At 41.1% G+C, this 271,357-nt stretch overlaps 3 protein-coding genes across 5 annotated transcripts; 1 reads left to right on the top strand and 2 right to left on the bottom strand.

Moving 5' to 3' along the window:
• Positions 1 to 5,665: 5,665 nt before the first annotated feature.
• On the bottom strand, positions 5,666 to 7,721 carry tmem42b (transmembrane protein 42b). Its single transcript, XM_079571080.1, has 4 exons — positions 7,405 to 7,721; positions 6,341 to 6,426; positions 6,144 to 6,204; positions 5,666 to 5,936 (listed from the first exon to the last, which is right to left on the bottom strand). The coding sequence occupies exons 1-4, from the start codon at positions 7,579 to 7,581 to the stop codon at positions 5,790 to 5,792; spliced, it is 471 nt and encodes a 156-aa protein (XP_079427206.1). The 5' UTR covers positions 7,582 to 7,721; the 3' UTR covers positions 5,666 to 5,789.
• A 7,397-nt stretch (positions 7,722 to 15,118) lies between these two features.
• On the top strand, positions 15,119 to 99,606 carry osbpl10a (oxysterol binding protein-like 10a). Of its 3 annotated transcripts, none has more exons than XM_079570915.1 (13): positions 15,119 to 15,662; positions 33,412 to 33,587; positions 45,987 to 46,066; positions 51,154 to 51,222; positions 58,491 to 58,679; positions 70,081 to 70,312; positions 77,777 to 77,904; positions 87,733 to 87,882; positions 89,126 to 89,615; positions 94,700 to 94,886; positions 94,969 to 95,151; positions 96,617 to 96,770; positions 98,184 to 99,606. In XM_079570915.1, exons 1-13 carry the CDS (start codon positions 15,349 to 15,351, stop codon positions 98,226 to 98,228), a joined length of 2,397 nt encoding a protein of 798 aa, XP_079427041.1. In that variant the 5' UTR covers positions 15,119 to 15,348; the 3' UTR covers positions 98,229 to 99,606. The 3 variants fall into 3 exon arrangements, with proteins under 3 accessions (XP_079427041.1, XP_079427040.1, XP_079427042.1); XM_079570914.1 differs by having other exon boundaries at positions 58,491 to 58,688; XM_079570916.1 differs by lacking the exon at positions 58,491 to 58,679.
• Positions 99,607 to 108,139: 8,533 nt separating this feature from the next.
• LOC306973855 (dolichyl-diphosphooligosaccharide--protein glycosyltransferase subunit STT3B) lies at positions 108,140 to 271,126 on the bottom strand. The gene is made up of 16 exons (XM_079570917.1): positions 270,782 to 271,126; positions 209,123 to 209,231; positions 194,198 to 194,485; positions 184,464 to 184,529; positions 175,562 to 175,661; positions 165,847 to 165,945; positions 152,638 to 152,784; positions 142,069 to 142,117; positions 140,351 to 140,505; positions 130,143 to 130,354; positions 123,661 to 123,848; positions 118,579 to 118,750; positions 114,900 to 115,073; positions 114,039 to 114,152; positions 110,899 to 111,105; positions 108,140 to 108,887 (listed from the first exon to the last, which is right to left on the bottom strand). The coding sequence occupies exons 1-16, from the start codon at positions 271,027 to 271,029 to the stop codon at positions 108,813 to 108,815; spliced, it is 2,403 nt and encodes an 800-aa protein (XP_079427043.1). The 5' UTR covers positions 271,030 to 271,126; the 3' UTR covers positions 108,140 to 108,812.
• Between the last annotated feature and the right edge of the window lie 231 nt (positions 271,127 to 271,357).

Raw genomic sequence — 271,357 nt, 5'->3', positions numbered from 1 at the left:
CATTTCCACAATCCGAGACAAGTGATGTGAACTGAATGTTGTTGACCAAATGCACCAAGTCAAAGGCCTGGCTTTTTGTCTTCCGTTAGCATTGTAATGATGACCTGTCACTCGCTGAATAGTTACTTTTGCCGAATGCTGGAGAAAAATTGCCTTAGAATTTAGAGGTTTTCTGTCATTGTGGCCTTAATGTGACAGTCAGGGTGAGACTTGACAATGCTGGGTAAAAGATAATTGGATATTTGGTCTTTCAAATCAATAGTTTTATAAAGTTCACTTTAACCTGGCATTGATTTAAACAGGTATTGTCGATGTAATGTAAAAGAAAGAGTTGGAAGAGTTTAAAGTACCTGGAAAACAGATTCTGAAATCTCAAATGGTCCTGGTTAAATAAAGATGAAAAAGATTGTCATTTTTATTTGACCAGAAAAATCTCTGAGATTCAGTGTCTATTTTTAGGGGAGTCCTGTTGTTAGTGGTGAGGAAAACTGTAGCACCTGTAATAAACCTACACAGACGGGGAGAACATGCAAAGCCACTCACAAGTAGGGCCCGACCATTATATCGGCGGATATTTCCAAAATTAGCCGATTTAAAAAGCCCCCCCCCCCCCCCACACACACTTCCCAGGCCTCAGGGGAGCGGAGAAACATCGCAGTGAAAATTGTTTGTACACCTACTTTACATATTTTACTTTATATACTTTTGCGTATAATTTAAATTTTTTGTTTTTGGAATCTACTGATTTTTGTCTTTCAAACAAGCTCCCTCTGAAGTAACTACTAAACATAATTATACAGCGCCCCCTGCTGTTCAACACTGACACATTTAGAAGCATCATACACAGGATTATAGACAGTTCTAAAAAATATCAGTGGAGCATACCGGCATCGGCCAATCAAAAAATACCCGAATTGTTTAGTAGTTTAGTTTAGTTTAGTCTATTGAAAGGACAGTGTGCAGTTACATTAAAAAGATGCTGCACCAGATTTAACACTGTGCTAATTTCCATCTGTAATCCCCACATCGGACGATATTTCTATATATTTTTATGATAGAAACCTTTACTATTATAATAAATGCTTAACTTTGTGCTATTTGAAAGATTTTTGAAAAGAAAAAACAACAACTTCAAATGAAATGACTTCAAATATCGGCCTTTATATCAGCTATCGGCCATGGTAACCCCCTTCATATCAGTATCGATATCGGACCCCGCAAATCCATATCGGTCGGGCCCTACTCACAAGGACATCACGAGGTGTGGCGGGCGAGCGCTAACCTCATAAAATGCCAGATTCAAAGCGGCTTCTTCCTTTATTTGCCTGATACCAACATTACGCTCAGACTTCACTGCATGACAAAAATAAACCCCTATTTTGCTAAGTCATCGCTGTGGAGGCCATATCAAAGAAACATCATGAACTGACTATGATGTAATTTTTTTTTTTTCTTCTTCATTTTGCATCACCAGCTCAAATCAAGCATCAGGAGAAAGAAGCAATATGTTCTGTAGCCGTGAGCGTGCAGCAAGCTCAGTGTCATTTACAAATGTACAAACTGAACAAGAAAATCTGACAATGTACCTAACACATGGTTAAAGGTTGATGATACTGACTAGTAGTGAATTACTTAAATCCTCTTCATCTTGGCACCGGTTAGTGGTTAGTGGGATATCGATCAGCAAATTAACCTTTTGTCCTCTTGAAAGCATAAGAACTTTCAAGGAAGGGGATTAGATGAGGATTGTGATGGGGAGACGAGGGGTTAGTGCAGCTCCAAAACTGCACTGAAGTTAACGGGCATACGTTTGTACTGCGTTGGTTGATAACGTGGTTGCACAAAAAAAGCTACAATGATTATGAGAATGCCTTTCCTAGAGTCTTGACAAGAATAGTTACGAAAGACGTGTTTAATTTGTTGACATCAGTTGCCAAATTAGCTTAAAGAACGGTATCAACAAATAGGACAGAGGTGTAGGCTTTTAAATAAGTGAGTTTTAAATGCTGGAATACAGTTTACACATAAGAAACACCAGCTTTGTTCTCTTAAAATATTCATGTATGTGTGAAAGTGGCCGATATGGACAATGTTTATATGGATTGGCCACAAATGTTGCTTTTGTCATTTATGTTTGAACGGGGAATAAAATATATATGTGACTAAGACTTTTTTACTGAATGATTATACATTATTGCAGCTTCGGATGCCTCTCCGTTAGAACTGCACAACATATCGCCAAATTATTATCGGTTAAGGGACTATACGAGTTTAAAAATGTTAAAATTATGTATTTTCCAGCCATGTCCTAAGGTGTAGAATGAGCCCAGACCTATTCACCACAACTGCCTCTAAAATCCTGAACTGTCAACTGTGAAGTTGTTGCTTCGGGTCCGAATTGCCATCATGCATGAGCTTATTATAGAAGCTGCAGTTACACGTATGACCTGAAGTGGCAGTAGTGAGTATGAAATGGCTAGCTTGCATCCAGCCCCTTTAATATGGGAGCTGCAGTTACACATAAGACCTGAGGTGGCAGTAGTGAGTATAAAATGGCTAACTTGAATCTAGCCCCTTTTATATGGGATCTGTAGTTACACAGAAGACCTGAGGTGGCAGTAGTGAGTATAAAATGGCTAGCTTGCATCTAGCCCCTTTAATATGGGAGCTGCAGTTACACATAAGACCTGAGGTGGCAGTAGTGAGTATAAAATGGCTAGCTTGCATCTAGCCCCTTTAATATGGGAGCTGCAGTTACGCAGAAGCCCTGAGGTGGCAGTAGTGAGTATAAAATGGCTAACTTGCATCTAGCCCCTTTAATATGGGAGCTGTAGTTACACAGAAGACCTGAGGTGGCAGTCGTGAGTATAAAATGGCTAGCTTGCATCTAGCCCCTTTAATATGGGAGCTGCAGTTACACAGAAGACCTGAGGTGGCAGTAGTGAGTATAAAATGGCTAGCTTGCATCTAGCCCCTTTAATATGGGAGCTGTAGTTACACAGAAGACCTGAGGTGGCCGTAGTGAGTATAAAATGGCTAACTTGAATCTAGCCCCTTTTATATGGGAGCTGCATTTACACAGAAGACCTGAGGTTGCAGTGGTGTGCATAAAATGACCAACTTGCATCTAGCCCCTTTAAATATTTGCAAACAAATTTAAGAGACACATGCCTTTGGTTTGAAAATGTTTATTACATTACACTTCAGTGATTCGTGTCTCATCAAATGAGACCCACTCACAGCCAGTTTCCTCTTAACGCCGTTTATTTACACTTCACACCTTTTCATTAAGACTTTTGTCATTTTGAAGAGCAATATTCTGCAGATGAAGTACCAAATCAGTATTTTTATTGTTATAGAAATCATTGTACTCAGATTCTCATGTATTTACAATGTGATAAAGCGTTTGTCTGAACTGACCACTGGTTTTCAACTGATGTCGAGGTTGTGGGACCAAATTTTGTCTTCACACCAAATAATAACTGATCTTTGCATCCTGAAGAGCGTGACAAGGACATTAAACGGACATTTTTACATGATTTAATGGCATTTCTAGCAATAATTTGTTACGAGGTCCCTCAAGGCGACTCCAGATGAGAATCACTGGTCTAGAAGTTACTTCCGTATAAAGCAGTGCGTTCTTACTTGTAAATTAGACATGCTTTTGTGATTTTCAGCTTGCTCTTTTATAGGTTTTACAGCTTCCAAGTGTATTTATTGAAGTAAGTCGTGCTCAAAGCCATGCCCCTGTTCCGAGCGGTGCGTTACAGTGAGTGGGTTTACACTTCTTGACCAGGCACCGAAAACATACATAAGAAATGAAGGAACATCTGATACAAACAAATGGGAGCAATACTGTGTTCATCACGTACAAGTTAAGTGTTTATCACACAGTTTTAGGGTGATGGGAGAAGAACCCCTCGGAGGACATTCAAGCCCACAAATCTTTAGTAGTGGCATAATCCAACAAACTGAAAAAATATTATCGAACTTCCCAACAACACGTGCATGAACACAGCATCATTTCTCCTACTCACTACTGTCTTTCTAAAACAAATCTGAAAACACAATTGTGCAGATTAAAGTATAGAAATCACATTGACAGGGATGTACAGTGGTTCACAGAAAAAACAAGCAGCTGGAAGCACGTCTGATTGTTTTGTGCATCGCTGCTGTGGCGTCAAACACCAAAGAGCTACCGTTATGCGCCTGTGTTGTAATGCCTGATATGTCTCTGAAGAAAGCAACCTTTGAAGTCAAGCAAATCCCTGTCTAATGCATGTACTGTATACCCACGCCTATAGGTCCCTCATAGCCTATAGTTCTTACTGGGAGGACCACATCACAGTGAGATGAGGTTTCCATGTAGTGTAGCTGCGGTCATGTGGTGTCTCTGGGGGCGTGAGGAAAGCTTTTAATGGAGCGGGATGTCAGTGCGACCCCAGGGCTGATGCAAAATGAATTCACAATTAGACACATGTTATGAGTGGGATGAGATGTAAAGCGATGTAAAGCTTGGCAGGACAAGACACAGTGTGATCAATGGCCTTGTAAAAAACTGCCCGATGGGTTCATGACATCATACAACTATTGAGAGATGCTTTGCTGTAAATTTTACATCAATATAGCATATCTTTCAGCATTGTTACAAACCCAATATCATGTTTAGTTGTGAGTTGAATCAGGAGGGGGAGTAACCCCAGTCCTCACTAACTCCAGTTCATACTGAAGTAGAGTTATTAGGAAAGACGCTTCACCTATTTCTCCAGATTCCTGCATTATGCATTACAAATGTGATAGGAAGTGGCACGAACAGCGGCTGCAGCGAGGTAGCTCCAGTTCAAGAGCTACCACAAAAACCAGAGAAAGATTGATCTAATCTAAAGCACTTTGACGGGATTCACTTAATGGATTTGGCTAAACATAAGTGAGTTTGTGTTGGACACAGAAAAACATTTATTATGATGAAATGTAAAATTTCCTTTCCTTTAATAAAGAGGTCCTCCTCATCTCAAAAGGCTCAGATTCAGAGAAGGCAAAAAGAAAGGAAAAAGCCCTGGTCTCGGTGCTACATCAGTGTTATTACTCACATAAACATGCTGTTAGTTAAGTGCTTTGAGGCTTCACCTTGAACCACAGTTGCGCAGGCAGCTGCCAGTCTGTGATGTTTACAGCACATGGTAAGAGTCAGAGCAACTTAACCTCAGTATTTTAAAAGCTTTGGTGATCGGACGTCCTCGTGATTGACCACATACGCACAACTCAATCATAGACCGACCTAAAAGTGTCTCTGTTTCCAACAATATGTCTGTTGTGGAGTTCATGGTTCTTCAGTGTTATGTAAAGCTAATAGGGATTTTTGCCTCAGTGCAAATCTTCAGACATGTTTTGTCTCCACTGGCCCGACTGTTATTGGATATTTTAGATGTTTTAACAGTTACTTTTTTATTTTGTATCATTTATACATAACATAAAATTACAAAATAGTTAATCAGCCCCAATATTTTAAGCATTGTTTACTCGGACAATCAAATTGGATCATATTCAATGTTTTTAATGCAAAAAGATTGGTTTCAAGTATTGATGATTTCATCTGGAAGGCTCAACATGCGAGCGACAGCCCATGATGCCAACCAGTTGCAGTAAGTTTTTGCTTTCTATGATACTTGAAAGTATCTTAGCAAGCAAAAAGAAAAAAGAAAAACAACTTAAATTCAAACCATTTTGTTAAGACTTTTCCAATGCCAATGTTATTTCATAAACAGCCGAGCCAGTGGAGACAAACGTTACTATTCGTCTTTCTTGTCTTCTGTGTTTGGTTGTCGCTCCTGTGGTGAGACCCTGTGTAAAACCAGCAGCCCAGTGAAGGTGAGGGAGATGCCCACCCACCACAGCGTGATCTGGGCCTCACCGAAGATCAGCTGACCCAGGAACGCCTAGAGGAAGGAAAATCCCAAAGACTGAGTCAAAACAAAATGGACTGAGGCAGACTTTAGAACTTAGATTAAGGAATTTTAAAAAAGGAAACAAAATAGATCAAAGACTGTAGTGGCAGCTTCACTAGTGTCTTTGTTGTGAGTTTTTGTAACATTGCCACAACTTGTAAACAAAGAATGAGCAAATATAAAATAGGTGTTTCTTACGGAGGATACGAAGTTGGAGGCGGTGGTGGTCACAGTGGTTTGGGTGGAGGAAGAGGAGTACCTGACATTAAAGATTAGGGATTAGTTGAGGATAAAGCAAAAATGTGAGTAGCTTGGTTTGAGGTTGTCAGTAAACATGATCTAAACTGACAACCACACGGTCAGCGGTTAAAATCTACATTTACAACAGTCTCTACCTGAGAGCTTTGGCTAGAAAGGTCCACATCACAGCGTTACAGGTGAAGAGCAGCCCTCCGCACAGCAGCCGCAGGGGGATGTGCAGCTGAGGGACACAAACATGCATTTTTATTAGTACACAGAGGAATCGCTGGTCCATATGTACAAAAATCCAAAAGGCTAGATGGTTTAGATCAGCTCGAGGTCCGCAAACTTTTCTTTCGTAACTTCGACGTAAGTCCAGGGTCCGGAAATATGCAGTCATTGCCCTTGAAAATGTTAAAACATGAGCACAGGTTGTCTTTACACATGAATCAATAATTGTGCCATTTTATTTCAATGTTATTCAAATTGTTGAAATTATTTTAATTCAGCCATAGAAATGAAGTATATTGAGAGGATGAAAAGGCGTTGAGGTCCCGACTAAAGCCCCTTGAGGTCCAGATTTGGACCCAGGTCCGTCACTTGGGGACCCCTGGTTTAGATCCTAAAGGCTCCTCTGCCTGTTAAGGGGGATACATTGACCAAAATTCACCTTCTCAGGATGCATTGGGAATTTGTGTTAGTCTATTTGCTTTGGGCTATAACTGACTAAATAGTTCAATATGGAGCAGTATCTCTAATTCTGGCATAGTGACAGAAGTTAAAGCTTTAACTGCATTTATAGAGCTACTTCGGATTCTGCTATTCTCTCCTTTTATTCTGCAGACCACCTTTGTAATTGATGCTGATGAGGGTCACCCCGTCTCCTATGACGTATGTGACGGACAGCTGCGTCTTGACATCACCATGTGACGTGAGCGGAGAAATCAAGGTCATTTCTTTACAAGCAGACCATTATAAACGTCCATTCTCACTGAAATCACAATATAGGTCAAACTGCATTAGGCTGTCAAGTGGCGTGCTGCGCCAATGTCACAGCGCACGCGGCCACAGCACGAGCGCGAGGATGCTGCAAGGGCTCCCCGCGTGATGCAGAGGCTGAGTCAGTGATGATGGAGAGGAGGGGGTCCCGGAGAAGCCCGGCCATAGAGCCCCCTTTGTGTCACTCAAACCACTGCGCCCCGGGGCAGCACGCACTCACCCGGTCACACGCCGTGGTCTCGTCCGCGTGTCTGAAGCGCCGCTGCTCGCCCCACGTCCGCAGCCCGGTCTCACACACTCCCTTCAGGTAGTCCGCTCCCAGAGACAGCTTGGCCGAGGACGACGCCACAGCCCCGAGGAAACCCGCCAGCAGCGCGTACACGACTCCCGGGACCATGGTGAACACCGGGGAGCATTCTCTTCCTCTGCGGCGCTAGTGTAGGCACATCCCGGCCGCGGCTTGTCCACACCAGCCCCCTGTGCCTCCTGCTCCGGTCTGCGCTCAGCTGCACTATCTGCTTTGGGCCGACCGGGGGCAGTCTCTGCATTGGTCAAACTGGAGCAGTCACGTTGGACGGACCTGCTCCTGTGGCTTTCTGGGAAATGTAGTTTAACCATTTGTTTCAAGCTGCTGCACAATCATAGATGTAGAACTAGGCCTGTTTGTTCATATATGCTGTAAAATCTGTAACCAATAACCATCGTTGAAAATTCCAACATTATAAACAACAATTTGACAGACCCTATAATAAAAAACAATTTGGAAATGGACAGGAATAGACTCCACAAGCCCAGTAGACCTACCTGTCCTTTTTATGTTCTAATTAGTGGTGCAGCCCCAGGAGATAAAGCAGTACTAAGTAACTTGTTTACCTTAATATATCCTTTTCCTAAGTGTTAATGGGACGATTGGGGGGGGGGGGGGTCTTTCATCTCCCTTGGATGTCTCTGGCCAGAAAACAAACAATTGCAACTTCTCTGCCACCGGGTAGGTGTCACCAATACACACTAATGGAATCACAAAGAAGAAGCTAACAGGCTAAAGGGCAAAGCTAACTGCAGGCTAGCACCACACAGTATTTTTACAATTTTATCCCTGACCTCTCTGGTGCTCCCTGGCCTTCATGATGTTGTTTAGTGACCAGTACACTCCGACCATAGCTCTGAGGCCCTCACAAAACAGCTGTAATTATACTAAGAGTAGATTATACATAGGTGGCCTCTATTCAAGGTGTGAACATTCTGCATTCTTCCTTCCTCTGCTTCCATCCCTGCATCCTTTTCTCTGAAACAAACTCACTTCATGTTCTCGTTCACAGAAAAAGATCCCCTTAGTTTTTCCTTTTGGCCTCATGTTTTCATATTGCATCCTTCATTCTCCTTCTGTATATTCATCAATGCCCCTTCCCTGTATATGTAAAAAAAGCTAACTGCAGGCTAGCACCACACAGTATTTTTACAGCCAAGTTTGAGATGGATGTACAATATCCCTCTCTCCCTTTGTCTTTTCTGTCAGCGTAGTATTTACTCTCACGGACAATTAATAAGTGAAAAAACGCAACATGCTACGACACCTGCAGTGGCGCTTAAGGCCTCTAGGGGCATGAGTTACTTAGTACTGCTTTAAAGCTCAAGACAGAACTCTGGAGGTTCTTGGCTTTCAAATAAAAAAATGCATGTTGACAGATATGCATACACACTTGTTGTGTCCTGTATCTGCAGCTAAAGACTACCCAAGTCAAAACTCAACCTTCTGCATCTTTCCCTATGTTACGGAGTGCCAAAGCCGCATGATTGGCCTGATTTAATGTTGGAAAAAACAGCTCTAAATTTTCAAATAAATAAGAGGCCTATGCTGTAACTATTTCCACCCAAATAACACACTGATCTGAACATTTACGGCGAAGGATGCTTCACTTTTCGCCCTCCACCACTCACCTTCCTGCCGACTATGTTATGGTAATTAAGCATGCTTTATTTATTCTAATAACCGCGTCCATCTCATTGGTCTGGCTCATACTGGCCGGACTGGAGGACAATCGATGCAAATGCAATGCCCTTGAGTGTGAGTGGAGAGGCAGAGCCCGGTTTCCTGTGGGGCATACTGATGAGCCACCAACTTATTACTGTATATACTGCAATTCTTATACCGCAGATAGAAGAAGAGCATTTGGACCAACACACACAGTGTGTGGCTGGTGCAGCTAAAGCCTGAAGTCATTTGATTATCTATGTATTACATGTGGTAGACTTATAAATGAAGCCAACAGAACTGATTTATGAGCACTATTTGGTACAGGCGCTGCTTTGGAATATCAGAAATCAAAAGCTGCATTTGAAGTGATAGCAACACAGACAATAATGAGGTGTGTGGAGTGACATTTCATGCAGCCCCAGTGATCAGTTCATTAAACAGAGATTAGTTTCGCGTGTTCCAGCTCTGGCCTCTGATCCGGTCATCATCATTTCTCTACTGTGTGCTCTTTAACGCTGATCATCTCAATTCAAGTGACTCATTATCCTCTGGGTCTGAAGCCGCAGAGACAACACTGATGTCAGGTTAGTCTCTGAATGAGGCTCCTTTAGCTCCTGTTCGTATGACCCGTAATTGGACATGGACTTTTTCCCTCTGCGATGCTGTCACCTCCTGGACGTGTTCAGTCCAGAGGAAAAGGGGAGTTTTAATGCTCCCTGTCAGACTGAGGGAACTCTGTGACCTTTATAATTGCTTTTCAAAGATAGTTTTCAAACTTCACAAAACTTGGGGAGCTAGAATTTGGTTTTGTATAATATAGATGATCTTAATTTATATTGTGCTTGACCACATACATCTGGGCATAACGCTTACATAAAAAAAACAAAAAAAAACCCCACATACATTTAGGGTCGGCAAATAGTAAAGGAAAAGCGTCTAGGCGAGTTAAGTGTCTTGGGAACAGGAATAAGCTGCTATAATAACATGCACATACACTGAGTAATGCAGTACAAAGTGTATTGAATAAATAAACATAATAAACCCATTATATTGCGCAGTTTATTGAAGTGAATGAATTTTACCCCCCTCTCTCTGCTCTCATCTGTTTTCCCTGTTGCTGCCACTTGCTCACAGTTCTGACCTTGCAGTTCAGGGTCAACAGTCCTCTTCCAGTCCATTACAGAGTTATTGCTGAGGCTGCTGGTCCTTCTGAATAATGCATTTTGTTGTGAAAACATGTACGGGCTTTTGAAATTTTGAGACCCTCCACATGCTCTTTATATAACATCGCAAGAAAATAAATATAAAATACAGTCCTTTATTAGCAGCATCGCTCTTTCTAAATTGCATTACGTTCAAAGCTAAGTAAGAGAGAGGAGAGGCTTAAGCCTATTTTACAATGTGAAAAATCAGTAAGAAGGCAGTGGAGCCATGTCGGCGGGAGATAAACTGTTCCCAAAGCAAACAGACTGGGCTTAATCTCAGTCTCTGCAGTGGCCAGAGACTTTAGGGCAGGTAACAGGTATAATCTGATGGCGTGGGCCTCTAAATGCAGTATCAGTAAAAAAAACTTTTACAGAAATGACAGCCGTATACAAGTCCACACGTATCAACAAGTATACAGGGTTGCCAAATTGTTATTGCAATGTTATGTGATATTGCAAAATCACTGTGTGACTGGGAACCATTTTTTGCTAATAGGGCCTAAAACAAAAATACTTAAAAATGTGCAAACATTTTTTCCACATTTAGCTAAATCTTAGCCTTGTTTGGTTCACTTTGAGTCCTTTTTAAAAAGACTTAATGCAAGTTGGTCATTTTATACTCACTACTGCCACCTCAGGTCATACGTGTAACTGCACCTTCTATATTTAACTCGTGCATGACGGCAATTCAGACCCGAATTAACACAATTTAGAGGCAGTTGTGGTCTGGGCTCATTCTACACATTAGGACATGGCTGGAACATGTAGGGGGAGGAAAATACATAATTTTGTTTTGGCACAACTGTCAATATGCTTGATCCCACAGTAAAGCCGGGAAAAGGGAGGTGAAGAGCAGGGAGGGATGTTCAGCAAATTGTCAAAGCAACAAGAAATGATCTCCTATCTGTAAAAAAAAGTTACATTTTAGCCAAGTCTGCACAGCACCTGAGCCAGAGTTGAAAGAGCCAACGATAAGAGTGTTATTCTCAAAGTAATGGACAGAGTGCCGTATCTACAGTGACAAGGACAGACTCTCTGCCGCTTTCCCAGTGCGATAAGATTGTTGATGAAAAACACAGAGCTATATTCAAATCCAGACAGAAAATTGTCTCTGCAGCTCACAGGACATTTCACCAATAACCTTTCAATGAGCCGCAAGAAGGTCGTCACCATTTCACAACCATCAGGTACAAAGCAGCCCATCCAGGATGCTTGAGAAGCTTAAGTGTTGGAAGATGGAGCCAGCGACAAGAAAGCAGTTTGTCAAGTCTCCCGCGCTTTGTGATCACACTTCAATAGTTTAGGAAAATCTGTCTGTCAGGCGTTTAAATGTCAGGAAATGTTTGCACACCGTGAGATTTACGAATCCCTGTACCTGACACTGCACAAGTTATGCATGCATGCACTCTCTCCCTTTACGAATGATGGATTGAACAGTGCTCTGTGAGATGTTCAAATCTTGGAAAATCTTTGTATGACTTAACGCTGCTTTAAACTTCTCCACAATTTTATCCCTGACCTCTCTGGTGCCCCCTGGCCTTCATGATGTTGTTTAGTGACCAGTACACTCCGACCATAGCTCTGAGGCCCTCACAAAACAGCTGTAATTATACTAAGAGTAGATTATACATAGGTGGCCTCTATTCAAGGTGTGAGCATTCCGCGTTCTTCCTTCCTCTGCTTCCATCCCTGCATCCTTTTCTCTGAAACAATCTCACTTCATGTTCTCTTTCACAGAAAAAGATCCCGTAGTTTTTCCTTTTGGCCTCATGTTTTCATATTGCATCCTTCATCCTCCTTCTGTATATTCATCAATGCCCCTTCCCTGTATATGTAAAAAAAAAAAAGTGTGAAATGGATGATGAAATTGGTCCAGTGGACTTTTTATTCTACTCTAAATAAAAAACACAAAAAACAACACAGACATCCTCTCAAAATGAAATGCAGCTGACCCAGGCTTGACTCTGGGCGTGAGCTTTTAACAAACCGCTCTTTCTCCACTGACCAGATATTTTCTCCCCCCCTCGTGTCCGCTTTATTGATCGGTGCCTCTGCGGCCGCCTCGGTGAAGCAGCAGCAGCAGCAGGAATCTATTCCAGTTCGGTTAAGTGTCCTGCACAAATTTATCGAGGCATGTCTTCAATTGTTGCATCTAATCGCTGCCTTTTCTCACACTCCGCAATGCTCGTTAATGGAAACCTTTCATCTGCTTGCCAAAGTGCTGTGAGGGTGTATCAATGCGTGAGGGAAAAATAACATTGAGGAATATTATGAGCGTCTTATTAAAAGCTGGTTTAAGTGTCTGGCTTTGAGCTGCCTCCTATTGATTACGCGGGATTTGACGAAGATCTTCTAATGATTCAGAGAGGAGCATAAAATATCTGTCTCAATATTGTCTGAGGTTAGAATATGGAGCCCAATCAATGCAAGACCTATTCAGAGGACGCTCAAGTGCTATGAGGTTTTTGTCCTCGTGCTGTTTAAGTTTTCTGAAGCTGTAGTGGCTCACATCACGACTTTTATTGACTGCAATGTAGAACGATGAAAAACAACTAAAAGCACAGTATAAAAAATAAGAATTATGAGATAAAACCCTGCAAAACTACAGTGCGCTCAGCCAATATCCTTGAATGGTATAATGCACATCAGTGTACATACATTACTGTAATATAATAAAAAAAGGTAGCGCAGAAGTTACTGTTTCACAGCTAGAAGGTCCCGGATAGATAGATAGATAGATAGATAGATAGATAGATAGATAGATAGATAGATAGATAGATAGATAGATAGATAGATAGATAGATAGATAGACGGGGTCTGAGGTGGTGTTCTTAGCCAGCCGCAATGTGTGGTTATGGTCGGCGTCCTCGTACAGTCCAGTATGTCTTAGTCCAGAATCCCTGACACTAAAGTGCTTTGGGAGACTCGTGTCATGTGAAAAGCCTATACAAATAAACTTCCATGTTCAGGCTTTTGCATGCATCTGAAACAATAACAAATGATTAATATCTATTAGGAAATGTAATCTCTTTTAACTGGATTTTCTGATATGAAAACCAGGACAAAATTAGAGTATGCATTCCACATTCTTCTATTCCAAACGTGTATGTGTTTTAATATGTCATTTAACATTGGTTTGCAAATGTTGTTTATACACGCCTGCAAATGGATTCTGTTCTCTATTTCTCACTGGAGAAACGTGTTCCACATATTTGAATATCAAGTCGGTACATACTCATTCTAGGTTAATGACCCAATAAAAGTCAGGTGAAAAGAGATAGCCTATAATTAAAAGCCTATGACAATATTTCAAAAGAAAAAGTAAGCCATAATTCCTGAAGAGAATAGAACCTGAAAGATTGATGAATAGGAATGGGATGTGTGTCTATGTTCTAACACGTTTGATCGATAAGGTGAACGATTGGACCCGTAGCCCAATAAATCAGTGCTACACTTACTGTTTTGTATTTTGTAAAATTGCATGTATTAAAAGAACACACAATTGTTTGAAAGGGAGGGGTGAGATTGGAGATTTTTACAACAATTATTTCTTAAATATGGGTTAGCTCTCAGTGTTATAAGATAAGATGATACTTTATTGATCTCACAGATGGAGAAATTGCATTCGATGAGAGAGCATCCGGCAGCAGCACCCATTCAGTGCGCACCACTCTTTTTCCACTCTTTTTTTTCTTTGGTGAAAGATCGTTGTGTCGCGGCCGCCATCTTCACTGTTTTGGTCACAGGAGGAGCACTGGTTGATGGGAAATCCGTAGACGATGACCCCGGCGGTGGAGCTCTTGCGTTTGGCCACGATGTTCTTGGCCACACAGGTGTAGTTGGCCGTGTCGGACAGACGCGCCTGCTTGATGATCAGGTTGTGTCCACGGTGATGTAGAAGTTCCTGTCCTCGGCCGGGTTGATGATCTCGCTCCTTCAGCCACTCCACCCGCATGACCTTGGAGGATGGAGAAACTGTAGCTGCCCTCTGTCTCCTCTGATCATCTGAAACGGTGCACCGCCTCCTGGGCTTGTCCCCGTCTCAGAGCGTGGTGTCCTGCACTGGTCAGCTCCACCTCGTCCTTCCTCTTCCTCCTGCACAGCTCCCTCCACAGTCTATCACCATCTCCTCGTTGGTCCATTTTGTTGTTTCCTGTAGCTCCTCTTGTGACGCCTCCTCCACATAGAGAATATGCGTTTGCACATGCACTTAAAGGCACTAAACTTGTAAACTTGTATGAAAGATAACTATCAGAACATAATGCTAGCCCCTCATTAGCCTGCTTGTCAAAATGAAGCAATTGTCAAATGAGTGTATAAAGCAGAGGTGGCCAAGTTTACAATATCACAGGCCCCAAATTGACCCAAACTCATTTTGTGCAAACGTTGGTTGACATACAATATAGCCTACGAAACTAAGGCATGGGAGTCCTTCCCAAGGCTCATTTTGAAAGAATTGATCATATCTTTTTGGATATTGTTTTCCTATATAGTTTCATAGAGTATATATTTCCCAACACCAATTGAGAGGCCAGAGGATACACACTGGCGGGCCTGTTTTGGCCCCCGAGCCAGTCGTTGCCTATCCCTGGTATAAAGGGTATTTGGGAATGCAATACACATAATAAGGAATGTTTTTACTTTTCCAAAGTAGCCTCGTGACATATCCGGGGGCTGGACTACGGCACAGGGGGGGCGTGTTTTCTCCCTGCTCTCTTCCCTCGCTGTGGTCCTACCAGGAAAAGGCAGGAGAAGACACACAGGGCGAGCAGCACTGCAGAGAGGGGAGAGAGTGCGACGGGACAGCGGCACAAACCAATGCGCACGGATATGACAGCTCGATCACGCTCTCCATCCAGACCCACCCCGGCTGACTTCAACTCCACGGACACTTACCGTATCTTTTTACCTACACTTATGCTTTTGTAGGAGAAAAAGAAAACAAATCTTCTTCGATCCCACTCCTTGCTGTCCCATCGCCAGTATGGATAAGACGCTGTGTAGTAGTAGTTGTAGCCCGCATCACGCCAAACCAGCCGTCGCCTCTCCTCCATCCGACCGCGGGAACTCGTCCATCAGAAAGCCCGGGACAGGAGGCAGTAGTAGCGGCGGCAGCAGCTGCACACGGGGACCCTCCACCACTGCCAATGCCCTACTCGGGAACAGCATGAATTCACAACCACAACAACCACCACCACCACCACCACCACCACCACAGCAGCAGCAGCAGACACGCAAGAGGCAGCTGGAGGGAGTGCTTAGCAAATATACCAACCTGATCCAAGGTTGGCAAAACAGGTACGCCTTCTTACTTTTACAGCTGCGATTTCTCTCTTTTTTTTCTTTCTTTTGAAGCTCGTTTGCAAAATACACATCATAAGGAAACCATTACACACTGGGTCAGCTGCTCCGTGACTCTCTGATGTCATGGGAAAGTAATTAAAGTTGCGAAATGCTGCAAAAGTCACGTCACGCACTCGGCAGGTGTATGACGTGGTTGTCATGGCGATTTAGCTTATGATCTAACGTTAGGCTATAGGGCTTCTTTTCTCTCTTCAAAATCAAGCTTTTTTTTTTATCCTAAAGGAAATACTAAACTTGTTTTTAGTTTATGAAAATATAGCCTTTTAGAAACTATTCGTTAGTTAAAATCTTCAAGTAACGGGTCGCCTTGCTGTCAAGTGTTGTGATTTGATCCGTCCACGTTGCATTTTTGCCCCGTGTGTGACGTCACATTTAAAGGGGACCGAGTTTGCTGGTTAACCTTCAAAATATACATCAGTAACAACTTGCACACTTACAAAAATTAAGTCTGGCAAAAGGTTATGTATTTGTATTGTAGTGTGGGTTTTTTTTTATTGTAATTTTGAGATGGTCAGAAAGAGCCAGAACAGAACCATCAAGGTGTTCATTCTAGTTCTATTCTAGTTCCTTCATATTGTGTCCTATTTTTGCATATCCTTGTATCTTAACATAAATACTTTCCTCAACTTCTTATGTTCTTGCTTTGCTTGCTTATTGGACAATATGGCATTAAAGGGTGTGAAGAGCAGGAAGAGACATTCATCTTATCAAGCTCGTTTTTTCTTTTTTTTTCCTTTTTGCTTTCTGGGACTCCTGACTCATTCTTAAAATATGGCCTCAACTAATGGAGCCTTTATAATGTAAAATGGACAAGCTTTTCCCTCTAAAATGCTGGATTTCAACGTTCAGTTTATAACACTTGATGGTCTCTTTAAACCTCTTATTGATTGGTTTGTTTAACTTCTGGAAAAATCTAACAAATGACAGATCAATGTGCCTCCAGCTTGAGAGTTTTTGACCCACCGTCCACTGCACAAACGCAGCCGTGGTTCGATCGGGCAGGTTTGTCTCTTTCAAAACCCTGTCAGAAATACTAACCCCATCTATGTATTTGCTGCAGGTATAGATGACATTTGTTACATTTATCCTTTTGTCTGGTGCAGGGATTTGAAAGTGCTGTAATTTCTGGTATGCCTGCCATGCAGTGTACTGCTTCAGTCCTTTGCATTATTTTTTTTACTTCCTGGTATTATCTTGTTGGATCACATTGTCAGATTAGAAAGAAAAGTAGAACTCAGGGCCACACTTTGCATTTAAACTCAAGCTGAGTTAATGCTACTGACATCCTCATTGACATTATAACTAAATACAGTACTGCACTGTATTAAATTGCACTATATGGCCTAACTATACTATAACTGTATGATATAAAGATTTATATCATATCATATTTACGAGTTACAGGTTAAATAATCAAACTTAATTTGCATGTTGGCATTAGCTATGACCCTGCAAGCTGTCTATGAAAGATGCCTAAAGAAAAACAACACTAAACCTTTGCTGGTATATGCATATATATGTATATACAGAATTTCTGAAGTGTTTCAGAAAGACTTGAAAAAAAAAAAAATGCTGTATGAATAAGTTTAGCACGTGCCATGTGGTTTAGTTCATAGTCTCACATTTTAAATAACTTCAGGCGATATGAACTATGAAATAGAAATATGAACTCCTAAACACACATGTATCTCACGTGTATTCCAAAACTTGATTGTAGCGGTCTAAACTACAGAGTTAGCAGCCTTTATATAGTATAATTTTTAATGAATGTAGTCACTAAATAATTACACTTCATATAATTTGTTAATTGCGACCACTAACATTGCAGATAAGATTCGATGGTGATTCATTTTTACCGCTCTAATAATCATTAAATCCCGGCACAAAAAGGCTTCGATTTCTGTTGTGTTTCATTCCTATCTTTTGTTTGTATCACACTGTGTGTTTTCCACACCAAAGCCATGATTATACCCGGGAACAGAAAGGTGGTTTCAGTTGCAGAGATCTGAGCAGAGTGCATTATGGTGCTGCTGTACCTCATGCAGTATTTATGGAGTCACTCCCTGTGTCTGCTGTAGTCAGCCTAAACATCTGTGAACGAGGCACGATCAAAGAAGGCCATGAGACAAGGAGACTTTTACTTTTGGATTGTATTCATGTTTGTGGAGGAGAGGACGTTTTCTAGGTGACGTGGGGACATGTTTGGGAATCCTAAACGAATCACAGTATACATTGCAATGTGGTATTGGCTTCATAAAATAGGTTCTTGTAAATATATAATGAATTCTGGTTAATCCTCTCCTCAAATGTTGTATAGTGAAGTTTTTATAAATAGATTTCTCTGGATAAAATGTGTTTAAATTTATTATAGGGCTGCAACTAGTACACAGTAAGCGATTAATCTACCAATTATTGTCACGATTAATCGATTAATCGCTTGACTGTGAATGGTGTGTGAAAATTATATTTTTACATTTCTTTTATCACATAAAGCTTAAGAGGCATCGCTTGAGGACATGTTGATGGATGATATTTATGAAATCTTCATTGTACAGAACATTACAGACCCTAACTAAGTAGGTTTTCATAAAAAATACACAATTTTCAATTCATTTTTGCTCTAATTGAGTATGTGTTTATTAGAAAATGATCAATCAGTTACTAAAACAGTTGTCGGCTATTTCAATAATCGATTAGTTGTTGATTTTTCTATTAGTTGTTTCAGCCCTATTATATTACATGTTAATACATGACCAAAATGCTTTTGTTGAGGGAAGTTGCTCTTACCCTATAGTAATTAAACATAGGCTATCTCATTCATACAACATAGAAAGTAGTTTCAAAAGTAAAATTTCAAATGTTCAAGTAAGCTCAAGAAGTTCTTGAAAAAGAAAAAATGTTCTGTGGTGAAGGTCCTCTTTAGTGTTCAGAGAGCATTTACTAATGAATGAAAAGAAAAATGAAAACACTCCCCCTGCATTTAAATTCTATGTTACATCTTCTCAACAGTCTTTTTGTTGCTAATCAGTCTAAAGTCTTTTAAAACATTTACATGCTTGGTGTTAATTTATTATTTATTATCCCATGCGTTTTGGCCAACAAAACGTCCATCCTCGAAGGAAACATTTGTCACACACACAGCTTTAGTTTTGGCAAAGATCCATAAAACATGGTGTTCAAAAGAATACTTTTCACACAGTTATGCACAGTCTGGTTATTACTGGCTGTCGAGTCAACCACTGATTTTGATCTGAAATGACAAGCTTCAGAGAAATTATTTTGAAATGATACAGAAACACGAAGAATAAAGATGTCTCTAGTAATGCAATTCAAATGTCATAGCGTGACCTAATCAAACATTTCTGCAGCATGATTAATACCAGAGTCCACACCAAAATTAGAAACATTATTGAGCGAGATGCAACAACGATGATGCAGAATTTGGACGCCAAGAGCAGGATGCAAAGACAAAATGGAGAGTAATTGGAAGATCTACAATGTCTTGGTGAGACTCTTGATGGGGGATCCGTCGCTGCAGTTCACTTGGCAGAACTAGAAACATGCAAACCCCCTGTCCCTTGTTGTTCTCTACCACGCTGTTGCTCCTTGTTGACTGCAGCCTTGTATCTATGCTACAGAAATATATTTTGGGCCATAAAAGGGCAGCAGTGTCGCAGCGAGGCAAGAGAATTGGATTCAGCACACACCATAATAACAATAATGCATGTGAGCTGGAGGAGGCAGTATACATGGCAACATTTCCCTCATCCCCCATTAAAACGACAGGCACATGACCAACTGTACGCTCTGTTCATTTGCACCCACAGGAATAAAAAAACATCACACGCCATTAAAAATCAAGTAAATCTACCTTCACAGTGTTGGAGGCTGTGGAGGATGAATTCCCTTGTCTCTCTGCATGAATCACGCTGTTGGAAAAAAACGTATAAACAATTAGTACCATCGTGTCTTTCAACAGATTAAACAGCAAAGCGCCTAAAGGAAAAGGTCTTGGATAATCTCTTTTGTTTATTGACCAGAGATAGTGCCTGGGCCTTGATATATGTAGACGGAGATAATGAGCTTGATGGAAATACCCCAAACATGTTGTTGGCCTAGATGCCTGTGGTATGAAGAAATACAGTATCTGATAGACTGTAGGGAACAGCGTCGCCTTAGAGTATCTAAATTGTACCCAACTCAAATGCTGAGTATCTTGCTATAGCAACTTGCACAACAGAATGTAAATCTAGGCGACTGGTCAATGTCCAATCGACGTTGTGGTCTTCCTTGTACTGCTATTGCTGATGTCCCAGAAAAGAGGACCACAAATAGTAAGGCAGGACCTTGTCTTGGCCTTGTGGCTTTGGTATGAACCAGTGGATTCATTTGCATTTGAAATATTTATTATAAACTAGGTTTGTTTGTTGTTTATCTTCATTTATTTACCTATTTATTAAGAACGTTTATACAATGGTCTGGGTGAATGCTTGATTCTGATTGGCTGGACGGTGTCTGTTAAAAAGTGATAATGTACACCTAGCCCGGCAACAGTTAAATAACAATTGAATCACGTTCTATATCACTCCACTGCAGCTGTTTCCATAATAACGATAAACAATTTAGCTGGAACTAGTTTCGGGTAAAAGTGATTAAAAAGTGAAATAACTCCTGTCCAGGACTTAAAAAAATAAGCAAACAGGCCCCAATGAATAGTTTCAGTTCACAGGACCATGGTATAAGCGGGATAATACACTCCGAGGTGTCCATTATCAGAATAACTGGTCATGCCTCCGCGTCGTCCAGTTATTTCTGCTAATGGGCACCTCGTCATGCATTATCCCTTACTAGTCTCTGTGTGAATTAACGTACAAGTATAAAATGATTACAATGAAAGCAATGCTGTGTCCACTCCACACACAGCTGTGGACTCAGCTGATCTCCATAAGCCCTCACCCCACTGTTTTCGGGATAATACTGCTGCATTAAAGCCAAAACTTTAAAAACCCAGAACCCATCTTATGACCAAAAATGGTGACCAGTTCTGCTCCTGTAGCTCTGCATTATGCAGCAGGCATCACGTTAGGTCATTTTGACTCAAAGAAGAGGAAATGGATCGCTTCCTTTCAATTTTACATTTTAAAAGATGGTAAAAGAATGACATCACCACACTGACCTCTGTCCTCTGCTACCAGGTGAAGGCCATTGGATAAAATGTGCAAAAGTTCAGTTTAAGTCTGGATTTGGAACCTTGTGCTGCTCCTGATTTAGTATATTTTACTTCTTGTGTTGACACAATTTGATGAAAAAACAAATTGGGTAAGATTTCTGCTTGAATGTTATTGAAAGTACTGCTGAAATTGTTAGTATAATATTGCAATAATATTTCTTATTGCAATAATCAATACAGTTCAAATCAAATATCTAAACTTTTTTTCTCAAATGGTGCAGCTTTTATTTAGGTAAATGCAATAAACCATTACAATTCACAATCCAGGTGTGCAGTTTTGCAGATGAACTCCTTTAGTCGGTGAAAAATATGATGGTCCTTCTTCTTTCCTCTTTTAGGGACAAGACGAATTGCCAGATAATTACCAGACTAAGCCGGTCCTGTCTAAATGATTCAGATCAGCCCATAGTTAATTTGTTACAGAAGTTAATACATTTCTATTATTTCTATTTTTAGCGGGGCCAAGCCTGGGCGGTAACCACGGAAACTAAAATACTGGTCTGTTTTCTGTCACTTGAGATTTTAATGAGTTTGGAGGATTGTTAAGTGCGTATTTTTGTACTTATTGGTGCAAATGCAGAAAGGTATAAATGCACAGATTAGAATGACTGCCTTGTTTATTTGTCGACTGCAAATATGGATGGACATCATTTTTGAACAATGATCTCTGCTGGTTCTTGTCTTCTTAGCCTCCATTTACACAACGACGTAATGATGCCACAGTTTTGGAAGAAACGTTTCACATAAAGAATAAACCGGAGCAGAGTATATGCATAACACATTGCTAGATTATTGTTATCTGCATATCCGTTGACGCTGTTCTCATATCGCTGGAAGCCACAACGTATCACAAAATCACTGAGGTCTTTCACTTGACTAAGATTTACAAAACTGCATGGTAGCTTTGAGTTTTTACCACGCAATACACATAGCTTTTTTTTTGACAATACCTCCTGTGCACAGATTTTCCGAAAGCCCCTTGCTTCTGCGTTCATCCCGACTTGGGACGTGCAGCAAGAGTGGCCCTATTCTCATTAAATCACGACATGCAAAGTATTTGATCAGACAACATTTCACTCAAATAAAAACAACCCGTAACATTTTGAGTCTACGTTTGATTCCAAACTGCAGTGCTCCTCCCTGAATCATTCCTCATTTGTCGCATAACATTTCTGGACAGTTAATATCTTTAAGTGCCCACAGAGTTTAAATATAGCGCTGGCTGCAGGAGGAGGCTGTGCACAGGGAGCGGGAGTGAGTCTGAGTAATTATGGCCGTCAGTCACTCACCTCCCATACATCTCCGTGGACCTCATTGTGTGCAGTGGATAGAGATGATGTTTGGAGCAAGGCTGTGTTACTATTATTCGTATTGTAATAGCAAGTTGTTACAGTGTACTTTGTTGTAAGATGGTCATAAGAATGTGCAGTGTTTTGTTATCTGGGCTAAATCAATAGAAGTCCTTACCTTAGAACAAACTAAGGACACCAGCTCTGATTGGTCTGTATTCATGTTCCCAATGGGGCAAGTGGTTTTACAGCGAAATAGAGATACATAAAAACATCCACATTCTTGCAAGGCAGTACAATCCATTGTAATGTAACCCCCTAGAATGAAGATGGTTCGAGTGCTTTCCGTTTGGTTGGGTCTGTCCAGAATTCAGATGTGAACACTTTGTGGGATTATGTTCTCATCTCTTGCCCCTGTCCTGCAAATTGTGAGTTGAACCACAAAGGAGCTTATTGGTCCTTGGAAAAAGGGGTGGTCTCGGGCCAGACCAAGGTCTGGAAAGCAAATTTGGCGTAACAAGCTGAAGTAATAAAACACATGGTTCTTGACTAAACCAGGACTAAACAACCAACCATTAAAGGCCCTATACCTGATTTCTTTAATATCTTTGTTTGCTTTCATTACTTGTAATTTTTGGATATTTAGTTGGGTCTAAACTCATTCCCAACATTCCTAATGGATTTCTAACATCCAAATTCTTCACAGGAATGAGTTCATAAACACCTTTCACACACGTTTTTAGGATCACTGTCACAATAATGCTAACAACAATGTTCTTAGATGGGGATTTTTTTTTTAGTGTACAGTGTCTTTTCACAAATGTCTACTTTCACAATTCACTTTAGGAGGGGAAAAAGTTTTAATTCCACTACCAGGGAAAAATGTCAGGTATAGATAATTTGAAACAGTATTTATCTCCCCATGGTCTCTCTGGCCAGAAAACTACAATTACAACTTCGCTGCCTACCGGTTGGAGCCACCAATACACACTAATAGAATCACGAAGAAGAAGCTAACAGGCTAACGGGCAACGCTAACTGCGGGCTAGCGCCACTTTAACAGTTTTTACAGCCAAGTTTGAGTGAAAAAAATCCATTGTGTATTTGGATGTACAATATCCCTCTCTCCCTTTGTCATTTCTGTCAGTGTAGTATTTACTCTCACAGACGATTAATGAGTAAAAAAACCGCAACATGCTACGACACCTGCAGTGGCGCTTATAGCCTCTAGGGGCATGAGTTACTTAGTACTGCTTTAACTCTGCAGTAAAGCCGGACAAATTTGGGACTAATTCGAATCTAAAACCTGCATTAATCAAGGACGAAACATTGTCTTAAAGAGACTAGCTGCAAGTTGGTCATTTTATACTCACTACTGCCACCTCAGGTCTTTTGCGTAACTGCAGTCTCTATATTAAGCATGACGGCACTTCAGACCTGAAGTAACTACTTTCTGAGTGACAGTCCAAGATTTTAGACGCCGTTGTGGTGAATAGGTCTAAGCTCATTCTACACATTAGGACATGGTTGGAACATGTAGCGGGATGAAAATGCTTAGTTTTAGCATTTTTAAACTCTATACAGTCCCTTTAAGTAACTTTGAAACATAAACTTTTTAAACTCCCCATTAAAATGTGTTCCTCATTTGACAATCGCCTCAGTAAATCCCTGTCCGATAACGTGTGCTACATATTTTCCATTAGTCGAGCTCTCAATAACTATAAATAATTACAACATTTTCTGGAGCTGTAAGTTTCAGTCCATGTTCAGCCGTGGCGGTGCTGCATAGTTCTACATTGTGTTGGAGTTGGCAGGTCTCGTCACGGGGAGAGACCGGAGGAGCTAATTCTGCAGCGCGTGGGCGTCGGGTGTCACAGTGAGGTGCTTCAGATGATGTGGAGGTGCAGCGTGCGGATGGAAAAACTGCTACAGGGGCAGTTTCAGTGTTTCTGTCTCATATCATCAGCATACGCAAACACTTCAGCGTGCGCACTGGGAAAATGCCCTATACAACTCAAGTTCAACAGCCTGCGATGAATGTGTAATGGTGCGGAGCTTTATTGTTTTCTTTCTACCCGTGAGAACTTACAATGAGTTTTTTCTCATTTTTGTATTATGTATTTTGTCTTGCTGCTGTTGTAGTTCATACTTTGGAACTTGTTTAGCAGCTTGATGAGGAAGCCTGCTTATTATTTTAATTCTGTAAAAGTCACTGCCTGACTAAAAAACAGGGTCACATACTCTTGTGTCATAAGATTTATTTCCATCACAATTTGAGCCCGATACATCCTGGCATTGCCATCAGGGAAGAAGAAATCCACTGATGGAATCACCTGGTCATTCAGTCCAGGTTGTCAACTATCAACTGGCTGTGCTTTATTGAACCTATTGCACTTTACAAGCCTGTGTTACCAAGTTTCTCAAAGCGCTACACTAGTCCTTATTCAGTCACTCCATACTCTGTGGTGTTAAGTTACTGCATTCATCCTCGCCTATTGTACATGTTTTTGGTGGTAGGGGAAACCGGAGTACCCAGAGGAAACCTACTCAGACTCTGGGAGAACATGCAAATTCCACACCCTCCGCCCGGAGATCACACCCGGGACCTTCTAGCTGTGAAGCTCGAGTGCTAGCCGCTGCGCCACCATGCTGCTCGGATTGTCCAACTGCAGCAGCCCCAGATCCAGGTGGCCACTATTTTTTGGCCATGGAGCAGTTTATTTTATTTGAAATGACTGATATATTCTCACCAGCAGCAGCAGCAGCAGGGGTTTCACTGATATGAGAGACATGACTGAAAACAGAAATTCCTGTCAATCAAAGCGACTGCAGCTGAAGTGTGAAATGAACCATGCATTATTTAATCACTCACTCAGTTAATAGCTTTCACAGCTCTGTAGCAGCTGTTTCTTTGGTGGTAAACAAGATTATTTCAATTGTTTTAATGACACCATGGTCTTCTGTCCGTTTGATCTCTTTGTGCTGCACAAGGAAACTGTCGATCGTTCTGTGAGCCTCATACAGTGTATACAACAATTCAGTGCTTTATGCAGTCCAGTTATCAGATTAAATGTAACCTTTGGCTGGAGGGTTGAGGGTTTTTCAAAGTCATTAAAAAGTCTGGTTTATTTTATAAAAGAAAGATTCAGATCACTTTGTTTAAAGTCCAGAAGGGAAGCTTAGAATATTTAAATCATCTCTGACCTGCAGCTCTACAGATAAGGCATAGGCTCAAATAACTTTTGTGACTGAAATATCTTCACAATATATTGCAAAATTATTGTGATAGCAAAAATTGGTGACATGATATACATTTTTATTTGAACTGAATGTACCGGTAACATACTGTGTATATTTAGTAAAGTTACTGCCATAATATTGTAATCAATATAATATCAATATATCAGCGATTAGCGCAGCTAGAAGGTCCGGATCGGATCTCCGGCCGGACGGGGCCTGTCTGTGTGGAGTTTGCATGTTTCTCCCCGTGTCTGGGTAGGTTTCCTCCGGGTACTCCGGTTTCCCCTACCACTAAAAACATGTACAATAGGCCAGGATGAATCCATTGAGTGAGTGATTGGTCATGGTCGGAGGGGCCAATGGCACAGACTAGTTGCCTCGCTTCCGTCAGTGTACCCCAGGGCAGATGTGGCTACACTAGTGGCTTACCACCACCGAGTAATGAGTGACTGAATAATGACTACAGTGTAGTGCTTTGAGAAACTTGGTAATACAGGCTTATTATTATTTTAAACATTCTCATGTGCAGCAGCAGCAGTGACTGAGTAACTTTGACTATTGACACTGAGTTGCCGATTTATTTGCAATACATCTTGACTCTATGTGGCACTTTATAGAAAGTGAAAACCGTGCTTCCTCGGTTGGCTCGCTGTGTTTTGGATGTACTGTTTCTCCCGAAATAGACAATGCGTGTGGGTAATCAGTGCTGCTTGACTTAGCGCTGTAGAAAGTGGAGCAAACACAGAGATTATATGCATGTGGTATTTTTAAATCTCACATAAAAACGTAAATAACTTTCTACTGCAGTGACGTCATGCTTCATGTAGTCAATTCCCTGGGGATCAGTCTGTTGTTGCTGGAATCTTGGGGAGTTTTTTTTCTAAGATCAAAAATATGCTTGAACAATTGCGTGCTGGGTTATCAAGAGAGCTTTTTTCCCCCTGAGGGCTATGGACCTTTTTGCACCACTAGAAAAATATGAAATAATAACAGACTCATAGTTGAAAACATGCACTCCACACAAAGGCCCTGCCTGGCTCGGGATTGAGCCTTTTTGCTGTGGGACGAGAGTGTTAATCATTGTGTAATTGTAATCGCAATACTTTTCGGAAAAAATCTCTATATTTCTAAAATAATAAAAAAAAATACTGGTGAAAGGCTGAAAGGCTTTCATGTTCACGTGAATGCCATCTCTCATGATACCAGTAACACTTGTGGATGGCAGCATTAGCATATGCTCTCATTAGCCACTTGTCGGTCTTAGAGCGCTGTAGTGTTGTGGATACAGGTTGACAGGAGGTGGATCGCTCTGAGGGTGAATCATCTCTCTGCAGAGGAGCCGGTGTGAAACAGCAGCTCTCCTTGCTCTGATCAAAGCTGTGAGTCCAAATGTGCCACTAGAGCCGCTCACATCACACAAACCCACAGAAACTCACTCTTTCAGAAGCGCGTTTGTCCTGTGTTATTTTTAGCTGCATTTTCTGTGGTTGAGTCCACAGAATACCATGAGTTCTTTGTTGTTGCTTTGGTCGTTTATGTCTAATATTACTTTTAAAGGTAAGTTTATTCACTCTTACAATCTGTGAGGAGCCATATAGGCAACATAAGTGCAACACCAGGGGACCCTTTGAAGGAGTTCTCCTGTATCTAATCGATTTGCCAGAAAACCTTGATATTGTCTTTAGTCTTAGCTCATCGTCATTTGCATCGTTGTTTCTACCAGCTGAATTTTTAGTGCTTTTATTGTTAAAAATCTATCATTTGGGTGTGGGGTAAGGGGGTGAGTTACTGAGGCCATTGCAATATATCATTGGACTTTGTTCTGACTGAATGCACAATTATGAAAAAGATTCTGACTGTAACAAACCATGTGACCCTTATATTGAAGAGACGAGGGCATAATGACATTTAAGCAAAGGCCATAAGACGACAGTTGTCCTTAGATCATATTACAGATGCAACAATTGGATTATAAGGACAAGGATCATAATGTCCATATCAAGTATTACGGCTTCTTTTTACTAAAGGGGTATATTATGCAAAGTATACCTTAGAACCTTTTGAAAATTACATGTTGCAATGTGATACATATTACAGTAACACTTTATTTTACAGTACTGTGATACATTGATCCTAACTAAATTTAGTACAATGTAATGGGCTCTGCCCGAAGTGCTGTACACAAAAATACATATATATATAAAATACACTATTCAAATTTAAAGTATGCAAAAATAACTTGTACCTATGGGTTAGATACTCACTGGAATAATATGTATTAGTAGGTTGGAGGTACATAATGTAATAAGACATAACTCTAGCCCCGAACCTAGCCTTAGCAGGGTCTTGTGTCCCGTTACACTATGTACCTACAAAGTACTAATACAAGTTATTCCATTGTGTATGTAACTAGGTACAAGGTACAAGTTATTACAGATTATTACAGAGCACATTACACTGTACTACATTTATTTAGGTACAATGTATCAAGGTGCTGTAAAATAAAGTGACATATTTTGGGTAGCAAGTTTTTGCCGTGGTGCCTCCTCATACATTACAGAGCTCATCCCTTGGCGCCAGCTTTTCCAGTACCATTCCACAATCCCGATTATTCATGTTTGACAAATTGTCAGGCTTTAAAAACTGGAGGTTACTTGGCAACTGAATGAAGCTGATTAACTAGTAATTAATTATCATTGCCTCCATTAAAACATCTTCTATATTCACCCCCTTTTGTGTGTCCTGTGAACTCTGATTACTACATTTCCCATCATAACTTGCGTCCCTTCAGGCATTTTGGAAAATCAAGGGCCAAAAGTGCAGAACAGAGGCGAACAGTGCTGACAGCCCATTTCCTCCATGTCAATGGTAATGTGGTTTGGAAATGGCACTGGCTGAATGATCGCACTAAGTCTTTCTGCTGTTATTATTGTGATGTGTTTGAGTGATGTCAGCGGCTTTGATGCTAAGGTCTTTTTGTGTGTGTTAGTGGAGGTATTTTGAGCTGACAGCGAGCCTTTTAGTTGTGATTCTGTGTTAAAGCATGCCAAGGCAAAAATCAATGTTAATCACTTGTTAACAAAGGGAGCAAGGTTAGGAGTCTGTTAAGATGCCATGTGTGCAATCAGGCTTTAAAGGGGCTGATTTTACTTCTAGAAATGGAATTAAATGTATTTTGTCTTTGTTTTAGTATAATGTAAACTCAAACCTTTGTGGGGAAAACAGTGTGGATCAAATTATAAAACATTTGTATACAATTTATGCACTATTTTTTCAGCATTTTTGTCAAAGTGACCCTAAAAAGTGACCTTGCAAGTTGTGAAATGTGCCTATAAACTACAGATATATTAGGAAAGTTACGAATGATTTTGAACCACAACTAACATTTTAATTTAGTACCTTCCTCTTTCATTGTTTGCAATCAAAAAATCAGGTATAGGGTCTTTAAGGTAGCCTGGTTTTACCATACCCTCGTTCTCATTGCGTTTCGTACAAGGGTCTGGACCTTCACACCTTAGCTCCGTTATCAGGTGGGAGGGGTGAACTCCTGCTGACGACTGCTTGACGTCACCTCCAACTCCCGCCTCTCGCTCGCCGAATGGTAGGATGAGATTCAACCGATGTATCCCGGCCACTGAGATCAGACCCAGACTTACATGTAGGGAAATTATAATTGACCGGAGTTTACGGATGGCTAAGGCCAGGCTACCTTTAAGGTTAACAGGTTAAAAAAAAAAAATTCCAGGGCTGCACAATACAGCTGTTTTGCTTATGAAATCTGACCGTTGTGTTAATTTTCATTCACTGGAGTCAAGTAGCATTTTGCTCCACACATTTGTCCATTAACGGAGCTGCTAAGACCTGAAAGGCCGAATATGAGACTGGAGTTATTATTGGGCTCCATCCATCACGATAAAAGGCCTCTGCTGTAGTTTAGCTGCTGCTCTGCCTCGGGGTCAGCAACACCGCTCTGCTGACTGAGGGAGAGAGGCCGGGCTCAGACTGGACTCAGCTCTTGTTCTTGATCCACTGTGGTCCACATAAATCACAGTGTTTGATGACGGGACAGAAGCGAGATCAATTTACCGACCGCTCCGCTCTGTCCTCTCTCCAGGGTTCATGGGAAAATGAACCTAGTGATGCAATATCAGGCCCCGGCATACGTTCCTTCAGGAGACAGTGTATGCAGAAATGTAAAACTCAATCATCATATTCTAACACATATTTGCACACACATAGTCATGAATATTTTACCGCTTGCACGAAAAGACAGTCAGCACATTGATACTTTTATTGAAACACTTCAATCTTTCCTGGAAGCTTCATAGGGACTGACGTGAACACCTTTTTTTTATTACCTCAAACACGATTGTAACACCCAAAAGAATAACTGTCTCTGCCTTGTCATGTTGTAAGTTTGAACATGTTGCCATTGTGAGAATCACCTGTTCCCAGAACAATATGATCCTGTCACTTTGTGCATGTGGGACCTGCGTCTTATGTCGGTGATGTGTTTGAGATTACATGAAAGTGACAGACGACGAGTCTTTGTACAACCTTTTACGGTAAAGTGATCCTGCACCCTCAGCTTCGTTTAGCTTCTAATCCAGGAATGCATTCACTGTCATGTTATGTAAATTAAGCGCCAAAAACTCCATTATATATTTGTTAAAAATGCAAGGAGACTCGTACAATGGCTTGGGTTTTTGAGATGATTAAAAACAATTCACATATCACATTCTTAGCAAAATTATCCCTTACCCTACAAGGACCTGCAAAAAAAGAGGCCTGTGATTGTGTAGGCTAGATATTGATCAATCTCAAGTCTATTACATTTTTTCATTATAAAAATGTTTACATACAGTATGAACTTAAACAGCTCAAACAAGAACAAATTCTGTAAATTAAGCGCACCTTACTATAAACCACGGCAGCTAAATTTTGCCTTGTACACGTACAGGCCGCACTCGAATATAGGCTGCAGGTTTTCATAGCGCCGTGCATCCGTTCAGAGCGGCCCATGGCGCGGATGAGGAGGAAGAGGCACCTCATCCCGGAGAAAGGTGCCGTTGCGGGCAGAGGGAGGGCGGCTGGGACGGCAGTGATAAACGCTTAAAAAAAGCACGCAGAAATGGCCAGTGTAGCCGACCTCAATGTGGAAGTGTAGGAATGTGCCTTGTAACCCGTCCTCGTTGTGGCCACATCAGCTCAGACCACTCCCCAGGTGAGCAAAGCCCCTCCACATTTAGGCTAAAGTGAACCTTCATCATTTAAAAAGTTGATTAGAAGTTCAGCCGTAATCTTTCGCCAACCCTGTCTCACTTTTGCGTTTACTGCTAGAGAGTGCCTCTAGTGCCTGTTGGTGGTTATATATTGGCCGCACCGTCATATTGGCCGCAGGGTTTAAAGCATGGGAAAAAAGTAGAGGCTTATAGGCTTATACGGTACTTTCCTTCACTATCATTTAACACAAGAAATCTTCCTTTATCTCATTCACACTCCAAAATGAGATGCTGTTTCTACCAAAGAAATTGCTGTAAACCTGACTAAAGATCCATGACAATTATTGAGATTGCTGATTTTGATTCATTTCCCAGCCTTAAATAGTTGTCTCGTTGAAGTATAACTACAACTACTAACTGCTACTGGGTAACCTCAAATACCTGGACTGTGTGTAGCTCGTGGACTGACTGAGATTGTCTTTGTCAAGATAAAGGGAAACTCTATTCAAAAACAACCCGTACCGTGACTTGTCTTTCCTCTCATCACTCTCTCACAGCGGAGGTGAAGACAGGACACAGCGGCTTCAGGGAGATGCTTTCTGACCGTGGACACTTCAGGGTTGGAGGCTTTAGTGTGCGATCAATGGTGATCTCGAACAGAAAGGGGGCATTGAGCGCTGGAGGAGAAGTGGTGGAAGACAAAGTCCGCTTCTACCTCGAGCCTCGCGAGCACAAAAGAAAGGTCGTGTGCGTCGCCTAAAGCTTTTCTTGAGTCAGTGTTAAGTGGAGCAGACAGGACCTATTTGAATGTCACTCGGCCATAGGAACTCACTGAATATGCGCCTTGGGGGGCACAATTTTGGTAAAACTACATATAGTTGGGATTTTTTTGGGGATAAGATCTGCAAACTATTAGATCAGCGATTTATGTCTTAAAATCATACATTTTTCCCAAAAAGCATTTACTTTTGAGACAAGGCTAGAATATTTCTAAATAATTTGAGAATCACCAGCATTTTTCAACTAGTGCTGCATGAGATGAGAAAAAGTTGCAATATTAAATTCTTAATTTGTAAGCACTACTGAGCAGCGTAATTATTCATTAATTTGTGTCACTTACCAAGTGAAGGCTGCAGACACTCAAGGCCTGAAAGTTATATTCTTCAAAAACACATGAAATCTGCGTGGCTTTGTAATGTGTTTCTCCTGCAGATGACCAGGCTGATGATAGATCCAGTCACTGCGCATTGTCAAAGGAGCAGACAAATAATAAGATCCAATCTTAAAGCTGCCTTAGGTGATGTCTTTTTGAAATGTTTTCATCAGTAGGTGGAGTAGTGAACCCTGCTCTGCCACACCACCAATTTTATTCAAAGATTATCTCCTGCCTAATAATGAACATTTAGGCATAAAACCCCCCAAAACATATTATTTATATTGCACTGACACCGTGCTGCACCTGCATGAATCAAACTGAACGCTGAGAAAGCTCAACCGTTACACCCCTCCCGTCTGCAGGTAGACTGGCCAGCTTCCAGTCCTTGCTGGAGCTTCAGGACAGCTGTGGGGAAAGGTGAGGGATTCCTCCAGGCAGACGGGTCTAGGGGTCCACAGGTCGCTCAATGATTGGGTCAGTCAGTCTTCACTGGAGCAATAATTTGGTGATATATTTAGCCACTACCTAAACTTCAAGGTTAGTAATATTATTAACTTTTAAATATTTTGTTGTTTGAAAAAAGATTTACGTAATATAAATAATTGCTGCTTTTTCAGTTTGACAATTGCGGCAATTCTAAATGCCTGTGATTCTGATTGAAGGCGATTAACCTTGTAGTCGTCATGTTTTCTGCCTCTCTGTGCATCTCCAAAGGCAGCGGCAGCAGCTCAGAGGCACGGATTCAATTATGCACCGACTGAATGTGATTCATTAGTCACAAAGGGGGAAAACGCAAGGCTTAATTTTCACGCCTCGAGCTGCGGATTCTGCTCAAGATGGCCGTCCATAAACCCAAAGTCGTTTAGAAGTGAGCTGCTAAGAGGAGGAAGTTCAAGCGTAAAACCAAAGTTGATTTTAATGTGCACAACCAAGAGCTGCATTGTTGGTGACGTATTTGCTGAAAGTAACAAGTAGTTCTCATAGTTATATAATGAAATGATATCTCTTGTCTCCATGGAGTCTTTTTTTATGAAAACCCTCCAGTGTAGACTCTAGCGCCTGAGCATAATGGATTTTTGAGCAATTGTGCTTCACAGCAAGAAGTTCCCGGGTTCGATCGCCGGCCGGATCGGGGCCTTTGTGTGTAGAGTTTACACGTTCTCCCCGTGCCTGTGTAGGTTTGCTTCGGGTCCTCCTGTTGAGCGTTGTCTGTTTACATGCATGAGTCTCATGAATGTTCATTAACTATCCTGACCAAATAAACAGATAAATAAATAATGAAGGGGTTTGTTGTTTATTTTGCATAATTATTCACAGGGCTTGGGTGTCAGCTTTTTCCTCAGGCCTTGCTGTTGTTTTTCTAGTATGGGTTCAGAACAAGCTTAATAATAACGATGCATTTTTATTTATGTAGATGCCACTTTTCAAAACACTCAACGATGCTGTACAGACTAAGACAATAATTACAGCAAAACAAAGCAGAAACAAACGGCCTTGTCTTCTCACTTCTCACTTCTCTCCTCTAACTCCTCTCTCCTCTTTGCAGGTACTTTGTGTTGGATCCGGACATGGGGCAGCTGCAGTATTTTGTGAATGAACAGGGAAAAAGCCAGAAGCCCCGCGGATCGCTGCCTCTGATTGGTGCGTCCGTAACCACGAGCGACGAGGCCCCGCACATGTTCATCGTGAACTCTGTGAATGGAGAGCTGTACAAACTCAGAGGTGAGACGAAGGCACTGCCCTTGTTTGAGCTGGAGACACATTGTCACACAACTTATGTATAAGTTTTATGAAGGAAATGGTCGACCGCTTATCTAGTGCATGTAAGAGGGATGAACAAGAACTTTTTTTTTCTATTTGGACAAACTTGAATAATCAAAAGGATGTTATGACTTCAATGTAGCACTTTATAGCACAGTAAAAGCAATAGGATGAAATTACATAGAACTCAAAATGGTAGTTATGGTCATTACACTGACACACTTTCTTTATGGTAATATGATTGCGTTAGGTAGAATCATTGAATTGTGGCAAAAATAAGTATTTAAAGGGACTATACAGGGTATAAAAATGTTAAAACCAAGTATTTTCATCCCCCAGCCATGTCCTAATGTGTAGAATGAGCCCAGACCTGTTCACCACTAAAATCCTGCACTGTCACTCAAAAAGATGTTAATTCGGGTTCGAAGTGCCGTCATGCACAAGCTTAAAGGGGCTGGAAGCAAGTTCGCCATTTTATACTCACTACTGCCACCTCAGGCCACATGTGTAACTGCGCCTTCTATATTAAGCTCGTGCATGACGGCAATTCGGGCCGAAGTGACACATTTTTGAGTGACTGTACAGGATTTTAGAGGCAGTTGTGGTGAACAGGTCTGAGCTCATTCTACACATTAAGACATTGCTGGAACATGTAGGGGGAGGAAAATACTTAATTTGAACATTTTTAAACTCCTTATAGTCCCTTTAATATAGAAGCTTCAGCTACGCATAAGACCTGAGGTGGCAGTGGTGAGCATAAAATGACTAACTTGCATCTAGCCCCTTTAAACCCTAATTAATCCCTAAACATGTGTATAATCTGTAAATTACCAGGAAATGCAGCATATGCTCCGTGTGCTGTCTGGTTGCCTTGTCAGAGATATTCATTCATTATTTTTTACTTTCTTGAAATGTGGCCAGATTTCTTGCGAATGTGCTGAGCTTTTAGCGGTGACTCATGGCTGTCTTGGTCTAAAGTTGGCCCTGTCACAGTTGGGAATAAGTCGGACTGAGTCATCCCTCCGTGAAAATGAAACACTTTCCCTGGTGTTTCCTGTGTCACGGGGTCAAATACCGGATGTGTCTGTGCGATCTGTAAGCTCAGCTGCCAATCCGAAAGTCAAGAAAGTGTAGAATCCTTTTGGGGCGAATGCTGACACAAGCTACAGTTAGATGTTAATTGACCCTGTTTTAGACCTCGGGTTTGTCGCGGTAAGGCTTGATTAAGTTCTAAATTCGTCCTAGTTTAAATTTTACACTACCCTTGTTGCATCGTGCCTGCCAAACTTAGTACAATGTATTGTGCTATGTAACGATGCAAAATAACTTGCACCTATGGTTAGATACATAATGAAATAATGTATATTAATAGTTTGGAGGTTTAGTGTTAGACCCTAACTCTAACCCTAACCTTAAAGCAGTACTAAGTAACTTGTTTACCTTAATACATCCTTTTCGTTGTCCCTGTGGGGGTAATACAAGTGTTTATGGGATGATTGGAGGGTCTTTCATCTCCCCCTGGTGTCTCTGGCCAGAAAACCATGTTTGCAACTTGACTGCCACCGGTCCGGAGAAAGCAATACACAATAATGAAATCACGAAGAAGAAGCTAACATGCTAACGGGCAAAGCTAACTGCGGGCTAACGTCACTTTAAACAGTATTTACAGCCAAGTTTGAGTGAAAAAAAATATTTTCATTGTATAATTAGATGCACAGTAACCCTCTCTCCCTTCGCCTTTTCTGTCAGCGTAGTATTCACTCTCCAAGACAATTAATAAGTTAAAAGATCGTAACTTGCTACTACACTTGCAGTTGTGCTCATGGCCTCTAGGGGGAAGAGTTACTTAGTACTGCTTTAAGCCCTAGCTCTAAGGGTCTTATACATTATGTACCTCCAAACTAATACACATTATTCCATTGTGAATGTACTAAATGTGTAATAACATTTAGTACATTCACACTAAATGTGAATGCCCATGTAGTACATTCACAATGGAATACATAGGTAATAACGTTTACCTATGTATTCCATTGTGAATGTACTACATAGGTAAATGTTATTACACATTGCTACAAAGAAGATGACATTGTACTAAATTCAGTTAAGTACAATGTATGAAGATAGTGTGACCAAAGGCTCTGTACCTGTTTTTGTTTACAAACAATGAAAAAGGCAACTGTCATAGCACTAATGCAGCTTTTTTACTTCCGATACTGATACTAGGGGTTTGAGTATTTACTTATACCAACCGATCCCTTGAGACTTCTTTAAAAGTAGGCTTGTACATTATTTGTTCTCTATAGGAAACCAGTTTGCATTGGAAAAGTGAGAGGTCTTTGGAAAGTACATGCTACATCTCATCATCAATGGAGTTTTCCTTTAAACGATGAAGCTGACACCTGTCGAAACAAGGAATCACCGTTCACCAATCGAACCCATTCAACAAAGATCACTGAACTTTTCTTCACTAAACTGCCTTGGCTACAGCACACAAGCTATATATTATTATAGACAACTTATGTATAAGTCACTCCGGAGTATAGTCGCACCAGTATTGGCAACTCCTAGGGCGTGGAGGCGTAAATGCACCGTTGACAAGCCTCTCCCGGCAGGACGTTGTTCAAGCACCCATTTGCGAACTCTTCTAGCTTTGGCCATTGAGCTCTAAGTCCGCAATGCAATAAGAGTAACCTCCCCTTTCGCCAGTCCCGCACAAGTTTCTCGCTCACTCCAACCTGAGTATAAGTCGCACCCCCAGCCAAACTATGAAAAAAGTGTGACTTTAAGAAGGTAAATCTGTAACAGTATTTATACTAAAATACATTCACACCTGCAATAGTAGCCAATATTACTTTAGGTGACTCAGCCTCTGTCCCAGCCTCGATTGGTTGGCGCTAGCATTAGGAATACTGCTGTTAACGTTTGCAGAATATAAAACTAACTTAACCAATGGGGGCCGTTCAGTATCGGAAATTTAGAATCAATACCTAATACGGTATATTTTCCTTGATCTATTATAGCAACCCCTCGATCCAGTGCCTGCGTTGTTCCCCTGCTCCGTCCTGCTTCATTCAAGTCTATAGCTCTAACTCTACAGGAATGTCCCCAGTCTCTGAGGGGTAGGGTATCGGAATAACATGACCTATTTTCCCCAAATAACTCACTGATCTGTGCGTATCCACCAAACGGGAAACAATGCACTCTCTGAGATGTCTGCAGGCACTGAAATCCAAGACTTTCAGAGCAGAAAGTGGAGAGAAAAGCGTCCATTGATGCACCTGTAATGCAGTCCTGTCCTGGAGTTAAAAGACCACTCAGGTCTCAGTGTTTTAAAGACGTTCTTTCATATTTTTGAGCCACCGAATCCCTCACAATAACATCACTTTTCTTGCTTTTATGTCATGTGGATTATTGCTGGTTTTCCTACAACAAACACACCTCCAATGGGTTTACGTTGATGCATTGCTGCCCGGACTTTCCTGAAAATAAGTTTGACATGGCACTGGTATGACTTACACTCAACTGGCTCTCTGTAGATTTCATTCATGCTTTTTACAGTTTTTCTTCATCAAAAGGATGCCTTGAGGATTTGTTTGTATTTGTGCAGTTTGAGTAATCCAACATTTTTTAGTCAGTGTCATGTTTCCAAGTTCAGTAGATAGTTTTCATGTGACATTCCTGGAGGTCATGTATGAAGAGAAAGTGTCTGTTCACTCAAGATAAACAATAGCCCAGGATAGCTTTTGTTTTGACATGAGAAAGGGCTGTTTTGGAAATGAGCTAATTTGTAAACCCCTCTGGAATAACAGACATTCTGTGAGAAATCAGAGAACTTGAAAATGGATAAAGAAGTGTGTTCTTTCACTATTCTGCATCTTCCTGCAGTGTTTACAAAGGCCACTTAATCCTGCCTACTTCATAAAAACAAGCTCTGTAATTGCTTTTCAAACATGTGTATTTTTAAAACAGAGTTTTCTTGAACAGCGTGGTCTTGAGTCACTCTTACGCGTTGAAGTGTTTGAGATTAGTGCAGATCTGCGTTTCCATGGGAACAGTGGTATAAGCCAAACTCCATCTGGAGCCGAAGGTTTAAGGGCCAAGAGTCATTTCTATGGGATTTGATTTCCTCAGCAGTGACCAAATACCTCAATGCCACCTTTGTTCTAAGCCTCTTTTATTTCAGTGTGTGTTTTACAAAGAACATAAGTTACTTCGGAGAGACTGCATCAGGGCTGCAAAATTATTGCAATCAAATGGAAACTGCAATTTGAATTAAGTCAAGGTCAAGTTTATTTACATAGCACATTTAAAGCAACCATTGCTGCACTGCCTTTGCTCTGCCTGATCGCGTCAGATCTTAGAAACTAGGCAGGAGGTGCCTGGTTGGTACTTGGATGGAGACCGATGGGTGAATGTAGTGTGTGAGTGAGGGGTGGTGGTCAGATGGTGCAGAGTGCAGACTCTGCACCATCTGACCACTTCCGTCAGTCTACCCCAGGGCAGCTGTGGCTACAATAGTAGCTTACCAACACTGAGTATGGAGTGAATGAATAATGTAAAGCGTCGTTGAGTGTCCAGAAAAATGCTATATAAAACCATTGCATTAGTATTATTAATAAATGGTCATTGTAAAAGGTCACATTTTTATATAGCGCCTGTCTACCTGCTTTAGGCACTCAAAGCGCTTTGCATCAAGGAACCAGTCACCCATTCACACACCAGTGTACGCAGATACTGGAGGCAAAGTGGGTGAGGTGTCTTGCCCAAGAACACAATGACAGTGCGCACTTGCGGGATTCGAACAGCCGACCCTCCGATCACAAGACGACCCGCTCTGCTCTCTTCACCACTGTCGCCCCATTGCGTCCACATGGGGTCATAACCTGTAAAAAACCTGGTAACCTTTTAGTTTAGAGGAGTTTGAAATGCATACGATTCCTCTGTTTCAAGTTTCATATTTCAGACATGCAGGCTAGAGTGACCTGAATCTCAATTAAATGGTAAATCTAATGGCAAGTGTAATACTTACCAGACAAATCTCAAATAAGCATCTTTCAAAAAAGCTTTCAAAAGTCTTTGGAGTTACTTTTTGTACTTAATTTATGCAATCTATTCCATCTATTTTCTGCTCTTAATATGTGGATTATACACCGCCTCACCAAAGTCGCCATGAGTATCTTCTGATCTCTTGTTGCTGCAGTTTGTCAGGTCTAGGTTCAGCAACACTATGTGCCAAAGAGTGAGATCAGCTGACGACCTGAACATCCTGAATGACCAGGTTATTCCATCAAGGGATATCTTCTTCCCTGATCGATACAAATCTTGATGAAAAATTAATGCAACACTTGATCTTTTGACATTGTAGAAGCTTATTGAAACAATGCCACAGAAAATGTGTGCTGTAGTCAAAGCGTGTTTTCTTTGTGCTGACATTTCTTTTGGTCATGCAGTGTATGCCATAACAGTGCTTTTTTTTTTTCTTTTTGAATTTACATTTAAAATTCCCATGGCCTCCTCCTCAGTCTAGTCTAATAGACCACAAAAGAGAAAATGATTCTTCTGCTCACTCATTTTCTCGTGGGGTTAGCTGCTTTCAAGTATCCCGTAATACTCACTGTTATTATAAGGACATGCACCTCTCATATCTGCATTATGTGCGATTGTAAACCTCCCACACCTCAAAAGCTCATGAGATACTTTGAACTGTAGAGATCAGCTCGGCGTAATTATATTCTTCCGGCAGGATTTGTGTCTAAATGTCAGTGTTATGCATCTGCCTCTTCCAGCTGCAGTGATTACAAACAACCAAGGCTGATACAAGTTTATGAGTTTCATCTTTTAGTGTTTAGTGCTTAAGAGAAATTATTTAATGTAAAGGTTGTATAAATAAAGTGTGTGATCCTGTCTATACACTTTATGTGTATATTATGTTAGTCTTACTCCCATGTAATTGAAGAAAGTAGTGTTTTGAAGGGCATATGGCATGGTTAATACAAATAGAATGAATGGATCATAAAAAAAATATATAAAAACACTCAGAAAAAGTAAAAAAATCTTAGTACAGTCTGCCAAGATTGAGGCAAATGGGAATTCAAGACATAATACACAGCTCATCAGAATGACCAGCAGTTTAATAGGTATATTTTACAACTGGTTTAATGAGGCATGGCTATAATGTATTCACGGCTAACTATGAAGACCGTTTTTATCCTTGTGCATAATAAATTGCCTTAAGGCCTCTCCTATTAAATATATAGAGGCTCTTTATTATTAACCCACTGATCAGGCTGCATTGTGTCATTTTGATGAGATTTCTCCACTGTTTTAATTACCGTCTGCTCTTTCGCCCTTCCTGTTTCCTGTCTCCCCTCCATAACATTTACATACTGTCGCTCATCATAATATCCTGCAGCTCTTTAATCACAGTTAACCACTGTGAGTGTGGCACTAATGCAGAGGCGTAGCATTCTCACCAGGGATTACATGTGTCCTGGCTGTAATTAAGACCAGTGTAATAAGCCTGGCCCTGGACCCTGCTTTCCAACATGACATTTAGACCACAATTATCTAAATAGTTGTATCGTCCATGGCTGCGGCAGAGCATAATCGATTTGCTAATTGTAGCCATTCTAAGTGCAGTTTCGATTCAATTATAATTAATTGTTCAGCCCTGGGAACATCCTGAATGACAAGGTTATTCCATCAATGGATTTCTTCTTCTCTGACTGCACGGGCGTATTCTAAGATGACAATGCCAGGATTCATGGGGCTCACATTGTAAAAGAGTGGGTCAGGGAGCATGATACCTCGTTTTCACTCATTTGGCCGCCACAGTGTCCAGATCTTATATCCATTCCATTCCAGCACATTCCAAAGATATTCTCATCTTTGGAATGTGCTGGAGAGGCTTTGCATAGTGGTTACACTCTCCCATTATCAATATAAGATTCTTGCATTTAATTGCGCTTTTTCGGGGGCCGGATCACAGAGGCAGCAGTCTGGGCAGAGATGCCGAGACTTTGCTAACCATGACGCACACCTCCTCCAGCTGTTCTAGGAGGATTATTATTGACCTTTTCTCAACCAGGATAGTCCCACTGAGATTAATAATCTTTTTTTCAGGAGAGTCAGGGTCCCAGAGGGGAACCTATTGTACACGTTTTTAGTGGTGGGGAAACCAGAGTACCCGGAGGAAACCTACGCAGACATGGGGAGAACATTCAAACTCCACACAGAAAGGCCCCGTCCAGGTGGCAATCGAACCCGGACCTTCTAGCTGTGAAGCACGAGCGCTAACCGATGTACTACCCTGCCGCCGATCCTGACGTGACACCAGGCCAGCTCAGGGACATGGTCCCTCCAGCATGTCCTGAGTTTTGCCCGGGGCCTCCTCCCAATGGGACATGCCCGGACCACCTCTCCCGAGAGGTGACCAGGACCCAGGTGACCCAGCTACCTAAGCTGGCTCCTCTTGATGTGAAGGAGCAACGGCTCCTCCCGGGTGACTGAGCTCCTCACGCTAACCCTGTGAAGGAAACTAATTTCAACTGCTTGTCCTTTTGGTCATTACACTGATCTCATGACCATAGGTGGTTCTAGAAACGTAGATCAATATATCTTAGATTTTTAACATTGCAGAATCTTCTTCAAGCAATGCCACGGCGAATGTGAATAATCAAAGCAAAGGACGGTGCAACAAAATGTTAGAGCATGTTTTTTTGGTCAGGCAGTGTTTATAGAAGATTTGAGAACCCTCCTAATCTGTGGCTCAAGTAACTTAACATTCACCAGCAAATTGAGACTGAAGAGTTACAGAAGGAATCTAACTGCAATTTTACTTTTACGTTTATGATTGCTATTCTAATTTGATTGTTCAACCTAATTACACATTATCTTTAACTGTGATTAAGCTTAGTTTGACTGTACATCTGTAGCTTTATAAGATGATGATTCCATAATCATCCCTCAGAATCCTCGGGTGTCTTACAGGAGTGTGTTGCCTGCGTCATTGCTCTCCACCAGGTGCACACATTAGCATTGCCTCGCTCCGCTCCCAACAGCCAATTACATTCAATCACAACCCGGTTTATGCGCATCGCTGAGACTATCTGATTTAGTGCCCGCTTTCCTTATAAGTGCACTGCTTTCAGTTGAACAATGTCTCTAAATGGTAGAAATGTTGAAATTGTCCATTTTCCCGTCACACAAATGTGGCGCAGGTGCTTCTGAGTGCTCCTCTTTAACGCGCCGCACGTCAAATCTTTCGGTGAAATATGTCTAGGTTTTCAGAGATGCCGCCTCACTTGTACAAGCCACAGCTTTCGTCCCGGAGAGGTTGAGTAAGATTGACAGGTGCAAATGGAAGCCTCCCTACTTTGGAATAAGCCATCATCATGTGCTAAAACGCTGCTCTCATAGGACTTACACAACGTTTGGTTAACAAGGAGAGTCTACGCTACAATAACAGCGGGTGAGCCACGGTCTGCAGCGTATTTGACAGAGAACAGTTTTTACCGTGTCTTTTAAAGGCTTTATAACATATAGAGCTTAAAGTGGGAGGGAAAACGTGAGAACAGCGTGTGGAATTTCTTACATTTCTGCATAAATTTGTCATAAAATGTGGTCTGATCTTTATTAAAATCACAAGAATGATCAAACAGTGTCTGCTTAAACTGATACCACCCAAACATTTTCATTTTATCATATTGTTTTTGGCCATAACATGAAAACATTCACAGGACAGGGAGGAATGAGTAAGTACACCGCCTGAATCTCACTGAACTGCAGCAGCTTTGTAAAGAGGAATGGTCCAAGATTCATCCTGATCATTGTGAAGGGTCAGTCAGATATTTAATATGGGGTGCACTGACTTATTCACATGCATGTTGTAAATGTCTCGGGTCTTTCTGCAAAATATCTTGATAATCTTGTGAATTCATTTTACTTTTGATGATAGCACGTTGTCCAATCCCTGAAGCAACAAAACAGGCCCACTCCATGATTCTCCCTGCACCAGACTTCATAATCACAGTGGGGACAGGGTTTTGATGTTGATGTGCTGCTCCATTTGTCCTCCACACATGATGTTGTGTGTTCCTCCCAAACTATTCAACTTTGGGTCCATCAGTCCACTGAATATTTTGCCAGTAGTGCTGTGTAGCATCCAAGAGCTCTTTGGCAAACTAAAGTTAAATAGTTTCCACTGTATATTGGTTACTAAAGTTTCAGATTAAAGGGGCTAGATGCAAGTTGGTCATTTTATACTCACTACTGCCACCTCAGGTCTTACACGTAACTGCAAGTTCTATATTAAGCTTGTGCATGATGGATTAACACCTTTTTGAGTGACAGTGCAGGATTATAGAGGCAGTTGTGGTGAATAGGTCATAGGACATTGCTGGAGAGGGAGGAAAACACTTAATTTGAACATTTTTAAACTCTGTATAGTCCCTTTAAGTCAGTGTTCAGTTGAAAAGCAAATTATTGTTGTTTATGCTGTAGTGCCATTATGCCATCTACAACCATGTACTGTTGTTGTAGAGCTGGTGAGAAACATGAGTTGCGATATTTTTGGGGGGCAACAATTGGTCAACCTCTGAGTGAACAAAATGTAGCCAGTGACGTGTGAACTCTCTGAAAGTGGAAAACTTTATTATTAGTTACACCTTAAAACTCCATCAAGACCATACGGACTAACATTTCATCCAATTAAAAGACTACAAAAACATGCATCATCTTAATTATGGGTGTTTTTCTTGGTGAAAAATACCTATAAAACTCTGTGTCTTTTCCTCTGCATTTGTAACTTTGCCAGGAGCGGGACATCATAAGCTCGTACGTGGAGTGTGGAGATGTTATTTACTTTGCTTTTCAATATTCATGACATGAGTTTGAATACATTTAGTCCCCTTCCAAATGCTTAACTTTGGCGACCATACTGCATAAGTGGCTTTGTTGATAACTAAGCGTCAGGAGCCGAAATTCAGATTCAGATGAAAGTAAAAAAACAAGATGCATAACCTGTTATATTTCGCAATGGCTGTAGAAATGTTTGTTGACATTTCCCCGCATGATATCAGTGCAAATACACGCCTTGACATTAAATTTGTTGAGATATTTGTGTGGATTTGCATTATCCAGGTAAAGTAAAGCAGAGGTCAGTGAAATGCGATCAAGTGTGTCCTGAAGCAGCAAACTCAGCGTTCGACTGTTCAGATTTAGAGATGCAGTGTCTGTGAAAATGTCTGTCCAGCGCTGAGGTCAGACTGATCAAACGAACCGGGCTTTTGTTGAATACTAAAGACTGCATTTGGCAGAGAGCCGTTAATGGAGAGGTTTACATGGGCACGCAGGACACTATTGAAGAGAGATCAAACACGAGCGCTCAGAATTAGAATTACTTATGCACACTTTAACGACAGGACTTCATTATAGAAATCAAGTGCTGATCTCTGTTGCGCTTAACATGACAGAGGATATCAGTGTGTGTTTGTGTATCTTGCAACACAAAGTTCCCCTCAACCATATATTCAAATAAGGAAAGGTTGTACTAGCAGATGTTCTACTACAGGGGTGCATAAGATTCCCGAATTTGATCGCAGACAAGACAGACTTAATGATAAATGTTTAACAATGACCTAAAAATGCCGATGTGTTTGGGTTTAGATAGTGAATTGGTGTAAAATAGATAGAATTAAGATTACAAATGAGTCAAAGCTACTCTAAGCAACTCCGTTTTTGCTGGACCTGCATGGCTGCCTTCCCACATTGTTTCGCTAGATGCGCCACTGTCGCAAACGAGCGAGTTAACTTTTTCCTGCAGAAGTAGATCAGCGCTGCACCTCCCTCACCTCAACGGACACCCCCCACCACACGCCTCACCCTCACCTACCCCTCACCATGTAAACACAAACACGTGCAGAGATCGCACATGTCTGAAGTGACAAAAAAGGTTTACTTTGCTACATGCTTTAAGTTTATGTAAATCATGGCTGGTAAATGGCAGGTGGACCATTTCAATCAAGGAGAAATATTGAGTCTTCTGGTGCACAGAGCCCTGCCCCTACAACTAGAAACATGTACATTATACCGTTTTTCCATGTAGCCTGCTTAACCCAGCGCAGTACAGGGCACAGAATGGTTTTACGTCTTTTAAAAGACGTGCAACTCAACCCCAAAACTTGTACCTGACTGACCCTGTTTGACCCTGGTCTGGCCAGAGGAGACCCTGGACTACATGGGATGACCTGGCACTGGGCTGGGTAGGAATTAGAGTGCGGATCGGGACGTTTTTTTCTGTCCGAGCCCGGCCCTCGTCCGACAGAGCAGTGATCAAATCCGAACCGAGCCCGACAAGCATTAAGATATTTGTGTCCGAGTCCGACCGAACCCGACACATTTAAAATCACAATATTTCCATAAGCCTAATGACACAGTAGGATACTATATTGTTTGTGTGGAAAAAGTCAGATTTTATCCATCAAAAGGCATTCGGAACGTCAACACAGATGAGCGGAGCACGCACGGCCGCACGCACGCGGAGCAACAGTTTTGCCTGTGCGGTCACTACACGTGTTTCGTTGTCACAGCAGTTCACAACTTCTTAAAAGCATTACTGCGTGCGCACATAAGCGGGTTTAAATGCCGCATCTTCTATTTATTTATTTATTTAGTTTTTTTGACAAATGAACGCTTGCAATGCATGAAATGAAACAGACCCATTTTATTTAAATTTTTTATTATCGTGCTGATGTGTCCGAGTCCGACCGAGCCCGAAAATAAGTTCTAAATATTTGTCCGAGTCCGACCGAGCCCGTCGGGTTCCGACGGGTCCCGTCGGACGTCGGACGGGTTGCAGCACTCTAGTAGGAATTAGCAGTGGAAAAGGTCTATTGGTTCCCTCTGTGGCTGGGACTTTTCGAAAAAGAGATTCTGAATCTCATTAGAACTTTACTTAATTAATAAGGTCTTGTCATAGCAGTAGTTGTAGCAGTGGTAGTGGTAGTTGCTGAATTTATGAAACAATCTGACTGAGTCTGACTGAGCTTCCCTACTCAAGTACAGTTAAAGTCACCTTTCAGTGCTCCTGCAGTGTCACCACTACTAAAAATACATTCTACATTTCTAGATAATTCAATGTTATCAATGACAAAAACACAATGATTTCACGCTACATTGATGTTGCAGTTACAGTAAAATACAATTCCTCTGCCTCTTTGAATTGCCATCTGAATTAACATGTCTCTGCTCCATTGCCCTGGCAGTGAACCCCGGTTGTATTTTCCCGTGTGTTTGTAGTGTCCATGTCCTGAGCAGCTCAGTCTAACCTCATTATCTGTGCTCTGTGTCTGTGTGCAGCCTCCGACGCCAAAGAGCAGCAGTTCTGGATCAGTCAGCTCCAGGCCTGTGCCAGACGCCACTCGGACAGCAGTGCCAAGGTACCACCCCCATCTCCCACGCCCCGCCGTCCCACTGTTCTATTGTACAACAGTCCCGGGTGTTGGCTAGGTTTACACACTTACTACGTAACTGCGAAAAGGAAAAACGAGCAAAAGCTAGCCTGCAAAGAGAATAGACCTGTGCAGTTCCCTATATTAATGTGAGAGGAATGATTTTGTCATGTCACCATTTTGTACCCCTCCAAATAGTTATACACCATCCCTTGATTGCTTTTATAGAGTTCAGAAGGCTACAGATTTAATTTAGAAATGTTCCTACCCCCAATGTGTCATCGTCCAACTTTTGACGTGATTAGACTAATAGTGAAAAAGTGCAAATGGTTAGGGATTAAACTGAAATGATCCGGGCGTGATTGGATTTGAGGGACTCAGAAAGATGTGCAGTTGGAAACGATGCAGGTTACATGAATAAATTATATGGATTTGGCAACAGCAAACTGCCAGTACCGGAATAAGTATTGGCGAAATGTGCTTTTTGGCAAGACATTTTCAATTATACCTTTGTAACTCTGACAGACTCTGTCTATGCCATGAACTAAAGCCAATTTGAGCAATTAGATTCTGCAATGCATCTGCCTGAGCTCCTCTTGCTTCTTTATTGTCGCTCGTTTTTATACATTCAAATTCAAGATTAAAAGCCCTATTCTTGATTTTTTTTTTTAATAGAAAGAAAGATCAACGCACTAAACTAAAATATAGTTGTGGTCCAAACTCATTCCTAATTTTCTTGACATATTTGTAGCATCTCTATTCTTCACATGGACAAGTTTATAGGCACATTTCACAACTTGCAGGGTCACTTTTCAGGGTCACTGTCACAGAAATGCTGGAAAACTAGCCTGTGAGTTAATAAAATGGATATAAATGCAATTATTAGACATCTAGTGTTTTACCCTCAAAAGTCTGAGTTTACATAGGAGGACAAAATGAACACACCGCCTAGAAGTTTCATCCATCCATCCATCCATCCATCCATCCATCCATCCATCCATCCATCTTCTTCCACTTGTCCATTGCCGGGTTGTGGGGGCAGCTGTTGGAGCTGCCCAAATCACATTGCACCAGGCCCTTATGGCTCCTCCTGCAGGTGGTGGGTCCACGGGATTAAACGGGCCTGTTGGTCTCTCATAAGGGGCTTCTGAACCGCTCCTTGTCTGACTCGTCACCTAGGACCTGTTTGCCATGGGAGACCCTACCAGGGGCACGAAGCCCCCGACAACATAGCTCCAGGATCCTTCGGGTGCTCAGACCCCTCCACCGCGTTAAGGTGGCAGTTCCAGGAGGGGAGTTTCACCCAATAAATAAAATTGGCAAGCATTTATTTTATTTTCATCATTGAAAAATACCTCATAAATGTACAAATATACATGTGCTTTTGCTGTGAGGGGCTCAGCTCTCCTAAGCCATGACTCCAGCTCGTCTCCATGGAGAAGTTAGTAGATTTTGAGATTTAAATATCAAAATCTAAGTTTAGGTTTTCATCCAAATCCATTCTTTGATTAGCCTCTGCAGTAACAGCATTTTGGCAACAGTATAGTCCAAAATGTTACACAGTGAGCCTTTAAGGATAGATTTATTCTCAGTTCATCCACAAAAACCTACAGAGAATTTAAATTATGTTCCACTCAAACCCTCAGTAAAAACACTATAAATATATGATACAGTATTGGAGGGAGATTTTTTTCATTTTATTCTTTTTAACCTTTATTTAACCAGGAGATTAAACCACTCTTTTTCAATCCTGGCCTAGAGGCAGCAAAAGATGCACCGTTACAATTTCAATCACAGTTCTCAAAACAAAATGACATACAAATCATAAAAAAAACGTGTGGGTGGTTCAGTGTCTTTGAGGGGACTGTCGTCAGCCACAGTTTGTGAATGCAGGTGGAAGCAGAAAAAGAGAAGAGAGGGAGTTCAGCTTCCTGACAGCCTTCTGGATGAAGCTGTTCTTCAGTCAGCTGTACCTGGCTTGTAAGACTTAAAGGGACTATAAGGAGTTTAAAAATGTTAAAATTAAGTATTTTCCTCCACCTACATGTTCCAGACATGTCCTAATGTGTAGAATGAGCTCAGACCTGTTCACCACAACTGCCTCTAAAATCCTGTACGGTCACTCAAAAATGTATCACTTCGGCCCGAATTGCCGTCATGCACGAGCTTAACATAGAAGGTGCAGTTACACATATGGCCAGAGGTGGCAGTAGTGAGTATAAAATGGCGAACTTGCTTCCAGCCCCTTTAAGTAGTCTCCTCCCTGAAGGCAGCACATTGAAGAGACTTTAGCCCTAGTTAAAAAAAGACTGGAGATACTGGCAAAATCATGATGGCGTTAACTGTAGCTCTAGAGGCAGTGTTCCTAGTCTGCTGTTGTCAGTAATCTATCAACATGTGTCAAAAAACTAGTGGACTGGAGACTTGGTGTACCGGTTGTGAGTGAGTGGGAAGGAGTGAGAAATCCTGACAAAACCCAATATTAAAATAATAGTTTTCTTTATCAGTCCAACAAAGTGAAAAGAAATAAAGAAATGCATCTGTCAACCCATTAAAAGAGCTGATGTTGTAAATTTTGTATTACAAATAAGTTGAAATGCTTCCCACTTTAAGCCTCTTCTTGATTAGTGGAAACAGATGGCTACACATTTTCTAACATGTGACATCGACTTGAGTGTTTTGTGTTGGGAGCTTCTGGTCCCAGCGACATCTGCCCCATCGTTGACTTTCATGTTTCAAATCAAAACTCTCATTTTCATCTCCTCTTTAGTAATTTCAGTGGCATTTGTCAACACAAATGCCATATCTCTCCACACAACAATTAGCACCAAGTTTTTATCAATGCCTTGTTGTCCCTGAGCAACCAATTAGACAGGTCTGAGTCATGCGTGCGCCAACTAGAGAAGACAATTGACCTAGAGATGTGTTGACGAGAATTACTTTTGCCTCTTGCCAAGCTGAAAACGCAAACCATTTTAGATGTGCAGGCATTTGTTGCAGTATATATTTCATTGTATTACATAATTTAGTAGCAGTAGTAGCTGATTTGTTATTGTTGCTTAACACATGATCATGTAAATTTGTGGCAGTGACCAAGACTAGTTGAATTCAGCGGATTCAGCTACAATTTTCTAGTCATGAGGGCCGTCCTTTTCCACTGGCTTAAATGCGGGTATACCTGGTCTTATTTTGGCAAACGAGAGAGAAGACAGCCCTCCATATTAACATGCAGGTCATATGGATATACATCATACCGCTGTTCTTAACGTTTTTTTTGTGTGTGCTGATATTAGCATTTAGCCGCTATTAGCGCAACTTTAGCTGGTGTTAGAATAACATTTGCATGTTGCCATACAGGCACTTCCTCTGCAAATGACATACAGTATTTGCCTTGGCACCTCCGAATGATTCCATAGCCCCCACCAGAAGGCAGCATTTGTCCGCATTTGTTCTGATCAGGGCTCACAAAACTTATAATGACCATCTGTACAGCACGCTCCTCAGTGGGGGCGCCGCCCACAACATCTGCGGTTGTGTAGTTTAGTGGAAACACAAGCGTGTACTGGGTAGTGTCGATACGTGGCATGGTGAGTACATAGATCGGCAGTAGAGCCGTGTTCAATGGAAAGGCAGCTTATTGGCTCTGTTTGAATACAATACAGTAATAGTGAGATGGATAGAATGATGGATTGATATATACATAGACATGCATTGCATTTTTCATATCATCCTGGTTGAAACTGACAAGCAAACTGTACGATTATATTACAGGGTTTCCACGGGGCTTTAAAAAGCATTAAAAGCCATTAAAGCAACTTTGTGAAATTTAAAGGCCCTATAGCTCATTTGTAACTTTCCTAATATATTTGTAGCATCCAAATTCTTTACAGGGACAAGGTTATAGGCATATTTCACAACTTGCAGGGTCACTTTTCAGCTTGCGTGCTCCTCAGTGGGGGTTCTGCCCACAACATCTGCGGTTGTGTAGTTTAGTGGAAACACAAGCGTGTACTGGGTAGTGTCGATACGTGGCATGGTGAGTACATAGATCGGCGGAAGAGCCGTGTTCAATGGAAAGGCAGCTTATTGGCTCTGTTTGAATACAATGCAGTAATAGTGAGATGGATAGAATAATGGATAGATATATACATAGACATAGATAGATTTTTACTGATTTACTTCCATTTTAGTATTTTATCAAGTCTTGTTTTGACACAAATTTCTGAAATTTCTGAGCCCTAACAGTCCCGCATTGATGGATGGATAGATGGATGGATGGATAGAATACACTTATTTACAGGGTCCACGGTAATGCAACATAAAAAAGCAGCCCACAACACCAAAATAGCATTCAAATCCAGGCTGACGTCACAGCTGCCACGTGGCATAGTAACTACCCTTATCCACTCTGCATTTTGACTGGATTAATATGTGGGATTTTGGGCCTGAGGGATTAGCCGGTTACACATGTTCGTGCTGCTGTCTGCCTCTCTATGGGATGTCGTGGGCTCGTTGTCCCGCTCTGACAGGGGCTGATTTTAGAGGCGCTGCATGGATCTAGTCAAGGGTCGCGAGTCGTGACTAGAGCTGAGCGTGAGAGAGAGAGAGAGATGCAAATAGAGGAGCAATGCAAACTTTTACAGCAAACTTAGCCCCCGAACCGATCTGAGAATGTTTACGACAGAGGGGGCTGCAGCATGCATTAGAAATGGTTTATTTTGGTCTGAATTGTGTTGGCATGTTTGCACACTGGAATCTGATGAATAATTTTAAGATTGCAAAAACTCTAATTCGACAAGACCATCAACTAAACTTCAATCAATTGTTTGGCTGGAAATGTGTCTATTAATACAACTTAATTTGGGACTAAGATACCCCACAGAGTATAGAAATATGGGGGTGACTCACTCGGTGCATTCAAACCTCATAATTAAAGCGGCATGACTCCACTTTCTATCCTAGAATTTACTTTGTACAAATCAATGTGTTTATTTTAATAAAGAGTTCCAAATACGCATGTGAAATTGTATATTTGAGTGCCTTATGTTCCCTCTTCTTCTCTTCTTCTGTACCAGGTGAGGAAGCTGAAAGGCTCTGATGAACACTTGAGTGTGGAGTGGGCCGGGACAGGACAGGAGGGGCTGGTGAGTCACTCTCTGCCGTGACACATTTTCAACCTAAAGTTTGAACAAAGACAGACAGTTCTTACTCGGTTTGCATCTTAAAATATTACAACTTTATTGCAACATTCTCAAGGTCTTCCAACAAATAGTTTTGCGTTGTTGAACTTTGGAGAGTGAAGAATCTGTTAACCTCATAAACCCCGCCTGAACCTGGCACATTTTCTCCAGTTTGGCATGACCTAAATCGAAACGTTTTTTGAAAAAAGCATCAAAATGAGTTAATTTTTTTTTTACAAAAACAGGCAACAAAAATGTGACAAAAAGTGACATAAAACCAACAAAACTGATGACTAAAACCGTAACTAAAAATGACAAAAAGGCAACAAAACAGGAAACAATAACGTGATAAAAAAGCGTGGAAAACCCGGCAAAAGTAAGACTAAATGGTGACGACAACACAACAACAAAGCAAGGAAAAATCTTGTAGGTCTTAGCTTTCAAATGAGGCATTACACTGGCCTATAGGCTGTAAGCTCCAGTCAGGATTTTTTTTTCTATTTGGGTAAAGCCGAACTGGAGAAAAGTGCTCGGTTGAGGCAGAAGTTAAGAGGTTACATTTATTTTATTGATTTATTGATTTATTTGGTCGGGACAGTGCATGTTAATGAACATACATGGGTCTCATGCATGTAAATATGCCACACCGGATTGTAGCCTTGGGCTAATTTCCATCCGTCGTCCCCCATGCGCACTCTCAAACACACTCTCGTTCATCCTGGCCTATTGTACATGTTTTTAGTGGTTGGGGAAACCGGAGTACTGCAAACATGCATGTGAAGCCAGTGCCACTAAAATCGACTCTTTGAACTCAGCATTATTTTTGGTTTTCTTTCCAACTGTGGAGTTACGAACAGAAACCTGCGACGTTCTGGCTGGCGATGGGCTTTGGCACTTCAACATAACCCTTGACCACATTACTGCTCTCAGCTCGTCCTTCTTGACTGTCAACTGTGGGTCTACCTTTCTGCTGTGGGTCTACCTTTCTGCTGTTGTTGTTGAGTTACTTACTACCTCTGAAGGGTTTGTTTCTCTTCTCTCCCTTCAGTGGATTAAACCATTTCTCAGACAACAGGAAAAGCGAAGTTCTTGCAGATCAGGCCCACAGTGACTGGCTAAACCAAGAGACTGGAGGGAATGAACTCTATTTTTGTTGTGCAATCACACTCCAACTTCTTCAAGACCATTGAGCACTCATATGGCTCATTATGCTGCCTCATTGGAGCCTCTCCTCTTCTTCATATGTCTGTTCATCACTTTAAAGCGCTGCACATCTGGAGACGGGGCAATTACTGCAGTCGCTGTGAGACAAGTAATCAGGTGCAAGAGCAGTTCAACCGGGACACAAGTGTAGAAAAGATATCAATTTTCTTTGACCAGTTTAGAGCTGAATGCTGCTGCTGTTATCCAGTGTTGTATCAATATGAATAAGTTGTTATTTTTTCTTTTAAATCTGGTTGGTGGTTGGACAGTTTTGTTCCTGCTGCTTTTGGGCATTTTGACGCTGAAGTTTAATCTTTTCTAAGCTCCAGTGTCTGATCTCTATCACAGTCGCTGAGTTTATGAGCAGCCAGTGGCAAAGACAAAACTGCATCAACAGGAAATGTGGGCAGGTTGAGGAACTGCATTGGAACACCTTGTGCAAGTCCTAGTTATAGTAGTAGTAGTAGTAGAAGTAGCAGCAGTAGTAGTAGTAGTCTGCATATGCCACAATCAACTGTGAAGCAATGCTTGTTTTCCCTCTCACTGGGATATTCTTTGGCTCGGATGCTAAAAGCGACCACCACAAGCGGCAGCAGCGCAAACAAGTTGTAAGTTTGTTTGGTGTAGTAGCAGAACTTCAATTGGTGGAAGATGGAAAGAACAGTAGACGGACCACAGTGTTTAAATAGCGAGCTCTTTTGAAGAACTGTTGGATCTCGCAACAATGTATGATATTATTAATGTATTGTCTGTGCTATCTTTGTGAAGAGTGGAGGGGTTACCCTGCTGCATGGCCAGGGGCATTGCATTTTTCATATCATCCTGGTTGAAACTGACAAGCAAACTGTACGATTATGTTACAGGGTTTCCACGGGGCATTAAAAAGCATTAAAAGCCATTAAAGCAACTTTGTGAAATTTAAAGGCCCTATAGCTCATTTGTAACTTTCCTAATATATTTGTAGCATCCAAATTCTTTACAGGGACAAGGTTATAGGCATATTTCACAACTTGCAGGGTCACTTTTCAGCTTGAAAGTTAATAAAATTGATTGAAATGTTTTATAATTTGATCCACACTCAATTTTTCCATTGAGACCCACAAAAGTGACATTGCTCAGAGAAACTGTGGACTGAAACAAATTCAGCTGCAGGAAATAAGGTTTCCCGTTGTGTCCAATTTAGTTTTGAATATCAATATTTCCCTTCAGTCCCTTCTTTGATCAAACATTTTAAAAATCTTAGGAAATGAAGCATAGCAAGATTTATTTGCATTTGTGGCATTCAAGTGTAATATTTAAGCATTAAATGTATGATTTTCTACCACCTGTAGAAACCCTGTATTATAATAAGGTTTTTCAGTGCCAGGTTTGCCTCGAGAGTAGGAGTGTCGATGTTCTTAGTCATTTCAAACTCACACATGGATGAGCTTGATACAGCAGACCTCAGACAGGTTTATATTTAAATGCAGTACTCCCCCTCTCTGCTGTGTAATTGCATCTAATGAGTTGTTGCTTGGCAAAAAAGAGAGTTCATCTCTGACCCTTGGACTGTGGCCCACGCAGTTTCACACAGATTGGCCCACCCACGAGTCACGTGACAACAGCTGTAACAGAGCCAATACAAGCCAAAATCATGCATGCTCATTGTAAAATAAACTCTTTTGTTGTTTCTTTCGGGTGCTTATGTTTGGCACGCAGCAATGTGGTGTCTTCGAAATGTGGGAAAAAAAAGTGTTTGACATATTGCATTAGAAGCTGCGCATGTGATTGAAGTTATCTACACTTGCAACAGACAGGCTTTTGTTTTGTATCCTCCACTCCCTAGTTAACGTTTGAACTCCCTTTTATGCGTCCACTGCCTCGCCAGTACAATCCTGCCCAAAGGTCGTGCGAATGGCCTTATTCCAATTGCCAGTGGTAAGCCCCTCCCAACTCTGCGCGCTGCTATTTTTACTCCGCATTGGTCCATCTATACAATTGCATTTCTTCTTCTCTGTCTGGCACCTTAAAATCGGTTTTATTGAAAAGCTTCGGGCTCTGAGCCAGTTTTTAAACAGGAAACTTCACTGTCTGTGCTTTTTTCTGCTCAGTCATGACTGGGCCTGGCCTCGAGCGCCTCAGTACAACAGGGCTCTTGTCCGCAAGGAGATTAAATATTACTCTGGTCAATCAAGCCTCAGCAAAAACAGTCCCTTTGTACCAGTGGCTCTACGGGCGTCATCTGGAAGGTATTTTATGACTAAACAACCAGTGTTCACGTTGGCAATTTTATAATTAATAAAAAAAGAAAAAATCCTTTTACAGTTTCTAAAAAGTTGGTTTTATCATCCCATTTTATCCATATACACCTGTCAAAAGTTTAGAAACACTTTATTTTCATTTCTTTATTTTCAGCACTATTTACATGTGTGATTCTCATTGATTAAACTCTGAATGGACACATGGAATTATGTTGGAAACCAAAAGGGAAAAAAACTATGTATTTATGTATTGAATTCTGCAAAATGGCCACCCTTTATTCTTGGCATTTTGTCAAGGCCGTCGCCTAAATAGTTTTACAGTCTGTGAAGTGCAAACCACTTCTGGTGACGACATTGTGACGCCCATTGAGAAAATGTCAAAAGTGTGCAGAGCAGTAATCAAAGCAACAAGCTGCTATTTATATGTTACCTTTTTGTTTAAAACATAATTCCATATAGTAAGTAAGTGTTTTATTTATCATTGTACAAGCTTGCAATGAAATAGTGTTCAGGTGTTAGTCCTGAGTTGCTGCAACTGAGCCGCGCCACTACTGTGGGCTGACCTGACCAGCATGTTTCTGGAGGTCAGGGAAACCGTAGCACCCGGAGGAAACCTGGCTGGCTGCCTTCAGTCTCCTCTGATCCTCTGAAACGGTGCACCGCCTTCTGAGTTTGTCCCTGTTTCAGAGCATGGTGTCCTGCACTGGTCAGCTCCACCACCTCCTTCCTCTTCTTCCTGCGCAGCTCCCTCCGCTCCACAAGAGTCTTTCACCATCTTCTGGGAAGAGCTTAGCAGTCAATCTGTTTTATTCTCAAGTGAGCGTCCATTAGCCAGAACAATAGAAGGCTTGTGTGGCTGTGAGTCTCGCCCTGATACCTCCTTGTTTGTCCCTTCCTTGTTTCCTGTAGCGCCTCTTGTGATGTCTCCACTGTGCTTCAGCAGTGAAGGCGTATGTGTTCATTCATAAATTAATGCCTTCAGTGCGAATCTACAATGTAAATAGTCTTGAAATAAAAGCAACAACAAAACATAAAAAAGCGTGGCGGGTGCTGTAAATCAATATACACTGTTATATGTTAACAACAATGTTATATGTTCAGTTAGTTGTAACATGTACGATTACGATATGATACAAGTAAGTTTCATGGAAAGGAAGATTGTACTTTGTCACTTGTTTCAAGTGACAAAGGTTGTCGTGACGGCATTCAAACATTTTTATATATCTATGTCCATTTGAAATCACATGTTGTACTTTTCATTGTCTTTTCTTTTATGTTGCTTGACTTAACGAAGCTGAGATGTGCCATGATACAGTGACTTAGTGATTTATTCAGTTACATCTTATGCAGAGGAGAATCAAGGTTGCCTAATGTAATTGCACGCCATACTGTGTGCGAGCTTTCCATCAAATTGCATCCTTTTGGCATCGCTCTAGGCCGGGTGCCAGTTTTCGACTCTCTTCTCCAGCAGAACTCGCATCCACAGCAGTTGTCGACCTCTGATTTTGCTTGTCCGTGTCAAGTGGGAAGCAGAGATACTGGCCTGACATTGCCTGGTCAGGGGTCAGGAAACTGTGGAGACGACAAGCGCATTAAAGCATCAAAATGTTAAGTCACTCCAGCCTCCAAATCGCTCTGTATGCCTCGAAAAAAAGTTGTTTCTTTTGCTTTTCGCGTGTCAGAAATGAATGTGTCTCTCAATAAATTCAGTGCACTTTAGCTGTCAGGTCCAGGAACACTTAACGCAGAGCGAGCTTGAAATGTTACTACTTGATGCGTTGTTTGTTCAGTGCCAGCGACGCAAGCTTATAGATGTGTCATAATGCACTATGCCAAAGAGGTGCACTTGATAAAACAGTTTTCGCTTAGTTGCAATCTACAAGGTCACATTTTTGAAACATTTTGGTTTATTTGTATTCTGTGCTGTATAACCCACAAAGTGCCTTTCAAAGATGAGACAGATAAAGGATTTAGGGGCAATTAATAATTTACAGATAAAGCAGATGCCTTCAAGTGTGATGAATTCGTTTGAGATTGAATTCTGTGGGCTTGAGTGACATTTTGCGTGCAAACAGTGCACCAGTACCTGTGTGGCCAAGGTTAGAAAGAAGGGGTTGACTGTGGCGTGGTGTGACTGTAACAAGCACTGGTTGTTTCTTCCCCTTTGCTCTCCCATAGATTCATCTTTACATTAAAGGATCTGTATCATGCTATTTTAGCCATCCCAAAGTAAAGTATAGGCATTTATAAGATATATTGTACCTCTGCCACTATGGAGTAGAATTTTTTGTGAGAAATACAAGGATTTTCTGGGGGTGTTTTGCAAACCCGGAAGACAAGATGCTTCGATTCAGTTAACTCCGCCCCCTTCTCTCTGAGCGGATCTGCCCATGCATTATTAGTTGTGAAATAAATATAAATATCAAAGCAAGCGTTTTGACTCACCACCGCTCTGTCCTGGCCTCTCCATCACATTGGGGACTCGCATTGGTTATAAAAGTTAATCCACTTTGATTTTGGCGAAGGTTCACCAAACATCCATCAATAGACAGTCACAGAAAAACACTATTTTGGCTGATAGTCGCGGAATCGCCGCTGAGTTGGCCACTAGCCAGAAGTTGGTGAGTGGCCAACTTCTGGCCACTCACCAGGCGAGTGGCCTCTTCTTTAGGAAGGCTGAAAAAGGTCCTGTACCTCTCGCAGCCAAACGCGCTATTCTCCGTGACATTATCGAAGAAAAAAAACAGGCATGTCCAGAATAGTTTAGAAAGAGTTCCATCTTCACATCCTTTAGTGCAAACATGACATCTGTTCAGACACTCAGAGGGTGCTTGTTTTGCGTTTGTTTTTATATAAATATATATATATGGCTGTAAGGCATTACATTACAGACGTCGGGCTCTTCCTGTTTGACACTATGACGTAAAAAACGTCAGACTCAGTCGTTTTCCAGCAGAGGACGGAGCAGCTGCTCAGAGAGCAGGATTCAGGAGGATTGCTGAGAGCTGTGTGAATGAAGCCAAAAAACACTCTGGGGATGTCTTTGATAAGGAAATAGCATAACAACATGGCTAAAAGCTCCAAAAAGTCGATTTTGCATGATATAGGCCCTTTAACATCATGTGTGGCCTCACTTAGCATTTAGGCTACATCATCTTCAAACTCTTACAGGACAAACTACAAATGTTATTCCACTGTGAGTCAAACATTGGCCATGTCCCGAGAGAAAGAAAACTTATCACTGGCCCTGGTAGCGCCCCCCTGGCTCTACACACTGCAGAAACCTGATCAAAACACCAGCATGAGCGCCCCCTACAGCGCCCCTCACCCTGCCTCACCCACCGCCACCTCTGCTTCGTGGAAAACATTGATCTGTAGGAAGAAAAGCTCGACAACTGTTGCGCCATGGGTGTCTGTCCAGCCCAAGTACAGCTCCCGTTCAACCCGCTCACTACGTTTAGTCTGGTCTAAAGCCTACGTTTAGAAACACAAGATCGGGCCCTGTATCTCAGGGGTTTTGATACTGATGGTGGTGAAGAGGGAAGAAACAGAGAGGCTGAGCAGGTAGATGGTTTTGGTCCGTCAGTCACATGACAAAAACGGCACAATTTCTACATTACCTTGAGCTTTCAGAGGATAGATTTGTCAATACGACAGTGAAAAGCTATAATGTTCACCTCAAATTGTGGAGACAAAAAAGCTATAATAGATTCACGAGACACAGCCTACCCTCTTTGCATGTTGGTCAAACTTAAATTTCGCTCCTCTCTGCGTCCTCCCCCCCCCCAGGCCCACTCGAGTTCAGGACGGACCCGCAGCTTCTCGCTCCTCCCTCACCTCACCCCTGCGTCGTCACCGGCAACGCCACGACACCTGAGCCACTCCCCGTCGCCCGGCAACATCGTCACCATCACGCACCACAAGTCCCCCGCCGCGGCCCGACGAACCAAGAACCAGTACCCCGGACGCCTGCACGAGGTGAAAGAGGTCAGCGGCATGTTACTGAGCAAAAACTAATCATGTGTGAAACTGATTCGTGTTTGTTCAGTTGTGTAATCGAATTGGGATTTTTACAAACAAAAGTTTAAATTTAATAGTGCTGCCAATCAATACATTTTTTAATTGGATTCATTTTGAAATTTGATGAATCATCATTTATAACAGTTCATTTGATTGTAATTTTAAAGCTGTTGCTCACATTTCTTTAACAAACTAGTAACTATTTCATAAATCTATGTGAAAAGCCCAATTACAGTGAGAGTGCTCTGTCTTTCCTTTATTATTATTATTATTTTTTTTTTCATTCACATCAATTGTGAAAGTGTTCTCTCTAACTCTACTAGAGAACTCGCCAAACTTGTACTACATTTTAAAGCCACACTGCGGAATTTTCTAGGTTATATTTTGCTATGTCTCTCAAGAAGCTAGCTTTATGCAACGAGATATTGAAATAAAGAATTCAGAGAAGGAGCATGTAGCAACATCCCCATGGAGATGAGCTGGTGACGTTTCTTATGGTGCATTCACAACCCCCTCTTGATCCAAATTCTGGCCCGTTTGCTAGGACAGTGTTGTTCGTTTGAGGTGTTGGGAACAAACTCTGATGCAGTCCAAAGAAGTGAATCCAGGTAGGGATGAAACCGTGGGTGTCGGTCTGGTTAAGACAAACTCTGCAATCTGGCCATTTGATTTGTAAATACAACTGTCTCATGTTAGAAAAAAATATCTCTGAAGTCCGCTGCCTGCTGCTCGTGTGTGTTTCCCAGTGCGAGTGTAAAAAGAAAACCAACACAGTCACAAGCTGACACCGCTCCCTTTTGTAAACAAGAGATGGAAAAGGGAATGGAGTTCAATAAACCAATTAGTTTAGCGTGTTTCTTGTTCTCTGTCTCATCACGTCTCCTGTAGAAGGTTTTGATATAGTGCCACCACAGGGGTGCAGAGGATTAAAATTGACAAAAATGTGTGAATGTGCATCGACCCCTGCGCACGTACGAGCACACTTCCCTGATGTTATGCGGTGGTCCCTCTTCTCCCTCGTGATTAAATACAATGAGGCTTTTAAACGCGAAGCAAGGAGAGATGCACTTTAATCGTCTCATGAAGAGGAAAGTTTCACTGCAGCAAGAAGGAAAAGACGGGAAAAAGAGACGTGCCTTGATAATGAACGCCTCCTGGAACTGCCACCTTAACGTGGTGGAGGGGTTTGAGCGCCCGAAGGATCCTGGGAGCTCTGTTGTTGGGGCTTCATATCCCTGGTAGGGTCCTAGGTGACTGGACAGACAAAGAGCCATTCAGAAGCCCCTCATGATAGACCAACAGGTCCAGTTAGAACCATAAGGCCGTCCTTGTGTGGACCCACCACCTGCAGGAGGAGCCATAGGGGCTGGCGCTATGTGATTTGGGCAGCTCCAACATCTGAAAGAAAATGGATGGATGGATGGACCTTGATGATTTAAAGTTGATCCATTTTGCCTTGTGTGTATTCATTGTTTCTTAGTGCAAAAAAGAGGCGTCAAAGCAAGAGTAGTTTGGCCTGAGGTCAGCCGTATTCACACCACAGCCGCTCCGAACCTGAGAGCGAGGTGCGCCGCTCTGAGACCACCTGTTTCAGCCGCACTCGGAGTGGTTGTTTAGACCGGCTGCGGTTGGATTCACACTGACCCTAAAAGTGCCGCTCTCAGGCCGAAAGTCCCTTTAGGTTGACCTAACTAGAGCATGTGTGAAAACACCCTGAGTCTCAGGTGTGACTGCAACCTTAGCAAAGCTACAAGTCAGATCTTAGCTCACTCACATTAACGTTTCCTGTTTTTTACTAATTAAACACCTGATACAATGTTAAACAGTACGAGTATGTATAGCAATGAACTATTCAAAACATCGCAGTTGTGCCTTTTGACTTTTCAGAAGTTCCTAAAATGGCGTCCATCTCAGGAAAAACCAATATGGATTCCATGAATTTTCTGTATTTCCATTAGAGCAATAATGTAGGGTTCATCATTATTGTCCTTCCACTCTTGAATATTTCTGTCAGAGATTGCCCAGCTTTAGATTCAAATTGCCCTTGACTCATCCATATGTAAAACTTCATACCCCATCATCCTTCGCCGCTAATCCTCCAACCTATACCACATGCGCTGATACATATTAATAGTTTTCCCACTCTATTTCCACTCAAATTTAAATTCTCCAACTGGTAGCCCTCCGCTTTTCCAGAGTTAATTAAGCCTCCTTTCACTCAAAACGGCCCTATCAGCGTCTGACTGGGTTCTGCATTCATTCAGTTGCGCACCTGACGCCTTTGGTTCTCCATCTCCTGCGCTCCGCACTTATCTGACTGGAGAAGATTGTTTTCCACTCTCTCCTCCCAGTAATGGCCTGTCTCCAGTTCATTTGCAGTGATTAATTGCGAGATATCGACTTTGAAGTTTAGTTTGTCGCGTGAAAAATGATCAAGTCGTGATTCCGTGGCAACCTGGAAAACAGCAAAGTCATTACAGTAGCGGCTATTTTGTTTTACTTGCGAACACGTTTTTGTTTGGAAGGAAAGTCCTCTGGCAGATTTGTGCCTAAAGTGATGGGGACGCGATGGCTCGGGAAGACACGAGGAACAGTGTAAATGCTTGTTGTGCTGTAAGGGAGGACGCCATCTTGGATATTCAAATAATGGTAGCGCTTTAGAATACAGCCCGCAAGTTCCAGGTGTAAGTACGGGTAACAAGAAAGTAATTACACATGCAAGTACAGGTACTCTTGCAAAGTGTTACAAGGGGGAACAATGTGTAACAAGGAAATACAAAGTGTTACAATGTGTAAAAAGGAAGTACAAAGTGTTACAAGGGGGAACAATGTGTAACAAGGCAGTACAATGTGTCACAAGGGGAACAATGTGTAACAAGGAAGTACAAAGTGTTACAAGGGGGAACAATGTGTAACAAGGAAATACAAAGGGGAACAATGTGTAACAAGGAAGTACAAAGTGTTACAAGGGGGAACAATGTGTAACAAGGCAGTACAATGTGTCACAAGGGGAACAATGTGTAACAAGGAAGTACAAAGTGTTACAAGGGGGAACAAGGTGTAACAAGGCAGTACAATGTGTCACAAAGGGGAACAATGTGTAACAAGGAAGTACAAAGTGTTACAAGGGGAACAATGTGTAACAAGGTAGTACAATGTGTCACAAGGGGGAACAATGTGTAACAAGGTAGTACAATGTGTCACAAAGGGGAACAATGTGTAACAAGGAAGTACAAAGTGTTACAAGGGGAACAATGTGTAACAAGGTAGTACAATGTGTCACAAGGGGGAACAATGTGTAACAAGGCAGTACAATGTGTCACAAAGGGGAACAATGTGTAACAAGGAAGTACAAAGTGTTACAAGGGGAACAATGTGTAACAAGGTAGTACAATGTGTCACAAGGGGGAACAATGTGTAACAAGGAAATACAAAGGGGAACAATGTGTAACAAGGCAGTACAATGTGTCACAAGGGGGGACAATGTGTAACAAGGAAGTACAAAGGGGAACGATGTGTAACAAGACAGTACAAAGTGTTACAAGGGGGAACAATGTGTAACAAGGAAGTACAAAGTGTTACAAGGGGGAACAATGTGTAACTTTGTACTTCCTTGTTACACATTTCCCCCCCTTGTAACGCGTTGTACTACCTTGTTACACATTGTTCCCCCTTGTAACACTTTGTACTACCTTGTTACACATTGTTCCCCTTGTAACACTTTTTACTGCACATTGTTCCCCCTTGTAACACTTTGTAACTTCCTTGTTGCACATTGTTACCCCCTGTTACACGTTGTAAGAGTACCTGTACTTACATGTGTAATTACATTCTTGGTACCCGTACTTACACCTGGAACTCGCGGGCTGTATTCTAAAGCGTTACCCCAAAAATTCAATCATCTTTCTCCTTTTCTGGTGCACAGATAAACTAAATGCTAAATCATCTCTTTGGTCTTCCTCTAGGCCAGCATAGTTTGACCCAATTCACAAATCTCCCTCTGCCCATGTCCAAACCACCTCAGTCTCTCTGTGTTGAGAAAGCATGTACAGTTCATTTATGTCTACTAAGGTTTCCTCTGGGCGTTCTGGTTTCCCCAACCATTAAAAATATGTACAATAGGCTACAAACCTCCATATAGGTAATCCTGATTAAGATTGTGGCTCAAGATCTGGGGATGGGATAAACTGTGAGGCGCTAGTTGAAGGATGGCTCAAATGCAGAGGACAGGGACAATAAAGTAAGTAAAATAAATTGATATAAATGCATTGAAGCTGACATGAGATGGAGGAATAGCACTCCATCTTCGTTTGTCCGTTTTGATTTGTAAAGCGTCTTTGAGTTTCTTGAAATGCGCTACATAAAACATATGTATTAATATCATGACAGGGACAGTACACATTAATGAACATTTCTGTAAATGTGTCAGTATTAGCTGCAAATTTTTCAACTGTTGTCCCTGGGCAAGGTGTAGAATGCCAACAACAATGACAAAACATAAAACAATTAAAAAGTTGATACAATTCATACATTAATAGCATCTGAATGTTCGTTCTGTGACTTGCACAATAGAATGGAGATTTAGGTGCAAGGGCAGGTCATACAAACTGGAGACTGTGGAATCTACGGGCCAGTTCCAGTCGACTGAAGAACAGTTTCATACACAAGGGAAGTTGAACTCCCTGAACTCACTCCCACCCCTCTTTCTCTCATCCTCCACAATCAAGGATGAGAGAATAATAATAATTTCAAATCATTCACATGGTTTTAAAAATAAGAATAAAAATCTTTGAAATAAAAACATACTGTTCAGAGGATATTATAAGAATAAATATACAGTCATTATTTACAAAGCAACACCTGTGCAGAGGATCCTGACACTTGGCTCAGTCATGCATTAAATATGTAATTGAAGGATGCTGATGTTGAATGAATGAATGAATTCATTAAACTGAAATTCAACCTGAGCACATAGTGCAGATGCTGCTGAACAAAAACAGACAAAAACAACAATTAGTGCAAAATTGCTATACAATTAGTAAGTGCAGACTTGTACAGTACAATATATAAATACATTTAAAAAGAGAAAACCTGACCATCTATCCGACTGTGGAAAACAGATAAAATACATGAGTGGGGCCAAGGGGATATTGAGATTACGGTGTAGCAGATGAAAGGATCTTTTAGAAAATAATGATTGCAAAAATAATAATAATCTAAAAATAGTGATTGTTTCTGGGAGAGAAAGGGGAAGGACAGAGGATCCACAGCTGCAGGCCTCCCCTCTGCCCAGTGATCTGAGAACAACAAAGGGGGGGGGATCTACTGTACCCAGAACCCACCCCACATGGGGTTAAGGGAGGGGCGGGAAGGGGGCAGTGGATCCACAGCTGAGGATGAGGAGGGAAATGGAGGTGGGAGGAAACAGTAGACCTAAAGGAAAGACAAAAGAAAGGATTTGATGAAGCGTGAGGATACAAAGGATAGTGTGAATTGGAGGCAGGCTATTTGCTTTGGGAAAACAAACATATCCTGTTGTTAAATAGAAACTTTGTGAAATGTGATATGAACATTTTAAACAGACATAAAACAAAAATAGAGTTAGTTAAGATTATGGACAGTTCTTCATATCCATCCTTCAATGACACTGAGGCAGGAGTCAAGACTGCATGTTTTATGTTGTCCTACATTCATATTAATCTAAGCTTTCACATTTGATAACTTCTACGAAAACAAGTGAGCCCTGATTTCTGTGCACAAAATGTCGGTTGGAGTGTAAATGCTTTTTGTTTGCTCCTCTTTTGTTATTCCAATTACTCTGCTGGAGCATCAATATTTCATACTGGGCTCTTTTAAACCTGCTCATCGAGAACTTGGTGGGTATTTTCTCCAAGTGGATGCACCACGCTGCGTGCCTCTGCGGTGTGTGTCTGCTTTGCTAAGAATATCCTGTTTAAATCACTGGCTTCTTCAGAGCAGCAAGACTTTAGTCATTCCTCAGAAGCAAACGTTGCCTCTCCATTGTCTCCTCGGAGAAACACATAGTGCGCCATTGTAACAGTTGTTGGATTTTGATGTCAAGACGAGGACAGTTCGAAGTAACGATATGAGAAAATGTACAATGTTTGATAACTGTTTTGAATATTGCAGGTCATACTTTTCCTAATTTTGGTCCATTTTAGCTCCTATATTTTAAAGAGGGGAAAGAAACACATTGCTTATCTTCAACCTTCCATTTTATTTTGCAAAACTCCAAAATAGGTGCTGTTGCTGCCACAGCGTTGACTGTAAACTTGATGAATACATTTGGTATAATGGCACAGCCCTATGTGTCACACCTAAATCTACACTGACTATTAAAGAAGTACAGCACGCATTCGCTGTGACATTGTTTCAAATAGCTTCTGCAATGTCAAAATATCCGGTGTTGCATTGATTTTTCACCCAGATCTTGTGTTGTGTCTGTGCAAAGCCTCTCAATGGAGTTAAGATCTGGATTCTGTGGTGGCCAATCCATGAACCACTCTTTCACAATGTGAGCCTGGTGAATCCTAGCATTTTCATCTTGGAATATGCCATAACATACCATCAGGGAGGAAGAAACACATTGATGGAATAACCTGGTCATTCAGGAAGTTCAGCTGATCTCATGCTTTGGGCACGTAGTGTTGCTGAACCTGACCAATTGCAGTAACCCCAGATTATAACAGTTACCATATTTTTTTCATAGTTTGGCAGGGGGTGCGAGTTATATACTGTATAAATATACAATTTCATATGTTTGTTATTTTCACACTGACAGCCACTAGAGGGCACTCTAAGCTTGTGTACCAGTATCTGCTACGCCTGTACCACAGAGAAAAAAAAAAAGGTATTCAAGCAGCTGGCGAAAAGCGGAACTTACTTTAACTGCAAGGAAGAACACAAAAAAGCTAATCGTGGAATAAAAGCAAGATGGCCACAGCAAGAGGAACGAGTTTGTAAATGGGCGCTTGAACCATGTGCTGCCGGAAGAGGCTTGTCAATGGTACAGTTACGCCTCTATGCCCAGGTAGTTGCCAAGGCCGGTGCAATTTATACTCTGGAGCGACTTATATATGTCGACTTATATAGTCCAGAAAACACGGTAGTTAAAACGAGGTTTACACAGGTTTTTTGGTCAGGCAGCTTGCGGTATGTTAATGCTGAAAAAAACACCTGCACAGATCACTTTTCATTTCATCGCTGCAATCAAACCACCACACGTCTCACTGTTTTGAATTTCCCTCACACAAAAGTCCTGACTTTTTAATCCTGACCATAATATATTCTGATTTGCTCCATTTCTCATACTGCACTGCACAGGACGTCACATCATCTCAATAATAACGGCTGCCCTGATTTCTTTCAAAGGAACTGATGGTACTCCATTGTTCCGAAATGGCCCATATCCCTTCGCACCTCTCTTGTCCTCTCACCAATTCTCTGTGTGTGTCCCGCATTACTGTGAGCCCGTGCGACAGGCACAGCTGGCGGACTTCAGCCCATCAAACGGCTGGGTGTTATGTCCAGTGGCTACGCAGCGGCAGCAGTAGTTGGTGGTTGTTGGAGCGAGAGCAGAGATGAGGTGAGGGCTATTTCTGGAAACAGGCCGTGCGTGCTCTCCGCTCTGAGTGAGATCTGAGCCCACCGACTGGAGTTATAGCGATTTTCTGTCCCATTTCACCTCTGCATACAGTTATTAATAGATGGAAATGTATGGGAGAAATCATGACTGGGATTATTGCTGTGAACAGGTTCTCAAAAGCTGACACTCTTGGTCTATTAAGTTGCAAAGGTGAGGCTAGAATGTGAAGGGCGTGCAATACGTTTTGTACACCATAATATAATAACTCTTTATAAGAATAACTCTTTGTTTGTTTGTATTTGAAAACATAGTAAAGTGGCCATTGTCATTGTTTGGCCAAAAATGTCCATCATGTGTAAAAAAGGGTGACATTTGGTTAAGCTATTCCATGAATACTTGGCCGTTTTAATGAGAATGCATCAATAGAACAGTGCTTTTAGTGTTTGTTGTACTGTGTTGTATTATATCTGATCTGTGTGTGCACCTTGTTTGCTTTGTGACTTTTTGCCTACCAAGGAAAATAATGTTCTGTGTGTTTAAGGAAATGTGTGCTATGGGTCTGGAACTGTGGTCGGAGAAACCGGTGCACCTGGAGGAAACATGCAAACTAAGACCGGACAATATAATTAATCATAGATATTTTCCTCATATTGATGTACTTTTTAGTAAAAATGAATAGACAATAACAAATGCTTTCCTCCTGCTAGTGACTTCAGTGGGAGGAAACAGTATGTGAACCCTTTGGAATTTCTTACAATTCTGCCTCAATTGGTCATAAAACGTGTCTCTTTTGAGCGAGGCATGGTGCACATCAGACAATGCTTCTCAACAAAAGACTGTTCTTAACTAGTGTGTGTTTTTCAGTGGCAAGGGCAGCTTTAAAGGAACAGGCCACCGTTTTTCGATGCTGAGATATGTTCTTACCTAAAGCTTAGACGAGTTGATGCGTACCTGTCTGGTCTTTCCGTGGAAGAGCGTGGTCGCCTCTAACTTCACCCCGTTTGGAGCTATAGGAATGTACTAGGAAAGGCCAAATGCTAACAACATCTTTGGTCTTTTTGCGTGACTGAGGCCACACAGTTCTTTCATACTGTGATATGTTCTTACCTGAGCTTAGACGAGTTGATGCGTACCTGTCTGGTCTTTGTGCGTGCCTGTGGAAGAGCGTGGTAGCTTCCAACTTCACCCCGTTTGGAGCCATAGGAATATACTGACAATACTAACAAGGCACAAAGACCAGTCTCGTCTAAGCTCAGGTAAGACCATATCTCAGTATGAAAAAACCGTGGCCTGTTCCTTTAAGCCACACCTCAGTGATTGAACTTCAGGTTGGCTCACACCTGACTCAAAATTTCTGCATAAATTTGTCGAATAGGCTCTTGGAGGATCCATAGCGAGGGGGTGTACTCAATTATTCCACACTGTCTTGTTAATGTTTACATGTTATGGCCAATACAAATAAAATGTAAATGTTTGGGTGATATTAGTTTAAGCAGACAGACACTGTTTACTCATTCTTGTGATTTTAATAAAGATAAGTTCACATTTTTTTGCAGAAATGTGAGAAATTCCAAAGGGTTCATGTACTTTTTCCTCCCACTGTAAAACTAGTTATATATTTATTGTTTATATAGTAGATAGAGTTGATGAAATCTGATGCAGCAGTAGTTCCTAGAAGGGCGTTTTGATTGCTTCATTATTGCTTTATAAGTATTATTCACCTCTTATATGAGAAACAAAATGCTATTATTAAGCCCCCAGTGCTTAATAAGTCACTGAAACACGCAGTTAAAATATTTTTCTGCTTAAAGTGCTGAGTAAAGTACATGGCAGGTTGTTTGAAGGTTGAAAGAGTGCAAACACCAGAATGCCAAACACTGCCTATTAAAGTATCTCTGTAACAAAACGTGACCTGCATTAATCTGTGCAAAAGAGCTGAGTAATTGGAGCCGTACATATCTTTCCTGTCTGTGATTATGAAAAGCCATCCAGTTTGAGTGATGGAGAGGGGGCTTTGTGCACCCGTGCGTCGAGACAGCTGTCATTGAGGAGAGCCAGGAGTGTGCCGTGATACGATATTAATGAATACAACATTTCCAGTCGGATAAACAACAAGCCTATTACCCGCAGCTAGCCGCGTGTGCTTTTTTACCTTTGGGTTTGCCAAGTCACAGAAGAAGTCTCTAATGTTGCTTCTTGAGAAACTATAATATTGTGTTTTTTTATCAAATTGTGCACTTGTTAGGCTTCTCCCGGCAGAGCAGACGGTCAGACGGACTCATGTTGCTTGTTGTCAAGATTGATTCAGTTGGCTGTCATATCACCTCCCACTCACAAGATAACAATGTGTGGGGTATCTGAAGTTTGTTATTGCAGCCGAATTTGGCTGCGTTTGCCTGCTGCTCGAGTTCCTTGGTGGAATTTTTGGGATTATTGTGGTTTTGCCTGCACGATTATAGGCTTACTGCGCTACATGTCAAGAAGTTTAAGGCCTCCAATACACAACTATACATAAACAAAGAGAGGTATGTTATTTGAATTAGCGTTTTACCCATTTTAATTAGACTTTTTTGTGCCCGTGAGGAAATGTGTCCTCTGCACAATCTGCCAGTACTCGTTGGCGGCCGCAGTGCATCATTAGCTTTTGACATAGTTTCCTTCACATTTTCAAACCCCATAAACCTTTTGCTGGACCTGAGCTCTGGACTCAAACTGCGTTTATTATGGCATCACTGATTTGTTATCATGCTGTTAGTGAAAAATAGTGGCTTGTATCTAGGGAAATCTTTGACAAAATTGAAGCTGTATCTTGACAAAAATACTAGTGATCTTGAACACTGTTGTCATAAAACTATTTGATAATTTGCAGGATAATGTGATAAATGATATTATCGAGGATCACTTTATGCCACTGAAACTTAAAAAAATGAAAATCACAGTAAAATGTTCTAAAAGTACATTAAAGCAGAACTAAGTAACTTGTCTACCTTAATAAATAAAGTTCCGCTAGGGGTAATACAAGTGTTGATGGGATGATTGAGGGGTCTTTCATCTCCCCCTGGTGTCTTTGTCCAGAAAACCACTTGCAACTTTCCCTCCTCCGACCCGGAGACCCAATACACACTAATGGAATCATGAAGAAGAAGCTAACAGGCTAATGGGCAAAGCTAACTGCAGGCTCGTGCCACTTAAACAGTATTTACAGCCAAGTTTGAGTGGAAAAATCTTCAATTCGATGTACAGTATCCCTATCTCCCTTTACTCTCACAATTAATGAGTAAAAAAAACGCAACTTGCTACGACACCTGCAGTAGGGCTTCTAGGGGCATGAGTTACTTAGTTCTGCTTTAACAGAACTTAGTAACTTTCATTTTAATTTGTAATTAACATGAAAGTCAAAGAAGCACGATGTACTTCGGTAATATTTTTCAAGTATGACATCATTAGAATAAGAAAATGAGTAAAAATGTAAATAAATGTGAGCCCAAAAATATATTGTTTATTTGTTATTTACTGAACAAGAAGTTGGTATAGTAATTATTCTGACAGACCTACTTCTATCTTGTTTCTATTAAATGTCATTCTTTTTTCTGCCATTGGAGGGCACCACAATTTGGCATAATTGACCAAAAGTCAGGTATAAGGTTACTATTTTGTAGCCACTGTGACAATTCATTTTGCCTTAAAGTTTAAGTCTAAGATTGTTTGCAACCTGAGAAGTCTAGTTGACTAATATTCTTCCTCCTTTTTCAGGTGATGTCCCAGGCGGAGGGTCAGCAGAAGAACCTGGTGCAGTCCATAGACGCCCTGCCGACCAAGGGCCCGCTCTCCTGCCTCGACCACGACCTGCTGCTGCTCAAAGCCACGTCGGCCGCCACGCTGAGCTGCCTGGGCGAGTGCCTCAACATCCTCCAGCAAACGCAGACCAACCCCGCGGCCTCTGCTCCGTCACAGGCCTTGCAGAGAAACCACAGCGCCCCCTCTGGTGAGTCCGTGCAGCTGGACCCTTGCCCTCTCTCCCCCCTGCCCCCCTTTTCTGAGCCCCTCCCTGGTGGGAAAACCCGCCTGGGGCAACTGGACTGTGGCTCTTGCCCCTGCCTGGTGGTGGCGCCCGTGAACTTTAATGTCTGTGCTAAATGTTGTTGAATGTTGCATTTGCGTGTCTGTCCTGCAGCAGAGGTGGATGGAAAAGATAAGATGCACATTATAGATAGAGATAATTATGGAGTTTAAGAAGCACGGCCAACATATTGGGCCAAGATTTGCACTATTTAGGAAACAAAACTCCATCTTTAGCCAGTATTTTGTTCAGACTCACTTAACTAAATGAGCTGAACATGGATTTATTGTGTGTTTTATGCTCATAGATAATGTTCTCTTATTATACTCCGATGCATAACAGTGCAATGTATTTAGTAGATCATTTTTCATAACATTATTTAGCCTATAATCTGCATCGGCCATGAAAAAGCCCATATTGGTCAATCCCTCATAAAAACTATTAAACAAACTATAAAAGTAAAACTATATATATGGTAACTCTCGGAATGAACTCTTTACAGAGTAACAGTGCAAGTGCCTATGCTGATGCTTCAAAATATTTAAGTACAAGTAAAAATGTTGGCAAGAAAATAATATCAATTAACCATTTTGCCTTGTTGTAGCAAACGAATCTAATGTAAAAAATAAGCTCGGAAAAACATTTAGCGTTACGTATGACATTGATGTAATTTTGGGTAACAACAATGCTCAAGTATAGTATGTAAGTTAAGTATTTTTACTTCAAAATCCTGTAAGTGTGTTGTGATAAAACTATTCTGATACGCACTTCTTGTTCAGATTCGCTTCTACCCACCTCTGCCTGTCCATTTTGTCTGTGTAGTTTTTTCTGTCTTTTGTGTCATTTTCCATTCATTATTGTTCAATGTATTTAACTGCATTGAAAAATAGCAATGTCAATCGTAGCATGGTCGTAACCTGTGTTTGTTGTTTCCATGGAAACATTTCAGTGTTCATGCATGTCAAATAACAAGGGCTTTTGTGTGAACTAATAACTTTAAAGTCGACTAACCTCCACGAAAGATACAGTATTTGCCAAAAACAGCTTCACCGGTGCCTCAATGTCAGACCTCTGTTAACCCTCTCTGTGCCAAACCTTTATGGACCCAATAAAGTCTGGATTTGAAACTTCTGCAGCTTGAAGTGCTTCTATGGCATGACTTCATTCATATGGTGGATAGTATCAGCTCTGGCATTGCATCGATAAGCTTTTGCAAAGTCCACCAAGATCTTGTATGGATGCGAGAGTCGGCCCGCTGTCCACATCCCAAAGATCCTCACTGGGGTTAAGGTCTGGACTCTATGTGTGGAAATTATGTCTCCCTGAACCACTCTTTCACAATTTGAGCCCGGTGAATCCTGGCATCATCATCTTGGAGTACGCCTGTGCCATCAAGAAAGAGAAACTCCATAAATGAAATAACTCGGTAATTCATTCCAGTAGCTTCCTGTGAATAAGCTTCATGTTTTGTGGTAAAATGATGGCTTTTAAATCAAGATGGATTTATTTTACTGACACAATATAAAACAATATAACACATATCTGCAAACAATGTTGGCAATTACCATTGTTGATTAACAGCATACCCCTGTTGATGATCTAAACTTTTGTGTTCTTCTTGCCTTCTTGGTAACTCGGATTGTTGATGCAGGAAGGCGGAGGTGGAGCTAAGGAAATGCTCCATATAATCTGTGCAAAGCTTTTAGCAGATTAGTCTTTTACTGGAAACCTGCAGCTGATACGGCTCTATTTTTAGACCAATCAAACTGATTTCATGCTTTGTTTCCTCTCATTCACATCCAACAGCAGTCAAATGTGTGAACTCCCTGACATTGCACTTGTAATCAAGAAGTGTGTCATATTAATGGAATAGTAACAGTTATCACATGATTGGCCATTTATTATAGGCCTTGTATTTTCTGTATTTAACAGTAAAGCTGGGGTATCTGACTTCCTGAAGCATACATTTTTTTTGGCCATCATTTATGCAATTCATTCACACGAAGAACTAAGAAGTGCGCGTTTGTGAAAGCGAGGAGTTGGGACAGCAGTAGTCTGGAGCAGGGGTGTCAAACATGCGTCCCGTGGGCTCTGCCCTGTAGAGCATAAATTCCAGAGTATGTAAAAAAAGCTCTTTAGCCCATTCCTGTGTGGAGTTATGATTTTTTAAAGAATAAACAGAATGCTCATTCTAGCCACTAGGGGGCATTACATTTCAAAAAAGGAAAGAGTTCCACACATGTCCATGAACAACACATTATATAGCCACGTGGTAAATGGACAGTCTGCCCCAGGGCGGCTGTGGCTTCAATAACAGCTTACCACCACCGAGTGTGGAGTGAATGAATAATGACAACTATGTAGAACTTTGAGGAACTTGTGACACAGGCTTGTAAAGTGCAATACAAGTGTATCTATCTATCTAAGCCGTTGTTATTAATGAAGCTACAGTCAAGTTGGGCCTTTGACTGAATCAATTTATTATTATTCATTTATTGGGAAAATGTTCTCTATTATATGCGGCCCGCGACCCACCGTGGGAGCTGAATTTCGCCCCGCGACCCAAAATGAGTTTGACATCCCTGATCTAGAGTCTAGAGTCTAACTAAATTTATCTCAATGGCGGCCCTCCTGCTTCTTGTCAGTGTCTGCCGTCGATGCACTCGTGCCTGAAATGTGCAATTAATTAACAGGAAAAATCAAGATTGGAGTGTTTCTGAGAGCTAGAAATGAGTTTATTTGCTCTGTTTTATAACATTCCACTTTTCTACTGCCTGGCAAAACGAAATTCTGAGCAGCCGCACGGTCATTTCCTTACATTATTTTATAATATTGTTTTAAGCCTTAATGACTATATGCATAATACTATGTCTACTTTGAACTCTACTGTCTCTACCTCCACCTTCCACGTTTTGAAAAAGGGAAGACAATTAGTTACCCCAACATTAATGCAAAACATCTACACCAAAACTCAGAATTGAACAATGTTTCAGTTTCAGCAGGTCTGTGGGTCCATTTCTGCTGTTGGACCCCAGTCCCATGGTGTCCCGCTCTTCACAGTGTGTTGGTGTTGTGTTTACCCACAGTCGGCCTGCCCTGTAGCTGCTCCTCAGACAGGGGCTGGTGTGGAGTGGGACGTCCCGGCTGCAAGTACTGCTCACCTCTCTCTTTCCGCCGTTCGGCTTTTACAGTATGACCTCTCGGGGGGCTCAGCTGCTCCCCGCCTCTGGCATGTGACCCCACCCCCCCCTACACCTCAGTGATAGGTGCTTGGTTAAGGTCCCGGGACATTTGGCATGATCCAACCTGGTGCAGCTGATACAGGGTGTGGCTCGTGGGTGGAATATTGTGGTTTCAGTGCTAAAGCGCTGTCGCTGCATGGACTGGAGACCATGAAGGGGGGTAAGCATGAGTCTGGGTCAGGTTTGTGCGGCACGTTTGGTCCATGCTCTTTCTACAAATGCTTGTTTGATAGACAGCTGAAGAAAATCACACTTTGAATGGTCGTAATTAGTGAATCACAAAGTCTGCAATTTCATTTACAAACTATCCTTAGTTTTCATGTGACATTCTTGGAGGTCAGAGATGAAGAGAATCTGAAGCAGTTTACTCAAGATAAAAAAAATACACTGTGCTTTATATTACATTATCATCAAATTGCTGACCTTCGAGTGATGTAAATGAAAACTCCATTATAATAAGGTACGCCTGTAGTTTAGACAGCTACAGTTTTTGTCTTAGCCGTGCTCTCAAATATTTAGACTCCTGGACTTGTGCACTTTGATCTTCATTTTTAAAACATAAATTGCAATACTGGATCTTCTTACATATTGGTTCTTTGCAAAACAGTCAAGGATTTTGCATTTTGAAACAGTTGTTGCCACTGAGGCCGGTTTCTGCTGCTGCTGAAACAGATAAATGTAGTAAAGATTTAATATGTGTGTCTGATAATGAATTTTTAAAGTTTTGTTGTTTTCAATGCAGCGTCAGAAACCGCTTCTGTTTAAAAAATTCTCGCAGACTAAGTGAAAATGAAAGCCATATGCTGAGTTTAACAATGTCACAGAGCCCAGAAATGGAAGTTGCCGCCATTGGAGACGTCTTTCTTTGCATGTTCATCCGTTCACTCGAGTTTTCTGCATGACTTCAGTGACCAATGGCACCGCTCACATCCCACACTCATCCTGTTTCCGCTTCCGGGTCAAACTGTGACATTGAGCTAAATAAAAATATTATCCCTGGCCTATAGTCGGTTCTCAGGCAGTGGTGCTTCACGAGTAGAAGATTCCAAGTTGTCTGGAACACAACATTGTTTGTGATTATGGCAAAACACTGGAGGCAAAAAGGAGGGGGAGGGGGGTGGGGGGGGATCTATCACTTTGAAACTTTTGCTGTATACTGACATAAATGTACTTTGATGTACTGCTTCTATTATGTAATTTTTTGTATAGAGCAAGGTGTTTTGTTTGTAAACATTGGCAAATCAGATTTGTGGACAGAGCAATGTTCAATTGTATGGACTTATTAGGGGTGGTATTGGATATCTTAAAGGAACAGGCCACCATTTTTCCATACTGAGATATGTTCTTACCTGAGCTTGGACAAGTTGATATGTACCTGTCTGTTCTTTGTGCGTGCCCGTGGAAGAGGTTCCAACTTCACCCCCGTTTGGAGCCATAGGGATTTGCTGGGAGAGGCCAAATGCTAGTAACATCTTTGGTCTTTTTACGTGACTGAGCACACGCACAAAGACCAGAAATGTACGCATCAACTCGTCTAAGCTCAGGTAAGAACATATCTCAGTATGGAAAAAATGGTGGCCTGTTCCTTTAAAAGTACCTGATTATTTCTGATAGTGGAACAAAATTAGTTGTGTCCTCCTTTAGTATACTGTAAGCTCAGACATTTGTAGGGGGAAAAAAACATTTGTATCAATTCCATGAACTTGCAGGTGAGTTTTTGACTCTGAAAAGTGACCTTGCGAGTTGTGAAACGTGCCCAATAAACCCGTCCTTGTGAAGAATTGGGATGCTACAAATATGTTATAAAAGTTATGAATGAGTTTAAGGGTAAGGTTTAGGTATACTTTATTAATCCCTGTAGGGAAATTCATTCTCTGCATTTGACCCATCCTCAATGCCGCTGGGGCGACCTGTAGGAGCAGTGAGCTGCCAGCGTGGGCTGGCGCTCGGGGACCCATCTCCATGATGTGGAGCCGTGCTAATGGTCAAAAACACCTTGCCAGAGGATTAACCTATTGTACATGTTTTTAGTGGTGGAGGAAACCTAAGCATACACAGGGAGAACAGGCAAACTCCACACAGAGAAGAAGAAGAACTTTATCTATATAGCGCCTATATCACAAAGCCTTTTACGTGAGACAATTGTATATTCACTCCACACTCTGTGGTTTAAGAAACAAGCCATTTCTGCCATAAATATTCACATTCCATCTTCTTTTTTGCATTAAAAGCTCAATAAATCAGGATAGGAATAACATATCCCTCTGAGAATCTTAAGAATGAGATTACAAACGTACTGTCTTTAATTTTGTGTAGTCACATCTACACATCTTCAGTGTTATGGGAGTTGCGTGCTTTCAGACAGGCTCATCCATCACTGTTTATCCGTGGACCCGTTAACTCTCTCTCTGCTGTCCGTCAAACTGTCAGCTGACCAAAGCACAAAGCTCAGACTTGGCCTTCCAGCTTTATTCGCCGTTTTTTACGGTGGCCGGCCACAGCTCCGGGCTCAGCCATCAGCAGCAGCGGGACGGCCCGTGTCAGCAGCCTCTCGCCTCTCGCCTCTCGCTAATGGGTACCAGAGGAAGTGGAGTAGAACCCAATTTGAGAGCTGAAAGTGAACATGAACTGGCCTCTGACCTGCTGGGATATTACTGTAAAATTAGGCGCAGCGTAGAGAAGGGGAAAGTGTAGAGAGGGGAAGTTTTACAGAAAGTTGTCTCCGCTTTTCGGTAATTGCCGTTGAAAAAGAAAAGACGAGCTTAAAAGAAAGTTGCATAAAGTTTACAGTGAATGTATTTTGAATGCACTGTGCAAGTTGAGGGTTTCTTTTACTTTTATCTTAAAAACAGCCTGCAGAGTCAACAGTCTCCCACTACATTCAGTTCTCTTCAAACTTGCCAAAGAGCTGCCAAAGTGAACCAGTCTATAACAAACTATAGCTGAAATGGCCTGTTCCTCCGTTATGTCACTCGAGCACAAACCTTTGTCGACCTTTGCTTCATAACACAACAGGGACCGAGCGGCGCACACAAAGGCGCTCGGGCAATTTCCTGCTGCTTCTGCTGTCAATCTGATACGGCTCTTATGAAAACCTCCATATCAGATGTCTTAAAGCAGGCTAATATCAACTGCTTTCTTTATATTTCCCAGCTCAAGCTTCTGTATTTAATGGTCACAACAGAACCAGTTCAAACGAGTTGGGACGCTTTGTTCAGTGGAAAGTAAAAAAAGAATAATCTTCTGGTGTTGAAACTTCCATTTTTGCTTTAATCTCTTAAGGTTTCTCCAGTTCGGCTTTACTCAAATTTAAAAAGTGTCTTGATTCCAGAGTTTACAGCCTCATTTGAAAGCTAAGACTTACAAAACTGAGCGATGAATTTTCACGTCGTATTTTTGATGGTTTTGAAAGCTTTTTTGTCACGTTTTTGCTTCTTTTTTGTTGTATTTTTGTTTCTTTTTTGTCATTTTTTGTTGCTTGTTTGTTCTGTTTTGGTTTCTTTTTGGGGGGTTTTCTGTGTGTTTTTGTGGCATTTTTTTGTTGTGCTTTTGTTTTTTGTCATTTTTTGTTGTTTTTTATGCGTTTTTGTTTTGCTGTTTTGTTGTTTTTTATACGTGTTTTTCTGTTATTGATGCATTTTTGTTGTTTATTTTATTGTTGTTATTTATTTAATTTTTGGTTCTTTTGATGCATTTTTTGTAACTTTTTTGATGCTTTTTTCTTGCTATTTTGACACTTTTTTTTCAAGATTTTGTTTTGTAGATTTGGGTAATGCCGAACATGGAGAAAATTTGCTCAGTTCCGGTGGGGGTTTAGAGGTTAACCAGGTTATAACATCATTCTCTTGTCAAAAACCTGCTTGGTTTAGTATTTTTTCTTGATTCAGGCCGTTTGGAGTAAATCTGTTCATTTCGGTTGTTTCTTCTTCTACTGCTGAGGCGCTCTGGTCTGAACAGTGACGTGCAAAATATTATTTCAGTTTCAACACGTCGTTTACTTCATCTTGTAAATAAAATGATCCATAACAATGAACACATTCAACACGGCATCCCAGCTCTGTTTGAACTGACCTCCTAAATAAATGCAGTCAAATCCCTCCTGCCCGTGTGAGATTTGTCTGATGAGATCTTCTTGTCTTTGGTGCAGATGCTGTCCCTGTGTGGACTGTCCCAAAGTCTCCATCGGGGGAACAGCTGAGGAACGGCCTGACCCCGCTGAATTCGGCCGAAGCCTCCCCGGACTACCGAAAGCGCAGCCTGTCGCATGGAGCTGAGGTGAGACCCCAAAAGTCATTTTTATATACAATCCCTTAAATGTCAACAATGAAGTGCCCAAAAGCAGATCTGCAAGCCACAATTCTGCGTGGTATCTCCACTCCCCCCCCCCCCCGTTGCCCCGTTTAGATCCATATCTCTCTTGTTGCTGGTGAAAGTTTGATGGGAGCTGTCAGTTTTAGTGGGTCATGTTGTTGGGAAGAGCTTGATCTGTGGAGGGGGGGGGATGTGTGCTCCTCCCTGGGATCTCAGAACAGGACCCGACTGGACAGCTCTGTTTCCGGGTGAAATATTCAGAACCTGACAGACTCCAACAGACTCCATTAGACTGACGGCTATGAAGTGTCTGAAAACATTAGCGGAACACACTGAATAAAACATGTTATGAAATGTAATGGATGTTAAATGTGATTTCAAGTTACATTTCACAGTGTTCAAGTTGGTTTATGAAACTGCAGCTGTGTATTTATGATATTTAGCAGAGACTTTAATTCTACCTTTAGTCTCCAATGCCACTCACTATATCATGGACCTCATCCAAATTTACACTCCAGTGCGCACTTTGAGATCCGAGGGCCAGTTCCAGACTGTGGTTCCTAAAGGCCAGCACACACAGGCGTTTCTCAAACACTGTGGGGCTTTAAACGCATAATTTATCACTTCAGTATGAATAAAATAAGACACGTATGTCGGTGTTGCAAGAGTGAAAGCAAACCTAGCTCTTTCTTGCAGGTTAATTTCGAGGTAGCGCCAAACACGAGTTTCACATGCTCCAACTGAAGCATGAGCCCTCGGCACGGTTTCTCTGTCTCTGCTGCTCCTCTCGTCCCTCCAAACAAAGGTCATAGCGGTCTCCAGGTCTGTCACAGGCCAGAGACCCGTCTGTTCCTCTGCAGAGTGTTTTCCTCCGTGGCGCCGCATCTGGATTCAGCAGATCCGAATCGTGAGGTGGGGTCGAGGGTCGCTGCACGTCACTGCAACCTCGGTCTGTTTCTCTCAGAAAATAATGGAGGCGGCTCTTTTGCTGCGCGGCAAAGCGCATTAACGCTTTTAATGAACCCTTTTTTTCCTGCGAAGTCAGAGTTCCTCAGCTCATCCTCTTTTCGCTTAAACTATGCTTTGCCCCACGAGTTTGAAGATTTGTAAGTTTGTTTGCTATTTTCTTTTAGCAAATTAGCTCTTCTACTACGTGGCGATCCAGTGAGCACTCTGCCTCTTCTCTTCTAGACTAAAGTGACTAAATTGTGACTAAAACGAAAAAGCATTTTTGTCCCAAAGACTAAGATGACTGCCAGAGACAACACTGATTGCCATTTGTGATGTCATTGAAGATTTTTTACAAGCATTTATATGTCTTCAGTACTTCAGAATTTAACAAAGCCTTTAGATCAGATATGGGCAAACATTTTGATGCAGGGGCCATAATAGGTTTTTGAACTTGCCAAGAGGGCCAGACCAGGGCTCCAATTGGGGCCTTTTTAAACAAGTACAGTTTTCAAATAGACCGTAATTGCCTAAAGACAGTTATGCGTATATTGGTGTCGTTTCCCCCTTTCAGGCAATGCATATTGGGCTTTATCATGTTTTGTGGGCCAGATTGACTGGCTTGGCCTTAGTTTGCCCACCCCTGCTCTAGATCCAGGATAGAAAACTTTATTACAGCACAACTAAAAGATAGGACGGTCCGATGTCCGCACAACTCAAAGTAGCTCCCAAAATGATGGGGATGTGCGTGATTTTATTAACTAACTAACTAAAAGTTCAGCTCTTTCATTTTGCTTACAGTCGATGCCCAACTTGTATCAATCCATACATTTCTTACATGTCAATTACCATCCAGAGGTCACATATATGTCACATTGATCCATTCACATAAAGCTCTAGTGGATACTGACTGTCAACTTTTCCACGGCGCATCTGTAAAATGACAAAATGTGCAAAGTTACAGTAGGAATGATGGCCCAGGGTTTCTGAGTTTCCTTATAAAGATTTATGTGTCCTGGTCCATTCGACATTTAATTATCCACATATCAGAAAAACAAAAAGCTCCATCAATCTTGTGAATGTAGCGCACTTGCACACCTCACTGTGACGGTACTGTATAATTTATGCTACGTTCGTGCCCTGCTGTGAGTTTGGAAGTCAATCTCTGGTCCACTCATCAGTCATACACTTTGGTCGGCTGCCAGAGACCGCGTTATCTCAAGAACAGACAAGAAATGCATTTGCTTTTGACTAATAAAGCTTTCGCAGTTTGAATTATGTAGCAGCACACGGGCCTGGGCGGAGATTAATTTGTTTGGAGAATCGCTTGTGACAATGGGGCAAAATGCTACTGTTAGAAATCAACCAGGACGGTGTCGCTTTCCCTGTTACACAATGACGCCAAAGGCTACACGTCTGTACCGATAATGCGATAAGTGTTACTGGTGACGTAACAACAGGCTTAGATGTAAACCATGCACCAAAAGTACTGAACTGAACTGAAATAATGTTTTTGACAGTTCAGTTCTATGAGAGTTTTCTGATATTGAGCTGTTTGGCCAAATCGACATTTCAATCATTTCACCTTTCACCTTAACAAATCAGACGCTTAACCTCTTGCCCCCCGCCTTAACCGAGTGCATTTTCTCCTGTTCAGCTTTACCCAAATCTATCTTTTAGATTTGGCCAGTCTAGCGCCTCTTTTGAAAGCTAAGACCTACAAAACTGATCGTGACTTTTGTATTGCGTTTTTGTCTGGTTCTCTTGTTTTTGTTGCTTTTGTTATTGACTATTTTTTCCTTGCTTTTCAACGTTCTTTTGTCATGTTCTCGTCACTTTTTATTATTTTTTTTAGTCGTGTTTTAGTTGCTTTTTTATTGTGTTATTGTTGCTCATCCGGCACGTTTTTTGTGGGTCTTTTTTTTTCTTCTCGCTTTTTCATCACTTTTTCATCGTGTTTTTGTCACTTTTTTGTTGTATTTTCATCCTTGTTTGCGTCGCTGTTTTGACGCTTTGTTTGAGAAGCTTTTAGATTTGGGTAAAGCCGAACTGGAGGAAATGTGCTCGGTTCAGGTGGAGGTTTAAAGCACAACTGTCATTGCAGCCCATTCAGATTGAAATTAAACATGTTGTATTATATTTACTAACTTCCATTCTAACCTGATGATGCAGACTACTCAAAAATGCATTGTCATTTGGCACTAATTAAATCAATGACATTTTTACATTTCTACACCTTGTTTGAAACACATTTTTATAAGTGTTTTGACCTTTTTCCAAATTTAAGAAAGGCATTGTATTTTTGTCAGATAGTTGTAGTCTCTTTGCTTTGCCACCAGAGGGCAGCAAAGTCCATCAAGCTCAACCAGTCATCATCAGAGGTTTGCATTATACAATAACTGGTCTATAACAGTGTAGTGTAGTATAGCCCTATAAACACATTTCAGTGGTGCTTTTTGCTCTCAGATCTGTAAATGAAAACAAACTAGAGACTGACATGGTTACAATTTTACCTAGTTTTTGTCAGTAATTTTGTCGGTATTATAAAATTATATAGAAATTGTTAATAGAAGATAGCCATTTCACATCTTTGTGTTCTGGACATAATTTCATAACTAATAATAGCGTTGACACATTTAGCTCCTGTTGCCAGGCTGGTACCAGGCAAAAAAACAATCAATTAGGCACTGGTGAATGGTGATGATGTAAATCATAACATTTTGACATGGGCGTCACCCCAGTGATTCCAAATGTCAGTGGGACTTTCCTGGTTACAAAACATACAAAGTTGGCCTGTAAAAGTCTCCAGAATTGACCTTTGTTTCGGCTCAAGCTCTTCTTGGCTTCCGGAGAAGAAAAATGTGGAAAAGACGTTTTGAGAGTTTTTATTGTACAGATGGTCTTAAAGCTAATTGAAATGGTAAGAGGAGGGACATTTTGGGCTCACACTGTGATAATATCTCTGCAGCCGATGCCTGTTTAGGGTGTGGTCCATTATGTTATGCTTAGTTACATAACAATTACCGCAATCGCTGATAACGCCTGGTGATAGCAGCACAAAGCGAGACGGATGATGCATGCTGGGTAATGGAGTATTGGCAGGAAAAGGTGGATGCAGTCTCTAAACCAGGGCAGCTCTGTACGTTACATCACTGTTTCCCATCTACGTCACACTGGGACTTCCCCCGAGCTCTGCCTCTCTCTCTCTCTCTTCCCTCTTTCGTGAAGTGGGAGGGGATCCGAACCTGCCCCTATCCCGTGCTGAATATGAGCTAACAAGCACTGAAAGGGGACCACTAGTGCAAGCATTTTTCCACACAGGAAGGCGAGTGAGAGAGAGAGAGAGAGAAGAGGCTTTTGACAAGACCTTTATTTTTTTGTCGAATCAAGCGTTTTGTTTTCAGACTTTGAAGATTTCTTGCCTCCTGACTTCCTTCCCTTTTGGAGATGAGATCCAGCGTGATGCAGGTCAAGCCAGTCACATCACAGCACTGCAGCGTGAGTGTGTCTTTCTGGTCACATTGTGTGTCGACTTTGAGGAAAAATCCGCTTTGTGTTGAATAGCCGAGGCGCTCGGCTTTGTAAAGACCTGCATATGCTGAGAATATAGGATGAAAAGCATAGGCCTGGAGGGGTTACCCAGAGTGCACTTCTTCAGCAGTAAACACCACTCCACTGTGAGTCTTTGTGAGTTCATAAATTATCCAGGAAACATGCCAATAGGGCCCTCTCGAGCTGTGCACATTACTGCATGTTTTGATGAGGGATAATGGGCTTGCAGTCTGTAATTTGACAGAGAAAGATGAGGAATGTTACTGCTTTGATGGTGATTAATCGATTAACTGTAGAATTATAAGGCTCTGTCTTTGTTCTGAGCTGTTCTGAGATACTTGGGTTTAAAGTTTTCACCTCTCACAGAATGAAATGGAGATGGGTAATTACTTTTTGCTCATAAAAACCTCAAACATGCACAAAATTCCCGATAGGACTTGTTGTTTTCTTGCAGCATCAGTGAGATCAGGTTTAATCAGTAAGTAAAATCATCATCTGCTCAGGATTTCTGCGAGGCATTAAAAAGCATCAAAAGATAAATGAATTGCGATAAAATTGAGGCAGTAAATGTCCTTAAAGAGGCAATATGTTTTTATGTGATAAAATTACCTTGATATTTGGGCGTATTTGGCCTTTTAGTGACTCAGTGGCTTTATAGGTGCATCGTGCCACCTTTGCTTCTATGATGTTCCACTGTGAGGGAAAGCAAAGGTGCCGCGATGCACCCATAAAGCCACTGAGTCACTAGAAGGTCAAATATGTACCAATATTAAGTTGTTGTTTCACTTAAAAGTTGCATAGTGCATCTTTAAAGAGGGGGTATTATGCTTTTTTCAATCACATAGCACCAGTCTATAGCACACTACAATGATGACCAAACCTTCTGTTGGTCTGTAAATGCAGTAAATTAGAACAACTGCCTTGTATAAAATTGCTCCCTCAAAATGGCTGTAGGGAATGTCTTGAAATAGGCCTCTGTCTCTTTAAGAACCTCTGACCCTTTCCAACACGCCCCCTCCACACGCTGTCTGTGGCATCAGTGGGCTCTGCTGAGGAGCAGTGGTTGGTTACTCGGCTGGTGACGAAAGTTCAGAGGCGTCTCCAGGAGGTGGGCGCGTTCCTAGGAGGACTCAGGCAAACCTATCCCTAAAATGGCTGCCATCAGAGTTTTTACAGATTACTCAAAAATACGTGAATGTGCCAAGGCAACACTTCAGGCATGTTTTTAATGAGGGAGTGACATAATACCATGATGTAAAGCTTGAAAAAGTCGATTTTGCATAATACCCCCCCTTTAAAAGGCACTAAATTGGGTTCCAACTGACATCAAATCAAACATGTCCAGGACAATAATGATTGTTACTGTAATTATGGTCCAAAACTCATTCATCTGCCGTTTTGGCTGAAAACAAATTTTTTTGCTCAAAAGTTGTGTCCATTTTGAAACTTTTATATTTAAAAGCAAATATAAAAGTTTACCCTCTTTTTTCATTTGTGGCGTTAAAACACATTATTTGGCCGTTAAAGTGGCATTCAGAAGCATTAAATCTGACTTGCTGCCACCTGTAAAATCCTGCAGCCACACGAATAGAGGGCATGGCCATTTTAAATCTATAGCAGAAATCGAACCTTTTAACATTGCAAATTGAGTGGAAAATCAATGAATAACAATGCAGACTGTCCACTCAATCTGCTGCTGTTGCCGTGATGGAATAATCACTGACATGCTGTTGCTATGTCATGACATCACACGCAAACACTGACAGCGTAAAAGAAATCTCAGGACTCCTCCAATAACTCCAATCCCATGTCGAACTGGGTAAACGACACCACTTGAGTTTAAAAAATATAGAAGTTGAGGTTTAGTCTGGTATTGAAGATAAATGGAATCATAAACAGGTACTGAACACATTTTGATGCCAATGTTTGATGCCTGTTGGGTCCAGGGACAGCACTAAAGAAAGTTACTTGGTTGTTTCAGCTCAAAAAATGATATACATGGAAAAGGAATAGTATTATATGGGATAGATTAACATTATTGGAAGTAATTCAAAATTAAAACAGTAATCTATGACATATAGGACCAAATGTGAAAGGAGTTAGTTGTCTCCTTTCACATTTGGTCCTATATGTTATAGATTACTGTTTTATTTTTTTCAGTGGTATTTAGCCTTTACTATTGACTTGAACTGACTTTGAAAAAGAGGGCTGTAATATAATTGGCACTTCCCTGGTGATAAAAAGGTCAATAAAAGTTTTCCAGTGCATACAGTAGTAACAGCGGCTAACTGACCATGTGTCTCCTCTAAAGGGCTGTAATTTATGACTTTACTTCTTTCAAACAATGTCGGAGTATGGGCCGACACTTTTCCTCACTGTGCAGCCACAACAACAACAGCAGACGCATTCTTCCCTCATTAAGTCACAGGACGGAGTTTTGCTCGGGAGCATTGTGCCAAGATACACCGCATTAGGAAAGGACTGCAATTACGCCAAACAAGCAAACTCTTTAAGAATAACACCTTAGTTAGTTCCCCCTCACTACTGTTGCAGTCCACAGTATGTGCACAGTGAGGACACAGTCATTTTAAGTAGACTCAAAATGTCAAAAAAACTAAACAAAAAAACAATAACACTTTAGATAACAGCTCGCAAGTTCCATGTGTAGGTCCAGGTAACAAATAAATAAGTAAAGTAAGTTCAGTAAGTTAAGTAATTACAGGTAATAACACATTAAAGTGCAAGATTTAATAAAGGTGTACAAAGTGTAATAAAAGTGTGCATAGGTAGACCTGTCACGATAACACATTTGAAGTTCGATATATTGAGGCAGGAAAGTATCGCGATAAACGATATTATTGACTCTAACGATACTAGATACTGTCAACTCTCAAGCACAAAAATGTGGCAATAAACATAAAATATAATGTAGCTCAATTTGCTTCTATTAGATATCAAAGTTTTACAAGAAAAAATAGGGGGGAAATGCTATAAATGTACAGGTGATAAATATCGAGTCCAAAATATATAGTTTATCTGTTATAAACGATATAGTAATTATCGTGACAGCCCTATACAGAGGGTCTCACTTTAGATCACAGCCGGCGCTGAAGTTACACACTGGGTGTATTTGTGCATTAGTTATGCGGCCATTTCCCCCAATTTCTTAAACTTGTTTGTCCTTTTTGAAGCTGACCAGGCACATCTCTATATGACGGTCAAAACACCGGCAACTACACATGTTACACCTTTGTTACACCTTGTATATAGTTGTTACACTCTGTACACCTTTGTTGCACTTTGCATATAGTTGTTACACTCTGTACACCTTTGTTACACCTTGGTTATAGTTGTTACATTCTGTACACCTTTGTTACACCTTGTATATAGTCGTTACACTCTGTACACCTTTGTTACACCTTGTATATAGTTGTTACACTCTGTACACCTTTGTTGCACTTTGCATATAGTCGTTACACTCTGTACACCTTTGTTACACCTTGGTTATAGTTGTTACATTCTGTACACCTTTGTTACACCTTGTATATAGTTGTTACACTCTGTACACCTTTGTTGCACTTTGCATATAGTTGTTACACTCTGTACACCTTTGTTACACCTTGGTTATAGTTGTTACACTCTGTACACCTTTGTTACAACTTGGTTATAGTTGTTACACTCTGTACACCTTTGTTACACCTTGGTAATAGTTGTTACACTCTGTACACCTTTGTTACACCTTGGTTATAGTTGTTACATTCTGTACACCTTTGTTACACCTTGGTTATAGTTACACTCTGTACACCTTTGTTACACCTTGGTTATAGTTACACTCTGTACACCTTTGTTACAACTTGGTTATAGTTGTTACATTCTGTACACCTTTGTTACAACTTGGTTATAGTTGTTACACTCTGTGCACCTTTGCTACACCTTGGTTATAGTTGTTACACTCTGTACACCTTTGTTACAACTTGGTTATAGTTGTTACACTCTGTACACCTTTGTTACACCTTGGTTATAGTTGTTACATTCTCTACACCTTTGTTACAACTTGTATATAGTTGTTCCATTCTCTACACCTTTGTTGCACTTTAAATGTGTACTTTTTGTTCCCTGTACACATGGAGCTCGCCGACTGTAATCTAAAGCATTACCAAAAAACCTTTATTAAAACTATATTTTGTAGCTTACATTTACACTGGAGCAGTTAATAACTGGCTGCATAGTATGTAATTTGGATTTCTAGTGGTTTGTTGTTCAGTTGTTTAGTTTCTGCAAAACCTCGCACATCCTCTCTTCCAAACAGGAAGTGTGCTCATTACTGCCCACTGCAGATGAACATACAGTGTCCTAATTACTCGAGTACAAAGCGGGAGCCTCCCAAAGTCCCTCTTTAACAAATAAACTACGGCCTGTCCTTAAGAGCGCCATTAGCACTCGCTCCTCTCCGCTCTCCACAGCCTGTTCTCGCTGCTCCCCTGTGCTCGCCTGGTACAGCGTGTGCTCCTTGTATAATGTGTTGCTTTGGCATGAACTGAATAAAATATGCAGGTGACAGAGCCGCTCCCGTTCGCCTGGAAGCATCCTGCCTGTGTTTTTTTTTTTTTTTTTTCCTTCTCTAACGGTCTCCGAGGAGCGGAAGGCACTGCAGAGTAATGAAGCAAGTTTGATTCAATTTCTGAGTGTGTTACTGACTCGACTCAATTGCCAAATCAATGCATGAATAGCTGCCGTGTTGTCCTATGTTTAAACTTTCAAAAACATCTAAACAACACATATAGGAACAAACCATGATGCTCTGATACAGTTCATTTTACTTATGTTTAAGATGAAAGTGTGTGACAGAGATGAATGGACTCTGGATCTTGACCAGTGTGATATAAATGAGGCGCTGATCTTTGGTATTTACGGGCCACTTCTGAAGCTGCCTCTAAATGACTCTGACCTTCTCTTCAAACCAGCGCTGAGCGATGACCGGCTTAAAACGTCTTTAAGTGCACACAGCCAGTAATAATAGATGAGGCAGCGAGGGGCTTTTGAGTTTGATTATAAGTCTGTTATGCTTTGGTCCTTGAAAAAACGAAATTGACCATCAGCTTTTGAATTTGTCCTGTCGCCAATCTTCTCCTCGTCCTTAAGTTCGTGCAATTTTTCATCTTTCTGTTGCGTCGTCGTTCAAATCCAGCTTTCAAAGTTTAGTTCACCTCAGCCTAAAGTTTGAGAAGCCGTAGTCTAAACCGTAGTGGTGATTTTTGTTTACCCCTGGTTGTTGTTCCCTCTGTCCCGCAGCAGCACTCGGGGCCGGAGGAGCTGAGTCCGTCTGAGGAGCTCACGGACTCTGAGGACAACGAGGAGGAGGACCTGGGCGTCCTGGACGACCAGAGGAGCATCATCCTGCACCTGCTCTCACAGCTCAAACTGGGCATGGACCTCACTCGGGTCAGTCAGCTTCATGTTCAGATCGACCTGACAGCTTGAATTAGACTCTGCAGTCTTCTCAGTAGCGGCAGGTTGTGAGATGGGCGTGGTAGCTCCGATCATTGTTGTTGTCTCCATAAAGAAAAACAACTGTCTCACACAGTCCACTGGGAAGAGGCCAATGTAGTCCAGCTTGATATCCAAAGAGATGGACGCCTCAACCAACCCATTTTCCTCCCAGCCGCCCACACCTGCCTTCACCTAGCCACGCCCCTAATTACCACAAAAAAAAGTCGTCATGCGCTCTAATATTTCATTGACCCAACTTTAGTTTTTATTATAGCATGTGTTTGCGGTGGCGTTGTTTCAAAAAGCCTCTGCAATGTCCAAAGATCCAGTGTTGCATTAATTTTCACAAAGATCTTGTATTGATGATGGAGGAGCGTGACAAAGCCACATCCCAAAGATTCTTAACCTCGTACACCCCGCCTTAACCAAGCATATTTTCTCCAGTTCGGCTATACCCGAATCTAAAACCTTCTGGACTGGAGCTTGCAGAGTGACGCCTCATTTGAAAGCTAAGACCTACACAACGGATCATACCTTTTTTGGCGCGTTGTCACTGCTTTTTTGTCACATTTTGTAAGTGTTTTTTGTCGTTGTCTTTTGTCGTTTTTTGGTCACCTTTTCTCCGCATTTTTGTCACCTTTTTGTTGCTTTTTCTTGTTGATTTTTTGTTGCCTTTTCATCACTCTTTTGCCATGTTTTTGTCACATTTTGGAAGCTTCTTGTCTTTTTTAATCACTTTCTTGTCATGTTTTTGGTTGCTGTTTTGTCACTTTTTTCCTCACCTTTTCTCTAATTTTTGTGGCTTTTTTATGCTTTTCCGTCATGTTTTTACCACTTTTTTGTTGCTTTCTCATCACTCCTAAGTCGTGTCTTTTTGTCGCGTTTTTATCGTGTTATTGATGCTTTTCCAGCACATTTTTGTTGCTCTTTGGCCATTTTTTAAATCTCTTTTCGATTTGGGTAGTGCCAAACTGGAGAAAATGTGCTCAGTTCATGTGGGGGTTTAGAAATTCATTGATGGAATAACCTGGTCATTCAGGATGTTCAGTCAGTCATCTGAACCTAGACCTGACAAACTGCAGCAACCCCCGATCATAACAGTTGGTTTAATCCAGATGGTGCAGTGTGTTTCTAACTGTGGTGTTAATTTAGAGAAACCAAGAAAGATTTTAATCCTTCATCCTTGCTTCTTCAGGTGGTGCTGCCGACCTTTATCCTGGAGAAGCGCTCGCTGTTGGAGATGTACGCCAACTTCATGGCGCACCCCGACATGTTCCTGTCCATCACCTCCGGGGCCACGGCGGAGGAGCGCATCGTCCGATTCGTGGAGTACTATCTCACCGCTTTCCACGAGGGACGGAAAGGCGCGGTGGCCAAAAAACCCTACAACCCCATCCTGGGCGAGACCTTCCACTGCTCCTGGGACGTGCCACGGGACAAAGTCAAAACCGGGAATAGAACCAACAACCCGGGGTGCGCCCAGGGGCTGGGGAGGGGTCTGAATAACGCAGGGGACGACTCGGGATCTTACAGGGTGCAGTTTGTGGCCGAGCAGGTTTCCCATCATCCTCCAGTGTCGGGGTTTTACTGTGAGTGCAGAGAGAGGCGCATGTGCGTCAACGCTCACGTCTGGACCAAGAGCAAGTTCATGGGCATGTCCATCGGGGTCTCCATGGTCGGGGAGGGTAAGTTTTCTTCTCATATTTTATGTCTAATACTGTAATTGAGCATAACCTTATTCTCATTTAAAGCGGGGGTATTATGCAAAATCAACTTTTTCAAGCTTTACATCATGTTATTCTGTCATTCCCTCATTAAAAACATGCCTGAAGTGTTGCCTTTGCACATTCACGTATTTTTGAGTAATCCGTAAAAACTCTGATGGCAGCCATTTTGGGTATAGCTTTGCCTGAGTCCTCCTTGGAACGCCACCACCTCATGGAGACGCCTCCGACCTGTTGTCACCAGCCGAGTAACCAACCACTGCTCCTCAGCAGAGCCCCCTCCCCACTGATGCCACAGACAGCATGTGGAGGGGGCGTGGCGGAAAGGGTCAGAGGTTCTTAAAGGAATAGGCCACCGTTTTTACATACTGAGATATGTTCTTACCTTAGCTTTGACGAGTTCTTTAGGACTTGTCTGGTCTTCACCCGTGCCTTCAATCACATAAACACAGCGCAGACGGCGTTAGTATTTAGCCTCTCCCTCTCTCCAATATAGCTCCAAAACAGGTCAAGATAGAAGCTACCAAGCTCTTCCACGTTTTCCCTATTTAAATATGGTTACGTGAAGTGTTACACTACAAAGTATAATTACACAAAATTAAACAATGTGGATTTTCTAAGAGGATAAAAGGGGGAACTGTAATGTAAGGCGTAGTAATACCAGGAGTAGTTTGGCATCCGCACAGTAAAGTGAAGATTACTGCGCAGTAAAGTCAAGATTATTGCGCGGATTTCAAACTACTCCTGGTATTATTACGCCTTACAATATAGTTCCCCCTTTTATCCGCTTAGAAAATCCACATTGTTTTATTTTGTGTAATTATACTTTGTAGTGTAACACTTCACGTAACCATATTTAAATAGGGAAAACGTGGAAGAGCTTGGTAGCTTCTATCTTGACATGTTTTGGAGCTATAGAGGAGAGAGGGAGAGGCTAAATGCTAACGCCGTCTGCGCTGTGTTTACGTGATTGAAGGCACGGGGGAAGACCAGACAGGTCCTAAAGAACTCGTCAAAGCTAAGGTAAGAACATATCTCAGTATGTAAAAACGGTGGCCTATTTCTTTAAAGAAACAGAGGCCTATTTCAAGACATTTGCTACAACCAGTTTGAGAGAGCCATTTTATACAAGGCAGTTATTTTAATTTACTGCATTTACAGACCAACAGAAGGTTTCGTCATCATTGTAGTGTGCTATAGACTGGTGCTATGTGATTGAAAAAAGCATAATACCCCCTCTTTAAAGGAATAGGCCACTGTTTTTACATGCTGTGATATGTTCTTACTTTAGCTTAGACAAGTTGGTGCATAACTGTCTGGTCTTTGTGCATGCGCTCAGTAGATAGACCAAAAGACCAAAGACGTTGTTAGCATTGAGCCTCTCACAGCATATTCCTGTAGCTCCAAACTGAGGTGAAGTTAGAAGCTACTAAGCTAGCTCCCTATTTAAATACAATTACGTGAAAAGTTACACAATCCATGTCTAGTTACACAAAATTAAACATGTCGGTTTTCTAAGCTGATAAAAAGGTGCACTATATTGTAAGGCGTAATAATCGCTTAGAAAATCAACATGTTTTATTCAAGTCATCGAAGCTAAGGTAAGAACATATCTCGTCATGTAATTTCAACCTGGATAGACTCAAACAGACAAAAGCAACGAAAGAGAATAGAAAGAGTTCTTGTCATATGTAGATTTTTGGCTATCAGACCCCGGCAGTGGACATCGATATACAGATTATAGTTAGTATGGATGGGAGGCCTGAGAGGATGCAGCAGGCAGAGCCGTAGGTGGAAGAGGCAGAGACAGGGTGGAGGTGGGTCACAGCACAGCTGGGAAGTGCATGAACCACGAATGAGGGAGGCTTTAAAGCAGAACCGATGGCATTGATTGGCTGCTCCGGTGTGGTTCTGTGCTAAGGTGGAGGTGTGACCCTTGCGGACACGATCATTGGGTGGAGGTAGGTAATGCTGAAATTGGTTAAATGAATTGTGTCAAAAGCAAAAAATCGAAACTTCTGGGAAAATAAAGCCATTGCTCGACTATCTTTCCTGCATATGTTGGTCTAAAACACATTCAGCTCCAGTTTTGGTTGAAATGTTTTCCTCAAAAGTTTCCCATTGTGTTAATTTTGACTTCCTGTTACCAATATAAACCCTGCACTTCTACTGCTACAAATAGACTTTCCTCTATCAGCACGTTTTTGGGCTATATTGGACAGCACAGTGAGAAAAGGAGTGAACTTGTATTATATCTGATTAGCCCCTCTTCTCTTAGTCAGCTAAATGAAGTCAGGATCAGGATGTCCCGACTGTCCTGTCCCACAGAGGGATAGGAGTTCTCCCATAACAATCAATAAACCCTCCTCTGTCAGCAGCCCATGACGCAGCATTCCCTCCCTATATCCACGGGTAAACTTGGCTAACACAAGTGAAGAGTTGTGCTTTTGACAGGCTCTTTCATCAAGGCCAAGCTTCACATGATCACACGGCATTTGGAGCCACAAAAACAACTTCCTTATTCTGCTTTATTCCCATCAATGCCACAGACTCTTGTTTGCACCCAGCTCTGCTCCTGAACAGCATTGATTACACGACCTCTTCCCCGTACCAGCGTCTGTTTATTTATGCATTTGTGTTCTTAATCATGTGTCAAGCCTCTTGTCCAATCACTCAGCCGTTTCGAGGGGATCCACTTACAAAAGCAGTATTTGAAATTACACTGACATCACCGAGCCTGTTTGCCCCGTCTTTGTATGTACCTCATATCTTAAAGTAACACACGTGTAGCTCCGCTGAGTATCTCAATGTAGGGTCGCCGCTCTTCTCACATGAGCTGAAAAGCCCATTCAAGCCCGCCGCTGCCGATGCCTGCGGGCCATTGTGAGGATGTGAATAAGGCCATCTCAGTGGCATTATTCGAGTTCTGCGCTAAAAGGCCTTTCGATGGCTATACAACGAGGGCGCTCTTCTTGTAAACACGCGCTTATTATGGGAAACATTCATGACTCGAGGAGAAGGTAACAGGCATGTGCTCAAGAAGAGTCCATTAAGAAGTGCATGAATAGCACAGAGGTGGTTTTGTGAGACTCTAAGCACGTGTCTTTGCCCGCTCTGTGTCAGTTCAGTTGCAAAATAGGAAATGCAGGTTTGTTATAAAGTACCATCTTATCTTATCTTATTTTACTATACTTTCGTTTTTTATTGCGAACAACAGATCATTTTGTTTATTTTTTTGTCGCTGATTCACACAGAATGGTGGCCCTTGAATGTGAAAGGAAGGCAGTGCAATTCCAATGTGAACATTCCCCGACCTCGCATATGGTTTTGATATCATTTGTCAGGAAAATCTTTGTCACATTAATGGAATTACAGCACAGGTAAATTTAAGAAAGATGAAGATAATGCAAGTCCAGAGCAAGAAAATGTGCTTCAAGATCGTACAACCGTTATAGCTCTAAAAGTAAATATAAATTCAGTGATGGGGAGAATGCTTACTTACAAGTAAACTGAATACTTGCCTTAGAATGTAATGTATTCTGTTACTTTGTCCAATCAGAGTGCTGTATTCTGAATACTAAGAATACTTTCTTGTTGATTTGCATTATAATCATGCATGAAAGCGGCATATGATTAAAAACATGCAGCTACAGTTGTTACATCGCCTGCTAACAACTTATTTGCCACTAATTCAGAATGCATGAAAGCACTTTACGCCCACAGCCCAAAATAACATAGAGCTATAAATATGCTTGTAATTATTAAATAACTGCAATGTATTCCTTTGATACTAGGAAAGTAACTTTATTCTAAATACTCTCAAATGAGAGAGTAACTTTACCAGAATCCTCAAATGAGTATTCTAAATACATGTATTCAGTTACTCCCTAACACTGTAAATTGAATGTAATTTAGTACAGATGAGAAGTGAAATGTCCTTAAAGGGACTATACGGAGTTATAAATTGTAAAATTATCTGATTTCCTCCCCCTAAATGTTCCAACAATGTCCTAAGGTGTAGAATGAGCCCAGACCTGTTCACCACAACTGCCTCTAAAATCCTGCACTGTCACTCAAAAAGGTGTTTCTTCGGGTCCGAATTGCCGTCATGCAAGAGCTTAATATAGAAGGTGCAGTTACACGTATGACCTGAGGTGGCAGTAGTGAGTACAAAATGGCTAACTTGCATCTAGCCCCTTTAACTCAAACAACACAGTCCAGTAAATGACTTGGAAAATCAAATTTGAACAGTTTAGGGGCAACAGTGACACAGTTGGTAGAGCGGGTCGTCTCATATTCGGAATGTCGGGGGTTTGAATCCCGCCTCTTGCAGGTACACACTGTCGTTGTGTCCTTGGGCAAGACACTTTACCCTCCTTGCCTCCTGCGTGTACATTGGTGAATGAATGAGAGTGAATGTAGGTGGAAAAGTGCTATATAGGTTGAAAGCACTCAGCACGATGACAAGTGTTTTGGTGCAGGAAACTTTATCTCATCATCTGGTTGATCGGTTCACGACAATCAAACTATAATTGGCGGCCACAATGTGAAAGTCGATGATAATAGTTTATCTGTTGCTTAATTGTGCTTAACTTTCCTCTTGTATATGATGAAAATCAGTAGCAGGAAGTGAAAACAGATAGTCGAGATGCCACATACCAAAACAGATTAAATTAGGTCTTAATAATAAGAGAATTAGATTATCCACTTAAACAAAAATGACAACAGTGTTTCAGACTGAGGGAGTTGCTTGTGACGGAAACTTGAGGTCCATTTACATCTGAATGTAGGGCCATAAGTCCATAGTATTTTACTTAGACAAACTTGATAACAGCACCTTGATCTAAATGATAATGAATAAAAGTTACAGAATTAGTGTGGACAATGACAAATCATTTTAACTTTTCTTTCTTTTAATGTTTGTAAACTAAAAATCAGATCCATTGTTTTCATTATAAAATTGTAAAAAAAAAAAAAGAACACTGCATCAAACACAAACTCACCCTCCTCCTATTCAGACAAAGTCCTTTTTCCTTCTGTTTTAGGCGTGCTGTATTTGTTGGACCACGATGAGGAGTACGTCTTCACCCTGCCCTCCGCCTACGCCCGCTCCATCCTCACCGTCCCCTGGGTCGAACTCGGGGGCAAAGTGTCCATCAATTGTGCCAAAAGCGGATACTCGGCCACAGTCACCTTCCACACCAAGCCGTTCTACGGAGGCAAGGTCCACAGGTCGGTGTCACGAGTCACATGACACACTGAAGAAGTCAGATATTGAGCAAGCTGAAAGTATATTGTATCTTTGTGTGCTCAGAGTGACGGCGGAGGTGAAGCACAACCCGACCAGCACCATCGTGTGTAAGGCTCAGGGCGAGTGGAACGGGACGCTGGAGTTCACCTACAGCAGCGGGGACACCAAAGTCATGGACACCAACAAACTGCCCGTCACCAAGAAGAAACTCCGGCCCCTGGACAAGCAGGGGCGCTCCGAGTCCAGGTGACAGTATGAGCCATGAGAAGAAGACTCCACTAATGATACAACATCGCGGTGCTCACTCTACTTTCCCACGCTTATCCATTCACAAATATTGACATGTTTGGTATCTATGTGTCATATTAGTATGTAAGTGAACCAAGATGACTATTATTATTTGGAGATATACAGTACATCTGCAGATGTTGCAAAACTGTATAATACTATATAATAACTATACTATTTCCCCAAATCAGGCTTTTCTTGCACTCAACATCTTCAGCATCTTCTCCTCCTCCTCCTCCTCCTCCTCCTCCTCTTCTTCTTCTTCTTCTTCTTCTTCTTCTTCTTCTTCTTCTTCTTCTTCTTCTTCTTCTTCTTCTTCTTCTTCTTCTTCTTCTTCTTCTTCTTCTTCTTCTTCTTCTTCTTCTTCTTCTTCTTCTTCTTCTTCTTCTTCTTCTTCTTCTTCTTCTTCTTCTTCTTCTTCTCCTTCTCCTTCTTCTCCTCCTCCTTCTCCTCCTCCTTCTCCTCCTTCTCCTCCTTCTCCTCCGTCTCCTCCGTCTCCTCCGTCTCCTTCTCCTCCGTCTCCTTCTCCTCCGTCTCCTTCTCCTCCGTCTCCTTCTCCTTCTCCTCCGTCTCCTTCTCCTTCTCCTCCGTCTCCGTCTCCTCCTCCTCCTCCTCCTTCTCCTCCTCCTTCTCCTCCTCCTTCTCCTCCTCCTTCTTCTCCACCTCGCCTGCAGTGTCTCGCCTTTAACTGGTCCTTGTTTGTGTTAGGTTTTGGTTTAGTCCCACTGTTTCTCTGATTACTCTTCCTATAAAATCTGATCAAAGCGCTTTTGTTAACACAATTTCAGATTATACAAACAACAAAACAAAATAATCCCCTGTTTTTTTATGTCTATTTCTGTGTTCTACTTCCTCATTGGAAATAGACACAGGATGTGACATAAGAGGAGGTGCTGGAGACTTTCAGTGGTCACGTTTTGTAATAGAGATTTTCATTTCCTTTTTCTCACTGCTCTGTCGAACGATTAGACTGGGTGAACACACAAGGAAGGTCAGGGCTGCCATAACCTCATCTATTTCTTGCTTACACTGAACCATCCTCTACTCTAATATTTGAACATTTCGGCAATAATAGGAAAAGGCAAACATTCCATACCAGCTGCTGTGCAACCATACTGTATAAGGGCCAGGAGTTCTATGCTCCCTCGTACTATACCACGAGTGTTTTAGGATTTTTTTCAACTTTTCTTACTTATATTACAACTGTCCTACCAAATATCAACATTAAACTAAGCAGCAATTAGAAAAACAAATAGAGTACGCTCTCATTTGTTGCCTGAATAAGTCTTTTTTTAGTTTAGGTTTCAGACTCTTAGGACGGCTTAGACTGTTTATCCCTGTGAAGAACTTATTTGACTTCTCAATATTCCCTCAGAGGTGTGAATAGTGTGTAAATAACAGAGATATTTTCTCACGTGCGTAGGCGGTTGTGGCAGCACGTCACAAAGTCTCTGAAGGAGGGGAACATCGACGAGGCCACGGAGCATAAGCACAGGCTGGAGGAGCGACAGAGGAGTGAAGAGAAGCAGAGAGCAGCCAACAACAAGCCCTGGGCGCCCAAATACTTCACCAAAGAGGTACGGCCTATTCGTTATTTAAATTCTATACCCAATGTGAACGGGTTATGTCTTTGAACAAACCAGGTGCAGTACATACATCATAAAAACATAAAACCTTTCTAAATAAAGGGTTAATTCACTGTATGTTCCCGTCACTAAATAGTACCCAGAATCCCTCATAATCCCTCTCGCTTCCCCCCACATTCCACCTGCTAGCCCCAAGTAACAAGTTAAACAATCAGAGAAATGCACGGCCAGTTACAAACCAAAACAAACATGGCGGCTTACACAAGTATAAAGAAACTATACAGTGCAGGAAGTTCCAGAGTTTGATTCCGGATCCGGTGTTTGCATAGGTTTCTCTTGCCAAGTTTCTATTGCTAGTACGATAAGATTCTCTTTAGGACCAGGATTGCCCTGAAAAAGATATTTCTGAATCTCAATGGCACTTTCCGGATTAAAGCAGAACTAAGTAACTTGTTTACCTTAATAAATCCTTTCCGTAGTCCCTCTGGGAGTAATACAAGTGTTGATGGGATGATTGGTGGTGGTCTTTCATCTCCCCCTGGTGTCTCGGGCCAGAAAACCACCCTTGCAGCTTTCCCTGCTCTGGGTTGAAGGCACCAATACACACTAATGGAATCACGAAGAAGAAGCTAACAGGCTAACGGGCAAAGCTATCTGCGGGCAATTGCCACTTAAACAGTATTTACCATAAATATATATAAAGGCTAGATGTCTCATACGTGCTGCTGGCCAATGGAGGGCGGCGGCCATCTTGCCACAGGGATAGGGACTCATAACATTGTGTTTTATGGTGCATGTCCTTTTAAATAACCATAACTTGCTCAATTTTCTACCGATTTTCAAATGGTTTGGTTTGTTATAAACCTCAGAGATGTAGGTATGACACTGCAGAAACTCTTTATTTCAACATGTTCCATCAGACTTATAGCCACGTTAATAACGTTTGTAAGAAACCAAACCGTTTGTAAATTCGTGAAGATTTCAGCGAGATATGAGGATTTGTGCTCGTGCTGATCACTCACTTACTTGAGCTCACCAGAAAGCTTCCCTGTGGCAAGATGGCCACTCGTTATGCCGGAAGTGACTGCCTTAAGACCTAGCCTTTATATAGATCTATGGTATTTACAGCCAAGTTTGAGTGAAAAAGAATTATCTCCATTGTGTAATTGGATGTACAATATCCCTCCCTCCTTTTTGTCTTTTCTATCAGTGTAGTATTTACTTAATGAGTAAAGAAAAACCTGCTATGTCCCCTGCAGTGGCGCATATGGCCTCTAGGGGTATAAATTACTTAGTTTTGCTTTAAATAAAGGTTAAACAAAAATGATAAATTGGACGAATGTACGCTGAGCGAGCTCCAAACTTCAACTACAGTAACTTGTTTGTTCTGTGCTTGTGCGTCAGGGTGAGAGCTGGGTCTACAACGCTCCCCTGTGGAAGTCGACCTGATGACGGCGCCGCTCCCCTCGGACTGAAACACGTGTCGGGCCGTCTCCCGCAGCAGAGGGAGGACGACCCCCTGATGACCTCTGGAGATGTGCGCACACACACGGACCCAATCCCATTTCGCAAAATTTGAAAAAGAGACGGCGTTTCCCATGAATCTCCTCTGTGGGCGCGAGGAGGAGGAGGAGGAGGAGGAGGCGAGTTTTGTCGAAATGGGATTCACTCCGTACGGACCTAACGCGAGGTGCCAAATGGAGGGTCGCTCTTCGAAACCAGTAGGAAATGTTTCGGACTGGACTTTTTATACGTAGAGTAAAGACTATCGAAGTAATTGAAAGTAGAGTATTTCTATTTTTCACTTTGCCAAGGCCTTTTTTGCACATGCACAGTACTGAAGTGCACCACTAGTGTTTTATAAAGTATATACTGTATGTGATCACCATGTTTTTGGTTCGGAGCTTTTTGTTCATCGTGCAGCATTTGAATGACTCAGCGTAGCTACAAAAATCACCGTTTTACCAGAGAAACTATTTAAATTGTAGACCTTGCTTTCCTCCATCATTTAAATCTTTTACGAGATGTTTAAAACTTAATCTAAATATAGAGTAGACCACCATTCGACTGTGTTTTATCAATGTGATTTTTCTCTGTAACTGTTTATATCAGATTATCAATGTTTTTTGCAAAGTCTCTAGACTTGCAGTGCAGCCATAACCCAACAGGGGGCATCAGAGTTTCAAATATACTCACTGCCATTTGTTCATGTTTATTTAATTCAATTGTAACCAGATGTATTGTAATTGCATTTATACAGTATTTATTTCTTAATCATCGGCTCAGTTTGTGCCCATTGCCGTCCAGATTTACATTAGTTTCGTTAGATTCACTCAAACATGTTGTTTACGTCAAATCTTTATGTAATTAACCCTTCGTTATAGAGCTGCGTCCGGGTCCAAACTGTTTTATAAGAGACTTTAATCGGTTTAGTTATAGCTTGTTACACATTGAAAATTTAAAATATGTTACTCTCAAACCTTTGGACCAAAAATAAAAACAAGAAACGATGTCATAAATATATATATTATGGATGTACAGAATCAGGGGCAATTTGGGAGGAAGGGGAGAGCTCAGCTTCCTAGTAGCCTGACGGCGTGCCTGGGATTTAGATATATATTTTTTACGTCCTGGTTGTTTTAAGATTAAATCAAAAGGTCAAAACAGCTTCTCAATAAATGTTAATACTATTTCTTCCACTTACATCTTTTTGCTATTGCTCAATTTGGTTTGAGAGTAATGCCATTTCAATTCCCTGTATTTAATATTATAAAAGTTCCCAGTGCATATATTTCTGTACAATCAAATGCTTAGGCTTTGTCAGCCAAAATTAGCTTAAAGGGATATTTCAGGATTTTTGACATAAGACCTTATTTCCTAGCTATCCAGAGTGCTTTCTGAAGATTTTTTTTTAGTGCTAGGCTAGCGCATGTCTATGGTAACTAGTAGCCTGCATTCAAAACCTCTTCCAAATCATGGGGTCGTCCTCCAAACGTTGCCATATCTGATTTGTAGAAAGCTCCTTTGTGAATTCCACATGTAGTAATGCCGTAAACAAACTACTGTAGATCCGGTCGCCTATAGCAGATCACTCCGCCGCTGCATAGCTTACAACCAGGAAGCTGATGCTGCTTAATTATAAGTTATTTTAAATTCAATATGGTTATATTTAAAGAATTATTCAGTCAACACAGACATTTATATGGGTAGTCTGGTGTTATAAGTGATTTGCCTCAGGTGCACTGTGCTTGGTTCAGACTGTTTTTAATGCAGGCTAGCTGATACCATAGACATGCGCTAGCCTAGCAATAGCCTAGCACCGCTAAACTCTTCGAATATAAGGACTGCATGAATTAAAAATATAAAATAAAATCTACAGAAATCAACAACGCTCTGGATTATTAGGAAATGAGGCCCTATGTCAAAAATATCCCTTTAAATTGAGTGAGCTCCAATGCGACCCGGGATTAGAGGAAGTTTCTATTCTGAATGTATGTCAGCTTAAATTTCCATTATGTATTTACCTTATTACAAACACGTTATATAGTTTATTTATATATAGTTTGGCTTCATGCTTCAAAAAAAATCCAACATATTTTCCATCACCTACCTCTGATTGTCACTCGCAAATATTTCAAATCTACTTTAAGTCAATGCACTCCAGGATCAAGTATTCACACTATTGTTGGAAGTTTTTACTAATACTGCCTTATTCTCTGTCACTGTTTAAGCTGTACTAAATCAGGTGCCGGTCAGTAGCCTCAGTCAAACTCAGAAACTAGTGTTTTTGTTTCTCATTTTTAAGCCTTACGCAGAACTGCTGTGGGTCCATATTCTGATGTAGCTCTGGATTTAGACGGACAATAAAGACCAGTGAATATTTATCAACATGTCTGCCGTCGGTTTTTATTTCCTTGTTCCTGACCCACAGTTGACAGGAAAAAGGAATGTAACAAAACAATGGTTGCTCTTTTCAAAGGTTTCACAATTACGTACATTTCAGGGGGAATAATAATAAAAAAAATCTCATGGGAATAAATGGGAATTTATGTGAATTAACAATCCTGAAAGTTGTGTCTTTACAAACAGATACAAACAGCAAGAATCTGATTTTAAAGGAGAGGACAGTGTTGTGAAAGGATTTAGAGACTGTTGTATCATGTAGTCACTCCTATTGGTCAGCGTCTGTGACAGGAGAATTGAACTAATCACAGTGTTAGGGACTATACAGAGTTTAAAAATGTTACAATTATGTATCTTCCTCCCCCTACATGTTCCAGTCATGTCCTAATGTGTAGAATGAGCCCAGACCTGTTCACCACAACGGCCTCTAAAATCCTGCTCTGTCACTCAAAAAGTTTTACTTCAGGTCCGAATTGCCGTCATGCACAAGCTTAATATAGAAGGTGCAGTTACACGTAAGACCTGAGGTGGCAGTAGTGAGTATAAAATGGCTAACTTGCATCTAGCCCCTTTAAACTTTACCTTTTACACTCCTTTTATTAAATGACACCTTTGTTTATCCATTTTACATCTTGGTTTGTTGTTGCTCCCCTTACTCTAGCAGAGCTGGGTTGCAACAATTGGAGGCTCGTCCGGGATCTAACGCCCATCCCATAGAGTTGTACATTTCATTGGTTTGTATAGGTACGTTTTTTAATTGTTTTTTTTCGAAAATTGGTGTGGTTAAGTGTGTGGTGGATTGTGGTGTCATGGGTTTTGCTTGTGGGAGATGTTGTTGGGTCCTTTGTGTGAAACTCTGCCTCTGAGCAAAGCCTTTGGTTTTGAGGGAGTGCTAGGCTAGACTGATGAACGGCCTGATCAACCGCGCATCCTTCCTGTTCCGGACTCCTCTCGCATCTTTTTCCCCAACTCCTCAGACTGGGCTCGGTTGGAGTTGTCCCTGAGTGGGTGTGGCCAATTTCGCAACTCCACTGTAGCAGCCCTGGCCTTCCTTCGCCCTTGCATTTGCAGGTAAGTGTACAACAGTTAATTAGTAACAAAAGACATTTGGTATCTAAGGGGGAGGGTGTTCAGAACCGTGCATAATAAAAGGATTGTTTTTGTGTGATAGAGGTGTTTGTGGTTCAAAGACCTATAGGCTATTTAAAGGGTAGTTAATAGTTGAATATTCTTGTTTAAGTGTTTTTGACAGTTTCTATTGTATGAAAATCCCCCAAAGCTGAAGTTCCCACTGAAAGGTTCCAGAAAGTTTCCTTTATAGCACAGTAATAGGATAGAAATAGCATATAGGAAGAACAGGGATCATGTATTTTGCAGCCCTGTTTATAAATGAGAAAATATCAACATATATTTTCTGGTAATTTACGTCGCTCCAGGAAGTGCACAAAATCCCTGTTTCAATAAAGAATTTGAAAGCGTGTCCTCCATTCAGTGAACATTAGCTGTGGCTCATGTAAATTTAAACACGGAAGAGACATAAATTTTTTATATACACTAGATTCCTGCCGTATGGGGGTCGAATGTAACCTATAGAAAATGCTTTTATCAAACAGCACTTTTTTTAAGATGAAGAGAACAATCAATTTTATCATCTATTCCCTGTTTTGTGTATTTACATGTGTGGACTGCTGTTTCCCTTCTGCAAACACATTTACCTGCAGGTACTAATGAAGAAACCTTGAATCTCTGTTGGACACAGGTAAGAATGTCGGCCACATTGCAAAAATAAAACCAAGAAGGTTAAATCCTGATGGCCTGAGTTATGGTGTTCATTCAGCTGAACAAATCGTATTAAAAAAAATATAATCTGTGAACCAAAGTATTGTGAAGTATAGTAAGTCTATGGTGTATCCTGCTTGAATTAGATCAGTGGCTTCTCACAGTATTGTCTCAGTCAGAAGGCGAATGCTGCCATCAAGTGGCTTCACCATTTAACCACCAGTGCATTTTTGACACGACTTAAAAGATACTATTTCATAATGAGTGTAATGAAAAAGAAAACTACACAAAAAAGTGCAGACATTAAAGGGATATTTCAGGATTTTTGACATAGGGCCTCATTTCCTAGTTATCCAGAGTGTTGCTGATTTCTGGAGATATTTTTTTTGTAATTCATGCAGTTCTTATGTTTGAAGAGTTTCGTGGCGCTAGGCTAGTGCAAGGCTAGTGCATTTCTATGGTATCAGCTAGCCTGCACTAAAAACAGTCTGACCCGCTCCACAGTGCACCTGAGGCAAATCACTTATAACGCCAGACTAACCATATAAATGTCTGTGTCCATAGAGTAATTTTTGGAATATAACTGACCTTGCATCACTTGAATGATCGCATTTTGAGGGACTATTTTCTAGCAGATCACTCCGCCGCTGCGTAGCTTATACAACCACGAAGCTGATGCTGCTCAATTATAAGGTATTTTAAATGCAAAATGGTCCAAATGATTCTATCGACACAGACATTTATAAGGTTAGTCTGGAGTTATAAGTGGTTTGCCTCAGGTGCACTGTGGAGTCAGACTGTTTTTAGTGCAGGCTAGCTGATACCATAGAAATGCACTAGCCTAGCACTAGCCTAGCGCCATGAAACTCTTCAAATATAAGAACTGCATGAATAACAAAAATAAAATAAAGAAATATCTCCAGAAACAAGCAACACTCTGGATAACTAAGAAATGAGGCCCTATGTCAAAAATCCTGAAACATCAATCATCAATTATCATAACAAGTATCAAGATCCTTACATGAGTAAAAAGACGGTTAACTCCTCCCACTGAGTAAGTCTGTAAGGTCTGTAGCTTGTTGACTTGAGTGTCTCTTGCAACTTCCCTTAAAAAAGTGCTTCTTGAAAAAAGTGTCAAAATAGCAACAAAAACGTAACAAAAAAGTGAACGATAAAGTGATGAAAGAGCAACAGAAAAATGTCAAAAATGTGACGAAAAGGCAATGAAAGAAAATGTCAAAAAGTGACATGCCAACAACACAAAGAAAAAGAGGTCAAGAGGTTAAAAAAATGTCATTTATTGAACTATAAAGTTGTTTTTTGGACCGGGGTAAGGAAGAATCTACCTTTGCTTTGTTGTTTGACACTTATTTGCAAAAACAAACTACAGAGTGAATAAAATCCGTATTTTTACTAAAACTCTTGACTGCAGTATTTGTCTTTGTTATAGGACATGTGTAAGAACAAACAGAGAAGCCTATAAAAAAAAAGTACAGAGAAACGGCTGACAATTGTTTTTTTCAAGTGTTTATTCAATGATGGCTGAACAGAAGTTAAAATGTGTAAACTTTGAAGAGACAAAGAAGAGGTGCTGGACATGTACCGTCAAACGAACCGAAAACATCGATGAAGGAAGATCTTCAGTATAAAAACAAAAAACCTCAATAACATGAATCGACACAAACTGCACTTCACATTAAGGCTTCGTTCGCCCTCTGCAGGCGTCTGTGATATCGCACGGAAACTGTAACTGCAAATCATCAAATAACAAACGGATACTTAAGTCACTTGTTTAAATGGTTAGAGAACAAGTTTTTTTGCCAAAGCGTGCATGTACAAGAGTGTTCATTAGAAGATGGTGTAATCAAAACAAAAATCACATCGCAGTGCCCATAAAACGATCACACAGAAATGACAGAGCTGTGTCCCAAGGGAATTGATTCTTTTGAATGTAGGACGACTTTAAGTGGATTCAATTAAAAAGCAAAACAAACTGTAGTAAACTGTAGCATAGGTTTATCATTGCAATACTTACATTCACAGAAAGCTCAGTGTAATCGATATATTTTTCTTGCATTCACTTTTTCTGGCTTACAATGAAATGAAATGAATAAGAAGCTCATGAATATTGTGCTGCAGGCAGGGACTGGACCTCAACGCTGATTAAAAAATAAAATAAAGCCTCATTTTGAACATTCCTGATCTGCCCCCGTGACACCAAATGTGCACTTATCAGCTCACAATGCTTGTTTTGCAATGACCTCTCAAAATAATAATTATAAATTTGAATGACCATCAAACCAAAGGAACCTCGAAGTGAAGCAGGGACATCGCCATGGAGACGAGCTGGTGGTCCCCCCACTTCCGGTAAAGTTATGAGTTTATTTTAAAGGTATTTTTCACTAGGGCCTGGTACCGATAGATGAGACCACTATGGGTATTGGGGAAAAAAGTTCAGGTACTACAGAAACAGGCACCAAAAATCCTTTACATAGCACGTTTTGTTGCCTGTTCAGTCCAGGGGGAGCACTAGGACTAGCACTAAGTTGAGCACATTTTCGGCTTTACCTAAATCTGAAAGCTTCTTGAAAAAAAAGTGTCAAAATAGTGTCAAAAACGAGACGCAAACGAGGATGAAAGCGCAACAACAAAAAGACAAAAAGGCAACAAAAAATGCACACAAAAATTACCCCAAAAAATTGAAAAAAGCGTAAAAACGTGACAAAAACATGACATAAAAAAAGCCACTAAAGAATGACAAAAAAATATGACAAAAAAGTGACGACAACGTGGCAACAACACGAGGAAAAATCCGTTTTGTAGGTCATACAGGCTGTCAGCTCCAGTCGAGAAGCTTTTAGATTTGGGTAAAACCGAATAGGAGAAAATGCGCTTGGTTAAGGCGGGGCTTAAGAGGTTAAAATAAGTGATCTTTTCAGGAATAAATTAATATTCTTGTTCTGTTTTATGGTTCTAGATACCAAAAATGTTTCGAAAGGTATCAAAAAAAAGCATTGTTCTGGCTTTGGAATGTATTCATTAACAGCACCGATCCTTATTATACACCAATAAAACCATCTGTAATGAAACGCTTTCAATTTAAAAGGTAAAATCTCCAAATTTTCTGAGTAACTTTCAGATCAATATTGTAGGTAGTCGTTTAGCTTAGCAATGACACAATGAAATACTCAACTATACCCCTTTTGTTTTACTTTGCACAAGAAATAGTGAGTCCACATGTTGAAGCGCCTTAAAGCAGTACTAAGTAACTCATGCCCCTAGAGGCCATAAGCGCAACTGCAGGTGTCGTAGCAAGTTGCGATTTTTTTATATATTAACTTTCCGTGAGAGTAAATACTACGCTGACAGAAAAGGCGAAGGGAGAGAGGGATATTGTGCATCCAATTACAATATTTTTTTTCACTCAAACTTGGCTGTTAATACTGTTTAAGTGGCGCTAGCCCGCAGTTAGCTTTGCCAGTTAGCCTGCTAGCTTCTTCTACATGATTCCATTAGTGTGTATTGGTGGCTCTGGTCCGGTGGCAGTCAAGTTGCAATTGTGGTTTTATGGCCAGAGACACCGGGGGGAGATGAAAGACCCCCCAATCATCCCATTAACACTTGTATTACCCCCAGAATGCCTACGGAAAGGATTTATTAAAGCAATACTAAGTAAGTTGTTTATCTTAACTAATTTGAGAAACTTCATTGCACTCAACTTTAAGCTAAATTGTCTACTATATATATTTTTCATTGGGACACAGCTCTTGGAACCAGAAATCGTAGTTTGTCAACAATCCTTTCACGAACGACAAAATGTGAACACAAAAATTTCCTCACAAACTCTTTCAGTTCAGCCAAAACAGTAGCTGAACATTTCCAGTTTATCCATTCACAAATATAAAAAAATGAGCGAGTTTTGACCAGCGATGAGGCACTAGGCTTGCTCACAGAACAAATAGCTCCCCCCGCAGGAGAGGAGGAGGCCTAATTTATTAGAACTACTTTCCCTCCCCCCTCCCAAACGTCTTGCTTCTTGTCATTTTAAAAAATCCTAGCAGCAAAATGTACAATCTATTTTGCAATTAATGACGGAAAAAAAACCAAAAGGGACGTTGTAAAAAGTTCACATTCGCTCCACAAACCCGACAACAACAAGCCCCTCCCCCCCTCCCCCTCTCTGTACAAGAATTATTGCATTCACGGTTTGCAATCGAACAAAAACGCAAAAACAATGACAGGAATCAAAGGGAAAGCAAAAAACTGCATGTAAAAAAAAAACAGGGGAAAAATCACCAATATATTAGCAATTTTGACATTTCATAACACCACGTATTTACACAGTTTAGGCCAAATTTTCTGTAAGAATGAAAGTTACAGGAAGAAGTAGGCAGGAGATAAGAAGTTAAGGAGATGAGAAGGGCTGCACAATATGAAATGCAGTACTTTATCTGTGGTAAAAGTATTTATATTGTTATAACAGGATCCCCAATTATGTTGTTTGATTTGGTTTAGGAGCAAATAATATTAAATAGTTTTTTTTAGCACCATAAGAAGAGAACCAAATATTATTTTTGAATGGGAGTTTGTAGTTTTGCATGAAAGGATGAGTTGTGCCACAAGAGGGCAGTATTGGGGCAGAATCTATTGTTGGACTTTACTATTGTAGCACAAGATGATGAAATTATGAAAATGGTAAATACTTAAAGGAGCTATACCTGATTGTACAAAGAACAGGGTCACTCAAATTTCAAATTGCTATTTTCTGGTCTACACTCACCTCAAACTTTCCTAATGCATTTACAACATCAAAATTCATCAAAGGGACTGAGTTTAAACCAGGTTTCATAACTTTCAGGGAGGAAAACTGTCACTTCACTGTAAAAAATGCCTACAAGCCTGACATTTTATGACTGTTTAAAAGGCTTTAAAACCAGTGTTTTTTGGATAAATGTCTGATTTTATCATATACTAAAGGACAAAACAAATTTCATCCCAATACAGAAAATTAAGAAAATCAAGCATGGCTCCTTTAAGATAATATGATCAACCTTAACTCTAAATATTACCCAACTCAGTATGAATGACTGGTAATAAATATATTCTTGGTAATAATTTGGAAACAGGACTGCATAATGCATTACCTCTTCCCTAACTAAAATACAAACACTTGACCAGTGACTGCAGTGGCTGATTGTATCTTATTAGCTACTTTAGGTGATCCAATTATAGTTTCTGTCTACGCCTTGATTAGTTGACGTTAGCATTAGCATACTGCCGCTACTTTCAGCATGCTATTGCTAGCCGAGGCATTTTGTGCAAGTTAAAACAAACTCAGCGATTGAATTCTCCAGGTTCTTCCTTTTAAAATGAGGTACAGCATTTCCACTCAGATTTAGTCTGTGAAAGTTATGTTTTAAAGTGGTGGGAAACAAAACTGGTATCGGTTCAGTATCGGATATTTGTAGCCGATACCAGATATCGCATTTTTTCCAGGTATTGGCTCCGATATCCACCAGGATCGGATCAGCGCATCCCTACAAATCTCATTATGGGAGAAATTGAGCTTAAAGTTAAGGTTGAAACACTGTATTGTAGAAATGTGTCTACTGCAATTTACCCATTGTGCACCAAGTATCACTGGGGCAACTTGAGGATGTCAAAAAAAACAGAATTATTGGTTCCAGGACCCTCCGAAAGACTCATATTCACACCAATAGAAAAAGGGCTCCACCATGACGCCCTTATTCTTGGGGCAACTTTTGTGGTTTAGGATCGAAACGCTCCTAAATGTGGGGATATTATGAGTTTTCTCCATGTTATATTGATTATTTAGTTTACTTCATATTGCGCAGCCCAAAAGAAAACATTAGTCGTTCCTCCATTCCGCATACCATCGCTGTACACGCGTCAGGAACTGTCCCGGCTCCTCTCGATCGTCCATTTAAAACAGTTCGCATGTGCCAAAGTTCAATGGTCGACAGGTCTTTGGTGCAAAAAAATCTCCTCCCGAACCGTTCCTCCCCGTACCGATAAGTAGTTACACGTAAAACAGAGCAGCCCTATATGCCTATCGCCACACATTCAAGTAAAAAAAAAACACAACAAAGAAATGAAAACAAAATAAAGGTCAAAAGTTCCTTGGGATAAAACTGAGCACTTCTGGGTTACAGACCAGATATGACGCTTCATCCTCCTGGACACGAGGGGGCGCTGTGAAGAGACACACGCCCCCCTCGTTCAGAGCCACACAGTAGCTCCCGGGTCCTTCTTCATTGGTTGTTAGAGGTTTTCTTCACACTTTTTTTTCCCCGCTCCTTTTGTCCAAAAAGAGTCAAAAGTTTGCGTTTTTTACTTTTTTTGCAGTTTCTTGCCTTTCCTGAGCAGTAGCTTGTTCTTGATGTGGCCGCGCTTCCTCTTCGTTGTCTGTAAAACAAGACTGCGTTAAATTTGGTTCAAAAGGAGAAGCTCATCAAGACGTGTCCTCAGTGTTCTGCAGCAGTGTATGCAGCAAATCTAAACTAACTGAATAGCTCTTGGATAAAGTGTCGCAGCACGTTCCCTTATTACGATGTTTGCTTATATAGTTTAGACAGGCCTTTGTTTGACGGCAACCATGGTTCAAAAATATTATCAGTGGTCAAGGTCCCGTGGTGAAGGTGAAGACGAGTGCATTTATCAGAGGTTTTAACTGTGCACTCCGTTCTTTAGGCTTGGACCCTTAATGCAGCACTGTCCTACACGAATGTTTGTTGCTGAATCATGTAGAATTGTTAAATTTGCAATAAAAAGCATAAGCTCCTGTGTGTCAACTCAGAACGAAGCCTGAGGGCCAACAAAATTGATCTAAAGGCTACATTTGGCCCTTGGGCCACACTTTCGGCGGTCCTAACTCATCTTCTTGTATCCGTTTGAGTTGCACCTGTACGTGAAAGGTCTATAGAAAAGCTGAGTGGTGGCAATAGTCCAGTGTAGTGCAGAGGGAGGTAACGCCAGGCCAAAACCGAACCGCTGGTCCTCAAGAGGATTTTGAGGAATATTATTACACAAATCAGAGATCAAATGCCTGCTCAGGACTTCTTTTTGACTCTGTGGTCGCCTCTGCTATCCACCATGTGCTGGGCCCCGGGCAGCACAGTGCGGGACAAAAACAGACTGAACAAGCTGGTCAGGAGGGCCAGCGGCGTCCTGGGCTGCCCCTGGACTCTGCAGAGGAGGTGAGGGACAGGAGGGCATTAGCCAAGCTCACCTCCATCATGGACAACAACCTCTTTGCAAAAACTACAAGCAATAATCTCTTTATCTGTGTCACTTTATCAACCACCTGCACTATAACTGTAAACCTGCACTGCTAATACTGTTTATTTTATTTTTTATTGTTTATACTTTTTGCCCCTTAAAGTTTTTAGTCATTGTATATAAGACACCTCTGTTTACTATTTAAGTGTGCACATTTCCGGTCTATTCTGCAAACCCTGAGTGTTTTTCTTCGCTGAAGTGAATTTCTCCATTGTGAGATCAATAATGGCTTATCTTTCTTATCTTAAAGTACTCTAAAAATGTGAAAATTTCTATCAATTCCTTCAAAAAACTGCCATTTAGGCCAAATATGATGTAAAACACTGGCATTTGTACAAAGTCATGCTTTACTTCAGCCTAAAATTGGACGATCAAGAATATCGGCCCTCCACCAAGTAAACGTGCCTAACCCTGGTGTTGTGGTTATGTTCTTACACACTAATCAGAGGTTGTGCTAAGATATATATATCAATTCAGCTTTGAATACAGATTTAACTCACAGCTCATACTTGCATTGTGCTTTACTAGTCTGTGTTACAACTTTCATATGGCACTACACGTTAGTCTTTATTCATTCCCTCCATACTACGTGGTGATAAACTGCTATTGTCGGCACAGCAGCCCTGGGGTAAATCAACAAATCCGACCACCATAAACCACATCCTATCCGCAAACCGTATAGAGAGAAAATGTATTTCTACAAATATGCAAGAGATGTTGTACAGCCTTAAATGAATTGTACCAAAATAGTTGGACCCTCGAGCATAAAAAAAAGAGCTGTCAAATCACTGTGAAACAACAAATCTCTAATAACAGAAGGATAGTTTCACATGAGCAGCTTCTATTTCGTGACCATGATATAACGTCTTCAAATTAGAAGAGGATTCGAGACGAAAATGGGCTGTTCAGAGTTAACAATGGGCACAATTAAAAACCAATTAATGCGTTGCTATTGTTTAGGCAGTTGCAGTAAAAGCCCGGAAAATGAAGGAGGACTAAAAATAACGATTTGCTCCCTAGCAACAAATATTTTTCCGTGTTCAGGACCTTAAATGGCAACATTGTGGGCGCCGCTTTAGATGCAACACTTACAAGACACGGTTATTTTTATCCTTGAAATAAAACAGGACTTCCTCACCTTTTTGGATGTGTACTTCTGCTTGGGCACCACGCTGCGCAGCTTGTGGTCAAGGGACTCTCGGTTGTCCAGGTGCTTGACTTTATAAATCCGCACCAGCCAGTGCTCCGACGTGAAGGCCTCCTCTAAATGTTTGAACTTAATGTCTTTGTTCCCGATCTCCACGTTCCTCGTCCTGTCGAAGCCCGGGGGCGTCCGGAAATCCAGCTGCGGATGACAAGGCACGTCAGACGGGTCTTTGGATTAACCTCGAACGAACCTAACCAGAACTATGACTGAGACTCGGAGTGAAAGAGCATGTTTGAGACCAAGTTTTGATTTCCAACAGAGAACACACCATCCACACTGCAAAAGTCAAATAAATTGAGACACAATGAGTATGTTGCTTGTTATTTTCTATCCCTATTGCACTAAATCACCAACAGCCATCCCTGCAAACCCACAAATGCTACACAGTTGCACCGAGGGAAACATAACTCATTTCTGATTGGCTCCATTCTGAAGCAGTGTGTCTGTTACTGTGTCTTGTTAAGGCAGTGCTTATTTCAGTCATGCGCACAGCTCCAAATCCTTCCTTTACCGTATCTGCCTTTGCTCCTGTTTCCTAACTATAGCCTACAACTATTTTTTATCGTACGCATTTGTCAGAGAGCTCATCACCGCTCCGGCTTCCTGACACGAGTATCCTTCGCTCTATTCACAATCGGCTGCAAGCTGACAACTTCCTCCAGCGTCTTTTTCCTCTGGTACAAATGCCTCTTTTCAAACCCTCTCCTGCCTTTTATACCGTTTATTGTTCAGGCAAAACCATGTCCATCAATTCACCCGCTAGTAGGAGACACATACAGTATTCAGAGGAAAGTTCAGGTTAAATAAGCACCTTACTGTCCCTGAATGAAAAAAGGTGTTTCAATATAAGCTTTTGCAATGTCAAAAGAGCCAGTGTTACATTCATTAGTATTGATAATGGGAGAGTGACCACTGTGCAAAGCCTTCTCCAGCACATCCTGAAGATTCTCAATGGCGTCAAGGCTCTGCTGTGGCCAATCCATGTGTTAAAATGATGTCTCGTGCTCCCTGAACCACTCTTTCAGAATGTGAGCCCGATGAGCCCTGGCATTGTCATCTGGGAATATGTCCGTGCCGTCAGGGAATAAGAGATCCATTGATGGAATAACCTGGTGGTCAATCAGGATGTTCAGGTCGTCATGTGATCTCGACGACAAGCAGAACAAGAACAGTTGAAGTCTGCCATATCAGACCCCTGCAAGAGGGAGAACCACCTCATTGGATCGGGACAATGCCCGTGATATCGGCACGGAGAGGAACAAATACCACTGTTGGATCAGAGAAGCCAATGAGATCCGGAAGCCCCCAGACTGTGAACCGGTCCGACGAAGAAACATGGGGTTAATAATATAAACTATATTAAGTTACTATATGGAAACAAAGGTCTTCATCGGACTATGAAACGAGCTCAAATGACTGAAGTTGATGCTTGATTTCACAGAAAAAGGCTTCACATTTGACCAACACAAATATCAGTATGTGTATGTGAGTCTGTGTTAGCTCCTCCTCATTATTTCCCAGGTACAAAATCACACAACTGCTTTGATTTAGCTGATGAAGAAACCAATTGGTCCTGAACCTACAGGAAAGTTTCAATATCAATGTATTTTGATCTGTTAGACAGAAATGATCAAAGGAAGAGCATAAAAAGAAAGCTAAAAGAACAGTTTGTTTTGCCCCAACAATTTCAGAGAGTCTTATCTTCAACAAACCTAAATGAGCCGGGACTTGAGTAAAAGTTGACTTGGGGCAAACAAGCAAGAACAAGGCTAAAGCAGTTCAAATGAGGGAAGTTAGGACTAAGTCAAGTCTTAACCAGGTCTAAACCAGAATGTTTGATGTTGTGAAGGAGGCGGGTCACTGCATGGCAATTATTCCAGCGCTAAATGAAGACCAAAGCAGGACTAAAACCAGGACTAAACAAGGCTAATCCTATAAAACGTGCAACTCCCAATGACAATAGAACGTCTTGAATATGAAGTACTTAAACAAGAATAAACAGGTACATGTAAGAAGTAAACAAGGGCTACACGTGGACTAAACCAAGAATAAACCAGCACTAAATAAAGACCAGGGGCCTCATTTATCAAGCTTGCTGCGCATAAAATGAGGCCAAAACTTTGCGTAGCCGCTCCTCTGCGCCAAAGGTGGTATTTCAAGAAAACAAACTTAACGTCAAACATTGTGCTCCTCCACGCAAACCATACAGCTGCCGCACGAGGTACGCACTTTTCAGAAACACCTCTCTCCTCTCCTGAAAGACGAGGAGGCGACGAAAGCAGCGACAAACATGACTTTGAGGAAGTCATGTTTGGTCACATTTGAAATAGTTCATTTGATGATGATTTCAGGATTTATTCAGAAATTACAAAGATTATAATGAAATGAGCAACTTATCACGATATTTGTGTTTGTGTACTTAAGTTGTTGTCCTCATTGGTGCGCATACGTGCACGCTCGTGAACACTAATGAAGCTTTTGAACAGGAAGCAAGAATGATCCCACTGAACCAACTCTGTGCTTTAGTTGACTCATCTCTGGACATAAGTTTGACCAACTGTGTTTAGATCCAAAGCTTGGGTCACAGGCCCTTCAGACACGAGGCCGTCTTTACGCACCGGCACCGCTTCCTCCTCAGACCCCACGCAGACACTGAGCTCTCCTCACTCACACCACCCGGACAGAACCGCTACTTTATCGTACACAGAACCCGAGCTCACGTACAACGTGCGCAATGGTTTATGAATGAAATGCCCCACAGTTTATCGAGTGGTAATAGGCAAACCCAAACCTCGCTATTGGCAAACACTGCCGACACCTGAGGCTCTTCGTCATGTTCTAAACATGTGTTTAGTTTTATTGATGGAATATACAGAAAGATGCCGTGTAATCAAAGAAGCAGAGTTCACTCTTCAGTAAAAAAGAGTGATGTCCGCAGCTTTCTGCTCCACGTGGAATCTGCTAAAAAAAACTTTGCGTACAGAATTTTGCGTAACTTTCCCACGCACTTTCAAAGTCAGAGTCTCACACACAGTTTAATAAATGAAGTCCCAGGACAGAACCACGATTACCTGCATCTCCCCGAATCTGTAGTAGGACATCTTGTACATGAGGCAGTTGAGCAGAGTGGGGGATCCGGCCTTGTCCACTCTGAACTCTCCCTGCGGCGTGAAGTAGTCGCTCTCCTGAAAGACACACAGTTAATTTAGAAAGACGTAAGATCAGGAAATTAAGACGTATTCATTAAGAGGCGCCGAGATAATAGGACCACGTCTTAAAATGCTTTTCGGAATTAAAGAAACTAAAGCTACAAAGGCCCTGAAGGCAAATTAATCACGTTGTAATTTTGGTCACACTCACTTTCGGTTTGATGAGGCCGAGATATTAATGATGTAGGAATTAAGTCTCAGGTTGAAATAAAATATCTACTAAAACATGTTACTCACACTGAACATGGTCTAAATGAATATTTCTTCTTATTATAAATACAAATGCAACATTGTGTAAGAGAACTTTGTAATCAGAATACAATATAGTAAGAATTAAATATTTACTCAGAGTCAGTCAGTGTCAATAAAGTGTTTTGTTACATCATCTTCAGCAGCAGCGGCAGTGGCAGCAGCAGATGTGATTTCAGAGAAGTTGCCAATGATTTACTGACTACTTGACTCAGACCCCGAGGCGAGATTTGCCAGGAAAATATAATAGATTCCTGCAATGGAAGTTATGAGTGATATCTTCCCCCAAAGCAATATTGACGAATAACAACGAAGGTCCAAAGACCAAAATGTGAGCTCTTATTTGCGTAAATGAATGTATATTTCATCATCATAATAATGCCTTCTTTTCTCTGCTGTTTTAGAGAAATGTGATTCTATGGACAATGTCTGCCAGTTCCCTATAAAATACATTTCTAAGGTTTTGCTCAGTACCCTGATGTCCTTTGGGTGCTCCCCTTCGGCGATCCGCACCATCCACAGGAACTTGTTGATGTCGTCGCCGGAGTAACCAATGACGCCGCCGAAAATGATGAGGACATAATCCACGTCCAGGGACCTCATGATCTCGTACGCCGCGCTCTCGTTGGACGACATGGCCTTCCCCACCTGACGACATGCAAACAAATAAAAAATCATTGTCTTAGAAACACCGTTATAAGAGGAGGAGTAAACCACGACTCATCTTGTTTTGATTTTGAATTTTGCATTGTTTTTTTAGGTTCAAATGGAATAAATCAGGCATGAAATAAGATATTGAAATATTTTTTATGATCTATTCACACATCAACTCAGAATTATCTTTTTAATTTTTACGGTCCCAGTAGCACTTTATTATGGCTTTTATTATTGATGGTTGTTTTGTACTGTGTTTTAATGTTTCCTATATTTATTGGAGCAGCAGCAACAACCCAATTTCCCATGTGGATTATTAAAGTATTGTGGGTAAAGGCACGCACATCCACTAAAACCAAGTCAGTGTGATGGATCAAAATGACACTAGTGAAAAAAAGATAAAAGATCCGCACAACTGTTTTAATATAGCTCACCAAGCCCTTCTTCAGACAATTAAGAACGAGCTCAAACACACCTGTACATATACAAAGATGCTGATTACACGGGTCATGTGGTGCCATGTGTCACATGACGCAAGACAGGTCACATGATCAACATATAGAAGTTCTAAATACAAGGACCAAAACTGTACAGGTCCTTGAGACAGTTGAAAAAGATGAATGTGGGCTCACATAAATGAAGCAAGCCGGAAACACCACAAAAAAAACTACACAAAAGTGCAATATTTACAAATATTTACATACATTAGTAAGCAAACATTCATATACATAGACTCCGGGGTTCACTCAAAGATGAACATGAGTATTAGAGAATTATTATTATAGAACCTGTGTATTGGACTAAGTTTTCTCCTCTTCTTTTTGGATTTTATTTTGGTAACTTCCGGCATTGCTCAAGCCATTTCCTGTTATGAAGAAGCAGGAAGTGTTTAAAAGGTCATGGCGGGTTGGATGGTTAGATAGTTTTGAATGGCTCTCTTAGCCCTAGCTGATGGGGAAATAAGGTATGTGTGTTCTATTTTATGTTTGTAATGTTAATTAAACCTAAAACTGATGCACTGTAATATATGTTTTAGCTCTTACGGTGGTGATATACAGAGATCTCACTGGAAATAAAACGGAAAAAAGGCATATCCCACTTGTACGCGTACTCATTCAGCTGGGAGCTACAACCTGAGACACACTTTTAAAGAAAAGGTCTAAGGTCAACATCCTCGTTGAGGCCTTTGGGACTCATTGCATCCAAAGTGTAAATCCAATATGCCCCTCTTTAAAGTAGGAGCACATTCACATTGCCATCTCTTTTCTCGTGGTTTTTTCCAATGCAAGCCAGCCCGCATGACACTTGAGCATGTAGATGAAAATTACAAGTGTTACAGGTTAAGTATTCTCATTCTGATTTTGATTGTTAAGTACAGGACTGAGATTTTGGGATCTATAGGTTCTATGTCCGGTATGTGGAGATTTGTTCCCACAATTTAAGAAAGTTGGCTTTGAATGTACACTTTCCCACATAAATCTATACAATACAGCTCTATGGGAGAGAAACAGCCAAAATGTTTTCCTTGATCATTTTTTGATCCGCCCATCCATTTTCTTCCGTTTGTTTTTTTCTTTCTTTCGTGGAGGCAGCAGTCTGAGCAGAGATGCCCAAACGTCCTGATCCACACAAACCTCCTCCAGCTGTTCTGGGGGGACCCGGAGGCGACACCAGGCCAGTTCAGAGACATAGTCCCCCCCACATTTTTCTTATGGCTGCAAGACCTTTCTACTGGCACATGTTTTTGAATATTGTCACCACTTTTGGACGCCTTTATGAGGAAATAATTAGACCATAGTTCACGTGTGCTGAAAGAGAGGACTTTGAACTTTGTGTGACATTTTTCATTTCATGTGAATTGGCCCAGGAATTACAGAGAAATTGGCAATAAACTATAGAAATCTGCATTTGACCTATAGTAACCTCTCCATGGACTTTTCAGCTGCCCCCCACCTCAATTATAAACTATAGGCTCTGAAGAATGTTGTAATGCCACGTGAACGCGGCCTGTATACAAGCGACTGCGATGTCGTGCGAAGGCTGTGGTAAGCAATTTGATGCAAGAAATAAACAGGCAAAAACAGGGCATTGCTTCCCTTGCGCTGTAACATAATGTGATAAAACAGTGTTAGAGACCTGGATGTATCAGCCAACCATTTACCAAAACGCCAGGCGAAAAATCCCGGAAGTAAACAGCAGCGATTGCTCGTATTGAAAAAAAAGAAGCTCCCCTTAAACTAAATGGAGACGGCGAATGAATCCTAAGCAGTCTATAGAAATCCTCACATGTTCCCATTTCCATACCGAGTGGACAGGCACCATGCGGGGAGTAGTAAGAGGTTAATGCGTGTGAGCCTTTAGGCAGAAAAAGACATCCGCTACGCCAAGGATATACTAATGAACAAAATCAAACCGGCTGCAATTAACTCAACCCGCCAAAGGAGACAAGTCAACCAGAAAACCTTAGACAAAAATAAAAAATAAAAGGTCTGGAATACGTTTGAGAGCTGCTTTGCACAATGTAGCAATTATAGCAAAGAAGCTGAGAGGGGGAGCTAACACTGACTGCGGGGAAATTACGGCTTTCTTTGAATATCTCAGTGGATTTTCCTTTTTTTTTTATTAGGGAAATCTCTTTCCAAGACTCCGGGCGCTATCCGGACAGAGAAATCAAGTTGTTAAGGCTGCTTCAAAAAGAACAAGACGGCAACGATATTTAGAAATTACAGCGTTGCCCTTTCCCAAAAATGAATGTTCAATTGGTGTTATTCCAGCAAAGGTTGACTTGCAAGATATCATCAAATGGACCAAATGGTGTGTTTAAAACTTCCTCACCTTGTTTCCATGGTGAGGCACATGCCCAAATATAGTAAAAGGACTGTCACATTGGCGGAAAGGCTTAAAATACTGCTACCACCTTTGAGAGATGATTTGGATTTGAAATCAGAGGCAAAAGGTTTTAGACATACGAGTGTTGAGCAAATGGGAATCCTGAGGCTAGCACTTGTGGCCTAGTGCGGTGGGTTTTTTTGCAGCACATGTTTCTGTTGCTAAATATGACGCCATGACAGACCACCATTTAAAATATTAACCAAATTAGGGATACTAATGTGTGTGGCACTGTGTCTGCCTGGCCCATTAGATTAGGCATTGGTGGTTGTTTCTGGCTCCAAAATGCGGTCTTGACACACAACAGTTGCAAAATATTAAATAAAAAGACTGTGTGAAGGAGTTTGACATCTTTTGAAAGGCACACTTGACAATTCTTCAAGGCACGATGGGTAAAAAAGAAGCCTAGGGCAAGACCAAAGAGGGTATTTTTTTTTAGATGCAGCGAAAGAGGACATGAAGTTCGAAGCTGGGAAAGAAGAGACACACGATAGTTTTTTTTTTTTGCTTTGTTGTTTACACGCCAAAAATAAAAGTCACCGCCTGGGTATAACGAAGCACAGAGATAAGAGCCTCGTATTTGGCAGACAAACCCAGGCTTTGAACACACCAGTGCTATGTGGCTGTTGTTCCACGTGTTGTTGTCCACCAGAGTCGTCCTGTTCGCCATCCCCGCGATCTGGTAGCCGTAGTCCCACCACGACATGACCCGCACGTGCTCGTCCGTGTTCTGCCTCAGCCAATAGTACGCCTCCCTGAAGTCGTCCAGGATGTTCCTCGACCTGCAGGGGGCGGCAGAGAGACAGGAATTATCAATATGAAGTTATAGGTTGAATGAGAAGGGTGATCAAATACATAATCACTTTTTTTTTTGCTACAGGTACTTTAACAATACTTGGTTTTCAACATAAATACCTGAACGATACCTATACTAAAACATTTGTATATATATAGAACCATGAAACAGATAATGTTAATTTATTCCTTTTCCTTCAATTTAATTTACTTTTGCATTTGTATCATTTGCTTGAGGTGAAACAACAAAGAAACTTCCATGAACAATTCCCCCCCCCTTTTGCCCCAAATTTTCCTTATTTTTTCCCACACATTTCCCCCCATTTTCCCCACTTTTTTCTCAATGTTTCCATATTTTTTCTACGCGTTTCTTTCTTTTTTTATTTTTCCCCCTCAATTTCACCCCAAATGTTCCCATTTTTCCCCCCTGAATTTCCCCAAATTTAACCCAATTTTTTTCTCTAACTTTAAAAAAAAAAATTATTTCAAATTGTGAGCATTAAACTTTAAATCAGTACTAAGTAACTCTTCCCCCTAGAGGCCATAAGCGCAACTGCAGATGTAGTAGCAAGTTACGATTTTTTAATTTATTAATTGTCTTGGAGAGTAGACAGGAAAGGCGAAGGGAGAGAGGGTTACTGTGCATCCAATTATACAACGGAAATATTTTTTTTCAGTCAAACTTGGCTGTAAATTCTGTTTAAAGTGACGTTAGCCCGCAGTTAGCTTTGCCCGTTAGCATGTTAGCTTCTTCTTCGTGATTACATTAGTGTGTATTGCTTTATCCGCACCGGGGGCAGTCAAGTTGCAAACATGGTTTTCTGGCCAGAGACACCAGGGGGAGATGAAAGACCCTCCAATCATCCCATAAACACTTGTATTACCCCCACAGGGACTACGGAAAGGATTTATTAAGGTAAATAAGTTACTTAGTACTGCTTTAATATAAAGATTTCATATTTCTTGTCAGTAACTGCTTTCGACACTTTGTTTTCCGATACCAGACTGGTATTGTTTAATGGTACCCAGCCCGAAACATAATAATACAACATTCAGTAGTAATAATTCCTAACTCTATGGCATTTACATCATCTATGGCCAAAGCTGGTAAATAGTTAGATTAGTGAGGAGACTTTTGGAAACCTTTTCTTAATAATAATCTTGTTAAAAACATCTTTAATTCCCAAAAGTGACAAGAATAAAAATGGATGTAACATATTAGCAAGATCCCATATTTCCGTGTAAAGGAGGGAGGGAGGGGAGAGTGTTCAGCTTCCTGACAGCCCGGTGAATGAAGCCGTTCAGCAGTCGGCTGGACCTCCCTGCAGAAGGTACACTGAAGACACTGTGCCTGACTCAATTTATTTACAAATTAAAAACCTTCACACAAGGCACAAGTCAACAAAAAATTTGGCAGTAATTTGTATTGGAGTCTGACGTGCTTTCTCAACTTATAAATATTTCAGTTTCATTGCAGGACAGTTAGCTGGGTATATGTTTTAAAATGATTGTGCAATTCATATTTTATTCAAAAGAAAACTGAAAATGCTGAAATTAATCACCTACTCCTCAAAGTCGCGGCGGCAGCAGCAACACAGAAAAACACTAAAAAGTTGGGCCTGAACCAAGGTAGCAGGTAACAACACTGACAGGTTGCTGAACTCATTAATATTTCAGTTTAGGTTTTGACAAGAGGGGCAACAACAGCTGAAAATAGAGCGCTCGTGCATACTAAAAACTGCGGCTTTAACAACATCTTTCCAGCGCCCAAATTCACCTCAAAAATACGCACCCGGAGACAGGCGATCAATTAGCGTGAGGAGGATTATTATACTTGAATGTGGCTGTGGTGGGTGTATGTGAGGGGAATAAAGAGAGAAGTGACAAGCTGCTATCCGACTAGCATTGTCTTGGTTTTATTAATATATGTATGAAGTTCCCTGCTTTGGCCTTCATTGCTTTCCTCCCCACTGCTTAAAAAGAATAATTACAGTTGCAAATATATCCAACAGAATAACTGAGCGAGTTTGGAGATTTTGAGGAGGGCCCGTGATGGCTACTGTCTGCTAAATACAAAGTGTTACTGAAGCAGTTACAGCAAAGAGAAACCCACGATGGATTATTTCCATAAAATGTACATGCGCTCTGTGAGACGTGTCCTTTCAAGATGCTACAAGCTACTGAGCAACCTGACCTTTGAGGTAAAATATTCTAAAAAGTAAACTGTAAAACATGTGGGTGTGGAGACGCGTCGCAGGCGTTTGTTTAGTATTAAAATATTAACAATGTACTTATGTCTTCAATGGTGAATAAGTAAGTATTTAAGAGTAGCCTGGTTTTACCATACCCTCGTACTCATTTAGTCATCAGGTGGGAGGGGTGAACTAGTTTGAAACAATTGGACCTGATTTTTGCTAACGTTTGGTCATGACGTATGTAATGCACCCGAGTGAGTGAAGCAAGCTATCAAAACTCTATCTTGACTCTATCATAACTCCATCATAGCTCTATCATGACTCTGTCATGACTCTATCATGACTCTGTCATGGCTCTGTCATGGCTCTGTCATGGCTCTGTCATGGCTCTGTCATGGCTCTGTCATGGCTCTGTCATGGCTCTATCATGGCTCTATCATGGCTCTATCATGGCTCTATCATAGCTCTATCATAGCTCTATCATAGCTCTATCATGACTCTATCATGGCTCTATCATAGCTCTATCATAGCTCTATCATAGCTCTATCATGACTCTATCATGACTCTATCATGACTCTATCATGACTCTATCATGACTCCATCATGGCTCCATCATGGCTCCATCATGGCTCCATCATGGCTCCATCATGGCTCTATCATGGCTCTATCATGGCTCTATCATGGCTCTATCATGGCTCTATCATAGCTCTATCATAGCTCTATCATGACTCTATCATGACTCTATCATGACTCTATCATGACTCTATCATGACTCCATCATGACTCCATCATGGCTCCATCATGGCTCCATCATGGCTCCATCATAGCTCCATCATAGCTCCATCATAGCTCCATCATAGCTCTATCATAACTCTATCATAGCTCTATCATAACTCTATCATAGCTCTATCATAACTCTATCATAACTCTATCATAGCTCTATCATAGCTCTATCATAGCTCTATCATAACTATCATAGCTCTATCATAGCTCTATCATGACTATCATGACTCTCATGACTCTCATGACTCTATCATGACTCTATCATGACTCTATCATGACTCTATCATGACTCTATCATGACTCTATCATGACTCTATCATAACTCTATCATAACTCTATCATAACTCTATCATAACTCTATCATAACTCTATCATAACTCTATCATAACTCTATCATAACTCTATCATAACTCTTGGGGACATTCCTTGCACATTCCAAGGCTTCAATTTAAATGTCTGGATATTTGGGAGCAGAGCCAGAACGGATTAAAGAGCTTCCACTACTTTCGTATCCGCCGCCAGAGCCAAACTACAACCCACAAATGCGGTGCAAATACTTGACTTCACCGACAACACCCGCCTCCCCGCTGAATGGTAGGTTGAAATTCAACCGATGTAACGCACCCACTGAGATCAGACCCAGACGTACGTGTAGGGAAATTATAATTGACCAGGGTTTACGGATGGCTAAGGCCAGGCTAATTCAACAGCATAAGGGCTGAATAAAGCAGGTTCCAGACGGCGAGATGGGGTTTCAATTTGAACTATGTATCTACTTTAGGGGTTCCCAAAGTCCCTCAGTCCAATATCTGGTGGCCCTCAGGTTCTTGTTGAATGGGACACAGTGCCATAGATGGTACTTTTTCCTATAAGTTTCCTGACTGCACAATTATAACTTTGAAAAGTAACATTTTACTGTGGGGAAAGAGCAGCTTCAAAGGTTCCAAGCCTGAATGAAGATGTGGGGCACAAGTTAAAACTCTGCTAAACACACTCACTGCACTGAGCACCGATCTCAGGCCCTCGAAAATGTACTACAATATAGGGCTCTCAATTAAACATGTTTGGACACCCCTGAGCTACTATTAATCTATGCAAAGGAACTACCAACAATTAACGAGGACACAAAAACATCTAAAAAGCAGTCATTTCAAATTTCATCAAAATGTAATAGTGTTTGATCATGGATATATTTGTTAACATGTTTATGTAACTGAAAGAGAAAGATGCAATAATGGAGCTATAACACCCAGCACACAGGCAAAAGAAGTACAAAAAAAAAGATTGCATACTACGTTAATACACATATTAAGTCCTTGTATAGTGAAATATAGTAACAATATTTTCTAAAACATTCTAGTCTAGCCAACTATACATTCTAGTCTAGCCAATGTATAGTTGGCTAGACTAGAATGTTTAGTCATTATTGCATCTCTCTCTTTCAGTTACATAAACATGTATATTGTACTTCCTATACTATTACTATTGAACTATATCTGCTGTAATTGTTTGTGTAATGTAGGAACCACGGCAAGGGCAAGACACATTTCCTATTGGGACAATAAAGTTTAACCTAACCTATCATTGAAAGATCCAAGTAAACTCTTTGGTATCCCTTGCCCTTAAAGGAGAATTTATTTGCAAATTGCTTTTCACAGACAGGCCATAAAGTGCTTCGCAATTGCTCAATATTCATTCAGTACAAACTTGATGGTGGCAGCTTCATGTGTAACTCACACATTCGTACAAAGGCAAGGAGAGTGAAGTGTCGGAAGGATGGATCCGTGGATGAATGCTTGAATCATTGAGCCACTTTCCCATCTTGGCACTGACCAAGCCTGACCTTGTTCAGCCTCCGTAATCAAACGAGATTGGGGATTGTCACGGGGCATAAGATAAATAGACTTATGAGCACTCACCCGTCGTGGTTGTAGGAGGCCAGCACCACACTGGGGCTGGAGTAGGCGTTGCTGGTGACCCATGTGCAGTGAACAGCGAACATCATGAGCAGCATCAGCATCAGCATCGTCACTATGGACTTCACGTTGGGACCCAGACCCTCCTCCGACTTCTCCTGCTCAGACACGTGTTTGCGCACCTTCCCGGCCTGCAGGGGGCGACACAACACATTAAGAACCGCACGCCTGCTCTCTATACAAGGATGAATTATTAAGGGGGATTAATTATTGAAACGGGTAATTGAACAAAAATGTTTTAGTTTTTGAAGATGATGAAGCGACTTGGAGACCGAAATATGAAGCCAATCTAAAAGCTCTATTATAACACAATAATATTTATCAAGTATAAAAACGCAACAGAACTCATAGTTGAGTGCAAACTTAATGATTTAATGGTACAACAACTATTAGGTTTTTTGCTTCTACTGCTGCTACTGAAGGCAAGATTATTTGTAGCAAGCAGTTTGTATATTAAATAATTTAATAGTAAGCCGCTTAAGAATTATATTTTCAAGGCAATAAGGTTACATAATCATTACACAATTAAATTACAAGGGAAGATTAGAAATAAAATACTTTCATTTGTCATATATAAAGCTAAAAACAGTTTTCAGTGTGTGAACATTGTCGGAATTTGTGCCTGTCTCGCATCTTCAGGAACATTTTTCTGATTTTAGCAGCATAAAATTAAAACGCAGCTTCTCCATGAACCAGCAAGATGTCATTTTAAAGTCTATTCACTGAGAAACAGGAAGCCAGTGCAGAGACCCGAGCACTGGACTAATATCAGCAAAATGCATCAGAATGAAATACGACCATATTATGACCATATTAGTCCAGTTCTCCGGTCTCTGCACTGCTTCCTGTCGCTGAGAGAATAGAATTTAAAACAGCTCTGCTTGTCAACAAGTCTTTTCATCTCTGACATGTTAGAGCCATATGAACCACCTCGGGCCCTGAGAACTTCAGGGAGGGGTCTCCTGGTGGTTCCCAGAGTCTGGACTAAACACGGTAAGGCCGTGTTTTAGTTTCATGCAGCTAAAATCTGGAACAGTCTTCATGAGGATGTGAGACAGGCCTCAACTCTGACAATGTTCAAATCCAGGCTGAACACAGTTATTTTTACCCGTGCCTTTTACTGTATGATTTCTTCTTATTATTCTTGCAATTTTATGTAACCGTGACGTACTTTGAATTGCCTAGTGTATGAATTGTGCTCTACAAATAAACTTGCCTTGCCTTTCTTGTACTTTTCCTTCTGAAAATCTTTTACTTTTTTTACTTTACTTTTCCAACGATTCCTGACAACTTTACACAGTGCGTGAAATATGTTATATCTTGATCTATTTGATTATATATTTAGTTTCTATCTTATAGTAGGAGTAATAAATAAATGAATAAATAAAGTCTGCAGCATCTTTCAAAATCTGACTGCAATTTCTAACCTGGAGTAGAGACTTATTAAAGCAATGAGGTCCCTAAAGACGAGACCGTCTGTGCGGGACATGAATCTTCAGCAGCACCTGCAGTTTATGACTGAACAGCTGGGACCAGACAAGCAGCAGAGGCGCATGAGAGACTATATTTTTCCACTTGAAATGTCAGCAAACACAAGGAATTTCAACAAAAACTCACAAAAAAACGATAAGGCCTGTAGATGCACCAAAAACTTATATAATGTAATGTTTTTAGCAGTGACACAATTGTAATTGTAAAAGTGTCAATGAAAAAGGACACTGGACAAGAACCCACTGAATATTAGACACATTCTGTACTTGCATGTTCATTGTGTTTGCCAAGTTGAACAGAGAGATTGAACTGTACCAAATAGATAAGCCACAATGAAAGGCTCGAGCAGCTTAAACCAGCCTGTGACTGTTGCATCTCAACAAATACTGGATGACATAATACGTGCATACAATGAAAACTGGTGCTAATAAGTCTAAAAGTAAAAAGTAATTTTAAAGAGTAATCTTTGAGCCGGGAAGGGAAGCAGGGAAGGGCCTGGCAGGACTTGGATGGGAGACCGTTTGGTAACACCAGGAAGCCTGGCGAATATAGTGAGTGAGTGAGTGGGTGGTGGTGGTCGGAGGGGCCAATGGTAGAGACTGGTTGCCTCGCTTCCGTCAGTCTACCCCAGGGCAGCTATGGCTACAATAGTAGCTTGCCACGACCAAGTAGGAAGTGAATGATTAATGCAATGTAAAGCGTCTTTGAGTGTCCAAAAAAGCGCTATATAAAACCGATGCATTATTATAATTATTTTTAAGTGATCCAATGACTAGTGATCCAATAATTAAAGGTGCATTATGCAACTTTTTATGTCAGGGAAAAAGTTGATATTGGCTGTATGGGTGGCCAGCATGGGGCCTGTACTTTCCGGCACAGTGGTTTCTAGGACACTCCAGGATCGAATGATCCTCAGAAAACCAACAAAACAAATGATCCTGGAGTGTTTTTGAAACCACCATGATCGAAAGTAAAGATGCCATGTTGACTAATAACACAGCTGCTGAGTCGCTTTTCATATAAAAAGTTGCATAATGCACCTTCAACAATCGCTTGTTTTTAATACATAAGAAAATGGCTAAAAACATGTACATGTTTTATCTATACTTTGAGTCAACTATAATAGCATGTATTCTCAAACAGCAGAGGGCAGTGTTGCAGGAGGAGCCTCATCACCACAGCAACCAAAAATGCCCGAGTATTATTTTATATATAATAAATACCTTTTCTTCAGTATTTCACAATGAACAGTCGTGCTAATGCTAATGGCTAGCTAGCGCTAGCTACAACTGCCGTTTTTTCACTTCTGCTGAACAATCTGCTGTGAGAAAATATCCATATGGGCCCGATTTAGACTCGACTTTATTTATGTGTGGCAAATGAGTTCATATTCCACCAGAAAATGGCTATAGAGAGTGGAAAATTGTGCTTCCCAAAAGATTATATTTTCCTCCTTGGCGAAACCACGCCCCCTTTTATGAAGCGATGCCGTCTGTATCTATCGAGAGCAACATCATTCACACGAAAAGCCCTGCTCTTTCTCCACCTTTTGTTATTGTTTTCAGCTAACTAAGTCTATCTACATTGTTTGCAAACTCTACAACCATTTTGATTAATCTTTTCATCTAGGTTGGTATTGTTCTAGCGCTGCTTTTGTTTTATACAGGCAAGGAGAATTGGTTATCAAATCCTTCACTTGCAAAATGGCTAGACATTTTAATTAACCTCCCATTGATAAGAACTTGCTTTTAATAGCGTTTAGTGACTTCATTGTAACAGGCTGATTTGGCAGAAGGCGCCCTGTAAAAGACAAAGCCACAGTTTTGGTCGTGAAAGGGAAGATGAGGCTAAAATTACAGCGGGAGCTTCAGACGGTTCGAGATAATTCAGTTTGTTTTGGAGTGTGGAAAATCTGAGGAGAGACGCCGGTGACAATGAGTCATCAGCGCCGAGCGAAAAGACCAACCGTGAACTTCCACACGTCGTTAAACAGACTTCATTTCATCACAGTGCCGTTACTACTATTTATGGAGCACTTCAGGCTTATAAAAGGACAGATTGCTATTAAGATTGTTTTATATTAAAAGACGGACCAATACACCAGCGAAATCCATATCAAGATTAATTTTTGTTTTGAGTTACTGGAGCGTGTCCATTTTACTTACACATTCACGCTTCTTTGTTCTTATCTGCTGCTTGCCTTTCTCTGCGGGTACACATAAGACAGCACCAAAACAGACTTTCTACATTAGGGATGCAAATAATGTAATACCATCAAAATGCAGAATAAATAATAAAGAGGTTTTTGATTGATTTCAAGCGCGTTCCACCACGGCAAATGTTTTTTAAAAAGTAGTCAGGACTGGAGTTGTTTGAGTTGAAGATGCCTGTTCAGTTCTGACTCTCCCCTGATTAGAAAACTGGATTTAAATTATTTTGAAAACTTTTGCTACAATGACATTATCTAGGTCTAATTTCTATTCCATGACTGCATTTATGGTTAATAAAAGAGTCCAGACCAGAGTAGGCCTTGTAAAAATTTGTAGAGCAATGACTTTTTATTAGTCTTTGATGAGTAATGGCTGAAGAAGCTGAGGACAAGGGACTTCATGTTTTGATAAATTCATTTGTTGATTTTCCAGTATCTAGAAATCTCCCCATATAAACAGAGACTGACAAAACTTTAAAGCAAGAAAAAAATCACTAATCACTCCCACTGCAATTTGTAAATTCGTATATGGTCTGTTTCTGTGAAATTGTTATATTCTACCTTACTGTAAAGCAGTGGTTCTCAACCTTTTGGAGCCGCGACCCCCATTGTAACAGTTAAAGGGGTGTGTGACCCCCGCTCGGGTCACACCGTGAGAAATAGAGACATTGACCTACATAATTCTTCAAAAACAAAGAAAAAAAAAAACAATGGCTAAAATGAAATTCATCAAACTACGAACAAATAATGGCACTCATGCTACAATAAAATATCAGATTACATGCTAATGAAAATATGGCTATTTTATCTAAATGATCTGGTGACCCCTCCAAATTTGTCTTGACCCCCAGGTTGAGAACCACTGCTCTAAAGTAACATGTGCAATACCCCCTTTGCAGAATACATGCAATAATCCCTGTATTTAAATCACTTATATGTGTCACTTTATCGACCACTTGCACTATGATGTAAACCTGCACTGCTAATACATTTAACATTTTTGTTTATAGTCTGTTAACTTAATCATTTACTGTTTATACTTTTGTCCCCACAAAGTCCTTGATAGTCATTGTACATAAGATACCACTATTTTACTATTTGATCGTTTTTTTTTTTAAATTTTCTCACATTTTCTGCCTATTTGCACACCCTGAGTGTTTCTAAGAGCTGTATGTAACAAATTTCTCCATTGTGAGATCAATAAAGGCTATCTTATCTTATCTCATCTTATCTTAGATTTAAACGTTTTGCTTTCTTCTTATGTTATTATTCCTTGTATGTAAGATATCTTTATCTATATTTCTTTCTTTATTCTATGATTGCACATTACCTTTGTTTTTTGATTGCATATCTTTTCTAACCAAAAGTCAAAAGTTGATCTACGTTCCTAAACCTCATCTTTGTCCATGAGACCTGGGTCATGTCCGAAAGGATAAGATTGCGGATACAAGCGGTCGAAATGAGATTCCTTCGTTGCTTAGTGATAGAGCGAGGACTGATGACTGATCTACAGGAGGTTTCCCCGGCATGTCCCATTGGGAGGAGGCCCCGGGGAAGACCCAGGCGACACTGGAGGGACCATGTCTCTGAGCTGGCCTGGAAGCCTCGGATGCCCCAGAAGAGCTGGAGGAAGTGTGGGCGGATAGGGAGGTCTGGGCATAGATGGATCTTGACCATCTGCACTACCAAAGAGCTGCTGTAACGAGTAATTTTCTCCACTATGAGATTAACCTCTTAACCACCGCCTTAACCGATTATTTTCTCCAGTACAGCTTTACCCAAATCCATAATGTCACAGCCTATAGGCCAGAGCAACGCCTCATTTGAAAGCTAAGACCTACAAAACTCATCAGAATGGATCTTTTTCCTTGCATTGTCATCATTTTTGGAAATTTTTTGTTGGGTTTTCATCACATTTTTGTCACATTGTCATAACGTTTTCATCACTTTTCTGTGCTCTTTTATGACTTTTTTGTTGTGTTTTTGTCACTTTTTCCATCACTTTTCAATACGTTTTTGTCATTCGTGTTGCATCTTCATCCTCGTTTTTGTTGCTATTTTTGATGCTTTTATCAAGAAGCTTTTAGATTTGAGTAAAGCCAAACTGGATACAAAACTGGACAAGATCGCAAATACAAGCGGCCAAAATGAGTTTCCTTCACAGGGTGGCTGGGCGCACCCTTTGAGATCGGGTGAGGAGCTCAGTTACCCGGGAGGAGCTCGGAGTAGAGTTGCTGCTCCTTCATGTCGAAAGGAGCCAGCTGAGGTGGCTAGGGCATCTGTTCCGGATGCCTCCTGGTCGTCTCCCGTGGGAGGTGTTCCAGGCATGTCCTAGTGGGACAAGGCCTCGTGGAGACTATGTCTCCGAGCTGGCCTGGTGTCGCCTCGGGGTCCCCCCAGAATAGCTGGAGGAGGTGTGCGTGGATCAGCATCTCTGCTGAGACTGCTGCCTCCGCGACCCGGCCCCGGATAAAGCAGAAGAAAATGGATGGATGGTTGGATGTGTGGATAAAATGTGCATGGTTCAGGTGGGGGTAAAGAGGTTAAAAAAGTCTTAGATTAGATAAGAAACCAAATAAACGCTGGGTCTGTCCAGTTTGCAGATGGTGAAAATGGGGATTTCAGAGAGAATACACCATATTCCACAACACAACTTCTAATTAGAATTTGTAATATTTCCCTGCTCCTCTGGTTTTCAAACCCCTCTTACTACGCGTAAACTGACCTTATCATAAAGGTTCCCGGAGTTTCTCTTGTCGTCCTCGTCGCTGCTGTCCTCTGCTGGAGGTTTCTCTCGCCGCGTGTCGTCCCCCATGTAGTGTTCGAACACGCTGGAGAAGGCCACAGCCGAGAGCATGCACACCACCGGAGTCAGCGTCAGCATCAGGCGCACCATCACCCCCGCGAAGTACACCGCGCTGATCGCATACAAGGCCACTGGGACACATCACGCCAGACAGAAGGAGAGGTTAGTTCTAGGTATCGGAGCAGATACTGGAAAAATACGATATAGGGTATTGACAACAAATATCCAATAGAGTTATTGTTCACATTAAAACACTGGGACACCACAGTGAGTTAGATGTATTTACCAGCAGTAACTCAGCAGCTAACGGAGTGGTTCCATGACTTTTTTCTCCACTTTTTATACTGTTTGTAGCTAATGTTAGTCAATGGAAATGTATGCTAACAGCTGCAAAGGTGGCAGTTTTGGCTCTCAACGCCTTAAAAACACAACTTTTACCACCTAAATCTAAGTGAATATGGACATGCTGTGTCACATTTGAAAGCTAAGAACAAGGAGAATTCAATCGATGAGTTAGGTTCAACCTCACAAATACATATTCAATTGCCAGTCAAAATGCTGCGGTTAGCATCAGCATGCTAAAGCTAGCGGGAGCACGCTGATGCTAACGGAAACTGATCAAGGCTGGGAAACAAACTATAATAGAAATACCTAAAGTAGCCTAATAAAATAAAGAAGAAAGAAGAAGAAGAAATCTGATCCCACATATTATCAGATCACTTCATGTGAATTGTTTATATTAATGTGACCTAAAGCCCATCATACCAAAGGATATTTATCGTAGAAAAGTCCAGTGATCCTTGTCAAATGTGAGTTTATCAATAGATATAATTGATAATTAACCCGTGATATCATGACAATAAAATATAACTTTATTGATCTTAAAAAGGAGGAAAGAGTCAATTAAGTTTTTTTACTCAGAGAAAGCCACTTTCAAGAAAGTCTCTTGGTTTCGGGTAAATATCAGATATCGGCAGATACTTAAACCCCAGTATCGGTATCAGTAGCAAAATAGCTTGATCGGTGCATCTCTAGTTAGTTCTACATTATAAACGTTCAACAACAGTCGTAGATTGGGGGCTGCATGGTTTTGGAAACAATAAAGATCCAATGAAGAAAGTGGATTTTATAGTTTTTACATTATTATTTTAGGTCTTGTGTTTTAGATGTATTTTCCTGTAGTCGCCCGGCAGCTAATGGACTTGTTCTTTTCTCTGCATTTTTGATTGTTTTTAGCTGATGTAAGTCTACGGAGCATGTTTGCAAGTGCCTCCCTAACACGGCACATTTCTATGGTAATGTTCATTCTTATCCCAGACTCTGTTGCGGTGATGAAAAGTACAGACAGATTCCCTTTTAGCAGCGAAAGTCTCCCGTTAACCTTATCCAGTTCACATCAGGACAAAAGCCAAGAAAAAGAACGGGAGGAAAAGCAGTTGTTTAAACAAAGCGTAATGAGTTCACGCACTCGCCAGAAAAATAAAACGGACCCTTCCACCTCTGCAACGTACTGACCCGGTACGTCTAATCAATAGCAGTAATTGTCTTATTAAGCTAGAAATGCTCTCAAGTTCGTCTGCCCTTGATTTGAACGGTCTACGTACACTTTAGTCTGAAGAGTTTCCCATCGTGCTAAGCCTTTTTCAGGTGAGCTGGGGGATGAAAAAAGAATTTGAATCTTCTTGAACAAAAACAAAAGTAGCGCTGCATTTGTTGGTAGTAGGACCTCAGTGGTTTGTCCTTCACGCTGAACTTGGACAGGAAAATGCGGAAAGTAAACTATGATTTTGAAAAGCAAAGGGGATTTTGAAAGTAAACATAATTTCCTTTTATGTTTGTGTGTTGGAGAAGAAGCTATCTAGGAATATAAATGTATGCAAAACATCTTAGGATAATATGCAAACTTCTCACTTCTGTTCCTCCACGCAACACCCACATTTCCTGATCAAAACATACACTGGACTAACTAGGAGCGGAAAAATACCAAGCAGAAACACATTAGTCTGCCTTTACCTCAGCTTTACCTCTAAATCTTTTCTAAATAACTCTTAATGATCATGGCATGGATACTTTCCAGAGAATATTTATGTTTTAATTTTCTTAGTTCATTGGATTATGTTTCTATGTACTTATTAGAAGCACAGTCCTAAATGAGACACTTTTGAAGCTCCAGATATTGAGCCACTGATAGGATAGGATATGAGAGGATTTTGTATTAATGTCACACAGAGCTTGTTTGAACTAAACTCTAGCAAAACTCAGTTCAGCGAGACACTGACATTGCAGGAAATTGTCAAAAGCATTTAGAATGGGCCCCATAATGTAAACCCCGTAACCTTATGTCTGGCTACTTGAACCAAAGCAGTTACATCTCCATAAAGGTGGTTTAATAAATGCCTGTATTCTGTAGTGTGACATTAAACATACTTAATCTATGTGTAGTGAGGTGGGGTAGGTGTCCCTGCGTTAAGCCAATAGCACGTAGGGGGCGCGCTATAAAAGGGGCCTCTTCCCCATCACCTGCCCTCTCACCTCTCTGACGTCACACCTGCTGCGGGGCTTCGCTAGCGGCTAGTCTGGGGTTGCTTGGTTGTGCGTCGTGTCGGGAGCGTCAAGCCGGCGACGTAGGCTTAAGGCCATCAACTTTGTATGCAACTTCCATGCCTTGATGGTAAGCGTGTTCTTCGCAGTTTGTGTCTTGTCATGCGGGTGCATGGTCTAAGTTCCTACTGTTCACATAGCGCTGCTGATGCCGGTCCGAGTGGTGCCGTATAGCTGGACGTGGTCCGGGGTCTGCGGGCTCGTAGGGTGTCTCGCTTCGCTTTCGCTACCTGGTAGGATCTTTGTTTTGTTTCTGACACCTGTAAAATGTATTGTCCTGTACTTATGTTAAATGTGATTGCAGGGTCTTGGCAGCACCATCATGCCTCCCCTGCCTGTATGTCTGTCCACTTGCTCTCCTCTGAACGTCCTGGATTCAGCTTTTAAAGAACGAAACAACAACATGAACTTTTTAAGAAACCAAACTTAATTGGTGTAATAAAACAAACAGTCTTTTGTAAATCATTTGCCTCTGCCCGGTCCTTTTTAACGAACTTGTGTGCCTTATATGGAGGACCGTGGCTGCCAAACAATTGCATTGTGTGTGTGTTTTTTAAACAAATAAGTAAATTATCCTTTGCTCTGTGTCGCTGAACAGCCTCCATTTTGGAGTGGTGAACGGTTGCATGTTGGACCTCAAGCATATCTAGTTGGGGACTGCTGTGCTATGTTACTACCCCTTACAACAACTAGTAGCTAGCCAAACAAGTCGGAGACTCGAGATAGAAATGGATTCGCTTTGGAGTGAAATTTCTAATGAGCTGAGAAGACTGGCGGACAGGCATACGAGAAACTGTAGCGTTGACTATATTATTTTCCGCTTGGATCAGTTACGTAAAGTCCCGTCGCCAGACGTCAGTCTTCAGGGGGGCATATGAAATCCACGCAGGGGCACATTTAGTATTAGGCTACTATAAAGTACATATTTTTCGGTATTCGCGTAGCCCTGGCGCACACTGATCATTACATTAAACATAATCAACAGCAAATATGACCAGACCAACTACAGCCTGTAACATCAGTCCTCGTGGCGGAAACGTCAGTAGGCCTACATGCGTTTCTCCGAGCTGAGCCTCCTCATCAACACATCCTTCTACTCAAACTTGAACTTATGAGTGAGGTCCTTTTCAAAAGCAGCTGAATGAGCTGGGCCGATGCAACGAAAACACGTTTCTGAGCGTGGAAAACGACCGGACTCTGGGGCTGTAGAACGAGCGCCTGCACCCCCACACTCCCCCCCACACACACACCCCCACACTCGCGCCACCGTTTGTACCATGAATATGGCTCGGTCAGTGCTGTGGCCGCGTCCACTTTTCAGTCTCTCTCAGCCTTCACTGAAAGCTCCAGTGTCTGAGTGTAAAACGCACACTTCGAACGCGGGGACTTTTCGGCGGACTTCAGCGCTTTGTAGTAAAACACACACGAGCACCTGTCACTGCCTTTGCCTCTCACGAGCATCGTGGGCTCTCAGGGCGGAGGATGATCGTTGATGCCCCTCTATCATATCACCTATATTTTATTTTGTGCCCAGACAACACGGGAGCCGTGCGCAATTGCACACGAGCGCAGCTTGGAAGGAACCGTGCCAGAGAAAGAGAGAGAGGGATGAAATGCCGCCTCCGTGCTAGAGGAGGAAATAGTTAGGCTACTTGTTGTGGAGTTTGGGCTGGTCTATAATCGGGCAGAAAGCGCGAAAGTAACACTGTGCAAATGAGTGATCTTTGCCCAATTTGTAGTGGTTTGTAGTGGGCACACGCATCTTGACAGCATGGCGCTTCTCAGCGCACGCCTGTAATGTACATGTACGGACTTTGCGCGAGAGAGCTCGTCGCGTGCGGTGTATTAAACCGATTGAAAGCGCAAAGTAACACTTCGCACATGAGTGATACGTATCTTGGCCCGGTTTGTCGTGGTTATCCGGCCATCCTGCATGTTTTCTAGCGGTTATACCCGTCGCTATGGGCTGCCATACGGGGCCATGCCCGCCCCCCCCCGACACAGATGTGGTGTAGTAGACTACGTGATACGCAGACATACGCCGTATAACCACGAGAAGGCCTGCAGAACTGCTGTATAACCACTACAAATTGGGCAAAGATCACTCATTTGCACAGTGTTACTTTCGCGCTTTCTGCCCGATTAGACCAGCCCAAACTCCACAACAAGTAACCTAACTATTTCCTCCTCACGGAGAGAGAGGACCGGCGGCATTTAATCCCTCTCTCTCTTTCTCTGGCACGGTTCCCTCCACGGGAGCCGTGCGCAATTGCGCACGGCTCCCGTGTTGTCTGGGCACAAAATAAAATATAGCTGATATGATAGAGGGGTATCAACGATCATCCTCCGCCCTGAGAGTCCACGATGCTCGTGAGAGACTTTTGGCAAAGGCAGTGACAGGTGCTCCTGTGTATTTTACTACAAAGCGCTGAAGTCCGCCTCGCTCATAAGTTCAAGTCTGAGTAAAAGGATGTGTTGATGAGGAGGCTCAGCTCGGAGAAACGCATGTAGCCTAGGCCTACTGACGTTTCCGCCACGAGGACTGATGTTACAGCTGTAGTTGGTCTGGTCATATTTGCTGTTGATTATGTTTAATGTAATGATCAGTGTGCGCCAGGGCTACGCGAATACCGAAAAATATGTTCTTTATAGTAATACTAATGCCACCTTAAGACTGACGTCTGGCGACGGGACTTTACGTAACTGATCCAAACGGAAAATAATATAGTCAACACTACAGATTCTCCTGTCCGCCAGTCTTCTCAGCTCATTAGAACATAGCACAGCAGTCCCCAACTAGATATGCTTGAGGTCCAACATGCAACCGTTCACCACTCCAAAATGGAGGCTGTTCAGCGACACAGAGCAAAGGATAATTTACTTATTTGTTTAAAAAACACACACACAATGCAATTGCTGCATATGGAAGAATGCTTCTTTTTTTTTTCCGTTCTGACATGGCTATAGCGAGAACACAGTGATCTCAACATGGCCGTCTATGCTGGACAAGCTCTGGAGCAAGGAAAAAGATTGACCAATGAGCTTACAGCAGAGGCATCCCGACCCACCCCATGATTTGCATCTCATTAAGAGAAATACAGAAATAAATACAGAAATAAATACAGAAATAAATACAGAAATAAATAAATAAATAAATAAATACAGAAATAAATAAATAAATACAGAAATAAATAAATAAATGCATAAATAAAAAAATAAATAGAGAAATAAATAAATAAATAAATAGATAAATAAATAAATAAATAAATAGAGAAATAAATAAATATATAAATAAATAAATAAATACACAAATAAATACAGAAATAGAGAAATAAATAGAGAAAAACAGAAATAAATGTATAAATAAATACAAAAATAAATATATATGTAAATAAATAAATAAATACAGAAATAAATAAATATATAAATAAATAAATACAGAAATAAATGCACTTATTCTCATAATTGCATAGCCTGGCTAACACCAGACTAAAATCACAAGTGATATTTAGTCTGGGGACCACCAATTCATTTTCTCGTAGGAGAGGTGTGGTTTACGATCGTCCATACTCGTTTATTGGGCGATACGAAAAAAAAAAAAAAAAAAGTCTCTTGCGTCTGCACGTAGCCATGGCCAATCGTATCATCGTATGAGATGACGTATGACGTACCCGCTGTAAACTTTTGAATATAAACTATTTAGAACATGGTCTAAAGCTTGATCAAAAAATACCATCGTGTCTGCTGCTGTCACGTTGGATCCGTAAATAAACTTTTTTTTTTATTATCCGTAAATAAACTACAAGCTTCCATATATCGAATAGCGCGTCATCGTCTTGCCGTCCCTCCTCGCTCTGTGATTGGTTCCCAAATCCACCGGAGATTTCGGCCATGGTCCCCAGGCTGTTGTGCAGTTCGAAATAATTCGAGCGCACACAGCAGCCTGGCGTTAGCCAGGTTAATAATTGCACGCATTTCTTTGCAAATTTTATCTTTTTAAAATTTATTTATTTATGTATTTATTTATTTATGTATATATTTATAGTTTTGGCAGCCACGGTCCTCCATAGCCTTAGACGTGTTTTAAGGTATTCCCCAGTTATACTGGGTGGCGTTGTGGCAACATATTTATTTTTATTTATTTTATAGTAACCCCCACTCTGCTACATATGGTTTACATCAGGGCTGGGACGATACACGTTTGTCATGATCTGATTCATATCACAATACTCAGGGGCCGATCCGATGTATGTATTGCAGTACAGTAAGAAATCATGATAAGTAATATGTTTACCTGTCATGTGTCCTGTCCAAAGATACTGACTTTGGTCTTTTTGTGCGACTGAGTGCACGCGTAAAGACCAGACAGGTACGCATCAACTCGTCTAAGCTCAGGTAAGAACATATCTCAGTATGGAAAAAACGGTGGCCTGTTCCTTTAACACAAAATGTAACAAAGTGCTGTGTAACTGTTACTGGAAAACAAAGGAGTGCAGGAAAAAAATGCCTCCAGACACAAGTATTGGAAGTATTGCTACACTTGATAAAGTATCGATTCTCGGTATTGCGATCCAAATCCGATCCGATATTTTGTCCCAGCCCTAGTTCACATTCATTCCTTTGGTTTCTTGTAACACTGTCAATACTCACCAATCACTAGAGCAACAAATGTGCGTTCAATTTCAAAATTCTGTCAGTGAAATCCTCGAATCATTTTTGTTTTTAAGCTACACCCCACTTCAACGCTTCAGACATGTACCGTCAACATTGTTTGTGCCAGAATTTAATTAGAGAAATGATGCATTTTACCAAAGCCTGGAAACGCTGTGTGAGAGCTTTCAACTCATTATATAGTATTTTTTGATGATTACCAAAACTGTGACAACCAACCAGTGGATAATTGGACCAAATAAACCAAACAGCTACTTTTGCCAGCAGCACAGACTAGTGAAGTGTTTTTTTTTTTTTTTTAGAAGAGGTCCTCTCAGTACTGTTTTTATCATCTTCAAAGCACAGCAACAGCCTGGCAACAGAAGCCAAATGAGTGGCAAATCTGATTATCCCAACATTTTGAAAACGCATAATTCCTTCAATTTATAAAGTATTTCTAACCTTGATTCTCTCATAGTTTTAATATTCTTTTATAACTTACATCAATTGTTATGGCTTTGTGAATTGCATATTGTGAAAAAGGGAAATTGTGGCATGTTCCTTTCAAGGCCATCCTTTTAAGTATCGTCAAAGTCATTTCAGTTTCTTTGAGTTTGATATCACTCAACAATGTTACTGTTAAAAAAATGAGGATATTTCCTGTCTCCGTCTCTTGGCATTGACATTCAAATGCTTCAAACCTTGAAACAGAATTTCCTTTATGCTGCATAATTGCACGCAGTCACTACATTCAACATAGCTCTTCTTTTCTAAATGAATGTCTCCATAAAAAACACTCACTTCAAAGTCCAAAACCCTGCCACTCTGCAAGCTCATTCATCAATTTTACTTTATTACATTAGGAGATTCAATCATAGTTTCTGTCCAAGCTTGATTAGTTGCCGTTAGCATTAGCATGCTGTTGCTAGCCGCGGCATTTTGCACATCAATCAATAATATAATTGCGGATAGGCCTGTCATGATAATTATATTGAGTTATCGTTCAATAAATAGATAAGACAAACCGTATATTTTTGGGCTCGATATTTATTGTCTATACATTTATTAGCATTTCCCCCCTATTTTTTATTTGCAAAACTTTGATTTCTAACTGAAGCAAATTGAGTTACATTATATTTCATGTTTATTGCAGCTTGTGTGGTAGAACAAAGTTTTACTGTCATTTTTAAGTCTGAGAGTTGACAGTATCTAGTATCGTTAGAGTCAATAATATCATTTATCGCGATACTTTCCTGCCTCAATATATCGAACTTCAAATTTGTTATCGTGACAGGCCTAATTGTGAAGGTTAAAACTAACTCAGCGACTGAATTTTCCAGGTTCTCTTCAAAATGCAGCATGCCCAATGTTCACCGAGGTTTAGTGAAACTTGTATTCAACAAACTTGTAGATAACCAATTTTCATTGTGATGTTTATCAGATCTCTTGAGGCTGAGGGAGTTGTGGGAGGGAAGTTATGACTTTCAGTCCCAGAGATATCGGCTTTATTGGCACTAGATCGGCCGATAGCCGACATTGTAAAATCTCCAAATATCAGTTGACCTCTAGCCTAAACTACAGGGTTCGCACGCTTCATATCCAACCCCACAGAGAGAAGAGTTCAGATAAGGCCAAAACATGGAAGCTGTAGAGCCGCATTCTGAAATAACTATAATAAAAGTTCAAAACTTCATGATTATCATGATTTATTTCAAGGATAGCCCCGTTGAGATGAATCATCTCTTTTTCAAGGGGGTCCTGAAAATGTAAGAAAATGTTCTCTTCTTTGTGTAATAAAACCGCATTCTGTAATAATTTTCTAATGTTGCAAAAACGTATTATATAATGCGATAAAATGTGCTGCTTTATGATGACTGCTCACTAATAAAGCATTTTTTTTTAAATTATGTCAAAAACATTTACAAAGCTTTTCATCCTTTGTTACTAATTTATAAGCAGCTAAATAGTGATTACCTTTATTGTTCTGTAATTAAATAAGACTGTAATAAACATGTCCAAACCGTTTTCCTACACCTTAATCAGACTCACGGATGGTGCACATCGTCTCTTTACTCTTTTCAGATACTTATTCATGTTAAAAATGGTTAGTAAACTGTAAATGTTTTATAAAGTATGAATGAAGTACTTTACAAAGCTCTACTAACCATTAGATAGAGCTCAGTTGAGAGAGTTTATTACAAAATGCGGCTTTATTACACAATGAAGTTAAAATATAATTACATTTTGAACAGTTATTACATAATGCGGTGTTATTGTAAAATCTGACTCAACAATGCGAATGCCACAGTGTGTTTTTACACCAGCTCTGGGGGCGCAGGTCAATAGTAGTTTGAAAGATGGCAAAAACATTACGGACTGAAATAGCCTGAAGCTACATGAAAGAATAAACAAACTAAATAAAAAGCTGCAGTTATTCATTACAACGAGACCTGTGGTGTTGGTCAGGACATATTTAGCCAATTCATCAAAGTGTGGCCACAATTTAGACGGGGTTTTCACACAACTGTAAAGCTATGGTGAAGCTATATGAGCCACGTCGCCCCTGTGTCTTAAGTTTATAGGAGGACATTATAGCCTCAATAAAAGCAGTCTTAATGATTGACTAATTATTGAAATTGACTAATTAATTTTATTTCGAGTAGTAGTGCCAAGGGCAAAACATAATGATACAGAAGAATAGCTCTACAGTTAAGTGAAATAGACTACACAATAAATAATTGTTCACCGATGCTCGAAACAGAGTGGGAAGAAGTAAATCTTACTGAACCCAAACCCAATTGTAATTTCCACTCGCTTGCGATTCATCTTACAGTTTCCCAGTTTGAAAATAAAAACCTGCGAGTGTATTTTCTCACCAAAAACCCTCTCGTCGTTGATGTTCTTGATGCAGAACCAGAGTCCGGCGGGGAAGGTGCAGACCAGGATGTGCAGGTCGAAGAAGAAGGAGACCCAAGTGGTGGGCTGGTGCTCCGACACAGACGCGATGATCGGGATGTGGATTTTAGCATAACTGTCACGGGAGAGAGGGAGGGGGGTAATATATGTCAGACAAAACGTGCAGGGAGTACAGAGGCAAATTATACAATAGATACCGCTGATTAACCGCAGGATTATGAGGCACAAAGTTAATTTTCTCTCCCTCGTGGTAAAACAAACAGCGAGACAAATGAGTTTTTGTGTCCCGGTGCCACTGCAGTAAAGGAGATTTTGAGACACAAGAAGAGCTTTATATAAATGTAGGATTCAATACTTGTTTAAACCTGGTTTGGGCCTTGTTCTGTTAGTTTTGATTCTTGGTTTTGATATGGTTTAGAACAGGTTTAAACAGTATAGGTCTTAAAATGCATATGACATGTTTTTAATACTTTTAAAAATATGACTTATTTAGAAGGATTGTGGTGCATTCCAGGCAAATGGTAACTCGTATCTTTCCCACAGGTGATGAATAAAGTTGTATGTAAACAAAACGGCTATTGCTACAACAGTTAGCTCATGTGATGCTAACGTTACATGACAGTTTCATGTGACATAACGTTGTGTTGAAAGCTGTGAGAGAAAGTAACGTCGACTTCACTGATGCAGTGGTTTTGTCACAGATTTATCATTAGCGGCTCCTCCACTGGGGGCCGCCATCTTCATCTCGGATCCGAACTCGAATTGGAGTTCTCCGAGTTTAGAAGTTCCAATTACCAGTTCAAGCGGCTCCAAGGCATTTTTCCAAGTGGGACGTGGGAAATTTACCATTTACCAGTTGTCTGGAACACACCATAACATATGTTGCAAGTTCATCAGTTGCATAATTATCATTTTATCATTTTTAATGCTGACAGGAAGTGACATAGATAGAGGTAAAGCTCCAGAGCAGACTTAGTTCCCATTGACTTAAAGCTTAAAATTGTTTGCCTTCATCTATGTCACTTCCTGTCAGTGTCCATTAAGGAAGTGAAACTATAAACATCACAAAAATGGCTAAACTAAAGAAAGCTGGGTACAACCTTTAGGAAAATCTTAAATATAATTGTGTTAACTATGTTTTAGCAAAAATCGTGTCTATTGTGACATATGCGCTTAAACCTGGCTTTATACTTGGTTTAGCTCTTGCTTTGTCCTTGGTCTCACCTCAGTCCACTTCGATCAAAAGGCTGGTATTTTCCTTTGTTGGTGGTACAGTTTTTTGTGATTTTAGATTATAAAAAGGGCAAGCTGGACCGGTTCTGCTTCAGTCAGCACACTGCAGGGTGGAGCATTGATCGGCTGAAATATCAAACGCATGCTTTTGGAGGGCACTGGCAGGAGAAGGGAAGTGTGACAAATACTGGCCATGTCACCCAGCACTAATATGAACTATTATTTCTTACCAGACTATAAAAAAAACAAAAAAAACATGGACCTGTGATCTGCAGTACCAGTAAGTTCTTTTTCTAGCACCACATTTCATACATTTCTTGTAAAAAGAACGGAATTTCCTCTTCCACACAAAGAGGAAATGTGTCTCGGAAAATGCACACTACTGAATAAATAAATGACTCTCCGTTGCAGGAACAATGTTGGTGTGAAGGTGAATGGCTCTTACCCCGTGTCCCAGAGCGAATAGAAGCGACCACTCCATGGAGCAATGTAACCTACGGAGAGAAGAGATCGATAAGAGTTCGCCTTTTTCCGCTGTCCATTCAAACCTGAGCAGCGCAAGAATAATGTGGCCCAGGACCTGAGAGCGTGGCACAAAGAGCAGAGCACACACTTTGCAATGATTACTGTAGCTATGAACACCGAGCAGCCCCGTTTTCAATGCTCCCAGCTCATTATTGGAAAGCCTTAACAGCAATTTAAGCCTCAAATAATACCAGGGGGAGAAAGAAATCTATTCAATCCACACACAATTTTCATGTTTTTGATCTTTTCTATTGAGTGGCACAATGTTAAATGCAGCTCAATTCATTTCAAAGACAATCTGATACATAAGCAAATATTTATTGGTTTTGAAATGTACGCACACTTTGTTGTACAGGAAACAGAGCAACAATGAGTTTCAAGATGACCATGTGTTATGTGGCATAAACTGTAAAGATAATTTCACGATAAAGAACAAAAACATAGCGCCAAATAAATCCTGATCCAGGGCTGTTATTGAATTGTGATTGTATGTATGGGCAGCTTCCATAACCAGCATGGAGCCTTTTAACCTCTAAACCCCCACCTGCACTTTGGAATTACCCAAATCTGAAAGCTTCTCCAAAAAAAAGGATCAAAACAGTGACAAAGAAGAGAAGAAAACGAGGATGAAAAAGTATCAAAAAAGTGACCAAAAAAAAGCTTCAAAAGTGCAACAAAGAAGCCACACACAAAAAAAATCAACAAAAGCGCAACGAGAAAGTAACAAAAGAGCAACAAAAAGCAACAACAATGTGACAAAAACAAAACAATGAAAGTGTAGCAAAAAAGTGGCAAAATAGTGGCAAAAATTTGAAAAGTGTGGTGCAACTTTTATTGGTTTTATTTGGTAGGGACAGTGCGTGTTAATGAATACACCACACCGGTATAGGTCTATTGTCCCACACTCACATTCTCGTTCATCCTGGCCTATTGTACATGTTTTTAGTGGCATAGGCACCGGAGAACCCGGAGGAAACCTATGCAGACACGGGGAGAACATGCAAACTCCACACAGAAAGGCCCAGTCCATTTGGGAATTGAACCCGGGACCTTCTTGCTGTGAAGCACGAGCGCTAACCACTGTGCTACCGTGCCGCCCCAGTTACACGGGCCTATTCAACTTATTCCAGGAGGTTCCCGTGGGCGGCGCCATGAATTGTGCCCGCCCCTTTTCTCCTATCAGTTAACATGGGGCTGGAGAAGTCCAGATAAAATCAGTTCATGGGCTTCGCGCTCTACCGGAGGTGTCAATACAACGGAGGTGCGGAGACGAGGCAAAAGTGGGCGGGGCGGAAAAAGGTGAATAGGCTGTAATCTCCAGTCCAGAGGATTTTAGATTTGGGTAAAGAGAAAATACAGTCGGTTAAGGCGGGGGTGAGAGGTTCACCAACAGGTCTACAGCTAATGTGGGACGAACAGCTCACTGTTAAAGGGGCTAGTTGCACGTTGTTCATTTTTATACTCACTACTGCCACCTCAGGTCTTACGCGTAACTGCAGGTTGCATGACGGCACTTCGGACCCGAATGAACACCTTTTTGAGTAACAGTGCAGGATTTTAGAGGCAGTTGTGGTACACATTCTACACAACGAGAAAAATACTTAATTTTAACATTTTTAAACCCCGTATAGTCCCTTTAAGATTTAGGTTGAGAATTTGGAGAATATATAGACACAGAAAACTAGATTGTGTTAAATAGTGTCGGAGTGGAATTTGTTGTTTTGTTTATTTTTTTGAGCGTCTACCACACAAACCATATTAGTAACAGCCATAATTATTCTCTTTTAATATCAACATCAAATTGAAAATAAAGATCAATCTATGTGAGATAAATAAATACACTCCCATATCGCTCAGTCCTGCAATGATCTCAAATGGGCCCATTGTTTCAGTGTAATAAATGACACGCTGCTGGGCTGCAACAGCACTGATAGGCTCTAAAGATAGATGTCTGGAAAAGACTGCCCCGGGGTCAGAGGGAAGAACAAAAATGACAAGGCTTCTTTTGTGCAGCCTTTTGTTCCCCAACAGCAGCTCAATTTCCAAAGTTTTATTTGTATAAATGTAATATTTGAAGAACTGCACACTTGGAGCACACATTTCTGTTCAGGCAAATCCATTAAAACATACTGGCCAAATAACTGAAAGAGCTGAGTGACATGTTTTCTGTCAAGCCAAAGAAATGTGTCACCGCTAAAGTCAGTTTCACGGCCGTAATTTCACTGAGCAGTTTAGCCGTGTTTAGAAACATAACTGAGTCATTTAAGCTGCAAATGAGTGAAAACAAATGTCTTTTTCTGACTCAAGCTTTGATCTGGAAACGTTTCAGTTTGAACGCTGCTCCGGGGCGCAAACACAAGCGCACGGCACAGACAAAAGCAATGAATACATTTTCTATTGAGTTAAAAAGAGAACACTCATAATAAAACGATTAGCCAAAACATTGTGACCACTGGCAAGTAAATAACGGATTATTTTTGACACTGCGCACTTGTTTCTGGGTGGGATGAATTTCAAAGCAAGTGAACATTTTGTCCTCAAGGTTGCTGCGAAGGAAACCGCATAAAACACGCAAGCAAATTAATTTTATTGTGTTTAACAAAGGCCAAGGCAAGACAAATGAGTCATGGACTATCTGAAAGAAGAAACACAGGGCGCATAATGAGGGAAGGCTCATTTTCACGAGCCAGGTCAACATTACATCTTCTCATAGGGTCATTCAAATTAAAATACACAAGAAAGCACTCAAAAATATAAATTATGGCTGCACAATATTAAGTTAAAGACTGGCATTTTTAAACATTTTTTTTTTGCAAAAGCATGAACAAAAGTGCGTAACTTGTAAAAATGTGCAAACATTTCTGAGACGACCTGATATTTAAGGCCCTACACCTGATTTTATGTTTACAACACTGAAAGAGAAATCTATTAGATGTTAGTTGTGGTCCATTGTCATTCAAAACTTTTCTAATATAGAATCCCAATTCTTCACATGGATGAGTTTACAGGCACATTTCACAGCTTGCAGGGTCACTTTCACAGAAATGCAAGAAAAGTAGCCTGCGAGTTCATGAAATGGATACAAATGCTTTTTAATTAGATGTTTTTTCCCGATTGCGTCAGACCTCGGAAGCTGAGCAGGGAAGGGCCTGGTCGGTACTTGGATGGGAGACCGTTTGGTAACACCAGGAAGCCTGGGTGAATGTAGTGAGTAAGTGAGTGGGTGGGTGGTGGTTGGTCGGAGGGACCGATGGCACAGATTGGTCGCCTTGCCTCTGTCAGTCTACCCTAGTAAAGCAACTTTGAGCGTCTGGAAAAGTGCTATATAAGACTAATGCAATATATTAAAGGTCGACATAAAATGTTTCATGCAACAGAAAAAAACCTCATAAATCAGGTATAGTACCTTGACATGATTTGAAAAAAAACAACAACAACAAAAAAACGTTTTGTTCAAATTTAATGGAACAAAAGGATAAAATATCTCCTGTCACTGCTGTCAGTTCTCACCTCTTCATAAGGGAAGGCACATTGTCAAATTAATCACATTTCAACATAAAACATAAGAAAACTTACTTAGTGATAGTCTGTAAGTTTAAAGGTTTTTTACAACTTTAATAGATTGCATATAATTTGCCGCATGAGCCTGCAATTTGATGTAATGTAATGTTCAATAATTATATTTTTCTCAAGTTGCATCAAATTGAGCCACTGATCAGAATCCCCTGGTGCCATAACTTTGACCAATGGGGCGAGCCGTCCAGTGAAGCAGCCCGTCAGTCACAGGCACTGGTAAATAGAAGTGGCTTTCAGGTCCAATCAGAAGGGGGGATACAGCTTCATTTTCCCCCCTTTTCTCATTGTGACTGTAAATCCTTTAAATCCTGCAGCCTATTGGCACACCCTCACAGTGAGTGATCAGATAAAATCCTACATAAAACCTTCTGAATGTTATTGTGGCCTCAAAAACACTTTTCATTTCGGTTTACTCTTGGATCATAGATATGTTCGCTCAATAAATCACCACAATAATTCTATAAAAACTGTTACGCAAGAATTAAGACTATTGAATAATTGATCACTTCTGAAGCCCCTACCCTTGATGTATCGAACAAAATGCAGCTAAAAGCTCAGAAGAAAGACATTTTGGAGGCAGCGGTGGATGAGGCAGCTGTTTTGAAGCCTGAGCTAAAGGACGGTACTGATCCACGCGATCGATGCCTGGCTCTGAGCTTAAACCCGCTCGACTATGGAGAACTGAGGCAGACTTTATGAGATGAAAAAGTCTAACGGAGCGAAGCCGCGATGCTAAAATCCTGGCAGCGCCCCAGAACCTCCCCGCGCTCGCACAACTCAATCAGACAAATGCCAGCGCCAGACGCAAAAGTGTCGGTGTCAACGCTGCGCACTGACCAATCGCTGATGCTCGTGTAACGTGCCAATACCGACGGCGTGAAGTGTGACGGTTTGACAGCTTGGTCTCAGTACACTATGTCTGCAAGAAATCTGTGAGGGGAAAATATGAAACTATGAATCTGTTTTTGAGTTGACGAGCCTTTTGTTCGACAGACTAGTTAGATACACGGGAAATATTGTTCAAGTTAGTAATGTTTGTGGAGGCTCTCAGCGGCACATCACCACTGTAGACAAAGGCTCGCTTGATGTGAAGGATGATTCTCCCTCATGTCAAGAGGCTTCATCAACAACAAATGATCTTTTAGCGGCAGGCTGTATAGCTATCTAGTACAGTGGTTTCCAAAATGGGGGTCACGGGACACTGAATTGATGAATTGGAACTGAAAATGAAGATGATTGAGAGACATTTTTTACATGTCTGATATAGAAATGTATGTATTTTTAGTGAAATTAAGCCAAATGGCAAAACATAGTATCCAAACGAACAAAATGAATTCAGATTTTAAGTGACAAGACAAGACACATCAACAACACTAATAGAAACTTTAACTGGATACTTTTGTACGTCTTTGCTGTGTTTTTGTGGGGTTCGGTGGCTGCAAAGAGTCCATAATGCTCCTGAAGAAAGCAGCTTTTTAAAAGTAAACAGCAGCTTATCAGCTAAACCCATTTGAGATATATACATTTCTTCTTCTGAGACACTGAAGAGGCACCAAAAGACACCCCTACACCTGCAGCACAGTGGAGGCGTCACAAGAGGCGCTACAGGAAACAAAAAAGGGACAAACGGGGAGGTATCCGGGCGAGACTCATAGCTTGCTCATGCTTAGCACTTCTCAGACTGTTGTGGAGCGGAGAGAGCTGCGCAGAAGGAAGAGGAAGGAGGAGGTGGAGCTGACTAGTGCAGGACACCACGCTCTGAAACAGGGACAAACCGGGGAGGCGCTGGACCGTTTCAGAGGATCAGAGGAGACTAAATTCAGCCAGTCAGGTTCCTCTGACCTCCATGAACACGCTGGTCAGGTTGACCCACAGTGACAGTGCAGCTCATTCGCGGCAGCTCAGGACTAACACCTGAACACTATTTTGTTGTATGCTTGTACAACACAAATACAAACTTACTTAAATCATGATAAATGTTAGTTACATTTTACTGAGGAGGATCCCCAGTTATTGGTTGAGTCATTTTGGGGGTCGCGGACTGAAAAGTTTGGAAACCACTGATATAGAACAGGTTCAGTGATACCAAAATTGAATGTTACTGCACATATATACTCAGCCTGCTGCCAAATGTTTAGTTTGCTGACGAAGCCTCTTGAGGTGAAACGAAACTTCATCAACAATAGAGCAATCGAGTATAGACGACAGATTAAGAACCTTTGTCAACCTCTGTCTACGATCAATGATAATACTTCATGTTGCAGGCCAGAACACAGAGAGTGACATGATGGTTGGGTTTAGTGTCAGTACATTGTTCTGTCAAAAACTGAATGAAACTTTGAGAGATAAAAACAAGCATCTGAATTAAACCACAGATAGAACTTTAACATTCCAATAGTTCGAAGCTTAGTCAGAAATTGCGAAAAATATCAAACTATGAGGCTTGTATTTGTGTATTTTCAGATTATTCATATTGTGAACTTTCTATGATATAAAGCTGCAAAAGTCCACCAGAGATTTCCTGCAGAAAAGTGATCCATAATCATTCTGCACTGCTTTGAAATAATAAACGTTTGGCTCAATTCACATTTCACAGTTTATGAACCATTGCAATACAGTTTAAAAATAATTACTGCCATATACTAGATGGTTATACAAATTTACCTAATGTGAACATTTACAGCAGAAGGCAATTATTAGGACCTAATTGAGCTTTTCAAATCATTTCCATCTCTCTGTTATGTCCCTCGATTCAAAGTCCGCCCCGGGGGAACAGAAACACCAATAAATACATGGATCTGTGGATGTTTGAGTGGGTTCAAAGAGGCTGAAGCAACAAATCTCCTTTGTGTCCAACTGTTACGGCTCAACTTTCCCCCATTTCGCATTTGTATATAAACCTCCGCCTGGCTTTGATTTGTGAAATGTGTTATTATTTTAGTCTATCGCGCGACAGTCAAACAAGCATTTAACCAGAATATGACGAACATAACGAGACTGAAAATCATAGGAAGCAATTTAAAAAGAGTGAAGCCAGATCCAAGACCAGGCTCACGTGTCTATGGCATTTAACTTATACAATAACTAGTATTTTTTATTCTTTATGTATTTTATTGATTTGTAATTGTTGATTGTGTGCCTTAATGTTGTCTCTTGACATTAAATCTGCCACAATAACTTACAATACCAATATAATATCACAGTCAATTTGCAATAATCAAAATGTTGCATGATAAAGGATTTTCACAGATTTTGCAAGAACAATATCTTTATGAACAGGATTATGTCACACACTAAGTTTATGAAATAACCAAAATAGTAGAGCTAAATAATCTAAAGGAGTGGTTCTCTAGTGGTGCGGCTTCGGGATCCACCATTACTCGAAGACGACAAGTCGCAACCCAAAGAAAGATGTCATTTCTGATAAATACGATATTTTATACCATATATGACAAAGAAGATTTTCCTTTAAAGGGATATTTCGAGTGTTGCTGATTTCTGGAGATATTTTTTTTGTAATTCATGCAGAGGCAAATCACTTATAACGCCAGACTAATGATGTAAATGTCTGTGTCGATAGAATAATTTTAGGAATATAACTGACCTTGCATCACATGAATGATCGCATTTTGAGGGACTATTTTCTAGCAGATCACTCCGCCGCCGCGTAGCTTATACAACCACGATACTGATGCTGCTCAAATATAAGTTATTTTAAATGCAAAATGGTTAAAATTATTCTATCGACACAGACATTTATATGGCTAGTCAGCACGAAACTCTTCAAATATAAGAACTGCATGAATTACAAAAAAAAACGTCTCCAGAAATCAGCAACACTCGAAATATCCCTTTAAAGGAAAATCTACTTTGTCATATATGGTATAAAATATCGTATTTATCAGAAATGACATCTTTCTTTGGGTTGCGACTTGTCGTCTTCGAGTAATGGTGGGTCCCGAAGCCGCACCACTAGAGAACCACTCCTTTAGATTATTTAGCTCTACTATTTTGGTTATTTCATAAACTTAGTGTGTGACATAATCCTGTTCATAAAGATATTGTTCTTGCAAAATCTGTGAAAATCCTTTATCATGCAACATTTTGATTATTGCAAATTGACTGTGACACTCTGTATAACTAGGAAATGAGGCCCTATGTCAAAAATCCTAAATATCCCTTTAAGACTGACATTATGATCAAAACAACCGAATAACATTCACTTTAGCAAACTCCAGTAGTGTTTCCATGCAGTTTCAGATGAAAAACAAAACAAAGCCCAAAGCAACCCACCAATTGAGAATCACTGATCTAAAGGGAGTTTTTTAACTGTCTAGTGTAAATGATACACACCATATGTTTTGTAAATTAGATCAAAAGACATTAATATGATAATGTATCATTGTGGAAGAATATGATAATAGTATGTCACACTCCAGGACAGTGTAAATTGGACGACTCTCCATTGCCGTCTGTTGTAACGTTCCTGATGAGCTGCCCTCACTGAAAAGCTCAAGTGTTTTCTGAAAGGAAAGGCACAGCCTGCTCTGCTTTGGGCTCGTGAGCCAACACTCATTTACATGGATAAATTCCATTAATAAAGGCATCTGTCAAAATCCACTGCTCATAATTTCTAAGACATTACACTACATTAGTCATTCTTCAACTTCTGTCAAACTACAGAAACAACCAGATTCTCACAGTGTTTAAAAATACAGCAGGACCATCAATTCATGGACATCTGCCTGTCAAAGTAGGCTGCCTATTCTCTAACTATATGAGGAAACAGCAAATAAAACCATAAAAACAGCCCTGTCGAGTTTCTGAAAGACGGCTTGAAGGTTTTGAATTATGAGGATAGAGCGATACATTTGCTACAGTAAAAATACGACTGTTCTTTAGTCTTGAAAAATGAACAAAGTGCAATCGCAGGTGGCAGCTCTTTTCTGTTAGAAACTGTCAATGCAGTTCATCTTCATGCAAGAACAATTTGCACATGCGCAGCAGCACTTTGACTCAGATCAACGAATCAGCTCAGCTCGATAGACACTTAAACACACTAGATACACCATCATTTATTAGCATTATACTGTTCAACTCTAGTGCATAAAAGACTTGATTTTTAATGACTAATTTCTAACTGGCGCTTGACTCAATCTATTCCACTGACCCTTTCCAAATGGGCCGGTAATCCTGCAAATGTGAGCCAAGGCGTTTCAACACTTTGGGAAACAGATGGAGGGCTTGAGCAGGATTTAAGTCAGCAGCAGTTTTCCCAAAAGTGTTTTCAAAAATGTTGTGTGTGCAACTAAACGCACCAGGGATGCTCCGCTAACTGGCTCGCGATATAAATAAAATATTACAGAGAATTAAACGCCCGCAGCTCTGAACTTGATATATTAACAGTGCTCGTATCTTATAGGAAAGGAAATGTGGCTTTTTCTTTTTAAACTTAAGTACAGAGATTCTAATGCATATTCTACTATAGGAAGCTGGTACAATGACCCAGAGGGTTCACTCCAAATGTGCATCACATGTCACTGTAGTTCAGGCCTTATGTGATGTGCAGGAGAAGACTTTGCACACTGGTTCCACATTCCCATAAGCAAAAACGGTAATATTGGTGAATAATTGAGCACAGAAATTCATTTTTAACATTGCAAAAGCTTATCAAAACAATGACACAGCAAATGCATGTTGTAAATAAAGCTAAAAGGTTCCAATGAAATATTGAGTACCAAAAATGGAAAAACTTGTTTTTGCAGGGGAAACTAGACACTCTAATACACCTTATGTGTGATTTTGGTAGCTCTGTGATGAGCAGAAGTGAAATAAATGCCGATCAAAAACTTGTGAAGAGTCACAATCTGGACATTTTTTATATATATATTATGGTTTCTTTTCTTTTTTTTTTTAACTCCGCGAGGTGTGGTGTTGCATAGCTACAGCTGTAAAAGCAACACTTCTTCTCGCTCTCTGGAGTGCGTTTGACAAAGCAGCAGAACAAGTGAGATTTTAACATTTCTCTGAGTTTTGAAATGGTAAAAATCGGCCCAAGCACGGCTGAGAAACATCCTGTTGAAGTCTTTAAACCGAGAACCAGGCTGTTTAAATGCAATTCTTTTATTACATTCATTATGTCTTCTTGAGTAATAAACTTTAGTTTTTTGGTTTCTTTTTGAAAGACACTGGGTAAAAACAAACAAAGCTGTTCAAACGCATAAGGTATTTAAACAGCTTTGTTTGTCTTTACCTAGTGTCTTTCAAAAAGAAACCAAAAAACTAATGTTTAAATGCAGACGCGATAAAAAAAAAAGCATTTGATGCATTTGCTGTTTCAAAACGTGTCAACAATGTGGTCGTTGAAAATTGACTTGAAACGAGATATTAGGCATTTGCCTCTTCACATACGTTGGTGTCTGTCCAGAGAGGAGAGAGGAGTAAATCAGGAAGGAGAGGGTTTGATAAAACACTAATTATCTCAGAATCTAGAAAAAACAGTGATTTTGATCCAAACTATCCTCTGTTTAGCTTAGGATTTCTCAGAAACAGAGACATGTAGAATTAAACTGTTTTCACCTATGGAGAGCTTAGAGTCTCACCTTTCAAACGAGCCATAGCATATGTCCATAGCTATGACATAGAATGTCATAGCTGTGGTCCTACAAATATCATGAAAAATGGTCTAGATTGTTGGCACTCAATGTCTGAAGAAGAGCGTCAAATGTCAAGAATATGCTATATATATTTTTACTGTTTTTAATCTTAAACTTTTGATTAGACAGAATGTTCACTTGTCACCCACAAACGTGCCATGATGAAAAGACAATTGTTGTTATTCTCTACAAACATCAGTGGTCATAATGTTATGGCTAAACAAACGACCCCCCCCCATGAATACAAGCCCACTCACCTGTGTATGTGAGATAAATGACGGTGAGGAAGACGACGCCGGCGGCCAGCGATACCCCGAGGAAGAAGAGCGTCTGGAACTCCTGTTTGGTCAATCTGTCCTTCAAGTACAACAGGAAGGCGTAGGCTTGAAGCAGCGCGAACACACCTGGGACACAAAGCAAAAAAACACAAAGAGGCAATCACAATCCAGAGAAGACAGAGGCGGGATATCTAACGTCGGACTCCCGCGGTGAACAAAGCAGAGCTTCACGGAGACCAGGAAGCGCACTCGTCAAATTGGCGCCTTCGACAAAGCAGAGTGTGTGAAGACTTCTCGGGCTCTTCACGCAGATGCAACAGAGAAAATACCAAGGGAGGACACACTATTTGTAATGCATGAAGAATGTCGGGCAAAATAAACGCACTTTTTCAGCTTTGGAGAAACTTCACATCCACTATGAAAACGTCTGCCTAGACCGCCGTGGTTGGTTTTTAGGGATGCAAATGGGAATTTTCCAAGAAAAAGTATGGAAAGATAATTAGTAAGGCAGGGACAAAATATACGTTTGTTCAGTAATGATGAAATTGCTCTACTTCCTGGTCCAACGGAGCTTTAGCCCTTTCACTATGATGGGATTCAGCTGATTTTAACCTGTTGTAGAGCCGACAAGGATCTCTTTTATCTGATCACAAAGAAATATTACATCTACTCTGGATTTTCATTAGTGATGCTTTTCTGGGATTAATTATCTTTTTTCATACACAATGAAGACTAATTTCAAAGATAAAAATATCTTCATTCTACCTGGAGAAAGGGTGAGATATAATGTTCGCATTAGGTGTAAAACAGTTGTTTTCCTTTAATCTGTTGTTATTTCAGCAGGAGATTCAGATGAAGGTAGGTTTTTTGCAGTGTTTATCTATGGAGCTCTCAGCAGACCTGGACGCTTTTTATTGTGTGTGATGTCACAACATATTGTTTGCAATATCGCAGTACGTCTGTATTGTATCGGAAGCCATGTATCACATTACTTTTGACACTCAGTCATAGAAAACAAGTATACAAATGTTTTTGACTTAAAGGGACTATACAGAGTCTAATAATGTTAAAATGATGTATTTTCCTCCTCCTAAATGTTCCAACAATGTCCTGAGGTGTAGAATGAGCTTAGACCTGTTCACCACAACTGCCTCTAAAATCCTGCACAATCACTCAAAAAGCTGTTACTTTGGGTTCGTCCATGCACAAGCTTAATATAGAAGCTTCAGTTACACGTATGACCTGAGGTGGCAGTAGTGGGCATAAAATGGCCAACTTGCATGTAGCCCAAAGTCGCCTTCACCTTCTGAGGAGACTGAGGTCGTTCGGAGTGAGCAGGCCTCTGCTCAGGACTTTTTATGACTCTGTGGTGGCCTCTGCTCTCCACTACGCTGCCGTGTGCTGGGCCCCGAGCAGCACAGAGCGGGACAAGAACAGACTGAACAAGCTGGTCAGGAGGGCCAGCTCCGCCCTGGGCTGCCCCCTGGACTCTGTGGAGGAGGTGAGGGACAGGAGGGTGTTAGCCAAGCTCACCTCCATCATGGACAACACCTCCCACCCACTGCACGGGACTGTAGAAGAGCTGAGCAGCTCTCTCAGTGGCAGACTGAGACACCCTCAGTGCAGGACGGAGCGCTACCGCAAAGCCTTCATCCCCACTGCTGTCAGACTGTACAATAAGACTGTGAAGTAACGCCGACTGTAACAAGTGAATTTCTCCTTTGTGAGATCAATAAAGGTTTATCTTATCTTATCTCTTATCTTAAAGCTAGTTTTGTCAATACCAGATTTGCTGCTGATTTGGTTTAAACAGAAACTGCATGGTTCTTTAAAAAAAAAATGCCTCTGTCTGTGTGGAACCCCAACTTGTGCTTTCTTATTAAATTCATTCCGGGTGAAGTATTGTAGTTTATTATAATTAAAAATCCCACATTAAATATTTTATACCTACATACATCCATTTATTTATTGGTTTATTTGGTCGGGACAGTGCATGTTAATGAACACATCACTCTGGATTGTAGTCTTAGGCTTTGTCCCACACTCACACTCTCCTGGCCTCTTCATCCTGGCCTATTGTACATGTTTTTAGTGGTATAGGGAAAACCGGAGTACCCGGAGGAAACCTATGCAGACACCGGGAGAACATGCAAACTCCATACAGAAAGGCCCCGTTCCAGGTGGGAACCGAACCCCGGACCTTCTAGCTGCGAAGCACGAGCACTAACCGCTGTGCTGCCGTGCTGTTTTATGGATTGAAGCAGGATAAAGGCCAAAATATCAACTCCAGGGGCGCTTAGTTGCTCATTTGGTACAGCATTTAAAGTTTGTAATCAATTCCTGACCTTTTCATGACAGCACAAAGCCATTATCAATTTAGAAGAATTTTACCCTAGATGACAGTTGAAGCTTAAAATACTATATTCAAGCAACACACTGCACTAGAGGAAGAGATTTTTACGTGAAATGAATCATACAATTGTTCAGTGATTTACAATACATATTTAAAAGGCAGGGCTAGGTAATAAATAGAAAGAATTGAACTGTTTTTATTCTAAAATAGTGGAAAAGGAAATAATAAAATGAAAGTCTCTCATACTGTGTCCATGATCTTTTAGACCTCCCTGACCAAACCAAACTCTCATCTTGGCTTATAAAGATTTGCAATGAATAGTATCAATGTTAGGATTTGTCAATAAAACAGATCACTGTTGGCTCAAATTCAAACCCTAGTTCTAAATTCCTAAAACTGCGAGTTTAAAGGGGCTGGATGCAAGTTCGCCATTTTATACTCACTGCTGCCGCCTCAGGCCATATGTGTAACTGCACCTTCTATATTAAGCTCGTGCATGACGGCAATTCGGACCCGAAGTGACACCTTTCTGTGTGACAGTGCAGGATTTTAGAGGCAGTTGTGGTGAACAGGTCTGAGCTCATTCTACACATTAGGACATGGCTGGAACATGTAGGGGGAGGAAAATACATAGTTTTAACATTTTTAAACTCCCTATAGTCCCTTTAAGGCTGTATATGCTATCTATACTTTTGACAAATGACTCCAACAATCCTTCAGCAAAGATTGTTCCACCCCATATAATCCAAGTTTTATCTCATCTAAGTTTTATATTGCTTTATTTTAGAGGTTCTCACACTGTGACAACCCTTGATTAAAATCCCCCCTCTCCTCTTCTCTCACCTATCCCAAAGGTGAGCCTCTTGTCTGTGATATATTCGTCCGGTGCTAACACGACTGTCACTCCTCCCCCTCCTTCGCTCTTCGCGCCTGTCCCACACACGCGGGGGTAACATCTCAGCGGGGCAGACAGGTTCGTGCCTCCGTCTCTCTCTCCTTCCCGACTCCCACTGCGCCTCCTTCCTCACTGCTCCGACCAGATGTTCGGAGCAGCTGCTACCATGGCGACACCACGGCACACTTCCCACTTCCACAATAAGGTGAATCAAGGAGAAGGTACAGGAAGCTTGTGTAACGCTGCCAAAAAAACATGAGAAAGTTTGCAACTTACCATTATGGAAAAATGTAAAAGATGTGAGCCAGCAACTAAATGACTAAATATGTAGAAGGTCTGACAGGCCTCTTACTTTATCTTGATTATGTTGCAGTCTGATTATGGCAGGGAAATTACTCTAGATTTAATCCAAATTGCAGTCTCTGTTCAAGTCAATCTCAATAATCGCTTTTCCTTTGCCCGATCCTGTCAGGCCTTGGAAGCTAAGCAGGGTCGGGTCTGGTCGGTACTTGGATGGGAGACCGTTTGGTAACACAAGGAAGCCTTCTGTCAGTCTACCCCAGGGCAGCGGTGGCTACAATAAGAGCTTACCATAACCAAGTATGGAGTGAATGAATAATGCAATGTAAAGCGTCTTTGAGTGTCCAGAAAACTGCTATATACCAATGCATTACTATTATTAATCCTCATGGGACTTTATAGTTGTAATGTCTGTGGGAGAAACAGCACCTAGTTTAGTAGTTTGTATGAGAGAATTTTCATGTGTTAAATTAAAAGTATTTGTTTTTGTTTGAGCTGAGGTTTGTATAGAAAGTGGGTCTAAGTTCATGAATCACATGTTTTTATTGAAATATGAAAAGAAAATCAAATCAAATTGATCGATAAATGTGAGAAAACAATATCGTCCAGCCCCAAGTCTGATATTATAGCAATGAAATATCATTTTCTGAAGAGACCCGTGAAAATCAAAAATGTCACTGTAACATTGAAGTATTCACCTATTTTAAGCCCTTTGTATTTTGACCAAAAATGGACCCGGCAACAAACAAACTTGCCTACAACTGCAGGCCAGTCTCATTGCCTTCAATCATAGCTGTTTGGGAACCTTCATAATACTTTAGGTCTGGAGAAATTCCATTAATTCCCATGAAACACAAAGATACAGCCTCCACTTAACACCGAGTATAGATTTGCTTTTCTGTATTCGAAAACAACATTGACATAATTAACACGGGAATGAATAGAGGGTTAAGAACACTGAACCCTTTGTATCGCTGCCAAAAACTCTGAAAAATAACATGTTTTCCACTTGCCAAAGCAAAGGAAACGCTAGTGAAAAGGTGCTTTGGAGTTTGTGAAGAGCCACTCATGACTCGTCTTCTCTCAATCTGGACCGAAACGAAAGCAGCCACCCGCACTGTCAGTGAGCAGATGGGCCCGCTGTTGAGGGGCAAAAACGAACAAGCTTTAATAAACTGTCCACAAGCGAAAAATGCGAAGTACTTACAGAGCTGAAGCCCACGCCGATGCATATGTTTGTGTTCATTTTGTAAATATATTCCTGGAAGGGTTTGTGTGCGGCTGTCAGTGCGCTGGGACTCGCTGCAGCCAGAACCTGTATCTGCTGTCAGGTGCTTTTGATAACGAAGCCGGAGCTTATGTAAAAATCACACTATAGTACGACGGGTTTCTCTGGGTTTTTACTGAATATATATACTCACTGGCAAAGGTACAAAGTGCGAAGGAGGTCATTATGGGGCTGCAGTGGACAAATACTTCCCTCCTCAACATACCGGCACTACAGAAATATTCACCTCATTGATGCTAGTGGTAACTGAGATTAGATGTTGCATATGAGTGGAGGCTGGGCTCGAACTGTCTGCTTTCCAATTCCAAGCATGCTGAGCGAGATTCACACTGCCAACATAGAAATCACAGAAATGCCTTTGGCGATCTGAGCCTGTTCCTACAAATGCATTCATCTGTCAGCTAATGGCGTAGCAGACCCGTTTAAATTGAGCGTCCTATGCCCATACGGGTGAATGGTGAAGCCAGGCCCTATGTTAAAGTATGGCAAGGTGTGACATGTTCGTTTCATGCTATTTATATCACTTCTCTATTGTTAACATATTATAAGAAGATATTAAGTGGGCATTTGAAGTGTATTCAACCCCCCAAAAAGCAGAAATTGAATATGATTTAGCATTTAGCTCAGAGGACACTTTCATACGCTAATTCCTACATTCATTAATGATTTCCAGCGAGGCTTTGACTCCACCTAAATGTGGCCGATGGGTTGACAACAACTGAGAACTAGGGCTGCACCAATACTGAACCAATACCGGTTTTGGCTCTCAACGCCTTAAAGCAGTACAAAGTAACTCTTGCCCCTAGAGGCCATATGCGCCACTGCAGGTGTCGTAGCATGTTGCGTTTTTTTTTACTTATTAATTGTCCGTGAGTGTAAATACTACGCTGATATAAAAGGCGAAGGGAGATATATATATATATATAAAAAAAAAAAACTCTTCCTCGCCCTCCGCGGGCGGTCTCTCTTTTTCCTCCTGCTCGGGTCCTCTACCAGAGGCCTGGGAGCTTGAGGGTTCTGCGCAGTATCTTTGCTGTTCCCAGAACTGCACTTTTCTGGACCGAGATGTCTGATGTATTTCCTGGGATCTGCTGGAGCCACTCCTCCAGTTTGGGGGTCACTGCCCCGAGTGCCCCAACGACCACGGGCACCACAGATGCCTTCACCCTCCAGGTTTTCTCCAGCTCTTCTCTGAGCCCCTGGTATTTCTCTAGTTTCTCATGTTCCTTTTTCCTGATGTTGAAGTCGCTTGGTATTGCTATGTCGATCACAACGGCTTTCCTCTGCTCTTTGTCCACCACCACAATGTCCGGTTGGTTCGCCATTACCATTTTGTCCGTCTGTATCTGGAAGTCCCACAGGATCTTGGCTCGGTCATTCTCGACCACCTTTGGAGGTGTTTCCCACTTTGACCTTGGAGTTTCCAGCCCATACTCTGCACAGATGTTCCTGTACACTATACCAGCCACTTGGTTATGGCGCTCCATGTAAGCTTTCCCTGCCAGCATCTTACACCCTGCAGTTATGTGCTGGATTGTCTCATTGGCCTCTTTGCACAGTCTACACCTGGGGTCTTGTCTGGTGTGGTAGATCTGGGCCTCTATTGCTCTGGTGCTCAAGGCCTGCTCCTGTGCAGCCATGATGAGTGCCTCTGTGCTGTCCTTTAGTCCGGCTCTGTCTAGCCATTGGTAGGATTTCTGTATATCCGCCACTTCAGTTATGTTTCGGTGGTACATGCTGTGTAGGGGCTTGTCCTCCCATGACGGGACCTCCAGCACCTCATCTTCTGTTCCCCATTGTCTGAGACATTCACTGAGCACGTCATCTGTCGGAGCCTTGTCCTTGATGTACTTATGGATCTTGGATGTTTCATCCTGGATAGTGGCTCTCACACTCACTAGTCCTCGGCCTCCTTCCTTACGGCTAGCGTACAGTCTCAGGGTGCTGGATTTGGGGTGGAACCCTCCGTGCATGGTTAGGAGCTTTCGCGTCTTAACATCTGTGGTCTGTATCTCATCCTTTGGCCAGCTTATTATTCCTGCAGGGTATCTGATTACTGGTAGGGCGTAGCTGTTTATTGCCCGGGACTTGTTCTTGCCATTGAGCTGGCTTCTTAGGACCTGCCTTACTCGTTGGAGGTATTTGGCCGTAGCCGCTTTCCTTGTCACCTCTTCGAGGTTGCCATTTGCTTGTGGGATTCCGAGGTACTTGTAACTGTCCTCAATGTCTGCTATTGTTCCTTCTGGGAGTGAGACCCCTTCTGTGTGGACTACCTTCCCTCTCTTAGTCACCATCCGACCACACTTCTCTAGTCCGAATGACATCCCAATGTCTGCACTGTATATCCGGGTGGTATGGATCAGTGAGTCGATGTCTCGCTCATTCTTAGCATACAGCTTGATGTCATCCATGTAGAGGAGGTATCATTCATAGCCAGTCTTGTTGATTATTTGGCTGAGGGGGTTCAGACCTATGCAGAACAGCAGTGGGGACAGGGCGTCTCCTTGGAATATGCCACATTTGATGGAGACTTGTGCAAGTGGCTTGCCATTGGCTTCAAGGGTGGTTTTCCACAACCTCATCGAGTTTGCAATGAAGGCTCTTAGAGTCCTGTTGATGTTGTATAGCTCCAGGCATTCAATGATCCAAGTATGTGGCATTGAGTCGTAGGCTTTCTTGTAATCAATCCAGGCAGTGCTCAGGTTAGTGTGTCGGGTTCTGCAGTCTCGAGCGACTGTTCTGTCTACCAGGAGCTGGTGTTTGGCACCTCTGGTATCTTTACCGATTCCCTTCTGAGCTGTGCTCATGTATTGATCCATGTGCTTACTTATCTTAGCCGCTATGGTGCCGGACATGAGCTTCCACGTTGTGGAGAGGCAGGTTATTGGCCGATAGTTGGATGGGACTGTACCCTTTGAGGGATCCTTCAGGATGAGGATTGTGCGCCCTTCGGTTAACCATTCAGGGTGATTCCCATCCCTCAGCAGCTGGTTCATTTGCGCTGCCAAGCGCTCATGGAGAGCCGTGAGTTTCTTAAGCCAGTAGGCGTGTATCATGTCAGGGCCTGGTGCTGTCCAATTTTTCATACCTGAGGCTCTTTCTTGGACGTCTGCCACTGTGATGGTAACTAGATTCTGTTCAGGGAGGTTGCTGTGGTCCTCTCTCAGAGCCACCAGCCACTGTGCATCACTGTTGTGTGCTGCCTCCTTCTCCCATATGCCTTTCCAGTACTGTTCAGTTTCCAGCCTTGGTGGGTCTGCTCTGTTATTGTTACCCTGCCACTGAGCGTACACTTTCGCAGGTTGAGTTGCGAACAGACGATTTACTCGTCTGGCTTCGTTGTCTCTCGTGTACCTCTTTAGGCGGCTGGCCAAGGCTTGGAGCCTTTGTTTGGCAGTTTCCAATGCTTCAGGTATGGGCATCTGGCTGTACCTTTTGGGTACTTGCTTTTTCATTGCACCTTTCAAGGCCTCTGTCAATTGACTCACTTCCCTCCGTGCTGCCTTGATGTTATCCTCCAGCCTTCTTTTCCATGGTGGGTATTTCATCTCATGGTTGCTCTTCCGATAGCCAAGTGTCTCTAGGATCACTGCTGCTGTGCAGTATATCAGCTCATTGGTTTCAGTGATGAGTGATGTAGGAATTGCTCTCAGAGCTGCATTCACATCTTCTAGGAGACTTTCTGACAGTACTTCTCTTAGCCTCTGTAATTGGCTTCGGGGTTGCCTGCTGGACATTTTTGCCATTATCTTATTTTTCAGGTCAGTCGCTGCCTCGTTCAGCGTGATTGCGCTTATTGGGGCTTCGTACCCAATCTCCATTGGGAGGGCTGGTGTTAACTCCCCTCTAACCTGGTGTCCTGGCTCCCCGTTGCCGGAGCATTGGTGTTGTACCTCGTCAATCTCAAGTTGTGATAGCAGTTGCCGTTTGTGGATGTTGGAACACTGAGCTACTAGTTGTTTCGCCGTGAGTTTGGACTGTGGGTTTCGAAGTAACCATTTCTCCCACATCCTCTGCATGAAGCCCCTCTGGCTAGGGTTACTGGAGTAGTAGCATTCCATCAGAGCCCAGTTCTCGCATCTCGCCCATTTCCGCCTTGTTCCAGTAGCCCATTTTACATCGAGGTGCTCTGGTTCCCCAGCACCTGACGCAGACCTTGTTTGGCCGGGCGACGTCTGAGCCGGCATGTCATTCATTTCATTGTCTCTCATCATTGTATGAGGTAGGCAGTAACGTGAAGGGTCTTGCCTAAGGACCCACACTGGCAGCCCATTTCCCCAACGGGGATTCGAACCGGGGTCTACTGTGTGCAAGTCGGGTGACTTACCACATATATATATATATATGTATATATATATATATATATATATATATATATATATATATATATATATATATTATTTTTTTCACTCAAACTTGGCTGCAAATACTGTTTAAGTGGTGCTAGCCCGCAGTTAGCTTTGCCCGCTAGCCTGCTGGCTTCTTCTTTGTGATTCTATGGCTGTTTCCCAATTGCCAGGATCCTCGGCGTCTCGACCACTTCGGACGTCATTCGCGTCATCACAGCGCCGCCAAGTGGTGTTCCATTTCACCTGGACCACTCGCCCCCTCGCAGCTCGACTCCTCCGTTTGGCTCATTTACGAAGGATACACCTGTGGATCCTCCGCTGCCTCGGAGAGCTGAAATTACCCATGATGCACTGCAGCATAGTTTCTTTTTTCTTTTCTCGCAAAACTTTATTAGTTTGAACTCACTTTAAAAAAGTTTTGTTCCACATAAACAGTTTCCTGGCCTCTGTTATTCATAAAACAGTTGTTTTAATGAGCATAGACTGACACGTGACCTGACGCAGCCGCTCGCTCCGGAGGCCGTTCCATTTGAGCTCAGAGGCGGCGGGGAGAGGACACTCCGCTCCGTTTTGGAGGAGCCGCCACCGAGGACGTCAACGAAGTGGCCAAACGGAGGACGGATCCTCGCAATTGAGAAACAGCCTATTAGTGTGTATTGGTGGCTCCGGTCCAGTGGCAGTCAAGTTGCAATTGTAGTTTTCTGGCCAGAGACACCAGGGGGAGATGAAAGACCCTCCAATCATCCCATTAACACTTGTATTACCCCCAGAGGGACTGGAGAAAGGATTTATTAAGGTAAACAAGTTACTTACTATTGCTTTAAATACACAACTTTTACCACCTAAGTGAATATGGGCATGCTGCATATCATTGGAAAGCTGAGAACCAGGAGAATTCAATTGCTGAGTTAGGTTTAACCTCCGCACTAACACATTTTTGAATGCTGTGGTTAGCATCAGTATGCTGAAGCTAGCATGCTAACGAAAACTAATTAAGGCTGGGACAGAAACTAACATAGAACTACCTAAAGTAGACTAATAAAATAAAAATCGACCGCTGCTGATGAAGCCAAGTGTTTGTATTTTGATCTAACATATTTGTAATGATCAGATCACTTAATGTGAGTTGTATATATTAATGCAAACTAAAGCCTGTCATACACCCAAGAATAGTCAGTGTAGAAAAGTCCAGTGATCCTTGTATTAAATGTTTATCCAAGAGTTTATCAATAGATATAATTGATCCATAATATCATGACAACAAAATATGACTTTATTGATCTTAAAATGGAGAAAATCGGAAGCAAAAAAGCTGGATTGGTGCATCTCTACTGAGAACAACCGGATCTGTCTCAATATGCAATGTTTGATGACTAAATGCTAACGTCTACGGGAAAAACACATTGAACAGGCAAACGCTAGGATCAAACGCCGCTTTTCCTTTTGTTATTTCTATGACTTTCTATAGCAGCAATAAATCTGAAATGTGTCACATATTGAGCCGTCTTTATAGATGCTCAAATTCCAAACTCTTCCTTTGTAATCAAGCGTCTCTTTACATTCAAATAAAGCAGCAAAATATACCAATGATGAAACTAGCTGCAAACATAACACTGCAATGATATAACTCTGTGGTATATATAAAAAGGAAAAGCTATTTGAAAATTGCCTGAAGGCCTGAGCAAAGCAGTCTGTGATTTGACTTGGGTTTTTCTGCCACCTGGGGAAGTCCAATATTTACTTTTCTTTAAGCTCTGCCCTTGAAGGAGAAATCTCTCACTTAAGCTGCTAAACTCCCCACTATGATTACCAACTAGCAGCGTGAGGTCTACGGAAAGCAGCGAAACGCGGTGGAAGAGATTTGGCTGCAGAGAAAGGTTAAACTCCTCAATTATGAAGAGGCACAAACATGTTATAGTGATTTCACGGATTAATCAAAAAGGTTTATTATTAGATTACACATTCAGCAGATCTATTAACAATATGCCAAGCTTGAAAACAAAGATAATAGATCCCGAAATATTGAAAATTACAGAAAACTAGCAGCACATGACCAATTTGGCCATGTGGTGATTCTCCTCAAGGATACAACAATACAATTAAAAAGAAAAATATAGGTTTTATTTCAAGAAAATCAAGATTTTTCAGCTGGTTTTCGGTGCGGTGATTTCTTTAATCTTATTTTAAGTGTAAAGGGATTTTTTTCAAATTAGACTCAAATGAAAGAAAAAAGTACTTATTTCAAGAAACTTTGTTAACACTTTATATTAAGCGGCGCTCGTTCAGTATTAATAAAAGTACAAAAATAAGCCTTAGTTTAAGGTTAGGACTAAGGCTATGATCAGGGTAGGCCATGAAAAAGCATATTCATATTCATTTATTCATGGTTAAAAAGCATACCTTAATATAAACTTAATTATAACTGAACATTTTACATATTTCAAGTTCACTTTTTGCAGTGAAGGTAAAGGCTCTATTAGGCAGAAACATCTTGTAAACTCCTGAACAAAATTAGAGGACTAACGAAGAAACCTTTCTCTACACCTGTAACTACTTTTGACCATAACCTGGTGCCATGTAGTGCCTCAAAATGCTTTTGTTGGCTAATAAAACGTGGAGAACTAGTGCCTAGTTTCGCCTCAGAGTTTAAAAATGTTAAAATTATGTATTCCCCCCCCTACATGTTCCAACAATGTATAGAATGAGCCCAGACCTGTTCACCACAACTGCCTCTAAAATCCTGCACTGTCACTCAAAAAGGTGTTAATTCGGTCCGAAGTGCCGTCATGCACGAGCTTAATATAGAGGCTGTAGTTACACATAAGACCTGAGGTGGCAGTAGTGAGTATAAAATGGCTTACTTGCATCTAGCCCCTTTAAATACAATAGTTTATTTACTGACAGGCTGGTTGTATAGTTAGTATAGGCCAGACAATTTCACAATAAAATGTAAATGCCCTCTTTTGTGATTGTGACTGAACCAAATACTTCACCTAACTCTGAATTCTATATAGACTTGTTTTCAAAGTTATCACCAAGAAAATGCTGACAAAGTTTACTAGAAATTGACACTAGTTATACTGTGGTCCGGGTCTGCGAGTAATTATGCCAATTGTCCTGATATTACACTTTTAGGTACCATGCTACAGAGGGAGGAAAAAGTATGTGAGCCCTTTTGAATTTCTCCAGTGAATGTTTACATGTTATGGCCAATAAAAAATATGACAACATGTAATTGTGGTATTAGTTTAACCAGACACTGATTTCTCATTCTTGTGATTTTAACAAAGATCAGACCACATTTTATGACCAACAGGATAGAAATACAGTGGGAGGAAAAAATATACCAATTAATGCCAGCCAAAACAATACCTTCATGGCGGACACAATCAAAAAAAAAAGAAAAGAAAAAAGAATAACGGATATGCAGTATGCTTGTGGTTCTCAAACATTTCACACCGAGTACTTCACAGTAGCACTAGACAAGATCCTACAATAAGTCACACTATTTTTTTCATAGTTTGGCTGGGGATGTGACTTATACTCAAGAGCGACGTGTATATCAAAATATATAATTTCACGCTTGTTATTTTCATACTATAAAGGGCGGTCTAGGCTTGAGAACCAGGATCTACTTCAAACAAAGCCCTTACTTAATTACTTCCTGTACCACTGAAAATAAAAAAAAAAACAGTAAAGTTTGGCGTGAGTGAGAAACTTGTGAGGAACTGGCGAAATGCAGAAGTTACTCCTACTGCAATGAAGAAAAACAAAAAAAGATAATCTCGGGCTAAACAGCTAGAGGGATAAGTTTGCGAATGAGAGCTTGAACAACGTGTTGCCGGGAGAGGCTTGTAAACGGTGCAGTTACGCCTCCATGCCCAGGTAGTTGTCAAGGCTGGTGCGACTTATACTCCAGAGCGACTTAAATATGTTTTTTTCTTCTTCATTCTTCTTCATTCATTCAGTCTAATGTCATGTAAAATAAGGGGGCTGGACTCACCTGCTGCCGCCATGTGTTCGCTGGTTCTGATTGGCTGAAACCCGACGAAGGGGACCTGCATTGACAGCACGAGGCCCACGATGAAGAAAGTGCTGTACGCTGTAACAAGAATACAGATGAGACAAAGTTAGCCAAAAATCCAACTTTTTTTCAAAAAACATTTTTCACGCATCGCAGAGCCAGGTTGGACAGCCTCCGAAGAAACTTAAGGTCTATTGATTTCTCTACTACGTGCTCCTCCGAGGAAGCAAACATAAAGTAGCTGATCTAATGTCATTTAGGAGCCGTCTGAGAGACTTGCTACACTTTTTTTTCTCCCCTGGCTTGAAGGGGAACTGATTGGTAAACGTAGCACCGTAATTAAGATTTCATACTCTTCCCTCTCCCCCCAAAAAAGTCTTAGATTTTGAAGGAGCCGAGCCTGCCCAAAGCAATCTCCGTCTCTCCTCTTTCTCTCACGTCGGCTATTGACTCAAGAAAGGGAGAAAGATGAATTGCGAGGGAACACACACAGGCTGCGAGGTATTTTATTAAAGCACTTTCTTTCACTGTGACAGAGACACTTGGCACCAGGATGAAAAGCGTCGGGATTTTTAGAGCATTAAAAAGCCGATTGAGAAGGTAATTCTTGTGGAGATTTGAGTTTTTAATGGACAAGGCAGTGGGAGTGAAGCGATTTATGCATTGGCACAGATCTATCCACTTCAATGTACTTTCTTTTGCCTCTGCCAACTGTGTCTTGTATATGTTCCTGGTAATAATCAAGTCCGCCCACATCTCTACATCTGCCAACACGTCCTATGGCTTTAAGGTTTGATGATAAATTATTCCGTGTTTTGATATAAGACACATTTCTATTAACATGGGCACTACAAGGCGGAACGAGGCTCGATTATCAACATCTGTGACTCAAAATAGTGGTTACTACAGTTTTTTCTCAACAAACACAGAAATGAAGAACTATTTTATAAAGCATATTTCTGCTCATTAAAGGGACTATACGAAGTTTAAAAATATGTATTCCCTCCCCCTACATGTTCCAGCCATGTCCTAATATGTAGAATGAGCCCAAACCTATTCACCACATTTGCCTCTAAAATCCTGCACTGTCACTCAAAAAGGTGTTAATTCGGGTCCGAAGTGCCGTCATGCATGAGCTTAATATAGAAGGTGCAGTAACACGTATGACCTGAGGTGGCAGTAATGAGCATAAAATGTTTAAAACAGATTTATCTGAGTTGAAAAAGTCTGTTTCAAAGCATTTGTTTTGCTGTCTGCATTAGCCAACGCCGGACATACTTGCTCTTGATGAATCTACTTCGATAGCACCGGTTAAATGGGTAATTATTGTTTTTACTTGATATTAATTCTATTCACACAGTGATGCAGAACATCCCCTGCTGGGAAAGACTTGACATACTGTAAACAGATTTTAGGCTGTGTTGTATAATGGCTTCTTTGCGGTAAAGAATTCACTTTGGACTAGAGTAAATGTGTGGGTGTGTTGATCTACCTTGTCAAAACTGTTTTAGATCGTGCCTCTTGTGTCTCGCTCTGCTGCCTTCACTGACCTCCATTGTATCGTTCAATTTCTCTACTTTAAGATAAGCTCTGCGCGGTTTGTGCCGGGGTTCGGGTTAACTGCTGTGTTTCTCTCCATACGTCAGTCGAGGGAAAACGTAAAGGTGATGGGGCCGATGAAATACTGGTAGAATCCCGGCGTTTCCTGACTGATGATACCAATCTGCTGCGTTTAGAGCCAGCGGTACGGAGCCATTTTCAACATCTATCATTTAAAAGCCAAAGGTGGATGGGAGCACAGCGCCGGCTTGAGTCATCCACAAGGAAGAATAAAGACACGAAATCGTTGCTCTTCATTTTAAAAGATGAACTCGCTCAAATTGCTACTGCCAACCTGGGTCCAGTTACACTCAAATCTTTTACTTTTAGCCTCCATAAACACACTGACAACACCTTTGTTTTTATTTTGTTGACAAACCTGTAAAACTGGACCAATTCATCAAATGACCAAAGTCTAACACTTTTTGGTTCACTGCGTGACCAAAAAACAAAATAGTTGCCACAAAAAAAAAAGGCCACACGCTCTAATATGTGGTTGAACAGCCTTTAGCTTTGATTACAGTATGTAGTTGCTGTGGCTTTGTGTCAATAAGTTCCTGCAATGTCAAAAGATCCAGTGTTGCATAAAGTTTTCACCAGGATCTTGTATATAATGGGAGAGACTTATGATCTGGATTCTGTGGTGGCCACTACATGTGTGAAAATGTTGTCTCATGCTCCCTGATCTTTTGTGATGTGAGCCTAATGAATACCAACATTATCATCTTGGAATAAACCTGTGCCATCAGGGAAGAAGCCATCAGCTGATCTCATTCTTGAGCACATGGCGTTGCTAAACTTGGACCTGACATGTAAGTAAGTGCTTTATTCGTCATTGTAGAGGAAACCCAATGGGTGAGGAACACGCTTCTGTATGGTCCTCATGGCGGGGAGCTGACATTGTTGTAATACCACCCCCTGGTGGCCAGGGGCGACTCCAAGAGACACCTGGGCGCATTGATTCTAATGGGACTTCAAACATCTCAATAACGGCTTAAAAGCCTGGCTCCAAAGAGCTTTTCTTTTTCTAAAAATCGCTTTGACCCATGTGACAACGCTGGGGTGGGTGAAATATTTTTAACCACGCTAGTTTTTGTTTATCAGCCCAAAATTTTGGTAGCATTTTCAGTGCATTGACTGGCTCCAGAGCCTGTCAATCAAGCTCTGGAGCTCTGTAGAGGCACCGCCCGCTCCTTGAGGGCAGGGCTTCCCGCATTTTTGTCCTTATAAAGGAACGGCCATTAAATTTCACACAGGACTCAGGAACCTTTTTCAATGAATGGGGCTGAATGGGACCCGCTCATCTTTATTATATTATATCTATGAGGAAACCTGACCGGCTGCCGTTCAGTCTCCTCTGATTCTCTAAAACGGTGCACCGCCTCCTGGGTTTGTCCCTGTTTCAGAGCGTGGTGTCCTGCACTGGTCAGCTCCTCCTCTTTCTTCCTCTTCCCCCTGCACAACTCCCTCAGCACCACAAAGGTCTTTCACCATCTCCTTGTTTGTCCATTCCTTGTTTCCTGTAGCTCCTCTTGAGACGCCTCCACTGTGCTGCAGGTGTGGGGGCTCTTGGTGCCTCTTCTGTGTCTCAGAAGAAATCTGTCGGTCTCAAATGGGTTTAGCTTCTTCAGGACCATTATGGACTCTTTGCAGTCAAAATAAATCCACCATACAAAAGTATCCAATAAATCAATGTGGAACACAGAAAGCACAAATGCAGTTTGGAGAAAAAGGCAAAAAATGCGTACATGCCAATGAATAGGATAATTATTTATGGACAGTGTCAACAGAATGAAGCCAATTAGTATTTAATTTCATGACTTTGGTTTAAGCTGTATTTGGTAATAAATATACTAAAGGTAATCCTAAAACAAAAAACAAAAAGTAATTATTCTACCAGCACTTTATTTGAGGCCTAACAAGAAGTTTTAATTAAATGTCATGTATCTGTCCTTGTAGCGCTTATTTTTGTTCTTACTTTATACACGGTTCTTAATTCCTCAAAATTAATACCTCATCTCAAGAACCACTTTAGCTGATGATACTTCAAAGCCAAATTTTTTATCATACTTGAGCTTTAAGGGAGACAAATAATGTGTTATATTTTCACACATTTCTCTTGCTGCAACAGATTTCATCCAATCATGAAGAAAGCGTGTCGGGCAGTCGTCACACGAGCGGGGAATTATTTCTGCTGCGTTGTCGAAGTGTTTGCAGACAGAGGCAGACACAGGTCACAGCTCTCTTTGTGAAGAGGCCATCACTTACTTTCAAAGCTCTCTCAGACCGAAGCCTCGCTCTCACAGTGAGTACGACATATAATCATGAGCCAATGATACTTGACACGGCACCATTTATCCTGACCACAACAGAACAGAAGAGGCTGCTGCAGTGGCTGAGAGTGTTTACCGTAGAGCGCCTACAAGAGGAACACTGAAATGTGCAATATGTGGTGTATCTCCTTTAGCTGTTCTGGGAATCTGACCAAGGTTAACACACTCTGGTAGATCTGGTAGAAAAATGTATGAACCCATTTCAAATCACCATAACAAAATGAAATACAAAAATGACCCTGTTGAAAAGTTTACACACCCCATATTGATACAGTTCAAATTTGCACTGTAACACTCGCTTCAAGCCAGCACTACCGATTATCAAAGTAAAAAAGAGAACATGTTTATTGAGTTGATAGTCTTTCTCTTGTGCAACTGGTTGAGGCTGTTCAGATAAGCTATTAAGTTATTATTATTATTATCATTATTTATTGAATCAGGGACAATGTACAGAACCATTAGTCTTTACAAGAGGAGATGGTTTGTACCAGATTTAGCTCAGCAGCTATTTTCCATCCGCAGTCCCTGGACAGGTGTGAACATAAAACATTACAATTACAATCTATAAATCCAATCTACAATAAAATCACTGTATAAAATATGTTCTTTGCTTTTCCTAAAAGTGTACACACACACACAAAAAAAAAAAAAGTTAACAAAAAGAAAGGGCTAATCTCAAGCTGATGTTTAAAAACGTTTATCTTAAACTGAGCAATTTATTTTGTTTTCTCTTTATATATAAATGCTGCCCTCAGAAAAAGATTGACCTATTGTATTTCATAGGCTAAGATAGTTTTTTGAAAAATGTGCACCTAATGGAGCTTCGTTATACAGTGTTTATGTTTACATTTTATAGTGAGTTTTCAATAAAACTACTATTTGTCTTTGACTTAACATTTCATTTCACATTTCAAAATATCGGGATCTATATATGAAGGAAGGTTTATTCGGTTACAAAACATAAAACAATATGTATGTACTGCAAGTTCATTACAGACAAGGAGGGTAACTGAAAAGTTGTAGGCTGAAGCCGTGGCTTATTATGCCTACCTTATTTACAAAACAACATCTACCCATCAAAGACATATATCGTATATCGATATTCAACCTAAATATATCGGGATATGACTTTTGGTCCACATTGCCCAGCCCTGCCATATATTGTCTCCTTTAGTATCAATGACATCTGGAAGTCTTTTGTGGTAGTTATGGAGAAGGTTCTGTATATATATGTATATAATCTAATAGAAGTGGCCTATTCTTCTTCGCAAAAAGCCGCCAGTTCCTGTAAGTTCCTGGGCTGTCTTGCATGAACAGCACGTTTGAGATCCCCCCACAGTGGTTCAATGATATTGGGGTCAGGAGACTGAGATGGCACCAACGGGACCTTCAGTTTATTCTGCTGGAGCCAGTGGCATCATCGAACCACCTCCATATTTCACAGTAGGTATGGTGCATTTTCATATAATGATGGCCTATGATGAAAAGTGCAATACATGGTATTAGGAACTGGAGTGTGTAAACGTTTCAACAGGGTCATCTTGGAAAAGAGTGAAAAAAAAAGCGTTTTCACTCATTCTTCTAAATTAAAAATCCACCAGGGTATGTAAACTTATCGGCACAACTGTATATGCTGCTATTTTTCTTTAATTATGTTCAATACTGTCACATAGAACATAGATGGAGTAGGTAAGAAACCTCACTTCCTTCAATGTTTGGTTAATGTGCAGCAAAGAACGTGTCCGCAACAAAGCGAGACACAGAAAGTTCAATGCAAGTCGAGCTGTTTCACATTAAAGCGGGGAAATTATGCAAACCCGACTTTTTTAAAGCTTTTTATCATGTTACAGTGTTGTTCTCTCATCAAAAACATACCTCGAGCTGTGTTTCGAGCCACGAGCGCATCTTCAAAATAAACTTTGGATCTTAACCAGTGGCTATTCTTAGCATCGCGGCGACAGCTCCCAAAAAGCTCCTCCTGAGGCCCCACGTATCCAGGAAATGCTTTCCTATCAAGCTCAACTTAATCCTCTCAACGTGAAGTGAAAACACTGGACATAGCTACACCACAGCCACACACGCAGAGTATTTAATTTGTTTTATGTAAGAGCTGCACAGCAAAGGGGAGCAAGAGGAGGGGGAGGGGCTAATTTCAGCTCGCCCAGAGGACCAGGAAGTGATTTTGTTTCAGCTGCTTTTGATCAATATTGCATTTTCTAACCAACAAAGTGCAAAATAGTGATAAAGATGTGTCTGATATTACTATGAAATACCTGGAAAAGGCATAACAAGATTGAATCAACATTTGAATTAACACAATTTAATTAACACATAAATAACATAATTTTCATTGTAAATTGCTCATAATTGCTCAACTAAAGCTTGAAAGTGTCTTTGAAAACATATGACCAATTAATAATATGATGAGAAATACACAGTAGATTTATACATTGTTCAGTCTACTTTGTGTATAAGGAAGGACGGTAGAAAAGGTTGAAGGTTGACTTTACTCCTAAATAACATTTGTGGATGAGTGTGTTGTATGTAGTGGTGCATTTGAGAAGCGTCTGAGCCTTCTGTATTTTCACAACCACAAATAGTGACTGCAGGTTTATGAATGATGAATGATCTGATGAATATTTCGGGCTCAGGGAGTCTGCCACATTTTTACTTATTCATACTGAGAAACCTCCCATTTCAAACATGAATAGTACAAAAATAACTAAAGTGTTAAGAGAAGAGTAAAATCTAGTTTCGTTCGCCAGTAGGATGTGGCTCTGTGGATATCACATGAAGTCCTAAAATAAAGTGTATTTAAAGTACTTTACTGAGAAGAACTTTCACCAACTAAACATGTGTCTATAGCTTTGGTACCCACCTTCTGCCTATAAAGACAAGCTGTGGCATGAATGAATATACTTCAACTTCTGATAAAAACACTTTAAGGTTGGACATAGTGAGTGTTACAGTGTGTAATATCACAATTCTGGCTTTTAGAAATGCTCCATATTTATTTGTGCATTTCATTTTCTTTCCTTTTTCTTCTCCACCATCTGCAGAGTCCCCAAAGACACAGTTTGAGCAGCCTCGGGTGCAAACATCCGTTGTAACCTTCACACAGCCTGGTCGTTAAGAAACTGTTAAATTAAATGATATGCCATCTCTGACACTGCACTAAATTAGAAATCAAGTTAATATGATTTAACATCTACCCCCTCAGCGGAGCAATCATTCCATCAAATATAATTGGCTCCAGAAGTCAAAATATAACTTTTACTCATTTACTTCATGGATATCAGCTTGTCAAACTTAACTAATTAAATGTTTTCTTTGTTTTTTTTGGAGTCGGATATAAAAATGGTTGTCATATAGAGTAAGTTGATTATTTTTACATTACATTTCAAGCATGTCAGTTGCTTGTCAAAATTCTCACAATTATGCGACTCTAAAAAATCTATAATAACCAAGATCAAGATTCTTTTTGCTTTTTTCTCAAACATTGATGTAATCTGTAGTACATACACTCTGGTGAGCTAAAACATCCAGGTATATTAACCCTGAGTCCAATAAATCAGACACAACTGGACCATCTGGACAGGCTGGTTCTGAGACTCCATTATTTGATGGAATCAGAGTTGGGCAGGGATTGCTTTGTGACTCTGGAAAAGAGAAAAGGTCAACACCTGTGCACCCTCATGTGCAAAGGCCCACGTTTGGATCGTGTGGGACACAGCCAATGGGCGAGGAAAGCAATTCTTTTTAATCCTCATGGCTGGGTGCTGACATTGCTGTGATACGCACAGCCGCCTAGTGGCTAGGGGTGACTCCAGAAGGTAAGCTGTAATGTGGAATCCTATGGGGACGGAACACAGGCTGGCTCCAAAGAGTTTTATTGTTTCTAAAAATGGTTTCCCCCAAAGACACCAATGAGGGGGGTGTGGTATATTTTTAACCACTCGATACATAGAGTTTTAAAGACTCCGTTTTGGGCTTTGATTGATAGGCCCTGAAGAACTGCGGAGGCCCAGTACCCGCCTGTTTGCCCTTTAAAGAAATGTAATCTGTCGGAGGAGAAAAACCTATATACAGTGGGTCAAAAAAGTATTTGGCCAGTTCCCCATAGACTCCCTTTTGGATTTTGGCCAAATATTTTTTGCCTCACTGTAAATTGGGGAGGAGTGAGAAACGATGGTAATAAACTAATACGTCTATGGATGGTGGAAGATGATACAACACATAATATAATTCTGAACTGGATCTTCATGTTGTTGCTTTTTTTTCTTTCAAGCTAACTAGTTGGTTAGTGTTAACCATCTGGATAAACAATTCTTACATTTTTTAATTCCGCCTGAAGTTTGCCTACGGCTGATAGTTCACACCGGTGCACTATCATGTGACGCCAACTCAGTCTATTCACCTTATTCCGGAAGTTTGCGTGGGCGTCGCCATCAATTGTGCCCGCCCCTTTTCTCCTATCAGTTAACATGGAACTGGAGAAGTTGAGTTAAATTTATTTAGTCACTACACGAAAACAAAGACAATTTTCGCTTGTGCAGAGAAACAGTGCAGTGTTGACTTGTTGGTGCAAGTGAACATTGGACATTTTACACAAATCAATCGACTAAACATCAGATTTTAGCTGCGAACATCGTCCGGAAGTGCCAAGACAACGGAAGTGCCGACAAGGCAAAAAGAGGCAAAAGTGAGCGGGGCGGAATAAAGGTGAATACTTAACTTTGATGAAGCAGCTGGTTCTCGAAACATTTTTTTTTTTACGTGAAGATCCAGTTCAGAAGAAAAATAATATGATGTTGGGTCATCTTGACTTAGTCCCACCAGATTTGATTTGATTTGATTTTGATTTGATTTTTATACTTTTTGTGACATCTATAAAATAAAGTTAAAAAAACAGTACTACGCACAGTCCTGAGCTTTACTTTGACTCAAAAAAGTGGATTTTGTTGTGTGGGTAAAGCTCCTTATAAACCCTGGGAGTTCTGTAGAACCTGTACAAGAACCTGTTGTTTTCATTTTTTTTAATTAAGTGATATTAAGGTAATACACAGGTATAAAGTGATGGGTATATAAGATAAAAAGTGCATATTTACACAAATGAGAAGGACACAGGACACAATAGAGGAGACAAATGGGATACATATGGGGAGGGCGGGTTACGTGATTGGATGGATAAGTAAAATAGAACTAAATGAAAGGGGTTAAGGAAAGGGGTGCATTGACACTCCTCCCCCCAGCCCTCCCCTCCCCCCATTTGTCCGTCCATCCTCCATCCCCCCTTCCCCCCTCACCTGGAGGGCCCAGGCCCCCAACATCCATCCCTGCCCCAAGGCCAAAACCTGATCAGGGACAATCTGCCACACGGAGCCTTCAACCCCAGCCCTAGTTTTTGTTCTCTTTCCCATGTTTTGTACCTAGATTGGTGGAGTGCATTAAAGCTTACCCCAGAACCTGTTTTCAATAAAGTCACTGGTCGCATTTTTGCCACTTCGGGGTCTATTGGGTTAAATACCAACACAAATTGTGTTAATTTTTTAGGGCTGATCATCATACGTGGGACTTTAGTCTTGAGGTATGTGTGTTGCTCCTCCGACCACATGGACTCTCTCGTGCCAAAACAGAAGGGCATGTTTACACGGGTACTTCATTTACATGCAGAGAAATGTGATGTGGAGCCTGCCCGTCTGCTGTTGGCTCGTGTTTGTTTGTAGCTGGTGCTGGTTTGTATGTGACAGCGTGTGTCTCACCGATGTAGACGCGCCGGCTGTAGCGTTGCATGAGCAGCAGCACAAACACGTGAAGAGGGATCAGATTTATAATGAAGACGTATCCTCCCCAGGCCGACACCTGAAACACAAGACAAATGCGTCATTCAAAAGTGACACTCACGCCCTTTTTTTTCTTCACACATCTGAACAGAGGGGGAAGAAAGCATGGCTACAGTTATAGCACGCACAAGGTTTCAAAAGGCAGGCATCTGGACTGGGTTTTTTGTTGTTGAAAGATGTCGTCAATATGAACAAACAAAATGACAACTTTCTGAAAACCTTTGCTGCAAATTTGCCTGGTTAACTTGAAGCTTACCCATAGGACAAAGTGATCTAATTTGTAGTTTCTAAACTCAGATTAAAAGATAGAAGATGAAGGGGGAAAACACTATATAGTAACAGAAGAGAAAAGCGCAAAACCGAGGCACTCCTCCCACATCTATTTACATTTTCTAAAAAGCCTTTATTGTGCTGGGCTGTCATATAAATCTTTTAAAACACGCATATCGGCTCCTACAAGCCTTGGTCAAGAACAACACCTTCCCCGAAAACAACAACTTCATGATATTGACTTCCTGAGCTCTTTGTGTCTAGTTTCTTTTACTATACTACAGTAACAACTAGGGCTGGGTACCGTTAAAATTGTTTTCGATACCGGCAATTTATCGATACATGGTTTTCAATACTAATACCTGAACGATACTTTTTTTGATAGCTATGCTAAATTATTTGTCATATAGAACCACAAAACAAATCAATAATGTTCATTCATTTTCCTTCCATTTAATTTCTTGTGCATTTGTAGCATTTGTTTGAGGTGAAACAACAAAGAAACTTCCTTTAACAACAAAAGAGCAGAAAAAACACTGTCCAAGTTTCCGTATTTTCCCAATTTTCCCATTTTTTTCATGCTCTTTTTCCACATTTCTTAATTCTCCCCCCCCCCAAAATGTTTCCACTTAAAAAAACTTTTTTTCCCTTTTAAACTTTGATGACCAACAGCTTCAAAACTTGAATGTACAGATTATATATTCCTTCTCAGTACTTTTATTATTTCAATACCAGTAGTACCTAAACGTGTTATTCCGATCCCAAACTGGTATCGTTTAACGGTGCCCAGCCCTAGTAAGAGCCCAGAGAAACATTGGTCAGAATATTTTCCAAATACACTGAGTCGTCTACATTATTCTGGTATAGGTAAAATGGATAAAAAAAGGATTTACATGTTTTTCTTAAACACAACATCATTTATGTTTAAGTAGAAGAAATCCGACATCGAAAGCCTAAAATGATGTGCACTTTCTGAACAGCGAACAATAGAAACTAAAGATGGACAACTTTATAAGTCAAAAGTCTGGGAAAAGAAAAAAGATTTCTCTTTTCACTTTACACATAAGTAACCTGCGCAGCTAAGAAGACTGAACGAAGTGTGATTTAGGGTTTCCCCGTGGAGTCTTCACTTAATGTGATTTGAAGCCAGGTGGGGAGCCAGCCACATTTGCATCAATCGAGACCGTCTCAGGATAAAAGTCTGTCTCAACGGTGCATTCCAGAGTTCTTATTTGACCAAGAATTTATTACAGCGGGGCAAATCCAACCCAGGCATCAGGGCAATTCTGGGGGTAACAAAATCTGAGGAGTTCTGTTTTGTGCCAGCTGAAGTCTCCCCTTCCCTGCCTCTGTTGCCCCCTATTGTGCACATATATTATCCTGATATTGCTCAATAGTGCTGTCAGTTTTGCACCAAGGGTTGGAAATTAATGCAGTTAAGATTCTCTGAACGAACTGCACATGTGGTAGAATTGATAATAAAGTTAACTGAACTAAATTTCTGCTTCCTGTTGCTTAAGACTTATAATAATGCTTTTTCCTGCTCCGGGAAGTTTGCATGTAAATGAAATAGGTCTCTAGCTACAAAGTGCGACCATTTCTTTTCCAGAATGGCCACTGCATAGGCGTCGGGGGACTTTCATGCAGTGAATCTTTACCATTCTAAAAAGGAGGTAATGTAATGTGCTTTGGCAACGCTCGGTTCTTCCCGCTATAAATTTCGTTGATTTGCTCAGTTTCTATTAATCTTTTTGCACTCTTTTTGAAACCTGACCAAGTAATCGTTGGATAGTCAGTGTTTCATTCACGTTTTTATGCCTGCTATTAATTCAAAGTCAACAAGAGCGAGGCCAGTGGCGATAAAACAAGAACTAGGCCATGCCATGACAGGCCAAAGTAACTCACCTATTGTTGAAAAAGAAGTGGCCATTCATTATTTAAACTGAGCTGAGGGTGAACTAATCTTAAAGTGCAGCCATTTCATGCCCTCTGCACAAAGCTTCATCCAAACAGCATTAGACTGAAGCAAATTCTTTTAATGAATTAAATATAAGCGGCTCCTATATAACAGTATGGAGTTTTACATGTAGGCTGTGAAATGAACCAGGGCTATACGAAACTTCTACGGTGCAGCTGACCGCAAATGTGAATCGAAAACAGAAGAGGGATACGAGCAATTAGAATACAAAGAAATACCGTGTCAATTAAATGAAGCCATAAATTAGCACAGAAACCAGATGCTTTTTGTGTCTCTCTGGCAATTTGCAAAAGAAACAACAAATATTGGCCCCGCACTTAATGACACGGATGCATCCAGAAACAAGACTGCACCAATTAAACCGCAATGCAGTCCTCATTAGTGTTCTATACCTGCTTCATATAATTCTTTTGAAATCAAACTTTGTACAGCGCTTTTCGTACACAAGGCAACTCAATGTGCCTTACAAAAGAAGATATGTGACATTACAATCAGGTTAAGGTAAAGGGATATTTCAGGATTTTTGACATAGGGCCTCATTTCCAAGTTATCCAGAGTGTTGCTGATACCTGGAGATAATTTCTTTTGTAATTCATGCAGTTCTTATGTTTGAAGGGTTTCGTGGTGCTAGGCTAATGCAAGGCTAGGCTACGATGTCAGCTAGCCTGCATTAAAAACAGTCTTACGCGCTCCACAGTGCACCTGAGGCAACTCATTTATAACGCCAGACTAATGATATAAATGTCTGTGTCGATAGAATAATTTTTGGAATATAACTGACCTTGCGTCACATGAATGATCGCATTTTGAGGAACTATTTTCTAGCAGATCACTCCGCCGCTGCGTAGCTTATACAAATACGAAGCTGATGCTGCTCAAATATAAGGTATTTTAAATGCAAAATGGTTAAAATTATTCTATCGACACAGACATTTATATGGTTAGTCTGGTGTTATAAGTGATTTGCCTCAGGTGCTCTGTGGAGCGGGTCAGACTGTTTTTTAAGGAGGCTAGCTGACATTGTAGAAATGCGCTAGCCTTGCACTAGCCTAGCGCCACGAAACTCTTGAAACATAAGAACTGCATGAATTACAAAAAAAATATCTCCAGGATAATCTGGATAACTAGGAAATGAGGCCCTATGTCAAAAATCCTGAAATATCCCTTTAAGGCAAAGCACTATAAGAACATCAAGACATGGGAAATACACAGTAAACCGGGGCAGGCGCTGGATTTTTTTCTTGGGGACTGGAAGGACGATAGGCCATTGACCGGGGAGTTAGGCTGAGGAAATGTGTTGAGGCAGGGGACGTGGCTAGGGGGGGCATGTGTGTGCAGTTGTTTACTATCTGAAAGCCAGTGTTGGGCAAAATATGAGTGAAGGAGCTCAGTCCTTATCTGTGAAATGTTACACAAAGGGCTTTATATATTAAATGTAGGGCTGAGTACCATTACATGTTTACAATACTTATTTTATATTTGTCAGCTACAACCAGAAAACAGAAGAATAACGATCATTTGTTCCATAAGAGACTATTTCTTTTCAATTTGTATCATTTATTTGAGCTGAAACAACCAAGTCACTTTGTTTAATGCCGTCCCTGGACCAAACAGGCATCAAAACGTGGTCTCTAAAGATATTTTTTGGTGCCTGCTTTTGATACCAATAGTAAATATCTTTTTTTTCTCAATATCATACTGGTATGGTTTAATGGTACCCAGCTCTAATTAAATGTATGCAAGATGTAAGCGCAGAAGAGAGAGACTGACTAAATAGGCCGAAGGACTGAAACACGCATGCATTCATTTTAACACATCTTTAAAAGTACAAATCTGCGTACAATACATACACCAACTATTCCAAATTACATGTAACAAGAAAGCTGGAGCAGTTAGTCCGGCTAAAGGAGCATGGATTAAAATGCTTCTATAGCTGGCTGACAGCTTTTGTGGCTTTGTCGCCTCGCTTAGCAGCAAGCACCACTTAATTTGGGGTTTTGTGCCTTTATCCCACATCCCATATAACTGTAGTTTGTTTGCGAGCATAGAAACTCTGTATTTTTGCATCTACTATAATCGTACCCACGATTGACCTAATGCACTAATGCACTCCGTATTCTCCAAATTCACGGACAACAATCTTTAGAAATAAAAATCTTTTAGAAATAAGGTTTACAAAGAAACCAACACCAGACCCCGGGCACATTCAAGCATCATATAAAAAGACTTCAGCGTGGGACATTGAACTATAGTTGATATATCAATGGGTCACGGTCGGACCAATAGGCACTCAAAGCAAAATGCCTCTGTAAATTATGGATTAGTCTGATTCACACGCCGTAACGTCTCCAAGGTAAAATCGCACACTGATGCAGAGTGGAAGGTTTGAAGTTTGTTTATCGCCTAATAGACAGCTCGCGTGTGGGAGGTAAAGCAATATCGCGCTCAAAACAAAATGTGGCGTTCTGTACAAGAATGCGGAGAGAGAGTGTGGGGCCGACCAGCATCTATAGACACCACCGCATCCCACTTCAAAAACAAGGCTCATGCACTTCTCCGTTTGATGTTGGGGTGGACGAGATGTAAGGGACTATGCTGTGATCTTTATATCATCTTTCTTCACCCGACAACAAAAGCTGCACTCTTTACGACGTGTCCAATAAATGTTCTCTTTAAGTGTTTGTCCTAATTTGGTTAGCTAATTAATTAAGCAAAGTCTAATACACTAACATCTTAATCTTAAATTTTACTCAAAGCCTGATTTTACTTTCATTTAATTGTAGCTGAATTGTTGATGAGACCTTTTTGTCACAGCACGAGTTGGGAGAACGTTACTTGCTTGTTATATCTTTGATATGTTTAGGCCAGGGGTCCTCAAACTATTTTCTCTGGGGGCCATATTATCGTTCCTGACTGGGATGAGGGGTCGGACCGGGTTGGCTATAACATCATTTTCAAAAATCCAGCAGGCCTCATTGTGATGTACAGATTACTAGTCTGGCACAGTCATCCCGACTACTATATCCACAAGATCAACACTTGATTCCAGGTATTTGTTTAGCTGTAGTGGTTTGAAAAAATAGTGATCAAGTCTTAACATTTGTTTTAATTTGAAAAAGGTATTCCATTTATATTAATTGTCAAATAAAACATCATTGCGTAATGTGACCAAAGTAATAACTGCTTACACTTGTATTGTGCTTTACTAGCCTGTGTCACAAGTTTCTCAAAGTACTGTAGTCATTATTCATTCACGCCACACTCTGGTGTTAAGCTTCATTTACCACGTGGCTATAATGTGTTGTTTATGTCCGGATCTCTTATGTCAGTGCCCTCTGCTGGACACTTGTAGAATACTTTTTTATTCATTTAAGTTGCCCCCTAGTGGCTGGAATGAGTATACTGGTTATATAGTAAAAAAGAATACATATATATATATATCATAACTCTGCACAGAAATGGGCTAGAGACTTTTTTTTACATACCCAGGGATTTGTGCTCTACAAGTCAGGGGCCAGGTTAAATCATCTTGCGGGCCCGATTTGGCCGTAGTTTGAGGACCCCTGGTTTAGGCTAACTACGTTACTCAGAGATGCAGTGATATCTAATCTAAAAAAAGGGAATCCAACTGGCTACCTTCTATTTGGTTGCATACCTAACTGACTACATCAGGGCAGGCAATTTTGCGTCGTTCATCATTACAAACCACAACGGGCCTTTACATTGTAGCCCAAAGTAAAGACCAATTTTCTGCAAATGCTAATGTTTTACAAATGACCTCGTGGGATGTTCTGCCAGGAAAGTCACAACATACTGACAGCATTTCCCGCACACTTATTTAATCATCAAACATTTACAAAGCTTTTGCGAGTGAGTGACCGAAGTAACACTGAGCCTCATCCAGGTGCTTCAAAAATGATTAAAAAAGTATTTGACCATGTTTTTACCCATGCTTAAAAGGTGTGTAGTTATAATACAGCGTTAGCGTTATCTTTGAAGCAGAGGTTGACAACTGCGCACCAATCAAACAACGGGAGCTCCGAGCGTCTGTAAACAGCGCTCTCCACTTTCTGCGATCTCTGAGTGTTTAGAGTCACACAAACTGGCTCTGAAGCAGCACGGCCCCGCTGACCCCTCGGCAGGATAACACCTCAGGGCACATGGACCAGAATCTAACCCTTATCGCTGTGCGCGTTTCAATCGGTTTTATCAGATGACTGCGAGCCACACAGGAGAGGATGCGGAGAAGTGGAGAGAGGAGAAGCGAGAGGGGGCTGGGGGAAGGAAAGTATTTATTGCTTTTATCCACGCTGAGAACCTAATGGTGGAAAGAAGACACAGCAAACTCAAGCAAAGAGAATATGGGTTAATTACGACTGTGAGGGTCTGCATGGAGGGAGGCACATACATTATGCAATAAACAGGCCGTATACTGCAATAACAATACCATTAGCAATATCTTGAAACCTCTTTGGCACGGAGAGCTAGTCCCAACAGCCTCGTAGCACAAAACAGCAGCATTTTTGGGTCGATTCTCATTCGAACCTTTAAACTTAATGGATATTTGCTTGATTTATTTGTTTATTATTTAGGTTTTTTGGAACAGAGACTTAATGAACACAGAATAGAATCGGGGCACAAACGGAGGACGCATGAGCCAGGTCAAGGTTTAGAGACTGAAGACGCACATTTATCCCGATGATCCATGAGTGTCCCAGGGCTGTCCTCCCCTGGCCCCGCCCTGAACCTCTGCCAGCTCCGGCCCACAACTGAAAAAGGTCACCACATGAAAAAAACATGCGTCCAATCCTGTGCCTGTCTGATCGCTCTCCTGGTCACACTGATATGAGCGGCTGTGGAGAGAGTGTAGAGAGCTCTCTCACAAACACTCAAGTTGGCAGATCGATCCAGTCTCTGTGCCAGCTGTCAACGAGTTCATGAGCAAGACACCTTGGCTTTAGCTTTGTGAATGAATTTCCTCTGACTGTCTGGTGAAGCTTGGAGGATCAAAGGGCTGGGCCATATCATATCGTGCACGGTGATGCAGGTATTATTTTTGGACACCGGTGTAATATTTTCATACCGCTGTAGAGGATATAATTTGCATTTGCACAGCAGCTGATTTCAGGACAGACGGCGATCGCTGCTAATGCTACGCTCACTGTCACTCAAAGCAGCAGCATCAACATGACTGTGGAGGAGAATATGAATGAAGCATGTCCCTTGAGTCGCTCATATTTGGGAGGAAAGGGCTCAAGATTTGAGTCTTGAATGAACTCCGACAAGTTGTAGCATAGCCTTACTAGCTAGCTGACTTTCATGAGCCTGGTGCTAATGGCTGAAAACCCAGATGGAAATGCGGTTAAAGGCTAATAATGTCCTTCTCATCTGGAGCGTCTTACCAAAGTCTCAGGCCAAGCTGAGCTCCGCTCTCTCTCGCTTTCCCTCCTGTGTGTGGGGCACCGTCAGAATGGGAAAGAACCGCATAGAAGAAATAGGGAAATAGTGGAAGCTTTGAAAACTGCAATGAGTTTTAAGCATGTTTCTTGCAAACAACTCTCACAAACGCGTTATTGCCCACAGGTCTATCCCCCGTCTCCGACAATAAAAAGCGTGTAAACTGCACAGAGGGCGGTGAGCAGGAGCAGAGCAGGAGCACTGTGATGGAAGGTGCAGAAGTTATTGTAGCAATATTACTTAATCCTATTCTTCGTGGTCTTCCAGACGGAGGTAAAGTAAACCCACAGACTTAGGTGAATTAAATGAATAAAGAGAATGAAATTACTTATTGTGATATTTCTATAGGATAAGATTGAAAGTTGTTGGGGTTCAAATTGATAAAAGACAAAAAGACACTTTTTACTCTGCAAAATGAATGACTAAACAATCGAACGTCCAAACTAGAATTTTCTTCCTCCATTTAGATTGGGCTCAAAAGACCACACACGTTTACAATAAAATTCCTTTAAGAGGCAGCTCTTGGCAGCGTGAACAGTCGTCTCAATGCATTATTCCTGTCATTGTATCGCTTCTATTCTCTGTGTACTGCTTTGTATCCATCCATCCGTCCTCCACCGCTCTCCTCTGTCCATTTATTTTGCTTGCCAATCCTGTCTGCTCCCCGCTGCTGCTCCGACCCGCTTCGATCAATGAGTCTGGATCTCAGTAATCTGTCATTTGACATCTGCCGCACCGCCGAGATTTCAACCTGGAATCACCAACTAGATGGAGATTTTCACATGGCGCTTTGTCCATATCCACAGCCAAACAGCCTGTCGCATAGGCAGTCCCCGGATCATCTTTTTATCTCATCTCTCTTGTCAGCCCCCCAATGAGCTGTGACTGCATTCATAAATAATGCACAAAAAAGCTACCCACAACCGGTCCACCCCGAGTCCCCCGTTGGTGTCAGTGATGGACAAAAGACAGCAGGCTTTCTATTAGGGCATTGAAAAATGGATTATGGCAGGAAATTAATGAGAAATAACTTGCAGTGTGTTGCAGGGGAAAGGCTGTTGAAAGTTATTTGTCTAAATGAGGGTTATGCGCAGAGTGTGGTGGTTCTTTTCTTACCATGTAGAAGTAAGAGAGACAACAGCCAATAGTCCAGAACACTGAGCCTGTCTTCACCGACTTCACCTGCAAAACAAGAAAAAAGAAAAGAAAAATTACACATTTAGTTTAGAAAGTGGTGTATACATACCTCAAATGTCTCATTGACACTTGGCCGTTATTTGACCAAGTCCCAATGAGATTCAGAATCTCTTTCTTGCGGAACCCTGGCCAAGATTGGAACATTTTGTACATGTTTTTAGTGATAGTGTAGCACTCAGAGGAAACGTACGCAGACACAGTGAAAGTCTCCACAGAGAAGCCCCACCTGGCCCAAGAATCAATCTGGGAAATATTGTGCGGTGAGTGGAGTGTGTTAGCTGCGGCTATTGAATAGACCACATTTTAAAAATGCGATAGATGTTATGGCAGGAAACTGGAATGAGAGCGGGAGAAACATTCTGCAAACAAGACTCAAACTCATGACCTAGAAGAGGGTAAGGTGCCCTGCACGTGTCCTGCAGCTCCAACCTTTGAGACACAGCACATGAATTATTGAGTAAAATATTTGATTATTTGTATTTTTATTGACGAAAAAGCCCATGGTGTTAATTCTAACAATACTGTTGCAATATTCATCAACTAAGTTTATACAAGGAGAAGCTCAGACATATTTTCAAATGGATTGAAACGAGAACGTTATCCTTGTTTTCAAAAGGCAATTGCCCATTGTCTTTATAAACAGTCCAGATACGGTCCACCGGGCCACCCTTAAGATCAGCCAAGAGAAAATATAAACACTTATTTAATAAACTGTCCTCGGTCTTTGTTCCTTTCCATAGGGCAGACCTTATTCGTCTGAAAGAGAAGTAGCTCTATTTTCAAATGTTGCCTGGTCTCAGATGTTGCATTATTTATCCAAAGCCTTGAAAGCCAAACTGGGCAGTCGCGTGGATGCCAGAAAACATCACAATAACATGACCTTTAAAAGCAGCAGTGCATTTTAAGAGAGCTCTCCTTCCTTCAATGGAAAAGGAGACATTGGCTTTTGAACGCAGAACACTGCTAACCTTGGAGTGGAGTTTGCATTGCTGTTAAAATGATGTTTTCCCCATGTTTTCCTTCTTTTGTTCGTCCGTGTGCTCGTCCTTGATCTAAATTATGCTGCATGATGAAAGAAACTTTAAATCCATGCAGCCATCATAAGCAACATTACTAATAAGAAGACATTTTGAAAAGGCAAAAGAACCATTTTTAGGAGAGATTCAAATCGAAACATGTCCATGACAAAGATAGCTAGATAGTTTGACATTGTGAAACTGCCTTTAGGCTTGTAAAATATCACTACTTTTATAGCAATGTTTGCCCTTGAAATAATCATAGAATTGAAGGATTCCAGACAGACAATGTTGCAATAAAAACTCTACTGTTGGTCCACACATCCCAGATTGTTTAGGAGGATAACATTGGCATAAGTATTTATTTTTGCTGAGGCATGTGTCAAAGCCAATACTTCACCTTTTATGTCACAAGAATTGCCAAATCAAGGAAAACCAGATCCGTGTTTTTAAGCAAAACCTCGTATGTTAACTGCATGATGTGCTAGTGAAATGGGGTTTCTCTTATCGAAGATTAGACCTTATCGACATCTTTATTATTAACCGACAGCTTCTTTAGTTTGTCCAGTATTTGTCCTGAATGAGTCTCCTCTTTAATTAAACCGTGTCAATAATCCTCAATCCATTTTATCAGCCTACGCTTGCCTTTTTTCCTATTATTGCTATTGACCTTCATCACATGAGATGGCTCTTTATCCGCCATTGATCCAAGAGAAAATGATACTTAGCTGGTGAAAAGACGCGCATTGAGGAGCTCTGTGTGTCAATGTATTTTAGATAATGCAGTATAATGTGGCACTGGCGATCCCTTGCTGCGAGGATTTACAATGACCTAGTTACAAGCAGAAATGTGTCCGGTGTCTGATAAAAAGCCAGAACGGACCTCAAAACCCGTGTACTTCACTGCCATTCATTTTCTTACTGAAGTGGAGGCATTTTCCAGTGAAATCAGCTGAAAGATCAACAATCTGTAAATCAGAACTACCACGACTATTACAGAGATCCACTCAGTTGCACTTATATGAACTACTTAATTTTAAACGCATTACTGAAATTAATAACGTGGTGCTGTTTTACATTAAATAAGCTAGATGTGTGAGGAGTTTTTGGGACTGGACAAAGTTTTTAATTGGGTACAGAAGGACAGATAGGACACAGGTTAAACTGAGTGCTTTGAGTGCTAGAGGCAGACTCAGTTCGAAGACATGCAAGAAGAAAAGGAAAAAAACTACCATGATGAGACAGTATTCAAAAATGGTAAAAAGCCTGAGGTCAATTTGGCAGCAGAATGTGTGCCCATTAACAACAGAATAGTGTAACTTTTTAATCCGAAAGAAATTCTACACGTGTGTGGGACTGAGCCAGGCAAACCACATCTGTAGCAAGATCGGTTTTGTTTCACCACAGACGACCCCAGAGACGATCGATTGAGGAAAGCTGCCACTTTTCTAAACCCATGAATATCGCTGTCAGTCTCTTAGGAATTTCGCTTTTTTTTTTTTCTTAAACCATTAAATACGGTCTCGTTTTACTGACTCGGAAATAATTTTGTGTTCAGCGGAATTGCCTCGTGTGTGTCAGTGGAATATAAACAGGTTTCATTTAGCCAATTACTTCTATTTGTGGAAGAAGCGTGCACCTGCGCAGCCATTTAGCCTGTAATGGAGCAGGTGTCGGATGCGCTCAGCCGTACGGAAGCCTGCATGCATCAAAAGTTTGTTCTAGCACACAAGTACGCGGCTGCCACACTACAATAAATGAACCACTGAAGAGAACACAGACAACAAACCTAGATATTGGAAAGGATGTGCGTTGTTTTGGCCTACTTGTGTGTACATGGGTCAGCAACCACATTGGCTACTTTTGATTATCATTTGACAACACACCAACTTCACGTCCTCATTAATCGCACCCTCTTTGGTCCAGACCTCCCGTCTGGCATCGCTAACCACAGCTTCAAACCCAAACCCTCCGAGTATGTTCTTTCTGCTTTTACTAACAGTTTTTTTTCAGCTATGAAAACATTTATTCAATGCACCGTGTGTGGCATTCATTGATTATTTTCTAACTGCCTGCAGATGTCCTCACTGCAGGGGGTGGACGTTAGCTTCGTGGGTAAATGTTACGTGTCTGGTAATAGCTCAGTTGGTTTCTATATTAAGCATTGAATTATCTGCCAACATTAAGCTTTGGTTATCTATCAATGTAGAACATTTCTGAAAATATTCACATAGCAGACAGTGACATTAAAATGTAATGGGAGATTTTTCCACCGGCAAGGACCTCGGCACAACAGCGATGTGCAAGTATGAGTTTCATTGAATGAGAATGTAATGAATGAGGCTGGGATGGACCGATAAGACTCATGATCCTTTGGCAGCCCCCAGACGATTCAGGACCTCCCCTGGGGGGAGGAGATGATGACTTGAGGCTGAAAGCCAAAATAGAGACATCGGGACGGAAGGTGGTGTAGAGAAAATGGAGACAAACGGTGACAGAGGAGGGCCAGGCTGGTATAAATAGGGATTCTGGGGAATAAAGAGGTGTGTCCGAGTGGGAGGTGAAGTGTAGTTTGCAGTGGAAAGTGTGGAAGTCATAATAAATCATACTGTGTCAGGCTCAAAACATGCAAATTGTAAAAAGATGATCTAAACGACAGAAAAACATTCCTCTTGTGTGTTTGTCAAGGCCATAGTCATAATAAATACTAGACTCGGTCTCCTCACTCCTCCCTGTTTAACAGAATGACCACGTTCAAAAGGGAAATCATGGCGGATTTACAGACTCCTCCTACCCTACTCTGACGGAGCATGTTCCTAAAAAGGGCATAAGGGCAAGATCTTCACTGTGGACTCGGCCCTCGTGGGGCGTGGAGTTCGATCGTAACTGTGCCCGCATCATTAGCTCTAATGCTAACGGCCTGTCAATCAAAGTCCCTCGGCCCTCATTAGTTTACAAGATTTTTAAAACGTTCCTTACGAAAACCAGCTGAGTTTCTTTAATTGCAACTAACCCAGCGTTATCACAGGAGCAATATCTAGCTTACAAAAAATTAGCAACTAAGCTTTACAGTTGCTTAAAATGTATGTAAAGTGCAATGCTTTCTAATGGAAAACTAGCTTGTTTTGCCGCCCATATATGGAGGTACAGCAGCAATGGTGGCCCTTCGCATCGCGGTCATAAAGCAGTGCAACCAGCAGCCATTGATCTCCAGGCTCTCCATTGTTTTCCATTGCAGGAGGATTTATTTATTTATATATTTTGATTCTGTGATGTTGACTTGGAAAACCCTCCTCTACAATCCCTCTCATGTGTTTTCCACAGTTGGGAGGAAGAATTCATGATACGAGCCAGAGGCAGTCAGCAGTGACTTGTCGACTGTTTGTCCGATTCTCCTTTTGCCTTTAAGCTGTTGGTTTGCTCCCTGCTCAGAGACATGCTCCGCTGAGGTGCTTTGAAGCGGCGGATGTAGTGATGCAGGTGTTTCGTCATGCACTGCTCTGCTGTGGCCGCGTTACAGAGCAGCGCCGCAGGCTCAGACCTCTGTCCGTGAGCCAGTCAACCGCCTCGTCCGCCTTGTCCCGCTCATCCCGCTTATGTCCAGCTCATGTCACCGTGTCAAACGTCTGGGCGCATCTTTGTGCCACTGGGTCACCACACTGAGACGCAGCTGACAGAGGACACTGGCCTCTCTCTGAACCCAGGACTGACCTCCTCAAATACAGGAGATCTCTGGTTTATGTCCTGATCCAGTAAAGAGAAGAGAGAGGCAGAGCAGGGGGACCCAGCACTGAGGGACTGAACAGTGTTTGAGAGTTTAAACGCCTCGGAAAATTAATTTCGTTTATGCACATTGACTAGCTGATTCCCCTCATACACAGTTTACAAGTGAGCCCCCAGCCCTGTAAAGTGCAAATGTTGTAAAATGTCATCGTTCTATGAGGCTAATGTGAGTGAATGATGCAGCAGGAGTGCGGGCTCAGCAAGAGCTGCAGCAGCTCACTGATCTTTAGAAAAGGTGAACTTTAGGTAAGTGCCGCCACTAAAATACGGCTGTCGGCAGCAAAATAATAGGTTTGTGGGGTGTTCTCAGCAAACTCTGCTTTACAGGACTTCAGGCTAAAATTGTTCTACTACTGGGCCAGATTAATAATCATTCACTTGTTTATTTGCACAAATGAGTTCTTTTATACTTACAGAACGCTCCAAAAACTTTGCTAAACTTTCTCTGCATCCATTTATTCTCATCATCATTTGCCCTGAACTAGAAAACATGTATTGGCCCCATCTGTTTGCTGCAGCATTGTTCTAATGGGCTCTTGTCGGGCTGCATGTGTGGACCATACATCTCACAGTGGGACAGGTGCTGCAGGCTCCACCTCTTCAGCTGAAGAGATCTGCTCCTGCATCCCGTATGGAGATGGTCTCGGTCACACTCATTATTTTTGACACATTTATTTTCCATTCCCCTTTCCTCAAATTGTTTTAGTGTGGGGTTTTCTACCCGAGATATCCAAAGAAAGAGCGGTTTTAAATTACCCCAACTGCCTGTGTTTTTGGTGACCAAATACGCAGCATAAGAGATAGAGACAAGTGTCAAACTCTCTGTATATTTTCTTTGTACTAAAAAGGTAAAGACTTTTTATTTTTTATATTTTAATTTGTGGTTTTATTCTTTGACTTGAATTCTGCCTGGGTATGTAAAACAAGTTTTGTTATTTTTCATATTCTTTGAAAAATAGAAAAAACTTTTTTTTTTTGGCCAGGGTATGTTAACTTTTGAACACAACTGTATATATCTATATAAACTACTGTTCTTAACTGTAAAACTGGTGTTTTTGAGGACAGCTGGGGATGCCACAATGTGAGAAAAACACTTGAGAAAAAGATCTTAAAGGAGCTAAAGGCAAGTTAGCCCTTTTATACTCACTACTGCCACCTCTGGTCATACGTGTAACTGCACCTTCTATATTAAGCTCATGCATGACGGCACTTCGGACCCGAATTAACACCATTTTGAGTGACAGTTGTGGTGAACAGGTCTGGGTTAATTCTACACATTAGAAAATATATACTTTTTTACATTTTTTACTCTGTATAGTCCCTTTAAGAACTTATGGAAGAACAATTTGGTGCGACAATAAAAAACATCTTATAATGCAAATAATGTATTTGCATCCGGGTTAAATTTGAAATGCAGAGTGAAATAGCCCACAATCTTAAAACTGGAGAGAGAACAACGGTTTTGCCTGCAGTGTCTCACGTTATGAAGAAAATTCCACACTCTAGGTCGTTCTACAATCTCTATCCATGTTCCTAAATGTCCCCCACCACAGCACTACAAGGCACTCATCTGTGAAGTCCCAGTCTTCATTATCCCACAAGTTCAGTTTATCCACTAATAACCCATTCATCTCTCCCCTGCTAATCTCTGTTTAGCCCTGGCGACACACACGCACACATTTTGCCCATAATCTATAATTGAATCCACTCACGCCCAGGAGAACTGCCCTTTTTAACACTATAGCTCTTCTATAGTGAGGCGCTCAAAAATGGCGGCCATCGCATTAACCCTTTGCACCCTGACGCCTTTGTTGTGGGTGTAATTCCAAGCGGTCTCCACCCCGCTCATTTTCAATTAGCGAGCTTGGCATTACACTGGGTGACATTTGTTCGGGTAGCAATGGGGCAAGAAAAGATGGGACAGCGGCACAAGCTAAATATCGCTTTGTCCATTTGCACCACGAGAACAAGAGAGGCGCACACGGCATACAGAGGGAGTTCTGATTACGTGCTGTAGCGTTTTTACGTTTATCATTGGCCATTTCTCCTTCCAAACTGTCTCAGGACAAGCAAAGGTAACTGGACTCTTAGTGGCCCCCAGCTGATTTTAGGTGTCAATTACTTTCCTCATCCAAGGACAGGGCAATAAATCTAAATCATTCCATTAATTCCTGCTTTAAAAATCAATGATGTGAAAGATTGCTTAATTGTGCAGAGTGTCAGACCACTCTGAAGTGACCAATTACATATAGTAACACCAGCAGAAAACCTACAGCGACTTTCTGAGAACCCTCCGCTACTTCACAAAAGTGTTGTGTTTAAGGAGTGTGCAGTGTAGTTTTCTACAACCAATGCTTGTTTCTGCCCAAACCCCACAGCCGCTCTCCTCTGAGAACACCGGGCTAAACTTTGGCCCTTTTCTCCGTGAGCTGTCAATCACAGGCAGCAGCGTGTGAGAGGTTTGAGGATAAACTCTGAGTTACTGTGAATCCAGTTTATTCCTAACTGTATTTTGAGCAGATCAGGCTTCGATAAGTTAAAAGGGCTAAACTATACAATTGTCACTTTAATCTGAATAATCACCTTCTTCCTTTATTAGCAACTGTAATGGCTAATAGTAATGTATGAGTTTACCATTTATAAGGACTATCGCAGAGATTTTTTATTTATTTATTGGTTTATTTGGTCGCGACCGTGCATGTTGATGAACATACATGGGTCTCATGCATGTAAACAAGCCACACCGGATTGTAGCTTTGGGCTAATTTCCATCCGTTGTTCCCCATGCGCACTCACAGACACTCACATTCATCCTGGCCTATTGTACATGTTTTTAGTGGTAGGGGAAACCGGAGTACCCGGAGGAAACCTACGCAGACGCGGGGAGAACATGTAAACTCCACACAGAAAGGCCCTGTCCCTGGTGAGAATCAAACCCGGACCTTCTAGCTGTGAAGCACGAGCGCTAACCGCTGTGCTACCGTGCCGCCAGAGATGAGGTTAGGTCCCTAAGAATTCAAAATCTGTATTTCTTTCATCTCAATGATATTGAGCCAAAGGTTTGAACAAAGGTTTCATTCAGATGCTCTTAGTCAGGATCAAATTGCTTATTAGAAACTGAAGACAGTACATTTAATTATTTTTAAAGTAAAGGGTGTGTCCGGATTCGTGCCCAGTCCCACCAGGACAGACTGAATGAACAATATTACAAAAGCCATTCAGAGCAATCACAGACTAATATCAGATTAACTACAGCAACGAGGTCACAGCAGATTATGTTACTTTAGTTTGAGAGATTTTTCCATATTGGGCCTCAATGATGCAACATCGATCAGTGGTTGGTCAGCTGATCTGATGCAACACGCCAGTAATTATTGATTAAACTTTAATTCCTTGCTGAAGCCTCCACAGTCACTTCTGGTTATCGGGCTTTCATCAGCTCTCAGCGGGACTTTGCTCTTTCAAATTACGGTGATGGGTTTTATTCTGTGTGTAGTTTGTGCTTGAGGATTTTGTCACTTGTTTGAATGGAGAAATTAAGGCAAATAAATCATTTTTTGACATGTAGTGGAACAAAAAAAAGAACATTGAACATTGCTTTTAAATCATATTAAAAACATATGTAGCATATTCTATGCCGCATTCATGTGGTTCTTGGGAACTGGGGAAAACGTACATGAACACTCGCTCAACTGGGGAACTCGGGTCTGCCTGCCTGTGGAAATCAGCTGATTTGTCCAGTTATCATTTAATGTGAGCTTTTTAGTTAATCTCAGCTACATGGTGGGAGCTGTGATCCTTGGAGTAACACATTAAAAAGGATATTTATGGTCCATATGATAAAAAAACAAAAAACGAACTTTCGCTTTTGAGACGCTAACGCCAAGATTCAAATGGTTAGGCACTAATTAGGGATAAAAAAAACCTTATCACATAATGACATCAAAATCCCCATATACCGTTGTAAACAGCACACGCAAACCAACTGGGGACAATGTTGCCACATCTCGGGAAAACAAACTCCCCAGTCCACAGGAATGCAGCATTATGTTGCCATATTGGTTACTTGCCTGTGCAGGCCGGGGCCCTACTGGATGAAACTCAATAAAGATTGTTATGCTTGAAACAGTTCTCTTCAAAAATTTATATTAATAAAAATAAAATTAAAAAAAAGAATAAACCCATACTATTCTATACAACAAAGATTTGGGTAAAACGTCAGCAAAGGTTCTCAAACTGTGATATGTTGTCTGCTTCAGATGATACCTTTGTTCTAAAGATGATTTTTATTTTTGGTTTTGGTTCACTACTAATTGAGACCTAATTTAGTCTCAGTCAGATATTTTTTATTTACGTCAGTTTTGCAAGATTGACTCACAGCTCCAACAGTTTCTCTTTGTTTCCATTTTCTCACTGAATTGTCTTAAAGCAGAACAAAGTAACTTGTTTACCTTCATAAATCCTTTTCATAGTCGCACTGGGGGCAATACTAGTGTTAATGGGATGATTGGGGGGTCTTTCATCTCCCCCTGGTGCCTCTGGCCAGAAAATCACGCTTTTCCTGCTCTGACCCGTAGACCATATACACACTAATGGAAACACGAAGAAGAAGCTAACAGGCTAACGGGCAAAGCTAACTGTGAGATAGCGCCACTTAAACAGTATCTCTCCCTTTGTCTTTTCTGTCAGTGTAGTATTTACTCTCCCAGACAATTGATCAGTTAAAAAAATAAATGCAACATGCTACGACACCTGCAGTAGCGCTTATGGCCTCTAGGGGCATGAGTTACTTAGTTCTGCTTTAATTGTCTAATAAAGCCCCCGACCAATATCTAGACGAAAGCGGTCACATACCCATAGGTAGTAGGTGAACTGCAGGGCGAAGATGGCGATGCCCTCGTTGTCGAAGGAGCCGGCCACAGACCGGGAGATGTATCCGGGTACTATGGCGATGAAGCAGGCAGCCAGGAGCCCCGCCCCCTGGTTCCACAGCTCGCGGGTCAGAAGGAAGGTGGAGATCGATGTGAGTCCGCTGAAAACGGGGGCCAAAAACACGCACACGTCCCGGATGTGGACGGTGACGTGCAGGAGGTTTAGAACATAGTGGATCAGGCCCGCCGTCACCATCAGACCGGGGTACACCTGAGGGGAGAGAGGGGAGAAAGATATTTATGGTTAGGTTTTCCAATAGACTTTACTTAGGAATTATTACCTCCAAGTGTTATAGCAGTCTTTAATGGCTAAAAGATGTAAAGAGTTTGTGGAAATGTATTCATTGCAAGATCTAGATGATATACAGCCCTACTTCTGAAGCCGTTTAAAATGTGTGAGCTGAATGTTAAATTTAGAACATAAATATCAAAGTTTATTGGTGGGATTAGAAACTGCAACTCTTGTATTTGACAATTATATTCTCTCTGCCGTCTCAATTACACCATCTATACTGCTTTCCTGATAACAAGCTTTGTGCAGCCACTCTCGTTTCACTAATGATTTCCTCTCACGAGTCAACCATATAATTTGGTCACTTGGTATGACCAATCACATTAGTCAAGAGGTATTTAATTACCAAACTATTGCAAGTCTGAAACAGAAGTCTTGCAATAGATGATAAATTAGTTAAAATCCTTGGTTTGCACAGCATTAGAAGGGTTTAATTATGAGATAGCCTTCACTCTTAGACCCCGGCGTGAACTATCAGACAGGAGATCCAATTAGGTTTTGCTTCAGTGCTCCAGCGGTGTTAAACATGTGAAGGTTGTCCCTATAGTGTGCTCGTCGTAGCGCACCGTGCCGCTATGCTAATAAACTCAGGCCTGTGCGTGGCTAATTAGCCGGAGCCAGAGAGACCTATAATCTTCATCAGCCAATCGACTTCAGTGAAAATCAACGACGTCTTTCGCCCCGAGGACTCGGGCTTTGTCTAATGGAGCGCAATCCGCAGCTTTTACAAATCTAACACAAGTAATTATTAGCTATTTGGATGTCTGTGTGTGGTTAGGTTCAAGTCAGTCCCTAAACAACACCACACCAAAGCAGTAATTTTAGCTCCACAGATGGATAAAAGTCTTCCATTGAGTGGCAACCGCTTTTTTGGGAATTTGACAAATGTTAAACTGAAGTCACTTGTACGAAATCACTGAAATGAGCACGTTGGCCAGGGCTGAATATAAATGGATATCAGCATTTTTGGCACTCCCTTGAAATGGGTTTATTTTGAGTTTGTGATAAATAATTGCTTGGATTTGGATGAGTGGAATCGCCGTGTCGTCACGTCTGAGGCTCTGGTGGGCAAATAGATTAAATAGATAGTGCTATGGTGGGTCAAAACAATGTTCACAAACATGAATAGATCTGCACTGTAAAAGATCTGTGATTTAAATAAACAGCTCTTCACGTCTGGGAAAAATCAGCTGTTTGCCCATTCACCAAAACGTCAGGTGAAAGTGCGGGAACAAACAACAACAGCGACAATCCCTATTGTATTGTGCCTTACAAGATGAAGAAACTTCTCATTGTGCCACATTTTACATTCAATATGCAGACTCAGTTTGGTTAAACTACATTATGTTCAAGAGGCACAGCTGCCCTGGGGCTGCCTGATGGTAACCTGTCAATTTGTGCCAACAGTCTCTCCAACCACCACCAAACACTCACTCAGAGACCACCCTCACTGTCTTGCTTAGAAACAATTATTGGTAAAAGTAGGGCCTTGGCAGAGGTCAACAATTCCTGAGTATTTTAGTCTATTTTAAATATGAGTGTCTTTTTTGTCTTTGGGTAGGACACTTAATCCCTAGTGCGCACTCTAGTCACAGTGATGTCACTGCAGGAAGGACAAACAGTCAGTGGAAACATTTGCAGATCAATCCTCATGACAACCCAACAAAAACAAACAAAAACTTGCATTGATCCATAACAAGTCAAAGTATTTTTTTGTAGATTGGGGGAAAAAAACAACTTTGCAATCAACGGCCCCCTGTTGTTAATTTGACAAAAGAATTATGCCACTTGCACAGTAGGGAAACATCTGCCAATGCTGACAAAATACATTTCCCACAAAATGATTTGAGCCATTGTCCGTATGGCAACAAAGAGTGGTTTATTGGCTTGACAGTGCAGGGTTTTTATAAACTGTCACATTAGAAAGGCTTCCGCCCCGTTATCTAAAGCTCTGGAGAAAGAGAGAATGACAGGGGGTCCTCGGGGAGTCGCTGGTGGGCGGAAGTGAGAGGCAGGACCGGACCGAGCCGCGCCACAAAAGCATTCAACTGTCACATTAACTGATATGGGCCCGTCGCTAGCTGCCAGGCTATCATACACAATTAACGAGGGCTGCCGGGATCACAACGGTTTGATTTTAGAGTTTAAAAAAAGACACGGAAAGAGCAGGGCAGAGGGCAGAGAGGACGAGTGGCCAGACAACAAGGCAAAGGAAGATAAGGGATTTGAAAAGGAAACTAAAGGTGACTGTGTCTAATTCAGGTATGAAGAAATATCAAACCAGGACCAAGTACGTAGTAAGGCTGCTCAATTGTAGAAAAAATAATAATCACGATCATTTTAGTAATAATTGAAATCACAATTATTAAAACGATTAATCTTTTTTTTAAATACAAAAAGAAAATATTTTATTTTCTTCTGTGGACAGCTAAAAAAAAAAAAAAAGTCCAAATTATATTATATTACATATTCTTACGTTTCTAAACTAATCCTCTATTACAGACATCCCTGGCTCACCTGCCCCCTGCTGGCCAGCCCTTACACCTGCCCAAGCAAACCAAGCATGCGGCCTGATGACATCATCGCACAGCGCAGTTTGTTTATGTCGGAGCAAAGCATGTGCCAGTAGCATGTGAAATGTGAAGGGAAAAGAAACAATCATCACAGCGGCAGAAAATAATATGAGTTTGCTTTGAGCTGTGTTTGTGAGATCTGCTCCTCTAAAGAGTTTTCGACTTTTCTGCAACAACCAGCCCTGGGCAAAGGATATCGAGGCTTCTAAACTTTAGTCCTCCTTTCAGCAAAAGGTGAGCATCAGTGGCGCTATCTCAAGAGCTACGTATAACAATTAATTATGTGATATTATTTCTGCGACAAATACATCAGCCCCCCTCACACAAACCGCGCAGGACGGACTTTCTGCGCTTTGGATGGACAAACGGGAAGGCATCCTTAATAATAGTTTATTTCTCGATTATGCCATTTTTGTAATCATCTAGTGTGATAATTGTATCGTAAAATTGTAATTGAAGTTCGATTAATAGCACAGCCCTACCAAGTAGCATCAATATCATTTTTTTCTCAATCTGAAAACACCTTGGCTGTGATGATAATAATGCATTGGTCAAATCACAAAGCATTAAAACAAGGAAGTTGGGTAAAGTGACTCACACAAGAACACAGCACGCTTTACCATCCGAGCACTTTCGCCCCAATTTAATCACAATACTTGTCATAATAATTCTGATTTCTTTATTTTTCTCCAAAATGAAGCACTAAACAAGACACTTCTCAAAAACGTCCACAGTCTGAAAAGCTAACAGGGCTACTAAGATGATCTGAATGATGGAGCATCTATAAATGGGTTTAGAAATTCATTATTATCTAGTAAAGTTTATTCAAAAAGTACAACCATGATCATTCCACGCACTGTGACACATTTCTGCTCATCACACGAGCAGATGGAGCTGCAGCTTGTGTCTTTGTCAGCTGAGATTTCTCAGTCTAGACTCGGTGTGATGACATTTCACAAATCTTAGAAGAATGTCGGAGAGTATTTTTCATGTTTGTCTAATTGGCGTTGTAAGTTCTCTGAAACTTTAAGTAAAATGGTTGCATAAAACATTCAAGCAACTAACATTAAACAAACCACTGCTGCGTTTACAAAATTAGCGCTTTCAGTTCATCTTCACTCATTGTAAATCAGTACTTCACAGCTGGTGAGTCAGAGATGGAAAGTGGTTAAGCGAAAGGGTTGAAATTATGTTCATGCGTTTGAATCCTATAGAAAATTCAGCAAAAAGTAGGTCAGAATATAATGATAAGGGATAAAAGGGGCTGCGCAGCACACTTCGAGACTGGCTGAGAACCAGCAGAATGAGTAAAAAACTAGAAAATTACTGTAATGACTGCAGCTCTGATAGTTTGTTTATAGAGGCCAGTGAGTAGGCCGTTGCAGTCGTCTAACCTGCTGGAGACAAATGCATGGATAAGTCTCTCTAAGTCTGGTTTTGACACTGTTCCTCTGATCTTTGTGATGTTTTTCAGATGGTAAAAAGCTGCTGATGTTGTTTAACTTCAGGTCTGAGTCCATGATTACTCCTAGATTTCTAACAATGGCTCTGTCAGACAGAAACAGCTTTTCCCAGGTCGCTTTCACGTAACCATTACGTTATTCCTGTTATCGGAAGAGCTGGGGATTTTGTCCAGTTGTCCCTAGAGTTGGTTCCTTTTGATATTTATTCTAATTCTTTCACTGTTCCTACTCTTTTTTTCTATGTGGACGAATGTTTAATTGCTGCGTTCGAGGTTAGAATAAAATCAGGAACCCAAAAAAATGAGAATATTCACACCTATTAATGAGTGTCATAGTGAAGAGATAATGAACGTTATTCGCTCTATTCGTCAGTGGTCGTGACTGGAAATGCAACAACTTACCTTTAAACGATGCTCAATTAGAGCCAAAGTCATATCTAAATCAGTAACCGTGTGGAGCGGAGCGGGAAGAAGGGCCATGTTCGACAGATAAAGCTCTGCCAGGCGACTTTCGGTTGCTGCTCTCAACAACAAAGCTGCTTTTATAGATTTCACTCGCAGCCAAAGGGTCACAGACCACTACCTGCTCGGGAAAAGGGCATCAGCGCTGCTAAAATGTCAGCGAATGACAGGCATAGCAGATGGTTTAGGTTTCTGACAACCATGAAAACATGTGGAATAAATTTCACGCTCAAAGGCTGTCATATTTTGGTTAAGTTTTTAAACATAGCACAAGGAGGAGTAAAGCTGCACCCATTCAGAAAAAGAAAATTCCATCTTATACTTGGACAATCGGCAAGCACAGAAAGAGTGACGCCGTGATCATTGTGTTCTTATGGTCCATACTGCGCGATGTCACTCTTCGCCTCAACATCCATTTCCAGGAGTCTGCATAGATTTGCATGATATAAAGGAACATTTGCATTGAGCCAAGTCAATTCTATCTGCCTGCCATCTGTCGCTAAACTTCCATTCAAAAGTGGGTCATGGAGGAGTCTGTATGGCTTTCCAACAACCTTTCCAATACAAGATGAATCAAAACAGTTTGTGTGGACGTAAAGCTTAAAAAATGCTCCCTTCATTGGTCTTCAAAATACTATGCAAACACCATGGGCATGTTTTTAACCTCTTGAACCGGGCACATTTTCTCCAGTTCAGTTGTACCCAAATCTAAAAGCTTCTGGACTGGAGTTTACAGCCTATAGGCTAGAGTAACGTCTCATTAGAAAGCCTAGACCTACAAAACTGATTGTGTCCTATTTGTTGTGTTGTCGCTGTGTTTGTGTCGTGTTTTCATTGATTTTTTGTCTGCTTTTTTGTCATTTTTTTAGTTGTGTTTTTGTTATTGTGGTATTGTTGTTTTTCCGCCACGTTTTTGTTGCTTCTTGTTGCTTTTTTGTTGTATTTTCACCCTCTTTTTTTTTACGCTTTGTTCAAGAAGCTTTTAGATCTGGGTGAAGCCAAACTGGAGAAAATGTGCTCTGTTCAGGTGGGGGTTAAGAGGAAAATGTCAATATTAAGTCTCATCTCGCAATGGCAACATTGTAGGTAATGTTATAAAGCCCAAACTTGGTTTAAGTTCAAGGTCTGACACATACAGCGGTGTCCAAAATGTTTTCATAACAGGCCATATGCAGTATTCAGCAGAGGCTTTATATAAGCCACAACACATTTATTCAGGGTTCAGGCATCACTGCCAGCTCTGTCTCAAACTAAAATGATTTTATGGAGGCTATGACGGTTTGAAGGTTTTTAGTCACCTTGTAATGTAAAAATCTGTCAATGAGAAACACATTACCCCTTACCTTGTCCAGAGAAAGTATAGCAACTGGCTAGAGCCACTTAAACAGTATTTACAATTAGCTCCATTGTGTAATTGGATGTACAATATCCCTCTCTCCTCTTGTCTTTTCTGTCAGTGTAGTATTTACTCTCAGGGACAATTAATGAGTAAAAAACGCAACATGCTACGACACCTGCAGTTGTACTTGTGGCCTCTAGGGGCATAAGTTACTTAGTACTGCTTTAAGACTACGATTAGGTTTAGGGTGAGTTTAGATTAGTTTAAGATAGCGTCGTCCTGTAGAGGTGACGTCATTTCCTGTGGAAAAGTGAAGCTCAACTGATCCCGGTTATGACGGTATGAAGGTTTTTAAACTTGTAGTAAAAAGTAAAGTGCTACACATGGCAATTTGGGACACTTCTGCATGATGCCTGAGGGCCAATGAAAATTGGTCCAACAGCCCCCGGGCCATAGTTGGGACATCATTGGTCTAACCATTAAGCCTTGTGGTCACAATGGTAAAAATCTGTCAATGAGAAACACATGACTTCACCCCTCACCCTGTCCAGAGAAAGTATAGCAACTGGCAGGATATTCAGTATAAATATTACAACATGCTCAAATGAAGCCATAAGGAAGCAACCAAAAAGTTCAAGGCAAAACCCAGGGATTCATATCATTTTCATTTGATCACTATGATCATAATAATAAAAACACTGACTGTGACACAATTTAACTCACTGTCTTGTTCCGCCAAGCAGCCTGCCAAATGAAAGCAATGTTGTGGCGTGTTTTCAGCGGGATGGATGTGGAAACTATCATCCTCTGACATGGTGAAAATAACAGGAGCAGCATGACCCTCCTAATAGCTGGGTAATTGCTAAGAGACAGCGCCGGACATCTCGGGGTCAGTGGCAACACAAGACAAATTACACCCAGTCCCATGAAAACACTGCACTTGACATTTACAATAATATACTTTTTAACTTTAACCTGATTGAGCTTCCAGGAAGGATAATTGTATTAATTTTAAATATTGGCCAGGGGTTTTTCATCAATTTTGAGCAAGGAGGAAAGATGCCAAAATTGAAGGGAAATTTGTATTGTTGGCGAGAAAATATAAAACCCTACTTTCTGACCTCAATCATACCCAGATAAATAAAAAATAAAAGCTTCAAGCAAAGGCCAAAAACTAAAATTAGCCAGTGATTGCAAAGCAGTCAGTCTGCTGCTTGTCTGCATACAATAGAGGTTTGTGAGCTACAAATTGCAGGGTTGATTTGAATCAGGCAGGTCTATTATTATCATTACACTTTCTAAAATGGAGGTTGAATCCACTGCTCAAGCTCTTTCCATGCTGATGAACCCAACTCTTTTTCAGGACAATAATATTCTTAAATTAGACCAAAAACGGATGAGATCATTCGAAATTAAATCATCACTAAGGAAATGTTATTAAACTAAGATTGTATTTCCGTCATGTCTTTCAAAGCATTAGCTGCATTATGAAATAGTTTGGACTCAAGTCTCCATAAATCTATGGCGTTAAGTCTACTGTACCATTTATTGAGCTACAAAGCATATACACCACATGTAAAATGGTAATAACTTCAAGAGTTGTAAGACAAGAGGCTAGTATTGTGTGAAGAAAATCCAATCCACCTAAATTTAACCCGCAACAGTTGCTTCCCCTCTAAGACAGAAAGGCAATAATCCAAGCAGTTTTCTTCAATCAGGTAAAATCCATGTTAAATCAAATTGATCTGACCAATATTCATCCATAGTAAGCTGCCTTTTTAATGAAGTCAGTCTTTGTTGCAGAAATACACCAGAAATGACGTCACATCCACTTTTTACCCCCACAACATTTATCTAAATTAACATCAATAAAACGCCTTAGTCAATAAACTCCACTATACTTAAAGCAGTACGAAGTAACTTGTTTACCTTAATAAATCCATTCCGTAGCCCCTCTGGGGATAATACAAGTGTTAATGGGAATATTTGGGGGTCTTTCATCTTCCCCGGTGTCTCTGGCTAGAAAACCACAATTGCAACTTCGCTGCCTCCAGGTAGGAGTCACGAAGAAGAAGCCAACAGGCTAACGGGCAAAGCTAACTGCGGTGTAATTGGATGTACAATATCCCTCTCTCCCTTTGTCTTTTCTGGCAGTGTAGTATTTACTCTCACGGACAATTAATGAGTAAAAACCTGCAACATGCTACGACACCTGCAGTGGTGCTTGTGGCCTCTAGGGGCATGAGTTACATAGTTCTGCTTTAAGATTACAATTAGGTCTAGGATTAGTTTGGATTAGTTTAAGATAGCGTCGTCCTGTAGGGGTGATGTCATTTCCTGTGGACAGCGGAGAAACAAGTGAGCAGCTTGTCCAAATCGCCAACAGAATGAGGGACTAAATAGTCTATCATATACCCTCTATAGTGAATGAGGGGTTAGGAGCTACGGTGGACATTCGGACACAGTATTTGTTTTAAGTTGATGAGGGGAAATCAGAGCAAACCCAGGGGAGCTCTGGAAAGGCTCACACGCTCCAGCAATCAAGCTCCTTGCCACAGGCCATTTCTTTAGTAGAAACATTTACACTTCACAATTTATGGCTCTTGGGGTGAGAAGTGGTCAGTTGTTGAGGGATTGATCTAGATATCGTTCTGTCCAAGGTACAAATCCCGCCTCTTTCCTTTCCGCAATATTGTCTCAATCCTCTTTTTGCTGATCGTGTGATTCTGGGCATCGTTCACAATGTACTGACAGCTGCAAATCATACTCTAGCCCCGTCTCTTGCTCACCTCCCCCCCTCTCCTACCCCCTAGAATGCAATTTGCCATTTTGTAAAGGACTCTGTGATGAGACATTGAGGAAATAGCAGGGCATATCAACTTAACAATTAAAATATTCATGTGGATACAGTCCTGAGATATTGACACTGACAGGAAGTGGGTCGGTGTGTTGCTTTCCAATTCCTGGTAAGACGCTGTGAGCGGGCAGAAAATTAAATTAATTTCACTGAATTATGCAGTAAAAAAGTGAAGCTGACATGCACTGTGCAGAGATTAGGACGATTTGCAGTGATCTTCAAATGAGGTTTGGTTTAGATAATATTACTTGTATTTGGTTCTTGCACACAAGAAATGTAAAATTGAGAATAAAAACAGTGGACAAGCAGCAAGTTACAAGTATTTTTCTAATGTCCAATTACTAAATTGTTTTAATGACAAAATGCAAAAAAGCTCTCAGTATGAGGCACAATTTCGACATTCAAAAACAAACTAAATACAACTCTTGAGCAGAATCTATGGTCGTGTTTGAAAACAGTTAAGGGGGAAAACAATTTGGAGAAAAATCTAAACTTTCCCTAATTATTCTAAAACTACTTTAACAAACGCTGAATTATGAATATAGTTTTCTACTAAATAAAGATACAAAAACATGGAGAGGAGCAAAGTGGTTCAATAGCCCATAAATACATAAATAACGGAGATGCTAACACGGTGCTTCATATTAGCATCGAGCTAATGCTAACAGTTAGTGTTGTGCCACACAAATGTGTTCATTTGTCATATTTCAGTTGAAGTTGTTTATGTTTGTTTACTTAGTAGCAATGCAGGAAGGCGAACAGGACAGTAGGTGGCAGCATGCACCTTAGTTTGGTTAGAAGAAGAAAAAAACAGGAAGTACATAGCTATGCAGCACTAGCTTCAGACATGTGTGAGCTCTCTCTGTCTTCTGCTCTGGTTTGACCGCTTTCTTTCCTCCTTCTTCGCTAAAGCATCGTCTGTAAGTATTTAACATCAAATAGCATTAGATTGTCTGTTCATATATTTTTTGTAACATTTTGAGCCTACGAGCTAATTGGTTTGTGCTAGGCTAGTTAGCTTTTTGCTTATCTCTTATATTTTTGTATTGTGTTACAGTTTTACAAGATTCTCAGAAAACTTCATGGAAGTACATCCGCTGTGTCCTGGAGTTTTCTTGGGAGTGTTTAAGCTGAATGGAACATAGTCCTGACAGTTAGCTAGCGCTAGCTACGACTGCCATTTTTTCACTTCTACTGAACAATCTGCTATGAGAAAATATCCATACGGGACCGATTTACACTTGACTTTCTTTATGTGTGATAAATAAGTTCATATTCCACCAGAAAATGGGTAAAAAGAGTGGAAAATTGTGTTTCCCAAAAGATTCTATTTTCCCACTGGACAAAGCCACGCCCCCTTCTATGACACAATGCCGTCTGTATCTATCCATAAACTACTGACTCTATAATGAGTTTTACAGGTGACAAGGAGAAAAACACAGCAGAGTTAGCCTCCATTCAGTCGGTGTTTTCAGACTGACAGTGAAAGTCCAGGGCTCACAGTATTTCTGCTTTAGTCCCATGGGTTCTATCCCTGTCAGTCTACCCCAGGGGAAACTGACCCCTGTGTGTTGAGTGACTGAAGAACAAACAAAACAAATCTCTGACACTTGGGGGGGACTTGTGTCATGTGAAAAGCGCCTCCATTCCATTCCACAGCGCCACACACAGGCCTGGCAGATGAATCGCAGCAGTTTTACACACATGACTGACTTCGTGTGGACGTGCACATTTACTGAGCTGGGTCCGCGTTTACAGAGAAAGTTTTGTCTTCGTATGGATATATCTCAAATTATTACCAGTCTAATCCACACGAGTTTCTGCTGACAGCAAATTGGTAATGCAGTATCCTTGTCACAGCAGCCCTACATTTATTATGGTCTGCCGCCCAGTCAAACACCATTACATGAGCTGCAGATAATTGACTATGACAGACGAACGCTGATGGATGCCTTTTGAATTCGCTCAGCTGCAGTGAATATAAATATATAAATTAACATCTAAAGAGTGTGTACCATCTGCTTAGCGCCGTTATGACAAGTGTACCATATGAATCTGAGCCAAAAGCATCCCTCAAGAGTGCACAAAGACCAGGGATTTCAGTAGACACACAATGGGCTGACAAAAACGTGGCACGCCCCCCGGGCCAACTCTGAAAACTAATTCTGATGATACTTGTACAAAGTTAAGACAAGGAGACAGTTCATTTTAAAAGAGCCTAATTGAGCTGAGAGCATTAAGTCACACTCCCCTCTATGTAAATGAACTGAGTGAGACGTTATACAGTCCTGCTGCATCATTAGCTGTGGTGGGTAGTGATGGAGGAGACAGGTGGGGTTTGTTAAAGAGCACAAGGAGAAGGATCGAGCGCTGGCATTTTACTTTGGCCCAAATGAATCCAAGACCTGCAGCAGAAAAGTGGGAGAGAAAAGGTGATACGGCAAGTACTTCTTTTTATTATCTTTTTTAAAAAAGAAGCACAATGTTTTTGGGGAGTTGTTAAGGCAGGTAAACAGGAAATACCATTCAGCCAAAGGGAATTTGTCGAGAGAAGTTTGTGATGCACTGACAAGGAGCCAAAAAGCTCCTGCAGGCTAACACAGATCTACAGCTGAACTTAAGCATACAGCGAGGTATGAAACACGGAGTAACCAAGATTGAGTTGATGTGCACCGGCCTTGGCAATGACTGTACTTGCCTTTCCCAGTGCATAACAACAGCTTAAGTGTCATCCCATGTCAAACGTTCAAATTTCGAGGCTTTGCGAAGCTGTTGCACTCTCCCAGCGTCAGTACAACATCTTGCAGGAAAGTGAAGGCAGCATTGGATCTTTTGGCATTGCAGGGGCTTATTGAAATAATGCCACAGTGAACGTGAGCTGTGATAAAAGCTTAAGGCGGTATTGTGTAATTCTATATATAAAAATATATATATATATAATATATATTTCTATATAAATAAAGATCTTCTCCTTCTGTAATTGAATTTCTATGTCTGGTACATTGAGTTGTCTTGATTATGAAATGAACCATCCATCCATTTTCTTCCACTTGTCCGTTGCCGGGTCATGGGGGCAGCTGTTGGAGTTTCCCAAATCACATTGCACCAGCCCCTTATGGCCTCCTGCAGGTGGTGGGTCCACAGAAGGACAGCTTCATGGTTCTAACCAGGCCTGTTGGTCTCTCATAAGGGGCTTCTGAACCGCTCTTTGTCTGACCCATCAGCTAGGACCTGTTTGCCCTGGGAGACCCTACCAGGGGCACAAAGCCCTCGACAATAGAGCCCCCAGGATCATTCGAGTGCTCAAACCCCCCCACCATGTTAAGGTGGCGGTTCCAGGAGGGTGAAATGAGCCATACAAATAAACATGCATTACTTTTTATTAACATATAAATAATTCAAATCTACTGATTATTTGAGGTATTATGATTTGAAACAGTTTTACTCATTAGATTCCTGGCACTTGTTTTTTAGCCACATCCCCCCCCCCCCCGGCCAGCACACATTACAATGCCAACTTTCCTTCTCAAAGTCAGTCAGAGGATTCTTGGCAGTCGCCTTGTTGCTGCGTGCCTTTCTGACCCAGAGCCGGAGCGGATCCCGGCCCAGCTCGGAGCCCTCAGACCTGGAAGTGCTGACTCCTCTCACAGCCGGCGCTCAGGAGATCACACGCGCGAACGCCTCACACAGCAGGGGCCACGTCTAATTAAGGCAAAGCATCGCTCATCAGCAGAAGTCAGCGATGCCGTGCACAGAAAACTACATTCTGACATCCTGTGGTGCCAGTAACGGAAAAACAAAAAGAGCTCAAGTTGAATGATGGAAACAGTTCTTAACAAGAGGCTACAACAAAAACAACCATGCTAGAAATATTGTGGTATCACTGGTTTTCCGACACAATATGGATCCAATTTTCTAACTTTTTCCAATACAGTATCAAGAGCACAGCGATGATATTGACCTTTCCAGCGATACAGCCGTATAGTTGGCACAGAGAGACACATTGGCAGAGGGGACGGAAGTAGCTCAGTTGGTAGTTTGTTCAATGATTCAAAGGTCAGTGGTTTAATCCCAGCTCCCACTAGTGCATACCATCGCTGAGCCATTGGGCAAGACACATCTGGCTCCTCGTGTCTGCTTACACTGATGTAGGGATGATGGGAGTAGATTTGAGTGGTTTCCTGATGTAATGGATGAGGAAAAGCATAATTTAGCAGCTCAGTCTGCTTGGTCATAAAACTTAAGGTTTGGCAGCTCGACCCCCATTACTGGTAGTGCATACTGCCAATGTGAGCTGAGCAAGACATTTCACCTGCTTTGCTCGTGTGAATATCGAATCCCAGGGCCTAATGATAATCCACTGGCTTCCAACATGGGGGAGCCTGGGATTGCAGAAGGGGGATCTGATCATAAGAGACATTACAGGTTGAGAAAAATGTTCATATATATTACAATTTTAATACATTTTAGTGGAAATACATTCAAAAAGGTCTCCTGTTCTTTCATATGAAGAAACCTGCTCAGTCCTGCTCATTCATTTTTAGATTCATAATACAGCCTCCAATTAGGCCCATTAGAAAAAGTTATTTCTCTTTTAAATATAATAATAATAATCCTTGTCTGCTTTCAAATGTAAAACTTCTTAATAAGCCATTAGTTTTCAAAAGCGTTTCCGTTTTTTCTTCCTCATGCCTCGAGCTCTGCTGTGATTGACAACCGTCTCTATGGAGACTTAAAGTGAAAGGGGCGGAGTTAATGGTGCTGTGGCTCCACTGTGTTTGATCCTCTCTTCCCTTCTCCCACTCACAGGGGAGACAGACTCGGAGAAACTTTGTTTTAGCGGAAGAAAACTCAACCGCGCACTTTGTAAAGCAGCAGAGATCGTCAGAAAGTCGCAGAGTTCTCCACTGACGTCATTTACGAAAACAGTCGCTACCGAGCGTCTGCACGTCAGGAGGGCGTGGAGTGGCAGACACGATTTTACGATTTGGCCATTTCGGCTGTTTTTAAAATAATTAATTTGATTAATTGCTTAGCCCTACCTCCCAGTGGTCTTCATCTACTCTGCCTGTCACCTGGAAACCTTAGTGTTGCTGATGAAGCCTTTTGGATGAGAGGCAAAAAGTCCTACTTTTCAACTAGTGAGTACAGACGATGACTCAAGAACCTTCATCTAGGATTATTTGAGCCAATGAAACGGTAAAAAATCATCAAGTGACAAGGAAAGGACCACATGTGCATAAAACACTGTAAATTCTGTTTTAAATTAGATTGAAATAAATACTTATTGGTCATTGTTAAATGGATTTTGGGGGCTGAGGTTTTGGACCGGGGGCCCGGCCTGGGAACCACTTGCCTAATCAATGGTCTTTGGTGAGAAAACGGCTTTAGGAGTACCACCCAATCCGGTTAAGGTTTATAACAGGATAAGGTCACGTAAACCAGATTGAAACAGGACTAAAATGTGAAAAGTGAAGAAAGGCGTGAAGAAAACAGTGAAATACCTCAGTTAGGGAATGGCTGCATAGCAAACTAGCAAACCTAAGAAAGTAGCATTAAAACAGAAGTTCCAGTCGTCCTGTAAGGCAAACTTCCTCTCTGTGAATACTATTAGCCTCGTCCTTGTCCAGCTGCTGTTTCTAGTGTAAATGTCGTCTCCTCCTCCTCCTCCTCCTCCTCCTCCTCCTCCTCCTCCTCCGAGACACCCCTAAAGGTCAGACTGAGCACCTTCTCTGCTCAGCCAAGATACTCTTTTATTATTCACTTCTACTTACTGTATAACTCAGGCTGTGTCAAATGTAAAATTGAATAAAATATGACTGCATTATTTGGGAGAGAGACGGAGAGGAGAGTGAGAACTTACTGTGCCTCCGACAATCCTGCCCAAAGGATACCACGCTCTTTCATCAAACCAGTTGAGAAATTCGTAGAAGCCATTTGAGGCGAGGTGATGCGTCGATCTGTAGTTGAACCTGCAAAGCAACAAAGGAAGAAGATTTTGTAAGAAGAAGAGTAGGCATCTGCATCCATTTTTAGCTACATTTTGGCAAAATTGTACAGCATTTGACAGAACCGCAGAGGAAACCGCCATATTATTTTGAGATTTTTCTGAAGGCGTATAAGGCTTTAGGGACTTGTTTTCACACTGCGCGTTTTTGTGCGGATGCCAGCTGCTCATAGGTCAGTCCTTGATTTAAGTGAAGAGTGATTTGAAGAAAAAAATGTTCTTTTCACAAATTTTGCAAAACAAGGCAACATTTATCTCGACACCCCCAGTTTGACATTGCCGGAGAAAGACGAAAAAGACAGAAATGAACAAAACTGTCGTGATAAAATGTAATCTGCATCTTCTTGTCTTCTCTACCTTTTCAACCGAATGTTTGTAGTCAAAACATGATCAGACTTTAAAACACATATAGAGGTGTACAACAGACAAACCCCATCAACTCGTAATTCAAAAAAATATACAAAATGTTTCACTATTTCAGTCATGAGGACGATAATGTTATGATGTAATGTCTGGGTTAGAATAACAATGCAGTATCAGGGATGTCGTGTCTTTTCTTTAGGTATTTGATGGCAATTTTCCATCCAAGGAGTCATTTACCAAGCGTTTGCTCATGTGCATGACGAGTAGCACGTGCAGAAGTGGATAGGCAGCAGAGCCATTTCTGCATTTGTTAGTCACGCAGCATTCTCTCATTTACCCTTCATACCAGGTTTAGGGCCCATAAAACTGTAATACAGGCCATTTCAAACGGTACATTTGATACCGTATATGCTATTTTCCAGCTTGCACATGCCGTTTAGCGCATATAGTGATAAATGACCCCCCTGTTTCACCGTCTTATATTTGCTGGTTCTGATCAAGGTCTGTTTATTTAAGGTTTTTTTTATTTTTAAACCCCTGAGTCACCCCTTTCCCCCCAACCACAGCCAGGCACAAAATTTGCAATAATAAACAATCCAATAATAAATGATACACATTACCCCTGCAATATTCCCCGCAATCCACATCCCCAAACCGAGCAAGTTAAGGTCTCTAGATGTCATAAAACGTCTGGACAGAACCCTTTGCTGTGTATCTAATCTTTTCTAATTGACTATAGAACATGACATCCCTAACCCAGCGCCCATATACAGGTGGATGAGCATCTTTCCAATTCAATTCAATCAAATTCATCCACGAGCCAACAGTGTACCAAAGGCTGACTTGTGCCTTTGTCAGACAGGCATCCATAGTCACTCCAAATATTGCACTAAATGGACAGGGTTTCAGGTTCTGATGAGAAAATGCCATGTTAATGTTCATGTCCTGGTTTGAATGAGACGTTGTGGTGGTGCCTTTGTTATTTGTGTTTTGGGCAAAAGGATACAATTCAAGTGCAGTTTTTGTTTTGCAATGGGAAACCCCAGTTTAGGCCAGTCTGGCAAGGACATATTTCTATGACGTCTACTGTATTCTCCTGCAGAGAGGTCTATAAGAGCTGCTGAAACCATTGTGAAGGTGGCACAGTCCAGTCAAGGCGGAGCTTTTCAGGTTGTGTCCGTGTCGTGCTCCCCTGGCTCTTCGGTGTTGTCCCTCCGTGATTTGTCTGTTGTCACACGTTAGGTTCTCACCTGCGTCACTTAGTTTAACTGTAATTGACATTCACAATATTCCCTAACAGGTTCCAAATGCTACAAGTCTTTTGCCCTTGTCCCTTCAAAACTTTACTTCCCTCCTTCCCCCGGTGTGTCATCAAAACACACATCTTATTATTCCCCAGCTCCGTGGATGTCATTTACTGTCAGAGAATATGTAACAGGTTGCTCTGTAGTTGCACAGCTCCTGTAGCTGCCTCTAAAAAAAAAAAGAAAATACCAAAAAACAACACAGAGTCTCCTTCCTACAGTACATAGGGCCCTGGCACGACTATTTGGGAAATGCTTCTTGACGAGACGAACAATGTAAGACGATAGGAGTTAATTTTGGCTTATACCACTCATTTGAATCAAAAGTGTGGGGATATGTAATACACTTGGGTTTGAAACGAGGGCAAATATTGTCAGCATATCACAAAAAAGCAGCATTTTGAAGTGGCCTCTTTATACAGCCACTCCAAAGCTCTATATCTTTGGTGAGCCGAGAGGGGCTGGATGACTGTCAAAGCAGAACTAAAGCGCTGACACCGTGGAGAACATGGCTGCCAGCAGAAGACTTCAGTATCTTCTCTGGCAGCGAGATACCTTCACGACGGCACGTCTCATTAAATGCACCGCGCTTCATAGTATGTTCGGATCAAGGCCAGTATAGCTCCACACGTATAGGAGCTTCATGCGTGGGGCCTATAGCAGCAGAGGGAAGCGTCCTACGCAGTAACAAGCTCTCTGAAGGACAATTACCTGGACAGGATGGCACACGTCAAAAAGTGTGGGAGGGACATGGTGGCAAATCAAAGTCACCATGTAAAAGATGTATCGCTCTGGGTTTCTGATATCTTACAACCACAGGGCAAATGACTAATTATTTTACACCTATTAGAAGCAATTTCTTCTCTAATGAAACAAGATTGGAATAGAAGTTGTTCTGACAAAAACAACAATGATGAGCTACTGCCTAATAAAGCTATAGGGCAAATACCTCATTATTCGCAACTTTATTAAACGTTCCTAATTCATGACAAAATGGGATCACAACGTGTTGACAGTGACAATATTTCACTCTATTCAGTCTAATGAAGAGCGTAATCAAATGTTGTAAATTCACTGTCACCATGGTAATCTGCCATGTAGGTGGACACTGGCAAACAGTGTCCATAAGGGCTATTTTTTGTTTAAATATTTTTAAAAAATAGCCATATTTGATCACTGCCCTGAACATTGCAATAAACAATAAAATGAAATATTTACCTAAACCATTCAACACATGTTTTATTCAATTACTTATTTTTTTATCTAGCGGTGCCATAAGAAGACTTAAAATAATATAAATTCAGGACCAAAACAAGACTAGAATTCAAATAAATTTGAAAAATAGGACGAGAACTTAACTTTGGCTCATCATTAAGGTTACCATACATTTTTATTGCTGGCTGTGTTGGCAAATAATTATGTGTACAGTTATCAAATGGAAGAAACGTAGTGGTTTGGCTAAATATTGTGGCTTCGTTAGTACCTAATATTACGAAAATGGCGTTTTCTCAATATATTGTGCAGCCCTTAAACGCACCCATCAAAACAAAACAAAAATCAAATGACTGGAAAACTGAGTACTGAGTAAAATAAATGAGAAATTAAAGAAGGGCTTCATAAATCTTACAAAACTGACCAGGCAGAACTAAAGAAGACTGAAATGGAATCACTGAGCTGTTCATGGTTCTGCTTGAGCTGCAATGGAACTGCACTCAAAAAAAAAAAATTCAAATCATTGAGTGAATGAGAATGTGCTGGAGCTCCCGCTGAGCCGAGAGGAACTAAAGCAACTGCAGTTTATCTTGGGGCTGCATGAAGTATTGCTATTAGACTTGCAATTTAGGTTCGAAAAAAACAAGCTCCTGTTCATTTACAACACGTCCGGAAGCATTAAAGACGGAAAGATGAAATGCAAAACTAATACAAGAATCACATGCATTTCAGAACATGTTTGTAAAAGTCTAAACAATGGGGTTAGCAGGTTTCACGAATGATAAATCCTCATTTTAATACAGCTCTTTGATCAAACGCAGACACTTTCCCCCCCCACTCTCTTCTTCTGCTGCACGGTCTTGTTAAGCTCTGAGTGAGTAGCACGATTTAATGATAGTGAAGTGTAAACTTTCAGAAGAAGCAGATGACTTAAAGGAACAGGCCACCGTTTTCCCATACTGAGGTATGTTCTTGCGATGCGTAACTGTCTGGTCTTTGTGTGTGCGCTCAGTCAGGCAAAAAGACCAAAGATGTCGTTAGCATTTAGCCTCTCCTCCTCTCCTCTATGGGGCCAAACGGGGATAAAGTTAGAAGCGGCCAAGCTCTTCCATGTTTTCCCCATTTAAATATGGTTACATGACAATCCAAGTGTAGGCGTATTAACACCTTAGGGGCACGTCACCGTCCCCCATATGACCCCATAGGGAGGAGGAGAGGCTAAATGCTAACAACATTTTAGCTCTTTTTGCGTGGCTGGGCACACGCACAAAGACCAGACAGTTACGCATAAAGGGACTATACGGAGTTTAAAAATGTTAAAAGTATGTATTTTCCTCCCCCTACATGTTCCAGCCATGTCCTAATGTGTATCCCAGACCTGTTCACCACAACTGCCTCTAAAATCCTGCACTGTCAGTCAAAAAGTTGTTGATTCGGGTCTGAAGTGTCGTCATGCACGAGCTTAATATAGAAGGTGCAGTTACGAGTAAGACCTGAGGTGGCAGTAGTGAGTATAAAATGTATAAAACTTGCATCTAGCCCCTGTAAGTTTCCTCTGAAAGGCATTACACACTTGATGAATCATGATCAAATTGAAATCATGATGATATTTGCCACATCACCCACGCATTCTCACTCCACTTTCACATAGGGAAGGTGGGTGATGTTTCTTGCCCAAGGAAACAACAACAATAAACAATAAGACGACCTGCTCTACCATCTGAGCCACTATTGTCCTAAGTTTAGCCCAGTTTTAGTCCCCGTCTAAAGAGTGTTATGTTCCAATTCCGCTTTGGTTTTTGGTTTGCCGGTTGTTTGGATCTGATTTAAACCGGCATCACACACCGTTCTAGTCCTTATTTAGATCCAGCCCATTAATAACAATGCTTTCAATGTGAAATATCCTCAGAAGGGGTTCTTGGAGAGTGAAATTTGAGCCTCTCCGCTTCCTGCTCAGTGGAGGCAGTCGCAGCAGCATGAAGAGCGCTGAACGGGACACTGCACTTTAAATCCCTGGCATCAGGACCGGATCATTAATCATCGCACAGGCTCCGAGCTCCCCTCCCTCCTGTCTCCTGTACTGTCCCCCCTTCTTCACCCCACACCTCACCCAGAGATGCGCCTCTTCCCTGGGACTGCCCCGTCTCATCCTGGCCTGACTTCTATGGAGAAAGGAGCAGGGTTTCTGTAGCCGGGGCGTAATTCATCTTAAATGTAAAACAAAGAACTACTCCCCTGAACTCCATGTTTCATTTGAAAAGGTGAAATGTAACATTGAGCTCCACTGTTGGCTCCTCCAGTGGTTAAATCTCTATCCAGCCATTCAGGCGCTTTATAAATCTATTTCCGGAGCTAATATGAATGCTACTTCTTATGACTCCTTGGGGCAATTAGATAATGTAAGAGAACAACCTGAGGGCACCGTCTACAGCAGAACAAGGCAGTGAGTCACAGCTCCAATATGGCAGCCACTCTTACCTCGTATTACCTGCTCCTGTTGGAAAAATCAATTGTACTTAAAGCTACAGTATAGATTGCGAGGCTTAAAGCAACACAGGCCAGTCAATGCAAGCTGAAAACGTAGCCGTTTGTCATATGAACAGGACAAGCTTTGTAATTTAGTCTTTTGATGGATTCCCTATAAGCAATCTTCTTTCTTTTCACCAGAAATGCTGCTGTTCCAACAGGGTCTGCTGGGTCTAACAACATAAGCAAACATGGCTATATTTGGCTATAATTTTAGGCGTAAATGCAACTTGCATCGCAGAGAGGGCAAACAATCGAAGGAAAAATTGAGGTGACTTTTAACAGTGCCGCGCCCTAGAAATATGTCAGGGATACACAAAGAACATAGTCAAATTGAACAGATACGTAGAAGTCATAGCGTCAACAGAAGCGAACACATTTAGCACAGTACTTCACTCCAAACGATAGGAAGAGGAATTGTAAATAGGAATCTTTCAACAGACCAAACCTGCTTAAAGGGGAGGTTTTGTGCAAAAGTGACTTGTTACAGTATTGTTCAAGATAAGACAAGATAGCCTTTATTGATCTCACAATGGAGAAATGTACTTGTTACATTCAACACTCAGGGAGTGCAAATAGGCAGGAAATGTGAGAAAAAAAACTCTTACAAAACAGTGGTATCTTATATACAATGACTACCAAGGACTTTGTTGTGTCTTAACCCGCACACCTTTGAATACTCTTTAAATTTCCAGCAAAGAGGAGTAAGAGGAGGGGCTGGGAAGGGCTTAGGAAACAAGGCGTGAAAACCTTTACTTTCACTGTCTGGTTATTTTGTTTCAGTTGTTTTAGATCAATATTGCATGTGTGTAAGATGGTGTTAACGATGTATTTCAGACTATTCCCAAATACCCGCAAAAAGTATGAAACCCCCTCTTTAAATTAAGGATAAATATATACAAATATGAGAGGCAAAACCATAGTTGTAAGTTCTTAAAAATGGGATGAAAACGGCCAAGTTGATAAAGACTCATCCCTCCTTGTGCTTCTTTGATGAATTTCTCCTCCAAATCATCAAACAAACTCACCATCTCACTGTATCGTTACCATCTGAGGCAAATGTCCAAGGTTCTACTGCGATACACTTCCCTTGAGGTGGCGCATATTTCAATAGAGACCAAAACAGACACCCAGAAAGCTTTTAGGCACCCACTCACCTCTTCGGCAGATGCAGGGGTTATTGATACAGCACTTAAAAATACAAAATCTCCTTTTCACAGTCCATCAGTAGCATGAGGTCTTCTATTAGAGGCAGAACTGACCGGCCATTTTACTCTTCCCTTTTCACACAAGCTGTCAAAGTAACCAGAGTGAAACATTATCTAAAATGAATGTAAAGAAGGTCCAGGAAGGAAAACTATGCCAACTGTCAACGAACATCCACAAGACCAATTTAGTAGTGTTTTCACGGGCAGCTGATCAGACCTTACTGCTGGCCTTGTCACACTGAGGCAGAAAATCTAGCTCGGTGCAGCTGTATTTGAGATTTCATATAAGTGCACTGATACGGTCTCAAGACACAGAACTCAACAGAAGCCGATATGTACCTTTGAGCGGAAAGAAAACCAATAAAATCTTTACAACATGAAAGATTTATGTGGATTTATCAAGAAAAAAAGTACCAGCTCTGTATTAATGTATCCAATACAGCAATATCTGGTGGCGTGCCATGTAACTGTCAAAATCAAAGAGTGATGATCGGCTTCCCGTATCCGCTCCCTCATTAACATTAAACAAGTGGACTCCAATAGTGCAGTGTTTCCTGTCTGTAGTATTGATGACAGTAATGGGGGTGGGATGTTATTTCCTTTCCCTCAGGTGAAGCTCGCAAATGTTCGACTTCCCAAAGCGGCAGGTAAACAACTCACAGTTTAAAGGCTACTTTTCCCGCTCAGTGTGAACACTTTACACTGACAACAAGAGCTGGAAGAATGATGGATCGCTATTGTCTTTTGAAATAAGCAACCGCAAAAAATGTGCACCGGAAAAGCTGCAAACCTGCAATTTCAGCGGGTTGTTTAGTCTCTCCTCTGGCAAATCAGTGGCCGGCAAGTCTGTCGATGTCACGCGTAGAACCTACTTGGCTGGCCCAGGCTCAAGGGGAAAGTGGCAAAAAAAAGTGGCACCAAGTGGAAATGCTTGAATAGGGTCTGAACTGGAGTTGAAATCAACTACTATGACATTATGATGAGATGAGAATTCCCTGCTGTTAGAAACACTCAATAGTCAGGAAAATGTGCAATCAAAAATAAACAAGTAAAATGTGCAAACAAGTAATCGTAAAATAACGGTATCCTATGCACAATGAATAAATAATGGTATTGATAAAGCATATAAATTATTGCAGAAATTCTAGCACTGCAAGTTACGATTAATTGTTAATGCAAAATAATCAGAGATGCACCGATGCAGCTTTTTTGCTACCGATACCAATACTGGGGTTTGAGTATCTGCCGATATCTGATATTTACCAATATCAAAAGACTTTCTTAAAAGTGTCTTTCTCGGAGTGAAAAATGTTATTGACTCTTCTCCATTGTAAGATCAATAAAGTCATATTGTATTGTCATGTTACAGATCAATTATATCGATTGATAAACTCTTAGATAAACATTTAACAAGGATGACTTTTCTACACTAAATATCCTTGGGTATCTGACAGGCTTTAGGTCACATTAATATAATGTCATGTTTGAGAGCAAAACAAGCTTCATCATGTTTGTGTGTAAGAACAAATAAACCATTCTATTCTATTCTATAAACAACTCACATGAAGTGATCTGATCATTACAAATATGTTTGATCAGTTATTTCTTATACTAAAACACAAACACTTGGCTTCAGCAGTGGTTATTTTTCATTTTATTAGGCTGCTTTAGGTATTTCTATCATAGTTTCTGTCCCAGCCTTGATTAGTTTTCGTTAGCATTAGCATTCCCACTAGCTTTAGCATGCTATTGCTAACCGCAGAATCTTGCGCAGCGATCAAAAATACATTTGCGGAGGTTAAAACTAAGACTCAGCGGTTGAATTCTCCAGGTTCTTAGCTTTGAAATGATATACAGCATGTCCATTTTCAGTTAGATCTAGGTGGTAAAAGTTGTGTTTTTTAAGGCGTTGAGAGCCAAAACTGGTATCGGTTCAGTATCGGATATTTGTAGCATATATATACTACTATATATTATAGTAGTATCGGCTCTGATATCCGATACCGGTATCGGATCGGTGCCTCTTCTCTTAGCCAAAATTCATTTTAATATCAGAATGAAACCATTGCAATCTTTTGTTGTCGTCTACCTTTTCCGGGCAGAAATGGTAATGAGTTACATTTCAAGGTTTATTGTTCCCGTTTGTATGGCTCGTTAATATTCCATTTCCTAAATTAGGACATTTCGGACTTTCAGACGATTAAATATTCCTTTGATGTTTTTTATGGGTTTAACTTTTGTTATATTAAAGAAGAAAGTAATGAGGACATTAGCAAAGAAAGAACAGCTAATTTATAGTAATACGACGAGACATTTAGGGCTTTGTCTGAAGAGAAATGTCAATGTCGTCGCTTTATTACATGTAGAATTTTGGCATTGAAAAGGTTTAAAGGTTAGGCTGACTTTATCCGGCGCATTTGGCTCAGCATGTTTAAGTAGAAACTAGTACGTGATTGATCGCTTAGTCAATAGGTGGCATTCACGATTTATAATGTGATGATGTCATAATGTCAGATGGAGGGCAGGGCCAATTCAACTCTATGGGAGAAATGCAGTTTTTGTAAGAAATCTCCAAAACAAAACTGACAAATGTTTTTCCTCTTGATTGCATTCACACATGTAATGTTATTTTTTTTGTCTGAAAGTCCTTTCTATTGTACAACATCACGGTCATGTGTTCGCATATTGTCACCACTTTTTGATGTTTTTTGGAGAAAATAAGGAGGAGATAATGAACTTTTTGACAGTTTTTGTTTCATGTGGATTCCTCCAGTAATGACTGAAATATGAGCCAAAAAACAAAGACATAAATATATGCATTTTGTCAGTCACCACAGTTACCATAGTTACCGTCATTTGCCCGCTACCTTTTCATCGTCATCATGGGCCTAATTGATTAAAAGGAAAGTTAATTAATAGTTATGCTGAATGTAATGGGAAGAATACAGTATCATCTGCATAAAATGTAGAAACAAGACATACAAACCTATTGCTTGTAACTTTTTTTTTACTTATTCCAGCAAAAAATGTGCTCTTGTTTCTAATTCATCAACAATGACGCCCAGCCGGTGGTTAACAGTTAATCATTTGGTACAGTTTTTGTTAATAGATTAAAGAAAATAATCAGAGGAAACAGAAAACCTGACCCAGACTACAGAAGCTCCACAATGAAAGCCCCCCCAACCCGCAGGCATAAACAGTAAGTAATCCGAGTAGTAATGACCAATTACTGCTAAAACAGAAAACCCATTTGAGCCTATATTTAGGGTAATCATTGCGGCTCACAAACCACTAACTTAATAATGACAGCGAGTGTGACCATTAGCCGTATTCCCAATCGGTTCTTGATTTTCTGCTTGGATTACTTCCCGAATCGCATGCTTCCCCCCCCCCCCCCCTCACATCCGAGCGTCTTTCCCCCTGAAATGAGGCGCTGGTGAGCCGGTGCCCCCGCAGGACGACGGGCCGCACTAACTGGCTCGTTGGACAGTGGCCAGAACGCTGCACTAAAGCCCATTGTCCGCATCGGCCTCGCGCAGGACCGCCCCGCAAATCATCTGGGGACCCCCCCCTTCCACCCCCGCCCGTGTTTGGGGACCGGGGCTTTCTCGCTGAACCAGGGGGTAATTGAAGTCAGTGAGATGTTTAATGACAACGCGGCGCAAACGGGACAAGACGTGGCTTTCCAAATATGAAATTAAACACTTCAGAAACGACGATCCGAGCAAAATCGCTGGGAAACTTGCGCAAACACACAAGCTAAAAAGGCATAATTAAAAACATTACTCAAGTATATTAAGCTCATTACTCCACTCAAATAATTTCTTTTAAGAGATAATAACTTTGTTTGGGGTACAGGCTTAAGAGAGCGCTCCCCAGTGAAATGAATGCAGAAGTTAAACTCACATTAGTTAGGTCCAGAGGGGGTCGTTCAATCAGACTGATGAAAAAAAATGCATTCAATTTAATCCAAGATAACGGTTAAGATGTTTAAATATTTAGCCGTGACCTGTTAAAAAGGCAAAGCTCCACCAGTTTTAAATGAAAGGAGAAGATGATTAAACATTTGGGGAATAACGAGTGGTTCAAATAGACTTTGCAATTACTGAAAGGTAAAAAGAACCTCTCTCTGCTTTGCAAAAGGAAAGTAAACCTTGGGGTTCTTCGTATCTAAACTGGAATAAAGAACATAGGATTTATTTTATTTTAATCCAAGTTTTATTAGTTTGCATTCAAGCATTTGTCAGTACCATTAAAAGCTTATTGTCAAGAAATTGTCTGTATTTTTGGCAATTAATAAGGCAATGTAGATGAATGGAGTTGTCATATGAAGAGCTTATAAAGATAAATATCTGCTCGCTTGGATTTTAATAACTAATGTAACCAGTATCCGTGACCCAAACAAAAAAAGCCACGATTCCTCATTACCATTTCGACTGAATGTAATACGCAACACTACATCTTGCAGAGATGAAGCGTAGGCAAAACCACTGCTTTCCCTTCTTTGTTTATTATAATACTCGCTCAACGGCGTCTGCTTGACCTCAATATGCACCATTGCTTCGGATATTTGACTGAAAACTAACATAAATGGCCGCACATCCGCCGCTCAAGTGACTACAAGAAAGCATGGACTCCCAGAGCTGAGGCGAAGCGAGACTCGGTTTGTGTCAGTTTCTGCCCACGTACATTTTCCTTATTTACTCCAATGGCAGCAGTATCTGACAGCACAGACAACACATAAACGAGTTTAAGCCGCTCGCTAATTTCATTCTAAAACAGCGCAGACTCCAATAAAGACCTGCCGGCTCCAAGCTCAATATTACACTATATTGTGTCTTGTTCTTTGTCCCAGTCGCACAAACAGCTTTCAAAGATTACAAAAGATGCAAGGTTTCTGCTATAGGTCAGGGTTTCTCACATTGTAGGATGAGAAAGGAAGGAGGCCTTCTAGTTAGATTTATGTAGGTCAAGTGAAGATGTAACTAGAGTGGGGAAATTGTGTTGTAATGTAATGTTTGGAAAAGAAATTGAGTAATGTTCATTTACTTGTGCAAAAATCTTGCAGCTCCATAATTGTATTGTGTAGACACAATTTTGGTCTTGGTTTCAGACCTGACCCGTTTGCTCCTGATTTCATTATTTAGTGTTTTTCCAGACATATAGTTTTGTCTGGTTTAGCCAAAGTGTTATAGTCTCCTTTACCGTTCCCGTTGAAAAATTACCGAGTTTAGTTCTGGTTTAGCCCCCTCAGCCCTGATTTTGAACTGTTCTCTCCCAGTCTATTCTTGTATTTGACTGTTTAGTCCTTGTTTGGATCTGGATTAGTCCTGGTTAAACGGTTTGCTCCCTTTAGCCTCTGCGTATGTTTTTTTTTTTACACAGGTTTTGAACCATGTCATAAAGTTAGAGGAAAATGTATGTGAACGCTTCGGAATTTCTCACATTTTTGCCTAAATTGATCATAAAATGCGTCTGATCCTCATCGAAATCATAAGAATGAATAAACAATGTCTTCTTAAACTAATACAATTACATATTATCATATTTTCATTGGCCATAGCATGTCGACATTCACAGGACAGGGGGAAAAAAGTAAGTGAACCCAGGAATCTCGCTGAACTGCAACAGTTTTGTAAAGAGGAACTGTCCAAGATTTAGCCTGATGATTGTGAACATCTAATCTGTAACTACAGGAAAGCAGTTATTGCTACAAAAAAAAAGGGTCAGCAGCTATTTAATACAAGGGATCACTCACTTATTCACACCCTGTTGTGAATGTCTCAGGTTTTTCTGCAAAATATCTTGATAAACCTGTGAATTCATTTTTTCTATTGACGATAGTAGGTTGTCCAGGCCCTGAGGCAGCAAAGCACACGCTCCATGACTCTCCCTGCACCAGACTTCACAGTGGGGACAGGGTTTTGATGTTGCTGTGCTGTTCCATTTTTCCTCCACACGTTCAAACTGTTCAATTTTGGGTTAATCAGTCCACAGAATATTTGTCCCGTAGTGCTGTGGAGCATCCAAGAGCTCTGCTGCAGTTTACATGTTATGGCCATTAAAAAAATGATAACATGTAATAGTTTGGGTGGTATTAGTTTAAGCAGACACTGTTCATTCATTGTTATGATTTTGATGAAGATCAGACCACATTTTAGGATGAATTTAGGCAGAAATGTGAGAAATTCCAAAGCGTTCACATACATTTTCTTCCCACTGAATATTGTTTTTGCTTACGGCAGTTATTCCCAATTTAAACCCATAAGAAACAAATTATTCAAGGAGAGAAGTGTGAAAATCCCTGTGCTGCATAGGCGACAGTGTAAGAGGTCGTTATTTAAACGCAATTAAACACCAAGCTCTGCGCTATCTTGACATCACATTTATTGCAAGCTATCCCATTGACATCCTAATTATCTTTTCACACATGCGCGAGCTACTTCCTCACACCTGCTTTGCGCTGCCTCCCTCAATGACAGAATTATAATGGCCCGAAGCTTTAATAGAACAATCGATCTCAAATTGCAGGTCTTTTCTCAGCGCCTTAAGATGCTTACGCCAACTATAATTCCGAGAGTCAGAGAATGACAAATGATCTTTTATTTGACGGGGAAAATTTAAAAACTACACACAGCTATTGACAGTCTGAAATATTTGCTTATTTAATTCAAAAGCATGAATATTTATGGAGACGGCATATGAAAATCTTTCACAATTGATGCTAATTTGGATGATTAGGCCTAGTGTCATCTGTGGTTATTCATTAAACTATCACACTGGCAACCGCAACACATTTGATAGCTGCATTTATTTCAATTTTAATATGCTTTTCTTAATTTGTAAAAAAAAAAAAAAAAACATGACATGGATATAATGTCACATCAACACCATATGGACTGTGTATTAAATTTGCCTAGACAATGTTGACAATAAACGCCTTATCTTTGAGGTGACTTCTATCTCCAGCCTATGCTTTGGCTATATCCAAATATTGGTCCACACATGATACAAAGGAGCCGGTTCATGACATGAGCAGGAAGTTTCCTCCAGTGAATTTATTGCTCATGACGCGATGTTTTTAACATGATGCTAGTGACTGTCCATCAATAACTCACTGTATGTCATGGAATCTTGAGCTATTTGTTTGGACAAGACGCTGCTACTAACTCAAAGGGAAATAACAGGACAGGAAGAGCAGAGCCTCCTGGGGATCCATTCTGAAGTCACATGACGCACACCTGCATTATATACCCTATTACAATATTACCATTAACCAAATGTCTTCTTCAGGGCCAAATAGTCAATGGCTAACCTGGAATCTCACATGACGGCAAAGTGGGCGGTGACACATAACAATGCACAGGTGTTAAATATTACCCACAGTCACCAGGCAAATGCTGAGTTCAATCAATCACAAATGCCCAGACATCCAGGTAGATAAAGTGGTTGATTGAGTGAAAGGAAGTGCTGAAGCTTTTATTATTAGAAAATAGATGATGAAGTGGCACATTATTAATACTGAATGGACACATTGATACTGAACTGATAATTTAAGACCAAAAGCTGAATAGAATAAACAAAATAAATCATTAAAAGGTGGACAAATTGAAAAAGCTTTTGATCTGTGATCTGTACTGGATTGTTTTAGAATTGTGGATGTTTCTCACTGCAAGAGGCTTCGTCGACTGATGATCTTTACGAGCAGGCTGAATATATACAGATGTAGTAGTAGGTATTGGTACCCCCCCTCTGTACTAGATTGGTATTCAGCATGCCACTAAAAGTTTTGTTTATTAAATGCTGACAACGCCTTATGACATTGTCTAAGCTCCTGGACTTTAGCCCACGATGGAAGACTCCTGTATGACTGAGAGCTTACACAAACATCAAAATGTACCCCGAGTGCTTTGATCTAATCCAAATAGACCTATCGGTAATAGTCCTGTGCTCCTGCAGGTATAAATTGCACCACACCTAATTGTTTCTTGTCCCAGAGCTCCCCGACTGTGAAAGCACAAAGATAAACAGAGATTTAATCAGAGCTCAGCGTGACCCGTCTGCTCTCCACATTATGGGCCGTGAAGAGCCTGAGCACTGGGGAACAGTCAGAGACCAGAGGTGTCTACTTCCTGTTTAGAGACGACACAAAGAGGGTTTCTTTCCCACTCATAAAACCTCCCGTTCTATGATAGTAATGAACCTGGCTCTTTGGCCTGTACATACGAAGGAGACTCCAGGGCAGATCCAAGTCCTGAAAGGAAGTAGTATAAGTAGTATTGATGAACCCAAACAATACAATAAGAGGTTTGAAAATTAGAAACTGAACCAAAATCAAGAACCGAGCAGTGGACAGGTCAAACATGGGTCGCAATTAGGGTTGTGCCGATGGACGATGTCATCGTCCATCGGCGATGGATGAGCAACATCACGATGGAGAGCCACCATCGTGATGCCACGCCCCCTCCTGTCAAAAACACGCACTGGTCTTCTGTAGGCCTTGCAAACCTACAAACTTTGCAGGGATTGCACTGTAAATTAAATCACGGATGTAACTAATATGCGCGCTAGCGTCAGTACCTGCCAGAAGCCACGATGTGTTAGCCGTAATTATTAACGTAAAGACGCAGCTGCTCTGTTTATGACGCGCGGGGCTCTCTCTCTCTCTCTCTCAGCAGCTCAGAGTTTAACAGCGCGTGGTTTTGTTTTGCTTTGCTGCGTATTGAAACTTAAACCGTTTTAAAATGAGATGGCGCTCACATCGGAGCTAGCTGAGCGCGTGGACTATTCTCACGAAGGACCGAGAGAGGAAAGAGAGGAGAGAGAAAGGCGCGGTGCAGGAGTTAAGAGGTTAGAGCACACGGACCGGGCGGCGCGTGGAGCGGCTTCAAAAATGTAGCTACGACGCAAACTTCAAAATATTGTCCCGTTCACCCACTGTTTCTTAAACATTACGTTAAAATTGAGCAAATGCAAATAATAAGCTCCGATTTACATTTGTATCAGTGTGATAAGAGCTTTGGAGTTCACGCTCTGAATAAGTCGTTCTCCTCTCAGACTTTGCGCACAAGTTTTAACACATTTCTTTTGCAAAAGTCGTGTCCGTGACTCTGTTCAGATCATGTTTAGTTTAGATCCATTTATCCTGCAATCTCACATCTTCCTAACATACATAGTAATATGCAGCATATATATAGGCTATGCAAATGTCTTTAAAAAAAATGCTTATAATGAGAAATGGACGATATCATCGTCCATCACGATGGTTCACTGTAAACATCGTCAACAGCCAATTAAGGGGACATCGCCCAACCCTAGTCGCAATGAACACCCTAAATTTAGCAATGATATCTTTAACTTTAAGAAATTATTAGCAAAACACAGCACATGTAATATTCCAACCAACTAAAGCTATGATTCCATACTAGCTTGTAGTTCATTTCTTTTTGCCACTCAAGAGTTGTAAATGCAGAAATTTAACTGCGTAAGCATAAGCTGTGCGCCATCTTTAATAAATATATAGTGCATCTTTATCTACCACTAATGTGAAAGCAAGAGACCAGATCAGTGGATTTATTTCCAGCTGTAAAAGCCCCTGAAACCTGCATGCAATTAATGACCGGTATAATAGGAGCAAGAAATAAGATATGGGGCAACACTTAATAAACAACACAGGCTTTCACTTAGAACAATCTTAAATAGTTTTATGGGTTTGTGAAGGGCTAAATGCAGAAGTTAAAGTTGTAATAGTCAGATGGTATTTCCTTTTCATGTTTTAAGCTATTTAATAAGAGTGGGCAGCTCGGTGGTGCAGTTAGAAGGTCTCGGGTTCAATCCTCAGGTGGGGCCTTAATGTGTGGAGTTTGCATGTTCTCCCCGTGTCTGCAGCGGTTTTCTCCGGTTTCTCCTACAATTAAAAACATGTACAATAGGCCAGGATGAGTGAGAGTGTGTGCACTGTCCCGAACAAATAAACAAAATGCCGATGTCGATTTTTGGGGATTTTTATTGGCCGTTTCCGATACACTCGTCACTCGCCCTATATTATTGGCCGATTTTTCCAAATGTTTGGTCTACAATCTTGTAAAAACCTACTTGGACACTTATTACTTTAGGTGATTCAATCATAGTTTCTGTCCCAGCTTTGATTAGTTGCATACTGCTGCTAGCCTCGGCAGTTTGCGTGGTGATTAAAAATACAATTGCGGAGGTTAAAACTAACACAGCGACTGAATTCTCCAGGTTCTTAGCTTCAAAATGACATGCATGTCCATATTCACTGAGAATTAGTGAAACAAACTAACTTTAGCCAAACTTGTAGCTAACCAATTTGCGATGTTTCTCAGTTCCCCTGAGGCCTAGTTGAGGGAGGACTTGTTTTAAAGCCCTGACTTTGCTCTTTCCAATGCAAAACACGGGAAGTCTCTATCACATTCGGTCCCAGAGATTTTTATCGTCTCTGGAACAGCCGAAAGCCGATATTGTAAAATCTCCGAATAAAGGCCCTAATCATCATCGACCTCTAATGAAAACGCTAACAAGAGTAAAACAACAAACATATGAATAAAGTGGTCTAAATGCAAACTACTAATGCAGTCACTTTCTCCCTGAATGACACTCTGCTGCTGCCACATGCACTTAATATATTCCTCTACAGGAGCGAAGGAATCCTTCAGAGTTCAAAGCTGGCAGGTCTGCTTCTGAAAGATTAAACCACTCTTCTTTTTTTTTCTTTTTTTTAAAACCAGGAATTCCTCACAGAGCAGATCTCACTATTCCCTTCCCAGTCGTACAAGGAGAACACGAAATTTGGATAAAAAATTGAGCAAATAATCAAAGCATTCTCCCATGCATCTCTGTAAAGCCCAGCCAAAAATAAACAGCAAAATGCACCTACAGCAGAGGATTCAGCTAATTTACTCCACGTATTTGGGTCATGTCTGCATTCCCCATTGTACAAGAGAAGTTTCAGCAGAATTGACTGTGTTTTATAATTAGCCACATGCTTCGCAAATATGGAAAATGTCATCTGCCTATCTCTGGGACATTGGTGGCCCAGTTCTCAAAGCGGACAGAGTTTTGTGCTGGGGGGGAACACTCGCCCAAGTGTGTCTGACATGTGTTGGACAGTCAGCTAATGGTGGACTTCAGTTGGAGCAGCTGGTTCAGAGACAGTCAGTGAACACTACACGGACACCAGATGGAGAATTAAAGCCTTTTTTATGTCGCTTATTAAGAGGAGGCGAGCAGAAAAGCAATGCGAACACAGAAGGTGGCAAGGAGATTATCATATTAAGGCTGAAAAACATGATCATAACAACTGTGCCTCAACAAATGTGGTATCTTTACATTATTTACAACAATTTATTGTCACTATGGTCCACTGTCTCTCTCCCTTAGTGGCTTTAGATGGGAATGAATAAGACACAAGCTGCCATGTATAGATTAAAGCCATTATAAACCAGACTATGACTCTTAATTTCTTATCTACAGACTGACAATCCATGGGAGTGGGTTCTTCCATCAGTGTGGTATGGGCAGATTGATAGTATTCATATTGAAATCAACACATTAATACTTAAAAACTTAAAAAGTATTGATGTAAATGAAACTTTGTACCAAGGAGCATTATGTGAAGTAGCACGAGCTCCAGGTTTAGCTCGTCTTTAAAAAATAAGCAATTTAAGAATGTATTGATTGAAAAGCATTCACCTATAGACCAAAAAACAACATAAGATCGGTAATGATTTCAGACAGCACTGGTTCAATTAAATTCAAAGAGATTCAACGATTCAAAAGTAATTGGTTTTGTATTGATTCCAAAAAGAGCTCAAAAATATGGTCTTTGTGAAGTTTGTCTATATGTATGTATGAGAGGATAGGCGTCTCCGATGTTCCGATTACACCATTAGCTCGCTTTGTTTCATTATTTACCTCTATGGGGAATTATCTATTCCTGTAAAACCCTTGCCAATGCTTTTAGTTAAACAGCGTAAAACCTCTTTGAGAAATGTCATAAAAACATACATTATCTATAAATAGAGATAACTAAGATTTATCTTATATAGGGCAGGGACAAAATATTGTATCGTATCATATTGCAATTGCTGCATTGATACTTTATCAAGTATCGCAATACTTTCAATACTTGTGTTTGGAGACATATTTATAATGCACTGGTTTGTTTTCCACTAACAGCTACACAGCACTTTGTTACATTTTGTGTTAATCAGGGCTGACACAATAAAAATATTGTATTGCGATATTAGGTGATATCTGTATCGCAAGAAGCCACAACATCACTAAAGTCTTCATCTGAGATCAACACATTGTTTTTGCAGCCAAAAATAAACAATGAACTGGACTTATACATGTGTAAAAGTTCAGTTTTAGTTAGTTTAGTTTGGTCCTGATAGAGTCTTTCTTTAAGTTTTCTTTTGGCACAATTTGTTAAAAAACTAGTTACTTCCTTATTTGCGCTTAATTAGAATCGAACATATCGTATTGAAATGGTTTAGTGAAATGTCGCAATAATATCGCTATCGTGATATTGCACAGTGGTATCGCTTCAATAACGTTCAGCCCTACTGTTAATGCACTTTTCAATCATAAAACTTCAATAAATGTCAAGTGGCATTTGGTTTAATCTTTGGACACATGATCGCTTTCTATTTTCAGACTTTAAGGAAAACATATTACTTATAATAATTACTTACTGTATCACAATACGCATCGGATTGTGACAAAAGTGTATCGTCCCAGCCCTAGTATCTTAGTATATGTAATGCAATTAAGTTCAATTAAGTACAATGTTTTTAAATGACAAAAGCAGATTGAAGTATTGAAGAGGCCAAATTACTTCGTACCATCACAGTATCGAGTGAATGCACGACTGAACCCTGCTCTACAGGTGTTTCTCACTGATAGAAAACACAAAACCAAAACATGGGCATTAAGTTCACCTGCTTAAGTGTCCCGCTGTTCATTTTGTCAAAAACTTGTCCCAGGGGACCCCCCACAGCGACTAGGAGCTAAACCTGTAAAAAATAATTGAAGTGCAGCACAGTGAAGCGATCATTATTACGAAACGTCTCAAGCTGAGCAGGCCGTGAACCAAGCGCCCATGAAGACGGCACAGACACAGCTTTCATGAATGAATGGAATCGACCACTGCAGCCATCTGTCTTTTATGGGAGTTTAGAGATAATTAGGAGAGATGTCAGGGTTTAATTTAGCACTTTTATACAGCAGTATTCAGCTGTGTCGTCCGACTTTGAAATATAGGCTTGAAAAAGACTTAAAGTACAGGGAAAAAGTGGAAAATGTAAAGTGCAGCAGCCCTAGTTCGAAGTACCCAGTGGAATACGCTATATACTGTATACACATTTATTTATACATTTAGGTTTGGTCTAACTAACTGTTAATAAAACGTTTGACGACAGAATGGGCAATGAACCATATTAATGCTGCAACCCAACTCCTAGACCATTATGCGGCGCAAAATACGGTACTTTTACCAAGTGTAACAGGGAAATTAAGATTCAAAAGCCTGATGAGGGACTTCCAAAGGGTGAGCACAAAAGACCAAACCAGGGCTATTTGAATAGTAAAGTCATGCATCTGACTGCAAAGAAAGTTTAAGAATGTTTGACTGAACTACAGAAGTTTCAGTTATCTACTCAAAATTGTTTTTAAAAGATCACCAAAACTCTAGTTCGGGGGTAATTTTATGATACAAATCTTAAAGGGACAATACAGAGTTTAAAAATGTTAAAATTAAGTATTTTCCTCCCCCTACATGTTCCAGCCATGTTCTAATGTGTAGAATGAGCTCAGACCTGTTCACCACAACTGCCTCTAAAATTCTGGACTCACTGAAAAAGTTGTTACTTCGGGACCGAAGTGCCGGCATGCACGAGCTTAATATAGAAGCTGCAGTTCCGAATAAAACCTGAGGTGGCAGTAGTGAGCATAAAATGACCAACTTGCATCTAGTCTCTTTAAGGGGTTACTTGAAGCGATATTTCAGGATTTTTGACATAGGGCCCAATTTCTTAGTTATAAAGTGTTGTTGATTTTTGGAGATCCTTTTTTTTTTTATTCATACAGTCCTTATATTTGAAGAGTTTAGTGGTGCTAGGCTAGTGCTAGGCCAGCGCATCTCTATAGTAACTAGTAGCCTGCATTAAAAACAGTCTGCCCCAAGCACAGTGCACCTGAGGCAAATGACTTATAACGCTAGACTACCAATATAAATGTCTGTGTCGACAGAATAATTAAAACTATTTTGCATTTAAAATAACTAAATATTTGAGCAGCATCAGGTTCGTGGTTGTAAGCTACGCAGCGGCGGAGTGATCTGCTCGAAAATAGTCCCCCAAAACACGGTAAATCATGTGATGCAATGTGATGATGAAAAAATTATTCTATCGGCACAGACATTTTGGTAGTCTAGCGTTATAAGCGATTTGCATCAGGTGCACTGTGGAGTGTGTCAGACTGTTCTAAGGACTGCATGAATTTAAAAAAAAATCTCCAGGAATCAACAACACTCTGGATAACTAGGAAAATAAATATGTTTAGGCCCTTAGTCATCTAGATGTTCACCACAGTAGTAGAAGTGGTCAATCTAATCCAGTTGACAACTTTGTAAACCTTTAAACAAGTCCTCTCTCGGTTTGTACAAATGAATGCCAAAGGTAAGTGCAGTCAGTTCATGTCACATTAGCATAGCCTTGCTGAGAGCAATAAAGACACAGGAAATGGTCAACCGAATTGCTGTGTCAAGTTAACCTGACCCCATTTTGGCCAATGCACTTATGACTAATGCTTGGTATTCCTAGTAAATACATGGGGTTTTGAAAGCATTTCCAGTCCCTACTCAGAGGCGACTAAAAGCTTCAACACTCAGGCCACTTAAGAGTTAGATTTGAGATCAACTAGTTTCCCAAAAGTGCCAAAATCCCCACCACATTTCAAGCGTCAAAGCGAGTCTATAAAAGACATGCGGATTCCACATTTAACCAAAAGGATCCACTGGGGTTTGAGAGTTCTCTTTCATCAAACTCTCAGGTTTTTTTTTCAATTGGCCCCAAACACCAGAGGAGCTCGGAGAGGCAGGCGGGAGGAGCAAGGCAGTGGCGCGTCCCGGAGACAGCAAGTAATTACTGGCACAAACAATCGTCGCCGTCAAAACGGGCGGCTAATCAATTGGATATCGCAAACACAAACAAGGAAGGCAAACACGAGCAATCATGGCAAGCCTAATCACGGCAGGCCGAGATCTCTATTGAAGTCACTGAGATTTTTTGGGTGTGATTTTTGGAGTGAAAGAACATCACAGCTTTTGGCCCGGCTGAGGCTCAAAGAAAGCTAAATTGCCGACAGTTCGGATGATGTTCTTGGTTTCGCCGTGCCAATCCTCAAAGTGCAAGTCAGACTGTGAAGAAGGAGCCCTGCGGTGAGGGTAAACAGGGGGTACTTTAGGTCCAAATCCCCAAAAATACACCTGGGGAAAGTAGAAGAGGGAGAGGAGATAAAGGAAAGACCTAGAACAAGCCTATTCAGCTTTCCCACTAAAAACTGGCTTTTATTTCACAGAATTGGATGAGCTACATCAACGGTAAGTACTAGGGGTGGGCGACATATCAATATTTAAGATATATATCGATATATTTTTATGAGGTATTGAATTAGACCATATTGCATATAGCGATAAAGTAACTTATTTTATATTTTAAAGGTTTTTTTTATTTAAATGGGCACCCTACGGAGCTTTGATATACAGTGTTTGTGTTTACATTTTATAGTGAGTTTGAAATAAAACTACTCATATTTGGCTTTGACTTTGATGTAACATTTAATTTCACAGCTCTCACTTTGTGGAAACAATATCCGGATATATATATAGTTTATCGATATCGATATATATCGGGATATGATTTTTGGTCCGTATCGCCCCCAGCCCTCGTAAGTACCTAAACCCAAACCTATCCGATACGAAATTGTGTTTTTGGGACAGAGGTGGAGGAAGACGGTGGAAGGGTGGCACAATAGTCAGCATCATTGCAACAGCCACAAGGTTCAAGGCGTGGGAAAAAAGTTGGTGCTTATAGTAAGGAAATTACAGTATACAGCAGACTATAAAACCTCTAATCAAATTTGTTTTATCTTTTTTTGCTCACGTAAAATCAAGCAGCGCAAGATACAGTGCCTAGACCTTGTTTAATATCCATAATGAACCATGTGCTATAGGTTTTGATATTTTTTACAGGCTTTATTACAGGTATTGTTGTTTTTATTCACTTGTGGTGGTGTCGGACTGGTACTCTGTATCGGTGACTACTCTGAGCCCAAGGACCGGTATTGGAACTGCACTAGTTTATGGACATGTATGGTTTGATCTCTATGCATCTTTGGATTTTCTTGTTGCCAAGACAATGTCAGTAACACCTTAAGATACATATGTTGAGAGAAATGGCGGAAGCAGCCAATATTTATTTTTCCGGATGCTTGATACAGATACCTGGAAAATCTGTGCTATCGGCATTAAAGCCAATACCAGTATCCGTATTGGAACAACCCTACCATACTGTTATATACTGTACAACACTTGGTTTCCAACGTTCAACTAAGTGATCTGGCTACTCCAGACCAAGAACCTAACTTGCAATATTCTGGACATTGGGAAAGGCTGCTTTAGTTATATCTTTTGATGATGAAAAAGTCCTTCATTTCAACATGATGTGCTGTCATGACTTAGAAACCTATTAAAACAAGGCTAAATTAATAAAATAAAAACCCTCCACCTATAAATGCCACCCAGTGAGAGAACAACAATTCTTTTTCCATGCTGCCACAACACCGCCTGAGCGTCTGTGGACAATTACCTCTGCATACATGATTCCTCTGGACAAAGTGTTGTTTCGGCCTTGGAGTTTATTGCCAATGAGCGGTTTGCTTTGAACACTTAGCGACAATGGGGAGGGTGGGAGCCAACGAAATAGTTACAGCTCATTGGCCAAGACATCACTGTACGAGCGCTCAATAACACTCAAGACGCTTTTACGCCCCTCTTTACAAACTCCAGCTTCATTAAAACAGTGGGATTACATCAGAACAGGGAACGTTAGATGGGCCCGGAGCTAGCGAGCGGGTGCGCTTCTCAATCCTCAGGGGTCAAAAAATGTACTGCCCGAAACTGAGCAATTATACAGCCGAGAGTCCCATTGTCATCACAACAAGGGCTGACTACGTTTCACGATAATGAACGAGAGGCAAGGGAGGCTTTCTCTCTGGTTTTCTGCAAGCAAAGACGCAGGGCTGTTAGAAATTTATAAAACTGTCGCACCCATATACTCACTTGCGATTCGAAGGCCTATCTAAATGAATGTATCTAATGACAACAGAAAACTGCAGTCTAATTATAAAAATGAGAATTGTGAGCAAAAATCTAAAGACACCCTCCAGACTTGAAAAACTACACACACTTAGTCTGGTGTAGCTTCTATGCATTCTGCTTAGGACACACTGATGGAAACAGCGAAATGTGACATCAAATATTAGCCCAACATATAATTTGACTGATCGTAGCTCTCCATCTAGCTCTCAAATGTTGAATGTCTGGGTCTTATCCACAGTCAGTCAACAAATAGGCGAAACATGTTCTGTAATGCATGGTTATTTGGTGTGAAACTCTATAGAACACATCACTGAATGAACATAGAAAATAGAATTGAATGAACATAGAAAAGAAAAAATGGGATCCGCATGAGTAAACATGCCACCCACACCAGTTTAATTTCTGAATGTCAAAAAAAAGAACAGTTCACACCAGAGAAACTTCAAGCCTCTCTTGAGAAGAAACCATCATGCTGTAACTTAAAGGAACAGGCCACCGTTTTTCCATACTGAATGTTCTTACCTGCGCTTAGACAGTAACCTGTCTGGTCTTTGTGCCCATGGAAGAGCTTGGTCGCTTCTAACTTCACCCCGTTTGGAGCTATAGGAATATACTGGGAGAAGACAAATGCTAACAACATCTTTGGTAGTTTTTGCGTGACTGAGCGCACACACAAAGACCAGACAGGTACGCATCAACTCGTCTAAGCTCAGGTAAGACCATATTTCAGTATGGAAAAACGGTGAACTATTCTTTTAAAATAAAAAGCCGGACACTTTTACTGGCAAAAAAAAAAACAATCATGTGTCCCTTGACTCCCTTCTAATTTAAACCTCACTTTGAATGCGTGCAAGTATCCCATTTACAATGACTGCAAAAAATATACTTTGCAAGCCACAAAATGTGTCCTCAGTGGATCATATTTACCACCTAGCTCTGCACAGGGGATTCTTCATTTTTGTCTTCTTTAAAACAAAGGTTTAAAAGGTTTACAGTGTGCTCCGTGAACTGAATCTCAAATTGTTACAAAAGCTGCCCAGTTCTAGTCTCGTCTGCTTTAGCGAGGTGTTTAAGTGTTACTCACAAGACTTTAAATGAGTAAATTGAAACAGAATAATTGAATGCGGTGCAAAACAGATGTGTTAAAACTAAACAGGCCTGACAGAAAACATACAGCCTTCTGGATTTAAAGCAATTTGTTGTTGTGGACCAGACCGCTTTCATTCATTGCATCATTTGGATACTATTTTACAAAACATTGCAAAAGAGGAGGCTAAGATGGTCACACAGAGAATGGGTGCAATGGTTTGTGGACGATGTATAGATCCTCATTAGGCCAGATCTACATCAGGTCCAGATGAGGCTAAACCACAGCCATTTATAGACATTGCGTCCTTATTTAGTGCCATTTTAGCCTTGTTATGTCCTGATTTAATACAATCGATGGAAAAACGTCTCCAGCCAAGATTTAATTACTTATATATGCATTTATACTATTTATTGATTTCAATGGGGACAGTACATATCGATGAGCATATGCGATGTTTAAGTGTGTCAGATTTTAGCCAAAGGATAATTTCCATCAGGCTACAGAGAAACAACAGACTAGACAGGACAAAGGACAAGGCAAAAGAGAGATTATAAAGGCAGAGACAAAACATGCAAATGAACGGGGCGTCTATGTGATGTGGCGGTCTTTAATGATCGCAATCTAACGAGCGTCTTCCCAGGGCTCCAAAACTTTCCTTTGAGATTGCTTGGTCGTTCTATGGGGGGAAAGTGACGGTGCCAACTTCGAGCAGATGAAAGACAATAGGCCATTAGTTTATCCTTCCAACTAGCCGTCAGTGTAAATGTCATGGAGCTGCAGAGTTCGTGTGCGGGACATGACCAATTTGAACACGGACATTTCAACATTTTAAGCTTATTGTACGATGTCATGTGAGAGTGACAAGGTAAAGTAACTCAGGAATGCTCCACAACTAAGTAGGCATTTCCTTGCCATCAGTACTGTAGCATATTGCACCTCATGCGTGCACCCAGTAGCAATAGTCTTAAAGATTAAACAATTTTATTAAAGGTTTTTGTGTGCCAAAAACCAACAAACAAAAGACTTGGAATAACCAAGCACTATATCCGTATCGGTGCAACTAATAATTGGTTCCATTTTAGTTCACAGATAAATGCTGTAATGCGCAGTTGCAAAAACCTTGTATCTGAGAATATGTTCAAAAACCTGCACCAATGCTGATTCGAATACATTTTTTCTTAACCCTTAATTAAATTTTCTTGCAAAAATCATCAACCTGTTACTTAATATCTTGTTAACATTATGGATGGGTACCGTTATACGTTTTCCTTTAATGATACCCATACTATCTAGAGTTTTTAGGTGGTGCAAATAACAACTCCCATTATTGAAATACATTGTGAGGCAACTAAAACTGAGGGTGCACACATTTTCAAACGAGGCTGCAAGGCCTGTAGATCCGGGCCTGATTAAACCTCCACTATTGTCAACATCAACGCGAGGTTTGTATTGACATATAAAAGTGAAAACAGTGTTCACTTAAGGCTATGGTCTGACTGTGACATTTGCGATATTGAGCTGCCCTCTTCTTCAGGCCGCAAGAGCATGATCGATGCACGAGTTTCTCATTCAAACTTTTCCCAACACTTGATTATCTAGAGAATACTTGCCGCAAAAGTTTCATAAAGGTCAAGTTGCATTGCATCAAACTGAATCCCTACTGAGACGTATTGACATCACATACACTGCGTTAATAATTATTATGCAAATTGTATTTCAACATAAAGGTAAAAATATATATATATTTCAATGACACTATTGTGTGTTGTATTGTGTCTCAGGGATCTTTGAATCATGGACATCAGTCTCAGTGATGATTAGTTGTCAGGTAAGTCTAGTTAAGGGAAAAACTACTGAAAAAGGGCGTCAACCATTATTAAGCAGACCATCATCTTCAAGCAATATGGGAAAGAAAAAGGATCTCTGCTGATGAAAAGCGTGAAATAGTTGAATGCCTTGGACTAGGTATGAAAACCTTTGACATTTAAGCGTAATCGTACTGCAGCCGTTTCTGCTCGTGATCATAAAATGAGCAGTTTAGGGGAGGCCGGAGAGACGTTTTATGCACAACTGCAGCCTGTGGAGGGTCCTACACCATGATGTTCGGGAAACTCCAGAGAAACCAGCAGCTTTAAATACCTGTTTGCTGCATTGTAGCAGCTGTTCTCTTAATCTGATGTATTTGTCTGGCAGAAACCATCCTTATTGTGCTTTTATCTGCACAAACATGTGTGTGCTCTGAATCAGCCACAAATCTCAACAGTACGATAATTACGCTTGATCTTTCATGAAATATCGAAGGTTTTCATACTTAGTCGAAGGCATTCAACTATTTGACGCTTTTCAGCAGCAGAGAGATCCTTTGTCTTTCCCATTTTGCTTGAAAATGGTGGTCTGCTTAATAATGGTCAACCATTATTAAGCAGACCACCATCAGACCACCATCCAACCACCGTCCTTTTTCAGTAGTTATTTAGAGCCCTGAGACAGAATAATATCCATGATTTTATTTGATTTCTATTTTTTTTTTTACCTTTATAACACTGAAATACAGTACCTCAGTGTATAACGGTTTGATGTAAACAATATTATGGGACAAAGATGTTACAATGTAGGGCTGGAAGGCAAAAAAATTATATGTTTTTTCCTCATATTGATCTATCAATCTCAATTTTCGATTTCATTTTAATATTTCATACTGAAAAGTAATAAATGTAGCTGTTTCATGAACTTAGAAAGACCTTTTATCCAAACTTCAGCACTAATTAAATAAATGCATTCCTCCAGTTTCATTAAACACAAAATAATCCTCCATTGGCTCATCCAAACTCCAAAACTAGCAGCTGTTTATGCCAAAGAAAAGCTGTAAACCTCACAATGTTTAACTCCCATGACGATTATTGAGATTGACCAAAATAAAGATTGTTATTTTGAATAAATTTCGCCCAGCCCTATTAATCTGCCCAATTGTTTTCTTTAGCAGCAACACAAATACACATTTACATACCACTGTCGCCTCAATAGCATCCGCCTTGCTTGTTCCCATGGATGTTTCAGTTTGTAATCCTCCAGTGCATCAAATACAAACTCACAGAGCAGCTGTACATATCAACATGTCTAAGAATTCCCAATAACTCCGACCAGAGACGCGCTGCTTGATTTTGCAGCAAAAACACACAGTTGGCCTAATCTGCCTTTGAAACTTCAGCTCTGATCAAAATCTCGCCGCACAAGCTCACAGATAATGTATCAAGAGCGAGATGCGCAGTGATAGCATCTTAGTGCAGAACGGGGCTGCGGGGCAAAAGAGAATACATAAAAGGCTACAATGAGCGGGATGGCGGATGAAAACTTTCGAGCCCGGCACATCTGAAGTGGTGAAAGAAAGCAAAGGCTTCCCCCCGCGCTCTCTCTCTCGCAGCGCGCTTGTCTGGGAAGCAAATCTCCAAATCCCAGCCAGAGGGAAGGAAAAGGATCCAGTGCCCCATTACAGACACAGTCCCAGCCATTGGACTTAGAACTCATTCGCATCCCAATTCAGCTTTAGCCTGGCAGGGAACATCTACTACAGAGGCAAGTACCTTCCCTGGAACAGCCTAATGACATTATGCAGCGCTGTGCCGGAGAGTGCAGGGGTGATACAGAGAGCAGAGCAGGCAGATGACTTTGAGCGCTGATTGAACTGCGACCCAGAAAGCACAAGGAGCGGCACGCTGTGATCTGCCGCTGTCAGTGAGGATACGGGGGGAGCCATTCAAATCGTGGCTTTAGACCTACATTTAGGATGTAAAAAGGCAGATAAATATAAAAGTATGTCCAATAGTCCTCCCTCCTCCCAACACTGGTCCTCATGAAAGAAACACAAAGATTGTGATTAACAATGACTGCAGTTCTGAAAGATACAGTGTGTGTTTAATACATATAATAACATTTGAGGTCGACGGATGTATCGACTGGCCGATATATCGGGCCGATAATGGGGTATTTCACCATTTTGACTATCATCTGGAACCGAAAGTGACTGAGCTCATTCCAATGCAAAAAAACGGGAAGTCTCTGTTAGAGCTTAAAAATGACCTCAGATTATCTTTTAGAAATTGTATGCTGCAGACTTTTGCCTATAATCCACCATACCATAAGGAGACTTGCCATTTTCTTGTTTTGGAATCTGCTAGGGGTGTAACGGTTCGGCTATCTCAAGGTTTGGTTCAAGGTGCAAGTACAATATAATTATTTTTTCTATACGAGCTTTGAAAGAATATGTTCATTAGGCCCCCTCCTGGAACCGCCATCTTAGCACGGTGGAGGGGTGTGAGCACCCAAATGATCCTGGGGGCTCTGTTGTCGGGGGCTTCGTGCCCCTGGTAGGGGACCCTAGGTGACGGGTCAGACAAAGAGCGTTTCAAAAGCCCCTTATGAGAGACCAACAGGCCCAGTTAGAATCTTGAGGCCGTCCTTCTGTGGACCCACCACCTGCAGGAGGCGCCATAAGGGGCTGGTGCAAAGTGATTTGGGCAGCTCCAATGGCTGCCCCCACGACCCGGCGACGGACGGACGGACGGACAGACGGACAGACGGACAGACGGACAGACGGATGGACGGAGTCTCAGAATAAAATTGGCAATGCTTTCTAATTTTTCAAAGCTGCTTTATAAAAAAAATGTGGCCCTGGGCTCACAATGCAATTCAACAAAATAGAAAAAAAACTGTTCAAAAGCTAAAAAATAAAACAAAATAAAAAATTAGCAGAGCAGTGTATGTGCTCGCTAAGTGGTAGGTTTCAGTTTCGCTTTCATGGCAGCTAAAACACGGACAGAGCATTGCGTTTGATTTGAGGCTCGTGTTTGGGCTGTTTCTGGACAACATTACGCTTGGACATTTTTGGAAACAACTTTTGAGACGAGTTTTAACCAAGAATGGATCTTAAGCATTTTTTTGGCGCACTGGATCTCTGTCATTTACCGCAGCCTTTTCAGCTGCAGGAGAAACCTTCACAAAGCCGCGCAGATTCAATGCGTTTGGAGGATGCGACTTTGCAGGTGTGGAGTCTGCAGCCTTCGGTTTAGCGGTAAGTGATGATGACGCACATGTGCTCTGTTTGGGAGCATACATACACACACATGACACGCGCCACGCAGCTTAAATATAGACTAAAGCTTGCACCATCCCTTTCGTGTGGTGCATATCGTTTGTTACACCCCTAGAATCTGCTGATTTTTGTCTTTCAAACAAGCTCCCACTGAAGTACCCAGTAAACATGAATGCCCTGAATAAATCAGCTCTTTGGCCCTCATATAGCACCCATAAACACAGACATTTTACAGTTTAGAACCATCATACAGAGGTTTATAGACAAGATATTTGGAAAAATTGGTCATGCATATCCTCATAGGCCAATAAAAATCAGGCATCAGAAAAACCCACATTGGTTAATATCTAAATACAATATAAAGTAACCACATTTCTGGTGCACCAACTTCTATACCCAAAAAGCAAGTCCAATGTATAGAATGTACACAGTCCAATTAACGAGTTCCATGGCCTAATTAATTAATCAGAGAGAAAAACATAGTTGAAAGGAGAGCCGGGCCAACATCAACACAAAGGAAGACGATTCAAGAGACAAATCGATTTCACTTTATAATTGACAACTAAGCTAATTAAACCCAATACACAATGTAATGTTATCTTACATTAAAAGGCGCGGAGGAAGACACAACTTCAAAGAAAACTTCAAGGCACATTAAGCAACTACTTTTCCTTCGTTCCCTTAAATATGAAGGATGCCCTGGATGAAAGAGCTGAAAGATGTTGCCGCAAAACTTGTCAGATCAGTAAACGCAAGGGGTGGAAACTGGTAATTGACAAGTTAGAAAAGGCTATACTGCTCAGCGATTGCACCACTGACGCTCGGGAGTCAAACCATTCAAGGTCAATGTAAGCAGACAGCGCAAATGAACATTTAATGGATGTGGTAATTGCTAAATTGCTGTGCTTATAAGGAAGGGAAATGCTGGGAGGTCACTGGAGCTTAATCAACTGCTTCTTATAGAAATCTCAATTAAATGAACATACCGGATCTATAGGCTTTTCAACTGTGAAGACAGACACCCCTGACTAGACACAATGTTTCAGACCTTGAAATGTAGATGTAATGGCCTTATGACTTGTTACAATTTGTGATCACATTTTCTGATTAATATCAATTGCTAGATTTGCGATTCTTGTTTTTAACTAAAATGGACATATTGTGGAAAAATTGAGGCTAAAACAATAATAACAATAATAATATTAATGCATCGGTTTTATATAGCGCTTTTCTGGACACTCAAAGACGCTTTACATTGCATTATTCATTCACTCCATACTTGGTGATGGCAAGATACTATTGTAGCCACAGCTGCCCTGGGGTAGACACACACACCACATTCGCTAGGCTTCCTGGTGTTCCCAAACGGTCTCCCATCCAAGTACTGCCAGGCCCTTCCCTGCTTAGCTTCCTGACGGGATTGGGCAGAGCAAAGGCTGTACTTTCTTTAGGACACCCACACGTAGATATTTTACACTTTATAATATTAAATATTCTCTATAGATAAGACGGTGACACTAAGAGACACAGGACAGGTGACCTGCGATATGCGATAGGGCTGTGCAATATTATGCAAACGTTATCATTGCGATATGTTCCATTCAAATTAAACACAAATGGTAAGTAACTAGTTTTTCAGCCAACTGCGTCAAGCATGCTTTAAAAAAAAAAGACTACAACAGGATAAAAACACAACAAAAATGGAAGTTAGTAAATGTTAAACTAAAACTGAACTTTTACACATTTCAACAGTTCAATGCATTGTTTGTTTTTGGTTGAGTTTGAAAAAAAATCATTGCTCTAAGTCAAATGAAGACTTTAGTGATGTTGTGATATATCGTGGCTTCTTGAGATACGGATATTGCATCACCTAATATCGTGAAATTTTTTGCGATATATTGTGCGGCCCTACTACCTTTACACTCATTTACTGTACACGTGAAACAATCATTAGACGTTTCGTTGAACTTTCATTAATCATTAAGAAAAGTCATGATCTTCAGCAGAAACAGGGTAACTGGTCAAATAAAAGACTGGACATTCTGCTAAAACATGTATAGTATCTAAATACATCTATACAATAATGATTATAGGCTAGAGAGAGAGAGTTCACTCACTGTGTAGTACCACGGTATCAATGTACTTTTTTGTATTTGTATTGCATTAAAATTGGCATCGCGTATTCAGTTATTTTATTGAAATGAGTTTGAAATGAATCATAACAGCTAGAAAACAAAGAATCTCACAATTTCAAAACCGGATAAAAGTTATAACTATAGTCAAACAAATGAGGCTTTGAGGCATTGTGTTGCTAACAGACTGACAGCCAAAAATTAACAGTCGGGCAACGGCAAAAACATATTTTTGAAAGAGGATTAAGAGAGAATCCATTAGCATCAGGCACATTAAAATAGAGGCCCATTTGGGGATTTTGTAAACATGTTTAGAGGAAGCATGCACAGCGCCGTACATCTCAAAGCACAGGCATCGTCTGAGTGGGAAGCGGAGAGCAGCGGGCCCACTGCTGATAATCACTCTGACAAGTAGAGCTATAATTTTATGCCACGTTGGTATATTTTAATGATCTCCGTCGGATGTGGATTTATGGACGCCATTTATTTCAAAGCAGCGTGATCCACTTCTTCAAAGTCTCGGGTCTAATAAAATGATAGCAAATCTTCTCCCAAAGATTTCCAGTAAGTTACCGTCAAAAAGACATTTTTACGGCGTTACAACCCAGGGGTGGATTTTTACAAAGACAACAACAGTGATTGTGATCCATGAGGGGACAAGGAACTGGAAAGTACAATCGCTACAATGTGACTCGGGAAGCGCTGGATTTCAGTGTAAAGCCGAACCATTTGGATGAATGACTGATTTATTTATCTATTTATTTCCATAAAACAGATCGACACATTTAGGGCTGTCAGATACTATGGCCAAAATCCTAATTAATGCCAGAGCAGGGAAGAGTATGCGTTTCTAAGTGATGATGTCATCTCTGGGATCGCCCATACATGGTCATGTTTGTAAACCGCTAAGGGGGAAAACAATTTGGAGAAAAATCTAAACTTTCTCTATTTATTCAAAAACTGCTTTAACAAATGCTAAATTATGAATATAGTTTTCTAATAAATGAAGATACATAGATATGGGGAGGAGCAAAGTGGTTTAACAGCCCATAAATAAATAAATAACGGAGAATGCTAACATGATGCTTCATGTTAGCATCGGGCTAATGCTAATGGCTACCTAGCGCGACTTACAGCTGCCGTTTTTTCACTTCTACTGAACAATCTGCTGTGAGAAAATATCCATATGGGCCCGATTTACACTTGACTTTATTCATGTGATAAATATTCTACCATAAAATGTCTAAAAAGAGAGGAAAATTGTGTTTCTCTAAAGATCCTACTTCCCCCCTTGGCGAAGCCACGCCCCCTTCTATGATGAGATGCCGTCTGTATCCAACGGAACTTTAGCCCTATTCACTATAATCTATAATAGAAAACGCTATCTCAATGGCCGCCGCCTGGGCGCCGCCATGTTTATTTCCCATACCGACTTTGAAGCTAAGCAGGGAAGTGCCTGGTTAGGACTGGGATGGGAGACCGTTTGGGAACACCAGGAAGCCTGGCGACAGTAGTGACTGTGTGCGTGGTTGGTGGTGGAGGCTGAGGTGCGGAGTGGACTGAATGAATACTGCAACCAATTGTACACCGACGAGCGTCTGGAAAAGCGCACGTTCATTTCCCAAAAATCCGCGGCCGGCCCCCACGTGGCGGTCCCTCCGCTCGCGGGCATTGGCCAGAGGCCACCACGTCCAATGCCCACCGGCCGCGGGCATTGGCCACGGGTCCATATGGACCGGGGTGCTGCTGGCCGAGGACAACCCGCCGTCACAACAACGCGAGTGCACGACATCTGACTGCCGTGCCTGTGTGCCCACATCCAAACATGGCGATGTGTGTCATCGTCACTCATCCTAAACTGCAGCTGCAGACGCTCCGCACAGGTACAGTTACCTCCTCCAAAACACATCTGCGTCTCTTTGTTTACGTCTCTCCTGCAGTGACCGAGGCTGTGGTTCATTATAGATCCAGTGCTGCGTCATGTCAGAGCGCACACAAATGCGTAAGATCCAATCCTGGCCATATTCGGTCTCCAAAGTTATGTCTCCGAAAAAAAGTACACGCAGAAACACGAGCTTCAAATGAAACGCGCTGCTCCGAGAGCTTCAGCCAAAGTGAAACTACCACTTAACGAGCGCATGGCCTGCACTGTAGCGTTTTTTTTTTTTTTTCCCCTTTGCTGCTGGACCATTTCTTTTCTATTTTTCCTTCCCTCCTTTACATTCTATAAAGCGGCTTTGAAAGCATTGCCTATAGTATTCTAAGGATATAAATACTGTCTAATAAAAAACAACATATTCTTTTTTAGATTGCACTTCCACCGTGATGCACCAAACCACGTCTCCTGCACCGTCAACCGAACCGTAACAGCTGAACCCCTAATATTAATCCATAGGCCAACATGTTCCACTGTCTCTTGAATTCTATTCCCTGAGTTTATGGAACATATTGTCGTTGTAGTATATACGAAAGGAGCACGGGTGCATCAAACACTCCAATTGCAGTTTGTTTGAAATTATTTTTAGCATTCATTATTTTACACATTTGTAGCGGCCATAGTTTTAGGAATGGGTTGGGAACCACTGGTCTACTTACTGCAGGTTTACAGCTATACTGAGTGACGGGTTATAGGGACTATACTGGACATTTCTGTGTAATAACTCTTAATCTCTGAATATCAAATGTGGAGACTAGCGAGGCCCGGCCGAAGGCCGGGTCTCAGCTAGTGGGATTTAGATTATTTTAACCTGCTGTAGAGCCGACTCTTTCTAAACATCTGATTTCACAAAAATATTATATTTACTAGGATTTCCTCTAGTGATGCTTTTCTGACATTATTATCCAATTATTTTCCCCATACACAATAAAGGCCTATTTTAAATAAATAAAAATATCTTCATTCTACCTGGAGAAATGGTGAGATACTGTATATTACTCTAATTAGGTGTAAAACAGTTTTGGGGCTTTTATCTATTGTTATTTCAGCAGGAGATTTAGATAAAGTTGCGCTTTTTGCAATGTTTATCTGTGGAGCTCTCAACAGTTTGGAGCTTATTATCGCGCGTGATGTCACACAAAAGGAACAGTCCACCGTTTTTACATACTGAGATATGTTCTTACCTGAGCTTAGACGAGTTGATACTTACCTGTCTGGTCTTTGTGCGTGCCCGTGGAAGAGCGTGTTCGCTTCTAGCCTCACCCCGTTTGGACCCATAGGAAAACATTGAGAGAGGCCAAATGCTAACAACATCTTTGATCGTTTTGTGTGACTGAGGGCACGCACAAAGACCAGACAGCTAAGAACGTATCTCAGAATGTAAAAATGGTGGCCTGTTCCTTTAAAGAGGGTTAGGTTAGGTATTATGCTTTTTTCAATCACATAGCACCAGTCTATAGCACACTACAATGATGACGAAACCTTCTGTTGGTCTGTAAATGCAGTAAATGAAAATAACTGCCTTGTATAAAATTACTCTCTGTGGCATCAGTGGGGAGGGGGCTCTGCTGAGGAGCAGTGGTTGGTTACTCGGCTGGTGACGAAAGCTCGGAGCCGTCTCCAGGAGGTGGGGGCGTTCCTAGGAGGACTCAGGCAAACCTATCCCTAAAATGGCTGCCATCAGAGTTTTTACAGATTACTCAAAAATATGTGAATGTGCCAAGGCAAGGAATGACATAATAACATGATGTAAAGCTTGAAAAAGTCGATTTTGCATAATACCCCCCCTTTAACAAATGTATCGCTCTGACTGAACTTAGCTTTCAAACTGGACCCCCTCAAAAATGATTGGGCTTTCCAAGTAAATATCAAAGAAAATGAGTAATGGCATGTCCATTGTGAAACCTGGCTTTGAATTCTTATTAGAGGTCGCCCGATATGGGATTTTCTAAGGCAGATGCCGATGTCAATATGCACAGCCGATATTTTGGCCTGATTTTTCCAAATGTCTCGTTTATAATCCAGTGTATAATGCTGCAAGACTGTAAAATGTGTTGGTGTTGATCTGTGACAGCAGGAGGCACTTTATTAGAGGCGTAGGGCTGATTTATTCAGGACTTTATGTAAAGTCGTTCTTCAGAGGGAGCTTTTAAATCAGCAGATTAAAATGTAAGTCGCTATGTCTTATGGTTACGAATTATAAGCAAAAGCCAGCAACCTAAAATATTCAAAATCCAATCCGAGGTGTCCAACCTTGTGACGATGACGTGAGGTGTTAGTCCCAGTTGTGGGGGCTCATTTGAAAGCTCTGACTGTGCTCTTTCCAGTGCAAAAAAATGAAAGTCTATCACTTTCGGTTCCAGAGATATTGGTGCAGCTAAGCTTGAGTCAATCCAATTTCAGTTTTAGCTACTTTTTAAACTTTTAATTCCTTTTTTTTTTTTTTTTCATAAATGTGTATACTTGAGGGAACTCATTGCGAAGAAAAACAGTTCTCATACTTATGTGCTTTATTTGGCTATTCTTTCCACCGCAGGCTATAAACTCAATCAGCTCAGCTTGTATCTGGAGAAAAATCAAAGGACGTTGTAGGAATTACCTCAACCCCCTGTAAATGGCGCCCCATAGAAAAAGAGTAAAATTGCCAATGCGCGATTACAGCTAGTTTGAATTTCCTTTGGATTTCATTCAGCCCCTAATCCTGCCAAGCTATTGGTCAGTGCCTCCTCCGGCTGAATATGCAGATGGGCCAAAGTCAATAGGGCGGATGATGACACTTGGGGTAATGGTTAGTATCTGGAAGGGAAGGGCTGCAAAACTCCTGTCGTGCCTCATATCTCTCAAGGACACTTTGAATTGAAGAGCCGACTGTGGGGAAAAAGCCTTTATTAAGTTCAACCAATCTGTTACATATACTCTGCCACAGATCCCGAGGAAGCGGCATGAAAGCAGAAGTGGGTGAGTGGGGAGGCGAGGCGAGGCGGTGTGTTGTAAAGCACTACAAAGCAACAGAAAGGCTAAACAAATAGTAGAATAATATACAACAATATGCTATACTTCCCATGTATTAATTGAAGACTATGATTTGTCTATCCGCCATATTAATCTCCCTTAGGTCTGCATCTCCTGCCTGTATGTGAGTAGACTTGGTAGATAAAGTAGGTTCTGTAAAAAAACAATATCCCAATATGAATGTTCTCAGGGAGCTGAAGTATAAATGTGCACTATTAACTGAAATTGGATGTGTCTGTACAAAAATATGTAATTATTCAAGTTATCATTCAGCCCTAAATGGAGCATATGACTATTTATGGCTAAAGAGCACCATGGTATATTGAAGTCCGTCTCTTACAACTCAAGGACCAACAAAATGAACAGTTTCCTTAATGCTGATGTTCGCACTTAACAGAAAATTCAGTGTAAGTGGAAGAAAGAAGGAGAAAAGAAGCTAAAAAATGCTTTGAGAGGGCCCAAGGATCCTCTTATTATTCACCTGCAAGTATCCAGCAAAACTCCGCTGTTTGTGAAACCTTCTGTTCAAACTGGTAAAGACCACAAGTTCAAGTTGCCAAGATTCACGCACAAAGACACAGACATCATGAACAACAGCTCATATTCAAAGCAGAAATTACTAACTCATTTTGAAAAGATAAAGGCATCATTCATGTAATGGTTGGTTTAAGTGGGCCTGATGTTCAAAATCAGGGCCACTTAAACCAAACAAACAAACAACAAATCTTTTCAATCCTGGAGAAAAGCGCTGGGTAATATTAAATAATACTAGTATGGTGTCAAAAAAAAAATGTTTTGGTAGTACTGCTATTGAAAAAATAAAAGTATCAAAAGGAGGTACCGAAATGATACAAATTAGGGCTGCACAATGTATCGCAAGAAAATATCGTATCGTGACATAAGTTGACGCATTATCCGCATCGCAAGACACCACAATATATCGCAACATCACTAAAGTCTTAATTTGACTGAGATCGACGAATTCTTTTGCAAACTCAGCAAAAAACAAACAATGCATTGACCCCTTATGTGTAAAAGTTCAGTATTAGTTAAAGATTTACTAACTTTTTTAGTCTTGTTTTGGTTGTGACGTTGTCTTTTTTTTAAGTCTTCTTTTGACACAATTTGCTGAAAAACTAGTTACAATATGGGTTTAACTAAAATGGAACATGTCGTGTTGAAATGGTTTAGTGAAATATCGCAATAATATCGTTGCCATATCGCATATTAGGGCTGAAAGATATATCGTATTGTGTCGATATCGAGATATGAACATTCAAGATATTAATATCGAAAAAGCACGATAGAAACGATATAGATTCGCATCAATAAAACTGCACTCTTCTGCTTTACGATGCTTTTATTTTTCTGAAAAAATGCCTGGTTTTCACTGAACCCGCAGTTATATCGTATTGTATCGATATCAAGATATCTGGCATGAATATAGAGAAATGAAATGTTGTCCATGTCGTTCAGCGCTATCGCAGGTTACTTCAATAGCTTTCAGTCCTAATGAAAATTTAAAAGAAATGGTCTATTATTGAATCAATCCATATTATCCTTCTGTTTTTTTGGTTCTAGACAAGAAATATTTTAGTGTAGGTATCAAAAAAAGTAAGCTAAATATCGTTTAAGTAGCGGTATTGGGAAAAAAAGCAACGGTGCCAAGCCTTAATGGAGAAGAATGCATTTCGACTGATTCCAGCAATAGCTTTTCTTAGATGAGCACTGTACTAGCACTTGCCAAAAATGTCAAATGTCAGTATTACAGACTTAAAAGAAATTAACCTCTGCTCCTGAATACCATTTTAAAAAAAATGCAAAGCTACATACAGACAGTCATTAGCTAAATTTCACATTCATTCTGTTCCTCCTCAATGTTATTTACAAAGTGAAGTGTCTCCACTGCTTTCTACTAAGTCAATGATAGAAAAGATTTATTTGTCGAGCGAGGATTCCCTTAAAAAGATGAGGCGAGGCAATCTCACCGGAATTTTAAGGCCAAAAGAAAGCAATCGCTCCGTAAATTGCGGCCTGCCTCAAATCTAACAGTTTTTCCGCTATTACTGTGCGTTTAGTGTTGATGCAATAGGTCTAAAAGCCGAGCGTGATAAGCCTGTAATCTTGCCCCGATGCTTCCTTATGAAAATTGCAGATGTCTCCAGGCTGAAGCGGCTGTTTATCTAATGGTCTGAGAGTGCTATACTGCCTGCTGTGTGAGCCGCCTCCAGCTACAGTCACACAAGCTAATCTCCGGCTCTCCCCAGCAGTAGGTTAGCGCCGACAATACAATGCCCAGCGCCCGCGGTTTTGCTCTCTCATTTTGCCTCCTGTCCCTAAATCTGGCTTCGGTTTGGAAGGTGGCAGGTGCTTCGATGATGACATGAGCTAAAGAGTTTGGTCAAAAATAGAAGCCTTGGTGCACTCACAGTACTTCGTTTTTGACAATTTACAAACGCCCCGGTGGCAGGTTATGGCGGGATGTGTCTGAGAAAGTTTGGCGGCACAATAAATGGCCAAGCTGTGAGGTGCTGCCGAGTTGAACAGTTCTGGTGAGCTGCTGCTGTCAAATGGTCAGCCTCCTGTAGGGGTTGTTAAATAAAGTTTTCTTCCCTATTGTTATGTCCATGCAGTACAGTATTTGAAAAGTAGAACAACACGCAATGGGGCTACTCCACCACACACATTATACCTGCGTACTGTTTTCAGAGGTTTAATGTCAGTATCAGTTTCGGTATGACTGTTTTTATTGGTGAAGATTACCCTTTCGCCTGCCTTTGCTGGGAATGGGGATCACCTACTTCACCTCGTCTCCATGGAGATGTTTCACCTTGGCTTTGACTACAGGAATAAAATACATTTGGCCTGCACATGCTTTAATAAAAATCACTAAAGTCTGTACCTGACTAAGATCGACACATTTATATTTTATATTGTATTGACCTTTATTTAACCAGGATAGTCCTACTGAGATTAAGAATCTCTTTTTCAGAGGAGTCCTGGTCCCAGAGGAGAACCTATTGTCCACGTTTTTAGTGGTAGGGGAAACCGGAGTACCCGAAGAAACCTACGCAGACGAGGGGGGAATATACAAACTCCACACAGAAAGGCCCCGTCCTGGTGGGAATCGAACCCGGGACCTTAGCTGTGAAGCACGAGCACTAACCGCTGCGCTACCGTGCTGCCCAAATATAGCAAACTCATCCGAAAAGCAAACAATGTATTGAACTTATAAATGTGTGGAAGTCGTGTTTTGGTCCTGATGCAGTGTTTTTTAAAGCAGAACTAAGTAACTTGTTTACCTTAATAAATCCTTTTCGTAGTCCCTCTGGGGGTAATACAAGCGTTAATGGGATGACTGGGGGGTGTATCATCTCCCCCTGGTGTCTCTGGCCACAACTGCAACTTTGCCTGCACCGGGTCGGAGGCCCCAATACATACTAATAGAATCACGAAGAAGGAGCTAACAGGCAAAGCTAACTGCGGGCTAGCACCACTTAAACAGTATTTACAGCAAAGTTGGAGTAAAAAAAAAAGATCTCTATTGTGTAATTGGATGTAAAATATCCCTCTCTGACTTTGTCTTTAGTATTTACTCTCACGGACAATTAATGAGTAAAAAAACGCATCATGCTACAACACCTGCAGTGTCGCTTATGGCCTCCAGGGGAATAAGCTACTTAGTGCTGCTTTAAGTCTTGTTTTGACACAGTTTGCTGAAAAACTTAAATTAAATTAGAACAATATCGTTATCGCGACATTGCACAGCCGTATAGCATAACGCAAATTACTTCAATATAGTTCAGCCCTATTGACGACAAAAGTAGAATTATTTATGCTTTAAGTTTTACACCAGCTTAGTTGCTCTTGTGACTTTGGAACATATAACCTGAAATGTGGCTTTAAGTAATTGTTTGGACGACCTTTATTTCTTCTTGGGGATTAGTTAAACAACTCAATCTTGGTTAAAGTATCTGGGTAATCTATCCGTTTTTGCTGTAGTTAAAGCCATGTTCTAATTTTCATAAGTTGGATAGTTTCATTGTTTTTGTGACTTTGCAACATATAGCCGGGACAGTTCAGCAATGTGCTTTTTTGTCATTATTTAAACAACTCTCTCTTGGGTAAAGCTTCAGGTCACTTTTGGTCATTTAGTAACAGAAAAGCCATACACAGTCGGACCAATTCATACATCTGTTTCATTTGACTTCCTGATTTATCATCCCCCGATTCATTTCCTTCTTTGCGATCAGCAGAAAAACCTCTCCCTCTCTGCGTCACGGATGCAGCGGACATGTATATTTACAGATCAGCAAATACAACTACAGCAGCAAAACTCAAGTTCCGGGGCCATCACATTCTGCAGCTTTTGCGAAATGTCCAAATACAATGTTTTGCCGAAGCTCTTTGCCCTACATCGTACATCGCCGTCGGTTGCAAAACAAAAAGAAAGAAAGGACTTGTACAGTTTTGCCTTTGTTTGCTACTTGCACACAACGTGATCCATCAACGTCTTGGAGGATCTTATCAGGGCAAACTCCAACCTGCACTGTGAAATACGGTAGTGCATCTTACTCAATGAAGTTTATAGGCTTACATGGACATTTTCGCTTTAATCTGATAGGGTGTTCTATGTAAGAATAATATACATATCTCCAGTACACAATGTAACAAAAACAGAGATAAAATAGAGAAACGATCAAATAGGATTGAGAGTTTGTGAAAGTTGCTGTTTTTCAATAGACCTCATCCAATAGAAAACTTTCAACTATAATGACCACACATATTTGGTGTATATTTTGCCTGGTTCATTTGAATTGAATGATCTGGTCGTGTTTGACAGAGTGGTGTAGCCTTATCCCGCCTTGTTACCGGAGTGGTATGGCTTTCCCACACCTCTCTCCAGCTGCTCTGCCTGATAACCTCCATTATTCGACAGGCGCCCGACAGCCCGGCCTTGGACACCGTTGGACTGACAACCTGTTTCAGCCGTCTATCTCGGGCCGCATGTCTCTGCTGCTCCATGCCTCCTGCCTGTCACACCTCACTCTGCGCCCCGAGCATCTTCAGCCGCCCCTCCTCTACCTGCCTGCTGCATTGTACTATACATAATACGACCGAGCTGCACTGGTTTGACCTTCAACCAGGCTCATAGGATTGAGGAGCAGGAACATTTGCAACCGGACGGACTGAGCAGCTCGACCGGGATCGTGCATTTCAGCACATGTGGGAAAAATAGATTGTTAGCAGGGTTTATAATGCACAATGGGGATTTTGTTTTCTGCAAAAGACAATATACTGGATTGACTAAATAACTGTAGCATTACAATCATGTAAAAAAAAGGAAAAATTTAAATTGCTACCAGTATATGCAACAGAGTTATTTGTATCACTCCTGTCTCTCCTAATGTGCTGCAGTCCTTGTTTGTGTTGCACCGCCGTGGCAGGTGGGCTCGTCAGCGTTTGGGCAATAAAGTCATCTTCTTTCCGAGTCCTGATGGGAGCGAAAGCAAAGCACTGGCGCTCGACAATGGCCACATCTGCAGCACAGAGCGCGCAGCTGCCAAAAGGAAAGGCTGCCCACTGGCACTCTCACAATAAACAGCCTAATGTGATCCGCCCGCACTTTCCCTGTTTCTAAGGTTTCATTTTTTAAAAACACAAAACCCGCTAATGAGCAAGTTAGAATAATAGGACACAAAAGTATGCCTACACACAATCTGGGAGCCGAGATTCAATACGAAATTCAAGCACATCTGTCTCTTTCACAAGACAGCCCCCTTTATTTGAGAGGACACTGCTGAAGAAACCATTTCATTTTGGTTATACAAGACCTGCTATGACTCTTGGTTGTCATTGATGAAGCAACACAGAAAGTGGGTCCATTTGAAGTGACTCAACAAAACTTGAAATGTATCCAATTTAAAATACACATGTTTCTTACAGCTACAGTATTAGCATTCACCAGGAAGGACATGGCAGAAGAAAATACATCAGTGCCATCAAATTCTGCATACAACTTGCATTTATCTTGTCATATACCATATGCAAGGTAGGGCTGAAAGATATATCGTTATTGTATCGATATTGAGATATGAACATTCAGGATATTAAAATCAAAACAGCAAGATATAAACGATGTAGATTTTCATCAATAACACTGCACTATTTTGTGGTTTTCAAACCCATAGTTATATCATATCGTATTGTCTTGAGAAATCTGGCATTAATATCGAGATATGAAATTTTGTCCATATCGTTCAGCCCTAATGCAAGGGCAAACCAAAGGATCAAGCTAAATTCCAGGCTTTAAGTTAACAACAAGCTGAAATGTCCCCATAGACCTGAAAAATGCACAGCAAGTTAATCCTGTAGCTGGGTGTTCCTGTGCAAACATGCATCGAGATCTGAACATGGGTCCCCAGGCTCTGCACTGCGGTCGCAGGTCGCCCATTGCATCTGACAGGCTGCTCTAAAGGCATTGAAGGACAGGTCAATTGCAGAGGACAAATTCCCCTAAGGGATCAAAAAAGTATAACTTGCCTTACAATTACTAAACCCTTGGTTCTGAAACTTCTCAGACCAAGTGACAACTCATCATAACATATTTGACCTTCCACGTATATCCAGGCCCAGGTCAAGATCAAATTAGGACTAAATTTGGTCTAAAAAGGACATAAAAGGGATTAAATTAAGTATAAAGTAGATGTAAATTGTGTATACACCAGAAAAAAAAAACTGTGACGCATCACATTAAATCTATCTCTAATTAAAATGTGTTGAGTACCACCACACAACCCAAGTACCACAGTTTGGACACCACAGCAATATGAAGGTCAGTGCTAGAATAATCACGTAGAAATTTATAATCCACTGCCTGTAATGTCAAACAGGTTTAAGGCTTAAAATTCAAATAGGTTTTATATAGTCACTGGTCTGAACCTTGAGCCACTCTGCAACTAGAATAAGAATACACTGCACTAAATATCCCAGTCGCTGACAATCCAGGGTTATGACCAAATGGGCTTAGCAGGGAACATTCATACAGGGGATTTTCAGGGTGAATGGAGCGGCGCATTGAGCTCACACATAACTGAAATGTCTCACTGAAAAGCGCAGTACTCCGACCTTCACCGCAGCCTCCACGTCAGGTCTATTTGATTAAGGCTGCGCTTAACAATCCACCTCGGTCCCACCGTCAGAGCTAAACAGGGAATTTCAAGGGACTTTCTGTACAACGTTAGAGGGATTGAAATGTAAAAGGTGGAAAAAATACTCGGGAATGAACAGAGCTTTTTGAACTGCTCATGCTTTAGAGAGATGCTTCGGTGTAAGGTTAGTCCATGAGAAATAGAAGACATTCAATTTGACTTGAGATTTCCTCTAGGGCAGCACAATGTTTGGAGAAAAAACTAATTACAACATTCCTGACAAGCATTGCAATAACAACTAGATTTACAAATTTGTCTGATAAGCAAAATCTAAAAAATTATATATTTAGGCAGGAAACAATATTACTGAGGACCTCATAATGTCACAGAAACTAACTCTAAAGCTAAAAAATGACAGGTAAGCGCTGTTGGAAAAGTACTTACTCTAAAAACATCCCACAATAAACATGAAATACAATGAGGCAACTTACTTTGAGTCAAATAATTAAGGATTACATTAGAGAAATGGGGTAAAAATGCAAAAAAAATTAATGACAATAAATATTGAGGCCAAAAATGTATTGTTTATCCGTCATTTATTAAACGATAAGTTGATGAGGTAATTATTGTGAAAGCCCTATTTGCAATACATGTTTTTAAAATCCAAATCCCTTTCATTAGGGCTGTGCAATTAATCAAAATTTGATTACAATTTTGATTATTACACTAAACAATTACAAAATTAGCATAATCAATTATTTTAAAAAATGTCGGCAAAGCAGACTTGCATTATTTTATGGAGCTGGGATGATTTTCCCTTCGCATTTCACGTGCTATGGCTCATGCTTTTGCCTGACATAAAAACAACCAGCGCTGTGTGATGATGTCATCAGTCCGTGCTGCTCAGTTTACTTGTGCAGGTGTGAGGGCTGGCCGGCAGGGGGCAGGTGTGAAACAGAGACCTCTCCTTAATCGAGGCGTACTTGAAATCATTTGACTGTTCAGAAAATAGAAAATATCAGCATAGTTTATTTATTAATAAATATATAAATTAAACAGAGACTTCCTTTTAAAGGCAACAAATAATCATTTGAATAATCGTGATTTCAATTATGACTAAAATAATAGTGATTATTATTTTTTCAATTATCGAGCAGCCCTACCTTTCATAGACCACATTGTTAACTAGTCCAGCAGCATTAACATTTGAGGGAAGCCTGAAATATCAACTGCTAGACTAAAACATGTTCAACCTCATAGAAATAGAAAACTTCAGAGTTTGCAACCATTACGATTTCAATTTGCAGCGAATTGCACTTGCCTAATCCTCACATTTTGCATCCCTCCCAAATTCTTCAACCCCTTTCCTCCCTTCAAACACTTTTGTGCTCTTCCTCTGGGCCTGTACTGTGCTAATGCCCCACAATGTAATCCAGTGCAAAGTCATTTCCTCAGCCATTTTTCTTCCAACTAGTTCGAACACACTGCTAACACACATTCTTCTGTTTGATACTTCATTTCAGAAAACTAAAAAGAGGGACAGGAAACGATAGATATGGAAGTGAATGCGCAAACACAAAAACAACAGATAAATTCATTTGGGGTACAATGTTATGACTTGGCTGGAGATGCCTTTGGTGTCTGGCAGGCATTCATTTCTCTTCTCCGAAGCCTCCCACCACCAGCGCACGACTCTGCTGTGTTTGCTTCTCTCGCTCTGCTCTCAGTCTATCCTCTCTCTCTCCCTTTTCCACTCACTAGGGCCGCACAATATTGGAAAAATACCTCACTGCAATTTTTTCTGTTGACTTTTTTTCTGTCAGGCACTGGAAATGCAATGAGATCCGAGATTCTACAACCGCAAATTGCAATTGCGATTTGTGCGCCAGCTCTCCCCCTCCTTGCCCGCCATCCCTCGCACTCCCTCCTTCGCTGCCCTCTCCATCTCTCTCCATCTCTCACCCCTCTCTGTATGCAAGTGATCGCCCACTGAGCTGCCTGCATGCCGCTGCTGCTGACGGGGAGAGGACAGTCACGTATGATAAGCACCAATCTCCTCCTGCTCCCTCTGGCCCACTTTCACCTCACAGCGCCCAGTCGTCATCAAAGCTTGTGTTGGAGGAGAATGGCGTATTAAAAGGGGAGCTGAGCATGGGCTGGATTTAACAACTAGTGCGCCACATGCAAAGTCACCCGCACGAACATAAAGGAGACTGGCTTGCTTTCCCTTGGCTTTTTGCTCATACCAGTGTTACTAGTGGCGTCCCCGCAGGGAGCAGTCCTACTTTATGCTCTACACCTGCTACAGTACGGCCTGAGACACTACAAAAGGTTTTGCATCATTTCAAAGGACGTGTCATGTAACGCGATGGCCAGGAGCAGTTATTTTGTCATGCACTGTCCTAACAGCAGCAGGGTTTATTGCAGTTATTGTAATCAGCACTGCTCCAAAGTTGACTGAAAAGGCAAATGACCTCCTTTACATACGGCCATGCTGCAGCAGACACAAAGAGGTATTTGAAAACAGAAACACTATCTCTGTAATACAAGCAAGAATATCATTGTTGATGAAAGTATTGTGAATGTATAGTAGCTTGTCATAATACCGTTGGCTAAATGAAGGAACCAGGATCCAAGTCATATAGTTCCATCATGGCTTCTAGAGAGACAAGACTGGATTCAGTGTCTTCTCAAAGGACTCTTAAGGCAAGACACTGTGGGTGTATAGGGAAGAATTTTAAATTTAAAGATGTCAATTTGAAACTTTAGCTGTAGATTACTAATACTAACATAAATATGAGAAAAAAATATATTGCCAGTGCAAGTTTTCAGTCATGTTTTCGTATAAAAATAAGGTGCTTTATGCCTAAAAATGCCAAAAATTTCACATATTCTTGGTGACGAAATCTGAATAAAGGATTGAGCCAGAAGGAGGACTCCTTCTGATTAAAATTTCTGGTTTTATTTTGTTGACATATTAGTTATAAAAACTTTTTCAGAGGGGATTTTGGATATCTTGAGCTGTTTTAGCAGAAGAATCTGTCTGTAGGAGAAAAAGTCTGTCACAATGGGAGAAAAATGAATTTGGCCTTGAAATTACAATTTCCTATTGAAATCTATTGACAAACATTGAATCAGGGCAATATTTAAACATGTTATTGTGATTATTAGGTATATTTTTTGTTTCCATGTGAAAACTTATATGTTAAATTTGGCCCAAAGCTTGAAAATGTAAAAAAACTGAGTCTTTTGCCTGTAGTGTCTTCCCTTAAAGTACCATCCTGCCTCTGCCCAGGCATCTACAACCTATGGTTTTAGAACCACATGCAGCTTTTTGGCTCAGCTATTATGACTCATCAGGTATCCTGTAAGCTGGTCTGAAGAAGTCCTAATAAACCCCTGTATAAGCCCTAGTTTGGACATTAATTTGTCCTGGAGCCAAACCTTGTTTACAATTGATTTAATGCGGGCTTGGAGTTGGTTTAGCCTTTACATTCCTCTAAAACATTGTAATTACAATGGGTCACAGCTTTTTTACTTGATCTTTGTTTAACAAGGAAAGTCCTACTGCGTTTCAGAATTTGTTTGCCAGGGGAGTCCTAACTATAACCGATTGTCCGAAGCACCCGGAGGAAACCTACATGGGAGGAGAACATGTAAACTCTGTACAGAAAGACCCCACAAAGTCTGATCGAACCTGGGGCCTTCTTGCTGCGAGTTGAGAGATCAAATGTTCATCCACAAAATTATACAGAAGCTGTTTTAACCAAGTTCAAGGAGATTGAATTGTATCTCATTTACCATTTGCCTAAGGGCACTTTCAATCCAGTAATAAAAAATATGTAAATGGGCTACCATAGCATTGCCTGAAGCACTGCCAGCTTCTGTGATTAGTTATTTGAACAATAATACTGTAAAGATTGATTACATTTGCAAAATAGATTGCCTACATATACACTCATCATGTCTGACTCACTGGCGTTTTTTTTTTTAAATCACAGACTGAGATTTTCCCTTGACAGACTCTATTGACTGTATCTTTTGCATCAAGTCAGGCAGTGTTCATTGTACTTTTCCACTTAAGAAGGCTTGCGGTAATAATGATGTACGAGTCAAGGCATCACCTCCGCTTACTGATACGAAGCCCGAGATGACAAACTAAAGAGGAGCTAAATGAATATGTCTTTTAGCCTTATTCTTTCTCTTCCTGTGGGCTGCGAAGCTCCATTGGTCATGAAACAATGCACACATCAAAGCGCCTCATGACAACACTGAACCAACAGCCTGACAACGGCGGCATCAACCACGCATCTCCAATCTGTCACGCCAACCGCCCGTGCGTTTCCATGGAGTTTACAGCGCAAGAAAAAGCACCAAAAGGTTGTGCTCACGACATTCTTACATTTGGTGTCGCAAACTCAGATGAAGGGCGGAATCAGAAATAAAACTATGGCATTTCCGTTCGAGCTCTGAGGTTTTTTTGTGGTGAATGTCAACACTCTTTGATACTATACTGAATAATACATCACATTACTTTATTTTTGCCCCCAGAAGATATCATACTTCATGCCAGTTTGTGTTTCAGGTAGATGCCATTTCTTTCTTTTATTGTGTGGTCTTACACTTTGATCCTGACCTAAATCTATGGGCTCAGGTGAACCCAGTATATTCAGGCGTATTCCATTCAGGCCATCAAATCCTACCGAGACATTTCGATACAGCTGATATATCCATCAACTCGCAGTCTCGGTACTCCGCCACTTTACTGACAAAGTTAGAGGGGTAGAAGGTCACTCTTTAGCGTTCAATAAAGAGGCGAGAGGCGAAGCGCTGCACTTGAGCACCGTTGGAGGACAGTGCTGTTAAAATCTCATTAGCGAGCCTCTGCCAAAACTAGTGCCGTTGTGGAGGAGGCGCTGAAGGTGACCTGACCTGAACCACAAGGGCTATAGAAAATCAAATTGCGAAGTACGTCCTGTACCGTGTTTTCATTTAAGAGGAAAATTTGATGCCCACTCAGAATAATTTTCTACACAAAATTAAGCAAGAAATATGGCATGTCATTGATGCAGAAAGTTGCAGTGAGATTAAAAAGACTCCTAAAAAACTTGCAACAAAGCACCTCCAGAATGCGAGCGCGTGGACGTTTGGACATACCGGAGCTACGCGGAACCGCCATGTAGATCTTCGCCAAGACATTGTGAAGAACCACTCACAATCAACTTATTTTGACAATAGAACTTTAGCCTTCAGATGTGCCTCTGTTTACTTGTCTGGGGAAAGTCACTCGTCTACATTCCAGTGATGCACGGACCCGTCGTCCTCCCGGTACATTTCATCTGTGTCTGATACACACAGCTTCCCATGTCGTGCTTCTGTTGTTATTGTGCGCTGGCCGCTGTCCCTGTCATTGCTCTATCTAATGATCCGCGGTTTGCTCTGTTGTATGAATCTCTGCGGAGTCTGCACAAAAGCATGGTTTTATATGGGACTGCTCGATTATAGAAAACATTATAATCACGATTATTTTAGTAATAATTGAAATCACGATTATTCAAACGATTATTATGTAAAAAAAGAAAAAAGTCCAAATTATATTAAATATGCTCATGTTTCTAAACTAATCCTCTATTACAGACATCCCTGGCTCACCTGCCCCCTGCTGGCCAGCCCTCACACCTGCCCAAGCAAACCAAGCTGTGCGGCCTCATGACGTCATCACACGGCGCTGTTTGTTTATGTCGGACCAAAGCATTTGCCAGTGGCGCTGGAAATGTGAAGGGGACAGTAACAATCATCACAGCGGCATGAAATAATACCAGTTTGCTTTGAGCTGTTTGTGAGATCCTGAAGAAGAGTTTTCGACTTTTCCGTAACAACCAGCCTTGGGCAACGGATATAGAGGCTTCTAAACTTCGGTTTTCCTTTCAGCAAAAGGTGAGCACATATCGGTAGCGTTATCCCAAGAGCTATGATAAAAAATATTATTATTATTATATTATTACTTCCTCGACAAATACAATACAACATATCAGCCGCCCTCACACAAACCGCGCAGGACCGACTTTCTACGCCATCATTTTTTCTCGATTATGCCATTTTTGTGATCGTCTAGTGTAATAATCGAAATCGTAATTGAATTTCGATTAATTGCACAGTCCTAGTTTTGCAATTACTTTGTTAGGGTCTCTATAAATGAACCGTGTCCTCCAAGTAGTTGAACCGAAATGTAATTTTAGTGCACCGCTAGTACAGCCTGGTCAGTTAGTCCTGAACAAGCTTAGCTCAAGACCTGGAGATGCGTCCCCACCTTTCCCTAAAGTCTTCCATGGCCCAACAATACAAGTATCAATAAAATAAGTTCAGACACTTCTATCACAGAGCTCACCTCAATACGGTCCTTGAATAATTAAATGTACAACAAACACTAAACACTAAACTTAAAGACTCAGCACATAAACACACACATTGCTGAACGCCGTGCGGGGCCTATTCATCACGCTAACAAATTGGGCCAGCTCTCAGCGCCATTATCCTCCATCAAGCCGTGTGTGACTCGCGTGGCCTTCGGGCGGATGACAGGCGAGGCTTGTTAGGTGGCAGTCTCACCAATACGTTCAGATTGCTCTCCGCTTAACTGTTTGACAGGCAAATTGGCCGATTAAAAAAAAAAAATAGGGCATTAGCGCGCTCCGTTTGGTTGAATGACTGTGAGTAACCTATTTATTGTAGGTTATCTTTTGTAGCGGCCCCCGAGCTCTTTGAGGATTACATGAAAAAAGCTGAGTACACAGTTTAAAGCATCAAAGACGGCGCTCAGCTGAGACATGAAAATAGCATGATGAGTAGCTAAATATGCATCGGAGGAAAAAGGCTGCAGGCACAAAACCTGCATGTTTCATAGCCTGACCCTAAACTCCTGCAGTTGGCTATTAAGAGAATGAGCACTAGTTTAATATATGATGGATTTCAGGAAAACAATACGCCACAAAGGATGACAGGTCACATCCCTTATCAATATAGTATTGCCAGATATTGCTGCAGGATATATACTGTATATATCAGTAGTGAGTATATATAGGATAAGTGCAGTTTTTGAAGATCTGTCTTTACTTGAGTAGGTATAGTACTTTCTACTCCCCAACATTTCTATTAAAGGCTTAAAAGTAAAAAGTATGAAATAGGTGGCATATTTCTTTATAAAAGATTCATGATGCACACTCCAGATCAGTATGGGTAAAGTGAATTGTACTTTCTACTTTGAGTTCTGTCAATATTTGAGTACTTTTACACATCTTATACTTTTATTGGAACAATAAGAACTTGTTCGTTTACAGATTCAGAGTCTGAATACCTACAAAGACTGGAAGGCAAACAAATCAATTTCAGAATGTGTTGCTGGTGGCAGCGCCCTGGTTATAGCTTGGAGCAGGAAGCTTTTTGCATTTGCCCCGTGTTCCCTAGAGCAGATCAGTGCTCGAGTCTCACAAAAACCTCAGCTTTGGCTTCAGCTGTTTATTTCAAACAATGGGATGTTCAACTTAGAGGAAGCAGCACTGGACACTGGACTTCTCATTTCACACTGTTAGCTTACTCGTGTGGATCAGTAGGCAAAGTGTCACCACTTATTTGTAACTGTCATTTATTAGCCCATGGCTTATACACCAGGCTGCACATTGGCCAAGTTTTTGGATGAATAAAATAGAAGACTATTTTGTGTTAAATGTGCCACAGTGGATCTGAGGTTCATTTTGAAACTTCCATAATGAGCCATATTAATTAAAAGCCATATTTATCCTTTTGTTAACTTAACGGTTGATAATCTTTTTGAGCTTTTAACCATGTTTTTATCTTGTTTGTTTGTCAAAAACAACCTGGAGTTCCTCCTTCAAGTCATTTCGAGTATTCCTGTGCAATCTGTGTGGATCTGGATAAAAGATAGAGCTGTCTCCACATTTTTGAAGCCCACAATCCCTCATCAGACCGTTTGGCGCTTAAAGTGCTTGTGGTCTTTTCTTTGCATAGATATTATTCTAGACTATAGAATGTAAAATATCAATACTTGAGGACCCAAAAGAACGGTTTAAAGCTTGAATTTTGCATGATACGCCCGACAAGAAAAGGAATGAAAAAAAGAAAAGAACATTGAGTTGTGATGTATCTATAGCGAACAAAGAGCCTCTCCACAAAAGTCAAGTAGCAACTAAGTACCTCTGGCACCAGCAGCCACTGCAATGAAAAGCTTAATAAATTGCTGTTATAAATCCAATCTGTTAAACAATACCTGAGCGCTGGAGTTCGGGTTATAATGACAAAGGATGGCCATATGCGATAACTTGTTCCTGGCAGGTAACTGTAGCGGTGGCGCCTGCCCTGAATATTTCATAAGCTGCACGTCGCGGGGTCCGTTGAGGGGCTTACATCAAGATCACAGCCCCTAGAGCAACATCCATAAAGACACATCTCGGGTTATTCGTCCACTTTGTCCATCTCGCAGTGTACCAGCAAATGTGCCGCGTGGCAGTCAGGGCTCCAGGGAAGGCCTAATCCACTCTGAGATACATGTCATATTCTGTGTGTAGGCAAAAGTCAGAAGAGTGGGAGACAAACATACTGTAGGAGGAGAGCTGCTACCCCCACGCTAATCTTAAAAAAGCTGAAGTGACAGCACCAAGAGGAGAAAGGCACAGAGAAGCAGCACTGTGTGATATGTGGGTCTTAAAATAATGCTGGAAAATATATTGGTAATCTAATCAGTCTGCTCCTCTGGGGACTTCTATTTCACAAGGGAGCGGGAGGTTAGTGCACATGCTGCTAGGGCAACAAGACTGACTAAACGAAGAAAGTAAATACAACGCCATTGGAAATGCAAGGTTTACAAAGGGCATATTGGCAAAACAATTGTGAAAACTGCAATTCCGTTAGAAACTTATACCATATTAATGAGCTCAAATCCGAGAAATACGGAGGAAACCAAGGGGCCTTTTCTTTTTTTTAATACTTTTTTAGGGTAGTCCTTCCATCCTTCCATCCATCCATCCATCCATCCATCCATCCATTTTGTTCAGCTTTATCCAGGGCCGGGTAGTGGAGGCAGCAGTCTGAGCCGAGATGTTCAGACTTCCCTATCCACGCACACTTCCTCCAGCTCTTCTGGGGAGATCCGGAGGCGGCACCAGGCCAGCTCAGAGACACAGTGCCTCCAGCGTGTCCCTAGGTCTTCTCTGGGGTCTTCACACAAGACCCCTGGGAGAAGAGGCACCCGAAACAGATCCCAGAGCTGGCTCCTCTCGACACGAGCGAGCAGTGGCTCTACTCTAAGCACCTTACCCTATCTGTAAGGGTGTGCCCGGCAATTCTACAACGGAAACTAATTCTGACTGCTTGTATCAGCGATCTTGTCCATTCGGTCAGGACCCAATTCGCATGACCATACGTTAGGGTAGAGGGTAGGAACGTAGGTTGACGGGTACATGGGTCTCATGTTAGGACTGTAACTTGTACACCCCGATATTCTACTTATATAACCTGTTCTAATTTTTATCCTATTTTTATTTATTATTATTCCCCTATTGTTATAACTCTGCCCCCTAAGATTTTTGCTTTACTTATTGTACATAAGATACCTCGTTTTCTACTATTTAACTGGTTGCACATTTTCCTGTCTGTTTTTGCACACTCTGAGTGATCTTCTTGAATGCCGACTGTAGCAAGTGAATTTCTCCATTGTGAGATCAATAAAGGATTATCTTATCTTATCATACCGGTTTAGTCTTGTTACTAACCAGACTTAGATCTGAAGGTACTTAGTGTGAAAAGTTCAAGAACGCCTGCAACATGGTTATTATTTTGCCCAAAACAGACACATTTTTACGTACAACCTGTCCTCTAACATTGTTCTGCAAGATATAGTATTGCTACTCAAAAAAGAACACTGACCAAACAAAATGTTCTGTTGTTGATAGAGTTACAGTGTATTCCTTAAGGCGAGAGTTGAGGTTTAAAACGTCACTTTCCGGATTGTTGGCGGATGTTGTTTAGGGTTATGGGAGCTAATAAGCAGCATATGTGCAGTAAGTCTTAAATCACACTGCTGCCGTTTGGGACCTGCCATCAAATACCGGTGCGTGCCCTGGGTTCCTTATAGTTCTCCACAAAGGCATGTTTTTATTCCGTGTTAGCTCCCGGCGCACAGATGAGCTACTGCCAGCAACATCTGTAGTTAAGGCACAACAAGCGCCAAGAGAGTCTGCTTCATCTTAGTTAACGATGCTGCCAATCAGTCTTGGGTACTTTAACTGAGAAGCGCTCATGTACTGGAAACTAATGTTGTAAAGCAAGCAGAGGGGTTACAGCGGGACACTATGCAGAGGTTCAGAAACAACTAGACAATGTGTTCTCTCTGAAACAAGCACGTGTCCAGCTTGAGATGAATGGTACTATTCACAACTGTAAACGTGTCCGCCTTTGGTTCGGTTGATTTGATAAATTGTAGTGCAACGTCATTGTAAAAAGTTTTCTCTATCCGTTCTTCGCAAAGCTCTTTTCTTCAGAGCTTCACCCGGAACAATAGCACTTAGCCCCGGACATTTCCTGTCTTTAACCGAGTTGGGCCGGTGTGCGGTGCAGCTCTAAAGCACAGACAGGTCGCATTGTGTGAAGCCAGAATCCGAATCATTATTGTTTGACAGCACCACTTCCTCTCTCCTTCTCCTCCTCCTCCTCTTTCACCCTCTCCTTCTCTCTCCCTTCACTCCACCGTCAGACCAGCGCTGACAGCAGGGAGAGAGACCGCAGCACTCCTGTCCAACTTCCAAACAAGTGTGGCAAAAAGTCAGAAAACAACACGCATTATTTGGGAGAAAGGGCAAGATGGAGATTGCAGGGCTACATCGAACACTGAGCATTTGAGAAAAATAGTTTTTACTGCTATGGCTGCACCAAAAATCAATCAAAATATATTAAAGCAGTATGAAGTAAGTAAATAAGTAAGTAAGTAATGCTCACAGACAAAGGTCACAAAGTGCTTCACGAAGTTACAAAATAGAAATACAAATATACTTTGTATACAAATACAAAGTATATTTACATTTACAGTCAAAAAACATGGTGGTCATAAAACAACTCTTATTCCACTGGAATTAAAACGCTTTCTGAAACAAGTGGGTTTTCAGTTTACTCTTAAAAACAGCAACACAATCAAGTAAGCGGAAAAGTGGAAGATCGTTCCAGAGCTTCGGCGCGACCACCTGGAAGGAGCGTTCTCCTCTGGTCTTGAAACGAGTGCGAGGGACCATGACAAGGTTCTGATCCTGAGAGCTCACACTCCGAGAGGGGGTAAAAGGACACAACAAGTCTCTAATGTAGGAGGGAGCCTGACCATGCAAGGCTCTGAAGGTCAACACCAGGATTTTAAAATGGAAACGAAAAGAGACTGGAAGCCAATGAAGAGCTTTTAGAATGGGGATATGAGCCCTTCTTTTTGTGCGAGTTAATAACCTCGCTGCAGAGTTTTGTACCTGCTGAAGACGAGACAGCTTCTTTTTGTTTAGACACGAGAATAAGCTGTTACAATAGTCGAAACGGGAAGACACAAAGGCGTGGATTATCTCCATTTTCCAAACAAGTAACTTGTTTACCTTAATAAATCCTTTCCGTAGTCCCTCTGAGGGTAATACAAGTGTTGATGGGATATTGGGGGGACTTTCATCTCCCACAGTGTCTCTGGCCAGAAAACCACACTTGAAACCGGGTCGGAGGCCTCAATGGAATCACACAAAAGAAGCAAACAGGCAAATGGGAAAAGCTAGCTGCGAGCTAGCACCACTTAAACAGTATTTACAGGCAAGTCTGAGTGAAAAAAATTATCTCCATTGTGTAACTGGATGTACAATAGCCCTCCTTCCCTCTTTTCTGTCAGCGTAGTATTTACTCTCATGGACAATTAATGAGTAAAAAAACGAAACATGCTACAACACCTGCAGTGGCGCTTATGGCCTCTAGGGGCATGAGTTACTTAGTACTGCTTTAAATCTCAAGAAGCTGCATTAATCGTATAACCACACTTTTCTCCTCGGATTTACTAAATTGTATTAAGAAAAGAAGAAAGTAAAAAGGCTCTCCCACCAATATTGCAATAAAGTTGCATGTTTTGTATAATATTGCTTCTTTTTCTCTAAATAGAAAATAAAAAGCCTAGTATTACAGCATTTATATAATTTTTTTTAAGGGAATGTGATTTGGAGTTGATGTTGTCAAATAAAGTTACAGATAATACAGGATATTTATGTTTATTCCTTGGTCTTGTTATCATTGTTACAAAATATACCACATGCACTATTTTATCATGACAGGCAATGATCTGTTTTTCCAATTAGTGAGGAATAAGAACGAAAAGTGGCAAACTCCATTAAAGTCTGCTCTTCATTAATGGAGTGAAAGAGCAAAGATTAATTTGAATTCCACTTTACGCCTGCCGGGTCTAAATATTATCAACAAACATTAGTGAACCCAAATGAGCTGAGGAAGGAATTGCCGACGTCCTGACAACGCCCGAGTGTTTGTTTAATATCACAGATTAGGCCGGACATGCTTTTATTAGAGGTCTACTTTTGATTGACATTGGCCACTGCTGATAACCGAGTAATTTAGGCAACAGTGAGGCTTATAAACTCAATTATCTCCTTTTACTTGAAATATTTTTAAAAGGTTACAGACACTGGGGTCAGAGTTTATGCCGATACCACAGATGTTCCAAGCATCAGCCAGTTTTAAATCGATTCACCAACTCAATACCATGATGCATTTTTCTAGAAGAGTACTAACAAATGCAAGTTATTTACTGTATAGTGGATGTTTCCATCGCTCAAAGCATGCATACATGCATTGGCAGCTATGCAGGCAGTGCAAACCAATAATCACAGAAAAAGGACTCACGTTACCTCTTTGATGCCATGTTTCAGAGTGGAAACAGAATCAAGCAGTGCACAGACTGTGTTATCATGCACAATTGGCCCGGTGGTATTGAACTCGCAGCTACGTATTACTATCAGATCAGAGTGGAAAAGGTTTGATTGGAATATTTATTTCTACTTATAACATATTAACTTTGATGTCCAGTAAATTCCACCTCAGCATTGACAGTTTAAAATCATTTCTGTGCATGGAAAGGAAGAACACTTAGTTTAAGTAATGCTAATACTTGTTTACCTTAATAAATCCTTTTTGTAGTCCCTCTGGGGGTAATACAAGTGTTAATGGGATGATTGGGGGGTCTTTCATCTCCCCCTGGTGTCTCTGACCAGAAAACCAACTGGACTGCCACCGGGTCGGAGCAACTAATACACACTAATGGAATCACAAAGAAGAAGTTAACAGGCCATCGGGCAAAGCTAACACCACTTAAACAGTATTTACAGCCAAGTTTCAGTGAAAAAAAATATCTCCATTGTGTAATTGGATGTACAATATCCCACTCTCTCTCGGACAATTAATAAGTAAAGAAACGCAACCTGCTACGGCACCTGCAGTAGTGCTTATGGCCTCTAGGGGCATGAGTTACTTAGTACTGCTTTAATTGACAAGAACTGGGTTGGTTTGCATTATAATTTTGGGTAGGATGTAAATCTATGGCGCTAAAAACAGGATCACTTAAACCTGTGTGTGAATGGAGAAAAGTACAACTCCAGTCCGGGTACGTTTTGGACGAGGAACGGTTAAACGCTCAAAAAAGCAGATTTTGCTTCATGCGTTTCTTTCAAAAGAGGCATTCTCTGCATTTTCCCTTCATCCATCACAATGTTGAACTTAATTGGTATCTCATAGTCGCTTTGATGAAACTTCATATTTCCAGCTTGTTGGGTTATATATTTACTGGCAGCCATTTAATAGCAGCTCTGCAGAGAAGAGAGGAGGGGAAAAAATCAATAAAATCATAGAAGCATTTAGTCAACACCGGCCCTAATCATCTGTGTCTGCCAGTGATGGCCACTACCAATCAACAGCCTAGTCTGCTCACAGCTAAATACAAGGTCAGTTTGTCAAAAAAGGCCAGCAGGTTATCCACGCAAAACACAATCATAATAACTCATTTTCTGAGGTGGAGGAAATTGCATTCTGAGTGAAAATGGGATTTTCATGGGTCATCTTTTCCTTTTATTTCATTCAAACATGAAGCTGAAAGTACATCTCAACATTTCCTCCTAGAATCGCGAAAAATGTGGGGCAGATTCCAAGCGAGCTGATTAGGATTATACAGAGCTGAGAAGTTACTCCGGGGCATATTGTTCAAAAGGTCAAACACAATCTTGTTCATGCCGTTTCAATTTCTAATCTGCAGAAGTGGGCAAAAGTCCTCCCAAAGTTTTCAAGGAAGACGAGCACGTAGCCACATTCAAAATGGTAAAATGTGTGATAGAATATCTTGAAGAATAAACGGACCGCTGCCAAGGCAAAGGCAGGGGTCTGGTAGTGACAGAAGTATTTGGATCTGGACTCATTTACAAAAACTGTTTTGAAACATCATGTTATTTCACCATCTTCTTTAAAGGGCCTATATCATGCTATTTTAGCCATTCCAAAGTAAACTATAGGAATTTATATGATATGTTGTACTACCACTATGGAGTAGTAATTTTTTAAAGAAATATGAGTATTTTCTAGGGATATTTTTCCAACCCGGAAGATGTTTGGATTCCTCTCCCCAAGTAGATTTTTTTCATGTCTATGTGAGATAATTTCATTACACAAGTTACTCAAAACTTGCTTTGAACTGAAGTATTATTCTGAGATGCAACATTAGCACTTGTAGAAATATAATCATCACAGCAATAAGTGAAGTTGCTTCACCATAAGGAGTTGACAGCTTCATAAATGGCTAACAAACATTATCATTACCATTTAGCGTTTTGATTTACCTACTGCTCTGGCCTCTTCACTGGGTGTTTTTATTGTGGGAATCGCGTCGGTTAAAAGAGTTAATCTCTCGGAAAATCTGCTTTGGTACTGGCCATGGTTCGCCAAGCAGCCATCATCGAAGTGACGGTCACAGAGAAACATATTCTGGAGAGAAAGTCCAACCATTTCTAGCGATTAGACTCTTAATTAGTAAGGTTGAATAAAGTTCTGCACCTCTCGCATTTTCGCTGAGACATTATCTTTAGGTAATAATAAAAGAACAGCTGGTGTCCCTTTACAGAGTAGGTTAGAAAGGAGTCCCCTTCTTCGCAACTTCGAGGGGGCGTGTATGTTTACTCTGTAGGGGCATGTTGGGCACTTCCTGGATGGGCGTGGTTTGACAATCTTACGTAAGATGGTCAAAGCCAGTCCATTACCAGGTGAGGGCGGAGCAGCTGCTCAGAAAACAGGATTCATGAGGATTACTCAGACATGCGTGAATGAAAAAACACAGGAAATAGCATTACAACATAGTTAACTGACATCAGACCTTTACACAACATTGGCTTCTCCCACATTAATCTGCTCTGTGTCACCGTAACTTGAAGGGAAGCACATTTCGTTTTGAAACTCGTCGCGGTCACAGTGCTCGGCTTTTGCATAGCATCTATTCTGATGTGTTGCTAAAGAGATATGCACTTTGAGCCGCTGTGTTACTGGGAAACAGATGCCACTTTATAGCTTTGCTCGGGGAAAACAGCTCCCGTGGCTTCTGTAGTACTGAGGAGACTGCACACGGCAAATTACTGGAGGGGAGGAGGAAAACCAAGTGAGCGACCGACCACCCTGAACTTCAATGGAATATCAGAGAAGAGCGTGGCTTTTTGGAGCAATAACATCAACGAGACAATCATTTTATTTGCCAAACCACATTCTCCGACTGAATGGTTGGGGTATTCTATTAGTCACAGGAGCCAGTCTTTTATAACCCTTCTGATGATGACCCAAACCTGACTATAAAAAAGCCAAATGGGGCTACACAAGAACCATTTTAATCAGCCATTTTTAGTCGTCTCTTCGGCTCCAATTTCCCAGCTTTCACGCATTTAACAGCTTGACTTTGGCCTGTAAGTCTTGGAATAGCGCTATTATAGTCGGTTGAGTCCTTCCTTCTCCCGATACCAACGCATTAAAAACGCATCCATAAACTTTTATATCCAGCATGCGAGCCTGCAGTGCGCAATATAAACAGCTCTGCGCCGTCTCCAGCGGTCCGAATTTGGGTCACGGCCCACCGAGCTGGTCACCTCTGATCTCACACGTGGGGGAATGAAATGCCCTGCTTCTAACACAGCTTTGGCCTTTTGCAGCCGGAGCATAATCAAGTTATCACCGTAATTGAGGAGGGAAGTCGGCCGTAACAAGGTGGAGCGCCTGTCCTTGATCATTAATACACGCATCAGTCTCTCAACGATGCAGAAGAGAGGTGAGGGGGGTGAGGTGGGGGGGAAACAGAGCAGAGACATGACTAGTACTTGTTCGCAGGACCACGTGACGCGATGTAAAAATAATCCCCACGTTATGATGACACACACGACAGCGGATCAATGGGCTTCTTCCGGGGTTCCTCGCAGCCTGGAACAGCGCAGGGACCTTACGTTTTTCCTCATGGGCAAGAACATAACGGCTTATATAAACTTTCTACACACTTGATGGTTATAACAGTGGCTCCCGTCCCTTACTTAACGCGTCCACACGGATCAGTTCATTCATAAACAATATTAGGCGCGGAGAGAGAGCGCACAAAGAAAGTGTCGCTCCCCTTATTTCCAAGCAAAACAAATAACCAGACGGACTCGCTCGGGTGCCTCTTGCATCACCACTTCTCTGTCTGTCAATGTTGAGAAATTAGACCGTGCCCAGCGTAGTCGAAAGTGCCCGGCGGACAGTGGAGGTTTGTGCGCTTGAGAAAAGTATAGTGGGAGGAAGAAATATTAACCACAACTTGAGGGGGAAAAGCAGGCGGAGTTAAGTGTTTGGGTTTAGTTTTTCTACACTGCACAAAGCTATTCCTGATGTTAAAATGAAGCCGGGGGGTTTGGAATCCAAAGACAGTTTTTATCCCCCCCCCTCCTCCTCCTCATCCCCACACAGCCGCCCGTACAGCAGTGACAGCGCGTCGGGTCTCTCTCTTACCATGGGTCGAACTCGTGGATGATGCTCTCAAACCGGATCACGGCGAAAAGTCTGGAGCTGAATCCCGCCAGGCAGGCCAGAAACAAGATACTGAACGAGAGCAGCGACTGCCATCCCGCCGGCTGACTGAGTCCCCCCGACAGGCCTCCTCCTCTGCCCCCTCCCGCCGCTGCGCCTCCTCGGCTATTCCCGTGCACCGAGGCGTTCGCTTTGTGCTTGCCGTCGCCTGCTGCGTGGTGCTCCGCCATGTCTGCGAGCGGTGTCGGCTGGTCCCTCTCGCCCGCCCGCCTGCCTGCCTGCTTGCCTCCCTCCCTCTCTGCCGCCGCTGCGCCGTGGTGTCGTAAAACTCCCTCTTTTAGTGCAGCGAGCGCTGATCGTATCCTCAACAAAAACCGATCCCCCCCCTCTTTTTTTTTCCTTTTTTTTTTTTCTTTCTCTTAAACGCAGTGTAAAAAAAAAAAGATCCACCGATAGATGTCTCTCACATCCCGGAGCCTGCCTCGCCTGCACACGCTCATGCGCCACAGTCAGAGCCGCAATGGTCAATCCGCTTCACGATTGAACGCCGGTGGAAAT

Source organism: Gobius niger, assembly GCF_951799975.1.
Source record: "Gobius niger genome assembly, chromosome: 14".
Classification (NCBI taxonomy): Eukaryota; Metazoa; Chordata; class Actinopteri; order Gobiiformes; family Gobiidae; genus Gobius; species Gobius niger.
Note: the sequence above shows the minus strand (reverse complement) of the source record. Positions and strands in the feature narration are given on the sequence as shown.

What these genes read in the sequence shown, in the direction of transcription:
- tmem42b (XM_079571080.1), bottom strand. Translation starts at nt 7,581, where the DNA reads ATGGTCCCGGGAGTCGTGTACGCGCTGCTGGCGGGTTTCCTCGGGGCT. An exon ending in AGACCACGGCGTGTGACCGG is followed by an intron (nt 6,427 to 7,404) that starts GTGAGTGCGTGC and finishes TGTGTCCCTCAG; the next exon opens with CTGCACATCCCCCTGCGGCT. An exon ending in TTTCTAGCCAAAGCTCTCAG is followed by an intron (nt 6,205 to 6,340) that starts GTAGAGACTGTT and finishes CTTTAATGTCAG; the next exon opens with GTACTCCTCTTCCTCCACCC.
- osbpl10a (XM_079570914.1), top strand. Translation starts at nt 15,349, where the DNA reads ATGGATAAGACGCTGTGTAGTAGTAGTTGTAGCCCGCATCACGCCAAA. An exon ending in ACTCGGACAGCAGTGCCAAG is followed by an intron (nt 46,067 to 51,153) that starts GTACCACCCCCA and finishes CTTCTGTACCAG; the next exon opens with GTGAGGAAGCTGAAAGGCTC. An exon ending in GCCTGTCGCATGGAGCTGAG is followed by an intron (nt 77,905 to 87,732) that starts GTGAGACCCCAA and finishes TCTGTCCCGCAG; the next exon opens with CAGCACTCGGGGCCGGAGGA.
- LOC306973855 (XM_079570917.1), bottom strand. Translation starts at nt 271,029, where the DNA reads ATGGCGGAGCACCACGCAGCAGGCGACGGCAAGCACAAAGCGAACGCC. An exon ending in GCCTCCTACAACCACGACGG is followed by an intron (nt 118,751 to 123,660) that starts GTGAGTGCTCAT and finishes CGCCCCCTGCAG; the next exon opens with GTCGAGGAACATCCTGGACG. An exon ending in AGAAGTACACATCCAAAAAG is followed by an intron (nt 108,888 to 110,898) that starts GTGAGGAAGTCC and finishes CTTGTTTTACAG; the next exon opens with ACAACGAAGAGGAAGCGCGG.